General features: G+C 35.1%; 7 protein-coding genes and 1 long non-coding RNA gene across 12 annotated transcripts in view; 5 read left to right on the top strand and 3 right to left on the bottom strand.

Moving 5' to 3' along the window:
• Nucleotides 1-7,457: 7,457 nt before the first annotated feature.
• LOC132111987 (XK-related protein 6-like) lies at nt 7,458-24,049 on the top strand. Its single transcript, XM_059519586.1, has 3 exons — nt 7,458-8,043; nt 19,157-19,353; nt 22,332-24,049. Exons 1-3 carry the CDS (start codon nt 7,463-7,465, stop codon nt 23,297-23,299), a joined length of 1,746 nt encoding a protein of 581 aa, XP_059375569.1. The 5' UTR covers nt 7,458-7,462; the 3' UTR covers nt 23,300-24,049.
• Nucleotides 24,050-32,616: 8,567 nt separating this feature from the next.
• Nucleotides 32,617-35,541, bottom strand: LOC132111986 (ras-related protein Rab-39A). Its single transcript, XM_059519585.1, has 2 exons — nt 35,140-35,541; nt 32,617-33,438 (listed from the first exon to the last, which is right to left on the bottom strand). The coding sequence occupies exons 1-2, from the start codon at nt 35,352-35,354 to the stop codon at nt 33,015-33,017; spliced, it is 639 nt and encodes a 212-aa protein (XP_059375568.1). The 5' UTR covers nt 35,355-35,541; the 3' UTR covers nt 32,617-33,014.
• An 11,175-nt stretch (nt 35,542-46,716) lies between these two features.
• On the top strand, nt 46,717-50,246 carry LOC132111283 (bis(5'-adenosyl)-triphosphatase enpp4-like). The gene is made up of 4 exons (XM_059518442.1): nt 46,717-46,907; nt 47,476-48,356; nt 49,223-49,395; nt 49,546-50,246. Exons 2-4 carry the CDS (start codon nt 47,509-47,511, stop codon nt 49,914-49,916), a joined length of 1,392 nt encoding a protein of 463 aa, XP_059374425.1. The 5' UTR covers nt 46,717-46,907; nt 47,476-47,508; the 3' UTR covers nt 49,917-50,246.
• Nucleotides 50,247-54,190: 3,944 nt separating this feature from the next.
• On the top strand, nt 54,191-58,965 carry clic5a (chloride intracellular channel 5a). Of its 2 annotated transcripts, XR_009424784.1 has the most exons (7): nt 54,191-54,463; nt 56,213-56,322; nt 56,582-56,707; nt 56,786-56,892; nt 57,114-57,295; nt 57,938-58,575; nt 58,632-58,965. XR_009424784.1 is itself a non-coding variant. In XM_059518441.1 (6 exons), the coding sequence occupies exons 1-6, from the start codon at nt 54,413-54,415 to the stop codon at nt 58,100-58,102; spliced, it is 741 nt and encodes a 246-aa protein (XP_059374424.1). In that variant the 5' UTR covers nt 54,191-54,412; the 3' UTR covers nt 58,103-58,965. The 2 variants fall into 2 exon arrangements, 1 of the variants encoding a protein (XP_059374424.1); XM_059518441.1 differs by having other exon boundaries at nt 57,938-58,965.
• Nucleotides 58,966-59,200: 235 nt separating this feature from the next.
• LOC132111985 (uncharacterized) lies at nt 59,201-62,521 on the top strand. 2 transcript variants are annotated; one of them, XR_009424860.1, is made up of 5 exons: nt 59,201-59,290; nt 60,580-60,666; nt 60,763-61,355; nt 62,311-62,373; nt 62,452-62,521. It is a non-coding gene; the product is annotated as an uncharacterized LOC132111985 (long non-coding RNA). The 2 variants fall into 2 exon arrangements; XR_009424859.1 differs by lacking the exons at nt 62,311-62,373; nt 62,452-62,521 and having other exon boundaries at nt 60,763-61,471.
• Nucleotides 62,522-68,121: 5,600 nt separating this feature from the next.
• On the bottom strand, nt 68,122-100,514 carry LOC132111280 (runt-related transcription factor 2-like). Of its 2 annotated transcripts, XM_059518436.1 has the most exons (6): nt 99,858-100,514; nt 98,448-98,604; nt 94,159-94,263; nt 78,029-78,205; nt 76,531-76,692; nt 68,122-69,972 (listed from the first exon to the last, which is right to left on the bottom strand). In XM_059518436.1, the coding sequence occupies exons 1-6, from the start codon at nt 100,119-100,121 to the stop codon at nt 69,476-69,478; spliced, it is 1,362 nt and encodes a 453-aa protein (XP_059374419.1). In that variant the 5' UTR covers nt 100,122-100,514; the 3' UTR covers nt 68,122-69,475. The 2 variants fall into 2 exon arrangements, with proteins under 2 accessions (XP_059374419.1, XP_059374421.1); XM_059518438.1 differs by lacking the exon at nt 78,029-78,205.
• Nucleotides 100,515-101,574: 1,060 nt separating this feature from the next.
• supt3h (SPT3 homolog, SAGA and STAGA complex component) lies at nt 101,575-214,976 on the top strand. Of its 2 annotated transcripts, none has more exons than XM_059518439.1 (12): nt 101,575-101,697; nt 105,775-105,881; nt 155,677-155,761; nt 179,338-179,424; nt 180,700-180,793; nt 186,819-186,967; nt 192,040-192,115; nt 194,833-194,945; nt 195,234-195,344; nt 197,573-197,737; nt 199,268-199,378; nt 214,489-214,976. In XM_059518439.1, the coding sequence occupies exons 2-12, from the start codon at nt 105,775-105,777 to the stop codon at nt 214,528-214,530; spliced, it is 1,140 nt and encodes a 379-aa protein (XP_059374422.1). In that variant the 5' UTR covers nt 101,575-101,697; the 3' UTR covers nt 214,531-214,976. The 2 variants fall into 2 exon arrangements, with proteins under 2 accessions (XP_059374422.1, XP_059374423.1); XM_059518440.1 differs by having other exon boundaries at nt 101,581-101,692.
• A 20,642-nt stretch (nt 214,977-235,618) lies between these two features.
• The window catches only part of LOC132111279 (cell division cycle 5-like protein), a 23,053-nt gene continuing 8,512 nt past the window's right edge, over nt 235,619-250,159 (bottom strand). Inside the window, exons 7-16 of the mRNA XM_059518435.1 lie at nt 250,080-250,159; nt 248,604-248,792; nt 248,375-248,523; nt 246,838-247,000; nt 246,540-246,704; nt 246,338-246,418; nt 244,531-244,773; nt 243,379-243,576; nt 237,123-237,335; nt 235,619-236,052 (exon numbers count right to left, since the gene is read on the bottom strand). The exon at nt 250,080-250,159 is cut by the window's right edge and continues 65 nt beyond it. Of these exons, the coding sequence (XP_059374418.1) occupies nt 235,948-236,052; nt 237,123-237,335; nt 243,379-243,576; nt 244,531-244,773; nt 246,338-246,418; nt 246,540-246,704; nt 246,838-247,000; nt 248,375-248,523; nt 248,604-248,792; nt 250,080-250,159 (1,586 nt within the window). The 3' untranslated portion in view covers nt 235,619-235,947. The remainder of the gene's footprint in view (nt 236,053-237,122; nt 237,336-243,378; nt 243,577-244,530; nt 244,774-246,337; nt 246,419-246,539; nt 246,705-246,837; nt 247,001-248,374; nt 248,524-248,603; nt 248,793-250,079) is intronic.

Genomic DNA, 250,159 nt, shown 5'->3' with positions numbered 1-250,159 from the left:
CACGGCTTTGACAGCTTTGGTCCCAGAACTATTTTTCCTAGTTGAAATAACACTTGAACTAAGACTTGTGGCTTATACAGTGCCAGTGGTAGGTCTGACTCGAAAGGTTCATACGCTATTGCTGAAAATCAATTTCTCTGTGGAGAAAATAAATGGGATATTTACTTCCGAGACCCAGCAGTTTTCACTCTATTCCCTCACTGGAAAACAATGTATTTGTCTGATGGGAAATAAGCTACAGCAAACAAATGGGTTTAGATAGATAGGGATATGCAGGTGTTCTCTCATACAGTAGGTGTACTGACCCCTCCCATTAGCTCAGCATGAACCTTGGACAATCTGTAGATGGTTCTTTGGATGCACAGATCGAGGGAGGGGTCACGAGAGAACGTGGGGCCAAAGGCACCAATAGTGCTGGGGATGAAGAGACAGATCCATGTTCTGCGGCGATGTCAAGAACATTGTGCAACCCTAAAGATGAGGAAAATGCCTGACCTTGGTGACTAACTAGTGATGCTGACGTCACGAGCGAGGGACACATTGGCCTCTGACTGCACTCATTAGGACGCTGTAGTGAACCAACCAGGAGATGATAAATAAACATTTAGAGTTAAATTTATTTTTTAAATAAAAAATTGCAAATAATAAAGCATATAAATATTTTTTTGTATTTTTTATTATATAGTTTAAATATTCATATTTAATTAACACACATATGTTAATATGCCTTCTAAAAATAAAATATATTTAAATTCAAAATATAGATCAGTATATATTTATAAACTCATACATGTACAGTACATACATCCCTTTTGGAGAAGATTTTACTAAAATGACCCAAATGTGAACATATTGACACTTATGTTTTCAATAAATAAAGGTGCATGAAATCAGCATTTAAAATTATGAGCCAAAAATCTTAATAAATAATAAAAAAATAGCAAACATATAAATCAATAAATTAAACATACTGAAAGAGGCATATCAATATTTCTATATTATAAACATTCTAAATTATTTTTTATATATTTTATTTAAATAATTACATTTACAGAGACCTATAATAGTAAATATTCTAAAAATGTTAAAGATTTAAATTCTCAATATAGATCTATATTATTAGTAAACTCTTTGAAACTGAAACATTTTAGTCATAAGTCTTCATATATAAACTCTGCATGTGTACATGAGAAGAAATATGACTAAACTGTTTCAATTTCAATGATGCTGCCGACCATATACAGTATTGATATATATTGATACCCACCACTTTGGTAAACATGAGCTGGAGGTTTCCTGATATCAGACAGAATTATATTATATTTTTCCAAACGGCTTCCTGTATGAAATGGGAAATAAACAAATTTATATATATTTTAGAATGCTGTGCATAAAATATCCTTATAACCTGACAGATATTACTGTGACGACCCTAGATTCTGTTTAGAGTACACTTTCACGTGGTGACATCTGATTGGCTGAAATGTCATGGGGGCGGGGTCTTCGTTGTGAAAGTATTAAAAGCATCTGAAAGCGCTTCAGTCTCACCTGAGCAGTTTAGCGAGCCTCACTCCCAGCTGACCCAGATCTCCTAAAATAAAAAACCAGACAGAAAATATGATTAAATCTCATCATCAGTGATGTGTTGTCATAGAGACTACATTTCATGCTTCAGAATGTGGTAACCAGGGAAACATGGCATCTACAGGTTTATATAACATCCATTTAGGCCTCAAAGCTTAATCTAAAAGACAATCTTTAAAAATAGGATAACACAATATAGGATGCATCACAAAAACCATCACTGGTCATTTTACGTCATTCATGTGCTTTAAAATGTGACAAAATAGATAAAAGAATACTGATTAACTCACCGCCCAAATGTCTAGGATAAAAGGGGAAAGGCCTACTTTACTAACTCTGCACATCCAGACTGTGCAATATTTGCCTACTCTTCCTAAGTTCAGTTAAATTTGATGGTGAGAGTTATCCTGAGAAATGCTATAAGACATATAGTATAGTTTGGTGTTGACGCCAAATAATTCAATTTTACTCAGAATCTTATCTTGAGGAGAGGCTTTTTTCTCGCAGCCCTCCCATACAAGCCACATTTGTGGAGAATCTGTGATATTGTTGTCTCATGCACACAGTGGCCACTCTTTGTCATAGATTCCTGCAGCCGTCGGCCTCTTGGTCACCTCTGAACAGTTTCCTCCTGCTCTTTCATCCAGTTTGGAGTGACGTCCTGACTGAGGGAGGATCTGGGTTTTACCAAATACTTTCTGCTTCTTAAAAATAGACTTCACACAGAGGACTCAGAGAAGCTGTTGTGCCCAGACCATTTATTTAGTCTACTCTAAAGTGAATCAATGCCACGTCCGCAAGGAGCCAGTGGGAATTTCCTCTGTTTGTCTCGTAATTAACTAGCACAGGTATTAGAATCTGGACATCTATTATCATTGAAGGGTTTATTCATATAAAATGTTGAACCCGGACTGTTGAACCATGACATACTGGAAGACTCAGAGTTTGTTTCCAAAGGACCTTTCCCACACCTACATGACATTTAGCTCCCAAACAGACTTGCAGGAATTTTCATGAGTCAAATTTCTCGTTCTTTCCTCTCTCACATGCAAAAGATTAAGATCTTTAAAACAAAAACAAAAAAACTTACCAAACATGGACTATCTAACAGTAATATTAAATAATATATTTAATATATTTATATTAAATAAAAAAATATCATTATATATATATATATAATACAAATGTAAATTATGAAATAGCATTTTTTATAATTTAATAATTTAAAATATATTTATAATAAACGAGGAAAGAATGCATATGAAATATATTTATATACAGGCTAATAAATAAGACTAATAAGACTATGCTTTTAATCATAATTTCAAACTCATTTTAAAACATAACTTTAAATGTGAATTGTTAGGCTGATAAAAATATTTGTAATAAAATAGTAAATTATTAAACAACAAATTTAACAAATATTAATGTTTTGTCTATCTCTCAGGAACCAGTGATTCCAGTCTTATGTCATTGGTCATTTGTCTTGTGCATACTGAATCAATGGTGCCTCTTTCACGGCATGAGCGTTTGTGTGCAGCAGTCATGCAAGAAATATACATTTATTGTCTGCTTCAATAGCAGCACATGAAAGCAGCCCTGAGCTCCAGGGATCTGCAGGCAATTATCTCACTTGTAGTATTCACTGCCCCTACAGTCACAACATTAGCGTTCATAAAAATTTCATGCCCTTGTGCTTTTGCATTTAGTAGCTGTTCTGTCTGGTTCAAACGCGCTGCAGAGAGCAGTCACTCTTCTGAACAGGGAAGCATATGCTCTTTTCAATTCAGATTTTGTGTGAATGGGTTTTGCTTTTGCAGTCAGGCAGAATGCTGCACTCGTCTGAACTGTTTTGTATCTCTCATTTTTTTCTCTACTTTGCATTAATTTATTTCTTTGAGCAAAACATCTGAAATAAAATAGCCTAGTGCATGATGTCCACTAGTGACAGCACAGTATATCCTACAATGCAATGCTTTTGACTTGATCTTACATTTCAAATGTGATGAATGAACTGGAACTAATTACAAATGCAAATTCTCTTTTAAATTAATTTATTTTTTAAAGCAAACGTGGGCCTATGTAGGCCTATGTATCTTTTATTTTTTTTTTTACCTTTCTTTCTCTTGAAATATCAGTTTCAAAATCATTCTAATCGTACAAAGAGATTCTTTCCAAACGTCTTTTCTGGAAGTTTGTTGAGCCACAGAGAGTTAACAGTTATAACACATCATCCAGCTCCTTTGATCTGGATTCCCAAATCAAAAGCAGTACCTTAATTATTTCAAAACTAAAAAGTTAGTTGTAAGCAGAGAACACAAGCCAAAGTATTTCTCTCCAAAAATCACATTCAAAAAATAAGTGTGATATTGTTTCCAAATTAGAATTACAGAATGTACAGTACATTGTGAAGAAACTTCAAACTTAAATTTAGAGAGTGAAGAATTACAAGTTATTTCATCTGGTTAGGTAACACAATCTTGTTAATACCAGACCATATTTTAATAGTAGAGAGAAAAGGGTCATTTAATTTCCACTTATAAAATGCTTTAGGATGACAACTAAACTTCTTAATAAGGGTTATTCCAAAAATTTAACATTAGAGAGCCCCACTAAGAACTGTAACAATATGCACTAACCAAGTAGAATTAATAACCCATTAATACACTCTAGTCGAGGTATCCACTTCAAAGATTGCTGAAAATTCAACAGAAGTTACCATCCATTTTTAAAAAAACGTATACTCTGCAGGGCTCTGGCCCTCCAGGAAATTGAGCTTGACACCCTGCGTCAGAGGGTTAAACAGTCATGCTTCTTCAGGTGCACTTTTGAGCATTTTTCCCTGTTACTGAAAATGAGGTTTCCACTACTCCTCTGGTTTTATCATGACAGTTTAATTAGCTCAGAGCGGTTAAGCGGCCCAGTGTCTCTGTCAGATGTGGCGCAGTGTCTGTTTGAAGATTTGGACTCTCTCCGCTGGGACAGAACTAAAGACGGGGGCTTTTGTCATATTCCTGTGACAGAGGGTTTTGCTTGTGCTCTGCTAATCTAGAAAATTCCCCATGTGCTGGAAGCAACTGCAATGGATTTTAAGGAGCTCACAGATAGTGTTCAAGGAGGCTTTTTTTTCTTTTAACATAATAATCAATTTAGATATGAATTGAGTAGTGCAATGTGTTTTACAAAGAAAAGTAATAGTAATGCACAGGAACTTTAATATATGGTGACACAAAATATGTATTCCTGCATCTGTCTTCAAATAAACTTATAGAAATTAGATGATTTCTTTGTGCTTTATAAATGTTACTCTTTAAATTTTACAGATTTCCATTGACATAAAAAGTCAACATGTGTTAAACTATATGTTTTTTTATTTATTAAACCCACCTTCAGTGTATTCAGTGTTAATGAAAGGAAGATTTACAATAATGGTGGAAACATTTTATTTATTTCTTTGAAACCTTTAAAAATGTGTACAGAAAATTGGCTTAAAAATAAATAATAATCATTAGTTTGTATGTTTTGTCAAAAAATTTAACGGTTTGTGTGCAGAAATAATCATAACATATAGAATAAAAAAAAGAAGTGAGAAATATTCTTAAAATTCATAATTTTTTATTCATTAATTTATTATAATAAATTATAATATATGTATATAAATACAGTTCTCTATCTGTGTCTCTCTACAGACACACACACACACACACACAATATACTTATATTGTACAGTACACAATATTTTTTTGTATATTTGTCACTACACTACTATGATATTACAGACTATTATTGTGCAACGTGAAAGACTGTCATAATACAGATTTCCTTTTTTTTTACAGAAACCTTTAAAAATGTGTACAGAAAATTGGCTTTAAAAAAAAATAAAAAATAGATAAATAATTTGTGTGTTTGTATGTTTTGTCAAAAAAGTTTACAGTTTGTGTGCAGAAATAATAATATATAGAATAAAAACTAATAAGTGAGAAATATTCTTAAAATTCATAAATGTATTGATTTATTTAAATAATATATATATATACATACAGTTCTCCCTCTGTCTCTCTAGACACAAACACACACACACAAATATACTTTATTATATAAAATATACTTCTATAGTATTCCTATATTGTACAGTACACAATATATTTTTTCGTATATGTGACACCTGAAAAGTTTGTTATGAACTTCTTCCTACTCCTTTGGAACATGAGAATTTCTAATTTGAATTATTTACAATAATATGGAAAGATTGTGCTGAGAAGTACATGACTTTGCATCTATTTTTAATATACAATTCAAGACCATTGCACCTGCTTTTTACTATCTTTTACATTAAACAATTTGTGTATATAGTTTGAACCAATGATGTTGGTTCCTGCTGTATGCATATTTTATGGTTCAGGTTACAGTAAATTAAGATCTTACAGTTAATTTATTTGTATAGTTTGCTCTTTTGCATCTATTTAATGTAAACAATTATAGACCACTTCACCTTTACATGATGCATTATCTTATACATAGTTCGACCATTTGTATGTATAGTACAAACTTTTAAAAAAAATATATCCCTGCTGTTTGCAGATTGTATTGTGCAGGTTAATGTAAATAAAGGAACAATGACATGACTTTAAAACTGGACTTTATTTAAATGCTTTCATGTCATTTATTGGTGCATTATATTTTACACCAATACAATTTACACACCAAGTTGACCACGACACACAATGTTGTTTTGCCATGGCACAATTCCGTGGGGTTACTGAAAGAAGGCAGTCAGGTCATTCCGGACACCAACTGCAGCTCTGGTGGAGCGGGCTCTTGAAAAGTGACGTGGATCGAGTGGTTCTAAAAGATTTGTGTCCCCTGACACCACTCTGTGCCACTCCCCCAGCGGAGGTGACCCTGTAGTGTCAGTGTCTGTGAAATTAGCAGGGATGTATCTGCTAACAGGTGTGCTGACCTCATCTGTGTAGGCCAGGAAGTTGTGTAAAGCCGAACATGCTTTCACAATGTCTACTGCTTTGTCTGGCAGACATTCTAGAGGTCGTCCAAGGATTCGCCACCTTGCAACCAAAATGCCAAATGCATTCTCAATCACCCGTCTGGCTCTGGAGTGACGGTAGTTGTAGGTCTGCTTATCCATGGGCAGGTTCGTCCCTTTGTAGCAAAGTATAAATTGATAGGTAATCATTGAGTGCCAACGTAGCTGTGATCAGTTATTTTTTTATATATATACATATTTTATACACATACATACACACACACACACACAGAAACATACATATATATATATAGTATATGTATATATAGTACACACACACACACACACACACACACACACACACACACACACACACACAATATACATATATATATATATATATATGTTTATATGCATATTATGTGTGTGTGTGTGTGTGTGTGTGTGTGTGTGTGTGTGTGTGTGTGTGTGTGTACTATATATAAATATACTATATATGCAAAAAGTATCCCACTCAACCTGAATTCACCCCATATACACGAATAACGATTATATTAAATAAATACATTATGTCTGTGATATACCTGGAAAGGGGCGCATGAGGTTGTTGTGTAGAGGGAATGCAGCATCACCAATGATAACATGTGGGATTTTGAATTGCTGTTATTTTAATTTTATATATGTATGCACATGTTCAAGTAAACAAACAAACTAGACGACTATGATATCACAGACTATTATTGTTCAACGTGAAAAACTGTCATAATACATGATGTGTCCAGACTTTTATCTAAACTTAAGTAGCATCGACTCACGCCCAAAACATACAGGTATCACGGAAGTGACGTCACGGAGCACGGAAAGAGGGTGTGGGGGTGAAGCGTTTCAGAGAGCAAGATGGCAGCAAAATCCGATGGCGTGGGGTTCGTTACCGGTTTCGCCCAGCTGCACAACCTGGACGAGGCGGTCGGCGACGAGGATGCGCTGGACAGCGCGGCTATACACATCTGTCACTGCTGCAACACGTCGTCGTGCTACTGGGGCTGCAGGAGCGCGTGTCTGCAGTCGCTGCTGGGAGACAGGGATGCTGGAGGATGCGAGCGGCCGCAGCATCAGCACCAGCGGGAGGAGCGCCTGTGGCTGGACTGTCTCTGGATCGTCCTCGCGCTGCTCGTCTTCTTCTGGGACGTCGGCACGGACTTGTGGCTGGCCTTGGACTACTACTCCAAACGGGACTATCTGTGGTTCGGGCTCACGCTGTTCTTCGCGCTGGTGCCGTCGGTGCTGGTCCAGATCCTGAGCTTCAGGTGGTTCGTCCAGGATTACACGGGCGGTGGTCTCGCTGCCGTGGATGGGCTCAGAGGAAAGGCCACGGCGGATCTGAGCTCGCGCATCTACGGCAGGGACAGGTGCTGTGTGATCTACATTTGGATCTGGCATGCTTGTGTGCACATCCTTCAGATGGGACAAGTGTGGAGGTAAGACGCGAAATGTCTCATTAGGGTGATGCACACATCCAGTTTTGATCAGATGCACGTGATGTGCTTCTTTTGAATCCAGATGTATTGAATATTGAACATGCACACATAAACATGCGGTTGCATGCAGATGCATCATATAATTTCTTCTCTATCCGTCAAGCCAAGCAGCTCTAGGTCAGTTGAAACACTGTGGTTTCTTTCTCTTGCTTTATGGCTCGTTCAGTGTCCTCTAACTATCTGTGTAACGACGCCAAACACTTCATTTCAGCAGAATGACGGGCTCACTTCGGACTGGAGAGTGTGAAATCGATAGAGCTTGTAATTCATTTACTTGCATGACCTCTGCAAGAGGAAAACAAACCTCGGTCTGGTTGGGTTGGTTTTGCTGCATCCAGCTTGGGCTTGATCTTGTAGGATGTTGCTCAGTCATGTCTTCAGGATGTTGTCAGTATTTAAGTTGTTCAAAGGTCATATTTCATGCTGATTGAAAAGCATACGTGTTCTGTCGAGGGGCTGCACTGATGTCTCTCATCTGTGAGAGAAACTTATTTTAGTATTATTACATATTTTTGTTTTGCATTTTGATATTATATATAATATAGTTTTTTTCTTACTCCAATATGATACATTTTCGTTACAGTCAATGTAAAATAAATAAAATAAAACGATGTATAAGTATTCTACAATTTGACTAATATATTCTATTTTTTTCCTTTTTTTGCATTAAATGAATGAGAATTAAATTATTGTGGGATTTTGAGTAGGTAAAATGAAATAATGTTGTTAATAATAATAATAATAATAATAATAATAATAATAATAATAAGACTTATTTAATTAGACTTTATTTTGCTTTACAAAAAAAAATATTTTAATATGTTTTAGGAGAATTTATGATTTTATAAGTTTATAAAATGTGTAAAATTGTATAAAACATCTTTCTTCATTTTCATTTTAAAATGTGGAGCAAACATGTTGCTGACAGATTTTGTGCAATTTATCTAATTTCCTTTCCTTTATTTACTGCCATAGTTTAGTCTGTTGGTGAAATTGTACAGAATAATTCATATGAAGTTATATAACGTAATATGAAGTGGGAAATTCTTTTTAAATAGCATGTTCATAGAAATAATTAGAAGAATGAAGCATTCTAGGCTGCATGATTTTACAGTCAATCCAGTTGTCAGATTACAGCATTTCTGAGTAGTAAATCACAGTTTTGTGCTCCATTCTGTTCAGACGCCTGTGATTAGCTCCATACAGTTCTGTAACCTGTTATGTGAGAGTATCCAGTGATATGTAAGAATAGATTGTAGTTGATGTTTGGCTTCATCAGCGGGGCGACAGGAGGAGTAGTCAGTGTCTGCAGGCCTGAATAAGTCAATTAGTTGACTGTCACGCCGGTTAAGATCATGTGTCAGGCCCAGGGCTGACCAGAAGCTGACAGGCGCAGACAGAGAATTCGTTCCCCGTCGGCAGCCCTCACACTCTCTGGATGCACATATGCTTCCCTTGGCACAGATCTAACACTGATGAGGACTGATTGTGGTGTTCAGAGTGTAAGACCTCAACTTGACTCTGAGCTCTCACAGCGTGAGAATCCTTTCAGCCCTTGCATGCATTTAGTTTAAACATGCAGATCATGACCAGTTATTCTGTTATGACATTCTGATCTTTTAGACCAAGATAACATACGACTAGAATTAATCAACAAAGAAATGAACTGGCAGTTTGTTAGTTTGTCATGTTTGTCTCTTGTCTGCTATTTAATTTTATTGAATATTCCATATTGCAATAATAATATTTAATGTTCCATGCTTAATTGTATTTGGTTTTGTGTACATATTATTTTTGGCTGCATATCTATGCCAGAAAATTCCTTTAAAAAAGAGTTTTAATTTCAGAGAGGATTTTTAGTTTTTCCCTGGTTAAACAACAATAATAACAACAACAACAATAATAATAATAATAGTTTAAAAAAAAGAATAATAATTAAGTTTTGGTGTTTTCATAGACAATTTAATTTGTGGTGCTTTGCACTGAAACATTTTTTTGAAACAATTTTCACTTAAAAATGCTAGAAAATTACACAAATAATTATAAAAAAGCCACATAGCATGTTGAATTATACAGTATGTGACATTTTGAAATAAATAGACTGAAATAGTATCTTCTTGCAAAATATACTCCAACAGTCTTTGATTTATTTGTAACAATGTATTTGAAGTTACTGATTTGAACAAACCATCAGCCCTAAATACTGATCTTGCATTGCAAAAAAAAAGCAATTTATTTACTGTCTTGTTTTCCTATACAAATATCTAAACAATATTAAATCAAGATACATTTACTTGACATGTAAAATTTATTAAGTCTTCGTTTCTGAAAAATGTAAGTGAGTTTGTGCTTAAAACAAGAAAAAAAATTGGCATCAGAAAACAAAAAACTTTGAAAGAGAACACGTTATTAAATTAAACTAGTATTTACCTTATTAACAGATTTTGTTCTTGTTTTAAGGAAAAATGTACTTAAGTTTTCAGATAACAAGACGTAATATCTTAAGTAATTTTTCCTCTAATATTTAGCTAGATATAGAGATTTAGCTTATAATAAAAATGGGTGAAATCCCACAGACGTGCATTGAAGAAAAAGTTGAGCCATATCTAGACTTTAGCACTGGCTACAGGACCAGTGAGAAACCACCTACTGCAGCAACCTAATGGCATCCACCAATAGCAAGAAACACAAAAACCTAATGTGCATTCTAGCATCTGTTATTAACCCTCTGGACAATGTCCTATTGAAGTGGGTGAGCTCTGGGTGCTAGCAGTCTTATACAGGCATGAACTCTGAGCTGAGATGTGGCTGTAGATGTTGGCACTGACCTGAATTCTCCTGTATCTGTTTAGTGCACTTTCGCTCACCCCGAGCTCCAGAGCTCACACTTTTTCAGCGGCCCGTCACTGAGCTTTCACTGCCTCCTCTTAACCACAGCACGAGCAGCTCCTGGGACGAGACAGACACAGCTGCTCTACACACTTCACTGCTACACAGACCCCTCTCACAAGCTGCTGCTTTCATGTTTTCTAGTCCACCCACTCATGCAACCTTTATCTTGTTTAATGTTCAGCACTTGTACATTGTTTATTTATTTAGCTTGAGCTCTTTCTGTCGGACGACATGAGAAATACAAGCAGCACCAGTTGCTCATAGCGGGAGATTTATAGTTGATGTGTGGAAGGTGTTTGATGTTTAATTCTTTCTACCATACAGTTTAGAGTCATGCATTTTGTCCAAAGCAACTTAAAATAGAGGAAAATAAGCAACCTGTCACAGAACCAAACAAACTGCATATTTCTTGTAGTGTACAATGCAGCTTTGTTAAAAAGCTTTATATTTATATATATAATATTTATATTAATGCATATTGTTTTTTTTTTTCAAAATATGAAGTATTCATTTAATATTCAGTACTGGTTATTTTAGTGTCACTATTGTAGTTTTTTAATAACTTCTCAGTTTATTTGATGTCTTCCAAAAAAGTTTGAGTAGGCCAATTTTTTTTTTTTTTTGTCAATTACATATTTTATATATATATATATATATATATATATATATATATATATATATATATATATATATATATATATATATATATATATATTTATTTATTTATTTATTTATTTATTTATTGGGAATTAACTGAAATAAATATTTAATATTTTTTGTTTCTATTTCATTGAACATTTGTTTAATTTCCCTGAAAAGTTATTAAAATATTGATTTCTGTTTGAAACAGTTATTTATTTGAATCTGTTATCTGTTATTTTTCAGCAGATAAGAATATGCATCAGGGCTTTTATAGTTAACTACAACGAAAATGAAAACCATAAAAAAAAAAATTGAAATACTTAAACGGAAAAATAAATAAATAAACTTGTTGCCAAGGCAGCATTTGTAATTTTAATTGTTTAATTTGGTGTACAAAAAAAGAAGAAGAAAAAACTATTAAGACTTTTTAAAAGCAATTTAAAAATTATTTAATATATTAAACAAAACAAAAGAAAAACAAACAAACAACCAATATATATTTACCTGACCTTTAGATGTTTTCATGATCGAGCCTCTTTAATAAATGCTCAGAAACATGTCTCAACAGCTGAAAAAGAGGTCTAAAAGTCTGTTTCCTCAGATTGTATTGCTAACTGCTCAACAGTCTGTTCAGCTGTTAAACGTTTTATGAACTAAACCATGACTATTTCCTTATAAAAGATTCTGCTGCGAAAACCTGAGTTGTGCACAAACCTTAGTGTTAAAGTTGTGTTCAATTATTGATTGCAGGCACCATCTGTGAAATTTTCAGGGTAAAAGCATCAAGCCTGTGAAATGAATCTATCCTCCCTGCGGGAGTTTCCGTAACCGTTCTCCAGAAGAGAAAGAGAGAGAGTTTGCAGTGTCTCAGCAGGTTCTTTCTCTTAGTCATGATGCACTTGCTAGAAATAGCACCTGAATATTCATCTAGGGGTCAAACGAAGGAGCAGACATGAAATTGCCTTGTTTCTTAAAAATCCAGACAATTTACAGTAGACATGTATATCTTAACCAAATATTTCACCTAAAAATAAAAATCTGGTATCAGGCCATACCAGATGTAGAGGAGCTTTTGTCTTCATCAGATTTGGAGAAAAGTAGCATTACATAATTTGCTCAACAACTGATCCTCTGCAGTGAATGGGTGCCGTCAGAATGAGAGTCCAAACATCTGATAAAAACATCATAGTAATCCACAAAATAATCCACATCGCTCCAGTCCATCAGTTAATGTTTTGAGAAGCAAAAAGCTGATGTTTGTATGAACTGCAAATCTGTTTCAATGAAGAAACAAACCTATCTAGATCTTTGATGGTGGCAGGTGAGTTCATTTTCAGTAAATTTTTATTTTAAAAGAATGCATCCCGGTGCAATGCTTGTTCAGTGTTAAAATACTTTTTTTGTATGTATCCCGGTTTAATGTGCAGAGTCAAACTATAAGTTGCAATTCTCTAGTTTAGCATTTTCTGGGATGCACTGGAGTTTTGGGAAAAGGCACATGAAGGTTGTGTTATTCCCTGACATTTAGAGACACTTATCTCTGCATGTGGAAATTATTTTAAAACTTGTACTGCAACATACCGTTTTAGAACTAAATTAAATTAATACCACAAAATGATCTTTAATTATTGTATAGGCAGCATACCATAACAGAATAAACTGTCTGCTGGAATACATTTGAAAGCATTTTTGATTCTTGTGTTGAATTATGCAGGTCTCTGCTGAAATCTGTCACCATGCATTTGAATCTATTTGTTGTTTTGCAGTTTTTATTCAGTGTTTTTAAGGGTGTTTTTCTAGCTGATATTTTATGCAAAATATGAAGGCCTAGAAGAGCATTTTTGTGTGTGCATTTTACACACAGTATCTGAGGCTGTTTTATCTCTTTCAGTGGTAGTTTTGCATGATTTCTGACCCTCCTCAGTGTTTTCTTTAGCTCTTTTTCATGGCTGTTGTATGATTTTGATATAATTTTCATGTTGTGGTGTTGATAAACGTGTGAGGGATAATGTAAAGTTATGGTAATAAATCTCATATCACCCTGTAGGGGGTTGTTTCATGATTAATGACTGACTTTTATTTTTTTGTGCGCGTGTATAATATTTGTATAACTAGAATAGAGTTTGTTTTGAATTTATGGGGCATTTTTACATATGGCGCTATAGCTTTCAGGTTCGGAATCCTCTTCAGTCCCTCTGCTTTACAAGTTTCTAATTTCTGCCTTGTTTGGAGTCATTTTAGCCATTTTCATTTGATGTCTTCTAGATCCCATAATTGTGTTGCAGTTTGGTTGTTGTGTGTTCCCCCTCACCTCATTCTCATTTCATGACTCCATTATGTTCTGTTTGTTTCGCTTTAGTTTTCCTGATGGACTGGTGATCTAGACAGAAGCAGTTTGGTTTGGGACAGGGAGGTTTACTCGCTCACAGAGAGGAAAAAAGAAAGAAAGAGGCTTCTGGAACAGAGCGAGATGAGTGTAAGTCTAACTCTCTCTCTCTTTATTTTCCTTACTTTCGTTTCGAACTTGTTTTACTTTTAAAATGTATGTTGCGCTTTGCAAAGTGAGACAGAAAGAGAAGACATTTGGCGTATCACACGCATGCATAATCTTCCTAATCATTTTCCCATTGTCTTTCTCCATATGTTTGTTCGGTGATATGAAACAGTGGAAATCCTTTTCCCATAGTATTTCCCAGGAAGGATTTAGCAGGAAAACTCCAGGGTGTGAATCTTTCATCCGAGATGTCACAGTTTTAGATGGAGAGCAAATCTCTGTAAATCTGTTTGTCTGTATTTAGAGTCTATTGTTTTCTATGAAACCATATGCCGGTGTTTATTTTCATTCATAGTTTTGTTGTCTGTATTCCAGAGACTGAGAGATTTTAGATAGATCGATAGGTTGCATTGATATGACACATCTATATTCTCTCTCTTCGAGAAAACATTCAAATATTTCTACTCCATATAAAAACTGTTCAAAAAACCCTCAACACTGAAAATAATAAGAAATGTTTTCTTAGCGGCAAATCATCATATTAGAATGATTTCTGAAGATCATGTGACACTGAAGACTGGAGGAATGATGCTGAAAATACAGCGGAGCATCACAGGAAAAAATTACTTAAGTGTAATTTTTTTTAAATTGAGATTGATACAGTATATCATCTGAAAGTGGAATAAATCAACTTTCCACTGTTGTATTTGTTTTTTAGGATCTGACTATTTGGCCGAGATACAACTATTTGAAAATCTGGAATCTGAGTGTGCAAAAAATCGATATATACTGAGAAAATCATCTTTAAAGTTGATTTAAAAATGAATTCTTCGCAATGCATATTACTAATCAAAAATTAAGTTTTCATATATTTATGGTTGGAAATTTATAAAATATTTTCATGGATCATGATCTTTACTTAATATCCTAATATAACAGAAAAATCGATAATTTTGACCAACACAATATTTTTTTGGCTATTGCTAAAAATATACCCCAGAGACTTCAGACTGCTTTTGTGCTCCAGAGACACATATATTCAGATAGAAAGCAGCTATATAAATTTAATAAAATATTTCACAATATTACTGTATTTTTAATCAAATAAATACAGCCTTGTTGTGCATATGCTACTTAAAACACTTAACTATATGTCACAGTACAACCTATGAATTTGTGGCTAAACTGATCAGCTTTCAAACAGAGTGATTTTAGTACATGCACTCCATGCTTTTAAGGTGGTATTGACTAACACGGGAAACCGCTTGGATGGCATGAAACCTAACATTACAGTAAGCTGCACCCATTCTCATCTCATCCGGGTCGATATCAGTGGCACAGCTGCGTATGGTAACTCATTCAGCTGGAAACATAAAGCAAATAAAAGCCACTCACTGAGTGACTTCCTGTGGTACTATTAGAGAGATTTGAGATATAACTCTTTCTGTCTGGCATTAGACTCATGCCTGAAGCCTGCTGGATCACAGAGGCTATAGTATCCCGGTTCAGGCAGTGCAGTATCTACTGGCTATATATCAACACAGAGAGGTTGTCTGTTTGTTTGCATACAGTCAATATTGGCCATTAATCATTATAGTGCAGAAACGTCCTACAGTGACTGTAAATTAATGCAGTGTTAATATGAAAACTGTGAAATCGCTGAGATGCATATGTGATGTAATGTGATGTCTCACTCCGTTTGTCTGTTTTCGCGCCTTTACACACCGGAGTATGTAATTTAATCAAATAAAACCATAAAAAACATTGTCATACTTGAAATTAAATATAAAAATGTATAATTATTTCAGCTAGTGCTATTCAAAATATCACAAAAAAAATAATAAAATAAATCACTGGAGCGGGGATGCCTTCTTGTCACCCTTATGTTGTTGCAATGTGAATATTGCCTAAGTTTTTGTTCTAAAATAGGTGTGTGGTATTTGGGTCCTCCAGGATCAGGATCGAGGAACACTGATGTGATAAGTCTGCCCTTTATGGGAAACTCCTGCTATGTGCTCAAGCTCATTTTATAGACATAAATAATTCACACTCACGTCCAGAGTTTCTGTGTTTCAAGCAGCCTGTGAAAATGATGACCACATGCGATCGCTTCAATTTATTGCACATCTCTTCTAAATATATGGTTACGTCAATGCTTTATTTATTTATTTCCAAATACCATATTTTTGAGGACCCCTTAATGCTTTGTAACTGTGTCCATCTCTGATAAAATCCATTGATGGGAAGTCTGATGGTGATGCCAAGTGCACAGTTGGAGAAATAGATGCTAAATTGCTAGTTCTTGGATGCAACACCACAGATAATGTAGATTTATTAGACCTTAACCCGCATTAAATGCTGTCCTGAAAAGGAAGGTGACCAGATTTCTGAAATCGCAACCAAAGATTTCCTAGTTAAGTGGTCAAAATATAATTGAAATCTAATGAATGAATTAATAATAATAAAAAATCCTTTAAAAAAATCCTTAAGTAGTTTTAATTTAATTCACAAAAAAAATCGAACTATAAAAAAATAGTAAATAACCATTGCAAATAGCAAACAGTATTAAACAGTAAAAATTATGACTTTCCACAAATACATTACAAAAATAAAACAAATATTAGTACATAAGATTAATAAACTGTATTTAACAAATATTTTCAGTTTTCTAATTGCATGCAATATTTTCATTTTCACATTGTGACTGTTTTAATTACAAATTTTAATATTTTCTTTTATGTTTGTGCTTCAAGAAATAGATCACTACTATCTCTAAAATTAGGCTAATTAATTCAATCTATTTTGAGCACAAAGTATGTGCTTTCTGCAAATATATTATAATATAATATAATAATTGGAAGTGTATTTAGTTTTTTTCATTTATTTTTTATTGGTATAAAAAATAAAAAACACACACATGGTATAATTAAAGGGATAGTTCACTTTCAAATTAAATTTTGATATGTTTTAGCTTACCTCAAGGACATCCAAGATGTAGGTTTCTTTGTTTCCTCAGTATTTCCCATTTTGATATTTTTAGGTCCAACCGTTCTTGTCTGTGACTCACATAATGGATGTCTATGGTCACCACCTCAAAGAGCATGCAAAGAGGAGTCAAAATTAAACAATTCCCCATCATAAGTACACATTGATGACCTAATACAAGAAACGAGCGGTTTGTGTAAGAAAACGAACAGTATTTATATATTTTTTACCTTTTGTACACACCCACGTCCAACTGATCTGAGTTCGCGAGTTCTTCCTGATATGACGTGCGTGCGCGCTCTGGCTTTAGTCTGTGCAAGCGCGGAAAGCCCCGGATGTGATGTCTCGCGCATGCACATCACTCATTGTTTACCACACGCTACGCTTTCAATCTGCACTGTCTGAAATATAATGCAGTAATTGTAATAAATTGATGTTTATAATGCACCCTATAATCGTTGCGTTTATAATAAAAATACAACACATTACTCACTCTATTGACGGCGTGCCATTGGGTCCCTCTGGCATTGGACGTCGCCTCCAGTTTATACGTGGCAAACTAAACACAACGTGCAAAACGCTGCGTCTCAACAGCGGAGAAAAATCAGGATCTTCAGTCAGGCAGGCGTGTGATGTGATGTGATACTGTCAATGTCCTCTCGTCATCTTGTAGTTGTTCCATTCGTGACAACATATGCTCTCTACTTCTGTTGGCATCTCACAACACTTGCTACTAAAACACCACCAATTTTGAAGAGATCTCTGTCTCTGAGGCTTGAAGACGTGCTGCTGCAGCGGATCGCTCCTGAGTACTTGGTCTGTGTATTCTGTTTCAAATAAATATGGTTGTGAAAAAATTCAACGTTGTCTATGGATATATTGAAATCGTCTTCCATTGCAATTTCCTGTACGTCTAAATATGTTTAAATCTTCACAGTGAAAGGTAATACTTCCGAAATCTGTGTAAACCTTAGGCAGTAAGTGTAAACAATGAGTGATGTACACGCGCGAGAGATCGCTTCCGGCGCTTTCCACGCTTGCGCAGACTAAAGCCAGAGCGCGCACGCAAGTCACATCGGGAAGCACTTGTGAACTCAGATCAGTTGGACGTGGTTGTGTACAAGAGGTAAAAACGATATAAATACTGTTCGTTTTCTTACACAATCCGCTCTTTTCGTGTCTTCGGTCATCAATGTGTACTTACGATGGGGAATTGTTTAATTTTGACTCCTCTGTGCATGCTCTTTGAGGTGGTGACCATAGACATCCATTATGTGAGTCACAGACAAGAACGGTTGGACCTAAAAATATCAAAATGGGAAATACTGAGGAAACAGAGAAACCTACATCTTGGATGTCCTTGAGGTAAGCTAAAACATACCAAAATTTAATTTGAAAATGAACTATCCCTTTATGATGTGTGTGTGGGAATTCCTTTATTGTGATGGCAGAACATCCCTGAACATTTAAAATTATGTGCAAATAATGCTATTAATTGATGACAGACTGTTTTGAAAAAGTGAAAGTGAAGTGACATTCAGCCAAGTATGGTGACCCATACTCAGAATTTGTGCTCTGCATTTAACCCATCCGAAATGCACACACACAGAGCAGTGAACACACACACACACTGTGAGCACACACCCGGAGCAGTGGGCAGCCATTTATGCTGCGGCGCCCGGGGAGCAGTTGGGGGTTCGATGCCTTGCTCAAGGGCACCTAAGTCGTGGTATTGAAGGTGGAGAGAGAACTGTACATGCACTCCCCCCACCCACAATTCCTGCCGGCCCGGGACTCGAACTCACAACCTTTCGATTGGGAGTCCGACTCTCTAACCATTAGGCCACGACTCCCCTGCAAATGTGTCATGTGTTGTGTGTTTCTCTGGAAAATGGGATCACAACATTGAACTAAAAAAGACCACTGCATATGATTTTCATATACAAAAAAAAAAAAACAGAATCTGTTTACAAGAACATTACTCATTTTGTAAAGAGATGCATGTGTTTATTAGCTGTGCATCTTTCGATCTCTGAACAGGTATATACGTACGATGTACCTGGGCATCCAGAGTCGACGGCAGAAGGAACACAGGCGGCGCTTCTACTGGGCGATGATGTACGAGTATGCTGACGTCAACATGCTCCGGCTGCTGGAGACGTTTCTAGAGAGTGCCCCCCAACTGGTGCTACAACTCTGTATAATGATCCAGAAGAACCGGGCCGAGACGCTGCAGTGTAAGTGTGAACCATACGTTAGTGGAGTTAGTTCAGTCAACTATAGTTTTGAGCTTGCAATTGTAAACTTTAAGAATGCATGATAAATGCTAGCTAAACAGATCCCTCTATGTCACATAGACGTCTACAGAAGGGGACTACAGTGGTTTTTGGGGACATTATGAGGTAATGTCTTCTACTCACTAGTCCGCTTTCACAGCCTCGTTGTGTTTACATAATTACATTACATTTAGCAGACTTACAAATGAGGACAATAGAAGCAATCAACCAACAAAAGATAAACAATATGTAAGTGCTGTGACAAGTGCTGGTTAGTCTAACACAGTGCACGTAGCAAGGGGTTTTTTTTATAAATAAAAATAAAACAAGTAAATAGAATATAAAAAGAATAGAGAGTGCTAGTGTTAGAGGTCAATTTGTTTAATAAATAAAAATTAAAACAAGTAGATTGAATGGAAATGGAATCGAGAGTGCTGGTATTAGAGGTTTATTTTTTTAAATAAATAAAAAGAAAACAAGTAGAGAATAGAAATAGAATAGAGAGTGCAAGGGTTTTTTTTATAAATAAAAAGAAAACAGGTAGAATAGTGTTAGAAGGTTAAGTGTAGATGCAAGAGACAATTTTTTAGCCATTTCTTGAAGATAATCTTGAAGATTTCGTTCCACCAGCAGGGAACAGTTAAGGTAAAGGTCCATGAAAGTGATTTTGTGCCTCTTTGGAATGGCACTGTAATGCAACATTCACTTGTAGAATGCAAGCTTCTAGAGGGCACATAAGTCTGAAGTAGTGAATTTAGGTAAAGGGGTACAGAGCCAGTGGTTGTTTTTGTAGGCAAACATCAATGCCTTGAATTTAATGCTAGCTGCTATTGGTAATTGGTGCTAATCGATGAACAGAGCTATGACATGCACTCTTTTCAACTCATTAAAGACTAATTTTGTAGCCGCTGTCTGGATTAGTTGAAGAGATTTGAAAGAACTGGATGGAAACCTGCCAGTATTACAATAGTCCAGCCAGGACAGAACAAGAGCTTGAACAAGGAGTTGTGTAGAGAAAAAAGAAAGGGCCTGATTTTCTTAATGTGTTTATAAGGCAAATCTGCAGGACCGGGCAGTTCTAACAATGTGGTCTGAGAAAGTCAGCCGATCATCAGTCACAACTCCAAGGTTCCTGGCTGTCCTGGAAGGTGTTATGGTTGATGCGCCTAGCTGGATGGAGAAATTGTGATGAAGTGATGTGTTGGCTGAAACCACAAGCAGTTCTGTCTTGCCAAGGTTGAGTTGAAGGTGACAGTCCTTCATCCAGCAAGAAATGTCTGTTAGACAAGCTATTGTTGAATCATCAGGATGGAATAAGATGTAGAATTGAGTGTCATCAACATAGCAGTGATGTGAAAAGCCATGTTTCTGAATGACAGAACCTAGTGATACCATGTACACAGAGAAGAGAAATGGTCTAAGAACTGAGCCCTGAGGCACCCCAGTAGCTAGATGTTACGACTTGGACACCTCACCCCTCCAAGATACTTTGAAGGACTTATCAGAGAGGTAAGACTCAAACCACTGGAGTGTGCAGTTCCTGAGATGCCCTTTGCCAAGAGGCAAATTCATGCACTCTTGCAAAGTATCCTACCTTAAACTTTCCAACATTTAGATTTTAAATAACGATTGAAAGAGTTGTCGGAAACTTGGTGTTGACTGTCATGCAAGCTAAGTTTAGTTTTTGTATTTAGCCTTTAAACTTCATAAAAGTTTTTCATTATTTTTGACGACGAAACATGTATGAATCTCAATTTTTGGTCACAGAGCTTATTTCCTGCAATGAAAAAAGCCAATTTTTTCATTGGCTTTTGGATAAAAGGAAACCAGGGTGATGCTAACTTGCTTGCTGGCCTACAAACATGCCTCTTCCCTGCAGCACTCTGTTCAATGTGATTTAAGTGAAAGACATCACTTGGAGAGTATTTTTGCATCTGCAGTATGTCTTGAAAACATTTCTGGTCAATATTCAGCACATTTTTGTAATGCTTATGATTTAAAATGTATGTTGTCAAAGCAATAAGTCACTCAAGGTCATACTTTGTGCTGATTGCATGTAAGGCATGGTCTAGAATATGCTTGATTCTCCTTCAACCCAATCAAACACACATGAACCAGGTAATGAAGGTGTTCAGGGTTACTTTAAAATTAGAGGCAGGGGTGTTGGAGTAGGGTTGGAACTGAAGTCTACAGGAAGGTAGATCTGCAGGAAAAGGGTTAGAGACTCTTTGTCTAGATTAAATTCAAACACAAGTAGTCATAGAAGACACATTTAAAAAGCATGTTAATATCAGGTGTAAACGGTATTGTGTCTTGGCTGACCACTTGTGATGGGGTCACTGAATACATATTTTAATATCAGGTGGATATTACAGTAGTTCTCAACCACATTCCTGGATCCCCCCAACGCCACACATTTTGCATGCCTCCTTTGTCTGATACACCCATTTCAGGTATTGGAGTTTCAACTAATACTAGCTGATGAACTTAATGAGGTGTTTTGATTAGGGAGACATGCATACTGTGCAGTGGCATGTGGTTGAGAACCACTGGTCTATGATAAGTATACTGAAGAATAGGGCTGCTTCAATCACGATCGGCCGATCGTTATGCGCATCTCGTCAGTAAGGCCGGTTCTCTAATCAGAGGTAAATTCCATCAGGTGTGTGATTTCACATAGAGCAGCTGTTACTACACAGAGCCATTGTTAACTGAGAAGATGCGCAAATCCACGTTCATTTCCAGCGTTTATTTGTGCAGCTTCTCAGTTAACAACGGCTCTGTGTAGTAACAGCTGCTCTATGTGAAATCACGTACCTGATGGAATTTAACGCTGATTAGAGAACCGGCTTTACTGACGAGATGCTCATTAATGATCAGCCGATCGTGATCGGAGCAGCCCTACTGAAGAACGTCTCTCATCATGAACACCTCCACAGGTGTCTCCTCTGTTGCCTCCCTACTCTCGCTGGCCTGGGTCCTGGCTTCGTACCACAAGCTACTGCGTGACTCCAGAGATGACAAAAAGAGCATGAGCTACAGAGGCGCGCTCATCCACATCTTCTGGAGGCTTTTCACTATATCCTCACGGGTGCTCTCCTTCGCACTCTTCGCTTCCATCTTCCACATCTACTTCGGCATCTTCGTGGTCGTGCACTGGTGTGCCATGGCGTTCTGGATAGTTCACGGTGGCACGGATTTTTGCATGTCCAAATGGGAAGAGGTGCTCTTCAACATGGTGGTTGGCATCGTCTACATCTTCTGCTGGTTCAACGTGAAGGAGGGCCGAACCCGGTATCGCATGGTGATCTACTACTTCGTGGTGCTTGCCGAGAATACGGTGCTTACTTGCCTGTGGTACGCCTACCGAGACCCAGTCACCACTGACTCCTATGCTGTGCTGGTGCTTTGCGGTGTTTACCTAACCTTCGCCTCTGGGGTGGTTTTCATGGGCATCTACTATGGGGTCCTTCATCCAATGGGACCTAAAATAAGGCTCCTAGCTAGCTCCTGTTGTGCCGAGCTTCTTTGGGGACTTCCGTTACCCCCGGAGGCTGAGCCCATGGCGCCCACCCCTGGGCCAAGGGCGTCCCAACCTACTCCCTCCCGGGCTTCCATGGGGGCCTTTGGTCAGCAGGACGACGCCACAGCAGACACCTGCCTGCCCGTGTTTCAGGTGCGCTCGCCCGAGCCCACCACTCCCTTGGGGCGCTACCGGCAGGAGGGACCTCTGATCAAGATCGACATGCCCAGGAAACGCTACCCGGCCTGGGACGCGCACTTCGTGGACAGGCGCTTGCGAAGGACAATAAACATCCTGCAGTTCATCACGCCCGCCACTGTCGGGATCAGATACAGGGATGGACCGCTGCTATACGAGCTCTTGCAGTACGAGTCGTCCCTGTGATGTCTGATGTCCACATTTAGTTTCAGATCTGCCACGTTCCGCAAAATGCATGCCATTTTGGTTTGGTTATTTGTGTGTAAAAGAGTGTAAGCATCAGGCATTGCACATTTTTCTTTTACATCAAAAACCTCCAAAAGATGTGTATATATTTTGTATGTATATACTGTCTCTTTTTTACAAAATCCGTTTAAAGATGTCTCCACATAAAGGGATATGTATGTGTCATGGTGTTTACAGCCAGTAGAAACCATTACATTGGAAAAATGGAGATTGGTTGACCACATCAACATCGCCTTGAGTTTTTAACAACTTTTATTAATCTATACTAGCTGATCTGATATTTCAGAGCATGTTTTCACACTTGTGTTGATTGATATGTTTTTTTTTAGTTGTGGTTTATATTCAAAAAGCACCTGCTATAACTTAGATTTTCCACTTGTGATTTGCATTGACAATGCAATCAAAAGTCACTTATTTTCAGTAAGAGTTGTCGTTTATTGAGTAGGAGGTTCTACTAGCAAAATACAGTAGAGTGATTTGGCGGTCTCTAGTGAATCGCTGTTGATCGCGTCTATTTACACTGACCTCTGTAGGCGAGAATCCGCCTGTCCGCTAAAAAACAAGTGGCATTCATTGTCTGTTTGCCTTAAAATCTATATAGTATGTTAAAGTGTCTTGATTATTGTATTCTTGGGTTATTACAGAAATACCTCATTGACTCTGTATAGCACAGTACAAATCCATTAAACCCTTTGCACAATAAGTATGGTTAATATTGCACTGAGAATCATGTTGGATCTGTTTAGTGGGAATTTATATTAATAAATAATTAATAAAAGCACACATCTCATGCATGGTTCTGAAGGAACAGTTCTGCAAAGAGAATAGCACATTGAATTGATTTTATTATTATTGTTATTATTATTTTCCCTCAATTTTTGGGATGCATTTGTTTTGTGGCTTCGTTCACACCACAATCCAAAATCCCTCATTCATATTTTATAATTGTTTTATTATTACAGTGTGTAATTTTCAATTATATAATTTATACATAAATAACATTTCTAGATATATTTTTATTAGCATTTACCGGGTTTAACATCATTCCGCTGACCAAGTGTGAAAGTGTGTAATTATGATTTATGTCGATTTTGATTGGTTCACACATGTGAGTGGAAAACAAGTCAGAATTAGCCCAGATTCAGCTGTGGTGTGAACATAGCACGTGAAGCACAGAAAACCCTCAACAAGGTGGCGTTGTATGACTGGTCCTCTCCATTATTTCAACCTCTTTTCACATTTAGACTGCATAGTGTGTATATGGTTAATACTCTCATCTGTTTGTGTGGTCTCCTCGTCCAAAGTTCCAAGTAATAAACTTGTGAGGTGCAGAAATTTTTTTTTAACATTTATTTTATTCTAAGGTGCAACAAGATGCTAAGCTAAAGGTATTTGAAGTTATCTTTGCCTGAATATACCTGAGTGTATTTACACAAGTAAACTTGGCAGAGTCTCACCATAGGAGGATTTTGCGATCGACTGAGAAGAGGATGATAATTGCCTCAACACACAGGGCTCGCTGCCCCCCGCAGTGCGAAACAAAGCCAAATCACATCCTCTACTGTAAAAGTCTCTCTCTGCTTTCGGTGCACCCAGCCGCCTGTCAAGGTCATCCTCCTTCCTGATTGGTGCTTATAGTGAAGCATTTCTTAGCATGCAGTTAGTTTATTTGGTGCTACCCTGATTATTTTGCCATGTGAAAACTGTGGGTTTATGAAAAGTGCACTAAGTATTTTATAAAAAAATACCCCTAAAGAAATAACTGTATTCTGAAAAGTGTTTAAAATGATGCACATTCAAAAATAAATAAAATAAAATAAAAGCACTTCCTGTTAAAAATGCATGAAATGTAAAAATATTAAAGTAAATATTTTCACTCAAAAATTTCCAAATAAATGCAAAACAAAAATAGCAGTTACTGATTGAATTAAACGTGAAATTCATATTTCAATCCAATATTTAAATTACAATAAAACACTGAATCAGCACAAGTGTTTTTTTTCTGCATTGGTCAGTGAAACACAAACAAAAAATTACTTGGTGCACCTTACTTTGAACTGTCTCCAGTGCCATGGCCCTTGCTTTTCACATGAATTCATTGCCATTTTGAGTTTCCAAATAAGAGTGAACCTGAAGCAGTGCTGGCTTGGTGCACCACATAGAGGATATCACTTATGTCCTTGACTCCATTGTGCCTGCTCTGATCCCAACAACCAGATGCTATACCGGTGCATCCAGCAGGTGAAAAGGGTTCTTGCCAGGTTGGAAAAAGAGCTTAAGATTAATCACCAATTGGCACGTGTTTCCCCTAAAATGGCTCTTTAACACTGGGTCTCTCGACTTGGCTTCCTCCCTGGTTGCTGCTAGCCCTTTCCTCACATTAACATGTGGCTCAGGTGTATTCTGGTGCAGATATTCATCTTTTAGATTTCCCTGCAAATATAAATATATAGTAATACTATATAAATCTATAGGTCATCCTGAGGACAGTCCTCCTCCGGCGTTCATTTCAAGGCTGTGTGTGTGATTTCTGTGCATGTTTTGCTTTGATTTCAGTTACCCGCTGCATTCTGGATCACTGTTGTTTGCTGGAGAAACCTGCATCTGTTCATGCTATCATTTTGAGTTTTGCCAAAGTGTGTTTTTATTTTATTTTTTGTGCCGTACTATGTCCGCTGGTGCATTTTCACTAATGCAGATCTGTGCTGTAAATAATAGGCACCTATTGGCCTCCTCCAGCCACTAATACACTGTGACGAGTTCTCTTTCTAACCAAGCATTGAGCATTTAAATACATTCAGCTCGTTAAGTCTATAAAGTTTTAGAAACAATGCTAAGAACTGTATTATGAAATATAACCATGCTGAAAAAACCTCAAACATTACTGTTGTCCTGTTAGACAGTACTTGATATGATGAAGTAAAAAAAATTGTTTTGTTTACTCAGGCATTTTATTTTCCTCTGACAGACTTGAATATGTCAAACTGTAATGTTCATCAGCTACTGTCATAGAATGCAAGGGCTTCCTTGATAAGGACAGTATTAGACAATATTGCAGCATTCAGTTATTAATATAAGTGTATGTTATGATTATGCATTTATCATTATACAGAATAATGATGCATTCAGCCTCCCCTTTTGAAAGCTTTATCTTTAAGACTGCGCTTGGTTTTCAGACATTTTAAGATGGCATTATTTATGATGTCATCATTAGGATGTCATGTCGATAGGAATTTTCATTTGCCATTATTCTATTTTTCACCCATTTATTTTACCCTTTGGTGCCTTATATGTCGGTGCTTCTAACCGCCAAGGCAACCAGTTCAGCAAACAACAATGCCAGTATATTTCTGTTTTGTTTTCTTTCAAATGTGCCAATGCAGTAAATGGAACTGTACATAAACACATGTAACATTGCAACAAGACAGAACGATGCTGTAAACATTCCAGCGTTGGCATGGTTATGTGACTACATTGGAATAGATGCTACACAGACGGCAGTGAAGCAGTACTAAACATCGGCCTTATTAAAAATGAAACAATACACATATTTAAAGCCCATTATGACGTTGTGTTGCAAACGTTAGGGCTGAAGTTGATTTCTGTATGTGATGTCCAGTGCTGCTTCACCAGTAACTAGAACAGGATCTTCAAGGTGCTAAAACTGAACCATATTTTGTATATTAAGTTTTAAATGTATAGATTTGTTCTTGTAAAGCCTTACCTTGTACTGATCAATGTATCAGACTGTTCATCCCAAAAAATTACAGAACAGAAATGTCTTGTATATAATGTACAGGAGAAGTATATGTTTCTGTTGTTATGTACAGACGAAAAATGTTTTTATCTATATTGGTTTGTTTTTGTGATTTGGTGGGAGCTGTAGCCCTGTAATGCTACAATAGCACTTAGAATAGGTATATGGTTTCATTTGGTTTTTGTTTTGAATTCTCCTGGGAACTGAAATATTAGAGGATGTTTTTTTTCACCTTATTGTAAAAACATTTTTATTGAAATTGTTGTATTTAACCCTTTTTTCGTTTTGAATTTGAATTTTCCACATAAATATGTTTAACTAAAATGGTAAACAATGTGTATATAACTGACTTTGTTCAAGCAGGATTGTGAAAAGAACAGGTTCAGTGCTCAAATGGACAAAACACCGGTAAATGAATACAAATTCAACAATCAAAACGCAGTTCCTCAATTCCAGACTATGCAATTTCAAAAAATATTTAAAATTTGATTTAAACTGATTTTGTTTCTCTTTAAAAGGATCAGTGTTTTTTTTTAGTCAAAGCATGAGAAAATGGCTTTGGAGGTGAATTTAAAGGTTTTATCTCTTTAAGTTTGGAGTATGGTTCTTGTTTATATTCTTTTTTTAGACATCAAGAAAATATGCTGGGCAGTGATGTCAAGTGCTTTTGAATAATTGCTTTTTAAGGGTTTATTAGCATGACTGAACACACAATCTAAAAATTTATTAGATTAGTTGAGCTTTACATTTACATATATTTTTTTCCTTATTACCAAAGTCATATACTTATGCATTGAAACTATTCAGTGTAAAATGCAAAGCAAGCTACGCTGTCATTTATATATTCAGCTTCAGTAAACATTAATGCAGATGTGAAACTCCTCCTGTAGTGTTATAAAGACCAGCTATCACATCTTTTGGCAAATCAAAGTTGTTTCAAAAATACCCTTTCAGATTTTAAATACAGTATCACCTTTGTTGTAATATTTCCACAGATTTCTGATCCTGTCAAACACGAGTGTATTCTTTGGTATCCAAACAGTACAAATACTGAAGTTGCTTTGAGAAGGAATGTTACTTTTATTTTTATCCCACATATGTTTTATTCACATAAGAAACTTGTTATACAATATATATATATATATATATGTATGTATGTGCTAAAAAACACTATATTTGCAATATATTTTACCAATACTGATAGTCTGAAGGAAGCTTAATTTGTATGTTCTGAATATTTAGTTTATGATGAACTTTTCATGTGTCAAAGTAGGATTTGAGTGTATAATGGAAACTTAATATTATGTTTTTCATGAAATCGATTCACCTCAAATTATAGAATTGAATGAGTATGTTGAGTTAATTTCCACATAAATTCATGTTGCAGTTCTTGGATTGTGTTGAAAATCTTTCATTCTTGATGAATGTTTATTTACATATTTATTTAGCTTTTTTTGATTGCCCTCGACGAACAGGAGTGTGAAATAATGTAGTGCGTGAACATTAACACAGCGTGACATAAAATCTAAATAATGTCATGCTGAACTACAGGTTATGTTTGGATATTGAATATAAAGTCTTTTAGCTCTATGACCTCAAATGATTATTCAGGTTCTCTGGTGAGATCTGGATTGTCGTTTTTTAGTTAAATCTCAACATACATCATAATGTAATATAAACAACTTTTATTTCATGCAACATGTGTAACTCGCACAGTGTAGTCGTTCCAAGCAGGAGTCTGAATTGTCTAGTGTAAAAGATATCTCTGTTGTATGTTTAAATGAATCCTAGCTTTTGCTATATGCATCCTTGTGAAATGTGAAATTGAATGTTTTGTGTGTTTATGTATCAGTCTGTACTGAAAGTGAAGCACATCTGAACTCCAAACTGTCTGGTTAAACATGCAGGGAATCTTACTCGATAAACCTGTGTTTGTTTGTTGCATTTACAATTTAATATTAAATGCTTTTGGATCAATAAATTAATTAAAGGAATAGTTCACCCATTAAAAATTTATTTCCTGAAAATGTGTAACCTTTAAGTCATCCAAGATGTAAATGAGTTTGTTTCTTCATCAGATTTGGAGAAATGTATCATTGCATCACTGTCTCAGCTGTGTGTCCTCTACAGTGAATGGGTGCCGTCAGAATAAGAGTCCAAACAGCTGATAAAAACATCACAATAATCCACCAGTAATCCACACCACTCCAGTCCATCAGTTAATGTCTTGTGAAGTAAAAAGCTGTGTGTTTTTAAGAAGCAAATCCATCATTAAGGTGTTTCTAATCCACAGTATTGTACACTTGTACACTTTTAATAATCTGTTTAGTCTCTTATTCTGACGGCACCCATTCACTGCAGATCATCCATTGGTGTGCAAGTGAAGAAATGCAACATTTCTCCAAATCTGATGAAACAAACTCATTTACATTTTGAATATACCGAGGGTAAGTAAATTGTCAGATGATTTTCATTTTTTGGTGAACTATTTCTTTAAATTGAATGTTCTGTTAAATATAACATAAATTTCAGGTCCAAAACCAGTTAAACTGAATGGACAGGATATGAGGCATGTTGTCAATTACGGCAGAAAAGGATTTAAACTCATCTCTACATTTGTAAAAACAACAATACATTTACAATGGAGGTCAGTGTAGTGTTTAAAAACAGAAATATGCACCAATAATGTGTTTAATTTAAGCGGTAAAATCTTAATCATCATAATGCAGTGTAAAAATTAATGTTTACTGGTTTCACATGGTCAGGAGATGAAATGTTGATTATAGCTTTGCACAGACAAGTTTAGTAAGCAATTTTCGCAGATATTGTGGCTTTAATTTATGTTCATTTCAGTGCAATGCCTCATCTCATAGACTTCCATTGTAAGTGCATTACTGTATATGATACCCAACAAAAATTCATTTACGAAAACAATGAATGAATGAATGAATGTTCTCTGAGCATTTAAAATGTCCAGTTTTGTAAATGTTTAAAAAAAGATTTTTTTCTTGGTTATGTGAACGTTAAAGACAATATTAAGGAGAACGTTCTATTTTATTGTTTTGCAATCATTATGGATATGTTACTTTTAAATTTTCTCTAGACGGTTTTAAATATCCAACTAAAATGTTTCAGAAAACCATAACCATGAATTAAGTTTTGAGGACGTCATTATAAAGACCACATAACTTCGAATGAACGTAATGTTAAGGTAACAGTTCATAGCATTGAGAGAAACATGCCAGAAAGTTCCCTGTTAGCTGGCTACTCGTTTGCTATGAGTTCAAATCATTTTCTAATGATTTTCTGATGCTTTCAGTAGAACTTGTTTTGAATGTGGAACATGAAAATTCTTTTTTTTTTTTTTTTTGTTCATAAAGTTTGTTTATTATTTTTCTCACCACTGAAATTATAAATACCTACTAAAGACAGACCATTTATTACTTTTGAGAGACCAAATATAAATAGTGACAGACCTTTTATTTATTAACCATTTATTAACAAAGCAGTGCAGGGTGACCTCAAGCTAAAGTACCTACATACAGATATACAACTACATTTGATTTCTCAGTAAGGGGTGATTGTATTTGTGTTTTAAGGATATTCTCTTACTTGAAAGGTAGTTTAGCATTAGTTGTGTGGTCAGGGTTTGTATTCTACAGTATGTGTTTGAAAGGTTTGCTAGTTTATGTTTTTTAGAGGCAAGGCTGTTTATTTACTGATTAACTGATTATAGTTTATTTTTGATCTGTTCTATGGATTGTATTCATGTCATAGCATTTATTTGAATGTTAAAACAGATTCAATAAATCTAGGTATACTTTTATTTTTGAATTTTGTGTGACGTGTTGTCTAAACATTTATGGAATCTGAATGTATTCTTTAGATCTCTGACTGTTTCTTTTTGATTTGAAAAATTGTCTGTGTTTCAGTAGCTTTTACGATTTTATATTAAAAAAGATAATAACTAGAAGCCCATAAAAGGATATAAGAAGAACAAAAAGTGTCTGTGTAATTTTGCATGGGTGTGCCATAGCATTAAAGGTTTTCTGACAATTCGGTATATATATATATATATATATAATTTTATTTTTTATTTCTCTTCTCATTTTTTCTGGTGTCTTTGTAATTCAGAGGATTTTTTGTTTTATCATGTCAGATTGTGAATGGTTTTCTGTGGTCTCGTCTCATAAAGTGAAAGTATTTGATTTCATGAGGCTGCTCTTCAATAATCACCAGCAAAAAATTCTTTATTTACTGTTTTCAATTTGATGCTGGTCTTGTGTTTCTGGAAAAAAAGGGTTGAAAGATAATTGTTTTTGATCTGTTTTGCAATATTACTAGATCTCAGTCTTAACCTCAAACTGTATTTTAATGGACTAACATCAGCCGGCCGCTACACACCATGTGTACAGGGCAGATCAGGGTAAATAGCAGCATAGTTCATGTATTTTATTTTACTTGCATAAAGATACACAGAATACAGATACAGTTGTCTCCAAGGGCAAATATGAGACATATTTTATTAACTTTTTACACCATGTTTAGGGATTTAGGGAATGTGCCAGAATTTCCTTTTTTTTGTTTTTTGGTTCATGCCGTTACAAGTTCAAATATCTTTATCTCTGTTCTGTTGTTTGAGATTGTATGCAACATCTAAAATTTTGTTATGAAAATGATACAAAGCTTATATGTATTGTACAGATTACACAGATGAACAAGATACAAATGTACACATGGACAGATGCTTAAATTTTGTATCTTTGTCATTTTAATACAATAAAATGTGACTGAAATGAAAACTTTGTAAGTAGCCTTATTAATTTTCCCACATGTAGACTCATTTTCACTTTATCTGCTTCTTGAGCAATTAAATATTACCTGAACACATAGTCTGAAATCTAGTCTAAAACAAACATTGGCAATGCAGAAGAGAAATGTCTGTTTAGTTATAGTGGTATCAGTGTCATTATCACTAAATCTATCAGAGTTAAAGACAGGGTAATTCATTTCGGGGGAGCAATCTAACTTTGAAAGCATAAGAAATTAAAACAATAAGGTTAAGAACTTGTTTGCAATTTTAAGCAGCATAACAAGCTGTTTTGAACTGATAAAAATAAGTATATAAAACCAGAAGCTGCACTCGCTCTTAAGTTAAAAATAAGATGTAAAAGCCATCAATAGTGCTGATAAAATAAAAAGTTATTGTGCTTGATGTGGAACATTTCAGATGCTTTTATTGCAATTAAAAATCAGATCTACTGCAATAAAAGTATTGTCACTGTCCGAAATAAAGTCAGTGGTTCTGTATCACCAATGGATGCTCTGCAGTGAATGGGTGCCAGTCAGTTAACATCTTGTGAAGTACAAAAGTTTGTAATTGTTCTGTTCTGTTCTAAAATGAAATTATTTCCATTGGAAGGTGCTTATCAATGCCTCTAGATGGTGCTGTATTATTTGAGACCCATTTCTATAGAAACAAGACTTGTGAAAGGCCATAATTATTAAACAAATAATCTTTAATGCATGCATTTTTACAAATGTGCAGGTTTTTCAGAGCATTTTTTTCTGTGCAAATGACAGCTGTAAACATTGTTGATAATGTCAGTAAGCAAAGCCACAATACTATATATATATATATATATATATATATATATATATTGCATGAAGTTAGTTTTAGTTAGGTTTGTAATTGCCATTAGCTCTTTCTGTGTCACAAAACTAATTAACAGACAGGCATATAGAGAGAAAAGTACTTGTGGGTGGCATGTTACAGACATGCACAAAGACTTAAAGGGCTCATGTTATAGTATGCATGTAAAATACTTAAGTAAATGTCATTTTCAATACAATTCTATGTCCAGGAAGGTTTGTCTGAGGCTGAATCTCACAGTAAAGTCATCCACAGTTGCAGCAAGCAGACTTTTTAGTCACAGGTGACTCTTTTTGAACGGTGGCCCCAACCGTTAACCCCTGCCAGTCGTCTCTGGTGGGTATTTTGCCTTGCTGGAAGAGATTATATATGCCTCTGGTCAAGGCCTGAAACGTCTCCTTGACGTTAATGTTCTCTTTTGTCGACACCTCAAGATAAGCCAGCATGTTGAGTTTTTTAGCTAGAGCGTCTCCTTCACTCTTCCTGACCTGTCGGCCCACGGCCAGATCACATTTGTGTCCCACAAGCACGAAGAACATCGGGTTCGGTTTCACATAGTCCAGGACTTCCTGCTGCCAGCTGCGTACACGGTCAAACGTCTGTCGCTGTGAGACGTCAAACATCAGGATGCAGCCCACAGAGTTCCTCATATAAGACTTACATATGGACCTGCGGAAAAAAGGCTCAGATTCACGCATGCTGAGGAACCGAGCAACTCCACTCAATATTTTAGGGTGAGTTTATTTAAAATAAATGAATAAATATAATTCTTATTTATTTTATTTCATTTTTGGATTGAAAGAAATTTAAAAGTCTTGACAATTACAAAGTCCTGGATATTTTTAGAGTTATTAGCAGGGAGAAAAAAAAGATAAAGATCATTTAATTCAGGTTGATAAAGTTGTTTATTGACACTGACTTATGAAGAACACCTCTTTTCATTGAAATATGAAATATGCAAGTATGAAATATGGTTGCCATTTCTCACAGCATAACTTTATGCCTTTATGTTTTTGTTAAATTCTTTCCCCGTTTCACTGCAAAATTTAAACAATGAAACTAAAAATTAAAATAGTGGTGGTGATTTTGCATGTTACAAAAGTTTTAATTCCTAAAATGATACTTCAGCAAGAGCTATAAAGATCTGCATTGGCAACAGAAGGTTTTTAATTTCTTTTAATAATCATAATAATAATAAAAAAATTAAACAAATACTATTTATATTATTACCGGTCAAAAGTTTGGAATCAGAATGATATTTTATGTTTTTTACAGGAGTTTATTATGCTCATAAATGCTGCATTTATTTGATCAAAATTACAGGAAAATATTTACAATTGTGAAATATTATTATGATGTAAAATAAAGTTTTCCTATTTTAATGTGCATTAAAATCTAATTTATTCCTGTGATGCAAAGCTGAATTTTCATTATCATTACGCAATTCTTCAGTGTCACGCGATGTTCAGAAATCCTTCTAATATTCTGATTTATTATCAGTGCTGAAAACTGTTGTGCTGCTTAGTATGTTTATTATAATATTATATATGTTAATATAATATGCTGTTCTTTTTAACTTTTTATTCATCAAAGAATCCTGAAAAAAGTATCGCAGTTCTCAAAAAAAAAAAAAAAAAAAAAAAATAATAATAATATATGGCAGCACAACTGTTTGATAATTCTAATAATAAATCAGTATATTAACGGTTTCTTAAGGTTCATGTGACACTTTATACTGGAGTAATGGCTGGTGGAAATTCAGCTTTGCATCACAGAAATAAATTATATTTTAAAGGATATTAAAATATTAACCATTATTTTATATTGTAATAACATTTTGCAAGATTACTTTTTTTCTGTTTTTTCTTTTTTTTTTTCAAATCAAATAAATGCAGCCTTGATGGGAATAAGAGACTTCTTAAAAAAAACATTACAAGTCTTACTGATCCCAAACTTTTATACAGTACTATATTTAAAATGGTGAAATTATATAATATAATATTTAAAATAGTGAAATAAAACATAAAAGATCATCAGATGAATTTTGGCCAATAGAAAAGTTTAAATAACTAAATGACAGCATTTAAAAAGTGTGACAACTTGCCCCGACCTGCCTTTTATTAAAATGGAACCTTTGATTCCAAACCTACCTTTATTATATTATAATGACTCTTCTCTTATCTATGTGTTTTGTGTAGTATGCATTTACCCACATTACCCACTTAATCTTATTATAATTCATCTATAGTCTGTTGTCCCACTTCTATAATTTATAAGCATCAAGTTTTGAATTTGCGTAAACTTTCAACATGTCAAGAAAGACGTAACATCAGTGTAAATATCTTCTGGGTTTCACTGGAAAACACTCACCTAAATCTCTCCTGGCCTGCGGTGTCCCACAGAAGCAGTTTGATCACAACATCAGGGTCAAAGTACATGTTGGACACCTTGAAATCAATTCCCAGTGGAGACTGACGGGATTCATCAAACGTTCCTTCAGTATAGCGATGCAGAAGAGACGACTTCCCCACGGCTGAGTCTCCGAGGATCACTATCCCGAATCTGAAGTTCCATGGCACTTGCATCGTGAGCGGCTTGAGTTACAATCTCTGTCAGTGTCTTAAAACTCAGTAAAAGTCTTTACTATTGGCCTAACCCTCTGGTGACTGAACAAACAGGTTAAATAAATAGTACAAAGAGGGAGAGGTTTGCTGAATAATAATGGAAACACACCTCTTTCATTACAATAGCAGTCTGTGAAAACGTGGCATTGCAAACAACAGATATTGCACAATGAGAAACAGTATGTCTGTGAGGGGATTTGATATGTGCTGCGTACTGGTGTGAAATATCGTATGCAACACTATTTTCAAAGCATGTCTGTAACACAAATGCTGCAGGATACATTTAATTAGTTTAAATCTACAAGTTCAATTAGTGTTTGATCACAACAATGATGCTTATCTTAGCAAACGCCAGTATCATAATTAATTAAGTAAGCTATAATATTTGTGGCTGTTCCTGACCTTCTGTAAACTTTCTCCTCAGGCTCTGAGATCTCAGACAGAAGCAGTCGTGTTTATCTTTGTGAGAACCGGTTTGAACTGTTGGCAGCACTTTTGTTAAAAATAGTTTATGGTGTTTTTAACAGACACGCTAGAAAGGTTTTAATCCTCCTAATACTTCAGCAAGAGCTGAAAGGATCTGCAATAGTAAATGCAGAAGGTAGTTTCACACTGCAAAATTATAATAAAATATTTGCTATCAAATATTTACTTATTTCTTGTTAGTAATGTTCACACTGAAAAGTAAATCCAACTAAATAAATACAATAACATTTCAATATTTGCTCAGTAAATTTCTTCAACAAAGTATTCATTTATTCTTTGTTGTGACTCTTGAGAAGTTCAGTTTTATGAAACAAATTTTCAGCTCATTTGTGACCCAGGACCACAAAACAAAATTAAGTCAGTTTTCTGAAATAGAGATTTATACATATAAATAAATAAGCTTTTCATTGATGTATGGTTTGTTAGGATTGGACAATATTTGGCCGAGATACAACTATTTGAATATTTTGAGTCTAAAGTTGCAAAAAAAATGAAAATACTGAGAAATTCGCTTTTGAAGTTGTCCAAATGAATTCTTAGCAATGCATATTACTAATCAAAAATTAAGTTTTGATATATTTACAGTAGGTAATTTACAAAATATCTTCATGGAACATAATCTTTACTTAATATCCTAATGATTTTTGGCTTAACAGAAAAATCGACAATTTTGACCCATACAATGATTTATTTGGCTATTGTTACAAATATACCCCAGAGACTTAAAACTGCTTTTGTGCTCCAGGGTCACACATGAGATAAAAGATAGATGGGAATAAAAACAGTTGATAAAAGGCCTATTAGGTAAGGATTCGGATGATAAGTATAAAATTAAAGAAATAAATGACAAAACTGTTTTGAACATTTAAAATATACATTATTACACTTTTCACATAGGGTTTCATATAATATCAAACACAAAAGACACTGTACAGTTGATTGTTAAGAAGAGCTCAAAGCTTTTATGTTGACAACAAAAGCACATCATCAGAGACATTTTGAAAATGTTTGTCCTATAATATTTTGTAATCTATAAAAGCTCAAACCCCTCTCCTCTGTGTGCTGTGATAGCACAGGGAGAACCGGCCAGACCCCAGATGATCCTGAGCGGCGCCGAGAGCCCTAATCCAGGAGACATGGGGACGTCACACAGGTCAGACATATCGTCTCACTCCTCCAGCTCAAACGTGACGTCGATCAGCATCTTGCGTTGATGGTTACACGTCTGCACGATACTCAGGTAGTTAATGTCACTGCGCAGATGCATTAGCTGACACGCGAGCTGCTGGTCCTGCAAACACATCTCTTCCTGCGACAGAGGGGAATAAAGAAGGTAAACAGCTACTAAAAAAATTATATCCTGTTTATATAATGCATTTTATTGTGTGGCATTTCTGAAAAACTCGAGGCAGTGAAAGGAGATGTAAAACAAATAACTGTTTCCAAACAGGTTTCCAGGCTTCTCTTCAGACAAAATCTGCCATTATTCAGAAAACAGGTTGAAATTGAGGTTGACATTTCAAGTGCCGTCAAACGTCTATGTGATTTGTTCACTGAACTGTTGAAGAATGCTGATCCGAATAAATAATAGTAAAAATATATAATAATAATAGAATAATAATAATTTTTATAGCATTTTTAACAAATTGGATCAGTAAACAAATTGTGTAACAAAGTAAACGGCCACTGAAATAAAAAAACAAATCAATCTAACAAAAAAAATATTTATATATAATTGTGAACAAATGAAATACTTTTATTATTATTATTATTATTATTATTATAGTTTATTAAACTATGATAATAATAAATGGATTGTCAAATTTATACAAATAAAAAATCTTAATCATTGATCTTGGTTTAATAAATAAATAAATAATACACACACACACATTGTGGGTAAATGCATATTAATAAAACATACAAATTTAGAAAATGAGGGAAAAAAAATTGAAATTAAATTTTATGACTGCTAAAAATAGAGGCATCTGAAATATAAAAGAAACAAAAATAACATTAAACAATGAAGGAAGCAAATATTAAAATCTACTGTAGCCTATGCTTTAATGTGCTAAACTGTCTAATAATATAAAATAGAAATCGCCTTGAAAAAGAAAACATAGCTGTGCAGTTCTGTAATGATGACAGTTTATACACATAGTGCACTAACACTTGTTTTGCTGGTTAGTCTTCTTTTATAACAAGCACTTCCTTGTAATTGAGTTCATGACCCATCGTTGACTCTTGGTTCATAATATATCAGAGAAAAACTGACAACAAGACTCTTACTAACAAACATGCCCTGTGTTTTAGTTGCACTGGACACAGGGTTATTTTAGCATCATTAAGATACTATTATAGTTTGTTGATATTTTATTAATTAGATTTAATTCTGATGTTTCTCATTTTGATGTGTGTTTTGTCTTGTTTACCAAATATGTCTTTATAGTTTTATGAAGTTTAATTTATTTAGTTTCAGTATTAGTTTAATTTCATTTAGTTGTTTTACTAAACTAAATGAAAATGAGAAATGTTGTCTTGGCAACATCGAATATATATTTTTTCCATGTTTGTGAATTAGTGATACTTTCACTGATCTGATGTGTAAAAAAAAACACAACAACAACAAAAAAAACCTGGGACCATATAACAACAATAAATACTATCCTTTAAATGAATAGTTTGCCCAAATATGAACATTTTCTATAAATGTACTCACCCTCAGGCCATCCAAGATGTAGATGAATTTGTTTCTTCATCAGATTTTAGAGAAATGTAATCACTTGTTCACCAATGGATGCTCAGAAGTGAATGGGTGCCATCAGAATGAGAGTCCAAACAGCTGATAATAACATCACAATAATCCACAATAATCCACAACACTCCAGTCCAGCAGTTAACATCTGTGTGTAAGAAACAAATCCATCATTAATGTGTTTCTGGCCAAAATATGCATTCATAATCCATTATAACGCTTGATGCTCAATCTATGCATATTTCTCTCCTGGTTGAGATGATTTTTGCACTAGCGAAACCAATATTATGGATTATGGACTTATATTTTAGGCAGCTGTTTAGAATCTAATTTTTGTAGTTACAAATGTCTTGATGGATTTGTTTGTTACAAACGTGCAGCTCTTCACTTCACAAGATGTTAAACAAACCCATGTTCATCTTAGATGGCCTGAAGATGAGTCAATTATCAGAAAAGTTGTATTTTTGGCTGAACTGTTCCTTTAGAAAGAGAAGCCGTGAAATGCAGCTCACTCTATTAGAAATTCAAGAAAAATGCTTGGAGAAATAAATAAAGACTATGTTGGCTAACTAAACAGAGAGTCTACTCTGGGAAAAGATTTGTTTACTGTGGGAAAAAATGTAATGGATGAAATGGACACAGAAAGTTCCCGTGGCTCAGTATTTTTGCAAAGTCCTGATTCCTGCAAAAGTCACCATTACACTGAGCTTTATTAATGCTAATTTGTTATTGCAATAATGTTATTTATATCAGAAGCTCTCTGGGTTTCTTATTAGGTTTTACTGCCCTCTAGCGACCATACTCGGTATCACAAAAATTCACAAAAACACAACATCTCCCCTCTCTGTAAAGAAGTAACTGAACACTTTTCTTATTCTGAAGTTTTTGCAATAAAGGCTGCAACTGTAGTTACAAGAGAAGGGGACATCTGTTTTGACATAACTAACATATGTCAGCAAAGGTCTTTGACAAAATGCCCTCACCACTGAAATTAAATGATTTCACATTCATGAAACTCAGAACAGTTTTTAAAGTACATTTCTTTTACACCTTGGTTCAACTAAAACTGTTCTTAACCTTTTAGATCTCAATCAGCCACATTACATAGTCTATGTGCCACTTAGGTTTGAATCTGGGTGTTTCGGAGAAGTGTGTGACATCTCTTCTCATCACTTAGATTAGAAGAAAGGTGTTTGGACTCGTTCATTGTTAACGGAGCAGAGCATCTGGAGTGTGCTTGAGGGACTAAGCGAGGAATTCTGACCCTCATTCTTTCCCCCTTGAGCAAAAGTTGTGCAAGTTACTTCCAAACATTATAGATTACTTGTTACTGTCATTTAAAAGTAATTCCTTATCTTACAATATTACTGTCTCAGAATTGTAAATGCGTTACATGACTGCTGTATTACTTTTGAGTTACTTTCAACAAAATATCTACAGAAGTAGAACTTAACATTCTGAAATGTCAAAATGTGCTGCAGAGCATTTTACATCCAGTAGAGGGCGATATTGATGTAGCATAATGACTGGGCTATCCAGGCTACTAACAATATACAGGTGCATCTCAATAAATTAGAATGTCGAGGAAAAGTTCATTTATTTCAGAAATTCCACTCAAATTGTGAAATTCATGCATTAAATAAATTCAATGCACACAGACTGAAGTAGTTTAAGTTTTTTGTTCTTTTAATTGTGACGAAATTTAATTGTAATACTTCATAAAACCAATTAAAAAAAAAAAAAACCTTTAGTGAATTGTTGGTCTTCTGAAAAGTATGTTCATTTACTGTACATGTACTCAATGCTTGGTAGGGGCTCCTTTAACTTTAATTACTGCCTCAGTTCGGCGTGTCATGGAGGTGATCAGTTTGTGGCACTGCTGAGGTGGTCTGGAAGCCCAGGTTTCCTTGACAGTGGTCTTCAGCTCATCTGCATTGTTTGGTCTCTTGTTTCTCATCTTCCTCTTGACATTAGCTCATTGATTCTCTCTGGGGTTCAGGTCTGGTGAGTTTGTTGACCAGTCAAGCACACCAACACCATGGTCATTTAACCAACATTTGGTGCTTTTGGCAGTGTGGGCAGGTGCCAAATCCTGCTGGAAAATGAAAACAGTCTCTTCAAAAAGCTGGTCAGCAGAAGGAAGCATGAAGTGCTCCAGGATTTCTTAGTACACAGGTGCAGGGACTTTGGTTTCCAAAAAACACAATGGCAGCAGATGACATTGCACACAAAATCTTCACAGACTGTGAAAATTAACACTGAACTTCAAGCAACTTGGTCTACGAGCTTCTCCACCCTTCCTCCAGACTCTAGGACCTTGGTTTCCAAACGAAATACAAAACTTGTTCTCTTCTGAAAAGAGGACTTTGGGCCACTGGTCAACAGTCCAGTTCTTCGCCTCTGACGTTGTCTGTGGTTCAGCAAATTCCTGGACACGTCTGTGTGTGGTGGCTCTTGATGTCTTGACCCCAGCCTCAGTCCATTCCTTGTGAAGTTCACTCAAATTCTTGAATCGATTTTGCTTGACAATCCTCAGAAGGCTGCGGTTCTCTCGGTTGGTTGTGCATCTTTTTCTTCCACACTTTTTCATTCCACTCAACTTTCTGTTAACATGCTTGGATACAGCACTCTGTGAACAGCCAGCTTATTGGCAATTAATTTTTGTGACTCACACTCCTTGTGAAGCGTGTCAATGATTGTCAGAGACCATTTTGAAGGCTCAGGAAACCGTTGCAGGAGTTTTGAGTTGATTAGCTCATTGGCATGTCACCATATTCTTATTTGTTGAGATCTTGAATTGGTGGGTTTTTCTTAAATGTTAGCAAAAATCATCACAATAAAAAGAACCAAAGACTTAGACTATGTGCATTAAAGTAATTTAATACAAGAGTTTCACTTTCACTTTTCTTCGACATTCTAATTTATTGAGAAGCACCTGTATAGTTTATAATTGACAAAGTGAAGGCTCAAGACAATGCAATAAAGGATGACAGCAAGAATCATAAACAATCCAAATCTGTTATAAGTATAATGTAAAGTGATTATCTGGCAATATCTGTGAATTGCTTGGGTCTATTCATATTAGACACAACAAGGACTACATGTATACTCAAATGCCATATGCAACTGTAAAATTACAAGATGCACATACGTCCATCTCGCGAATATACAGTCTTCTGCCATCTTCATCCATTAGCCGCTTTTCAACTGGCCAGTGCCAAGTCCTGTTGGAAAATGAAATCTGCATCTCCATAAAGTTGGTCAGCAGCAGGAAGTGCTCTAAAACTTCCTGGTATACGGCTGCATTGACCTTGGACCTCAGAAAACACTTTTCCTTCCCTTTGCCTCTCTATCAATGTGCTTGGACACAGAGCTCTGTGAACAGCCAGCCTCTTTTGCAATGACCTTTTGTGTTTTGCCCTCCTTGTGCAAGGTGTCAATGGTCATCTTTTAGACAACTGTCAAGTCAACAGTCTTCCCCACGATTGTGTAGCCTACAGAACTAGACTGAGAGACCATTTAAAGGCTTCGCAGGTGTTTTGAGTTAATTAGCTGATTGGAGTGTGGTACCAGGTGTCTTCAATATTGAACCTTTTCACAATATTCAAATTTTCTGAGAAACTGAAATTGGGATTTTCCTTAGTTGTCAGTTATAAACATCAAAATTAAAAGAAATAAACATTTGAAATATATCAGTCTGTGTGTAATGAATTAATATACTATACAAGTTTTACTTTTTGAATGGAATTAGTGAAATAAATCAACTTTTTGATGATATTCTAATTATATGACCAGCACCTGTATATCAGGGGTGTACACCACACACAGCTATTGACTGACCACGAACAGAAAATAGAACTTATTTGCTTCATTTCTGATTCGTTAATGTCTTGTGGTCTTGCTGTTTTGTTTCTTTTTCTTTGAACAATTACATTTTTGGCTAAAAGTGTGTTGTAATGCAATGCCTAGAGTAATGCCTTACACTACTGCGTTACAGCAAAAAGTAATATGTTACTGTAATGCATTACTTTTGTAATGCGTTACTCCCAACACTGATTAAATAACACAGTTGCAACTTTCAAATTTAACAACGTGTTATTAAATATTGAAATACCTAAGATTAATGAATGTTCAGAAATGATGCTATTATTATTACTGTTATTTAAAGAAATGGGGAAATAACACAAACTGAGCTGAAGGCATTTTTCATCTACAGAAAAAAAAAATCACACAACCAAAGAAAAGCCTGACCGAAGCGCCAAAGCAGGAAGAGAAGACTTTACAACCAACTTTGTAAGTACAACATTCATTTCATTTAACAAGTCCTTGGATATACAACCCGAATTCCGGAAAAGTTGGGACGTTTTTTAAATTTTAATAAAATGAAAACTAAAGGAATTTCAAATCACACGAGCCACTATTTTATTCACAATAGAACATAGATAACGTAGCAAATGTTTAAACTGAGAAATTTTACACTTTTATCCACTTAATTAGCTCATTTAAAATTTAATGCCTGCTACAGGTCTCAAAAAAGTTGGCACGGGGGCAACAAATGGCTAAAAAAGCAAGCAGTTTTGAAAAGATTCAGCTGGGAGAACATCTAGTGATTAATTAAGTTAATTGATATCAGGTCTGTAACATGATTAGCTATAAAAGCTTTGTCTTAGAGAAGCAGAGTCTCTCAGAAGTAAAGATGGGCAGAGGCTCTCCAATCTGTGAAAGACTGCGTAAAAAAATTGTGGAAAACTTTAAAAACAATGTTCCTCAACGTCAAATTGCAAAGGCTTTGCAAATCTCATCATCTACAGTGCATAACATCATCAAAAGATTCAGAGAAACTGGAGAAATCTCTGTGCGTAAGGGACAAGGACGGAGACCTTTATTGGATGCCCGTGGTCTTCAGGCTCTCAGACGACACTGCATCACTCATCGGCATGATTGTGTCAATGACATTACTAAATGGGCCCAGGAATACTTTCAGAAACCACTGTCGGTAAACACAATCCGCCGTGCCATCAGCAGATGCCAACTAAAGCTCTATCATGCAAAAAGGAAGCCATATGTGAACATGGTCCAGAAGCGCCGTCGTGTCCTGTGGGCCAAGGCTCATTTAAAATGGACTATTTCAAAGTGGAATAGTGTTTTATGGTCAGACGAGTCCAAATTTGACATTCTTGTTGGAAATCACGGACGCCGTGTCCTCCGGGCTAAAGAGGAGGGAGACCTTCCAGCATGTTATCAGCATTCAGTTCAAAAGCCAGCATCTCTGATGGTATGGGGGTGCATAAGTGCATACGGTATGGGCAGCTTGCATGTTTTGGAAGGCTCTGTGAATGCTGAAAGGTATATAAAGGTTTTAGAGCAACGTATGCTTCCCTCCAAACAACCTCTATTTCAGGGAAGGCCTTGTTTATTTCAGCAGGACAATGCAAAACCACATACTGCAGCTATAACAACAGCATGGCTTCGTCGTAGAAGAGTCCGGGTGCTAACCTGGCCTGCCTGCAGTCCAGATCTTTCACCTATAGAGAACATTTGGCGCATCATTAAACGAAAAATACGTCAAAGACGACCACGAACTCTTCAGCAGCTGGAAATCTATATAAGGCAAGAATGGGACCAAATTCCAACAGCAAAACTCCAGCAACTCATAGCCTCAATGCCCAGACGTCTTCAAACTGTTTTGAAAAGAAAAGGAGATGCTACACCATGGTAAACGTGCCCCGTCCCAACTATTTTGAGACCTGTAGCAGAAATCAAAATTGAAATGAGCTCATTTTGTGCATAAAATTGTAAACTTTCTCAGTTTAAACATTTGCTATGTTATCTATGTTCTATTGTGAATAAAATATTGGCTCATGTGATTTGAAAGTCTTTTAGTTTTCATTTTATTAAAATTTAAAAAACGTCCCAACTTTTCCGGAATTCGGGTTGTATATATGTTAGTTGTCACACGGTCTCAGTAACTTCTTTAAATCTAATTACATAACGTTTGTGTGTGTATGTGTGTGTGTGTGTGTGTTTTTTCATAGTGATGTTGGTTTCAGATGAAAGGTATTGGACGTGCTTTTCATCTTCAACACATGTCTGAAACCAACATACAAACCACATTCCTATTCTGACAAATATTTGATCTGTAACTGAGGCGTGAGTGGTTCATATATGGGGCTCGTTTTTACAAATAAATAAACTCAAAGGCAGTCATCTCATCGGGGTCCAAGCACTAATAGCTCATGTAGATGGTTTGGTTACAGCTGACACATTTCTTTGCATTTCATGAATCTTGAATCTCCACTAATGTGTAGTTTGCGAAAATATAAACCAGTTTAAATAGATATAACTGACTTTAAAAGAAAAAAAAAAGGAAATTAAGCAACTCACCCTGATGTAACATACAGGTGAAAATCATAGAATGCCTTAACCTGATGTACCTCCAGTGGACAACTTAAGTTTTACAATTTTAATCTGTCTTTTACAATTGCACCTGAGGTTTATAAATTAAATGACAACATACTGAAATTGTTATATTGTTTTTTTTTTTCTAATAGTGAAACAATATGGCCACAACCAAAAAAAAATATTTTAAACACACTTGAAAATCTTCCGGAAAATGAGTTTGAAAAATTCAAATGGGAGCTGTGGAATGGTGTGACTGAAGGCATCAGCCCCATTTCTCGAAGCGCGTTGGAAAACGCTAAAAGCCAAGATGTTGTGGATCTTATGGTGCAGCAGTACAGCACTTCAGATGCTGGCACAGCACTACGCAACATTAAGCAAAATGAGCTTGCTGTCCAACTGCAGAAATCTATCGATCTTATAACAATGATTTCAATGCCTTAAATGGAAAGAAACATTTGCTATTTGGTGTTGGATTATTTAGACAGCTCGTAGTTTAATAGGTAACATCCTTGTATTTGAAATGGAAGCTGACTTGTGAATTCTGATTTACTTTGTTTTTCATGCTCATTTTTTATACATTAAACTATAAACATATATATATATATATATATATATATATATATATATATATATATATATATATATATATATATATATATATATATATATATATATATATATATATACAATATATATATTTTTTTTTTTTCAATGTATTTGATCCTAAAAACAGTCCAAATCATTTTGTGGAGCACCACTCTTAAAATATTGGTTATGTGTGGAATCTGAATGACTAATGACAAGTAAAAAATTTATTTGTGAACATCATTTATGTACTTGCAGGGGGCACCTGAAAAGGGGAGTTGAAAATGTTTGTATAACATATATATTAAAAACAGCTATAAGCACAGATTCATCCACTCAGCAGTGTTCTTGTGATACTTGTGACACTAATACTATTGCTTGTGTTTAAACTCCAAGGCGTTTATACAGGGATCTGTCATGCAACATCAAAGACATATTACATTTACATTTAGACATTCAGCAGTTGATTTTATCCCATGCGACTCAATGAGGACAATATAAAGCAATCAAATCAAACAAAAGGGCAATAAAATGTAGCTCAAGTGCTGTGACAAGTTTCGGTTAGTCAAGTACATTTAGCATTCTACATTTAGAAAACAAGTAGATAGAAAATAATGGACAATACTAGTGTTAGAGGGTCATTTATATTATAACTAAAACAAAACAAGAAGATATAATAGAAAAAGTAAGAGAATGCTCGTTTTAGAGGCTTTTTTAAAAAAAGAAAACAAGTAGTGAGAATAGAAAAGAATAGTGAATGCAATATTAATAAGAATTAATAAAAAAAATGTCGTAATAAATAATAGTGTTCCTGTAGCTCAAGTGGTAGAGCATTGCGTTAGCAAGCAAGCGCAAGGTTGGGGGTTCGATTCCCCGGGAACACACGATAGGTAAAAATTGATAGCCTGAATGCACTGTAAGTCGTTTTGGATAAAAGCGTCTGCTAAATGCATACATTTAAATTTAAATAAGAAAACAAAAAAAGAGAATATTAGTGTTAGAGGCTCTCCTTTTTTAAAGAAAACAAGTGGTAAGAATATAAATAGAACAGAGATTACAAGTGTTAGACGACCAGAAGAGAACCTGCAGTGGGACGTCCCTCGCCCTCATTGGCTGCTGCATCTGTCAGTCATGCCGTGACGTCACACTGTATTTTTGTAAGAGGAAGCGCAAGAAACCGCATCAAACCAAGAACATACTTGACTTTATTAATCAGATCGACATCAGCGAAGAGTTTAATGTGTCTGCATTTAAAAAATACGCTTTCCGACGTCCCGAGCAGAAAGGTACGTTACTTTCGTGTTTCGTCTTTTTCTTTCAGGTTGCAATTGTCATAGTTTATTGTGAACAGTTCTGTCTTCGAAACGCACATTGGACTTTAAAGAATAGCGTTGTATTATAATCAGGTCTTTATCGATTATTGATCAGCTCCAGTAAATGTGATCCAATATGTTTTGCACCTGCTCACTTTTCAATATTGGATTTAGAAGCACGTTTTGTCCTCAGGTGCTTCCTGTATCACTTCCTTGTTACAAAAAAAACATGTTTTGTAAGTTCTACTTCTAGGCTAAATATCGATATTTATAATCATAAATATCATCATAAGTTAAAGTAAGGGAAAGTGAACATTTATTAGGTGAACATCTTCTGGACTGTCTAGTATTGAAGTTCCTGGTCATGGGTTCAGAAATATTTAATTCAATTGAAAACATTTGATTGCTTAAAATTGTGAAAAGTAATTTTTTTCCGAATTAAAATTATTAAATAAATTGTTTAATATATATATATATTTGGTCATTGGTCTATATTTTGGCATTGGTCTGTCTGTTATAAATTGCTTTCATATGTTCACAGTGAAGAAAGTGACTGCCCCACGCGCACCTCAGGATGCAGGTCAACAGTTATCTGTACGTGCTCATCATCGTCTGTAGTGGATTAACCCTGTCTGTGCCGACCGGAAACCAAACAGGTCTGGGATCTGGGAATGAGCTGCTGCCGCTCCTCCTGGTGTCCTTCGATGGTTTCCGTGCAGACTATCTAAACAATTACTCTTTTCCCAATCTGGAGAAGTTCTTCTCTGATGGCGTTCTTGTGCACAAGCTGACCAATGTGTTCACGACGAAAACCTTTCCCAATCATTACAGTCTCGTCACAGGCCTGTACGCCGAGAGCCACGGCATGCTTGCCAGTGTTATGTACGATTCGGTGTCCAAAAAGACATTCTCAATTCAGAACGACAGTGATCCTTTCTGGTGGGACGAAGCCACTCCGATCTGGGTGTCCGTGGAGGAGTCTGGGTACAAGGCAGCCGCTGCTATGTGGCCAGGGACGGATGTCAGTATTCAAAACCACACATTAAAATACAAATTCAAGTACAACCCCAAAATGACTTTCCAAGAGAGGCTGGGAAACCTCACACAGTGGATGACCGCGGACAAATCTGTGAAGTTTTCCGCTCTGTATTGGGAAGAGCCCGACAGGAGCGGACACATGTACGGCCCGGACAACACAACAGAGATGAGCAGGGTTTTAAAGGAAGTGGATGGTCACATTGGCTTCCTGATGGAGCAGCTCAACAGAACGGGATTATGGGGGAAGATAAACGTCATCATCACTAGTGATCACGGCATGGCGCAGTGTTCTCAAGAGCGTCTTATAAAGCTGGATGACTGCATCCATCAGAGCAGCTACAGGGTGGTGGATCTCACTCCTGTGGCCGCCATAATCCCACTGGAAGGAAAGTATTTATTATTTATACTTTTTAAATTAAAAAAACGTTTGTCTCCCACAGTGAACTGTGATTTTGTATTTTATTTATTTATAAAAAAAATTCCCCTGGCATCCAGATTACAGTTCAGGTTGCTATAAAGGTTTTTTTTAAAGGCTGATCTAAAATAATACATAAAAAGGTGTGTATATATAGAAATATGTGTTAAAATATTAATTTAAATTCAATATTATATGCGTTAAATTAAGCAAGGTTATTATAGTTCACTAAAACCATAAATTTATTTTTACATGCAATACAATTTAAATTAAATAAACACTGACTGAAATAAAATCAGATAATTAAACTAAATAATCTAAAAAATAAATAAACTAAAACTAATGAATAATCAGTGGAAAAACTAATAAAATGAATAAAAACCACATAGATAATACTTTATTTAAAAAAAAAAAACGTACATAAAAATAATTCACGAAAAATGACAAAAAAACTACTAAATTAATAAAACTTGAACAGTTAAAACAAAATATAAATCAGCAGATTAATACAGTAACTTTAAATAGTATATCAGTGATGCACTGATATCATATTAAAACATTACATTAATATTGAATCAGTTTTAGATATAATATAGATTTATTTAAACATTATACAACATTAATATTGAATTTAAAGTGATTCTTATTTTACGCAATACTTTAAAATGTTTTGCATTAATGCATAGTCCACAGACAAGGCTGTAGATGTTGGTCTGTCATTAGTAATCACATCTTAATTGAATGCATTTTATCTTCTTTATATACATTCCTCAGAATCCCACAGTTTTTCCTTCTAATAGTATTTTTATTTATTTTTGTATTTTATTTAATTCACAGATAATTCGACTGTATATAAAAACCTGTCCAGATGTCACCATCACATGAAGGTGTACCTGAAGGAGGAAGTTCCCGATCGGCTGCACTATAAAAACAACGCAAGGATTCAGCCAATCATTCTGGTGGCAGATGAAGGCTGGACGATCATCAAAAATGGCAGACTCCCGCGCCGTAAGAGTTATTTTACATTCGTCTTCTTGAAATGTCCTTGTTAAAAACATCAACCGTTTGAAATTCCTGGTAAATTGAATTTTTTCATGATATTTGCAAAATGCATATATACAATGCATATATATATATTTCTTTTTTTTTTTTTTGCAGTGGGCGATCATGGCTATGACAATACATTTCCCAGCATGCACCCCTTCCTGGCCGCCCATGGGCCCGCATTTCGCAAAGGCTACAAGATGTCGAGCTTGAACAGTGTGGATATCTACCCGCTCATGTGTCACCTGCTGGGCATCTTTCCGAAGCCCAACAACGGCAGCTTCGCTCAGGTGCGCTGTGCGCTAGTTAACGAGCAGTGCGGAGAGCTAGCGCTAGCGGTGGGCCTCGTCATCGGAGTTCTGATCATCCTGACCACCTTCACCTGTCTATTCAAGCTGATGAAGAACAGAGATGTCTCGTCTTCACGTCCGTTCGCCCGCTTGGAGTTAGAGGAGGACGATGATGACGAGCCGCTGCTGGAATGAAGCAGTTATTAGACACAGGGACTGTCTCGGATGGAGAGATTTGACTCTATACAAGCACATGTTTAAGGAATAGTTCATCTAAATGATGACTGCATTTGCATTTTCAGGTGAACTGTTCCTTTAAATGCTGAAATGGTGCCGATGTGCCAATCGTATTGAAACTGTAAGGGAAACAATTCTGCGAAACACTGAAGGCACAATAATGATGAGACATGACAAAACATGTCCTCAACATTATCAGCAGCTCTTGAGATAGAAATACTTCACAAATGTTCATTTTGGAAATGTCTCGCTCTTTTTCTTAAAGGGATAGTTCACCCAAAAATGAAAATTCCATCATTATTTAATCACTCTCAAGTTGAAGAAAGAAAGAAAGAAACTCAGACAAGTTTGGAACAACATGAAGGCGAGTAAATGATGACAGAATTTAAACTTTTAGGTGAACTGTTCCTTTATTTCCTATTCCTTTTCCTGATATGGAAGCTTATTTCTGCCACAGAAAAAAAAAAAATAAATAAATAAATATATATATATATACACAGTACAGACCAAAAGTTTGGAAACATTACTATTTTTAATGTTTTTGAAAGAAGTTTCTTCTGCTCATCAAGCCTGCATTTATTTGATCAAAAATACAGAAAAAACACTAATATTGTGAAATATTATTACAACTTAAAATAATAGTTTTCTATTTGAATATACTTAAAAAAAGAATTGATTCCTGTGATGCAAAGCTGAATTTTCAGCATCATTACTCCAGCCTTCAGTGTCACATGTAACATCCAGTCTATCACATGATCATTTAGAAATCATTCTAATATTCTGATTTATTATGAGTGTTGGAAACGGTTCTGCTGTCTAATATATTTGATCAATAAAAGGTTAAAAATAACTGCTTTTATTCAAAATAAAAAAGAAATTCTAATAATATATATTCTAATATATTTTCTTTACTATCACTTTTTATCAATTTAACACATCCTTGCTGAATTAAAGTATTGATTTTATTTTTAAAAAAAGAAAGAAAAAAAATTACTGACCCCAAATTACTGACCAGTAGTGTATATTGTTATTACAAAATATTTATTTTTATTATTTACTTTTTTTTTTCTTTTTTTTTTCATCAAAGTATCCTAAAAAAGTATCACATGTTCTGAAAAAATATTAAGCAGCAGAACTGTTTCCAACTTTGATAATGAATCATCATATTAGAATGATTTCTAAAGGATCATGTGATAATGATCCTAAAAATTCAGCTTTGCATCACAGAAATAAAGGATCATTTAAAGTATAATAAATTTAAAAACAATTATTTTAAATTGTAATAATATTTCACAATATTACATTTTTTTCTGTATTTTTGATCAAATAAATGCAGGCTTGATGAGCAGAAGAAACTTCTTTCAAAAACATTAAAAATAGTAATGTTTCCAAACTTTTTTATTTTTTTGACATATTTTACAATTCTGACTTTATAATTGATTTCCTCAGAATTGTGAGATATAAACTGAGAACTGGTACATGTGAATGTGCAATTCTGAGGAAAAAGGTCAATCATCTTTTTGCAGTGGAATGAAAGAATAAAGGTATTTGCTACTTTTAATCTCGCAATTCAAACTTCTCTTCAAATTCTGAGTTAATATTTTGCAATAAAGAGTTTATCTTACAATTCTGACTTTTTTTCCTCAGAATTGCAATGAAAAATGTCAGAATTGTGCCAATTTGTATTTTTGTGGTGGAAATAAGTTTCCATACCCTGGACAACAACAATATTCCAAAAAAAATATTATAATTGTGTTAGATAATTTCCTGAGAAATGTCACACGCACAAGCATGCTGTCATTACTTTTAACAGATTTCCGAATGATTAAATGCTTTTTAGCATTATCATATGCATATAAAAATAGCTGTATATCTATGCATACTGTATGTTAGCAGTCAGGTTACTGATGCATGCCATGCTTCATGCTCTTAAACTGCTGTGCATTTCCCAAAATCATTGTAAGTCTAAGTAGATTCTAGAATGCATTGATGACAATAGTTTCTACTTAGGTTTGCAAAACTTTTGGGAAAGGCAGAACATCATAAGCAATAACAATTATTACAAGCTTCTTTTGGGTGGGGAAACAGGATACTGAGGTTACTTGAAAATGCCCGTACTGAGCTCGCTTGTAGTGAAACTTTATTTATTGAGTCACATGTTTGATCTGTCTTCACCACCAGGGAACACACAAACAGTTAAATACTAATATTTATTTATTTTTTAAGTGGTTGCTTGGTCTTTATTACTTTTTAGAAAGGGTTTATTTTGAAACCAATGCGACTAAAGAAATGCTAATTCTCACATTTCTTCTTCAATCTCTATTGAGGAATATTTCTCGGGTTTATGAGGGCTTTTACCTGAATCTTTCTTGTATGGTTGAATATTTCCCAGAGATAGCTGTATGTGTGAATGCACGGTAAAGCTTGTGTAATCTGCAGCTTCAGATTTGGGGAAGGGAACATGTTGCTGCTTTTAACTTGAGCAATTTTTATTTTTTGTGTAATTTTTGTAACAGAGATTTTATTTTTTATTTAATAGCAGTTGTTCTTTGTTAGCTTTTTTTTTTTGACTTGACGAGAAAGAACATTTGAAAAGCTGTGTAAAACTTTTTCTTTTTTGACTTTTTAGCCATTGCTTGCCATTTTATAGTATTTCTTGCAGTTTTTTCTGTACATTTAACAGTGGTCAATATTAGTTCGCTTCAATCTTTAGTTACTGAAACAGGAAGTCACCTTGGCTCGTGCAGTATTTGGCTATCAAATGTTTGTGGTCGTATGTTCTTCATGAAACTATGCAAAGCAAAAGCTCTGGATCCTTTTGTCACTCAGAAATACATGACATTTGTCATCTGAAAACCAAATAAAACATCTATTTCAGATATTTAAAGTTTGTGTGTGACTAAAGTTTTTTTAGTGTTTAGCAGCCACTAGAGGTCTCACTTTGTTACTGTAAACATGCAGGTGAACTACAGCTTGTTACTGTATATCATGACACTGTTGTGAGGACACTCAGATGTGACTTGTCATTCTGTGGAACAAGAGAGAAATATGATGTGTACATTTTTTATGTATAGAATTGATGTTCATTTAGGAGAATTGGGCTCTTGGCTGATAGCGTATCTATATCTGATCACTCAGGCTGCATTAAATTTAGTAAAAATACAGTAATATTGTTAAATATTCTTACAATATAAATATCTGTCTTCTATTTGGATATATAAGAAAATGTGATTTATTGTTGTGATCAAAGCTGAATTTTCAGCATCATTAGTGAATCAATCTAATTTGCTCATTTGCTGATCAATTCTTAAATATTATAATTTCTTATTATTATCAATGTTGAAAACAGTTGTGGCACATAATATTTTTGATGAATCCATTATTCAATAAAAAATTTTTTTTTAGTAAGTATAAAGTCACACTAAAATAAAGGCATTCATTTAAAATAGAATTTCCAAAAAGACTTTATCGTCAATTTTATTTAGATTCAATTTAAGTTTGCTAAATAAAAGCATTCATTTATTTTAAAAATACATATAATGGACTTATATAGCCATGTGTATAGTCTTATAAAACTATTTAAAATAATTTAATTAAATTTTTATGATTGATTTAATGCATTCCTGCTAAATAAAAGTGTTGATTTACTTAAAAATAAATAAAATACATTTAATGCCCCCAAAACATTTGAATGTTTGTGTATAAATAAATCTTATTACATCTTTTCAGTGTGCTTAATCGAATGTGACGTACCACAAATACTTATCTCCTTAGTTGTTGTTGAATACAGAGCAGCGGTTTAGTGTGTGACTGTTACTGTACAGTCCTGAGGTCAGTAATCATGTGTAAATAAGTGTTCAGGGAGCCTACAGCTCTATATTTAGAGAGAACTTACCCGAATAGTTTCCCATAACCCTCTCAAACCGAACCTTCAGCTGATTATGAAGTGGGGCCTGAGAGACAGTAACCCCATTAAATGTGTTACTTACAGTATGCCACATCTGTCTGATTCTCATCTGATTCGTTAGTAGGGAAAAGAACATTTTTTGTATGACTACTAAAGCTAGTTTGGATTTTCGCACCAGTGATGTGAGAGGTCAGTGATTCGTGACTCAGGTTTTGACAGGAAGGAGTGAAATATGATTCATCACATTTCTATAAAGGACCCGAGTGACTCTGAGCTGGTGTAGGTGACACTGAACTCCTCCCTTTTGCTCCTGCGCCGCGCAGAGGCTATTTTTGGCCCTTCTGTGACAGTCAGAGCGGCTCTCACTGACAGCTGACCGCAGGGGCCAAATCAAAACAAGACCGCACCTCCATCGACCTGTTACATCGCCCAGACCATCACAACACCCCGCCGGCCGGACACATAAAAGACTCGCACATCCAAGGAGAAGGAGGTTACAAATCCATAATTCTCCATCAGCTTCTGAATTTGAGTGAATTTAAGCGATATGACCTCAAATGAGGAGGACAAAGACCCCGATATCGAGCTTTTCGTGAAGGTAAGCATGACGATCAGCTTTAATGAGTCAAAGCTCTCTGGCTGTGTTTGTGTGTTGCACATTTAATCAACAGTCAGGAATCAATGCTGGTATTACTTTGAAAAGCTTTCTGACAGTTCTAGCAGTTTCGGTTGAGGTTAAGATGTCCTGGAGGACAGTTTCAAAGCAGATACTTTGGGCTGCTCTTGAATTATTTCTTCCTTTCTATCAACACCTCATGCTCTAATTCCTCTGTGTTCAAGTGTCTAATTTCTTCAGCTGCTTTCTGTAGTTCATTTGCATTTTTTTTTTTTGATGTGATGATGTTTAGATAATGTTAACAGCTGAAACTGGTGAAAGAATGAGGGTGGGATCTTGATAAAGACATAAAACATTTAGAAATCGAAGAACTGTCAAAATCATAGAAGGTCAGACACTGTATTTCTTGTATGTAACGTCAAATTTATTAATAGAGCTAATAGTGACAGTAAATTAGAGACAGGGTTTGAAAAACTTTCTATTATATGACCTCATCTAATTTGCTTAAAATTAGATTTAGTTATTTGACAGCCCATAACTTTTAGTATTAAACTTTCGCATACTGTGTATGATTGATTTACTCACTCTGCATTTGTTTCAGACTTTTATGGGTTTCTTTCTTCTGTTGAACACAAAATAAGATATTTTGAAGAATGTCTTGTAATCAAGTGGCTATTCTTAACTGTTTAGCACAACAACAACAACAACAACAACAACAAAAAATATTTCAAAGCAAATGCCATAGAAGAACCATTTTGGGTTCCTAAGTAAACTTTTCAGTAAACCATTTTTCTAAATGTATACACTATTTTAACAGTCTATATATAAGGATCACTATAAGGAACCTTTTGTGCAGTGGAAAGGTTTTATGCTTTTTGAACGTTCTTTGTAGAACCACAAATTCCTATAAAGAACCTTTATTTTCAAGAGTTCTGCATGGACAAAGCTCTGAAATCCCATGCACAGATTATATTTAGTCCTTGCTCTGAATATACTTTATCCTATGGGAATGTGGATTGAGTTTGTTAGATGTCTTAAAGTGTAACATAAGCAATAACTCAGACATTCGTTCTGATCCAATCAAGTGTTGCCCCTTTGAAAACCAACCTCTGTGCATTTTATCCAAGCAACGTTAAGTGCTAAACACATTAATTTTAGGTGGCGAGGCTGGTGTCTAACTCATAGTTGTATTGACAGGTACAGTATGACCCCAAACCCCTTTGCTGTGGGCTAATGGGGCAGGTAATGGAATTTCCATGAATAATTCAGCTCAAGTGCAGATCTGATATCTGGCTCAGGTTACTGGCCCAGTTAAGGATGCTATTGGATAGCTTGATTGCCTAATTTCAGATATGGAAATTTGGCACTAAATCCCAATTGGTTCTTTGTACTGTGTACTATTGTGTTGAAGATTGCAAATCATGCACTGAATGGTGAATGACCTTTAGGGGTTTAATAATCTCATATCTGGCCTAATGATACTAATATATATATATATATATATATGATAAGAATTATATTTAATATATATATGTATTATATACATTTTAGGTCATAATTCATTGCATGAATTTTTACATTGCTGATTGACAACAAACAAGTTCATTTATTTTCAAGATGTTCAAGACTGCACAAAAAAAAATACTCTGGTGATAGGCTACCATGGTAATGTACTTCTATGATGTGATGCATTTAGTCTGGTATACTGATTTATCAGTCTGTGTTCCTCAGGCTGGCAGTGATGGAGAAAGTATTGGAAACTGTCCTTTTTCTCAAAGGCTTTTTATGATCCTGTGGCTGAAGGGAGTCGTGTTCAACGTCACCACTGTCGACCTGAAAAGGTAATGAAATTGTATTTAAAAATCTGCTTTGGGCATGAGAGTTGCTGTTAGAAAATTGTGTGGCTTTTAGTCTGATAGCTTTTGATAGATATGTCCCACCCGTAAAGTCCTGTTTCAATGAGAAATACAAAAAACACAGCAAAAAAAAAGCTGTGCATATCAAGCATTTTCACTGGCTTTAATTGACTGTGTTATGTAATCATCAAAATCAGATGTGAACATGCATTAAAAATAAAAATAAAATCCCTATTTCTTCAAGGAAACCAGCTGATCTTCATAATCTTGCTCCCGGGACTCCTCCACCATTCCTTACCTTCAATGGCGAAGTGCGAACAGACGTCAACAAGATCGAGGAATTCTTGGAAGAGATGCTGGCGCCTCCCAAGTAGGTTGACAGGATGCTCACCGATGGATTGATTGTTTATGCAATGTGAATAGCCTTATTTTTCATTCACGTCCAAAGGTATCCAAAACTGGCTGCGAAGAACAAGGAGTCAAACACGGCGGGAAATGACATCTTTGCAAAGTTCTCTGCCTACATCAAGAACACAAATCCAGGAGCCAATGCAAGTGAGTTTAGTGTCTGCTTCATGACTTATTAGACAGGTTCAAGGAATATACATAGAGCTCTTTATGGATGCTCCGCTGTCAACTGTGAAATATGGAGCCACGTTATCCAGAGCTCATAACATTCCGGTAGGCCTTTACAGGGTTTGTCTTGAATTAAAGCCGCTGTATTTCTTCAGATAAAAACTTTAGCACAAGTACATGTCAAACTTTTGGCTGTGCAGGTTTGGAGAAGGGGCTACTGAAAGCTCTGAAGAAACTGGACAACTTCCTGAACTCCCCTCTGCCAGACGAGATTGATGTCGATAGTACGGGGGAAGAGAAGTGCTCCAACCGCAAGTACTTGGATGGCAATGAATTAACGCTCGCAGACTGCAACCTCCTCCCCAAACTGCATGTAGTGAAGGTGACGTACTGCTGGGAGATCTGCTGTAATTGATTATTTAGTGCAAGATAAAATAGTGGTGACTGCTGAAAAAGTTCCAAAAACATTGCTTTTTCATTTCTGAAATGATGTTTCTCAGGGTGGGTTTATATTTTAAAGTACATTTCTGAACAAATACACACTTTAAGTCTTTCGAACATCCCCACCATTTTTAACCAGGAAAAAAAACAGCAAGTCATGTTGTCACACTTAATATATGGGGTTAGTTGCCACAATGGGATCCTGCAGTTTATTAATGTCAATTTGAGAATAACAACTTTTGCTGAAATATGAAATACTGCCTTAAGTAACAGAAAAACAATTCACAAAACAGCAACAATTTAAAAGTAACATGCAAATATATTACAAATTGCAGTATCTGTTTTGAAACTATCTCTGTATATTGTATAAAGCACAACAAAAATGAAGGTCACAATACATTGTTACATACATTGTTGCTGTTTCATGAATAGCAATTTGCAATTGATGAATTGCAACATATATGATACATGTGACAACTTGCCCCAACTTGACATTTATTAAAATCCTTATAGGATGATTTGTTTGGATCATAATCTAGCAGTGTCAGTTGTTTCATGTCATTATTTTTTCCGCCACATTCAGGTGGTTTCTAAGAAATACCGTAATTTTGAGATCCCATCAGAGTTCAGTGGGGTTTGGAGGTACCTGCAGAAAGCTTACGCCCGGGATGAATTCACCAACACCTGTGCGGCAGATAATGAGATTGAACTAGCCTATCAGGACGTGGCCAAGCGGCTGGGCAAATAAATCAGTGACTCTAATAATCATATGCAAAACTGCTAAAGTGGTGACCTTTCTCTTGGTGAAAGACTGTCTCACAAAAATGTTTCCTTCAGCAGTTTTTGAGCAGAATTTGCCTTCAGGACATTGACTTGGTCCTGTAATTCTCCTGTCACGCTTGTGTGTACTTCCCATAGGCTACTACTGCCATTATGTTTACTGTCTGTAAATGACATAAACTCCTCTATCAGTGTCGCTATCTGTGACGGTCTGTGCCACTGTTTCTCTATACATTTTCAGGGTTGGATGATGATTCTCTTCATGTAAAGTCCAATTCATGTTGCATAAATCTTTCAAATTTTGCATTGTATAAAGATATTTTTGCTAGCTTGTGAAACAGTGATGTAATTTTGTGTTTTATCTAGGGGTAAGGTATTTAACTTTAGTATTATGGTTAATGTGTGTAAATCTCCACAGGAGAGAGCAAAAAAAAAAAAAAGGTGAGCATGTAAGAATGTAATTTCTTTAGAATTAACTTGAGATTAATTCTATTTAGGCACACAGCCCCACCTAGTGGAGAAAATAATAAAGCTGAGCTATTTACAGTAAATGAGCCTCATCCCGAAGCTGATATAAAGTAACATTTGACGTGGATCAAAACCGTTCATCAAAGATTTCCTAAAACCTAAATGCGTTTGATGAACACTTTATGATTTACTGTATACTGACACAAACATCATATTTAAATATAATTATTGTTTCTAAGCCATCACACAAATAGGCACATGTTTAGGTCTCAGGAATCTCGAGCCCTGTCTGGAATTTTCATATATTTGAACTGAACAACAATGCTAATGGTCTCTTCTTAATAAAATTTATTTTTTCATAAAGCTTGTGATGTTTTTGTTGTTTTTAATCACGTCGTCATACTGCAATTTAACTCATATCGTCGATTACTGCAGACATTCGACTCATCCATCACCAGCAAAGCTCTGATGAGATAAAAGAGAGAAAAGGTTCGTCAATTTTATGTTTATGCATTTATATTAATTCTTCCATAGAAAACTGGTAGTGATCTGTAAATTTGTCACTGTAGCCGAGGAACTACTTTTTAGGGCGGACAGTATGGCGCTCCTGTTTTGTATCCATCCGCGTGTTGTGTGAAAGTTACCGCATTTATCGACTTGACCTTATGACGGGACTTGAAAAATACAGGTAAGTAAACGATTTCTTGATTTTAAAGTACATTTAAACGAGAGGTACATTGTTTTTGTTTTTTTTTCCTTTATAAGAAGACACAATTTTGTGTAACTGTCAAGAAGTCGCAATTATCTTCAGAGAGGTAGACAGCATGCCACAGTTAGGCCTAGTTTATCTTGTATTAAAATAAACCTGGAGCACTTATTTTCCCTGCTGAAAAAAAGAAAAGAAATTCAGTTAATCAATCAATATCGAACATCTGCTGAGTTGGAGCACCAGCAACAACTGGATACAACATTAGACACTTAAGATAATATTTCTCAAAAAAAAACAAATGGTCACCATCTATCAAACTGTCATATTTTTGTGAAAAAAAGCTGTCATTCCCTCTGATTTCCAGCACATGTGACGTATGTATGTCAAGTTAAGCTGGCAGCCAAATAATATTGCTTCAGTATTACACAAGTATGAAGATCAGGCCGAAACAGAAGAGGTTGCTCAGGGCCGCTTGGCCTCATGGGTTTTAATTACCCTACTTCCTGCTAAGGAAGCCCTTTCATCATCTCTGAGCCGACCAACACATTTCTTTCACTGCAAATTCAAACCATCTGCATTTATATCTGTAATCTTTATTTGGGCAGTGGGGCAAAGGGCCGGTCAAACATGCACTTGGTTCCTTCCTCGATTGTTTCAGAAAGTCTTCTGGATGAAATGTCCAGCAGCCTCAAGTGCATGAAGGCCCTGTTGACTCACTCACACCCCACACATCAACACCCCAAACATGCAATCATCCATCTTCAGATGGAAATACTTCTCCAACATGCTCTACTTTTTCTACTTTCTTTTTGAAGAATCTCCATGCAAGCATAATTTACTGAAAAATCTGTGTTGTTTTCCCAGTGTGCATTGATAGAGTGATCAGAATATGGATTTATATTCACTTATTTACTATCCCAATTATCCCAATTGACCGGATTTCATTCAATGAGGTATTCTTATTCCATCCACACTTGGCTATATAATATATGTAAATATATATGTAAAGCAGATGATGCTAAGCATTGTGCTTGATCAAGACTTGACTTGTCAAAAAGTTGCACTGTTTGGGAAAATAATTTTTGAATAACGTATGAATGTTGGAGTTGTGCAGTTGCTTCATTCATAATTGCTTGCTTATGTAGATTATGGGGCTTCCAAATGTCTGCCTTTTAATGTATTTCCATTTGGGAGGAGTACATTTTACATATGTATGTAAATACCTCCATTGAGACTCTAAGGTGGGCTTTTTTTGACTTGCCAGTAAGCAACCGCATTGCAAAGTGCTGAAAACCACTCAGAACACCATTGCTACTGCATTGCAAAACCCTGGCGGATGTTTTAGCATCATAGAGGTAAGTTTTGCACTCATAATTTCTTCAGGAAATGTAAAGATATATTTTTTTACAAATGATTTTGCAGTGTTTACAATAACTAGAGTGTCTTGACAGAATCTGGTAACACTGTTTGGATGGAAGAAAGCAAGAATGATACCATCACAGTACTGGAAAAAAGCACATTATATGTCTTGAAACTCTCAATTATGTTTGAGAAAATGAGTCTTTTCCTGAATGCATCTACCTTTCTTGAAGGATGTCAAAGCAGCGGCAGCCTTTGACTTCATTACTCACTTCCCACCTGATTTAACTTATGCTGAAGTGGCAATTGCATTTTCATAGCTCAAAACCCAAAGGTAATCTAAAGCAGAGCCCACTCCATGGACACTGCCAAAGCACCATGCAAAAGGCATGCGATTCCTCCACAACTCGGCTCGGATCACCAACATCAGAGGATTTCAAAGCAGTAAAGTCAAGGCAACCTGTAGTTCACTCCGACTGTTTTATCAAAACAAGCATTCGCTGGAGTCTTATAATTATAGGTTAACGCAAAGAGTTGGATTCAAGCATTGCTGCGCAGAAATGTCCTTTGAGATCTTGTTGGATTTGTGTCTGAGGATCGGTTGTGCATCAGTGACATCGCCTGGGCTCTAAATGATACCAAATGTTGAAGTTTGCCCCCGTTTCAAACGCCAGGGTAATTGTGGGTATGCATCAGTCAGATCTTGATTTAAACTTCAATGCTGTCTGTCTGCACCAGATCCAAGAGGTTTCACATTTTATGGTGGAAAATGAAAAGTCTTCATGCTGAGAGTGTACAAAATGGCATTTGGTATTGTTTGCTTTGGTAGGGATATTTTATTTTGACCATCGCCGACTTGTCTTTTGGGATTTCGGGATGCACTCTTTTATCTACTTCAAATTTCCATCTCGCTGTATGTGTATGTTATGCTTTCATGTGTTCCCCATCTGTCCGTCTTAGCGTTTAGATCTGCATCACAATATAATATATTTTTCTTTTTGTTTCAGTGAAAAGCCTAAAGGGATAGTTCACCCTAAAATTCAACATGTGAGTGATTATGTGATGACAGTGTTAATTTGTAACCATTTATCTGATTTTATGTAAAACCAAATGTTTTATCAAAAAGCTTGGGATGTCATCTTAACACCTGGACATCATCTTTTGAAGTCGAATCTCAAAAGAAGTGCTACTGTTACTGTATCACTCTCAGAGCGTGGGATGAACTCCTGCGCTCATGATATTCCAGCGGTGTCAGGCCCCACTGCATGCTGGGAAGATAGAGAGGGTGAGAGTGATGGGGTGGAACAGTGTCACTCTCACACACATGTGTTTGTTTATGCTGAAACTAGAGCACATGTCATGCAGGGCTGGAAAATAATGATGAAAGCATCGCTGCATGTCCTTACGTTTAGTGTGGCCATGATATATACATATACATACACACACACATCAAATACTGATAGGAAATGTAATTTTGTTATAAACCTGTTGCTTTATAAATTGGCTAGATATGTTTTTGGCAGAATTAAGTGAAGTGAGTTCATATTGAGATCTTTGTCTTTTGTTGCTGACTTTTTCAGATAAATAGTTAAGATATTGGAGGGGTGGCCAGCAAAATGAAACTTTTTTTTTTCTTTCAGCTGTATATCAACTTCCAGTTTTATCAAGCTTCCACAGGCCTATTGTGTACAAGCATGTTTTAGGTAAATATTTTTTTTAAGTAGCTCATAATTATAATGTTGCAACATGCTGTGAAACTGATGCTGATGCTATTTGAAAAGTTTGCCCACAGGAGGGCAGTGTTTCTTAAAATTTGCCCAGGGTTCGACCTTGAAGCAGGACTGATAATGAGGTGATGATGTATTTAAGGTCTTACATTCATTCACACACGGTTTTGCTCCTTTCTCAATGGTAAAAAAAAAAAAATCCTAATTCCTATTATTACTGTTTAAAATAACTGTTTTCTATGTGAATATATTGTAAAATAAAATGTATGCACCGCTGAATTTTCAGCATCATTCCTCCAGTCTTCAGTGTCACATGATCTTCAGAAATCATTAATATGCTGATTTGATGCTCAACAAACATTTATTATTCATTGTTGAATTTATTTATTTATTTATTTATTTATTTTTGCTGCTTAATATTGTTGTGCAAACTAAGATTTAAAAAAGGAAGAGAAAAATAAATGAATACTTTTATTTAGCAAGGATGCATTAAGTTGATCAAAAGTGACAGTTCTTTTGAATCCTTAAAAAAATTATAATTTCCACAAAAATATTTAGCTGTTAAAAAAAATTAGCATGGTTGTTACACTTCAAAATTAAATTAAAATTAAATATTTATTAATAATATTAAATATTTTAAATTGTCATAATATTAATATTATTTAACAATATAACTATTAATATTAAATGCTGATAGTAATATATTAATATTAAACAATATTACTCTTAATTACTGTAATTTCAATCAAATAAATGCAGCCTTGGTGAGCAGAAGAGACGTCTTTTAAAAGCATTAGAAAATCTTAATTATTCCAAACCTTTGACAGCATGAAAGTCAAAGATTTATGCATTATTCATCATGCATCACTTAATTTTCTTCTCTGATGAAATCATTTTGGGTCAGAATTATGTGGTTAGTTCTTGATAAAGGACAAACAAAGCTGTTCCAGGAACGTGTCCTAGTTGACAACTTCACGGTTACTTTTTTTTTTTTTGGAGCAGAGGATGAATTGTGAGCTTACAGGTGTGATCAGCTTTAGATAACACCTCTATGCATTACTTCCACCCCCCTCCTGCAAAGTGTCCCGTTTACTGCCGGCGTGCTGGAGGTGTTTAAGGATTGCGTCCCGCCACCTCTGTGCTCCCGTGAGCTTCACACTTCATTTGTACAGAAACCTCCCAGCAGCAGCAAATACTTCACGAGCGCTGCCAGCATAAATCATCAGGACAGACAAACCCGTCTGCAACCTTCAGACAGCCGTGGGACACTCAGGGTCTCTATTTTCAGATACCCTGCAGGTTTCACCCTGTTAAAGGCATCAGGGCATTGTCCTTGGCACACCTCCAGCCAAACTGGGACAGCACAATGCAGATTTGATGGCTTGTGAAGTGATTTGGAGCAATCAGGGGCTTAACTGTGTGAGAAATGACTGACCCTCACAACCAGAAGCCTCCTGTTTCACCCGGTGAGAACGAAAGGAAATGATGCGTAAATCAGACTTCCTCAAAGAAAGACACTGAGGTGTTGGGAAAAAAGACTTCTGTTCAGTTCTTGCACTGAATAAATGTATAAAAAAAGGTTCAAATTAATTTAATTAAATTGTGGAAAACTTTCTAGCAGTTAAATTATGGATTTTCAAAAGAAAAATGGATTTCAACAGGTTTTCAGTGAACAAAGTAAAATAAAAATAATTTTTTTTTTTTTTTTTTTGCATATCTATGCATGTTTATTTTATTTTATTATTTATTTATGTATTTATTTTTTCCAAAGACTGGAATTTCTTTTATCTGGCATATAACAGTAAACAAAAAGTAACAAAATCAAGAAAATAACTATTTAAATTTATTATATATATATATACAGTGTAAGTTAATAGACAGGAATTTGTCGTTTTTTGAATGTTCATTCAATGAATTATGACCTAAAATAAATATCAAATGAAGTGAGTATGGAAAAGAATCAACCCCTTTAAAATAATCACATTTTGTTGCTTTTCAGCCTGAAATGAAGACAGAAACAGTTTTTAGTTTTATCCAGCTGTATTTAATCATTGCAACTTGCAATATCAAAGTGAAAGATAAACACAAACATGTCAGAAAAAAACCTATCCATTTTTTAAAGCATAGCAGCAAGAAATCATAAGATCTATCTATCAGTTACCGCTCTGAGTTTTGTCTTAAAAGGGCCAGAGATCGTAGATAGACAGAAAGACCATCATTAGTTCTTGCTCTCTCGTTCTACTTATTTCACTTAAAACCCTCCGGCAACGTGCCGACCAACAAATGAAAACATAATCTGAGAACTTTTATCAATTAGCCTCGATAAAGATGACAATTTTTGAAAGGAAACACACATGTTTTGTCTTAAAACAATGCAATAGTGTTGAACTCGCTCTAAGTAGTGCTAAATAAGCCCATTGAGTCGTTTCCTGGCTGAGGTGATCCAAACCAAACATTGATCCAAGCTGAACTTATGGATGTTTGCGTTCATTGATAGGGCCGTTTAAAGACCCTCAGTGCAGGTTTAGACAAACAATGTGTTTGAACAGCTCACAGCATTAACCGATCCGTTTCATCTGACACATTAACGCTGATTAATCATCACATAATGGAGCATTTGTCTGTCTTGAAGTGCATGTTTTGAAAGTCTCCGGTGGAAATTCAGAATATATTCAGGAAAAGTGACAGGAAATCATATAAAATCTCATGGAGATTTGAGCCTACATATTCTGGCAAGATATGCACAGATAAGGCCTGTTCAATAAACTGACTCGAAGACGTTTAAACATTGCTATGCTCTTCAAGATAAAGTAGGCTACTGTTGCACAATGTAAACCAGGAGCGAAAAGCTCTCTTTCTCAGATTTTCATCAGAGCTGTTCAGAAAGCCCTATTTATTTTCAGCACGTATGACAAAGAAATGTAATGTTAAATGCAGACCAGCTATATCTTTCATTCTTTGGAAAGATTAAGAAGTGCAAACTCAGTTTTAGTTCTGTTCAGTTTAATTCAGTTTAGTTCAGTTTAGATCAATTAAGTTCAACAGAGCTGCTGGCAAATGTCATTTTGAAATGTAGCAGCTGTTTCATGTTTTTATTTCCAGTCACTGCAGCTATGTGAAGTTCAATTTTGTTCTGTTCAGATAAATTCAGTTCAGTTCAGCTTAGTTGCATTTGATTTTGCTGTCAATTCAGTTCAATAAAAATACTGTGTGCATGGTTCAGCTCAGCTCAGCTCAGTTCAATTCAGCTCAGTTTACTTCAGTTAAACTTTGGCTTGGTTCAGTGAAGTCATTTTTAAATTTTCTCTTTTTATTTATATCTAGCTCAGTTCAGCTAAGTTCAGTTAAATAAGTTTTGCAATTCCCTTACATTGAATCCAGTTCAAGATGGTTGAGTTCAGTTTTATAAAGTTCAACAAAACTGTTGGCAAATGTCATTTCAAAAATTTAGCAGATGTTTCTTTTTTCATTTCCAGTCAGCTCAGTTCAGTTTAGTGTCAATTCAGTTCAGTAAATCAACATTCCTTAGAGATAGATAGATAGATAGATAGATAGATAGATAGATAGATAGATAGATAGATAGATAGATAGATAGATAGATAGATAGATAGATAGATAGATAGGGTATAAACAGTACAATACAGTACATATGTTCAGTTAAATTCAGTTTGGTTCACATCATTTTAATTCAGCTAATTTGATTTAGACTAGAGCTCAGTGAAACAGTGAAAGTAGGAAAAAAAACAAAAAAAACAACAACCGAGTTATAACAAAAAGCCATTTTTATTCTTAAAGACAAATGATACAATCATCAGAAACGCTCACAAATCTTTACTGGATCGTTAGTCCCGTACAAACAGGTTAAAGTTTAACAAACTATGGTTGAAACCGGACGAAAGATTGTCGAAATTGAAACATCTGTACAGTATGTGCAAGGAAGTAATGCTCGACACATGAGATAATGCATTCTCCCGTTGTTTACAAACCAAGCATTGTGATGAATCAAAATGATGCATATTTCTATACCAGGGTTTCAAATACAAAACACTTCAGTTAAAAGTACAGAAACAACAATAATGGAGCGCAGCATTTGGTTTTCTTCATGTGTTAATTTGACCTTGCGTACTGGCAATGTAAATGAAATTTGCAAATATATATTCCAAGGAGAAGCCCAAAACTCTCTGTATGTCTGTGATAGTGACAGAACGTACTGTATGCAAATGAAATCTCAATGCTTTTTTTTAATGTATAGAATCTCTGCTCTTGACCCATAAAACAGACTCTTGCAAAGGTACTACATAAAAAAGGTAAATGAAAAACATAGTCCATAGCCCAAAAGCATATAAATATTTGGCCCTGTGACATGTTTGATTAAGACAGACCAATGTTGTTCTCGTGTTATCAGGCATATTGAAGCAATTAAACACGGATTCATACAATGTTAACAGTGCAGAGGTTCTTTACATTTGCAGTTACCTGCTTGCAGCTTTTTGTAAACATTCTGTAAACATAGACGCTCTCCTCACGACCAGAAGACACCACGTTAAAAGAAAAGGCTAGATATATATAGTAGGGCAGTTAAAAACAGCAGTGTAAGTGTTTTTGTACTTAAAGAAATGGAGTTTAACACTGTACAGAAGAAATTAGAGGGCTTACAAACACTCAATTTAGTTGTTTCTGCAGATTTGAAAGAAACACAACCTGCTGTGAACTTTGACCCCAATTAAAGACGCAGTTCAGATTGCTAGTTTTTGGGTGAATCTCCAAAAAAGAGCATGTTCGGGTTAAATCTTATCACATGCACATTTTTGAATGAAGTTTAGAGCCACGTTTAAGACTTTCTGCATTGCAATCATTTCCATAATTATGAATCACTGTTAAGGTGGGAAAAATGCTTATTTTTATTTATCAAAAAGTATTTATATGCCATTGGACTGAATTTAATTGATGCTAATTTATTTTATTTAATGCATTAAAATACCAAACAGGATTTAGGAAACGGGATTCGTTTTCTTCATGCAAATGTAACTTCTTGAGTAAAATATAACACAGACATTCCTTTTTGTTCTTTATAAATAAATAAAGGTGACTTTGTATCTGGCATTTAGGCTTTTTTGTTTTACATCCTTTTAAAAAGAAGTGCTTTGTTCCACACAGAAATAGAAATAAAAAGACAATTTGTTTAAGGGCGCTGCCAGCAGCCTATTAACTTACATTTGGACAAACATTGTCTCAAGTACCACTTGTTGTTGAATCCAGAAACATATACATTATTCTTCAAAGACCACAACTACAAAGTGTAAAGAAATTGCATTATTACAAATATAACTGTTTTAAAATTTGTAACCTATTTGGCAGGAGTTCCCTGCCAGTGATAATTTCATAACCAATTCATTATGTTTTGTTGACCAATAAATAAAATCTAGAAATAGAGATGATGAACGTTTCTGGTAAGCATCCATTGTGTAATTTAGCCTCAATTTGATTGTCCGTTCAGTATAATCAATAGTCTTGCAGGCCAAAGATTCTGTTGTCTAACATGCCAGAAATATCAAAGTACTTGAATATATATTGTACCTCAAGAACATTAGCACACAGCAAAGAGACATTTCTGAGTTTGATTGTTTGCATAGTGTTTAACTAACCTACAAAGTGCAGTTAACCATCCAGTTATAGAACAAAAGGCTGATGATAGTAATGATTTCATATCTGCACAAGATGAGATTTGATTATGTCTGTATCTGGAGATGCAAAGAGTTAGGCCACTGCTGCAAGAGTTTGGTCATTCTTGTAGTCACCAAAAAACATTAAATAAAACATTTATCTAAAATAAATTAACTAAATAAGCATTGGATACCAAGTCAAACAAGTGGAGAGTGCAGCACGTCACCTCTCATAACATATCTTTGTACATTTATTGATTGTTTGTGTTATAGATGTTACCTACTCAGATTTACTCCGTCTAAAACATTTCTGAATGCTTCCGACTGAGATTTTATTCTGAGAAAAATTGTGGATATAGACTTACAATGAAATATCCTTCCTTCATTGCTTACACATCATTTGAGTTTCTTTTTGGTTGCTTTAAAATAACAATAATAATAACAAAACATTTAAATTACAAAATGAGTAAATATTTCATTAAGTTATTAATAGATGTCCCAAAAAATAATATTCAAACATCTTAAATTTTGTCCCTCTCAACACATTGCATAATTTAAGGTTTATATGGCTTATATTGCTTCTCGAATCAGTACCGTTTGCTACCATTTCATACATAAATTAAAATAATCAGAGGGAATTAGCCAGAAAATAGACTTCCAGCATGCATAAATAAAACAACAACAATAACAATTGCTTTCAGTGTTAAGAAATGCTAAATTATACAGAGTTAATATAAAAATATTTGCGCCAATAGTGTGGATGCATTCCAATGCAATGAAAGTTTACTCTAGGACAGGAAAAGGGATGAACGTTCTGGCATCGTTTACTCTTAAACATAGTTCTGTTAATTACACACAGCTATTGAAAGGCTCAAGAAGATCTAGCGCACAAGTCATATGGACCACTTTTTTGGTGCTTTTTGGAGTTTAAAGATCCATCTTAAAGAGGATTTCAGAGCTCGACAGTGACAGTATGCTTTCGTTGTATTCAAATGCGCAGCATCAACATTGTGCTAAACATCTCCTTATGTGTTCTGCAGAAGAAACATACAAGTTTGGAACGACATGAAGGAGAGTATATTTTAGTTTCTGGCAGAACTATTCCTTTAAATTCAATTTTATATCACTGGTGAAGTGGAATGTCAGATGAATCAGATTAAAGGTGCGTTCACATTGCACCTTAATGCACTAAATCATTCCCTGTAAGGGGCATCTGTTTTATAGAATTAAAAAACATCAGTGTAGTCATAAAAATACACTGCAACCATTCAATATTGTACTTTTGTACCAATGAGTACCAGTGAGAACCAATGACTTTGTGCTTCCAATCTGATGATTCTTTCATGCAACTATCTCTCACTCTTTTTCTTTAAGGCTAACAGTGCTGCGTTGAGGTCTCGTTCAACCAGACCGTCTCAATATGGTCTCCAAACGGACTCGTCCATCCTGCCGCTGGAGTTGAGAATGGTTGGCGAGCTGCTGTGGCTGCCGTCCGCATCGCCTCCGTCCGTCTGATTGGGCAGGTTGGGGTTGATGAGGGTGCTGCCAGTGGATGCGCTAGTGCAAGGCGGCAGCATCCTGGAGGGGGATCGATCTCCACCTGGCACCATTGAGAATTGGTACGACCCAGACGAGGCGCCGTAGTAAAGGTACGGCGTGCTGCTGGTCTGGAACGGCCCACTTTGGTTCTGGGTGGATCCGGGGTACGGCGGAGGCAGGTAGGTGTGGTAGTGGGTGGTGCTGGACATGCCCAAAGACATGCCCGAGGTGACCGGTGTAGGGGTGTATGTGAACGTCCCAGGATAGTGCATTCTGGGACTGGGGAAACGGGAGTCTGTGAGGGAGGACAGACCGGGAAATTGACGTTCGAACTGCCGCGGGTCAGCCGAGAACGGACTGAGATCCGACGCACCTGGTGGAGAGAAAAGAGCAGTGATATTTAAATCAAGAAAATGCTATGTGCATGTATTCTTTCAGTGGGGTCCAACCATTAGGGTGCACTAGTGAAAATTACTTTTTTAATGGCTATACACTTTTCAGTTCAATTTCTGTTATATAATTTATTTACATAATCAGAGCATTTATATGGTATGAAAACAATCAGTAAAATTAAGTTAAAAAGTGCAACTATGATTATTAAAGTACATAATGTTAATTTTACTCATTGCTTTTATATCAGATAAATTCTCAGATTTTTCAAATCAATGACATAATCGGATATTTATAGATTTGTCAAGATACATTTTCCATCAACGTTTCCATTGTATTCATAAACAATTGTCCATTTCATCTGCCATGTAGAAAAAGAACAGATCTAACATATTTCTATTTTAAATTCTAAATTGTCTAATTGTATTTATTTTTGAATCCTATAAAATTACATAATATATTTATTAATGTATTGTCAGACTTTTAGGCCCCAGTGCATTTAACATTTAAATGACATTTGCATTTATATTAGCAGTTCATGAAAATAAATGTATTTCAGTCTCTGTGGGTAATTTTATATTTTCATATGTTTTCTTATTAAATATTTAGTTGTACTAAAATGTTGTTGGGACACTTTAACTCTTTTTCAACTTAGTTTATTTATTAGTTCGCCTTTGACACCCTATTTGAGGTCATCATTGTTTTTGTATTAGATGCATGCTTTGATTATGAAAATAATGACCATGGATTGTAACTACTTTTTAATTATGAGTAGCTTGAGATTCAAAGTAGCTTCATCCACACACAAAATAAGACTGAGATGGATAAAGGGACATTGTTAAATCAGACAGAAGAGGGCGCTGTCAAACTTAATTTGCATACAGCTCAAACTAACACAAAACCCCTCTTTATAAACTGAAGAGAAGGATGGAGTGCATGCAACTTTATCTGTCATCTCCCAAAGTGAAATCTATTTTGTCTTTGTTATTATCAGAGTCAGTGTTTGAAATATCCCAAGCCATGAAAGCATCAAGTGCAAGAAAAAAGTTCATATGTTGCACATTGATCCAGAAGTTCCTGTTGTGACTCCAAATGAACAGATTCTCTTGTGATTTTTAATCAGGGAAAATGCTATAAATTTTAACCAACCGACAAGAGAAACTGGCTCATCTTGCATGTGAGCGTTTAATTGCCCTAGCAAACATAAACATGAATTAAATGTTTATTTGCAACCTGAATTACACAATACTTTGGAGGATTCAAGGTCAAGATGAAGACTAATGCTGCAACAATGTCACCGGGCCGTGAAAGATTGAATATGCAAACGAAGTGTCAAACGGCGCTGATGTGATGCTGAAAGATTTCGAGTTTGGCTCCTGGCTGTTTGTTTCTTCAGCAGCGTTTGCTGAAGAGGTTTGTATGTGAATGCATCAAGTACGTTCACGCTCACATGCGCAAACACGCATCCTCACATTTATATGAATATCAAAGAGAAATGTCGGAGCGCACATGGAAACACTTAGAGGAAAAAACAGTTTCCACAGGATGCATTATGAGCAGTCTCAGATGTGGTGGCATGACTGCGATTAGCCAAAGAGAAGGGCCGATCTTCTCTCTTAGAACCACAAGATGTTTTTAAATTATAAACCACTAATGGGCTGTGACTCCCAGAACCCCAGGAGAGAGAATCCCAGAGGAACGTCTTATCATCTCCACATCTGTCTATTTTTGCACTCTGTATTCTTCATGATCTGCTTTTCGAATGGAGCCGCCTGCTAAATTAAAGGTTATAATCAAACAATAGCAAACTCCTCTCCTCTTTTCCTTTCCATTCCATTTCCCCTTTCTTTTCTTTTCCTTTCAAACAATCAAACACAAACTCTTTTATTTTATTTTCCTTTCTATTTCCCCTTTCCTGACCTTTCCTATTTCAGTTTCCCCTTCTCTTTCCTTTACTTCAGAGGAAGAAAAATAATTTCCAATTTTATTACCTTTTATATTCCATTTCCCCTTTCATACAAACCCAAACAATGTTCCTTTCCTCATCGCCTTTCTTGAGGTTTCCCATTTTTCCCTAACCAAAATCTACATTTGGGAACATTTCTCTGTTCTTTACCTTAATATTTCTCCTTTTCTTTCCTTGACTCAATCAAGTCTTTTCCTTTCTGTTTCCCCTTTTGTGTCCATTTTCCATATTTCCTTTTCATTTACTTCAAACCAAATCTGTTCTCCTTTCCATTTCCCCTGTTCCTTTGTGTACTTTTTTCCATTTCCCATTTTCTTTCCTCCAAACTAACCAAAATGGTTTCCACATTCAATTTCCATTTATCCCTTTTTTTCTTTTATTTCAAACAAACTAAAATTCCCTTTCCTGTCTAGATTCTATTTCCAGACCTTTTCCCTCTTTTTCCTTTTTATTTCCCCTTTCCTGACCATTCCCAGGTTATTTGAACCCTTTCTTCCCTTTAATTTAAACAAACTAAAGTCTTTTCCTTTCCATTTCACTTGTGCTTTCCCATGTCCTCTATTATTAATTAATTAATTAATTAACCTCAAATGAACCAAAATCTTTTGTTGTTTCCCATTTCACCTTTTCATTACTTGGAGCAAACCAGAATATTTTCCCCTCCTTTTTTCCCTTTCCCATTTCTATTTATCTTTTTTTCTTTTAATTCAAACCAGTTACTGTCCTATTCTTTCCACTTCCCCTTTCCTGACTTTTCCCCACATCAATTTCCCCTTTTCCTTCCTTTTACTAAAAAAACTAACAAAATCCCTTTCCTTCTGGTTTTTTTCCTGTTCCTTTTTTCCTTCTTTTCTGTTTCCCCATTTTCATGTCCATTTTTTCCTTCCTTCACTTTAAACTAATTCTCCGAGCTAACCTCATCTCGTCTCTCGTCTCTCCCTGTTGCTGAGGTAAAGTCCTGTTTTATGATGATAAGTCGCGTCAGCTTGTCTGCTGGTTTCGGAGCGGTCGCGTGTCGTCCTTGAGTGCTGCTTTATGAGTGAGAGTTCGGCACACTTTACCGAAAGTGTGTGGCCAATTATGAGCAGACTGTCTCTCCACATTATCAACTCTTGACATTTCAAACCAAACAAAGAAGACACTTCAGGCAGACCCTTGAAGAAGAGAGGAGACCCACATTTCCAAAACAATGACAGAAATTCACATACACAACCTTCAATCACAATTAAACATCGCTCCTCGCTGCAGACATTCACGAGAATGAACCCATCATGCTATCAGCTCTTGCCAGAGCCTTTTTGGCTGAACTTAATACAACATCAATCACTTTGTGTTACAGGGATGGTGTGGTCTAGTAGCTGAAGCTCAAGGCTAGAAACCAAGAGGATCATGATGGCTCAAGCTGTGACCTATCATCAGTGTGATCTTGCGACCTTTGACCTCAGGTTGCTTTAGGGTTACAAGACTGCATGCTAATTAAAAAGAGCACATTAAGAGTTACGGAAGCCGCTTACAAATCAGTGTTTTTCTATGTTTTGCTGTATGCATACAACTATTTTAAATGTTTGTAGTTTGTATTATTATTATTTTTTTTTAAGAAACTTTGTTCATCAACACAACACAGTTCCACAAAAAAGTGAAGCAGCTCAACTGTTTTCAACATTGATGATAATCAGAAATGTTTCTTGAGCAGCAAATCACCATATGATTTCTGAAGGATCAAGTGACACTGAAGACACTGAAATGATGATGAAATATCAGCTTTGATCACAGAAATAAATCACATTTTAATAGATGTTCACGTAGAAAACAGTTATTTTAAATTGTAATAATATGTCACATTTTACTGTATCTTGCTAAATTTATGATCAAATAAAGGAAGCCTTGATGAGCAGAAAAGACTTAATTTAAAACATGGTACTGCTAAAGTAGGCATACCTTTATGCAAGTCATAATCATTCAGTACCATGGCCGGTGTATATATCAAAAGTACCATGTTTTGTGGATATGTACCATGGTATTCTCCGAAGAATTAACATTTACTCATTTTGTCTTTATCAAAAGCCACTTTTTTTATCAAGGTATTCATTTGATCTGTACATGCATTCTGTGTAATTGCATATACTGTATCAAAGTACCAAGGAATTGTACCACTGTAGAGTCCATCAAACATGCTTTTAAACCAGCCTCCTGAAACAGACTTCACTAACGGGAAAATCAAAGTTCTTTACAGTCCTCCAGTGTCCTGTGATCCCAATCTGATAATTCAGAGCTCTCTGTGTAATATTATGCATGCCTTCATCTGCATCCTTATCAGTCACCAGCTCTCTGGCTGAAAGATGTAACACAAGCCCATGGTGGAGAACAATAGCCACACAAACAGCTGCTGAGGGTGCGAAGCATTCGGGACGTGTCTCCTCGAGACCGAGCCATTCAGCGGTGCTCCGAGGAAGAACAGGGGGCGTTAGGACCAAGAGGTACATGTGTCTCTTTGAGGAAAGAACAAAGGCTGACATCTCCAAGATGAAAGCCGGGTAATATCTAAACCAATCAAAACCAACCAGGCAGCTGGCCAGGGTTCAAAAAGCAGCCACACCAAGAAGTCATTTCAACTTTCACATTCGTTCCAGGCTCAAAGAAAACAGTTAGGGTGGGGAGCCAAGAGAAAGAAGAAAAAAAAGTTCACAAACCAACCTGGCGGAGAGTCAAACAGGTGCATTAAAGAAAATGTCCACACTGTGTGTTTGTTTCAAAATAAATCCCACAGGGCGGGCGGACCACAATCTGCGGCCTATTTCATTAATAAAGCCACAGCAAACTCTTCCGAAGGTTTGGACTCGAGTGCTTTTAGGAAGCTGATGAGAATTGCTTTTGGAAAGCCCATCCAAAACTATTTTTAAAACCCCATCTAAAACTATTTCAAACAACATTCTTTCGTAATTATTGGTCATGCAACCATTGTAAACTCATGTGAATTTAAATGCTATGTGGAATATTTGTTTGTTCTAAAAATTAATTTGTCACACTACAGGTTGACTTAAAATGATTTAGGGTGGATGATTTTTTTTTATAAAACTATACATAAAATACATAATAAATTAACGTGCATACAAAATGTACATTATATATATATGTAGTTGTTACACATGTAGTTGTTACACTGCATGATCATTTCCATTTCTTTATATATCTATATATATATTAATAAATAGAATGTAGTTGTTACACTGCGTGATCATTTAAAAAAAAGATTGTATTAATAAAATAACATAAAAGAGATAAAGAAATAGTGATCAGTTACAGAAGTTACAACACACTTTCTCTGCATTCAAATAAATTCATAAATCATAAAATCCCATGAACATGTTATGCATCAACTACCTGTGTACCCAAGGTTTGTGAGGCAGAAACTCTAATCCGTTTCAAAAGAGAGTTGAGTTCAAAGACTCTATTGGAGAGGACAGGGTTTGGGGAGGTATTCTTTCAAATGCTCTCTATTTTTAAAGGTGCTGTTGCTTGGAAGACATTTGCCCACGGGCGACGTATCAAACGCTTACAAAGCAGAAAGTTAACACTGGCAAAAATGCTTTGATTCGACTTCAGCGGAGAAAGAAGCGAAGTGTTTGGACAAATTTTCACTGCTAACACAATCATATAAGAAAGTAAATACAGGCTAAGTGTCGAGAATTTCTGAAATGAGTAGCTGTCAGAGAAAGAGATATATATAATTGCTCAGAGGTTGCCCTTTTATAACGCAGTTGTGATTCATGTGGAGTCAAAAAATAAAAAAACAACAACCTCACTTTACCTCTGTAATCTGATACCTGTCTGAGTGAAACAGGATATTCAATGCACAAAAAGAGCTTGATTTTCTTCTCATCTAAAATTGACTGGATGAAAAAAATGAGTCTCTATATGAAAGATGGTTACTAAAACAGCCTGAAAAAAAATGATCAGAAGTGACATAAACATTTACAATGTTACAAAAGATTTATATTTAAAGTAAATGGTTTTATTTAGAATTTTCTAGTATCAAATAACCCTAAACAAAAATAAAAAGGTGTTTCCAGCATTGACAATAATAAGAACCATTATTAATAACTGAGCAGTAAATCATCAAATTAGAATGATTTCTGAAGGGGGCACTGAAGACTGGAGGAATGATGCTGAAGATTCAGGAATAAATGACATTTTAGTATATATTACAATAGATTACAGTTTTAAATGTCAAAAATATTTCACAATATTACTGTTTTCTTTTTAATTAAATAAATGCAGCCTTGGTGAGAAGAAACATTTTAAAAACATCTTTACTCTTTAAAAACATTTAAAAAAAAAAATCACATTTATTCCAAACTTCTGACCAGAAGTGCATAAAATGAATGTGGATATGATCTTGGGAGACCTTGTTCAGAGTCTCTTAAGTTTATTTTGAGACTTTTTTGGCAAATCTGAGCACAGTTTGAAACATTGTCTTAGTCTCACTGCTGTCTAAAGAAACATTATTATAGAGATTATATCGAGATTATAGAAATCTTATTTGTGATTTGTCTTTTCTGTAAGGTGTTAGTTTACCTGAGAGGCGTCTTGGCACGTCGCTGATGGAGGGGAGGCCCGTGGCGCGGGTGGAGGACAGCGGGGTGGTGGAGTGGATGGAGGGAGATGTCATTTGGCTCAGGTAAGGAGTGTAGGGCTGCTCGTAGGACCAGGGCGGAGAGGACTGCGTCTGCCGCGGATCTGTGAGCATGACAAATGAGACGACTCCAGTCAACATCAGCATGACAGAATCCTCAAAGATGTGTTTGGGTGTGATTGGAGCCTCTTCTCTCAGGACCACAGCAGTGCTTTTATAGCTCAGTGATGTTTACAACAGTATCACACACCACCACCACACATCGTGTGAAAGCTGTCAAGCACATGGTTATATTTCACTCAAAAAAAAAAAAAAAAAAACATTAAAATGCTAACATGATAACCTGGACATGTTTTGGAGATTCACCCTCAGAAGAGTCCTGCCTGGTGAGAGCCTGATTTAAAGACTCTTTGGGTGACCTTTCTTTTTATGTTAATATGGAGACCAAGAGCGAGCAGACTATAGTATAAAAGATTGTGGTATGTAAATAGATTAATCACATTCAGAGCCAAGAACGGTTTCCTGTTTGCTTTCTACAGTATTCTAGTAAACACAGCGTCCGCTCTAACAGAAGAGGGACTCGAGAGAGACGCTCCAAGAGAATGGCAAGCATTATGCAAACTTTAAAGCTGAGCTCAAAAGAGACACAAAAAATATATATACATATATATATAATTGCCCACGCTCCAAATTGCCAAAAGTCAAGCAGGAACTAATGAAAATATTTGGACAGATGTAATGGAATTAAAACAGTATTTCACCCAGAAATGAAAATCTGTCATTATTTACTCACTCTCATGTCGTTCCAAACCCATGAGCTGTTTTTTTTTTTTTTGTGGAACAAAAAAGGGGAATCTTCATCAGTGTTCGCCAGAACCATTTTGAATGAGATCTGAGAGCTATGACGATATCTGAGTCTGTTCCTCACTTTCAGAGGATTTCTGAAGTCTTCTAAATGGACTTCTTTTATGGTGCTTTTATGTCCTTCGCAGACTTGGTTTGAAGATGAAGAGAAGCACAGAGATTCATCTTTTGTCCTCCATGGAAGAGAGAAACTCAGGTTTGGATGGAAAGGAGGGTGAGAAAACAACGAGTTTTCATTTTTGGGTGTACTATCCCTTTAAGGTGATGGAAGCATCCAATCCCAGACAAAGATAAAGCCTCATTCCCGTAAAAGCACAGACTGCCAGATTTGGCACGTCTATCAGTATCTCCTGTTTAAATCTGATTGATGCTGTCGAATTCACCATTTCTATTTCTTGCATCATTCTCACCCACTCCCCTTTATCTCCGACTCCGCGGGTTTATCTCCTCTTAAATAAACCTACCTGTTCTCCAAACACTGATGTTTGTACAGTACATAAACCACAGCGATTCTGCAGTAAAGCTCATGGCTGATGGCCAGAGAGGCTGAAATAGTTGCGTTGATGGCCGGTTTACCTGAGATCTGAGTTTGCCCCTGCGGGTTGAAGGAGTTCGTCGTGGCGTTGAGAGACGGCCGGGGACTCTGGGTTTGAACGGCAACTCTCATGGTGGTCTGGCGCAAACGCTCTAACTCGCTCAGGCGCTCAGAGAACAGCGGCGGTTTAGGGGGGTCTTCCAGTTTCTGTCTGTGTCCTACCGAACAACATTAGACAGAAATTGCAGTTAATACACCTACTGCTCGATTCTGACCAGCTTTAAAGGGATATAGTTCACTCAAAAATGAACATTCTGGCATCATTTGCACACCCTCGTGTTGTTGCAAACCTGTGTTTTATCTTTCCTCTGAGAAACTCAAAAAGAGACATTATGCTAAATGTTCAAGCTGCTCTTTCTATGCAATGAAAGCGAATGGGAAAGTAGCATAAAAAAACACTTTAAATGTGTCTTTTGGAGTCATATGATTGTTTTGTCGGGCAAATAATATCAAAGAATAACACAAATCTATTGTATGGTCTCAGAACGCTTGCAAATACAGCAGAAAAGTCATATGAGCATAATTTCTTACAATAACATGAGAGTGAATAAATCATGACAGAACTGTCATTTTTAGGCAAATGTCACTCTTTTTAAAGAGATAGTCACCAAATAAATAACATTTTGGCATCATTTGCCTCTTGTGTTGTTTCAAACCTGTTTTTTCTTCCGAGAAACTCAAAAGCAGATGTTACGCAGAATGTTCAAGCTGCTCTTTTCAATTCATTGAAAGTGAATGGGATGAACGATGCCAAGCTCCAAAAAAGACTTTTTTTTTTTAATTTATGCTCTATATTTCAAGTATTTTGAAGTCATGTGACAGCTTTGTGTGATGAAGAGATGCAAATGAGCCAATTAACTTTCAGAGCTCAAAAAACAACTTAAATTTGAACACAAAGCACTTGTATGGCTTCATAAGTCATATAGACTAAATGTTCATAGTACTTTAATGGTGTTTTTGTTATGTTGGTCACTGTATGAAAAATATCAGTTTGTAGATTCCCCAAAATATCCTAAAATGACATCACAGTGAATATATGATGACATCGTTTTTTTTATTGGGGGGGGGGGCTGAACTACACTTTTAAAGGGGACCGTTCAGCAATTAATGAACATTCAGGCATCATCTACACACGCTGGTTGAAACCTGACAGTTTTTGTGAGGGAAACAGACCACAGTTCATTAGAACAGTCGTTATTCACTGAAGTATAAGTGAGATTTGAGATCTACAGCTGAAGGCAAGATTTAAAATTACAGTCTGTTCCACCCAAAAAGCTATTGTATGACATGAAATATAACACACATTGTTGGATAAAATACTTTTATGAAGCTATTATAAAAAATATTGTGGTACAACCACAGAAACCAAAGCTCCATATTTGGGCAAACTGTCCCTTTAATTAAACCTCATTATTAAGCAAACAAAACAAATGAGCAGATCAGTATGTGGGTAAGATGCATCAGCGATCAGAGATCTCTCACAATAGCGACTGGCACACAAAAGGAGGGGAAGTAAATTGACTTTCTACCTGCCCGTACACGCCATTGTTTTACACCGTGGCATGAATCCAAAAGAATTTGCAGTCAAACCACACAACTGCTTTATTTCCCTATTATACCTATCATGCTTCAAACTATGTCTGTGAGTCATGACAAAAACACGACCTGCCAATGTTTATTCATTCATTTCCCATAAAAGAGGACAGACTCAGTCCTCTATCCTGCAATAAAGAGTACGAGTCACGCCATGCCTCCACATCCACCCCTTTTCCCATCACGTCAACCACCTTTCCCAGTCCATACGTAGCTCAACATCTCCACTAAAGAACCCGATTCAAATGGAACCGCACTGTTGTGTCAATACAAGAAGAATATGTGTTAAAGAGGGACTTTGTGAGTCTTTTTTCCGGGCTTGTCTGTCTCGCCCCGGTCGGTTGCTCTGAATAGCTGTAAAGTAAATATCACACAGAAGAAAAGAGAAACTCCTGCAAAATCCTGGCTGCTCTCCAGTCGGTTCGAGCCAGAGCTACCTCCAATCTCGCAAAACCTGATTGTGCTCTGGAGTTCACTTGAGCAAACACAGCTCCTCATTCACAGACCAATGTCGAGCACTTTGCGTTGAGAGCCTGAGTAATTCCCTGAAAGTATACCCTCTCACTATACGCTATTAAAGATACACAATCATTACTGCAGCTGCTGAAAAAGGGAACTGGTTTAATTTAGTTTAAGATGAATAAGGCCCCTGTGTGTGTGTGTGTGTGTGTGTGTGTGTGTGTGTGTGTGTGTGTGTGTGTGTGTGTGTGTGTGTGTGGCTCATAAATGATCTGCCACGTTACAAGTGAAGTGAAACAGAATCTGTCAATATTTTCACCAAATAAAATTTTATGAAAGATATAAATGTGGAGGTTTGTTTACAACATGGTATTTTAAAAAAACTAAACTTTTTTTTCTCTTGCAATTCGCAGTTTATATCAGATTTAGATATATATATATATATTTTTTTTTGAAATGATGAGAAAAGGTTAGAATTACAAGATTTAAGAAATAAAAACGTAAAAAGTAAAAATTCAGAGTTAAAATCATGCAATTCTGACATTTCTTAAAATAATAATAATAATAATAAAAAAACACAGGTGCATATCATGTTTATCACTGTCATGTCTTTTGAACATGTTTAATGCACTGCTGGAGAGTATGGGTCTTTTTTTAAGAGAGATAATTTTTTAAGAGTTCATACTGAGATTTCTAAGTTTTGTTTGAAACTTTGTACAGGAAACATGTATAAAAATGTTTAGTAACCCAATAATTTACATACAGTTATGGCATTTAGCAGGTTATTTTATCCAGAGAGACTTGGATATCATGTTTAACACTGTCATGTGTGTCTTATGAACACGTTCTGAGCCCTGCTGGAGAGGACAGAAGCAAATGACTTTTAGATTTGAAGTCCAAGACTAAATTTCCAGAATGGAAAAAAAAGGCATGCGAATGATTCAGCACGTACGAAAGGAAAATCCCTAATGCTCATCCTATGAGACACGGAGAAGTGCTATTACGTTTACATCAGTGCCAAAAACATCTCTCAGTGCTAGTGCTCAAATACTCAAATGGACAAGTCTGCAATAAACTAAAGAGATCCTGTTACAGCAAAACATTTGGATTATTAGTTTAAGGCTGAAGAACAAAACTTTGCTTTGGGTGGGGGGAAAAGAAAGTAGTCTTTTAAAAAGTTGCTGGCACAGTGCTGGAATGTTATGGAGGGTTGCCAGGGTGTTGTTATGTGACTTCTTACAATGTTGTAGACTTTTCTGCTCAACGAAGCTGCATTTATTTGACCAAAAATACAGTAAAATTTTGAAATATTTTATCAATTTTAAAAAACGGATTTCTTTTTGAATATACTGTAAACTGTAATTTATTCCAGTAATGCAAAGCTGAATTTTCAGCATCATTACTCCAGTCTTGAGTATCCTTCAGAAATCCTTCTAATATGCCGATTTGCTGCTTAAGAAACATTCTTACTACTATCAATGTTGAAAACAGCTGTGCTGCTTGATATTTTTATGATGCATTTTATTTTTTTAGGATTGTTTGATAAATAACAGCATTTATTTGAAATTTAAATCTTTTGCAACATTATAAATGTCTCTACTGTCACTTTTGATCAATTTAATGGATCCTTGTCAAATAAAAGTATTAATTTCTTATAAAAATATTTTAGTACTTACAGTTAAAGGTTTGTTTGTATTTCTCAAAAGGAAACTTTTCATGCAAAAATGCCTAATGATGGAAAATAATATGTGTGTGTGAACAGTGTGTGGCCGTGTTGCTGGTGAAACCTCCGCCCGTATGTTAAATTGCCATATGATGGTGCCGTGACCCGGAATAACACCCTGTGCTCGTTAAACACCAGCACGCTTTCAACATCAATTATCAGCCAGAGCCATCAGAGCGCATCAATCACACCGCAGCGACACGGGGAATAAAATGCATGGAAGAAGAAAGGGAAACATACATCCGTCTAGATTTCATTTCTTTAATTGCCGTGCCGCGGAGGGCCGACTCCTCTGAAGAGTCAAACAATGGATTATTTCACATGGCAGCTCCCACGAAATTAGCAAAGTGGGGAAGAAAGCTTTTTAAGGACAGGACGGGGTCGAACGCCGGCTCAGTCTGAGGATCAGAAGTAGACGGAGAGGGGGAGAGAAACGGAGAAAGCTGACGGCAGCCAAGCAGCGCTGGAGGTTTGCCAGTCGCCTGTGTGGTCCGTGTGTTCAGAGCTTCAGGAAGTCGACTTCGCCAAGAAGGGGCACACATGCTACTAGAGCTTTATAAATCAGACACCATGCAAGCATATGACTCCAACAAGCAAACTTTTATTTCAGGGCCAACATGTATTTGTTTGAGGGGTGATCTGGGGCCAGACCGACTCGGTGCCGTAGGTTAATTAGTGGCAAACTGACAAAAAACTGCTATTTGCCCCATGCGAGTCGTAAATATAACATGCACAGCAGGGCTATATGTGTCTCTACAGGCCAGAAAAGCCAGAATCGTGAAAAAACAAAGATGATCTATGTATCGATCTAGTCGGATTAATTGCAATGGTCCCTAAAAGTCACATATTTTAGAAGAGGACATATAGCTTCTGTTTTGTAGTAATGACACAATTGGGGTTAATGCACAATAGTCAGTGCATGTGTGTGTGTTTATACACTGCTGTTGAAAGTTTGGGGTCAGTAAGTTTTTTTTAATACAAAAAAGAGGTATTATATTACAGAATATCACTATTTAAAAATAAGTGCCATTCTTTTGAACTTTTTTACTTCATTTAAAAATTAAATGTATCACAGTTTTCAAAAAAATGTGAAGCAGCACAACTATTTCAACATTGATAATAATCAGAAATGTTTCTTTAGCAGCAAATGATGGATCATGAAGGATCATGTGACACTGAAGACTGGAGGAATGATGTTGAAAATTCAGCTTTGATCACAGAAATAAATTACATTTTAAAATATATTCAAATAGAAAACAGTTAACATTTTAAATTGTAATAATATTCCAAAATTGTGTTGTTTTTACTGTATTTTTCTTCAAATAAATGCAGCCTTGGTGAGTAGTGTTAATTTCGTCACCTATTTTTAATTTAGTCTTAGTCTTAGTCTTGTGCCAAATGTCCTTGTTAGTTTTTGTCATATTTAGTCATTCACATATCTTTTTTTGTCAGTCAAGTTTTAGTCGACTAAAAGTCTCGTCATTTTAGTCTAGTTTTAGTCAAAAGAAAACTCAAGGTATCTTAGTCGACTAAAAGTCTTTTAATTTTAGTCTAGTTTTAGTCAAAATTTTTTAGTGTTTTTTTTAAAATAACACATTATTACTGATAAACATTTCAGTAAAAAAAGTGTTTCACATATCTCAAACATCGGTTAAATGTCATAATTACCTGACAAAATACACTTGTTGAATGATTTTTGTTGGATGCAAACGCTAAATGTGTCTGGTTTTCAAATTCTGATTTAGGAGACACATTCACAAATGATTAACCTGATCACAATTTTTTACTTTATTGATACTGCTTTTAATCGTAATGCAAAGACCGGTCATCGGGACATAAACTGTCATATACAATAAAAGAGCCTGCGCAGCAACAGGAAATATAATTTAACACAAAAAGCCTGCCTAGACGGTGGACTTGACTACAGGAATTTTTTTTAATTTTGTATTTTTTGAGCGGCGTGTGGCCAAATTCTTTTTACGCACACACTATTTTATTTCTTGATAACAGACCGCTGCTAACTATAACACACAAATATCGAGCCTCTTCCTTCGACCTAGCATGTCGTCGTCGCTCGCTCATCACTCGTGTTCGCTTCGGGTGTTGTGCGTTCAGCAGTTTTGTGTTGCAGCCACAGGCTGGCAGCAACAGGAGTATGAGACCTGTAACTTGAGCAGCAGCGCGAAGCTGCAAAGTCGTTCTGAATTTTTAAAGGCGTAACAGTTGATGAAAAAGCAGAGACGATTGTAGACGAAAATGAAGAGAGATTTTATCTTAGTTTTTATTTTATGCAAAACATTTTCGTCTCCTCTTTTTTCGTCAACAATAATGCATGTTAATTTAGTCTTAGTCAGCGTTTTTGGACAGTGGTGCAGTCTTGTCATCGTCTCGTCTTAGTCATGAAAAAAAAGGTTGTTGACGAACATATTTCGTCTCGTCTCGTCTCGTCTGACGAAATTAACACTATTGGTGAGCAAAAGAGACTTATTTCAATAATAATAAAAGAATCATAAAATGTGAAATATATTTATAATACCTTCTTTTAGTTCATTCATGTCTGGAAAGACACAACGGTGAGTAAATGATGACAGAATTAAATTTTTGGGGGGTAAACTATTCCTTCAATGAATATGAATGAGACAATTAAGTAATATTTATCATCAAGAGACAATTTTGATAAATGAAAAGGATGTTATTTTTGGCAGAAACACTTGGTTTCTATTAACAACAGTGCGTTACTCTGAAGTTCTGGTTCACTTAAAAGGCAGCAGTTGAGTAAGTAGTAGACAGCAAGGCGGCTCACTGGGTTTCCTCATGTTGTTTTCTGGGTCATTTTGACCCGGAGAAATGCTAGTTAATATTTTCACACGGTACTAAAGCTTACTTGTCAGATTAAATCCTTTTATCGTCTTATTTTCTTTCAATTAGCACAACTTTTGTATCATGTAGTTTATGCACCTTAGTTTTTTTAGCTAATATTGGCAAAATGATCCACAAATAAGGCTTTTTTTACTCATAAACTGAGGTCCATAAGCTGAGATCAATGACCAATCAGTCCAAAAGTTTGCAAGCAACTTTTTAAAGGCCAGCCATTGATATAAACCATTAGTATTAACACAAAATAAGCATGTAGTGTTTCCAAAACAGCTAAATATAAACCACCTGACCTGGCCAGTATACTGTACTGGTGTATTGCGGCGTTGTTGATTGAAGCCATCAGGTTTCTCTGCCAAAAGTTGCATACTTTTCTTACATTCATGTCTCATATGGGGAAAGTACGAGCAGATCTTTCTCATGCAAGCCATCCTACATTAGCTTTATTTTTAGTGGCCTGCGTTGACTTTTGTCTGAAGGCCTACTGTACGCGCTCTGTGTGCATCTACCTGTCTGGACACGCAGAGCCATTTTCAAAGAGAGAGAAACATCACAGTTTCTCGGCTAATGCTCATTTCAGCTTTGAGCAATTAGAGCGGCTCCACACAAACCACAGCGTAAACAATCAGACTTCAATAGAAGATTTTATGTGCAAAATGTTGATTGTCAGAAGCTGTTATGCAAACAATACACTGAAGCATGTGGTGGCACAACACTGAAGCCGCAGGAGAAAGATTCATTCATTCCTTTAGCCTCAGAAAGCATTCAAGCTTCTTTTGAGGTGGAGGACAACAGGGCTAACAGGAAAATAGAAATATATTTATTTATTTAATGAAACAAAATTCTGATTAAAAATGTATTTATTTTTAGTAAGTAAAATGTGATTTATTAAAATATATATATAATATATGGGGAAAATGTAATATTTGTTTTATTATTAACAGCAGAGTTAGCTTGCTTTAATTAAACCTCAAAATTTAATGCAAATTATTGCACAAGCAGGTGATTGCAATATTAATGTAGTGTTTTTTGATATTTTGTATTTTTAGTATTTAGTATTTAGCAATTTATTTAAAAACTATTTCTAGTTGGAAATATATTTATTTTTAGTAAGAAAAATGTGATTTATTAAAAAAAATATATGTTTAAATATTATTTGTGTAAAAAGAAAAATAAAAAGTAAAATAAGTGTGCTTTAACTGAACCTAAAAAAAATTGCATTTAAATTTAGAATTTTATATTTTAAACATAGTTTTTTTTTTAATGTTTTTGTTTTTTTGTATTCTATTTATTTATTTGTAAAAATCAGGTGGGAAAATATACCTTAGTAAAGTACCTTATTTATATTTTTTCATATATATCTAAAAACAAACATTTGCTGGTGCAAATATATTTATTTTTTATTTAGCAATGATTGAGTAACACAGTAATTTGTCTAAAACTTTTCTGGCACAATAAAGTGATTATGATATTGATGCAGTGTTTGTTGTTATTTTGTGTTTTGTGAGTAAAAATACAATCAGTGCCTTTAACCCCAGGATCCTTTAGCCTCAACTGTCTCAAACCTAATGAGAAGTAAACAAGAAAGAAAGTAAGAGATAAAAGCAAAAAGAAGTGTGCAAATTAGATAATGGTGGAAAAACTTCTATCAGCAGAACATTTACACCATTTACCGTATTGCTCTCTCTATGAAACGTGTTTGGCTGAGGTCTGCATGAGACAATAGCTCTTTTCCAGCCGTCTTCATGGCAGTCAAAACACAGCGTCACGGATAATCTTGGCAAATACCTTTTTAAAAACAAGCCATGTTTTCCATCTCCCCAATGTGATGTGGCATTAATTAACAGAGCCAACAAGGGCAAAGCAAGAGACTCCAGTGTGCACTTCACATACGTTTACCTTCATAAGTCTAGATGTGCACAAAACTTGTGCTTAAAATGATTGATTATTTTTCAGCCATGCTATATCACAGCACTGGAGCAGAAGATCTACAGTACAGTCCAGTTAAGAACAGTTCTGTATATTTGAAGAAATCTATTTGAAAATTTATCAATTTATTATTTATGGTCCATCAGGTGAAAAAAAAAAATGATTTAAACTTATTTAACTTCAGCTAGTTGCCAAGCAGTTTAGCTATAGTTAATTAAAACTGAAACTAAAATGAAAAGCATAAACATTTGAAATTGAACAAAATTAGAAAAATATACTTTTAATTAGTTTTGCTCAAAATATTAATAAAAATATAATGTGATACTAAAATAAGACTGTTGCCAAAAAACATTTCTCATTTTTATTTGGAGTAACTTGATGTACTAAAATAACTTTTAACCGAAACTTAAATAAAAATCAATAAAGAAAAAAAAAGAACCAACAAAATCAACAAAAAAGAAACATAAGACTAATACAATTACAAAAACACATTTAAATTCAAATTAAAATAAAATAAAAAAAATTAGACAACATAAACAAATTAAAAATATTTATAAAAATATATTAGTATCTCAATGAATAATAAAATAACACAAATTCTAAAAAAATGTTATATTTAGGCTATTAAGTGCAATATTAAAACTGATGCTACCCTCTTTAAATCTATGATTCATAAGTGAAGCCAACTTTCAACAAACAGTCCAAAAGCATTATGTGTGCTGCTGTATCAGTCTGTTTTAAAGTGCCAGCTTATCTAATAAATGATTTTGTTTTACATGACATTATAAGAATCAGTTGGCGTGCCTGTATATTGATTTTGTTCTTTTCCCTCTTCCAGACTCAACAGGCTGTCTTTCACTTCTCAAGCCCACCTACAAACCAGCGCTAAAGGATCAGATATCGATGTAAGAATGGCACTGTTATGATGGTGTGCGAGGAACACTGGCAGTCATGGTGGTAAGAGTAACACAGGCCCTTCTCTGAAATGCCTGAGCCGCTCCTCCCAGTCTATTAGTCCAAATTACTCTTAATAACCACAGTTACACGAGAGATGATTACAGCAGTGTGTGCTTCACACTCACAGCCCTGTACGACCAGACCGACCACCAACACCATCCAACCAACCCTCAGTCTGATCGCTCGCTAAAGTACAGCGCAACAAGCATCGGTTTGAGCAACGCGCTGAAGTTCAATAGCTAAAGCAATAATAGTGATGCTTGTCTTGTTGTGTGTCTTGGCTCCCATTGGCTGAAGATAATTGGATCAGTCTCCAGTTGAATCTCCAAAGTGATATTTTCTTTACAAATGAGTAGGCGTTGCTGGCGAATTTCACTCTAGACAAAATATATCTGCACTTTCTCAACAGCTTAAACAGTGTGGACCACCTAACAATGAAAACATACGCGCTATGCAGGTTAATCAAGCAGTCTTACTATAGTAACACTCGGCTATGTAGATGTGAGATGCTGTTTTTCTCCTGAAGTTAGGATTGAGATCTCAATCAGGGTTACTATAATCAACTAAAACCATAGAAACATCGTTACTTGGACTAAAGTAAATGTTATAAATTATAACAACTTATTTTATTTCAGCTAGTTGCTGAGAAAGTATTTATCAGACCACAAAACAGACAAAAATAAATAAATAAATTAAATGATAATGACAAATAGACGCAGCAAAATTGTTCAAATGTTTAAATAAATTAAAAATGGAAAAATATAAAAATACATTTTAATTATTAATACTTTATTATTCTATACTAATCAAAACATTATCTGAAATACAATATTATGGCTTAAAAATGGCTTAAACTGACATTAAATAGACATTAAAGACTACTAAAAACTAAACATAGAATACAACTAATTCAAAGTATTAATAATTATTACGACTCTCAAGACACTGAAATACAATTAATAAAAAATGTGTTTAAAAATGAGTAAATAATTACGAAACAATTCACAAAAATCTAATGGAAATGATAAAAATCTAAACTAATTTAAACTAATATATTGATTATTATATATAGACACACTAATAAAGATAACAAAAACACAGTAGAATTACTAAAACTTTAAATGAAATTAAATTAAAATGGAAAATAAATTAAAAAATCAAACAATTAATAAAATATATCTCTCAATGATACTATAGTAACACTGATCTGAATAGTTTCTCCTCTCTGATGGAACATCCAGCTTTAGCTGCTAGCTGTGTTTTGGAACATAGTATCTGTTGACTAGCTGGTCTACGCTGATCTGGTTGTTTGTTGATGGTCTAAGATGGTTTACCAGACCATGTTCTAAAACAACTCCCAACTGCTGGATTTTCCAGCAGAGCAAATCCAGTCTCCTAAACCTGTATGAAAATGACCCCAGAAATCTTCTCCTGCTGCTCTGTGCTCTTACTACACTGTATGTCAACAATGATCTCACTTGTGTCGGAATTCCAGGAGAAACGTGACAATTTGATACACAAACTTAACGGAGAACATGATTAAATCTCCCACATGAGCAATGAAAGAGCAACCTCTGAGCAAATGAAAGAAGTGAATGACTCTGAAGCTTGATTAAAGGTCTGAATGTCTGTCTGGCTCTCTCTGAATGCAAGTTTTTGTGTGTGTCTCTCTCTGTTTTTCTCTCTTAATCGCAGGAGGAATGTGTAAACAGGCAGAGGCAGAGGCAGAGGCAGCTACATGACACACTCACAGGACATTGCACAACTCGAAATGCCTCTAAATGTGTCATTTCCTGCCTGGCCACCTGGCTTCCGCTTAGAAACAGCAGCATGCATGTGAGAAATATACATTAGGATAGATAGTGTGGGATTGAAGGAGAGCAGATTGACCTGAAACATCATTTGCTTAAAAATAAAAGCTATTAAATTACATAAAAGACCTCAGCAAACCTCAGATGAAGCTACTGTGTTCTTATTCTCTGTTAAGTGAAGGTTCTTTATTGGCGTTAATGGTTCCATGAAGAATCTTTAGCATCCATAGAATCATTCCATTGCACAAAAAGTTGTTTAGATTATTAAAAATAGCATCTTTTATGAAATGTTTACCAAAATTCTTTTGGAACCCCCCTTTTGGAAACTATTTTAAAATGTATCTTGTTCATTTGAAATTTTCCTGGTCTCATTTTTGATTCATTGTTGCATGTTATTCCAGTTTGTAATCTTGCTCTGTCTCTGAAATGATTTTCCTTTTCAGATGATGTCACTCTCATCATCATTCCTATTTGGCGCCTAAACTCTGGAATAACCTTCCTAACATTGTTCGGGAGGCAGACACACTCTTGCAGTTTAAATCTAGATTAAAGACCCATCTCTTTAACCTGGCTTACACATAACATACTAATATGCTTTTAATATCCAAACCATTAAAGGATTTTTAGGCTGCATTAATTAGGTAAACCGGAACCGGAAACACTTCCCATAACACCCTATGTACTTGCTACATCATTAGAAGAATGGCATCTACGCTAATATTTGTCTGTTTCTCTCTCGTTCCGAGGTCACCGTGGCCACCAGATCCAGTCTGTGTCCAGATCAGAGGGTCACTGCATTTTATTTTAGTTAAAGTTTTAATAATTTCATGTTGTAATTTTATTAGTTTCTTTTTGAAAATGTCTGTAAAGTTTCTATTAACTTTTCATTTATTGTTGTAGTTATTTCAACTCCTAAAATTCATAAAAAAAATTGAAATCTTGCCTTGGCAACTAGCAGAATTAAGTTATTATTTTATTTCAGTCAATGTTTATTTCACATAATAAAAATGATTTAATTTTAGTTAATGATAATAACCCCAATTATTATATACTTCTTAAATGATACTTATTATCAAAATAAAAAAGTTCTTACTCCAACTATATAATTCTATATTTCCAAACCTCTGAAGGAAATAAACAAGGCGATATGCTAAAACGTTTGTGTTTACTCCAACGGAAACAATGTTTGATAGTCATGACTGTTATTTTCCTTTATAAAGGAAATAATTGATTAAAAACGGAAGATGAATGAGCCATGTGAGATGAAAGGCCCTCACATCAGAGATGCCCGATGATGTTATTTATCTGTAATGAATGAAGATCACAAGTGCATCCAAAACGCAGCTGCCAGATGTGTTAATTGAGTCGGGAAGGAAAAGAAGGAAGAAATCAAGAAGCGATATTGTTGGTTTTGCCGCCAGAAGCTTATCTCTGAATACGAGGCCAGTGGCAACAGCTGTGTGCCAGGCAGGTTGGCATAAGCTTCATACAGACACACCAGAGGCGGATCTACAGCAGCGCTCATCAGACTCAGTGTCTCTGCGTTTGACGGCGTGAGAGGTAATTAATCACACAGGATGCTGATGCTGCATGTAACAGTCAAAAAATTTAAATTCATAAATTCTATTCATGTTCTCCATTTGGAAATAGATTTTTAGTGATAACCCCTTGACTCTTATGTTGGGTTCAATGCAGCCATAAAATGCTAGTGAGCAGTAGAGTCTAACAACTTCCCCAAAAAGTTGATAATTTTGGTTCTTTCTCTGGGATATTTTTCCAACCTCGTTAAACTCATGGTGTTCCCGGTCAAAAATTACCAGCCTACAAAAAATTGCTTATAAATTTCACATAGTGCTACAGTGTATTATTACCAAAACCTGGATTTAATATTATCATCAGCTTGTTGTCTTTACGTTAGCACAGGTTTTGTATTATGTAGTTTATGCATCTCAGGTTTTGAGTGAACATTGTCAAAATTATCCACAAATATTTCTTCTTTCATTAAAAAAACAGAAGTACATACAGTACGCTCAGATCAGTGAGTGAGTTTCAAAACTACAAAACCTGTGCTAACTCAAGTTGACAAAAAGAATGAGTCAAAGATTTGTTAAAAGATTTAAGATGTGTTAAAGACAAACATGCTGTAATGCCAGAGGTTGTTGATCATTGGTGTTTGCTATTTTTGCTGCCATTATTTCAACTTATTTTTTAAAGAATCACGTTGGACGGTGGATTTTGTGGGGGAAAGACTACATTACCCTGGATTCTGTGAAGATATTTTCACCAATCACAGAATAACAGCAAGCTCTGCTATTAAATTCCTCCAATCAGAGAGTTGCAGTGAGCTCAGCTATTAAATTACATAAAGTTATCACATTTATATAAATCATTTATTATGGAATGATTATGTCATTCCAAATGCTTCATGGGATTGTAGTTCTTTCCCTCATTAAAGCTGTTCAGTTCATATTTCAGTCTTGTGCTCTCTTTTTATCAGATTTATTTTCAGTCCAATCAAAGTTCATAATGTGATTCTCCTTGTACAGTAGCTGGTTGGTTTGGTTCATGGCTAATGAACTCTTAAACAAAGACTTTTTAAAATAATCCACAAAAGAAAAATGAATGAAACAGTGAAACTTGAAAAAGTGGGCAGGCACTATTAACACATTGCTATGTGGTTGCTTAACGGCCCTATTCAGTTTATGATATTCCGCTCCCTCTTTGAAAGTTAATGTGATTTTTTTTCTGTGTAATCATTTAGAAACGTACACTAACAGCATATTTAAAGCCTGCTGTCATATCACGAAAGCTTTGAGTAATTTCACCACCGAGAGCAAAACGGTTTGCATAAAACTTAAGCGTAAGAAACATCTGTCAGTCACCGTTAATGGCTGACAGAATGCGATGTACTTTTATTAGATTATCCCGCCACAAAAGGTCTTCTTGTTAAGAACTTTGGCCGTAATGTCAGACTGCAACAGACTTGAATATAAACACTTAGTAAAGACAAGTCAAGCACGGCGTGTTCCTGGTTCTATTCTCTGCCACATGAAAGTAATTCATGACAGCTTGTGTGTATTTACTGGTCCTGGGGCTCAGTGTGAAAACTGAAATTTGGCAGCGTCTTCAAACAGGTTTTTTTTCAGGTAGTGAGAGCAACTGAGAAGTTGAAGCAAACGGTGCACACAACTCACAAGTCCAGACATCAGCTCAGATGAAGCGGCTTTTTCATAATTGAAGTATAACTGGAGCTTTTTACCAGATCAGGTTCCTCTTAGAGAGAAAACACTGGGCTGTTTCTCTTTTCTGTGACAAGTCTCTGTTCTATGTATCGGTAAATCTTTAAAGTGTTTATTTTATGTCAGAGAATATCTCAATGGTTTTTATAAATCTAGGTGATCACATAATGACCCAATATTGATGTACAAAATGGATCACTTCCAATAACATACAATGTACTGGCTACATCATTAGAAGAATGGCATCTACGCTAATATTAGTCTGTTTCATTCTTATTCCGAGGTCACCGTAGCCACCAGATCCAGTCCAGATGGTGGATCAGCACCTAGAGATGACCCCTACAGAATATGTATAACTAGAATATGTCAACAAGATGTGCCCCAGAGACAGATCCCTTGCTAGACCTCATCATCTCGACGACCATCAGACAAGATCACTGGAACCAGACAAGTCCTCTGCACAATCTGACTGGTGTTGCAGCGTGGAATTAAAACACACCATGCTAGCTTCATCTGGTCAGAGGAGAACTGGCCCCTGACTGAGCCTGGTTTCTCCCAAGGTTTTTTCTCTGTCTTGTATTGGTTCCTTGCCACTGTCACCTTTGGCTTGCTTAGTTGGGCACACCATGTCTGGCAACATAGTTGACTTGACTGCACAGACACTACTGGAAGAGAACTGAACTGAGAAAACGGACTGTTTCTATTGTCCTCCTGCATTTTCAACCATTAGTGCCATTAGTTTTTATAAAAAAAATGTTATCCCATGATTAAAGTAGGCTTTGATACAAAATATTTTTTATTTAACACAAACAAAATGTGGTTTCTAATTTTTATTTAGAAATTGTAAGTGAATTTCACAAATAATTACAAAGAAACAACAAGTAATGCATTGCACTGAAAAAATTTAGAAGTAGAAACAACTGAAGTAGTATTTTCTTGTAAAACATACTTTATAATTTATTGTGAAATTTACAAGCAATTCCTGAGTGCACATTTTCTTCAACATTTTTTAAAAGTGTAACTATGTTACATTTTTAATTATATTTTTTTTAAATTCAGTTATGTAAAAATTTATAGTCACAAAATTTTAAATAGATATTACTTTCTGCTAACATTATTCATGTTTCTTCATCAGCAGCACGGAGCAGTGTGCTAATATTCCACTGAGAACAAATCCACATTGCAGGTCAGAGGTCGAGGGGTTTGTACGGTGCTCGCTCTTAAGAGCACGTTGATGGACAGACACAAGAGGCCAATACAGTAAACATTTTCACAAGTCGAGCGGCCTTGACAGCACGTGTTTGTATTTGCCTCTCACTAAACACGCCTGCTGCTCCTCAAAGGCCGTCTTTGTGCATTGAGGCTTGCCGAATTCATTTTTAAAACAGTACAGTAACACAATCTATGCATCAATTCATGCATCAGGCTGCACGGACGGGGCGCTGTGCCACGATGCTGCACAACATCATTCATCTCGTTTTGCGTGCGCTAGTCACATGATGTGTGATATTTGGGGTGTTACTCACTTCGCGGCTCCCGCGGTCCGTCCACTGTGACCTTTATGGCTCGGTGGTAAGTAGCCACTTGCGGTGGGTTCGTGAATACTGTGATTGTCAGCGTGAAGCTCTTTCCTGCAAAACACAAAAAGGTTCAAACTCGATTAATCCGCTGGACAATGTGTCGCATTCATGGCCACCCGTCATTTGCATTTCTCTGCTGGTGACGGTGGGATTTTAACTGCAAGGAACTTGGGCGATTGAAAAGGCCTGGGCGCAATGGAATAATGGAATTAGTTTGGAAAGTGACCCTTGCTGAGTATTGAATTCGTAACTATCAGTTGTTGGACATGACAAATCAGAAATGCATAAAACAGACCATGTTAGAATTCATATAGCCTAGCGTCCATCCAAGTGGAATAAACTGTACAACAGTGACTTTATAATATTAGTTATAAATAATATTAATATGTAAATATTAAAGCATATGTGAATCATGTAAATATTTGTAATGTTTTGTAAATATATTTAAATGTATTTCATTATTCTGTACTTACTGCTTATTGCACTTCTGGTTAGATGCTAACTGCATTTCCTTGCCTTGTACCTTACATGTGCAATGACAATAAAGTTGAATCTAATCTAATATAAAAAAGATGTTTATTTTGAATTAAATATTTTACTCATATGTATCATATTGATATTAAAGAGATTTGATACTGCTAAAAAAGTAATGCATACATCATTACTACATTATTACATTACATTATTACTTTTTAAATGAAAGAAAATGACTAAAAATGTTTACTTTTGGACCACTACTGTTGCTTTATAATATTACTTATATACAACAATAATGTATAATTGTAAAAGCTTATACATTAAAATCTCATATGAATAATTTTTTAAATTTTAAAGCAACAATACTTTTCATGCACTGGCATTTGGATTTCCTTTTTTAAAACAGCCAAGAATAACCATCGACAGCTGTGCTGTTATAAGTCGTTGTTCTTTTATGTGTGAACATTTGAGGGTTGGGTGTGAAGGTGAGGTCCTGCAGTCACAGATTTTGATCTTATGTGACCTTTTGCTGGCTAACATTTTTCAGATGAAATGTTCATGAAGGTGTTCACGCTTAAGTGTTTAGAAAACTTCCAATTAATTTCAACACAAGATATTGTTACACTAAAGAGGTGACGCTTTCTGTCAGTAGCACACAGGAAATACTAAAATACTTCTAATGAGGCAAACTGAGCAGTAATGTGCAATGCATGCTGTGAAGTCATGCATGACACATTCTCAGAGCCGCGATCTGCAATAAGACAGGAAGAAGTGGGTGGAAAGGACATACACAAGACGGCAGGCAGCTACACTTGGCTTAGGCTTCTTACTAGATTAGACATCAAACTGGGATTAATTGACTAACTTTTGCATCATTAGCTATTGTGTTTCTCATGTGCATTTGTGTTTTCTAGAACTGCATCGTTTTTGATTTACCAGCATTCTTTGATTACATTATGCAAAAATCTTGCTAAAGCAAGATTGAACATATAATTGATTAAACAACATTTTATAGTATAAACACTCCCACATTTATGATTTCATGATATTCTTGTACATGCTATGCCGTAAGTCTTGCTAAAGTAATTAGTTTTTTCTTTTCTCCCACAGGAATCCATCCATAAGCCCCCAAAAGCACATTCACAGACCCACCCGAGCCCATCCCAGCGAGCTGATACCAAACACACATGGCTGCGTGGTCCTGCCCAGCTTCTAACCAACCCTGGCATCTGCCAGCCATCCAACGGTTGGTGTCCAGCAACTAAAAATATCCTAAATGCTGGCTCATTCAGAAGGGATTTGCTTTTCAAAATGATTTCCTAAACCGAAAAAGATAGACTACATCTGAAATGCATAAAGTCCTGATCAACAAAAAACATCCCGCCCTGTCCTAACCGAACCAGCATATCCAAATCCATTCATAAATAAGGGTGCAGTACTTCTGAAAACACAACAGTGTTTCTTCCTAAATCAAGAAAACGCAGTTGCTTTCAGTAACTTGAGGCGGGTTATTTTTTCTGCTGTTATTTGTTTGATTGAGGTCGATTTTATTCTAATCTTCCACATCGCGCCTCGTATCATTTTCCATATCTAATTTCTTTCTGCTGTGCTATCTCCTCCCTGACTTCCTCTTCCAGAAACTTAAGCCTGTGAAGGTGTGGGTCTCCATGCGGGCCAAGGCCCTGTTGACTGTGACAGCTGTGAGGAGATAACACGGATGTGCACACATGCACACTGATAGTGTGTTGAGGGTGTGTGAGGACATGAATTGGTGCAGGAATGCACTGAGATCAGCCGACTGGTCAAGAAACCACCGCATGCACGGCCAATGTCCACTCGGACTGATCACAGATACATTATCAAATGAAACCACAGACCTAAAGAGTTGTAATCGACAGATTTATAGGGTGGATTATTGGCAAATTCATGTCAACAAGGACGACTTAACAGTTTTTTCCCTCATATTTATTCCAAAATCTATCAGCAGCCTTGTCAGTGGATAGTAAAAAATCTCTTTTTTATCAAATATTTTTCATGCATTTAGTGTACGAACTGTACATGTTGTGTAAAGCAGTGGTTAACTGATTTATTTTTTCTTTTTATTGTCCAAAGTTCATAACAATATATCAACATCTATCAAACAGGATGTCTGATGACCAATGTAATATAAATAAATAAACATATATAAAATGTAAAAAAAATATCTAAAATGTATGTAACATATTATTTATATAGACATTGCATATCTCTCTCTCTCTCTCTCTCTTTCTATATATATATATATATATATATATAACATTTAGATATTAATTTCTACCATTTATATGTCATAATTAAATGTATTTATTTATTTTTATCTCATGTATTTTATATATAAAAATGTTGCATGTGTCTCATTAATAATTGTAATTAATTAAAGCTAACACTTTATTACACTACACAATATTTACTTATCTATCTATCTATCTACACAGAAGTATAAATAAAAATAATAATAATATTACAAAATTGAATTTCCCAATGCAGTTCAATCAATGTATTTAACAATGATAGAAAAAAAACTATGTATAAACTTAACTATGTTAACACTGTTTTAAACTTTATTTACTCAAAATTCATTATTATTATATATTTATAAATCTTTTCAGATTTTGGAATTAACACTGGCAGAATGGCCACTTCTGTTAATACTCATAAATCTGAAAATAATAACTAAATATCAGACAACATTGATGTTTATCACATTATACATACTGTATCATCCATCGAGAAGCCCATAGGTGGAGCGCACTTCCCTAAACACCTGGAGCTGTTTTCAAGTGTTTTAGTCTGTTGTTTGTGAGTGCCATGCGAAGGATTCCCTGCTGCACACGTCCGTGCCTCACATTAAGAGCCCGTGTGGATTAGTAGGGCAAGTCTAGACCACATGCCCGAGTATACACAGCCTCCAGCAGCAGACAGACCTCTCCTCTGATCTCACTGTCTGTCCCGGGACGCTTCAAAGGCCTGCGCGCTCAATGCCTTCTTCCGACAGGATCACAAGAGTGGGATTTTGTCTTTGACAATAATTGCAAGCATATCAAAAGCAGCATTCATCCACACATAAGCAGTCTGTGAGCACTTTGAGCCCGCATTACCGTATTAAAGACTTTTTTTTCCCATGTGTGTAGGGTGTATGTAACACAAAAGTACTAGATAGGAAATGCCAGTAGATGAATTGGAAATACTTTGTAGGATTTATTTCGCAACGGTTACAGCCTACTACTCTTTTTTTTTTTCTTTTCTTTTTTTTTTTGGTGCAATATGCTTTGGGAATACTTAAGTGACAGTCTTTTTTTTTTTTTTTGGAGAGCACTCTTATTCTCAACATGGAAGCACTCAAATTGTTGGATGCTGGTGGAAAATAATAATGCGTTTCTGTGGTTCGCTTCAAATTCTGCAGCTCTTTTCAGTATTTCTGTAAGTGAGGAATTTTGCACAGTGTCCTATTGTGTTCATGTAAAACATTCAGTGCATAATTTGCATAATTTTTTTTAAAGGCTACACAGAAGCAATCTATATGCTTCATCAATCCATTTTATCAGACTGTTAATGATATCAATCCATTTGGATTGTGCACTGCATGCCGAAATGTTATTTCCAACATGTCATTTATTTTAAACAAAATGTCTTGCGTGATTTGACACTTTTTTATGATTAGGCCAAAGCAAACAAAGCGGCCAGTGAAGAATAAATCAAATTAAACTGGAAGTACCAACCTCTTCCACTCCTGCCAACAAATCTCAGGTCGTTGAAACGTGCCACCTGATTCTTCATGACAGCCGAGGCGTTTCGCAGCTCTGCCGAGTAGTTCTCATCATTTCCTGCCATAACTGTCACCACTGTCCCATCAGAAACATCTCCCAGAGCAACAACCTGAACAGAAACGGACACGCTGTGACTGTCCCGCTGTAATTTACCCTGCATTTCACTACAGTCTCACTGTTTATTCATATTCGGATGAAAACAGGCCTGTGATCCTGATTAGAAGTGACATTATGAAGCAAGACTGCTGGCCTCAGAGGGTTATAACATGATAAATATATTAAAACCTGCAAATATATCACTACACAGATTTAAATTTAAATGTGACCTTTTAAATTGTGTATATAAGAAACTCCACTTAAATTGGTCAGAAACATCTGGTGAAGTCAGTATAACAAAAAAAAAAAAACACCAATACTTTAACTTTATTATTGATTCAGCCACTTTTTGTTTTCTTTTTCAAAACTTGGATTTTGCTATAACATGCAAATTATACAAGCAACTAAATCTTTTTTTTTTTGAGAAAAACAACAAGTTGCAAAAATGAGGTTTAATTCAGGCAAATGTCTTGATGTTCAGTGTGAGCCGGATTTACAAGCTCAAATAAATGAACAAAAGCATGTTAACAGAATAAGCCCGAGTGAAACGATTCATGCTACAGATATTACCTGCAGTCAGTTCGTATGAAATACTCTGTCTTTAGTGAAAGTATTAATAGTTGTGTGTAACTGAAGCCGTGTGATTAAACATGCATGTGTTTGTATCTATGAATAGCTTCAAATCTCTCAGATTTCACTTCTCTCTCTCTCCAGGATTCCTGATTTTAAACATCTGTAGCTCCCATAAATTAACATCTGATAAAACATTATAAACCATTTAAAGTCATTACAATAGCAAAAACCTGCAGATTTGTTATTTTTTGGTTAAAAGTGTTAAAAGTAGTTAAACGTGCTAAAAGTTTGATTAGATATGAGATCTAAATAAACCTTGTATACTTGCAAACTGATGCAAGTGATGATTGTGTTTTCTTTCCCACTCATATTAAAGTGTGTTTTTATGTAATTTAATGTATTTTTAATGCTGACTGGATCTTAAAAGAGGTCAAAATCTGAATGGGACCAATAATTCCCTAGTTTAAATTGATAATAAAAAATGCATATGAACGAAAAAGGTGTAGCCTAATGATCTATTAAGTTTTAATATGTCAAGAAATGATTAGATCACTAGTTATTGTGCGTGCACATAGCCAGAACTCTCTCATATAAAGTTTAACCATAAGCAAATACTGGTCTGTTAAATGTTAAAAAAACAAAACAAAAAAAAACATGTTTCTTAATCACATCTTATTAAACCGTCTTTCTGACCTTGAACGCCACCGGGAGAGTTTTGTTGCACCTCCAGTGGGACGGCAGCACCGAGCACAGAAAGTTGGGGCTGTCCGTCCGCACGAGCTCGGCTGGGTGGTCCGCGATGATCTCCACCATCGTCCGGTTGTCGTGCTGTCGGAGTCTCGGCAGCGCCGCGTTCTGCTCCTGCGGCGCATCGCTCATCTTCCCCGCCACCGGCTGAAGGCTGCTGGACGGCGGACTGAACCTGCGGCTGGTGCTCGGATCTACCGGGATGCGCATCACAACAATGTCAGCAAAGGTAAGGGCTCTTCAAACCAGCACCAAAGTTTGTGTGTTCAATTAAAAATAAACAGATGAGCTCTAGTATAGAAAGTCTGCTAGGTGCTTTCCAGAAAGCGATTTAGATGCTCGGTTCCCCTCCGGCTTTACGCGCGAGCTCTACAGGCGAATCTCGTGAAAATAAACGAAAGGGAGCTCCTAGTTACGCTCAGAGGAACCACCGACATAATTAACAAAGAGATCTTGCTTCTCCTTTGCATTAACAAGCGTCAAAATCGGGAATAAAACCGAGTCGCTTCGCATTACGCGCGGAGAGTTCTCTTCAACGAGCTTCTTAAAACGTGCCACCATATAAGAAGTGGAAAAAAATAAAGTTAAGAAGTTTGCAAAAGTCCTTAAGTTCCATGCAGAGTCTTTGTGAAGGGTTAAAAAGGTGATTCCGAAGGTTGTGGTTAGAAAGATGGAAAGCCGCAGTGTTTTGTCCCGTTGTGTGGTTTGTCTTAGGAGGCAGGGACTTGGGTGAGCTCAGGTTTTTTGTGGTTTATATATAAATGCAGAAGCAGGAGGATTATTATGCTGATGAGTCTTGAGCACGTCATTGTCTCCAAGCACCATTTCATGGCATCAAAATAAATGAGCAGTTCAGTTATTTGATATTCCCTTCTCTTACCAAAGTAATGCATTAAATACACACAGAGACAATATACACATTTGTGACTGAATAGGCTTAAAATGTTAAGATCAAGCAAATACGTTCCAAGTTCAATAAGGATATACACGAAGAACTTTAAGCATTTATTAAGCAAAATATTCAACAATATGCTACAGGGTGACGCCAGAGAGTTTTCTTTCACTCTTCGCTAATACTGAGAGATATAAAGGCTCATAAAGACACATAAACACAACTCATCCAAACCAGACAGAAAGCAAACAAGCGAAGAGAAGTGACTAATTGCCTATTTCTAAAGACAGATAAGGAGTCCGAGCTAAAGTTAATATTATACAAGATCAGACAACAACAATAGCATTAAAGTATATGGAACTAATTTAAGTCCCTCCCTTAATACACCCTTCTAAATTATGACCCTCTATAGAAAGTCAGGCAGTAACATGATAAAAACGATAATAATATTAAAATTAATACTAATAATAAAGTACAAAATAATAATTTAAGTCATGCTTATATTTTCAATTATTATTTTTTTTCGAAATGTAGCTAATACTCAATTATGTTAATATTTTTAGATTGTATTAATGATATAATTATAATTTAAAAAAAGTTTTTTTAATGTTTTTTTTTAACCGAGTGAATCTCAAAAGCTCTTTTGGTGGCGCTCTTTAACGTTTAAATTCGTCTTTTATTATGCGACAGTGCAAACGCAGAACTACATCAGCGCTCGCTTGCCACTGCAGTCTATTGCGTTATATAACCGTAAAAAACTCCACTACCCACAATCCCTGGCAGAGCCGCGTGACGTCAAATAGACACGCGCTGACCGTTGTGTTTACATCAGAGACAAGTGCCTCGCAGTTTGAAAGAGCACATGTGGATGGATTGAATAATTCATAACGTAAGGTAAAAAATTTCAGTTAACGTACTTAAACGTGTGAGGTTACAGTTCAGTTCTGACCATTTGTTTATTCAGTTTAAACGTCAACCGAAAGCGAGACTTGAAAGCTCTGTTCGGTTCGAGTCACTGTTGTTTTTATTTTAGAAAGTGTGTTATAAACAGTACCACAAAAATCATTATGCCTTTAATAACGTTGAATCTTTTTATTTGAAATACTTTTAGCTGTTTGGAATCTTAAAAATTTTAAGTTGTTACATTAAATAGCTTTAATGTAATGTCATGTAACGTTACAACGGCATGCTAAGCCAAAAGACCTAGCGGAATGCTCATTAAACATGCTAAATGTTTGTTCAAAATCATAATAAGATGGAAAAAATAGCAGATTTCTTATTCTAAAGTCCTCTTGTGCCGGTATTAGTTGAGGTTTCATACTCTTTTCTTCCTCCACAGTCAATTCTGTGTTTTATTCTTGGAGGAAAAATAGGAAAAATTACAGACTTTCCCTCATGTGTATTGTTTGTAAAACCTTGGCTGTTTGAAAAACTGTAGGAAGAGTGATTTCAGCATTCGACATGAAGTCTGACTCTGTGGAAACTTCACACACACACACACACACACACACACACACACACACACACACACACACACACACACACGCAGGCAGATAGACAGACACACACACACACGGACACACACAGACAGACACACACAGACAGAGACACACACACAGACACTCACTCACACACAGATGAGTGAGCAATTTCTCTTCCTCCTTCCTGTCCAAGCACACATCCAAGAGCCTTTAATCGACACGTTTCGATGTGAGAGAAATGGATTTCGCATTATTTTACAGACGCAGGCAGGCGCTGCTGTGTGTGGCGAGGATAGAGGAGGGAAATAAAACATCCAATGGCTCTGAATCGCATTTGCCACTTCATTAGGGCCTCGAGAAAGACGCACTATTAAGTTACATTTCCTTCTTCGGTGACTGCGAGCTCCAAATATGTTTCTGATTTTCCCCCAGTTATGATGATGGTCTGTAAATTTATGAGACGCCTGAGTTGGGGTAATTGTAATTAATAAAAAATATAGTTGAATATATATTGAAACAGCATGCGGCGGAAGGTTGGAGTTTGGAGTTGTCTTGGATGAAGAAGAAATAAATATGTTGGAGGTCTTTGAATGCTGATATTTGTGGGCTGTAGTAAAAGACTCCTTCCTCAAATAATTTTATGTCACTTAGATTCATCCGTATTTACACGCTGTAGGACTACTGCTCTTGGCAGAATCGACGAAAATAAATCTCATGCCCGCGACTAAATGAGTAAATTAACTAGGCGTCTGTAGAAACGACAAAAAAGACGTGGAAGCTACATAAAAGTCCTGACTATTTAATTACACAGAGGAAAATTCAATAAATAGAAAGGCTCCCTTTTCTGTTCTTTCAAAGCCTTTTGCATGTTGAAGTAATCTTGATTCATTTGCCACATCTGAATTCGTTTTGCCCAGTATGGCGACCATCTGCCTTCAGCAGTCAAAGCAAAAGCTTTATCTTTCATCCAACAGAGGGGGCGAAAACAGAAGGAAATTTTATGCTGGGATGTGTTTATTGAAGAAAAAGGCCCTGCTTTTGCTTTGGTGACACTTTGGAACATTTAGCCTCGTCGCTCCGAGACAGAATTAAGATTTATATTGGCTCTGATTAAAAGAGCTTCGCTGAAAAATTACAATTCGGCTTTCGTTTATTAACCTTCATGTCGTTCCAAACCCAAATGATGTTGTCATTCTTGTGGGACACGAAAAAATACATTTTGAAAAATGTCCTGGGTGCTCTTTGAAGCCATTTGGGACATATGATGTCAAACTCCAAAAATGATGAAAGTTATTCTGTATGATCTGTATTTTGAGTCTTTTGAAGCCTTATGACAAGACTAAAATATGCATTGCCGAAGCTTTGAAATCTCATTCTCCATATTCAAACATGAGCATTATTGAGATTCGAGAGCTGTATTCTTTTTTGTTGTTGTTGTGAACTGGTTATAATTTATGTACTACAATTTATACAAAATTCACAAAGTTTAAATATTTAACATTATTATTATTTTTTGAACTGAGTATAAATGTTTATTAAATTATACTAAAAAGTATAATATTAATACTAATTAATATTATTATTTTAAATAATGTCTTTTTTATTTTTTTATCTGTATTGTTGTTGATTTTTTTGAATTATGAGTGTACATTTTTCATGCAATTTATACAGAAAACAAATGTATAAGTAAAAAGTTTAAATATTTGATATTTTGTGAGTTTAAATTGTATACTCAATTTATACTGAAAAGTCTTAATATTTGATATATTTTAAATAATATAATCTATCTATATTTTTAGATATTGTGTGTATAATGTTTAAACTGTATAATCAAATAATATGGAAGTTTCACAAAGTATTAAATGTTCATGTTATTTAATGAATAATGAATTATGTGTAAATTTGTATATGTAATTTATACAAAAAATTAAGTATATTTAATTTAATATTATTTTTGTATAATGAGTGCCCATTGTACACAATTTATGCACAAAATATATACACATTTTATATCTTTTTTTAATATGATTTGTACTGTATTTTGAGTCTTCTAAAGCTGTACGACAAGCCTAAAATCTCTTTGATTTTTCATACTGCATATTCAAACTGCTTTGGTTTGACATTGATTTTATTTAATTGAATATGAGCGTGAATGAGATTTGAGGTTTATCTGTGAGTAACATCTTAAATGTAATTCTGGTTTGTAGTGAGGTTGAGCAAATCTCTGTAATGATCAGTTCTCAGAAGTGTGTCAGACTGCAGCACTGATAGGGATTACGTCTCATCTACGTGAGAAAAGGACCGTCCACCTGTGAGATTTGATAGTCTGATGCTGGAGGAAGGCTGTGGGTTCTGAATCTCTCACGCCAGATTAAGGTTCAAACAGACCAAGGGTTTGTTCAAATAAAGCTGGTGGTCCGTGATGATGTACCTGCCTGTGATTCCAAATGGAAATCTCTGCAGACAAACTCCATTTCTGGGTTTGTGTCAGCATCCTGTTAATTTGTTTTCTTTGTATTGGAGTAAGTCTAACTGCAAACTGTGCAGATAGCTGTGTGATGAATGTTAACTGCTCGACGACGTGCTCCGATAGTTCAGAAAAAGTCAGATAATGAGCAAATAATAGGCTAGTATATGAACGATGTATGCTGAGTCTCATAATGCCAATATATTTAATTTATCTGATTAATCAACCCAGCCTCCAAGTTTCTACAAACAGCCTGATCAATGGATAGAGCAGATTTCGGGATTCAAATATTAATATTACTGTTATTTATTTATTACATATATACAAAGTATAAATATTTGGTATTTTAAAATTTTTAAAAAATGTATATATTTATATAATTTTGTATATATTTTGTGTATTATGTGGAGATATAATATATATATATAGGATTACACAGGATAAAGTTTAAAAATTAAAAGAAAAAAGTATGAATTTCTGGCATATAATAAATATTTGTAGGTCACTAATCAGTTTTTATCTAAAATGGCATCAGAATTTTAAAATACATATTGGTCGACTATTACTGAAATGCTTTTAGTGGGTAATTTTATATATTTGACCCTTACATGTAAATGAATTTAAATGCTTTTTTCATAAGTTATTGGTGTATTTTTAGTTTAGATTCAGTGATTAATGTTAATATATGTACTGATCAAACATTTGGTAAATACTAGACAAACACAGACTTTAAACTCGTCTGCTGTTCCCTTTGAACTAAAAGAAACATTTTCAGTCATTGTTTACAGTAGTTTAATCAGCATTGCTTTGAGCATTAAAAATAATTCAGTCTCGCATGTTTAAAAGCTAAATCTCTCTCTCTCTGAGCGGCGTTTGTCATTGATTCCGGTTAAACGTGTCCGGCTCTGAACATGTGGTGTGTTTCCCGTCCTGTCGCTGGGCGCATCAGGAAGTGTTTTGCGTGTGAAGTGGCTTTCTAATTGCTTAGGCTTTGAGTTTGTGTTGTGTGTGTGTGTGTTACAGATGAGCAACAGTGCTGCGAGTCCAATGGCAGCCAGCAGCAGCAGCACCGTGGCCGGACGCACATCCGGAAAGACCACCAGCTTCATCCCTGAGCTCCAGAGCATGATGTAAGTCCAGGAGTTTTCCTGTCTAAACTTATTCAAAAAACTCTGAGGTGTACCAACCGATTGTAATATGGTAATAACTGATTAACATATTCATATTCCATTTACATATTGCTCCAAGATAATTCAGAGAAGAATTGGTCTAGAACAATTGACTTTCCATATGTTAACGCATTTAAACACTCATGTTTCAAGTATGGCCATATGATTTGGAATTAACTGTATAAAACGTGGAATGTCATGGAATGTTGAGTGAATAAATCAAATGTAGGGTTGGAACACTTAATCAAATTGTGATATAAACTAGTGTCTGAATATTAAAGCGCAGAAAGGCTATTGAAAAATGTGTTTTTTGATAAAAAAAATATCATCATACGATCCCCACAGAAAGTTCATGACAACATGTCAAAATAAGAGTTGGGTTTAACGTGAAGAAATTGTGACATAAATAACATTATAGTAGAATGTACTTCCCAAAGTAATAATAATTATAAAATTTTTTAAAGATATCACATAATTTTTCCTATATGTTGTAATTTTAACAGTAAACCTGCTGTAGTGCAGCGTTTATTTATTTATTTTTTGCAAAAATATAAAAGGAATTATTTAAACAAATCTAGTCTAGAAACGGGACAGAAAAAATGTGAAAGTAAAAAAGGAATTTGGGAAAAATAAAGTTACACACACAACAAAAAAAACAATTAATATGGCCCTAAAAATATTTTTATGTTCCAATTTTAATAAATATTTGAGTTGATAAATTATGATCTTATTTAATAAGTCGTGCTTTTTGAATACTAACATTTATTTAAACCATTAAAACACAGGGCCCTACTCAAGTTATCGCTACAAACCTTCATGCAGCATTAATCATTTTCTAAAGTGCCGGTGATGCAGGTCTGGATTTGCCATCATCAGCTGAAGAGCACTTTATAATTTACTAAAGTATCACTTATTATTTCATCTTTCAGAAATAAAGAGGGTTTGCTCAATGGAAAGCACGTCAGTCATTGCGGTTCTGTTGATGTACTTCAGCACACGACCGTATTTTCGTCAGAAACCCTGTTTTTCCGTCAAAATCCTTAAGTGTAGTTGATCTTGGAATGAATAATATTAAGCTCAATCTATAAAGCGAGCGTCCAGGTCTACAAAACTGCTTCACCGAAAGCACAAAGGAGTCATAAAGTACATTTACATGCCGATCCATTGACTTCCCTCCAACTGAGCGTTTGCGGTTTGACCTAGTGAGAGATATTCTTTAGGAAAGCCACAGTGAAATTCATCATGTCATTCTGCTTTGAATCCCACCTGAGGAGACCTTCAGACTCATGCAAATCACAACAACAATGTTTTCCTGTGTGTTTACCTCGTGTGGTGTGATGATACGGAAATACACGCCAGCTTTTGTAGAAAAATGAAATAAAGCCTCCTCTTTTTGTTTAGCCTGAGAAGTCAAAACCAAAGACAATAGCTGCTCAACAGAGGATTTTATGAACTTATGTTTTGCTGCTCTTCTTACACAAACTTAGATCCTGTAATGATGATCCCTGCCAAGATGAAAAATATCACTGTAAGGAATATCTCTTGTTTTTAACAGCTTATTTGGCCTGTACAGATGTCTAAAATGATGGTGCACTTCTCTAATATTTCGTTGTTGTTTTGAGTCTTAAATATGAAATGCTCCATGCCTGTTGAATCTCACATCTTTAACTGCACACACTCCTGTCGTTTTAGACTTTCATTTGGTCGAAAAAGATGATCACACGACCCTGCAACTCCCCAAATGGCTCCGGTTTGCAGTCTTGTATTTTCGAAAGACATTTAATTATAGCTTGCCGTCAAAGGCATTTTTGATGGAGACTAAATGGCCTCCAATTGCAAAGACTTTCTTCCTCCTTTGGCAGGATGATATGGAGATATTATATTCCAGCGTCTAACAATCTGTTGCATTCGTCTGTGTCAAACTTAACGCTTGTTGTCAACGACGTGCTTTAGTGATTTGCAGCTGAAATTGAAGTGTAAAAATTGCACTAAGAAGGGGAAAAATAGGGGGGTTTGAATAAAGTCAGTCGGGCATCTGTGAATGCGTACTATAAAACAGACTCTCTGTTTTTGACTCTGTCTGCTCTGGGCAAGCCGGCTGTCTGGAAAAGTGAGGGAGGAAAATGTAAAGACAGTTTGCTCTGCCGCCTCTTGCCGTGACTGTCTGCCGCCCCGTGCCTTCACGGAGGTCTCTAATTGAGATCACTTGTACTTATAAATGGTAGGAAGTTTTGTGGTTCAATGAGAGGAGCATTAGAAGCGTAGTGTGTGCCTCTTAAAATTAAAACGAGGCTACCGTTTAACTTTCTTAATCAGCTAAATACGTCTCTCTCGAGGCATTTTTCTGCTTTTTCATCTTAATAGAGTTGTTTTTAATAGTGGCAGACCAATATGGGGTTTTCAGTGGCAGATCCTGATGTCTAAAGAGCAGGCTGGGTGGTATTATTGTGCTGAAAGGTACATAAAACATTTTAATGAAGCACACAGAATTGCTAAATTTTAAACACAAAAAAGTGCATATTCGTACATTGGAAGCTTTAAAATGGTAAAATATCATTTAATTAGATAAGATGTTAAGCCCACTTGGCCGATTAATATTTTTATTGGCTCATAGATACTATTATAGATTAATTAGCCTTGCCAATACATTCCTTGACAGTCTGTTATTATTACAATTAAGCACATTTTCATCCTGAATTATCTTATTACTGTAATGCAGAAAACTATTCTCATTACTGTTATTTTAGGATCATTGATGATTGATTGATTTTATGATTGATTTGATTGATTTTAATCATGTTTTGAAGTAGTTTTTATTTTTATAATTTGTGTTTTCATTTCAATTTTATTTAGTTTTTAGTATTTTTTTGTATTTGTCTATTTTAATATTATTATTTTTTTTGTGTAATTTTTTTTTTTGTGTACATTTGTTGTTTTAGTACTACCAAGTTAAACTGAATGTAAATGAGAAATGTTCCCTTGCCTCTTAAATTAAATAATGTTGCCACGTAGCTTTCTAAAAAAGATAATGCATTTCTCTCAATGCATTTTCTGCTTTTTAATCTTAACAGAGTCATTTTTAATAGTGGCAGACCAATATGGGTTCAAATTTTAATTGCAAATTTAAGGGGTAAAAAGTAGAGCTTAGATTCTCTGCCCGACCCGACCCTTTATAAAGCACTTAACGTGTCATGCGCAGCGTCTCGTCCAGTCGCAGTCTCGCATGCGTGACGCATCACACCTGCTGTGCATGCTGTACTATTCAGTAGCTTAAGTGCAACATGGAGCTTGAAGAAGCAAATAAAAAAATTTAAACAGGAGAGTTAACTTTTAAAGTTTAACTAAAAGTTTGGAGGAAAATCGAAGGTATGAAAACATTTTAAACTAGTCGTGGGGAGTGACAACATATGTGTTGGCTTTGTCTCGTGCATTAAATGCGGCACATATATATATATATATATATATATATATATATATATATATATATATATATATAACTGCGCAGCTCCCCCGTAGCCTAAATGATCTAGCACAGCAGCACCTGCCGTAAAAAAAAAAAAAATCCGGCACCGCCCCTGGTTATAACGGCCCACATATTAAAACCGGTCGGGTTTAAATCGGGCTCATAATTACAGTGAACGTGTCGGGCCGGGCCGGGCTCGGACACAACGTGCTCGGGCTCGGGCTCGGGTAGGGTCGGGCTTGATTTGTTGGGCCCGATCTAAGCTCTAGTAAAAAGTGCATTATCAGTTTGCAAAGAATTTGATTTCTATTTTGTAAGTGTTAAAATAGCCAAATATCACTTAATTAGCCAAGTGGCTATATGCCCCCTTGGTTAATTAATATTTGTATTAACTCATAAGATAATATTGTAAATTAATTAGCCTTACATCTCTTGACAGCACATTTTCATTAATTCATTTTCTTAGCACTATAATGCAGAAAATTGCCTTCTCATTACTTTAATGCAGATCAACATGGGGTTGCACATTTAATCGCAAATTTAAATGAACATATAAAAGGAGAAAAAACTCCATCGATTTGCAAAGAATTTGATGAAATATCACTCCATAACCACTTGGCCGAGCAATTTTTCTTTTTCATAAGATAATAAGCCTTGCCAGTAAATTTCTTGACAGTCTATCACTATACTAAAAACAGTTTGGTGTAAAAACTATTTTCACTTGGAAACTTCACAATCACTTAATCGGCTGAAATTATTGGCCAAGGTAAAATTGTAATTTAAACAACTTTGCCTATACTTTCCTTGACAGTCTGTTATGAACACATTTAACTGTTGTTTTGTCATCCTCTGTCATTTTATGAGCAGATCTTTTTGAAATGACAACATGACCATGATTATAGTGTGGTCAGGTAAAGGTGATGTCTGCAGCGGTGCATGCTAAATTACACCTTCGCTGGGATTGTTTTTGTGAAAGCATCTTGTTACAAAAACAGTGCTGACCGCAGAGGTGTTTTTAGTGCTCTGACATGTTGCTAATCTGCTGTTTGACAGCAAAAGATGGCATAAATGACTTCTGCATGCAGTCTGAAGCATTATATGAGGAAATGCATTTGTTAATATGCTTCCAATCGTGTGTTAGAAAGAGTGCTTGCTTTAGTTTCCATGATACATGCATAAGGTGCTAAAGATAATACAGACGGTTTAATATGGCCAATGTCCTGATATTCGCCTCTCTGTGGGTTCGACCAGCCTTCATCCTCCTCTCTCAAAGCCCCGGCCAATTAAAACACATTTATTGCACTGCACTAAGGTAAGCAGTGTCTGTAATGATGGATTATTTTGTAGCCAGAAAACGAGAAAGGATCAGACACCGAACACCAGAGCTGAGCTTCACCCGTCTTGAATCTGAAAAGTAGACTAAAACGTCATTATTGTGTTTATTATTAAGTGTAGGTGGGGAAAAATAATATTAAACAATCGAATTCCAGTGGATAATGTCCCACCCTTCATTATTTCCCTCTGAATATTTAGCTTTATTTATAGCGGGTTTACTTTGTGCAATGCGATCACTCGCCATCAGATACTAATTCACTGTCAGCTTCAGTCGAACAAATAAACATGAATGGCAAATTAAACAAACAAGCCAAAAACAAATCATATGCTACTGGTGGGATTCATTCGGGACAGATTTGTCTGTCTCCGCTGCGATGCTTCAGTCTGAGCTCATATTCACTGTGGGTTTTATCACTCCGACTGCTTGCCTTTAACTGCTGCCGACTTCAAGTGTATCATGGCCTGTGGTTGTAACCTGATCAAAGCCAGTGCTCTGTAAACTCCAGGGTTCATCACTGAAGACTGCATAATTTTTTTCTATTAAAGTAATTTGAAATCCCATTTTTGTGGCATCATTCAGTTTCAGTCCATATTACCATGTTGGCAAGAGTGTTTAAAAACACCTAAAGTCTTCATTCAGTATCAGTCCATTTTGCTTTATAAATTTTAGCACCTATTTTATTTTGCCGCAATTATTTGTGGCATGGTGTTAGTACTACTTTACTCCGAAAAAACCCACACCAGCATATTTGTGGCTTGCAAGTCCTGCCTGTTTTTTCTTTTTATACTGCAATTTCAAGAAGGCTACAGTATGAGCTAGAAAAAGGTCCAGATTTGAAATGCATTGTTGAAATATGGAAATGGGCTGCATTGAGGGAAATTTTTACAGTGTAGAACTGATGATGTAAATGCATAAGTGAGACTTCTAATGCCTCTGAAACCCGTTACATGTCTATACGCTGTTTTTGAAAGACTTATTGTTAATTAAGTGTGACGTATTTTGTGTTTTTGCCTTACTATCTGTAATTAGTGGCCATGAGTAGAGAACCATACAGCCGTGAGCTGTTTGTAATGTTAGTCCATTTATTATGACACACGGTGTAATTGCTTTTGTTCAAACTCACATACATGCACAAACGTTTGCTCTAACTGTTGGTATTTCTGACATGTTTTTCTTGTTTACTTAAAGGAGCTATGTGGAGGTTTTTACTTAAAAAAAATCTTTAAGATAGAGTTTTCATTTGTACATGTATGAGCCAACCATGATGTAAAAAAAAGAATGACACCTCGACTGTCCACCACGGTTGCCTCTATCAGCCTGTAGGCTCAATTGTGTGTGGAGGAGTCGGGCCCGAATTGGTGCAAAAATTCACAAAATGTGACGTCATGCGCGTTCTCGTCTACTTGGGCGTACAACCGTATGGCACGCCAGCCATTATAGTAAACAGCGGCAATAGTGTTTTCAAATGGACTTTGCGGATGGAAAGAAGCAACCAGCCTCCAGCACAATTCAGACACCCACGGACACTCCTCGTAAAAAAAAAAAAAAAAAGCGTGCGCACTGAGAACGAGCATGAGACTGGCTGCAGTTCCTCTAACGGCCACTGGTGTCAGTAACGGTTAGAAATTTCAGAACCTACGCAATGCTCCTTTAATGGTTAGCAAGTTAATATTGTGAGTAAGTACTGTTGACAACAGCAAAACCGTTTACATTACTGTTTAAAAGTTTGAAATTAATAAATTTATTTAGGATGCATTCAGTTGTTCGAAAATGACAGTAAAGACATTTGAAATGTAATAAAAGATTCAAATTCAAACAAATGCTGTTTTTCGAAATTCATATTTCTAAAGGAATCCCAAAAAAAGTAAACAATGAATGGTTTCCACAAAAATATGGAAAAATTTATAAAGCTGTTTTCAACATTAGATAATAATGATAAATGTTTTTGAGTATAAAATCAGCATATAAGAATGATTTCTTTAGGATCACATGACACTGGAGACCATATTTTTTGGACATGGAAAATGCTAGAACTATGGTATTCTTTGAAGTTTTTTGGAGTATATTGGATACTTTATACTCTGAAATGCTTACAAAGCATCACGGTATGACCATTTGTACCATGTTATGAGGTGATACTAACTTGGCTGACATTCTCCCTTGTTTTTTTTTTTTTGGAGTTTGCAGCAGGATTTCTTTCATTTATATAATGACCATTGTGAAATAAATCTTCATTGAAAGGGTCATATAATATCTGGGAGCAAAACACAATCATATTTTATATTCAGGAAAAAGTCGCTGATGTAAAAGCCATTTATGTGTCTTAGTGGGAACGTAATGAGACTGAGTGAATGTAGCACTTTAATTTACTCTCAACAGTTAGGTGAACGTCAGCCACTTACTGTAATTAAATACGGCATTAAGATTCAGAGCTGTCAGGAAGCGTCGAGTGGCATTTCCAGGCGCGACGGCCCACTGTCCTCTCGCAGCATTGCTTTCAGCCGTCTAACTGCATTTACAGTGATCCACTACAGGACCTAGGTGAAACCAAGGGCCGTTGACTAGCAACCTGTAGGCATTTGTCTAATTCGGGCTTCTGTCTCCTGGGCTACAGCCTGTATAAAACCCTCTTTGCTTTCAAGGCCCCTCGAATGTTTTCGTAAACTTGGATGGAGACGAGTCGCATTGGAAGCAAACATCAGTAATGAGCTGGCACACAGACTCTCTGGTTAACCAGACTGTAATTTGGGGACTGAAAAGAACCTCTCATCACTATTGAGTATTTGTTTACCACAGTTTAACTCTAGTGTTTCTGCACAGAGCCTCTCTGAAAATGCTTTAACTGTTGCTGTTCTGATCTGATTGTCCTGGACGTGGAATGACCATGTAGTTATATAGAGATGGCTTTTCAGTCATTCTTTACATTAAATATGCAGTTGCCATCATAGGCTCTGTTCTAAAATATAGTGAGCCCTCTTGTCTGCATATCCTACATATAAAGGCAGCATTCTAATTGAAACTGAATAATTTAAGTGATCGTGTTAAGTGATTTAGGGCATTCTACATAATATACGGAGCAACTTTGTGTACCTAGCACACAAGAGACTCAAGTTTGGCGTTAGATGTTCCTAAACGAATGATACTTTACAGGTTAAAAATGTGGCTCACTCCAATAGTGTGCAAAAAAATACTATTTTTCTTTTCAAGTTGGACAATTTATCAACACTTTTTTGTTTTTGAATGAATTCCAAATATTTACTACCTTTCAAAAGTCTGTAAGTTTTTTTTAATGAATTATAAAAAATGTTAATTAGCAAGGATGCATTTAATCGATCATAAACATGTTAATTTTACAAAGGGTTTTATTAAAAAAAAAAAATTATTCAACTTTTAATAAAAAAACAGAATTTTTAAATAAATTGTATTATTTTAAATTGCTGCAATAGATCACAATATAATTTTTTTTACATCAAACAGAGCCTTGGTGAGCATGAGACTTCTTAAAAAAAAAAAAAAAAAAAAAAAAAAATATATATATATATATATACAGGCATTACATTTTTATTTTTAAACATATTCGTTTTATTTTTTAAATCTTGAGTAATTAACATAATTTTTTTTTCCCAGCCAATTAAGGCAACATTGCTTTTTTCTTCCATAGAGAAAAAATAAAAAAACTACAGACAACCTAAAAACTATGCTTTCTTTCTAGGATGTCTTAAAATGCTGCCTGTGTGGGCAACTCACTATGTTTTGGAACAGAGCCGGTAAATTTGTTTTGATTCTTCAGTTCAAATAGTGTCGGTAACATAAAAGCAATATCAACAAACAAGACTTTGTATTTGATATTTGACTTCTAGGTCTGATGTTGCATATTTTTAACATCTTTTGTAGCAGCTGACAGCAGTAAATTAAAGAACAATATGCTCTGGAAGCCTTTTATTTACTTCATAATGAACTCTCTACAAAACATTGCCAGTAAGCCAAGTGCAGTCTCGCCCATTGCATTTCGCAATACTTCTGGGAAAAGGCTCAGAACAATAGAGAGATTCCTGCATACATGAAGCTCGCGTTTTTTGAAGTCGAAACAGAATAAGTAGGTGCTATAGATTCTCTATGTTCTTCTTGCTTGAGGTTTTATGAATGCCAGACTGCTCGAGCGGTAATGATCGATGGCTTGATGTGAGCAAAACAAAAATCCAAGTAGAATGTTTTGCAACCTTCTTATTAAAAGCATACATTGAGGATCTGCATGCTTTCTATAGAAAGAGCTTTTGAATTGATTTGCGATGCATTCAAACTAGGACGAGACTCCAACCTTGTTTGGTATAAACTTTTCACTCGACACCCATCAATATTTAAGCATCTTCAAATTGCCTTAACCGAGAATTGTTCATGCATTTACACGTTTCCTCTCACATTAATTGTTGCGGCATTTACCCTCATTGCAATCATGTTTATTAATAAGAAGCCTTGTTAATATTTAGACGTCGTGAGAACGTCTGTTGTTGTCTTTGTCAGCGAAATGCAGTCCATGGAAAGCTGAGTTGCTTTTAAACCTTATTTTTCAGTGGAAAACAACTTCTTTTGGAGATTCGCCTTTGGACGTCTAATGCATATTTAACAGTGAGGAGGAACGTTTTAATAGACAGTGTCAACCTCGGTGAGGGAGTCTTTCTGATTAATTTTACATAAGGTCTTGCCTTTATACTCCACTGAGTGGCTGTCATTTCCCCAAAGGATTCAGTGATATACCGAACCTTTACAAGTAGTTTTGTGCTCGCAGTGAACACACGAGACAATGAAACAGGAGCCGTGATGTCTAGTTGAGTAACTATAGCACCCTGCCGAATGCCGTCAGAGGATGAGTCAACAGCCGTTCAAATCAGAAAAACAGTGTTGTTGACAACACGCTCGGTTGTGGGGTTAATTCTTAATGACTGTTTTTCTCCTCTGAGCTTTAACGCACCTCTACTTTGGAGTCTCAGCTTCTCTAAAAATCGTTCTCGGCCAATTTCGGGCACGTTGATAATCGCTAATTGATTTCATTAAGGATGCCATGTATCCATTTAACTTCGTATATCTCAGGTCTGTTCGTAGGGTTTGCAGAATGCAAATAATCCAATGCAACTAACCATATAATTGTGCATAATTAGGATTGAAAAATAAATAGGCTTATTTTGATGCTGCTCTACATTTTTGGTGCAAATTTGATTATTATACTAACATTATTCCACTGTTTGGTTTATATTTCCAGCATGTAAATCCTTTCTGCTTTTATGCATTTACAAAATTGTGAATTTCAGTATTCAGCCATGTTTGCATATTAAAGGTACATGCAGTCAATTTTAATATTAATAACCTTTGAGATTTTTGTTACTTTTGCATGATAAAAACTTTTGATCACGACTTGATGTCCAATGTAAAATCTGGGTCCTGAAGCAAAATCAGTTGACCCACATGAATGATTTAGTTCTAATGGCAGATGGCAATTCTGTTCTGATCAGTGTGTTCTTATGTTCTTCAGATTATAAGTAATACAGTTACATGAGAAAATAAGCAAACTCTTTATATTTGGAGGGTCCAGATTACAAGGTTGCATTTGAAAATGCAAGATTCATGAGGATTCACGGGAATTCTGTGCTTTAGAAGTATTTCAAGTTTCTGCAGGTCTTAAAAATTCACCCTCTCTCAATTCAAAAAGCTCTTAAATCAGAGCAGGAAGTCTTAAAATCAAAAAGTCGTGCCATTAAATGTTGCAAAAATTGAATAGATTTTCAGTGTTTTTACTTTCCAATGCAACAATGTAAGCATTGTTAAATTAAGACACATTTACTTGAGATGCAAATCTCAATTCTTGAAAAATTTAACACGACTGAGCTTATGCTTCAAACAAAATCTCAGTGGGGTACGAAAAATAGTTTCACTTTGGAATTATATTGATTTTTCTATGCCCTCTAATAGATATTTGTTCTTGTTTTAATGATAAACTCACTTCATTTTGATCTTAAGTCATTTTGCTTCTCAAGTAAATGTATCTTGATTTAAAAATCTTTAGACATTTGCTCTGTAAAACAAGACACATATACTGAGGAGAAGCATCACTTTTTTTTTTTTTGCATTGTGTCCAGAAGGTATTTGGTTGGAATAATAAAGACATTAACATTAAGAGAACATTTACTGTTTCTTTCAGATTATTTGGTTTCAAAAAGGTCTTAAAGTCTTAAGTTTACCTTCATAAACCCTGCAGAAACCCTGAGTGATATCTGTAAGTGCAGTGGACATGGCCTAAAGACCTTTAAAATCTGTGAGATGACAAAGTGTTTCTTTTGTGGTTTCAAAACACTTGTAACCGAAGACAAGAACTGGATACTACAGAATCAAACCTGACATGCAAAGAGCCGCCACGTGGCTCCCCGAGGCGATATCTGATATGTGCAGGTGTGTCATGGGCTTCTGTAGCGAGTGATTGCTGTGGTCAGATTACCATGCCAGTTAGAGAGGGCGATTTTGTCCTTTAAGACTAATGTTTAGATTTCAGCGTGCGTTGCGGGCTAGCGCGTTCTGCACGCTGCTCACACTCACGCGCAAGCTTCTGTAATTAGCCCTGACACGTTCCCTGGCACAAGAGCACGGGTGTGTTGATTGGCAGGTGCATGATGTCATTTCATCCCTGGTTTTCGCCATCACGCTCTCCTGTGGTATTAGTGTTGTTTGAACGTCTCTCTTCGCTTTTTATGAACTTGTTTACATCAGTTAACTCGAATTTGAATGTTTAAATCTGCAATCACAAATCGCGTTTTGAACATGTAAGTGTTTTTCCAGCATTCTCGGAGCCAGACAGTTCGTCTCCCAGCTCTTCACTTATTGTTTACATATCAAAAATGTGCATTTTTAAGGGGAAATAAAGCATTACAAGGGCCTATTTGAAAACACTCCATTTCCCCTGCGGTGAGCAGTGGAGCCACAGTTGGAAAAGGAAGCCAAGGCTGAGGAGGAACGCCAATGCAGCGCGTCCAGTTTTCCTGAGTCTCATTCCGGGCATTTTTATATTCCGTTTTCCCTTATAGCTCTTGTGCGTATCATATTTTAAATAAATTGGTAAGTAATGTTCTGGCTTGAGAAACTTCTGCATTCCTGTCGGGGTTAAATCAATACAGCTGTGGCAAACATGTAAAGCCTTGTTAAACACAGTTGCTGGAATCACTTCATTACAGCACAATCAAAAACTTATCGGAACATTTCATATTTTACCCTTGAAACCCCCTGAGGCTGCTCTTGATTGTCAATGGTCTGTAGTATAGTGTACTTTCTAAATAGCTATGCTATTCCTCTATTTGCCAGATACTCAAAGAATAAAATAAGAAACTTATCAAAATGTGACAGTGTCTGCAAGCAATTTAGTGTTTCTGATGCAAACGTTGTAAATAAATGTCACTTTGGTGTTATTGACTGATCTTTTGTGATGCATCCAAATTTACCTTGTGTTTAGTCCTGCCAAACTCTAATTTTGCATGAATGAATGAATGAATGACCACAGCGCCAAATTTGTGCCAAAGAAAGCCAAGATGCTGATTCCGCAAATGTAACCTAAATATAAATGTGTATATATAGTGGACTTGTTATATAGAAATGGAAATTTTCAAACAAAGTATTTAAAATTCAGTGCTATTTCTGGGTGATTCGTCAAATGCATCAAAAGTAAATTATTATTTTCTCAAATCATGCTGGATAACATGGATCCTCTGGTTCTGTAAATTCCAGCTCATCTTTCAGTGTACATTTTCATGCCTAAAAAATAATTACAGTGCTTCTTTCTGTAGCTCTTAAGTCGTATTTCACCCTTCCACAAATGAAGGCCCTAAAAATGTCTTAAATCAGAGCAGAAAAACTTGTATTCATAAAGTCACCCAAGTGCAACTGAAAACATTGAATCTAAACATCCTTAAATCAGGATACATTTACTGGAGATAAAAATGGAAGAAATTATGTCTTGTTTTGTGAGAAATTGAATAAACTAAGTGAGTCTATGCTTAAAACGAACAGAAATCTGTCAATGGAGAATGAAGACTCATTTTCCCTTGTTGATTTTTCTGCTATATGCTCTTGTTTTAATCACTCTGTTGAACTTTGAAGCATTGCTAATACGAAACATTTACATTAGATACCATATTGATGTACTGTATTAATTTCAGTTTTCTTAATTTAAATTTACCCTCATAAAACCTAAAGAAACTCTGTTTGTAAAGACGGTGTTGTGTTAAATCAGAAAAAATGCGAAACGGAAGCATTTCACAAGTGTTATTTCTTTATTATAACTTTAAATATGTATTTGTAAAATACTGTTCTCTAAATGAGAAATCTCGATATTATTCCTCCTCTTCATTGCTCAGATGTTCTGAAAGACGTCTCAAGCTCATGGTATGAGGGGGCCATTCATTATCAAAGCTGTTTGTCTGGATTCCAGCTCTGTAATCCTCCTCTTTAAATACACTTACATCAACCATTGGCTCCGTCCCTCGTACACAATCCACTGCCTATGAATTCAGTATTTTCATGTACATTTCCATCAGTGACTGCTTCAAACGGTGATATATCAGAGGCGCTTGGTTGGCTGGCTATGATTTCAAGATGGTTTGTGGCCACTCTGATGGTTTGTTGACTGGGTTTCCACGTTACAGAAGTCGGGTCTCTTCGTGTTATGGGACTATTTATTGTTTCCCACTTTGAATGTTTTGTTTGGCTGTGTGAGACTCCATGGTTAAGTGTTTGATTATTTTCTCAGAAGCTCCCTCCAAGTTTGTATGAGACATCAATGCCCCTCTTTAAAGCACACTGGATATGGTGTGTGGTGCAGGATCTCCATGAGAGAACTGGCTCTTTTTGTTAGAATGTAAATGTCATCCTTGGTGTCCTGTCTAGCAGATTATGACGTTTTGATTGCATTTGAGTACAGTTAATGCATTTTTGTAGTATTAAGATTATGCATTTCTTTTAAAGAAGTTAGACAATGCTTTTTAAGTGATGTTGAGACTGCATAGAAATGCAATAGAAATATAACATTGAGATCAAAATCCATGTGTAATCTGAATAAATATTAAGTGAGAATTCATTTTTCATTGCAAATGATTGTGCATAACAATTTTTGTTTTATAAATTAACTTGGAAAAATGCACAATTTAGATTTGAATGTACACAACCTGGTGATCATGTTCTCAAGCATTTTAATGTTTTAAAGTGCACTTTATGCTTCAGTAGAATCACATGATTAGATTTAGTCAAATTTGTCACCTAGAAATAGTGCAGATTTGAAAATACTTGTTTTTCCATTGTACTTTATAATGTTTTGAAATATTAAAAATCTCAAAAATCAAGATTTGAGGAAAAGCCAACACAGCTATGATTTGTTCTCCTCTGGTTGCTCTGTTTGCTTTGAGCAGCTCCAGCAGAAATGAACTTCTGCATCCGTGTGTCTCGTATCACATTACAACCTCGTCCTCTGAGGAATCAAAGCTCATTTTTCTTTACCATTCAGTCGGTATTCTGTCTAATTATGTTTCCTTTTCTTGTTCATGTCTTTTTTTCCCCCCTGACACACTGTCCGTTATCATTGATTTTGGTCTCAACTGTCCGGTTGTGAACGGTAATTATAGATTTTGAGACAGATTATCACACACATTACGTTCGTGTCAAACTCACGTTAAGGAAATGCACATGGTCTGAGAGATGCAGTGATTTGGTTCTAACGTGTCGCACATGGGGTAAATGATTTCAAGCCCTCTGCAGCCAATACAGCGTTATAAAAATACGTAGATGTCCTTAATATTGAAGCCAAGATAAATGCAAACTTTTTCTTCCCTGACAAAATAAATGTTGATTATATAAAACAATGCAGATAAGAAAGCAAAGAGCATAAATCTCTCATTTCATTTGTCTTTCAATGCATATGATTAGATCGACTGATTTCTTTCAATTTGAGACTTTTTGACTATAAAATAGAGGATTTAAATTTCCCGTAAAAAAAAAAAAAGGAACTTTTTGGTTGCCCAGGTCACGTTTCGTCCATTAATGTTGTTTTTCTAGCATAAACGAGCGATGTTATTATCAATTAGCTGAATGAAGCCGCTCAATCCAGCCCATGATATCAGCACTGGCTCTAAATGAGAAGCACATGTCACCTCTGAGCCCAACAACACGCTGCTAATTGATTAGTGATGCTCTACGAAATTTGCCAAGTGCTTGTTTTACATCTGTAAGTGTTGCATGTGATGGCCATTCGTCACCTGAAGAAGTCTGAGTTTAATTATTTAATAATGTTTGAGTTTGTGTAAATGGGGGAATGCAACAAGATGTTTGCGCTGCTGCAGTACGCTCTCTTATTTCATTACTCATGTTTGGTGCTGTGTTGAATTTTTACTTGTAATGTGAATCAAAATATCAACCGTAGGACGTATTTCAGCATTTTAGGATCTAGACCACCACTTAGTGCAAGCATTAGTTTATTATTAGTGTATCCTGCTTCAAGTTTAAGGGTTTACTCTCTTTATAAACAGTTAACCCTGTTTAACTACTAACCCTGTCATAAACCAAATATAATATGCAATTATGAATGTAAAATATAATTAAAATCTAGTCTTTAATTTTAGTATTGCTGGCTATGTATCCCTTTCAGCGTCTTTGTAAATGTCTTTTAAAATCTGTAGAAATAAGAGGCATTTCGAGATATTTCTTTAACTTTTAGGATATCAAGATTTTTTTGTTTCATTTTGAAGCTAGAACAACAATAGGTTATGTTGGACCTCAGAAACTTTTAGAAACCAATTTCTGCAAAAAGAAAAAAAAAAAAAGCTCCAGTCAGCTGCCATTTTATTTATTTTTGTGTGTTTGGAAAAGCCTAAACTAGGATGAATGCAAATAGAGAGGAACAGCAAAAGATTTGCCTATTTAAGTACTCTTTAGCTTATAGAGAATTAATAACGTGATTTTCCTATTTTGATACTAAAACAAAACTATGTTATATGGGGCCTCAAAAACTTTTATAGACCCGTTTGGGGGAAAGAGTTTGGTAAAAATCTCTTTTGAATTGGTAATTTTATTTCCTATTGCATGCTTGAAAATGCCTTGACTGTGCAGAAAACAAATAAGTAGGAAAATTTTGTTTTAAGCATGCTTTTTTAAATTGCTTTTTAACTTATGAATCAAGAAATTGAATGTTTTTTCAGTTTTGATGATAAAACAACATTGTTACATTGGATGTCAAAAACGTCATTTTGTAAAAAAAATCTGTTTGATTTGCATTTTCTTTTCTTTTGCATCTTTCAAAAAGCTTAAACTAAGCTGAACACAAATAAAAAGTAAAATTAAAGGGTTTGCACGTTGGTTTAAGTGCCTTTTAGGGAATCAAGAAATTAAATGTTTTTTCCATTTTGATGCTACAACAGCAGCTGTCTAGTGCCAGTTTGTGCTTTTAAATCAAAGCAAGATATTTGAAATGGATGCTTCCTGATTTTGAATGTTTGTAATGAAGGACTGTAAGCTCACTGTGTGTGTTTTCCTGAATAAGTTAGTATGCAATAATATCAAGCGGTATATTCTAATGCTTTCGGGGTGTGTGTGGTATATCGCGCCTCTGCAGCCTCGTGTTTTAGAGACGCCACCTTGAACGCCTTGATGTGCATCGACAGTGATGACAAAACCATGTAGCTCACGCTGTCTGGCTCCGACTCAATATCCTGCCTCCATATGTTTGTCTAGAAGGGCCTCTGATTACATCGACATGAGAAACTTGATGAGGAAAATACTGTAAGTACAATCTCTGATCGCTCTGTCTACAGTGTTTTGTATTTTATTTCCATACTTGCCGTGTGATAAGATCAAGATTTGTTTGCCTTTTACATGTTAGTATATTTTGAATAGCTGAGGTATTCAAATAGGTTTTGCATAGATTGTGTTTTACATGTGGGTTTTTTTGTGTGCTGTATAATGCTGGACTCAATTTACACTCCCAGATTTGCACAATGTCAGACCCCATTTTATTTCCTTTTGCATGTTTGAAAAAGACTTAACTAAGCTGAACACAAATAAAAAGCATTGCATGTTTGTTAAAGTGCATTTCATTCATAAGAATAAATAAGCTCCCTTGTTAACCATTTATCAATAAGAATGAACCACTGCAAACCATGCCACTATTGCATGTTTTTCACATCTTGTTCCAGTGTAGCTCTGTGAATTGAAACAGAGTGAATGTTTATACATCCAGAAGGGTTTTTCTTCTGTCTTTGCCGATTCGTCCCACATATGTGTTCTTAACACAAACAAGTCAGCATCTCGCATGCACGCGAACCCAAACACGCCGACTTTTAACGTTCCTGTGCACGTGCGCCATTGGTTATCAACACGCTCAAGTTCTGTGTGACCCACCGCTGAACCGCAGTGAAATGAAAATAATTTTTCACAGCACTCACCCCAGAAAAAGTTCTGCTGACATGGAGTCACCGAGCTGAAAAGACTGTTAGACGCCATAGCCACACGTGGATCTCCTCAGCTCTCTCCTCCTCTGGAGGTCGTGGTGACCGTTGAAGTCCTAAACTGGGAGCACAAATCATATCAAGGCATCTGAATGCGAGCGGTGGCGGCAAACAAACAAAAGCAGCCTGTGCACGGCTGCGTGTTTCCCAAAACTTTCAGGCACCGATATCAACGGCATATATGAGTGTGGTTAGAGCATACTTACTGACTTGTTGGGTCTCTTTGACTGGGGTTGACCCACTCTGATTAACCATTTACGCCCCAGTGGCTCCCTCCTGTCGTCCTGGGGAAATCTCGTGCACCGCACTTGTGGTTCTGTGGTTGTTTGTGAGGGGAATGAGACATTCTCGCAATCCAAAAACGTGTAAGCTTTAAAACACACTTTTTTCCCCTCCTGATGGGCTGTTACTGGAGAGGCTGGGTCATGTGTTCGGTGACATCAGAGCAGCCGAGAGGGTTCAGCCCTCTTGTCAGTGGTCCTGCGTTTCCTACTCACATCCAGCGGGATGCAACCTCAGCTCCTGTCAGTCCGAAAGGAAGGGGCTGGGATTTTCAGTCTTTCTCAGCTTCTCCACATCCCTGGTCTCATTCCTGTGCTTGTTAACTCTCCGCGGTGCGTTTCGTCCCACGCGGGTGCTGTTTAGACTCCAGGTGTGTCTCCGCGTAAGTTGCATAATAGGCTCTTTAAGAAATGACAGTCACTGTTGGCTCTTGGATCACATCTGGCTCTTGAGACGCCCCGCGGCACGTTAACAAGCGCATTAGTGGCCGTGATTCATCCGTCTGTTTAGCACGGCTCACAGGTTTGGATTTTGGCTCATGGTCAATTAAGGTGTTTGTGTAAGCGCAGAAAAACATGTGCTTCTGCAGCGCTCTCTCTCTCCTGTTTCGGTGTCATGTTAGGTGCTACACTGAATTTTGTGTGTGTTCATGTGAATTTAAAATCTAAATTACATTTCTTAGTAGTTAGACCAACTCTTAAGTTAAAGGAGGGGCTTGAGCCACAGACCAGAATATCACTTGAGAGTGATCGCTTTTGATTTGGACCAGTAAGTAGGCATATTAGAACTGCTTAGCAACTTTAGAACTGCATATCAAAACAGCCTAGCAACTACTCTGAACATTTCAGAACATCATAGTAGCCACTCAAAAAAGCCACTCAGAACAGCCAAACAACCATTTATAACACTCTAGCAACCACTCAGAACCGCCTAGCAACCATTTATTACACCCTAACAGTGACTCAAAACAACCTAGCAGCCATTTAGATCAGCATAGCAACCACTTTGAAGACCCTAGCAGCCACTCAGAACAACCTAGCAGCCACTCAGAACAACCTAGCAGCCACTCAGAACAGCCTAGCAACCACTCAAAACAGCCTGAAAGCCACTCAGAACAGCCTAGCAACCATTTAGATCAGCCTAGCAACCACTTATAACACCCTAGCAACAACTCAGAACAGCCAAACAACCATTTATAACACCATAACAGTGACTCAAAACAACCTAGCAGCCATTTAGATCAGCATAGCAACCACTCAGAACAACATAGCAGCCACTCAGAACAACCTAGCAGCCACTCAGAACAGCCTAGCAACCACTCAGAACAGCCTAGCAACCACTCAGAACAGCCTAGCAACCACTCAGAACAGCCTAGCAACCACTCAAAACAGCCTGGAAGCCACTCAGAACAGCCTAGCAACCATTTAGATCAGCCTAGCAACCACTCAGAACACCCTAGCAACCACTCAGAACACCCTAGCAACCACTCAGAACAACCTAACAACCACTCAGAACAGCCTAGCAACCACTCAAAACAGCCGAGCAACCACTCCAAAAAGCCTAGCAACCACTCAGAACATCATAATAGCCACTCCAAAAAGCGAAACAACCATTTATAACACCCTGGCAACCACTCAGAACAGCCTAGCAACCATATATTACACCCTAACAGTGACTCAAAACAACCTAGCTGCCATTTAGATCAGCATAGCAACCACTCAGAACAACCTAGCAACCACTCACAACACTATTGAATCCACTCAGAACAACATATCCATCATCGGTATAGGAACCACATTCTAGAAAACATTCAGATCAGCCTAAGAACCATTTAGAAAACCCTAACAACCACTCAGAACAGCCTAGCAACCGCTCAGAACAGCCTAGCAACCACCAACAATACCCTAGCATCCATTTATAAAAACTTAGTATCATGGTGGGAAGTTTGCACTTGTCTGTAAAGATCTCCTGATGTTTCTCCTAGACTGCTTATATTATGGGATGGTGGTGCCTATGAAAATAATGAAAATCTCAGCTCAGAGGACGTGCTGTGGTCTTGACAGGAAATGTTTCGCCCACAGCAGAGCAGACCATTCCTTCCCTAAACGTCTGAGAACGTCTGATCAGACGAGCGCTTTATTGCATTTAGTAAGTTAACCCAAGAAACATGTAGACGTATAATTTTCATGTAAACGGATGTACTGCATTATTAAAGAGATGAAATTCTGTCATCATTTACTCACCCTCAAACTCTGAGCTTTTTTTTTAATCTGTTAATCATGAAAGGAGATACTTTAAAGAATGTTTGTAACCAAACAGTTGACGGTAGCCATTGACTTCCATAGTAAGGAAAAAAATACTATAGAAGTCAATGGCTACCAGCAACAGAAGAAGGCAACTCATACGGGTTTGGAATAACATGAGGGTGAGTCTGTGCTGGTATAGCATTGCGTCATTCATATTTGAATTAAAATTTTAATTGATTCATTGTCATTTTTTGTGCGTTAATGAGTCCACTAACATCATTAACATTGTGCTATTACCACCCACATAAATCTAGTGATAAGCAAAGGTTTATTTTAATGCAATGTTTGTGTATATTTCTTAATGATAATGACGTTAACTCTTGCATGGAAGAACTGCCTGGTCTAAAAAGGTTGTTGTTTAGACATATTTTGCATGCTTGCGTGAATTGTGATCCGTTATATGATTTGTGTAGTTCCTTTAGTTGCTGAAACGGCACAGACAGCGCGTGCAAATAAAGGCTAGCAGGAGCAGAGTTAATTCTTAGAAAATGTATTTCTGTATTTCCATCACATAATTTAGTGAGTTTAATGATTGATTTAATGGTAATATATTTTATTCATGCACATGTTCTTTTTTTTTGGCAGTTTGTAATAAGATACAGAAGAATATTACTTGTAACATCATTGGATTTTCATTTGAAAATGTTTATTTTATTATTTTAATTTTGTGTTTTATTTATTAATTTAATTACATTTGTTTTGTTTTTTAATATTTTATTTTATATTAAAACCATACATGGATAAACTTTTTGCAGTATAAGCAATATTGTGCATTAAGTAGGTTTTTCAGAATGAAAAATGTCAAACCATTTTAATTTGCACAACTTGCTTTAAAAGCAGGATTTGTATTACTTTACCACCATGCACTGATTGTTCACAGTGAGAGCAATATTGTGAATTAAAAAAGTTAATGTGATTTGTGTAATTCAGATGCTGAAACAACATAGACAGCATCTGCAAGTAAATGCAATCATCAGTGCATTGCCATTTCTCATTTTCCACCTCAGAATTTAGTTTAGTTTTTTTTTTTTCACGCTGGAAGGTCAAACGAGAAACTCCTGACTGCACATTCTGCTAATTATAGCCACTCACGAGACAGACTGTATTTTCATTCATGTCGCTGAGTTTCTGCTGTCTCTGAACACGTCATCATCGCTGCGAATATCTGCTCTTTGTCGGCCGAGCACTGGTGGTCTTCTGCAAGCATGGCTTCACTGTGGTCCTTGTGTGTGTGTGTGCCCTTCTTAGGCCCGGCTTTAGCTTGGCCCGCTTCAGTTCGGACCACACAGGCATAAACAGGGCATTAGATGCTGAACATTATTCCTGGCTGCCGGAGGAAGTGCACACCAGGAGACGTTACAACCCTGCACCGTTTCACACATTCATAAATTAGAGCGGTTATGAGTTTACTGTTGAAAGCCACGCTCTATAGATGGAATTAAATGATGTTAGAGGTTATGTTTGTTAGTTTAAATCAGTGGCGTCATTTGGGTTAGAAATTTTTCAATCAGACACTGTCCTACAGGTTTTCTCATCACATATGAATACAGAGCAAAAAAAAGGTGTTTTTTTTTTTTGCAATACCCCCCCCCCCCACCCCAAACTTTTCATGTTTTATGTATGTATATATATTTATTTATTTATTTTTATTTTTTTTCCAAGTAAAAAAAAACAAAAAAAAAATTTAAATTTAAAATGGATCTTTAAGAAGCTTTATTTTATTTCCAATTATTATTTGTAATTAAAGTATATATTTTATTTAAGCATTTAAATAGTAGTAATTTATTTTATGAATACAAATGGTATTTTTTTTTGACAGTTTATGATCAAATATGGAAAAATGACTTCATTGGATTCATTGCAATTTGATTGTGAGGTTATGATATAATCTATTTTTATGATATTATAGGTTGCATTTTTTTTCCTTGCCTGTTTTCAGCAGAAATGTCATTTCAGGGAGAGAAATATTTTAATTTTTTTATTGTTTTTATTTGATTTAATTAATTAATTTATTTAATGTATTTATTATAATGCTGTTATAAATTTTCAACTGGCTTGAAAATAACTGTAATGTTTTAATAGTATTTAATTACTTATTAATTCTTTCTTTCATTCATTTATTCTTTTTTTTTATTATTTGTGCAGAATAAGATGAAGAGTATTCATTCAAATGCTAAATAGTGCTCATGATGTCTGTACTTTTGTTAAATGTCTTTGATTGCTAATCTTTTTTTTGCAACCCAAGCAGTTAGTTTTTTAGTACACAGACGTCTTTTACATTCTCACAAAATATATTTCCATAATTTACGGTTCCTAGGATGTGTTTGGGAGTGTAGACGGCTGAATTGATCTGGTGATGTGAAACACTGTGGATTCATGTTGCCAAAGGTCAGGGTGAGTTAAACCACATCTGTGATCTGAACTGCTGCTTACGCATTCATCACATCGCAGGACTCTGGGACACGACAAGATCACGCTTGGCAGGTCTGACCAACCAACCCCAGTGGCTTTCTCTTGCGGCGTGGGCACATCGTGAGAATGGCAATTAAAGGAGAAGAACCTGTTATTTCTGACAATTATCACAAGTCTGCTTGCCTGGTGAACTGGCAGTTTGAGCTCTGAGTGATTTTTGCAGAAGCCGTGACTCATCACTGTCCCACATGACGTCACAAACATGTCACACTGTAATTTAGGACCACATTTGACGACAATTCACACAATTTAGACACAAAATCCACCACAAATAATCCTTTTGATTTTTTTTTTGCTGCCGTTAGATTGATATATTTTAAATATAAAATATTATCTATATATTAGATATAAATATATGCAATATTTAACATTGAGATGGGAGCATATGAGGGCTTTATTTTTACAGTTTCAATTATTTTAACATTTAGTTTTGAGATTTTGCTAAGCATAAATGAAACTGTCTGTCTATAGACACGCATGGCTCAGAGACAAAACAGCCTCAAACCCTCTAGTTCTCTTTATTAATGTGCTTTTGTGCCACTATTGTCTGTTTTCAGACAGGAAAACCTGTAAAATACTCAAAAAGCTGCAGATGGATTTTGATAAATTGGATTTTAAAATACAGAGATGAAAAAAATCTAGAAAATTTGAAAATAAATATGTCAGATTACATCTTGGATCTTAAGTATGCATTGTTTTTGTTTATTTGTTTGTCTATTGTTTGCTTTTTGCAGCTTCACAAGCTCAGTTTACTGTAATTTCTCACATTTGCATTAGCTTAATTCTGAAGCTTTTGAAAATCTTAAAATACTTCTCATTAATGTCACTCTTAAGAATAAAACCACTTTTTCCTTCATTGCACATTTAGAAATTATCTTCAAGACAAATGCATGTTTAACACATATAAAACAGTGTTTTTGATGTCTAATGAGCTTCCTAATGTTTCCTGTGCTCAGTTGTGGTAATGAGCTTAAAAGCATGTAAGGAAATGGTGCCAATCACATCAGCCTCCAAAAATATTTAAGAAAACCTTACAGTCTTCATGCTGTTTATATCTGAATTCGATCCCTGGCTTTGCTGTTGCTGTCTGGTGCCATGTGTCTATTTTAGCGCTGATTTCAGTTTGATAAACAGTTTTGTTGTGCAATATCCTGATCTTGTTAATGATTTTAATTACATGAATTTAAACAAAGAAGATTTCCTGAATAGTTGAACGAATTGAATTGTTGATTTTCTCACTTAAAGAAAAAGTCATTCAGGTTTGCTTTTGTTTCTTCATCATTTTGATTTCTTTATGAAGCAGTTTGTGTAGTCTACTATCGGTCTGGGATTCTGGTTTATTTTTAGGTTTAGTGTTATTTGGCATTATCTTGAAGCTGTTTTAACCGTGGTGGCCGGCTGGAGTGTTGTGTCTTTGTGAAGTGTGATGACATTATTGCAGTGTTTTCCCCGTGCGCTCCTGTAAGGTCATGAAACGCAGCTGCAAATAAAGACTGGCCATAGTTGAAGAGCTACTCCTCTGAGAGAAATGTTTCATCTCAAACGTTTTTGCAAATCAGACTTGACAAGAGAGAAGCTCACTGGATTAGACTGTAGTGCAGGACTTTCATTCTGGAAGTGTCTGGAAGTTTGAGGTCAACACAAAGTGCTGTTTCTAACCCATTTTCCCAAAAGAAACGGGACATTCAGTGAACAAAATTGTCCAACTTTTATCATTTGAAAAGTTGTTTTAAAGGCAGAATTTGTACATATTTTTTTATTTTATCTTAGGAAATAAATGGGATATTCAATAAGAAAAAAATATCAAACTTTTTCAGGATTCAAGTCAGGATTTTATTTAATTATTAATTTAATTTAATTATTTTCTAATATTTTATTTTTATTTATTTTTATTTTATTTATTTATTTATTTTTGTTTGTTTATTTTAGAAAGTACGGGTTATTCAATGGAAAAAGGGGTCAAACTGTTTTATTTGGAATGTTCTTTTAAAGTCAGGATTTAATTTTAATTTTATTAACACTGATTAATCATTCACAGAACAAGTTTTACACAGTGCAGTAAGATTGTGTATTGTGAAAGTAAAAAATTTATTTTGTTTTCTATTTCTTTTCTTTCAGTTTATTAAACTAACATGCACCGAGTCATTCACAGTAAGATCAAAATTGTGTATTATTGTGTATTCATTTTGGTTTCATGTTGAATCTGAACCGATATTGCTATCAGGACTGTAGACACAGTACTGTGTATAGACCTAGATGAACATTCCTCTTTACAATGCATTGCAATAAAACTCTGTCCTTATAATGATCTTTTTTTGTCTTAAACTCATGCCAAAGAGTTCATGCCAGTGCTTTAGGTGAATCCCATAAGATGATTATTTAGCGAGCCCATGTGCCGCGGTGCTCTGGAGTACAGTAGATCTGCTCTATTCGCCGTGTGGCTTGTGTTAACATGTGGTAGCATTCAGAGGGACCACACTTCAGTGTAATTCAGCTCTCCCTTCCTCTTACAGCGGGGTCTGGGAGCACTTCAAGGTTTCTGGCTGGTCTCTCATCATTTTCAGAGACCGTGTTTCTGGCAGCTCTTCCTCATGTGTGTGATGCCAGAAACATTCATTTCTAAATGAGAGTGGATAGTGGCCTTTGCAGATAGTGGCCAGACACTGGACTGTCAGGTACTGCCACTCATATGAAGTCACCCTGGGCTTTTTTGGAGGTTTTGTATTAAGGCTAGGTTTACTTTTACCATGACTGAGGTGCCCTTGAACAAGGCACCGAACCCCCAACTGCTCCCCGGGCGCCGCAGCATAAATGGCTGCCCACTGCTCCGGGTGTGTGTTCACAGTGTGTGTGTGTGTTCACTGCTCTGTGTGTGTGCACTTCGGATGGGTTAAATGCAGAGCACGAATTCTGAGTATGGGTCACCATACTTGGCTGAATGTCACATCACTTTTGTATTGCAAGTTAAAAATAATATATATTTATATTTTCACTGTAGCCTTGCTTATATCCTGCCTTTTACAGCAATTCAACAAATTATGATTTTGACCATACATGTGTATTTATTAGCAAGGGTACGAATCGTTCAGTGACCTAAAATCGCTCGTCTCGTCTCGTCAAAAGAATACAGACATAAGTCAAAATAATCACCAAGTAAAGGTGTGACAAAATGTCTAGACATGGCAAAATAATAAATAAATCCCGTGTCCAGGGATTTTCTTTCTCTTTTTTGCCATGCATTGGTCATAGAGCTCATTGTAGCGATGCCTCAGGTGTTGAAATAGATTTATTGCTCCAGGTTCACACATGCTCTGTCTGCAGTGTGTATACAGTATGTGTATGCAGTGCAGAAACAGTAGCGAGAGCGCGTTATTGTAACATGAAAGCACATTAAAATAACGCACTCAAATTTCCTTTGTTCTGTCACAAAACCAGACGCGCGTGCTCAGATACACGCTGCTCTCGCCCGGAGAGTGCGCACGCACTTAAAACGTGTCTCCTCTTGCTCAAACTGTGTCCTCTGTGCACTCACAACTCTCTCTGTGCTCATGTGCTAGATATGAATTATTTTCACACCTTTCTATTTCTAACCTTTTCTGTTCACATCTTTAGCATCTTTTACCGCGTACAGTGTGAACGCTCTGATCCATTAACATGGGCTCCGAAAAAATTACGCACCACAGACGGAGTGTGTGAACCAGGAGTTACATAGGCATATGCCCAGCCTGTTCAGTTCTTGTGCTCCATTTAGGCGCACTGCAGTCTGACTGGTTCAGATAGCATACTGCAGAAGGTCGAGGCCGTGGAAAATTGTGCTATACAGTGATTTTGAAATAATGCACGCTCAAATCTGAATTTTATGACTATTTTGATTAATCGCACAGCCCTAATATATATATATAATACATATATGTGTGTGGGTATGTATGTGTATATGTGTATATATATTTATATATGTATGTGTATGTGTGTGTGTGTGTGTGTATATATATATACACACACACACACACACACATGTTTGTTTTTGTGTAAAGTGGGTTCATCCCATAGGCGTAATGGTTTTTATACTGTACAAACTGTTTATTCTATGGCCCTACACCAACCCTACACCTAACCCTAACCCTCACAGGAAACTTTGTGCATTTTTACTTTCTCAAAAAAACTCATTCTGTATGATTTATAAGCATTTTGAAAAATGGGGACATGGGTTATGTCCTCATAAGTCACCCTCTCCTTGTAATACTTGTGTCATACCCATGTCATTATACAGAGTTGTGTCCTGATATGATACAAAAACAAGAGCACACACACACACACACACACACACACACTTTAATGTTTTTGAAATAAGTCTCTTCTGCTCACCAAGGCTGCATTAATTTGATCAAAAATACAGAAAAAAACAGTAATATTGTGAAATATTATTACAATTTAAAATAAATGTTTTGTTTTTAATATTATTTAAAATATAATTTATTCCTTTGATGCAACGCTGAATTTCCAGCATCACTACTCCAGTCTTTAGTGTCTTTCAGAAATCATTTAGAAATCATTCTGATATGATTTATTGTCAGTTTGATTTAGTATCATTGTTAGAAAAAGTTGCACTGCTTAATATTTTTTGTAACCTCTGATACTTTTTTTCAGGATTCTTCGATAATTAAAAAGTTGAAAATGAAGCATTTCTTTTACAAAGTCTTCACCATCATCTCTTATTAATTTAACACGTCCTTGCTGGATAAAAGTATTAATGTCTTTCCAAAAAAAAATATAATTTTAAACTGCAGTGTATATTGTTACAAAGGATTTCTATTTTAAATGGATCTTATCTTTTGGTTTGGTCGATGATGGCAAGCAGATAATATCAAATTTTGTGTTTTTAAAAAAAAAAAAATCATTATTTAATACATTTGAATTAAATGTAATGTTAATTGAAAAATAAATATTTTCATCTTATTTTTTTCTGATTTAAAGTGTAGTGCTATTGTTTTTTTACGCCAGCTTTCGCAAGTAATAATAGCCTACACTTTTTCCTTTTAATAGATAAGATTCCTGCTCCAAACGTTGAATACGAATTCAAATCAACAACAAGAAACAAGCAATATAGATTTACACAATCTGCCATAAAATCGTTTATTGACCATATTGTATCAGACAAAACTTCCACATCAGTGTATCTGTATTTGCAGATGCAAAGGTCAAACTGCCCGGTGTGACTTTGGTCAAAATCTGGGCAGGCAGGGTGTGTAAATTCATGAGTTTCCTCGCTAGTCATATTTGTATATTGTGAGTGGTTAACAGAATTCAAATCAGTGGTGCAACTGGTCATCGCTCAGGCCAGAATTCAGTATGAATTGTATTCAAACCAACATTCAAATGAGCTGAAACACAACGCTGCTGTTAAGACTGAACAGTGACAAGATAAATGATCTCCACAACTGAATTGATTGGGTTTTAACTAAATGCACAATGATGCTGATGGTCTTTGATGTTTCCAAACATTGATGTTACGATTAAAGCTTTCAGTAACCATAATAAATATGACTGTACAGTTACTTAAACATGTTTCAAATGTCAAAAGACAAAACGAGGACTGTATCTGATTTGGAATAATGAGAGACGGCCAGTGCTGAATGTTTGGGAGCTGCTGGCAGACGCTAATGGATTTTCGTCTCTTTGCTGATTTCCAGCCGTGTAAAATAAGTCAGATGAAAGCCCTCGCCATCATGCATATGTTTTCCAGGATCACTCATGTTCCGGAAAGGACGGACGTTGGAGAATGTGTCTGATTGAAGAGAGATAATTTGGTAATCGAGCGTGTGAAGCACTATACACACAGTGCATGCTATGGGACTCTTTCTGCTGCGTATCTGATGGCTCTGTGTTTTTTACATTAGTGTTACGTCTGGAATGATCTCTTGTTTGAGTTCAGTGTCTTAACATGCTCTCTGATGTTTTATGGAAACATTTGCTATTTAGTTTTGATATCACCTGTGTGTGTCTAGCGAGGTGTTCATGTTTTCCTGAGCGTCAGACCTCTAATCTCTGTTTTTATGAGTATATTGAGTCCTGTCTGGCTGCTGTACAAGAACACAGAGCTTTTGCCTACTCTGAAAGACAGTTTGTGTCCAGTAATATCTAGTTTTATCAGATTAACCAGTCGTGCACTTGGGGTTCTTTGGGTGTGTGAGCGATGGAGTTGTTACCTGTTTCTCAGTGGAGTGTGAGCAGCAATATCTCATATTCAAGCAGGTTCTGTTGATGAAGACATTTGCACATTATTCTGATGAACTGTCAATATGTCCTAGTCTTTTTTAGTTTTTGAGGAAAGTGTGGCTGGTGTTTGACCGTGCAAAAGTTACCTGTGATTCTAGAGTGTTCTGGCTGGTTTTCAGGGCATTACAATGCGATTGCTAGGGTTATTTCTGTGTTGTTCGTATTTCAGATGAAAAAAGCTGGATCCGCACTCACTTATAAACTTAATCAATGTTTTGGGGATTTTTTTATTGTACAAAAAGCATAAATTGATTTTAATGTTTTATTTTTGTTATCATTATTATTATTACTTTAATATATTTTTTATAAATTATATAAATGATGTGTGTGTGTGTGTGTGTGTATTTGTATTGTCATTTGTCAAATACTTAATACTTGCTAAATCATTACTGAATCAAACTGCAAACCTGTGATCTGTGACCTGTTAATCAAATCAGTTTGCTGTCTACCCAAAGATTAAACCCCCAATAAAAAAAAAAAAAAAATATATATATATATATATATATATATATATATATATATATATATATATACTTGCTATATATTTTTTATTAGAACATTAATGTCATTTTTAATTTGATGTTGTCTGTAAAAAGAGAAACATGCAGGCTGCAGCTAAGTAGCTAATAAACAGTTGGTTGTGTTATAAATTAGAAATCGTGCTGTCATTTTTTAAGTGTTTTCTACCAGGAAACATGCTTCTGAAAAAAAAAATGGACATCAGAGAGATTAATTTAATTCAATATCAACCTTTATAATCAATTGCAGCTTCAGAGAAGCAAAAACCACAGACCCTGATGGCAGAAGCGTGCTTCAGGAGATAATCCAACAGTTCTGTGACCGTTGAGGGGGTAAGATTTACTCAGCAAGATCAGAGAAAACCACAAGCCCACAGAACAGGCCAGAGGAGCGTGCCGGCTTTCAGCAGCAGGACGGCTCTGCTTCTGCCTTATTACTGCAATTAGCCAATGTCTTTAGGGGCACGAGGACTCGATTGGTTCTTTTCATCAGCGGTGGACTTGAGCTGCGCTTCTCCACAGACCGGCCTGTCGTCATGTGTGCTGAAACACGTGTGCGTTGACCGACCGTAACAGAAGCATGGCTCTCCAGGAATCATTTCTTATGAATAACTAATTATTTAGGGAATGGGTATTGAAAATCCATGGTGGATTTATGCCAGATAATGTTCAATGGACTGGATTTACCAAATAATGAAGTTAAGCTCCTGGATTTATTGGTAAGATCCAAAAGATGAAACCTTGTTAATATCCAACAACCTAAGATTTAATCAACGTTTAGTTGCTGAATTTGGGTTGTCTGTACGGTTTGTGAATAAAGACATGCCAACAGTCCATTAAATTAATTTTATAAAACAAATAATTAAAAAAAAAGTATCATGTTTCCATAAAAACATGAAGCGGCACAACTGTTTTCAGCATTGAACTGTATAATCAGAAATTATTCTTACAGTAAATCAGCATATTAGAATGATTTCTGAAGATCACGTGACACTGAAGGAAATATATTTAAATATTTTTACCGTTTTTCTCTTTAAAAAAAAAATTTTTTTTGTTATCAAATCAGTGCTGCAACACTACAAAAAATACGTCGACGTGCGTGAAATGTGTCGACGCGTCACTGTTTACATCTCGCGTTATGGCATACTGGGAATGGAGAAAGTTGCATTCTATCACAAAAACAGAGACCACTGTTATCAAAAGTATGGGAATACTTTAAACAGAGGCCAAATAAAATGGCCCTTTGTTCCCTTTGCAAAACTGATATGGTGTACCACGGCAGCACAAATGCGATGCACGAGCACCTCAGAGGAAAACATCCTGGCGCTCTCCGGTGTTACGGTTTAACCAGGGGGGTAGGGTTTCATATTTTTTGAAGCACCCTTGGGCGCCGCCATTGGCTAGCGGACCCTCACCTGCTGTTAGCATTCCATTGACTCCCATTCATTTTGGCGTCACTTTGACAGCGAATAACTTTACATCTGAGGCGTTTAAAGACTCCATTTGTCCATTAATTATTTCTAAAGAAACACGAAAATATATAAAAGGCTCCATTACCTTGTATCTTACGTTATGGTCCCGTAGAAGCAGTTTTTGTAAAAAATAGGCTAACGATTACGTCATAACCAGCGACTCTGTCGCACAGTAGAGAAATTACCTGTATAGACAGGAGGAGAAGCTCACAGACAATCTTTTACTGTCTATGAAGCAATCGGGGGTACGTGGAGGCATAAAGTCATGGGAGATAATTAATCAGAATACTTACCAAAATTTGCTCCTGTTCATGTTCGCCTCCTCTGGAAGATTCGGTGGTTGATTCAGATTTCTCTTGGCACAGCGATTAGAAGACTTACAGGTTGCTCACGTGACATCTACGTCATCAAGCTCAGTTTGAGTCTGCGCAGTACGCCCGACCCCCAGGAAGTGCGTGCTTCTAATTGACTTCACTTGTCTCCGTTGAATCCAATGGGGTCGCTGTGTCCATTTCTTTAACTGGTTACCCTGTTATCTGGTGACCAACTTCCTGGTTCAGGTCTCTGCTGCAGATGTGATGGAACGTCCGCCAGCAGATTCGGCGATTCTAAAAGCACAAACTGATGTGATATTATTAAGTGTCTAATAAACGCATACTTGCTCATTGCATGATTCTGATATTCTTCTGTGTTTTGGCGCGGGTTTCGAACACGCGCTAAGGGCCGTTCACATATCGCGCCTAAAAACGCGTGGAAAACGCTAGGCGCGCCGCTTTCTCCTTCTTTCCAAAGCGCTCGGGCAGTTGCGCCCCTGGGGCGTCTGCCGTTGCTAAGCAACCATGACGTTCTCTCTCCTAGAGAGGCAGAAATTCCAGCAACTAACTGATTAGTTAGTTCTTGTCACATGACCTGCGGTGCGCTTGCGGCATTCTGAAAAGTTGAGATGTTTTTAACTCTATGCGGTGCGAACATGCCTGTTTTCGCGTGTGCGTTGCGTCCGCATCGCTTCCATTATGAGCGCGCATTCCCGCGAGCCTACATTGGAAATGACGAACTTGTGAATATGTGAACGGCCCCTTAAAAGACAGCCCGCCGCGAGACAACCGTCACAAACCACCGAGCTACCCGAATCCGCTCCAGATCTCTGGAAACCATGCTAAACCATAGCAGAACCCTGACTACATTTTATGGTTTGTGATGCTAAAGAACATTTCATGACGTCTCAGACCACTGTAAATTTGTGGCTACTGTGGTTTAATTATAAATGCTATCGTAAACTCATATTTACCTTAGTAAAAATAATTTCTTTGCCTCTTTATTTTTGTATACTGTAAAAACTTCAACCACATTGGTTGAAAATGAATAAAGGCTTAAATATTATATTAGAAGTTGCACTTATATTTTTTTGTAAAGTTATCCAAAGGATTAATTAGCTAATAAAAAAGAACATTAGATTAATTATTTATTGTAATAAAAATAATCGTTAGAGCAGTCGACTAATCGAAAAAATAATCATTAGATTAGTCGACAGAAAAAAGAATCGTTAGTTGCAGCTCTAAAATCAATGGACCCTTGGTGAGCAAAAGAGACTTTTAGAAACATTAAAAAACCCTACCAAGCCCCAAAATCTTAAATTAAATCATGTTGCTGCTTTATTTGAACGTGATGTAAAATCTAGTAAAATAATATTTCTTATATTTGTTTTGTGCAACAAATTCTTTAACACTGATTAAGCCTTTAGCAATCTTTCCGGCCTTATCCTTTGTTTAAATATTAGCAGACTCAATTCATTGTGACTGAGAACTGTACGGTAAAGCTGCTTCCAAATCTTAACTAGTAGTCACTAATGTCAGCTTCTGTGTCCAAACATACTGTCATTGAGATTAACTATGATGTATTGGTGAAATGAATGCTGGTATAAAACAGTCACCTGAGACAGACATGTTTTATTGGTGTTTGCCAATTCAAGCGTTACTATTACTATTGCTCATAGAGTTAGTGATTTAAACAAAGCCATAACCTAAAGTATTAAACTAAGCAGTTCACATTTCATGACCAACAGAAGTGCAGAATATCAGTAGCTGGTCTTTGACTCATCAGATTGATTCCCCTTACAGTTCCTAGGGTTCTCCATCCCTCATGATTGGAAACTTCCCTGGCTGTTTTACTGTATTATGATTGTGAGACGGCTCGTGAATTTACCTTTGACAAACATTTCGCTTTCTGCCCCCACATGGCCCTTAAAAGTGCTGAAGCATGCATGTGCTATTTACATCTGCCTTATTCTCCGTGCGTTTTACTATCTGCGGTTTTTAGAAATTGGAAACAACCAAACATTGTTGCTATGGCCTAGAAAATAAATTTCAACCAGCTGTGCCCTAGTATTTTTAGATATGCTTTTAGGCACTGAGGGACTTTTTTTGGAGGCTTTGTGAAGATGTCGGGCTCTGCATTTTCACACAGTACCCTGAAGTTCCTGTTCGTCATAATTACAGCTTTCTATTTGGAGCTAATCTGAAGGACATTATATGGGCAAATAATGAAAATATATAGTAGATGTATCATGCTAAATAATTAAATTATCATGAATTATTAGCATGAGTGACACGATCAGCTCAACAGAAAACTTACCCTTAAAGGAATAGTTCATCCAAAAAAAGAACATTTGCTGGAAATATACTCTCCCTCAGGCCATATAGATGAGTTTTTCTTCATCAGATTTGGAAAAATCTGATATTACATCACTTTCTCACCAGTGGATCCTCTGCAGTGAACGGGTACCATCAGAATAAGAGTCCGAATGGCTAATAAAAACACCACAATAATGTGTGGATTATTGTTGTTTTTATCACTCTCATTCTGACGGCACCCATTAACTGCAGAGGATCAATTGGTGAGCAGGTGATGGTATGATACATTTCACCAAATCTGCTGAAGAAACAAACTCATCTATATGGGCTAAGGGAGAGTATATTTCCAGCAAATGTTCTTTTTTGGGTGTACTTTTCCTTTAAGCAGAAGTTTTCTGTTGAAGCTAATTAACAAAAGACTGCAAATGATTGTTGTACATGTTGACTATGTTTTCATTAATTCAATGTGTATATAAAAATGGTATTATTTAAAAGTAATTCTCATAGATTTACCAGAATAAGATCGTTTCTACTTGGTATTTCTCATAGAAACCATAAGGATTAAATACTGAGAGACAAAGGCTAAAAGTGACTTTCAGAGGAAAAACGTGATGATCTGAGTTGCTATTCAGATTTGATAGCTCTTACTGTATCAACAATTGACTCATTTGTTTCAGATTTTATTTCTGCTAAGGAAATAAACATGCAATTTTTTTTTTTCATTTTAGAAGCTTGTTTCCAAATTGAAAACACTTAAAAACTTAAGTTTATTATTTTATTTACAGTGCTATAATTGTTTTGTTTATTCTTTGCCACCAGTCTTATTATTTCTGTGCTTGTTTCTGTTGTTTTAAAGATAAAATTAAGTAAAAATAGACCCTATCGACTGTTATTGTTCCGTCTTAAAAAAAAAAAAAAAAAAAAAAATTATATATATTTATTATTATTATCATTATTATTATTTTTTAAATTGTAAATAAATTATACATTTTTTATTGAAACTTATTTTGTGAAAGTTGGCCCGGAAATGAACATAGTGTCATCATTTAGTGGCCCTCGTGTCTTTATAAACCCACATGACTTCCTTACATGAAGCAAAAAAGGAGTTTGTGTTTGAATAATGTCATGGTTGCTCTTTTTAATTACAGTGAATGCTGTTTTCACACCTCAAAAAACACACAAAAACTCCATAAAGGCAGAAAAATTGTCTATAGAACTATTGTTGTATATCCAGGTCATATAATAGCTTTGAGTGAGGAACAGATTGAAATTGTACTCATTATCATTGTTGATCTGCTGGTGAGTTAACCATACCAGATGACTGAATCAGTGAGCTGAATCAATGAATGAAACTTTGTGAGTTGATGCTTACTGAGATGGAGTCCTGTGTTTTGAAAGCGCAAGCTCTGGTTGTGTTGGGACTATCGCGTGATGTGTTTTCCTATCTGACCCCATGTTTGTTAGTGAAAATCCAGTAATCAAATGAAATGGCTTGTGACCTAATGGTCTGTGAGCGGACACAGCAGCAGGTGCTTTGGGTATCTGTGGCTTAGGATGTGGCTTTTGCCAGAGCGATTGTTCTAAATGAGAGACAGGTGGCCTTTGGCACAGGAAGCTCGTATTGTTGTTGCTGTTTGACTTTGGACAGTTCCTCTCATCAATAACCCTGTGAGTCACTTTGTCTCATGTACATTGTTGTAAGTTTTTTCCCATGCCATTGTCACAGTGATTCACATTCATCATAAAGCTTTGTTTCCAATTAATGGACAATAAATTGACAAGCTCCTTGTCAGGTCATATGTTATAGTGGTTTTTTTTTATAATTAAGGGGCTTTGTTAGACTCACCGTGAAGCACAGTGCTCCTTAATATTAACTGAATATAAAAATGCATTGAAAAAAAGAACCCCAATTCTAGTCAGCGTTAACATTTTTTTTTGGTTTGTGACCATTTATTTCATTACATTTAAGTATTTTAAACTGCATTGTCATTAGTGTTTAGAAGAATAAGCTCTTTCTCATTACTGGATTAATAATACATAAAATTTAGAAAAATTTAATTTAAGCAGAATTTATTTTATACACTTACAGTGATTTTTTTTTCATTACTAATAGAGGGCTCAACGCTAAGGATTTTTTTCTACTGACCTGGTCACAAAAAAGAAAATAGTTGTTATCATTGTTTTTAACCTATGCTACCTTTTATTCTAATAAATAAGCTTATATAATGCCAACATTTTAGATACCATTTAAATGTTATGATTTTACAAAAACTACTAGCTTAATAAATATGTGATCCTGCACCACAAAACCAGTCTGAAGTCTCTGGGGTATATTTGTAGCAATAGCCAAAAATACACTGTATGGGTCAGAATTATTTTGATTTTTATTTTATGCCAAAAATCATTAGGAGTTTAATTAAAGATCATGTTCCATAAAGGTATTTCCTAAATTTCCTATTGTAAATATATTAAAACAAAATTTTTTATTAGTAATATGCATTGCTATGAATTTCATTTGGACAACTTTAAATGTGATTTACTCCAATATTAAATTTTTTTGTCACCCTCAGATTCCAGATTTTCAAATAGTTGTATCTCAGCCAAATATTGTCCTAACAAACCATACATAAATGGAAAGCTTATTTATTCAGCTTTTTTGGATGCATAAATCTCAATTTTGAAAAACTTACCCTTATGGCTGGTTTTGTGGTCCAGGGTCACATATAAGGTTTAATCATTATTAAAGATGAGTTAACAGTCAGTAAATAAGAACAAAAGAACAAATCACAAGCAATAGCACAATTAAATATATAACAAAGATACAAATCAAATGATGCTTTAGGTTTTTTTGTGTTTGTAGGTGTTCAGGTACAGAAATAATCACATGTAAAATAACACTGCTTATACTTCACTCAGTGATGCACCAATCTTGATTTTTCATTAGCAGTTCTGACTGCCTAATAATATTTATTAGCTCAATTACAGACCAAACAATCTGTATCCATTTTAAATTATAGTCAATCGTTACATTTTAATCATGAATTGATCCAAAATATAAAAATAATGTACGTGTTTTTTTTAAATTAGATTGCATAATATCAAGATTTGAAGCAAAACAGAATGGTTTTGGTTTTGAGGGCTGAATGAGACGCAAATTCACTTTCTCACCAGCAGGTGGCGTTTAGATGGGTATTCTGAATGAATTCAGAATAAAAGGGTATTCCGTATGAACTTGTCCGTGAAATCGCGTAATGATGCGGGAAAAAACGTAACCCAGGGCTCGCGTGTTGTACTGCGAGTACTGAATGGAGTTGTCTTTCGCGTCCTGCTTGAATGCAAATTTTTACTTTTTTTTTTTTTTTATTAGCAAGGCTTAAAAACACATGCAACTGATAAACTTTTGTGACAATGCAGCAGTGGCCTGATCAAATCCGTCAACTGTCCCGAGTTTGTTTTGGGCTATTGGGCAGTCCTTATGGTCTTATTTTTATTTATTTATTTATTTCTATTTTTATTTTTTTTATACTTCTTAAATATGTTGTGTTTAATGAGTTTATTTGTAACTATTAGTGAAATTTACTAGCAATTTCTGTGTGAAAATTGCTGAATAAATCCTACACAAATTTTCAGTTTCAGTGTATAAGCTGCTCAGTTTCTTATCAAATTCAACTGATGTGTGTATGTCAGTTTTTTAGGGCTGGAAATGAATTTGCATTGGTATTCACTTACCAATTCTCTCACCAAATGATTTGTTCTTTTCAGAACTGATAGTTTTCTCCTAGATTTCACACTGATTGCTGTGTCAAACAGATGTTTGCAGTATGTTTGGTTTTGCCAGGGTGTGGTTGTTACCATGTTTTTAATTCACTTGTTAAAGCTCTAATGACCGTGGTGAATGCAGACGCGCTCTCCGTGTCGCTGTAGCTGGGGACATTTTCGTGTGAAATTGTTTTATATGGCCATTTTGCGCATTTACAAGATCCATTCATTTACCTAAGCACATTCTTGAGATTTACAAGTTAAATTTTAAGCAACCCAAGCTTCATAACAGGAAAATATAGTTAAACAAGCAGCGAATTCCCCATGATGTGGGCGGTTTGAAACGAGCCCTCGAAAACAGAAGCTGTGGTGGATTTTTAAGTTGTTTTTCTGTATTTCTAAATTACCAATACTAACCATATCCTGTTATTGAAGCACTGATATATTTATTACATTGTGACTGATATGAGTAACACACAGATTTCCTCTGGTAGTTCTCAAAGCATGACTGGACGCGTTCGAACACAACACACCACTGTGTCACCCTATTAGTGGGATTGTATTTTTGACATTGTGGTCGAGTGGGTGTGGCCCGAACCCTAATTTTACCATTTGCTGCGGTCTTTTGTTGGTCTAATTTTGCTTAAATAATGGTTTGGATTCAATGTGTTTTTTCTTTTTTTTAATGGCGCAGCACCCTGCAGACCCGTCTTGCAGTTCTTGGCCCTTTTCCACACACAAAATGCACATCACATCTGAGACAGCTATGCCCAGATGCTCTAATGTAAATGTTGATTCACAACCAGCGGTCTGACCATCCGGAAAGAGCCAAGACATTGTGCGTGCCAAGAGCAAAATAGATCGCAGCTGAAGACTGGCATTTTGACTCTGTCCAGGGCCTTCGTTTGATTCACAGATTGATTGACTTTCTAGATTTCAGCTCTGCTCACTTTGGACATTCCCACTATATGGCCAAAAAACAACATTTTATTAAAAAATTTTATTTTTATTTGAGACACCTTACTGTGTGTGTGTGTGTGTATATATATATATATAGGGATGTCAACGATTAATTGATGATTGATTAATTGTCGATAAGAGATGCAACCGATTAAAGCTATCGATGGTCGGTTAACCTATTTAATGTTTGGCTGCGTGTGGCTCATGCACAAAACACATTAATAAATCGAACTAATTATTAATTAATGAAAAAATGGGATGCTTTAAAGAAATGCATGTGTAATAGGCCTAAAATAAAAGTGCCAATTTCTTTTTATTTAAAAAAAAAAGCTAAATATATCTGACTCAATTAAGATAAAAGATTTAAAACAGAAGTGTTGAGGGGCTCCATAAACAAGTTCACGGAAGGATAAGTATGACTGCGCACATTCTGTTTGTTTGCTTTATTTTACAAAAGCACACATTTTCTGTTTTCATTGTGAGTGTGCACAAATAAAAGTAAACACTTTTACGGTATATATCTTTCTCCAAAAGTTTTTTTTGTAGTTTTTTTTTTTATGTCTCAGCTGATCAATCGTGCTGGTGCCTGAAGCGCACACACTCCACATATTCTAGCAATTAAAATTTACATCGCAGTCTGTTCATTATCAAAATAAAATAGTCAACCGAACATATAAAAGGTTACACTGGTCAGTTTAAATAGACTTTAGTATTCTGATAGACTCTGTTATGCCAAGGACGTTTTTGCTCATGTGAAGAGAATTAACTTTTCCGTCTATATGTGAATGTGTGTTAAGTACAAGCCTAGTATTTTAAATTATAAATAATAGTTTAACATTCAAATACAATTAGCCTTTCCCCGAGCCCTGCCCCCCTAAGTTACTGTTGCTACATCCGACAAACAAATGGTCAAACACGACCAGCGCAACAGATTGCCATGACAGGAAGAGGTATACCCGTGCGTGTCAGTGATCTTTTTTGGAGTAATACCTCCGCGATATCCTCCAGATCGAGGCAAAAGGGGTTACAGTATGTCGTGGAGGGAAAAAAAGCGAAACCTGAGAAACCACATGACCTGTACCTCAAATGCAACCAGCACAGCCTTGTGGACTAGTCATGCTCTTGCACTGCCGGGAAAGTTCTCTTTCATATGTTATGTTCTATTATTTTCTATTGCGAGTAGCTATTTTTATTATTATCTTGGTGAGTAAAGGTTTTAATAACTAACTAAATACTAATTGAGTCTTAAATGCATAATGTAGACATAGGCTATATAGGCTAATGTTGGCATTATTCTTTTATTAAATTTCAGCTGCTATGGCGAAGCAAATAAGGCAGAGTCTTTATCTTAATTAATTTCCTTATTGCCAAATACACATCTTAATTTAGAATTTATCTTAATTAAAATTAAGAAAGACTCGTTTTTATTGGTGCGTTGGCCTAATTATAGGCTAAATTAGTCTATACCTAGGGCTATTTAGAGTTCTGAGATGTTACCATGTTACAGAGGACTTATTTTATTTATTTGTTTAAACTTCCAAGTGGCCTATTACGTTAGTCATGTATAAATTGTTAAAACATGTATAAATGACTCATTCTTGACAAAAGAGTTGTGTGCGTGCGTACATTTGAATAATGTCGGGCTGTAAACGGGTTCGGGCTTTTAAAACGCTGTCAATCAAAGTTTACTTGTCGGGTTCGGGCCGAAATCTGTCGGGCTCGGATCCTGTCGGGCCTAACTTTTAAGGCCCGATTACAGCTCTATTCTAGTGTCCGATTTACAAACGCTGTGGGCGCACCGCTTCACCATCTTGCTTGGAGTCAAAGTTTGTCGGAACTGCCTCACATAGTAACGGTTGCTATGATGTGTGATTGGACAATGGCCGTTTTGGGGGAGGGGCCGGCAAAAGGCTAATTGCGAATATGGAAACATTTGGATTTGTGGCAAATTATATTTGAGCAATAACCTCCAAATCTAGCCAAACCCGCTTGCGCCGTCCTTTAGGGGTGCTCCGATCACGATCGGCCGATCGTTATGCGCATCTCTTCAGAAAAGCAGTGAAGTTCATTTTCAGCATTTATTGCGCATCTTCTCAGTTAACAACGGCTTTGTGTAGTAACAGCTGCTCTATGTGAAATCACGCACCTGAGGGAATTTACCGCTGATTAGAAAACCGGCTTTACTGACAAGATGCGCATTAACAATCGGCCGATCGTGATCGGAGCACCCCTACCGTCCTTGTCTGCACGCATGCACTGTCACGATCTAATGCACTGTAAATGCTGGATATTTAAAAACAAATAGGCCTACCGAAATTAAAAAATTTGACATTTTCTTGAACAGAATCCAGCAGGATCAAACTAAGTACTGGTCATAGTACTTACACAAAAATGTTTGATGTGAGCAACAGTGTGTTTTGCTGCGGCAGCGCTGACTGCACTGCACAGCCAAAAGTATCGATATGGCACCGGTATCGTAAAAAACCCAATCGATACCCAACCATATATATCAAATATATAATTTGAGCATAAGTCTTTTAGAAGGATTTTTTTTCCCTATATGAAACATTCAGTAATAGTGTCCAAACTTTTGGTGGTTTTTTTTATTTTATTTTTTTTACAATATATTATAAGTTTTTAACATAATATACAAAGCAATGGAATAGGAAGGAAGCAACTACAATGTTAATAGCAGAAAGTAAGAAAAATCAAACCAAAGATAACAAATTAAAGAACATAGAAAAAAGGGAAGTTATGTAATGTAATACACAACGATACTGACTGAACCAATGGCGTGAGTTTTGGGACTTTCTGTTTGGCTGACCTATGGCAGTGTTCAGGAAACCAGTTTAAAAAGGTCATTACACTCCTGTCATTGAGTCAATGTGAGTGATGTGTCAGTGTCTCCGCTCACTATTTACAGTAGTTCAGTCAGCAGTGCATCTGAAATACATAGCAAATGTTGGTTTACAGCGCCGTGTTGACATCACTGCACCAGAATGTAAGCAAACACATCAGATCGAGCTCTCTGACATGCTCCCATGCTAGATATGATCCTGTTTGTTTAATTGGCATTGCACACAATGAAGGTTAGCTTTTTGACATGTCGAAAAACAAACACATCACATTTTAGGAGCCAAAAATACTTCCAGCCAATGGAAACTCTTGATCATATCTGTAAAATAAATGTGTTAAACTTGGAAAATTAAGGGGGGAAAACAAAAGTAAAAGATTGTGTACTGAAAGTGTTTTAAAAGGGAATGAACTACTCATCCCATGATGCACTGCAAATGATGTAATCAAATCAAGCTTACAATTATGTGTTTTGTATACATTTCATCAGTTTATGCATTCAATGAAACTGAACCCATGACCTTGGTGTTGCTGTAACATACTGTGGTTCTTATACAGGAATGAAATCAAATGTAAAAAAAAAGGTTGACACGCTGATCACTCTCACTTTGAATGTTTTTGATTGATTTATTCATTTTTTCCATTTCTTTCATTCATTCATTCATTCTTGAGTTTATTTATCAATTTATTGTTCTTTTCATTCAGCCATTCATTATGTTAGTTAATTCATTTATTTATTAGTTATTTATCGTTCATTCATTCAATCATTAATTCATTTGTAGTATATTTATTCATTTATTTTCTTATTTTTATACAAGTATTTATTCATTTTTAATTTATTAATATATTCAGTTTATATTCAAATATATTCATTTTTTCCTTTATTAATTTTAGTAATATATTAAATTATTTCTTTTTTTTCTTTCTTTCTTTCTTTATGTATCTGTTCATTCATAAATTTTTACAATTTCTTAATCTATTCACTTATTTTTTCTTTTTGTTCATTTAATAACGTTTTTCATTCAATTTCTTCTGTTTACTCATTTATTATTTATTTATCCGTTCATTTGTTCATTTAAAAATTTATAATTTTTTATTATATGTATTTATTTATAATTGTTTTTTTAATAATGTATTTTTTATACATTGTTTTTTCATTCATTAATTCATTTATTTATTCATTTTTTATGTATTTATTCAATTATTCATTGATTAATTTTTTTTTATTAATTAATTTAGTTAATAGTTTTTAGTTCTTCAGAAATGAACCCTTTACACACTGAGCATCTCTCTAGAGTAACCGAGTCTCTCAGTTTCAGCTGCTCAGACTGCTCCTCCTTTATCTCTCCACAGACACGTGAGGTTTGGATGTGATGAGGAGCGAGGGGAGCGCTGCATGTCAATAATCACTCACTTCTCTTCATTAGGCGCTGGCAGCAGAAGCTGTGATTTGCGGGTGGCATGTGTTTGTGATTTGGGAAGTCTCCGGGGCTTTGGGCCGGGGGCAGCGGGGTTCACATGTTGTCCTTCACTCAGACCCAGGTGCTTTTCAGCAACTTTTACCTCAAATGAAAGTGTCCTGCCAGTTTCCTTTGGCCTTGGGTTAATTAGAATGAATGATCTGTGTTCTTGTTCACTCAGACCTCAATGCAGGAGTCACAGATTGTGCCTTTTGTGCTGTTTTGCGTCTCACTCTAAGTATTTTCTAGAGCATGTTGAATCACTGAATCAAACTGAGTTTGCAGAATTTAATCAAACAATATAAAATATACTAAATTATATCAATATCCAGTGTTTTTTTTCAGATTCATTTCTGTGCTCAAACTTTGCGATGCTGTCATAAATGTGCTTAGAAAAAAAGGTCATGCTATTATTATTATCATTTCTGTTTTTCTAACAAAATATCTATTTTGAAATAATAAAGATAAGATTTTTTTAAGTTTTTAAAAACTCTTCTTCTCACAAAGGCTCTATTTGTTTGATAAAAAATACAAATTGTGAAATATTATTACAATTTTAAATAACTGTTTTCTGTATGAATATATTGTAATATATAGTAAAATTAATTAATTGGTGGCGACTGATTCCTGATTAGATTCCTGATTGTACACAGAGTAATAGGTCATTTGATTCCGTAATCAATTATAGATAAGAAGTGCTGAAAACAGTTGAAAATATAGCTTTACATCACAGGAATAAGTTACATTTTAAAATATATTCAAATAGAAAGCATTCTTAATATTATTGTTTTCCCTGATCAAATAAATACAGCCTTGGTGAACAGAAGAGTCTTCATTCAAAAACATTTGAAACATCTTAATGAACTTTTGACCCCTTGTGTATTCTGTTTTCTCTGTTCTTCAGATTGTTTGATAGCTCATAAATAATCCGAATTAGCGTCTGAGAAGAAGAATTATTCCTATTCTTGTCTGTTTGACCTGTGTTGAAACATGTCCACTGTGAATATTTCAGAAACGTGCTCCTCAATCGTACGTGAAATGGCTGTGTTTGGTTGGACGAAGTCAAATAAGCGGTGGGTAATAAGTGTTGAAGGTCTCGATAACGCTTGCCAATGCATTGAACAAAATAACAAACTGAGCTTTCACTTACGGCTGGAGCTGCCACAACTGTTTATTTTACCAGACAGTGTCTGCCAGTAACTTTACAGATTTTTAAACACACATTCAGAGCTTTTGTGTCGTTTGACGAGTGGAAACAGAGCACAGAGTGTGTGTGTGCATTACTGTGTGTGTGTGTGTGTGTGTGTGTGCGTGCTTATAAAGAAGCAGTCAGCGAGGTTTCATGTTCACTTAAGACAAGACAGGAAAGTTCACCTCTATTGGTCACACTAGACTTTGTGCTTCATTCATGCATGCAGATCTAGGCATATGCATACAGTAGACATTTAGTCTTTCTCTGTATACCAAAGTTTCGTGATTTTTAGTCAACTTTGTGCCACCAAAAAAAATGTCTGACCAGTAGTCAATCTTAAAGGTACAATTTGTAAGATATTTGCAGTAAAATATTTAAAAACCACTAGACTAGTGTTATATATTTTGTCCAGCTGATTACTAACAATATCTCTAATGTTTTCAACTACTTGTAAATCATGAAAAAATTCCCACTCTAAACAGTGACACGGGGCAGTGCAGTCGCCTGTCAATGATGTTTGTTCTTCTTCTTCTTAGTTTTATGGCAGATTGCAATCATGGCTTATCAGGTGCATACCGCACCTGATGGTTACCCTTTATTACCGCCTTTACTGACGTAGAAACCACATGACAACAGTGTCGTGGACAAATGCGGAAGTAGCTTCGTGACAAACTTCCACTAGAAAGAGATGCCGATCTCACTTGTGTTTTACTTGACAGGTGAGTTGTTTTGATTTGTATCTTTACAGAAAACATATGCTATTATAACGATCAACAAGATTAGTATTATGGGGCATACACGCCAAAGTCTTACACGCGTCTTTGCATTGACTTTGTATGTAATCTACTCGCGCAAATCGTTGAACTCGCGTTAAATCCATGATTTGTTTCCGTCTGATTTGATGGCTGTCAGCTGTTGGGTAGAAGACAACAAATCCCATCATTCCACGCTCCTCCTTAGCGTCATCAAACCACGCGATTGTTATTGTTTTTTTAGTGCGCCCTCTAGTGGCAGGTCCTACAACCTGTCACTGATACTAATAGCACGGGCTTTGGACTGTTACATGATAGTTCAGTATAGGGTGTTGATATTTTCTGTCATATTTTAGGTATTTGTTGTTTATTTAAACAAAAACATGACATCATATCCTGTTGCACATATGTGCTTGCATATCCGTTTTGAGTAAATACATATTTTAATTTGATGGTTTTCTGAATGTTCATTATGGAAAAAGGAAAGGGCAAGACTACAATATAATCCAATAGAATTGAAAAATAGAATAACGTGCACTGATGGATCGTTTACAGTAAGATCAGCATCGTTGATTTTGTCTTCCTGTTGATTTTAAAGTGTGACCCTTTATGTTTCTGACAGATTTGGCGTGTGTTTTATAATCTGGACTTTCTCATCGCTGTACACTGTACAGAGCTCAGAATATTCACTAATGTGTGTCCCTCGTATCAAACTTCGTCTGTTTCTCCGTCTCCCCGCTTTCTGAAAATAGCCCAGGTCCAGCTCAACCCCACCCTGTCACTATAAACGCCTCTGAGCCTGGAAAACTACACACACACACACACACACGCATGCTCTAAATACAGCTCAAAGTGGAAAAATCCTGGATAAAGTGTTAAGGAATGGTCCGGAGAAGGACTAAAAGGTTTCTAAGTCTGAAATTAGATACAGAGGAAATATTCATATTTTCCGGTTTATAGTGTAGTTAAACACTGGCTTTTTTTCTCATTCTGTGTCTTTAAAGTGACCCACAATATTTAGATGCTTTCCTGGTGCTGTGATCTCACACGAAAGCCACCCAGTGCTGAAGTCACTGATGAAAATCACAGATCCTGCTCAAACTGTCAGGGCTTTTATTGGTTGGTAGTCAACGTCTAGATGAATTCATACGGATTTCTTATGAGTGAGTCTCAGTATATGTCTAGGTCACTTGTTTCGCTTGGTAGAAAAATAAACAAACGAGAAATAAACTAAATTAGGCCTGTTTTTCAGACCATTAAGATTTTTTTTGCAATGTGACAAATTTCCCACCAAATTCTCATTACTGTAATAGGAGAACAATATGTTGTTTAGATAAATTTTAATTAGTTTATTATTATTATTTTATTTATTTAAAAAACCAAGTAATTATATTTAGCATTAACAAAATAAGCCTTTATTAATAATTTAAATTTAGCCTTCTTTAATAAGCCATTTTCTCCTTCAAATTCTCATTTCTATATTGCAAAAATAATGTGTTTAAATAAATTGAAGTAATTAATTTACACGTTGACTGTAAATGCTTTAATAATAATCATCATACAATTATAAAAACAGTTCTTATAATTCCAAAAACCTGTGAAATTATATTTTGCATGACACAAATACTGAATTAATTAGTCTTTTTATAATGTGGAAAATTCTTGCGACAATAATATATTATTTAAACAAGTTGAAGTAATTAGTTAACTAATTACAACTAATTACTGATGACTAATTAAAATAATACAAATAATAATAATTATTATTATTTTGGTTTATATATTTGTTATCATGTAATAATGATATTATTAGTCTTATTATCATTTTTAATTGTACCATTATTTTTGTAATTGTACTGTATATTAATATGTGTTGTTATATTCAATTGATTATTAGATTATTTATTAACGGTTTATTAAATGTGTACTTATTGTTTTTTAAGTATTTTGAAGAATAAGACTTCGGTTATTTTAATGTTTTTATTATATAATAATTATTTTATTATTTTATATTTTAATAATTACACATTTATTCATTTATTAAGTGGTATTATTTAAAGTTTTTTTGTTTTAAGTCTTCTGAGGCATAAGACTTGAGGCAATGGTCTGGTCATCTGTAAAGCTTTATTATTTTTAGTTCTGTAGTAGTTTCCAGCATATGAGGATGTTTTCTCTGTGTTGTGATGTCAGATCCAAGTGAGGTGCTCAGACTGTGTGACGGTGTTTAAGGATGGCACGTTACAGTCTAGAAACGTCTTCCATCCTCAGTTTCTCCCTTCCTCTCTCTGTGTGGATCTTACGCTTGTCTCTTCAGCCCACGAGAGCGTCTGAAATATAAACAGCATTTGCTGTTCTACAGTTTATCTTGGGCTTGAAACTGCCTCATTGACTTGATTTAGTGCTTTGGTTCGGATAACAGTAGTTGCTGATTGAACAAGGATAAAGCCGCGCTCTTTATCTACCTAAGTATTACATACGCTAGCGTTGTGAAATGAAAATATTATTCTTAAACTTGACTGCCCACATTAGTGAAGTCCATGTGTGCGGCCCGAGGGCAGAGTACATGAAACAAAGAAAGCACAAAATGTTTTCATATAAAACACATCGTACTTTGGTTACATCCCTAATTAGATTTCACCAGCCGTCTGCTGAATCAATTCACAATCATAATTGCGTCGGTTAACCATGTAACAATAACTTTGTGGATTTTGTGATGTTTAAAATTTAGGATCATTATATGTAAACCTGATGCCACCATGAAGTGAGTAAAACCGAATAGTTCTGTTGTTTTAAGTACCAAGCATCACTGTCATTTTTATGTATATATATATATATATATATATATATATATATATATATATATATATATATATATATATATATACGTATTCACTGAAGTAAATAATAATAATATAATATTACATAAATGTATAATATAGTTTTTTATGTGTATATATATATATATAACGATTTTTATTTTATTTAAAAAGATACAAATTATTATAAAAGTTCTATATAGTTTGTTTTTAAAATAAGAAATAAAATATTACTTTAATATTTTAATGTGTGACACACACACACACATATATATATATATATATATATATATATATATATATAGTTATTGATGTTTTTATTTTTTATTCATAGTTTTATATATTTTGTTGTTTTATTGTTGATTCATTATTTTATTTACTAAAATATAATGCATATATAGTTGACCATTACTTGTGGTATTAATTTTATTAAATTAATAGATTTAAATAAAGCTTAAAAGAATCTAAAAAAAAACAAAACATTTGATCAGTAGCTTGTCCTTGACCTCGAGCAAAAATGAACGTTGTTTCAGATGAGGAGCGACTTAATGCGCTTTGATGAAAGATTATGAAGACTTCCAAAGACTTTATGCATATGAAGAATCGTTTAAATTAAGACCAGGATTGTGTAATGAAAATGTAAACTTGTTCATGTTCATTTTAAATATAATTTTTTCTTTAAACTCCTTCTAGCATCTCTGATCTCTGCACTGTATTTAAACACTGATTGTTTTCTGGAGTCAGGACTGTCAAATCAATGTGTTTACATCAGTCACATTGATCTCTCTGTTTCTAAGCAAATACGGGCAGCTGGAGAGATGGAAAGAGACGGAGGAGGCCATCAGTGCACTGCAGGCGTGCTCACAACCCAACATCTCTATAGTCTATACAAACATTCAGCTGATTTTAACAAACGGATGATGCTGTCTGCCCGCTGCCTGCTTAGATGCTAGAAAGAGAAAATATGCAATTCTAATTATGACGCTAAACTCGCTTTAGCTGGTCAAAGTCATATGAAGGAGGATTCTTTCAAATCCAGCAGCATGATTGTGGAGTTTGAGTAATATTAGCATTTCTATAAAAGATATCAAACTGTAAAAGCTAGAAAATAAGCCAGATTGTCTAATAAGTATTGCACAGGTTCATTATTGCTAAGTAAACCGACAGGATGCTCAGGACCCCAACATGAGTCTCGTATCAATCTGAACAGGACTGTTTAAAAAATAATGATCAGAATTGAATATTGCAGAGAGAGGCATGATAAATATACATTATGCAATGTCAAAATCCATTTTAATGTCCACTAATGGCATTGCTAGAAATGTATTAAGTGTATTAATGTGTCAAATGTATTCGTTAAATACCCATATTGAAAAGAAGACACTGGGATGGCAAAAATTGTCCTCTGTTGAGTGCAGTACAGTCTGAAGCATCTAAGCATTCTGTTTGTTTGTTTTTTTTATTATTATTTTATTATTAAAGCTCTGTGTTGTCATACTATTTTTCTGGTCTGAGCAGAGATGCAAAAAATTTTTTATTTTATTTTATTGGCTCTGTGTTGTCATACTACTGTCTCTGTGCTATCTTGCTGCTCCTGGTATGAGCTGCACTGCCAAACAAGTGGAATAAATGAAACCATTTCATTTTATTAAATTTTTTATTTTTTATTTGAGCTGAAATGCTTTGTAACTAAACAAGTGGAATAAGTTACAACACTGGAGTAAATCATGGTTTTTCCTCTGGGAGGTGTTTGGATTCAAATAGATTTAAGTGAAAGAAGTAGGAAAAAAAAACAGGAGCACAATAAAAGTTAATTGAAGACGGTCACAGTTGAGACTTCCAGTAACCAGATGCACAGAGCCAAATTTTGAGCAGTAGGTGATTCCTTAAGTGCTTTATGTGTCTTTGAACCATATGAAGTAAATAAATGCAATTAGGTTCTAGTTTTAGTATATTTGGGAGGGGTTAAATATACTCATACTTCATGGATGTTAAGTAACTTTGTGTAGTTTGAAAAGAGGAATCAATAAGCCAAACATATAAAATCCTATGATAAAAAAAATTAAAACTCTGTTAGACATAACTTGTGTGGTTTTCAACCAGAATTATTTCACTTTATGAAGAAAATGCATAATTTTTTCCCCCTAATAATAGTGTAAATCATTTGTCATGGTTCTTTGTGAAATGCAGTTTATAGCTTGATGGAGCCTCTTCCGTCGGAAGTGTTAAGCTCCTCGTGGAAGTTCCCATCTTCTCCTCTTTTAAAGGCGAGAGTCTGTGGCCGTCCCGTGGTTTGTGCTACTATTGGATGAAACCACTGTGTCGATATTAAGCACACTGCGATGTGGGAAGCTTTGGCAGCTGCAGTGTGGGAAAAACTGTGAATAAAGGCTTTTAGATTTTGTAAATAGCTCTAGCTTTGGATACTCAAGCCATCTATAATGAATGGCAGCTATTGCTATGAATGGCTGATGCATTTTTATTGTGTGTTAATTTCCATTTTATGAACATTTGCTCACAGTTATGGCATTAATAGAGAATTCATATTAGATTATTTATCTGAACTGAAATAAGCGTTGTGGGTTCAACATTCAACATGGTGATTGTGAAACATGTTGGTCAGGAGCTTAAACATACTACTTAGTGCTTTTACTTTGTAAAGCTTGTGTGTTTGTCTTGCAGGTTTGCTCTTGGTGATGCTCGCAGACCGCTGCATGAGACCGCCGCCCTGGTGGAGGATATAGTGCACACCCAGCTCATCAACCTCGTGAGTCAACCAAAATACCTGTACTTATACAATATGTCAGAGGGATTTTTGGCATAAAAAAGCAAGCAAAAATAGGAGACTAATATGAATGATTTCATTTCGTTTTATGAAAAACAATTCTTTAGAATAATGTAGTGTATGCAAAGACCATTAAAGTGACCTTTAACATTGCTGTTTAATATTACTTTTTCCTGATGTGTGGCCTTGGTTAAGTCAGCAAAGAAAAGTTGTTTAAGAGACAGAAACGTTTTATGTTGATTTTATTTTTATTAATTTATGAAAATAATTTTTATTTTAAGAATGTAGTGTATGTTATTTTAAAGTGGAAAAATATGCACAATAAAACGATTAAACGACCTTTTAATATTACTGTCAATACTAATATTCTCTGCTGCATGGCCTTTATGTCAGCATTAAGGTTGTTTAAGAGATAGAATTCAATTCAAGTTTATTATTTGTATAGTGCTTTTTACAATATAAACATTAAAAGCAACTTTACTGAAAATTACGTTTCTACAATATTTAGTAGTAGCTTATAAGTAGTGACTGTCAGTTTGTGCACGTATGGCAGGATTTTTCAGAAAAATTAATACAAGACGTAGTCAGCCAGACGATGAACATTATTAACAGCAATTATTATATGATGCAGTCACACTTGTAGCAATAAAGTTTTAAATGTTTATTTTAAAAGTTTTTATTTTTATTAATTTACAACTACATTTTTCCTCTAGTATAACATTTTTTTATGTTACTTTAAAGAGAAAAGAAGTGCACAATAAAGTGACATTTAAAAAAAAGTGCATGTATTTAAATTTCACATTCTTAATTTCTATATTAAGTGTATAGTTGAGTATAACATCTTATGGTTGCATGTATTAATACCAATAATGATTGGGTTCATTTGGGTTCAAGCGTATGCGCTGATAAGAGTAAAAGGTATCTATTATGACACCCTGGTGCACATGTTCAGCTCGAGATATTTGCATCTGGAAAAGGGTTTTACAGCAATCTGTAATTAAGTATAAATAGCATCATCAGAGGCGGCCCAAATGGGAACACCACCTACTTCAAATGCTTCCTCGGCTTTTCCAGCCTTCTGAAACGGATGACCGCTGCAATGTGATATGAGAATTGCGCCGAGTTAAGCAAATAACTGTGCTTACAAAGCCGGTTGCTTTCACTGGTGGGATAAACAGAGTTCCTCCCCGGCTTACACCTTGTCATGCTGTTACCACAAGCAAAACACTGACTGTACTGGAGCAGAATTCCCCTGAACAGGGCCCAGCAAATATCACCGGGAAGCGGCCTGCGCTTTACTGGCACACTGAGATATAATTGGTTTTGCTCAGAGGGCGCCTGGAGTTTGTAAGCTGGCTGGGAGAATTATCTCTCAGAGGTGATATAGCAAACTTTGACCCGTTGCGGTGGACTTAACCTTTCACCCTGTAGCTACAAAAAGGAGTAAAGCAGCTCTTAACATTCATTGTTTTAACCTTTAGCCTGTCGAATCTGGGAGCTCTTAAATCAGCGAGCCAACGGTCTGCATTTATTTTACACACTCAGATTCAGTTTGGTATTTTTTTGTTTCCCCTCTCAGAGCCAAACCCTCACGGTGGCTGAATCTGTCATATAGAAGCAGAATATGCATGCGAACACAAGCCAAATCAAACTAAATATTTGTGTAGCGCTGGCTCGCTCTTGGCAACAAAAGATTTCAGACCCTATTATTACCAGGATGTCAAAATCTCCTCGCTTTTCTTTGACATGGCTCTGGGGTCTTACAGTTTGCGGAGCCACGTTTTATTGAGATCAATGGAGTCTGTTTAAAGAAGTTCTGATGCCCCTCATCTGTTCCCTGTCCCGCTGAAGAAAGCAGCTGCGCCCAAAGGAAACATCCCACTCATATATATATATATACATATATATATATATATATATATATATACATATATATATATATATATATATATATATATATATATATATATATATATATATATATATATATATATATATATATATATATATATATATACATATATATATATATACATATATATATATATATATATATATATATATATATACACATGTATATATACATGTGTATATATATATATACATGTATATATACATGTGTATATATATATATACATGTGTATATATATATATATATACATGTGTGTATATATACATGTGTGTATATATACATGTGTATATATATATATACATGTGTATATATATATATATACATGTGTATATATATATACATGTATATACATGTATGTGTGTGTATAACCTTACGCCTGTTTCACACATCCTCCGGTCTGCAGTGCCTATGCGTTTCGTATTTTTTTACGCACCCATGTTAACGGATTCCAGCGTTTACACGGTTGTGGTCCGTCAGTGCGTTCCAGGAGCGGTGCGTCTGCAGCAGTCACCACATACGAAACGCACACGGACTGCATACGCACTGCAGACAAAGTATGTGTGAAACAGGCGTGCGTCTTGTTGAGGTTTCCATTGGGAAGCTTCTTAAAAAAAAACAAAAAAAATTCCCTGAAGCAAACTAAGCTGCATCCATGTTAGCACGTCACGATTGATGTGGTAATTTATTTCACAGTAGGCATACACACAGGTTCGAAGACTCGTTCTCGCCCCCTACAGTGCAATTCAGCTAGGTATACATCCGCGCTAAAATATCAAGGTGAATACATATCAAGGTATATACATATAAACACAGTAAATACACATTATGTTAACACAAACTTTAATTTTGGATGCGATTAATCATTTTGACAGCACTAATACTAAATTTAGTAATGAAAAAAATACATGACATATGACATATATACATTTTATTTAGTACTGTCTTGAGTAAGATATTGTACATAAAAAATGTTTACATTTAGTCCACAAGACAAAAAAATTGATGGAATTGCAGAAGGAAACAAAATGCATTAAGAGTTGGGGGGTGAAAACATTTGAACACGATGAAGATGGCCAAATTTTTCTTCTTTTGTTGAAATATATAATTTTTTTCCATTTTAGTTCTGCCCTTCGTAAGCAACAGAAGATACTTGTATGTTTCCCGGAAGACAAATGAAGTACAATTTACCTTAATCTTCAAATTCCAAAAAAATTTTCTTAATGCATCCTGTTTCCTTCTGGAGCATCAGTGAACGTTTTAACCTTTTTTAATAGTTGTGTTTGAGTCCCTCAATTGTCCTCAGTGTGAAAAGATGTGTCTCAAAATCACACAGTCACTGTGGAACGGGTTCAAATATGCGAAAGAAGCTAGAAAACTGACGAATCTGCAGGACCTGTAGGATTTTTCTGAAGAACAGTTCTCAGTTTAACTGTTCAGAACAAACAAGGGACTCATGCACAACCATCACAAAACAGAAAGACAGTCGTGGATCATCAGATAACAGCACACAGTATTAAGAACTTTTGAAGGGGGTTATTTTAATAATTTCAGCTATTTTTTGTCTTGTGGACTAAATGTAAACATCTTTTATGTACAATTTCTTACTCAGGACAGTACTAAATAAAAAATAACATGCATTTAGTATAATCTCTTATTTTGTTAAAATTATTCATATTTTCACAGATTCTGCAAGGGGTGCCCAAACTTGTATATATTCACACACACACACGTAGATGTATAGATATATTGATATAGATTTAAATGTATAAATATTAGTGCTGCAAACGTCGCGTCGACGTCATCGATTACGTTGACTACAAAAATACGTTGACACACTGTTTATATCTCGTGTAGTGGCATACTGGGAATGGAGAAAGTTGCATTCTATTACAAAAACTGAGACCACGGTTATCAAAAGTATGGGAATACTTTAAACAGAGGCCAAAAATAAAATGGCCATTTGTTCCCTTTGCAAAACCGATATGGTGTACCACGGCAGCACAACTGCGATGCACGAGCACCTCAGAGGAAAACATCCTGGCGCTCTCCGGTGTTACGGTTTAACTGGTTACCGTGTTATCTGGTGACCAACTTCCTGGTTCAGGTCTCTGCTGCAGATGTGATGGAACGACCGCCAGCAGATTCAGCGATTCTAAAAGCACAAACTGATGTGATATTATTTAGTGTCTAATAAACGCAGACTTGCTCATTGCATGATTCTGATATTCTTGTAAAGATTACAAGTTATTGGTATGATCACCCTTAGAAGTAAGGATAAAATAAAAGATAAAGTAAGTCTGGGTTGGCGCTGGTTTCGAACACGCATTAGGGGCCGTTCACATATCGCGCATAAAAACGCTAGGCGCGTCGCTTTCGCCTTCTTTCCAAAGCGCTCAGGCAGTTGCGCCCCTGGGGCGTCTGTCGTTGCTAAGCCACCATGACATGCTCTCTCCATGAAGACGAGGAAATTTCAGCAAAGGATAAATGGATTTGCAGCACTAAAAATCGCTTGCAGTAGCTCTGCTACTAAATTTATTTCAAATATATACATACAGCTATGATCAGCTGTTCCTTCATCTTAGCTGAGCTTTCAACGTTGTTACGGGGAAGCTGATTGGTTAGTTCTTGTCACATGACCCGCGGTAGGCTTGCGGCATTCAGAAAAGTTGAGATGTTTTTAACTTGATGCGGTGCGAATGCGCCTGTTTTCGTGTGTGCGTGGCGTCTGCGTCGTTCCATTATGAGACGTCATATCCTTTCCCGCGCGCCTACATTGGAAATAATGAACTTGAGCCGCAAAATACGCGATATGTGAACTGCCCCTTAAAAGACAGCGCGCCGCGAGACAACCGTCACAAACCACCGAGCTACCCCGAATCCGCTCCAGATCTCTGGAAACCATGCTAAACCATAGCAGAACCCTGACTACATTTTATGGTTTGTGATGCTAAAGAACATTTCATGACGTCTCAGACTACTGTAAATTTGTGACTACTGTGGTTTAATAAACGTATCGTAAACTCATATTTACCATAGTAAAAAAAAATTCTTTGACTCTTTATTTTTGTATACTGTAAAAACTTCAACCACATTGGTTGAAAATGAATAAAGGTTGAAATATTATATTAGAAGTTGTACTTATATTTTTTTGTAAAGTTATCCAAAGGATTAATTGGCTAATAAAAAAAGAACATTAGATTAATTATTTATTGTAATAAAAATAATCGTTATAGTCGACTAATCGAAAAATAATCATTAGATTAGTCGACAGAAAAAATAATAATTGTTAGTTGCAGCTCTAATAAATATTATGATTATAAATATTATATTATACAATAAAGTTAATAATAATAATTCGCTGTCTGTTTGTCTGTCTGTATGTCTGTCTAAACAAATAAATATCTTAGGCATATAAAATTAATAAAAATAATACAATAATGAAACAATATAAATAAAAAGAGAGTACATTACATTTGGCTCATCTAGCTGTATAAATAAAAAAATACTTTATACTTATAAAATTAATACATAATAAATTATAATACAATAATATATATATATATATATATATTATATATAGCTCATTTTTATTTGTCTGTCTATATATGTATAAAATAATAAATCTTTTACAATTATTATGTTATACATGAATAAACAATACAAAAATAATAATGCAAAATATGGAGAAAAATATGGTGCATTTTAGACAGTTGGCTCACCTATCTATTTTTATATAAATATATTAAATAATAATAGTAATGCATAAAGTAGAAGTATATAATGAGTATTATCAGATGGTAATAATAATTTAAGGCTTGATTAACTAATTTCTTATGTAAATCAAGATCGGCTGCCAATCAACATAATGGGTGTTATCTTTTAATGAAAAATGCCTTGTTCTCCTTGTTAGATGATGCATGGAGTCTTTAATACAATCTTTTAATTTTATTAGTACATTTTTGCTTGCTATAAGGCTGGAAAATGCTATAAAATTTTTAAGCACTGCTATTTAAGCTAAAATTATATTACGACACTCCAAATATTGCCATAACAGGAGAGGGTTTGACTAATAAAGTTCAGGGTTCGCTAGTATTTCTGAGAAAAAAAAGGTAAATATTCATTTCCAAAGCACGTCTTTATTTTCTGAAACCAGCTCCAGGCAGATTTATAGACACGTGTTTCCAATCAGATCTATAAAGGGCTATAATATAACTGATATGGATACCTAACAACATGTAAAATACAGCACATTTTCAGTGTAATGAACTCAAAGCATTGAATGAGATTTCAGATGGCCAGCTGTCAAGCTTTGAAGGACGTCTCCATGCATACATGTCTTTCAGCACCTTATAAATTCCTCGAAGTGGCCGGTCTCCTTGTGTTTTTCTTCATTTGGCGATTCCAGAATGACACCGTCTGTTTGGCATTACGGCGATATTTTCATGTTTATTTTCGCTGGGCTATAAATAACTCTTATACTCGTCTCAGCAGTGAGCACTAAACAGGGCATGATGGTGATAACCTTTCATTAATTTTGGGTTTCCTCCCTCGTGGATTTGTTATTGTTCCACAGGCCAGGTGTAGCACTGCTCAGACTGTAATTGTGAGCGAGCTACTTAGCTGAAGACCACAGCGGTAATAAACCAAATTGCACAATAAATCCTTCCCAGATGGCCTGCAAAACATTTCGCTGCGCTTTCGGTGTGTGTGTGTGACAGAAGACATGGATAAAGTTACATTTTTACACCTCACATACTCTCTTGGGTGTCTGTCACTTAGTGCCTCATGATTTACGGTGTCTAAGTTCAGTTTTTGCCATCTATCATATGCATTTTCATATATGTGTGTGTGTGTGTGTATATATATATAAGTGCTGTCAATCGATTAAAATCTTTAACTAGATTAATCACACATTTTTTCTGTGATTAATCGCAATTAATCGCAATAAAAAAATAAATGTTTTTGTACGTTTTTAATATATTTTTTAATGTAATAATTTCACAGTTAAATTTAAATACTTGTTTAAATGGCATCTTTTTATGAATGAAGGCCAGTATTACTGATATTAATACAGCTACTGATTTTTTTTTATTTTTTTACATTTATTATTAGGCTTCAAAAATATAACACTTTTTAATTTAAGTAAACTTAAAACAATGCTAACATAAAGCCATAATAAATGTCATGTTTACTCCTGCCCTTCCTGTCTTAACAGTTAGGAAATATACAGAAATTTAATAAAGTTATCAAAGTTATATGCAGTCTGCACTGCATAAACTATAAATTAAATAGTTAATCCTTATTAAAGCTAAAAAAGTTATTTAGTCAAGAGCAGCGAGTCATTTTCTCTGTTCTCTTTGTTCTTTAACTTTACTGACAGGAAGCTTTATTGGCTGCTGTCCCTTTAAGAGCAGACAGACACGCGGATCTCACCGTTTATATACTGTCTATTGATCTCGCCTCATTCTCTCACAAGTCTTTTTGTTCATTTTAGACTTTATATAAATTATTTAAGATTGCTCTTATGAGGATAAACGACAAAACTGGCACTTTGGGATGTTTATTGTTAGTTCAAGCACTTAAGAGAACTGGATTCTGGCGCCCTGTCTATGCATTGTGTGTGTGTGTGTGTGTGTGTGTGTGTGTCACATAAGGGCATTCACGGACAGGGCATTCTCTTTTGTCTTGCCGTGCTTGAAATGTTTAAAAGCATTTGAATGAATAAGAGCGTGATCATATAATGTAAAGCTAGCCAATGGATGGCAGAAAATACGGATGCTGCGTTAATTGCGTTAAATATTTTGACACGTTAAACCAGACAAAAATTAATCGCATGCATTAACGTGTATATATATAGTTATATATATATATATATATATATATATATATATATATATATATATATATATATATATATATATATATATATATATATATATATATATATATATATATATATAGGAACACCTGTTCAATTTCTCATTAATGCAATTATCTAATCAACCAATCACATGGCAGTTGCTTCAATGCATTTAGGGGTGTGGTCCTGGTCAAGACAATCTCCTGAACTCCAAACTGAATGTCAGAATGGGAAAGAAAGGTGATTTAAGCAATTTTGAGCGTGGCATGGTTGTTGGTGCCAGACGGGCTGGTCTGAGTATTTCACAATCTGCTCAGTTACTGGGATTTTCACGCACAACCAGTTCTAGGGTTTATAAAGAATGGTGTGAAAAGGGAAAAACATCCAGTATGTGGCAGTCCTGTGGGCCCTAACTTTAGAGCATAGTGATTGAATATTTACTCTCGGGGTTGAGTTTCCTCATCTAAGCTCGATACAGGCACATACAAACAGTCAATTCGGAGAGAAATAAAGTGCACATAAATTATTTAAATGTAAAGTCGTGGATGTTGTACCGAAAAAAAAAAAAAAAAAAAAATATATATATATATATATATACTTGGAATGCGCGCATATTGCTGTGGATAAAAACAACTCAGAAGGATAGTTCACCCCAGAAATGAAAATTTGCTTTACATAAAAGAAAGTAAAATAAACACAAAAATGCAACAAGCAATTTAAAAACTTTGAAAATTATTTTAATTTTTTTTTTTTTTATGTAAAATTATTTGAAATAAAATACAGTGAATACGTAAAATACAGTGCAATCAGTTCGGACATTGCACAGTGCTCATTCAATAAATGCACAGCTGAACAGATGAGTTTTGAGTCTAGATTTATCTTTTTGATATTGTGGCCTAATCTGTCTGACCTCTGCATTACTTGAGGATGTGCTAATCGCCTTCCTGATATTGATGATCTTCTCAGAAAAGAAGGAAGCAAACTCATTGCATTTGCTGTCTGAGAGCATTTCACTGGGAATCTGACTAGGGGGGGGTTTTGTCAGTCTCTCAACAGTGGCAAAAAGAGTACGAGTGTTATTTAAGTTACTGTTTATAAAGTTTGAGAAGAAATTCTGTCTAGCTGTGGCTAGTTTCACATTAAAAGCATGAAGGCTATCTTTATAGATGCTATAGTAAATATCAAGTTTTGTCTTCCGCCACATCCGCTCGGCTTTTCTGCATTGTCTTTTCGTAGTTTAAACGGCTGTTGATTTACCTCATTTGCTTCAAACCTGTATGAATTCTTTCTTCTGAGAAACAAAAAAAAAAAAAACTTTAGAAAAATGTCTTTGTGTGTGTGTGTGTGTATATAATGAAAAAATGGATCCAATTTTGTTTGGGAACCCAACGTTCTTGCAGATTTCTTCTCTTATGTTCTGCAGAAGAAAGAATATCATACAGGTTTGGAATGACATGAGGGTGAGGAAATTATTTTTTCTCTCCTTTTAAGTACAATAATTTTGCATGAAATCACACATAAATCATCATCTTATGTGGAATGCATTATCCTCTAAATCTGTGGTTTTCTGTAGGTTTGTCGTGGTATTATGAAAAAGCAATGCTAAATGAAAAAAATCAAATGCAACTTACCATGTAATTATCTATAAATCTAAATTTTTAACCAAAGAGGAAACTTTTCTCATATCTCTCAAACACAGTTAGCTTTTTGCAATCAATATTGGCTGGTGAGAACTTTAAACCATCAAAATGCAGTTTTGCATTAAAACTGTTTAGGTATTTCTTAACAGTTTTGGTCTTGGAGCAAAACCAGATGCTAATCAAAACCAAAATCTCCAGCAGCTTGAGTTGGAGCAGGACGTGGTCTGAGTGTCTGTGACTCAGCAGAATCCACTGGTTTGTTGTTGAGTCACAGTCTCTGTATGTGTGAACAGAAAGGCAGAAATGATCTGCATCAGACTGAGATGCAGTCGTTAAGTGAAAGCAGATCGTTCAGGACTTTGAGTGATTGTACTCTGACAGACGTTCAGGAATGATGACGAGTGTTTTGTGGAGCATCTCTCCATTGTGTGCCATACAAGCAGAAGTTTATGAGATCCTTACAGTGACCTCTAGTGCTCGCCATCATGCTGTATGTAAGATACTGTTGTTTTACCTCTAGATCAGCTGCATCATTCATGTTCTGCAGTTGTTTTTAATATATTAATTGACTCAATTATGTCGTAATCTCAATTATGTAGTGTCGTAATTTAAACGACAACAATTGCTGGTAGCCATTGACTTACATGGTGTTTTCTCCATAATATAGAAGTCAATGGCTACCGGCACCTGTTTGGTAACCAACATTCTTCAAAAAAAAAAAATCTTCTTTGAAACAGCTTGAGGGTGAGTAAATAATCGCAAAATGTTATTTTTGGGTAAACAATCCCTTTATAGATGCATTTCTAAGAAGAGACTTTAATAAATGTGTTCCGGTTAAACTCATACACTTTAATATCACTTTAAATAATCATATTATAATTAATAAGGAGATGATTAGGGTGCTTTAAACTTTACTTGTGTTTAGTTCCATTGAATTGACTCTCATTGAAAGACTCTTTGGTAAAGACTGATGAAGTAGTTTTATTAGTTTATGTTCTGTATCTGGATGGGAAATCATTAAACTAGACTGGAATGAGTTGCAGAATAAGCGATCATGCCTGTTAAAAGCCTTGACGTTTCTCCGGACATGTGGAACAGAGTTCACGCGGTGTTTTCCTGTATCACCAGGTGCAGATGTTGGCAGGCGCTGCTTTCGTAGGCCTTTATTTCCCAGGAGTTTCTCTGATTCCAGTCTTTCTATAAGTCTCCAGGGTAGTTTTTTGCAACGACAGCAATTTCGCTGTACAACCATTTCAGTGCGGACCACCATTGTACATTTGAAAATTGCCCAAGTCTGTGCATCTAATGAATATATTTATGAGTCCAGTGTTCAAATCAGTTTAATGACCGGTAGCCAGCTGGTCAAGTCAAGTTCAGAGATTTATTTTGGTCTCTCAGATGAGGAAAATATTTTTCTCCTGATGTTCCTGTAGGTACTTTAGAAGACTTTTTGATGTTCATGTGGGTAACACTTCATTTCATACCTTTTCAACATATCTGTGTGACTCCACGTCCAGGTGATATTTCACCCCCAAAATACATTATTCTGCATGGAGAAATTTAAGTTTTATATATATATATATATATATATATATATATATATATATATATATATATATATATATATATATATGTGTATATGTATATGTATATGTATATGTATATATATATATATATATATGTATATGTATATGTATATGTATATATGTATATGTATATGTATATATATATATATGTATATGTATATATATATATATATATATATATGTATATATATATATATATATATATGTATATGTCGTGTTGCCAGATACACGTATTATAAGCGTCCATTTTTTTTTTTCTCCTCTCCACTTCATTTAGGAAGTGAATTAAGTAGGAGGTTGCAAGTTAGGGACAGTAATATCTTTATATTATTTCAATAACTCAAGACTCATTGCGGTTCATTTATTTTTAGATTTTTTTTTTTTTTTCAATATCTGGCAATGCCAGCATAACGTTAACAGTCAGTAATAAAAAAAAAGCCAAGGTTCAAAATAGCGAGGGCAGGTTATTCCTGACAGGATGCAATTTAGTAACACAAACGTAGTGATCATCTTTAAGACAGATACACTGAAGACGGACACAAAGATGAGAGAAGTCGCGCACGCAGAAAAAATGCTGTACCAGACAGAACAAATTCATTGAAATACTGAAAGAAAACCATAATTATGGAATTAGGGTGGGGTGAATATGGATGTATTTCTGAGGAGAACTGACTGTCTTCAGAAAAGTTTCGATGGCATTTTCTTTATCCTCTTAGCGTTGTTAAATACACATTAAAGTAGTGTTAATTAGCGCAGCTCTGCGTGCAGCAATAACTCAGAGTTCTGTTAGCGCCTCATGCTGTCAGAGATTGAATTTGCATTTTCATCAGAGTCAAAAAGAGCTTTATTGCCAAGTGTTTACATACAGAAGAAATTTTGTCAGGTGCTTCCAGTACAGAAAGTACAAACATAGTGCAGACACATATATAATTAAGGAAATAAAACTAATAATAATAAATAGTAATAATAAAATATTCATTCAACCCATCTTATGTTTTTGTTTTGTGCACTTCACTTCATGTTGCGTATATTTTTGTTTGTTTGTTTGTTTAAGGTTAGTTTGGCCAGTAACAGAGCAAAATAAACATTTAATAAATGTAAAAAAAAGAATAAGAACTAAATAAATTGGCAATGAAGATGGGAATCAACTCATTTGAGTGTAAAATAAACAAAGTCCTGATCAGTGCATCCTTAACTTGGAAAAGTTAGACCTACCTGAAAGACCTGAAAAAGCATGGTTCATTTCAGTTTTATCTTTGAACTATTGTACCTATTTGTGCAAAATGGTTATTATTTATTACAATACAATGTTACAGTCAACAATGAAAACAATAAGTCTTATTTATTGTTTGTTTGATTGATTGATTGATTGATTGATTGATTGATTGTGGCAAGTCCTGTGAAAATTTTGCCAGGGCAAGTAAAAAAAATTCAACCACTGGCCGAACCAGACCAGTAGAAAATGTCCTCAATATGATCAAAACAATCAAAATCAAAATCAGTGTCTTAACACTTGTACACTGATGTGTAGAACACGTAGGTTACGTAATGATATGATAAAGTTAAAAACTTAAAATATGTACTTGAAAAGAAAACAAGATGACTTTGAATAGCATCACTGTAAAATTATGAGGAAGAGCTGAGCTGGTCTTCCACATGTATTTCCTGGTCTGAGAATGACTTCCTGCCTAAACAGGAAGTAATGGATACCAAAAAAGGTAGAAATATATGTATGTAAAAGGAGAATAGATGTGTCTGAAAGCAAAAAAAAATTGTATGCATGTGTAAGAAGAATGTTAGTGTGTGAAAGCAAAAAAAAAATGTATGAAAGGAGAATGTATGTGTGTGAAAGCAAGGATATATGTATGTGAAAAGAGAATGTAAGTGTGTGAGAGTGCCAGAATGAATTATGGCTTGTATGGCCCCTCATATATACTGTGTATATTTATATAACATGTGAGGGACGCACTGAATGAAAGCACATTCACTCTTTGACAGCAGATGTCGCTAAACTGCAGAAAATGTCGTTAACCTGGAAACCCCTTAAATAAACCAGCTGGACTACTTTCTGAAACATATTTAAATAATTTTAAATAGCCATTCAGATATGTGTATTTGCTATGATGTTCATCATAGTGCCAAATACTTAAGTATTAAGAATTAATAGGTTATTTTAAACTGGACTACAATGTGCCATAGATATAGTTTGAAAATGTTTAGATTTTTTATTGTTAATTCACACTTTACATCAGGGCTTCATTTTTAACATTAGTTAATTCATTGGTTAACATAAACTGCCAATGACAAATTCTTCTGAACATTCATTAATCTTAGGTATTCCAATATTTAATAACACATTGTTAAAATGTAAAGTTGAAATGATTTTAAAGTTGAAATGATTTTGACCATGAACATGAACTATGACTTGTATTTTTTTTTTTAAACAAAGATTTATAACTTCTGTAGCAAATGGAGCTATTGTGAATGTTAATGGTTAACTAGTGAAATTGTAAAGTGATACCTATGGGTCTTTATAGTTCTTTTGCACTTTAATCTGTGCAAAACTTTTAACTTTATATATTTGTTGTTTTATTTGATTTAAATGTTCAGTTATTTTTGTTATTAAATTTCAAAACTGTGATACAGAGAGCTGCACGGGTCCGATTTTGTAAATCCGCACCCGCCCGTACCCGCAGTGCTTAAAACCGCATCCGACTCATTTTCCGACAGCAGCACTAATAAAAATCCGCACCCGACCCGACCCGCTTAAAATAGAACCGACACCCGACCCGCACCCGAAATCAAATCAGTTAAGCCAATCACATTAGACAGACTTTTTTCGAATTTTATTGCCAGGTCATAGAGAAGTTATTTATGGAAAACTCTTTTTAAAAGATATTCGTTTTTTATACATTTTATCGTAATTTTAAACAATGTTTTATCAATCAATTGCCCGTATTTAATTAATAAGAAGCAAATATATAGCAGACAATGTAATAACCTTATAGTGTAATTGACAGAATTACAAAAAAATATTTTGCTACCTAAAAGTTAAATATTTTTTGTGTCACACATGCATGCATGTCTATTTCCCTTTTATTAAATATAAACGCATGTGGACTGATATTTTTCCAATGTCTGGACTCCTTTATTAATGGAGTATATAAACAGACGTTTCAATATATTGGTATTAAATGCATTTTCTGAGAATTTATATTTCACGTTTTTACTGCAAATGTCGAAATACGTGCTCTTTGGTCCATCAGTGCTTGAGTCACTGATCACATTAGAATAACATATCTCATAATAAAATACAAAATTGACTGATTTATGAATGTATATGCATAGTTCTCATCAGTCGGAAATACAGATAAATGCTTTCATTTGTTGTATTTTTGATCCTGAAAGAAAACAGAACAACAAAAGAGCGAATCATACCACCATCTGAGGTTGTGCTTCAAGTCGAACGCACCCATTTTTAAATCGTTCACAGCTGAGCATCGCGAGAGGCAGATCTGCACCAGAGCGCACATGTGAATGAGCTGCACAAAGTCATTTTCAGATGCAATAAAACAACAAAAAAAACAACCCTGGATAGCCTAGATTAGGCCCATATTCACAAATGTGTTAGCTATGGAATGAAATATCTGATATTCCGATTGTCAAATACATGCAAGTGGAAGTGTATTGTTGTTTAAACACTTTTATAACGATCGCGTTAGTTGAGCTGAATGCGCGATATAATTTTATGACACAAATTTTGGAATAGGCTTAAATCAAACACATTTTAATTCAGATTCTGTATATATATATATATATATATATATATATATATATATATATATATATATATATATATATATATATATATATATATATATATAAACGGAAAACAAAAACAACAAAAAAAAACTGCTGGCTGATCTTTTACGTCTGTTAACTAATGACTCAAGCAGCCATTCACGCGATTGTGATTTTTTTTTTAAAGTGTAACGTAGGCCTATTTTTACGTTTGCACTTGACTGTTTTGAACCCGTGTTTAGACCCGTGTTTCCCTTGTGTCCGACCCGACCCGCACCCGTATCCGACACAGTTGGATATTTTTACCCGTTTTAGCCAAATTTGTGGGTCACCCGTCGAACCCGTGCAGGACTGTGATAATACCGTTTACCATGAGAAAAGCATGAGCAATTAATTGCATACCAGCATATCCCTTATTATAATGTGTATTTATAAATAAAAATTAAATTCACATTTAATAATAATATAAATAACTATTATATGAATTATATCTTAATATTGAGTATACTACAATTGTTTTTTATATTAATTGTAGTCGGTTAGTAATGAGATAATAGTAGCATGAATGGGGGGGGGAGGGTACTTAATTGTCTGCATATTAGGAAAATGATGATTATGTATTTCTTGTGATTTTTGGGTGAAAATGGCAGATTTCACCCATCTGTTCAGGAGGGTTTTAAATAAAGACAAAGTCTACCAGTCCGTTTGCTCTTTTAAAAGTAAATTTAATTTTCTTTCATCAAGTGGCACTGCTGTCTAAAGTACATCACCATCTACTTCAGTTTGAGAGGCCCAGAAGCGGATCTTACTAGATCAGTGTGTTCTGCCAGAAAACCCTGAGCGAGCTAAACTACCCAGACCTGTTTTTGTTTTCCTACTCCTGTTTGCCTAGTTACCATTTTTATTGCATTTTGTTGACACTGTTTGCTTTGCGGATTCTGCCGTCTGCCTCTGTGATAGGTGGTCTGTGTTAATAATGAGTCTCATGTATTTTTATAGTTAGCCATTCAAGAATCAGTTCCAGCGCTCGGGCTGGTTTTAATGTAAGAGACGTCCAGTCATGCACACACAGACTGGTTAAAAGACGTCTGCCAGAGCCAGACTCAACCCCGTCCCGAAGTCTAGACGCCTGCAGCTCGGCGAGGGAACGCCGGCCGGATGTTTGGGGTTGAAATGGGTTGGGATGTGGAAGTACGGCTGCCATCTCCAGTCCAGGTGCTCACGCTGACATATGTCAGAAGCGTTCGGTGTCCGAATCAATTAGCTTCTCTGGTGTAGAGCAGGGAGGACAAATTGGCAAAGTGTTTTGTTTAAATAAATGGCCTCAGTGGAGTTTTTCCAGGGGGAGCGAGGCTTGTTAGGAATGTGTGGTCTCATCGTTCTTAGAAATAAGTCGTTGCAGCATCATCCGTTGACAACACGTTTATTAATTCACACCATCACAAAACCGAAAGCTGAGACCTCCTGGCTGCGGCCGGATTGTGTAATCTATTATATTTATTGAGTTTCAGTCCGTAGTGATGTGGTTTGTATACAGTAAGTTCACGTTCTGCATGATGAAGCTTGTTTAATGTCATTTGGGATGAGAGAAGAGCACAAACCCTGAATCTTAAAGGGATAGATCACCTTAAAATTAAACTTTTGTCATCCTTTACCCACCCTAAAGATGTATGTTGAACACAAAAGACGACATTTCAAAGAAAAGTTGCCGCTAGCCATTGACTTCCATAGTATTTTTTACTTGTAATCCAATGGCTACTGGCAACCGTTTGGCTACTAACATTCTTCATAATATCTTCTTTTGTGTTCAGAAGAAGAAAGAAACTATTGCTTGGGTGAACTGTCCCTTTAAGCATTAAACATTGGCACAGAAATCATCAGATTTTCACCTGCTCGATGTTAAAAGGAGTTAAAAATCCCACAGACCTACAGTGAAGGACCCGAGCCGTATCTAAAGACCAGAAACTGTTTTTGATGCAAATGGGAAACACTTATCAAACTCCCGTCTCACAGGGACTCTGAGTTTCGGCAAACATTGATAAAGCTCCCTGCCAAACATCACCATTAAACCGCAAAACACAAGCAAAACGTTCTGTCACGTCGAGCTTGTTTTCTGGCGAGTTGGTGTTTTTCACTAATTGTTTTTGACTAATGTTTTCCCTCAGATTTCTGGTTGTTATGAAGCAGGTCAGACGGCGTCTTGGAGAACAGTGTTATAGGGTTGTTTTGATGATTGGATAAATGTCCAGGTCACATTTCACCCCAAAATGTTATTTTCAGTAAATAAATTACGCCTTTTTAGGATTATTTTGCGGGCCATTTACCAGGGTGACAACTAAAGCGAAAACTTAAGCCATTAAAAAATACTTTCATTACACATTTTTTAATAAACTGAAATAGAATAAAATGTAAAAACGTATTTTATTTCAGCTCGACAAGGCGTTTTTGTTTAGTTTAACTAAAATTACTAAAAAAATGAAAACTAAATAAGCTAAAACTAAGAGCTAAAATAAAAAAAATTAAAACATGATAAACTAATAAAAATCCCTGAACACAACAAAATTACTAAAACTTAAAAGTAATATTAAAACAGAAAATATAAAAGTTATATATAAATTAAAGTAACAAAAATTATAAAAGTGCATCTATAATACTATTATAACACTGCTATTTACTAATATATAATGTCAAATTTGTTTGCATTGACATTTACAAATATTATGTATTATGTGTATATATATATACACACACACACACACACACAAATATACTCGCATTATTTTTTCAGAATTTAAATCAGCAGTAAATATTTTTTTTCAATTTCTATCTATCTGTCTGTCTGTCTGTCTGTCTGTCTGTCTATCTATCTATCTACATGTTCATATTATGTAAATCAGCATTAAATAATTATTTTCTTTCACATTTATTTTGTCTTGAATGTAAAAAATATTTGTACGAATTTAGATCAAATGTGCTTATCTTGCGTATCTTTTTCGTTGTGCAAAATATTTCACTTATTTAACCCTTCTCAGTTTTGGATCCAGGAGTGTTCTTGACTGGTTTTGTGTGATTTATCCACATCACTTACTTTTTCAAACAGTGCCAGTCTCCTTCGAAGCTCTGCGGCGTTTAACTAGCGACCCTCAGGTTTGGGTTGAGAAAGTCTAATGAAGTTTTTCAGCCTTCACATCAGATTTTCAGGTGATGTGATCTCGATCCCAGTCTGCTAGTTCTGAAAATATCGCTGCTTGTTTTATTTTGCTGTCTTTCAAAGGAAATGGTGTAATTGATCTTTACAAGGACGCTGTGAGTGGAATTCTCCCGGCTCTTCCTGTTACCTTTTCTAGTGTAATCAAATAATGGGTTTGGTTTCAGAGCTCTGCAGTAGCAGAGGAGAGGAAATGATCTTCAGCAGGCTTGTTTATTTGACTTCTGCCGTTCTGTTGCATGAAAGCTGCAGCACTGTAACGTGAAGCAGAGACCGCTGAGCCCAGTGGCGCTTGAAAATGTGTTGTAATTCAAATTGATTTGTCTAATTAAGGAGCAAGACCTGTGTGCTTTCCCCAGGCCAGGAATCTGTCTCTGAATTCAGTCGTGTTGAGCTCTTTCAGTCTCTCATATGCAAACATGTTTTTGTACCAGGATGTGTAATATTTCTGGACTGGTCTTCATTTGCTCACTTTCGTGTTGTTTCAAATGCAGCTTTTTGTTTTGAAACACAGAAGATGTTTAGCAGAACGTCTGAGCTGCTTTTGTGCTCATATGATAAAAGATTTAAGATCTTAGGATCTCCGGTGATAACATTTACTTGGAGTTGTTTGTTCAACTGTTAACGAAAGCTGAACCAAAACAATACACTGTATATTTTCATTACTTGAGACAAAATAAATGTTAACATTTTTTATAAAGGTTAGCTAGTTGGTGAAGCAAAATTTCTCATTTTCATGTAGTTTAGTTTAGATGAATAAACTAAAACTCATAAATATAAATATAAATTAAGTTATTTTATTTTGGAGACTAACATTGAAGGGTTGTTTTGATGATTGGATAAATCACAGAAATACATATCCAGATCACATTTCACACCAAATTAAAATAAATAAAAACGTTAAATGTAATACATCAGTTTTTTAGAATATTTGTTAGTTTAATAATATAATATACATATATATATATATATATATATATAGAAAATTAATTTTTATTTATTTGTATAATTGATGTAGACAAATTCATACAAATGACAAAAATACAACAGTTACTAAAACTTTAACTAAAATTAAAATGAAACATAAAATATAAAACTAAAATCTAATTCCAAATATTAACTAAAACTATAATATTATATCAAAATGATAATATTAAATTAACACTGCTATGTACTGCTTGTTGTACTAACTTTAATTTTCAGTAATTCAGTTTTTTTTAATCTTATTAGTTTATGTATATATAAATATCAGAATGCTAAATATTATATTTATAATTGCATTGTGACAATTATGTGATTGCTGATTTAACAGGCTCAATGTTGTGATTGTTTTCTTGACTTTTAAGCACTTTTCCCCTCATTCTCATTACTGCAATCCATTCTGGATGCTTTTTTTTTTTGCTTTTTTGTAACTTTTGATTCTCATTCTTTATTTTTCATTACTGTAATACACTAACAACTTATATTTTGCTTCTGGTTGTACAGACATGAGGGTGAGGTAATAATGCCAGAACGTATGATTTTGCTCACAGGAATTAGATTTTTGTTAGTCTTTTTCAGTGTTTCATTAAAAGAAAACAAGGAGGCCAGTTTTTCCTGAGACCAGCTGTCAATCAAACCATCATCAGCCCCTCCCTCCACGTCTGTGTTTACATTTCATATTTAGTCTCCTGTTTTCTTTGTCTTTTTTTTTTCAGTGAAACCAAAAACGATAATATGCAGATGGGTATGAATACCGCTGTAGTATGATAACTCAGGCATCTCAGAAATGGTAAAACAGTCCTTCGCCTCTGCAGTAAACTGTCAACAGCCTCGCTGGAAAAAGACCACAGAGATCCCAGTGTTCATGACTGAATGGAATAACCCGACTTCGTTTAGCTTTGATCAACCTGTAAAATTAGACCAATTACTAAAATTAATCTGATATTTTGCAGAAGACAGTTTTGCAAGCCAGGGATTGCAAATGGTATGGAAAAACCTTCCTTAAGCCTGAAAAGAGCCGTTCTGTCAGAGTTTTAAGCAATCATGTTTTTTCCCCCTTTTGGGCCAAATTCATCAAATGTTTTCCTTTTAAATGGCTTTATATGCATTTAACTCTGATGTTGGGAGGGGATTTTCTTTTTCCCGAAAATGCTAGTTACTGTTATCGCAATGCACTAAAATTTATCTCACACAGGCTATTGCTTGGAGATAAATAATAATAATAATAAAAAAAAAAATAAAAAAAAATAATAATAATATTAATAAAAAAATAAATAAATTTTATATATATATATATATATATATATATATATATATCGTTTAATTAAAAGAGGAAGTTTTGGTAGTTTTGTTTTAGGTTTAAAATTGATTTAATTTTATATAATATAATTCAGAAATATATGAACTATATTACATTATATTACATTACATAATATTATATATAGGCCTCATTGAGCTGAGCTTATGCACCTAAGTTTTCGAATGAGCATTGCCAGAATTATTCACAAATCATGCTTTTTGATATACATTTAATTTATACTGTATACTATCCTAGGTTTTATTTTAGATTTTAGTTTTGGATTTTCAGTTTTCACTTTATATTATATTATATTATATTATATTATATTATATTATATTATATTATATTATATTATATTATATTATATTATATTATATTATATTATATTATATTATATTGTAGTATTATATTGGTCTTATCTGTTTTTGAGTGAACATTGAAATATTATCCACAAATAATTTGTAGATATATTTCGTTTATATACATTCATAATAAATTACTGATATACTATCCTAGGTTTTATTTTTATATTTTTTATGTTTTCTGTCCTCACTTTAATTTTTATTATATTATGTTTTTATTTTTTTTATTTAATTTATTTCATTTTTATTTTTTTATTTGACAAAAAAAAAAAGTCAAAAAAATAAATAAATACGAAACCTGTGCTAATTAAAATAAAACAAATTGACAAAAAGATAGAATCCAAGATTTGGTAATAAATTATTATAACGACAGATTTATAAGCAATGGTTAAGATAATAAATTAATATAAATTATTATTACTCTTAGTTTTCTAGTTCAAATCTAGTCGAATGGGTCATAAAGTTGTTAATGTATCATTGTACATCAGAATACTATCCTTTATAAATATAATTCCTCAGGAAAGTGGTTCTGGTTTCCGAGGATGATGGGAATTTTGGCCGGGGTGCGTGTGGAGAGTGAGGGATGAGATTCTGCATACTTACAGCCATTTCTGTCTATTAAAAACCATTCCTCTGCAAAACAGTGGGACCGACATGGCAGCCGGTATGTCAACCTTGGTGTGATGCCAGGCCAGAGAGATCTATATTAAAGTCTTGTGGCGCGGTGGTAAATGCTCCCCCTGTGTGTGCATGTGTGGGGTCCATCCGGCTCGCACACTCACATGTACGTTCCTGAGCAAATATATTTATGACCAGCAAATGTTTACAGACGCCAAGAACTGCTTGTGTGTATTCCAGGTCTCAAGGTGGATTAAGTCTGTGCCTCTTCATGAAGAATATCATCTTTTCTTTTTTGGACGAGTTGTAGTCAGCTGCACTCAAGAGTCGAGGATCTTTCAAGGGCCCTTCAGTGGTTTTACCAACAAGAGCTCTTTATCGAGGATTGCATGCTGAAAGGTTTCTATTTTTTTCCAGTGCAAAATGAAAATGCAAACATAAAAACAAAAATTAAAAAGTCCAGGTCCATGCAAGTCAATCACAAAATTTCCAGCTTATTTTTTAGGACAATTTCATTTTTTTTCATTCTTAATTTTTTGTAATGACAATTAAGCACAATTATCAATACAATCATTTTTATTTTATTTTTAATAAATAAAATTTTAATAAATAAAAAAAAAATTCCCAGATTTTTCTCATGAAGCAAGACAAAAACATTTAGTACTTTAAAAATGGCACATGTTGACCCTGCTTAAATTATGATTCAATCAGAGTTTTGAATCAATTCATTTAAATACCAAAAACATAAGAAAACATATTTTGAGTAAATTAAAATGTGCCTTTTTATGATTGCTAATTTTTATGTATTTATTTATTTATTGGCTATTTCCCATGGTTATTATTGTTAACGAAAACTAACACCATAAAGCCATTACTTGAACAAATACATTTTAACTGAAATTTAATTCATTTAAATAGACTGTCTGAACTGATTCACATAAATAAATAAAACTTTTACTTTTTTAGGACTGTTTATTAAGGCTTTTTACCAGAGTTCTTATCGTTACTTAAAACTCAAACAATATAAAACCGAAATAAAAATAAAATATATTTAAAAAATAATACTTTCATATTATTTATTTTTATTTTTTTATTTTTTTAATCACATTAATCTAAAATCTATTATTATATACCAGTATATAAATAGTAAATCATATAAATGATTGAGAATTATTTGATCTTTTTAAATGCAAAAACTCTTAATGATATTTTAAATAGGCTTCTGTTTTTCAGATATTTTTATGTTCCTAATGTCGTCTTTTATTTTATTTTGTAACTGTTTTGATTATTACATGATGGTATTTGCTTTGCATTTTTCAGATGGTATTTAGTTCTCATATACAAGTGCATCCTCAACATCAAATCATCTTTTTAACTAAGAAAAGCCAGCTCTACAATTAATCAGATCTTGCTCTTCTTGAGTTTGTTATTATATATGTCACAGATCATTAGTTGTGGTTTGCTTCAGTTCAGTCCAGTGTATTTATATAGCACTTTTACATTCGCGTCCAAAGCAGTTTTACAAAGAATAGTTTTGTTGAACTCGATCCTCCCTTTTTATCCTTTTGTTAGGACGGGTTTAAAAATATCAGTAAGTTAACACTAGAGTCCTTCCATGAGATTTGCCATAATTCTAGAGCGTTCATGGGATATGTTGATTTACATAAGAACGGCTATCATTTGCACCATGATGGATGAGCTGTTTTTCCTCTTTTGGCAACAAAGTGAAATTATAGCACTTAACCAGACATTTTTCATTGCAGTTTTTTTTTGTCCTTCTCGAGCTTAAAGATTTAGTTGCATATGATTTAGACATTCCTGTGTAAACCTCTCATGCACTGGCTGATAGAAAGGTCAATTATGTCTTTACATTTAACCAGGACACATAAAACACATTTAATCCTATTTCTAGACTGCTTATCTTGTTTTCATATCGAGGCAAGCACCACGCGGTATTTTGCTGTGCCTGGTTCATTTTTATCTGTTGTTTTGATGCATTTCTCTCTGTTTGCCATGCGCTCAAGGACATTTTCTGACCCGTTTAAGCAGAAATAGCAAAGTTAGACGTTCTTGCACAAGACATTGAAACTCACGTCCCGCCGAAAGTGACTCAAGACCTGCTCTCAAAATAAAACCCCCTTATCGGTTTCCTCAAGGTCTTCATGCAGTGCGTCAGTTGAGTGCTGATTTTAAAAACATCTCCGGGTTGACGTTACCAAGCGCTGATTGTTACATACTCCTGCTTTCTTTGCTGATTGAATTGCCTTTCTTTCTGTCTTTGCTCCTGCAGCTCCATCAGGCCGCAGAGGTGGCCCTCCTGAGAGGAGCCAGGGCCATTTCACCAGAGGATATCATCTTTCTAATGAGGAAAGACAAGGTAAAAGCACATCAATATGAGACATTACCGCAACATAAATCATTAGCCTTTTTATGTATGGACTACCGCTTTGGTTATCGAGTAGTTTTATTGCTTTTGTAGGTCTGTCGCTTTTCGCTCACTGGTTAAAAGCAAGAATCAGGGCTGGGTGATACAGTAAAAAATATTATTTTTATATTTATGTTATTTCAGTGAAGAGGGTAAAGTAGATGAAATAGGTTTAATGCAAGAACTGAAACACAATAAACTTAAAAAAAAAAAATCATTCAATAAAACAGGTTTTCCACACTCTCTCTATAATTATTTCGAATTATTTCATTAAAATGAATCAAACTTACTCACTCTCTCTCTCTCTCTATATATATATATATATATATATATATATATATATATATATATACATATATACATATATATATATATATATATATTTTTTTTTTTAACACCATCCATTTTTTTTTTCTTACATGTTTTGAAGAAACCAAAACTAAAAGTAATTTTGTAGGATACAAAGATGGACGGAGATTGTTTTAGTTTAAACATTGAGCCTGTTAAATTGAGATATTTATGTGATTATATTCTTGTGAATGCACATACGACAGGTTCATAAAGTTTTAAATATGGAGATTTTCTTACACAAATGCATGGCTTAGCCTCAGAAGGCCTTTATTAACCCCTTGGAGCACTTTTTATGATGGATGGATGCACTTTTTAGGGCAAATTCACTGCCATTATAGAGCTTGGAAGAGCCAGGATATATTTTTTATGTAACTCTGATTGTATTTGTCTGAAAGAAGAACATCACATACACCTACGAAGGCTTTGAAGATGAGTAAATCATGGAGTAGGTTTAATTTCTGGGTGACTTATTCCTTTCATGGTATATTTTTTTCTCCTAACATTTACAATACAGACAGTATTAATTTTTTGCAATATTCATAATGCTGCTTCATTCAGTGTTGGCAGCTAAATTATTCTGAATGCATCAGCCAGCTCTAAAAAGGATGAGATTTATTTAATGTTGTGAAGAGACTCAAACTAAAAGATCATTTTGTGAGACGCAAAGATGGATGGAGACCCGAGCCTGTTTAATTAGCGACAATATTGATTTTTGCAGTATTTCATTATTTACAATGTTAGTTCAGTATTATAAACACATCGCCAGCTCTAGAAAGAACTAAACTGTCTGAAACTAAAAAATCATTTTTGTGGGGTGGATAGATGGATGGAGATTGTTCTAGTTTGAATGCTAAACTTGTTATTTTGTTCTCTCAGAAAAAATTACGGCGACTCATCAGGTACATGCAGTTCAGAGACTACAAATCCAGAGTCCTCAAAACCATCGAAGATGAAGATGTGCTGGATTCAGGTACAATATCTGGAGCATTTTCCATTTTTTGGTCTGCCACTGATTCAGAGTCGAGCATCCATGAATCAAGTGCTCGTTTGTTGTTGAATCACAGTCATTGCTGACAGAAAATAAGATGCATGACAACAAACCATATTTTGTCCGAATTCAAATTCAAAAATTCAAATCTTTTAGAACAGGTAATGGATCGGAACATCATGAAAATTAAAAAAAAAAGGAACCTCTGAATGAGAGCCTGCTCTTGATTCCCAACCCTAGTTAATGTATTGGACCTTCATATCAGGGCTCCAAACTGCGACTAAAACGGTCGCATTTGCGACCATAAATATTAAAATGCGAGTGAAGTTTTTACTGAGGTCGCCACTGGCGACTAGGCCTATGTGTTTACATGCTATCTCTTAAAAAATTGCATGTAATGCCTTTTTTCCTGATTGTTTTGCATTCACATCTTTTGTTATGTTCGCGTATTGAGAGAATGCGCATCGAAGTTTTAGTGGGAAAAAGAGTTTTAAACAGTCCTCATCTGCCGCGCAGCAGCGCTGACACACACCTGATAAACGCGCGCGAGAGAAAAATGATGGAGACTTGAAGAGAGAGTGCAGAAAAACAGCGTCTATTTCGTTCTTATCTTGAACAAACTACAACAGGTAAAGCTGTCATCTGTGTGATCAAGTTCTCATTTATAATCATAAGGCTTCTTCTTAACAAGATCTTAGTCCATGCTGTGTTCTGTTAATGCATGAACTTCATTATTTGAAGTGCACTTGCCGTCCAGTAATCGCAAAAAGCTTTGTGCTTTGTTACTTTTTAATTTACAAAGTATCAGCTTTACAATTATTCCAAATTCATAACAAAATTCAAACAATAAATACAGTTTTGGTGCTCTTTAAGGGCCGTTCACATATCGTGCCTAAAAACGCGTGGAAAACGCTAGGCGCGCCGCTTTCTGATTTTTTTCCAAAAGCCTTCGGGCTCTTGCGCTCCTGAGGCGTCTGCCGTTGGTAAGCAACCATGACCTGTTCTCTCCATGAAGACTCGTAAATTTCAGCAAAGGATAAATGGATTTGCAGCACTAAAAATCGCAGTAGCTCTGTTACTAAATTTATTTAAAAATGGCCATCCATATACAGCTATGATCAGCTGTTCCTTCATCTTGGCTGAGCTTTCAACGTTGGTACTGGAAAGGATGAAGCTGATTGGTTGGTTCTTGTCACATGTCCTGCGGTGCGCTTGCGGGATTCTGAAAAGTTGAGATGTTTTGACGCGCCTGGAAAAAACGAGCGCGTCGCTTCCATTATGAGCACGCACGCATACCGCGCGCTTACATTTGAAATAAGGAACTTGAGCGCGCAAAAGACGCGACATGTGAACGGCCCCTAAATTACGCCTGGTTCACACCGGACGCCGAAGCGACGCGGAAGCGGCGCAGAACGGAATTGAAAATCACCCCAAACTATACTCAGGGGCCAAGTGATGCTTATGGTCCAGATTTTATTGGTACAGATTTTGTGTAATAAACAACGCATGACTGTATGTTTCAAGTTGGAAAAGACCGCGCTTATTCTTATCGCTTAGCTTATTCCCAGGTCATCTACAAGATGGATTAAAATGCTGATAAAGTCAAGAAAAGATGAGACATAAACACGTCAGTATGATAAAAAAGTTAAAATGTAAAATTTAAAATGTCAAATAAAAAATTTTAATAAAACGCATAAAACATGTTTATTCTTTGGCACCTAAAAAAATCATTTGGCACCTAAGTTTTTTTCTTATAGGAGCCAATGGCTCCTTACTCGATTTTTTTGTTTGGAGCCCTGCATATGTTTGCCACTTAGCATGTTTTCCATATGAATGATTTTGTTCGTAAGATATTCAGTACATTTCCCCCCATCAACAGCATTTTACCATTTAGCTGTTTTCTTAAATGACGAAGAGGCACATAATAAGTGGAGTCGAGGGGTAATTTTGTACGCCACAGTCAATCAGTGAGAGTCATTTACCAAAATGCCGGCAGAAGCTTTGGCTTGAATCTGCTTTGAACAGCCCTCCCTCATCAATATCACCGAAAAATGAGCGTGAGCGAGGAAAACCATCCGCAGAAGCAGCGTAATGTCATGCAGAGTGTCATTAGGACTCTTGCTCCTCATCTAGAGTGTAACTTGAGAGATGGAAGAACATTGAAATGCGGCGTTTGGATTGCGGAGTCTCCATGTCTGAACACAGAAGCTTTTCCATGGCTTGCTGTCTGTAATGTGTTGCTCTTCTGAAATTTGCCTGACCCCAAAGAAGCCCTTGAAACCAGGAGATTATTGTTCTCTGACTATTATCTGCATTATTGCCTGCAAAATCAAATCTAAGAGGGAATTGTTTCAGTGTGAGGACAGGGAAGCCTGTTTCTTTCTTTCTTTCTTTCTTAGAGCGAGAACATGGGTTCTGATTTCTTTCCGTGTGTTTGTACAGTGACCCCTAAAACAAAACTAAACTGCAAATGAGGAACTTCTGTTCAACTACCATTGTGTTTTCTTAGGTTGCTCAGCAGATTTGGGGTCAGATGTAGTAGAGCAGGAGATTGTTATTGTGAAGTGCTTTTTTTATTATCGTTAACACTTTATTTTGATAGTCCACTTTAGACATTCTACTAGCAGTAAGTAACTTTGCAACTACATGTCAACTAGCAGTTAGTAGAGTATTAGTAGACTGTTTGCTTAATATCTTCTAACAATTTCTTTGTCAACTTATTGTCAACTTATACTAAGCCTAAACCTACCCCTAACACTAACCCTAAACCTACCCTAACAGTCTACTCTGAGAGTTAGTAGACATATAGTTGCAAATTTCTGAGATTTAGTTGATATGTAGTTGACATGTAGTTACAAAGTTACTTATAGTCAGTAGAATGTCTAAAGTGGACTATCGAAATAAAGTGTAACCTTATTATCTTACTAAAGTATTGTATCTAAAGTATCTTATTGTTCCTGAATGCTCATATTCGGAGTGATTCATCAAACCCATTTAGTCGTCAAATTTACAGGAAATCATTAATAGTATTATGTTAATATTAATAGTATCTTAATCTTCATGGCAGCTTGATGAGAGCTGCTAAATGCAACTATATGGCATGGACTATTTATTTTCACTGTGAGTTCAATTCATAGTGCAGAAAATTAGATTTCACCAGTTTTTTTTTTTTTTTTCATGTTGAATATTCTGTTTCATTTGGAAATACAAGTAGTTACAACTGACATTATTAGGTAAACATGTTAGGTAAACACATTTAAATTATGGTAGGTAAGTCTAGGGAAAAAATGCATGAGATAAAAACATTTCTTTATTTTTATGCACATTATGTTTTGATCTGCTATGTCTATAGCACTTCTTATCACCAAGCAAATGAAAAATGTTTTACTTGTAGTTGTCGGATAAATTCACTAGATCAAAAGTGTTTAATGCATTTGTTCAATATTTATTTGTTCAAAGCACTTCTAAACCTCCTATTACATTAAGCTTGGACACATTTAAAATGTTTTTGTTTGTTTGTTTTACTTGTAGTTCTTAATTCTAAAGCATTAATTAACTAGGTCAAATATGTTTTTACTAGTGTTTAAGTTAAGTTTTAATGTAACATTTCATTATTAGATTAACTATTCGTCCAGTTGAACACTTGTCACCATGTGTTCAGTTCTCATTGTATAAAATCAGGTCTCACATGTTCCTCTTGGAAATACAAGTAGTTAACGGACATAATTTGGGTTGCAAGCCCTGTTGGTTGGTCGTGTTTATACATTTAGACATATTGTTCTGTAAACATATGCTCAGTTAATTTAAGGCAGGTTCAGTAAGTCTAGAAAAAAATGTGCGATATGCAAACTTGAATGTACTTTTATGCAGTTTTCTGTTGTAATCTACCGTGTTCAAAGCATTTCTATTACAGGCACATTTAAAATGCCATTTTTAACTTGTACTTCTTGATTTTAAAGAATGAATTCATTTTTTTACCAGTGTTTATGTAGTTACATTTTAAAGCACCATTTCATAGTTATTAGATTAACTATTTATCCAAACCAAGATTTTCCAAGGCCTTTTATTCATCCAAATATTGTATCAGATGTCAAATTAAAGATTCTTTAAAGCCAAAAATGCACTACTGACTATGTACGTCAACGTATTTGTATCATTTAAAAGTGAGTTTATGCAAACTGACATTTTTACCGTTTGATTGAGTTGCAGCATTTACAGAGGAAGTCCACAATTACAGTCTGTTCGAGGTTATGCTGTGCCAGTCCCAACGAACCTGAAGCCCATAAAACAAGCTGTTATTGAGGTGTCATAAATTCAGTAACCTTGATTAAACACATTCTGGGGCTATTTCTGTCCTTTCATTTAATTAACGTTTTCCTTCTTTTTTTTTTTTCTTTTCATTTTCCCACCCTGGAGCTTTAGGCCTGTAATGCCCGCTGACGCTCAAATGCATGAACATGCTGGAAACATTGAAAATCAGTTGCTGTGGTAGAGCGTGGTTTTATCCTGCTGTGGGAGTTATGTACATAGTGAACAAAACTTGACACCGATATAAAATCTCTCATATTTGAGCTGCTTATTAGTCTGGTTTCCAGCTCTGCTCACTCTGGACATTCATTAACCAACTTCACGAGGTGCATCATGGGATGTTTTTAAACACTAGCGAAGGAGGAGTATGTTTGATGGATGCTTTTCCACCTCAAATATATAATTATTCTTTGAAAATAAGATTGTATTTATTTATTTATTTATTATGTTAATGTAATGTTATCATTAATTAATGTTAATAATGTACATTAAAATTAAAAATTACATTATATTTATATATTAAGGGTACATTATTGACATTTATCTATTTTAAACATACATTCAAATTATGAATAAATATATCTTATAATGTGTTAATAATAATAATTATAATAATGATTTTTTTTTTGATGAGGCTTTCCACTCCAACTAATATATGTATTTATTTAGTTAGTTATTGTTAATGTTAACATTATTAAATGTTAATAATGCAGATTAAATATATGTTGTAATAATTATATTACATTAAAAGTACATTATTAACATTTATACATTTTAAACGTACATTAAGCATACAATATATTATATTTTTTATGATTATTTGATTATGCTTTTCCACTCCAACTAATATATTATTGTTTAAAATAAGATTTTATTTTTTTATTTTATAGTTATTATACTAATGCAATGTTAACATTAATACATGTTAATAATGTTCATTAAAAATTATATGCATAATTATATAGTGTGTGTAATATAAATTATTAGTAATTTTAGCATAGTCATTTTGTTAAATGAACATTATTAATATTTATATATATATATATATATATATATATATATATATTAGCACATTAAAAATGTATGAATACACCCATGTTATTATATATTATTAGTATTGGTAATAATTTTGTAGTTGGAGTGGACAGTAAAGGAAAACCATCTATAAGTGTTATATATTTACATGCATGTACCGATATGCATATTTACTAATTAAAAATAGTTTTGTAAAAACAAATACTTTTATATGAATGCAAAATTTATTTTTGCCTACAAAACTCATTTCAGACATTTAACTGATGCAATATATATTGGACCAATATCAGTTATCATATTTTGATAGTGGTTATTTATCAGTCAGTATTGAATAATATTTTCACTAGCTTTAAGATTTAGCTCATCTCTCATTGTGATTATGGCAAAGATTAAACCATTAAATCAATTAAAACATTTTCCATCTCTCATAAAACACTTTATATATTATTCAAATCCATTGTTTTTAACTTTTGAGACTAAACAGCATCCCATAGATCCCTTTATTTATTTTTTTCTCATATAAACAGTGTATAGTTTTGTTCTGTGGCATGGTTCTGTGACAGATAAGTGTGTGTTGTCTGAGCTCTGGGTCTTCATGACTCAGGTAAAGGAGTCGAGTGGGCCGCTGGGTCTCAGATGAGTGACTGTTTCTGTCCTCTCACAGACAAATACAGCAGCAGCAGCAGCAGCAGCACGGTCAACAAGAGACAGCGTCTGCTGCAGGACTTCATGAGCTCCATCGACCAGACGGGGGAATTCCTGACGCTGGTGGAGGAAGAGGAGGTGGATGAAGTCAAGCAGGAGCGGCTGGAGGTGAGAGCAGAAATATGCAGGCTTTCATGATAAAGATTGGCCGAACTGACTAAAACCCTGCGTCTTATTCATGAACCACTGTCATGCAAATTTAAATTAAGATTAGAAATGTTTTTACAGGCACAACAATACATTAACTATCAAAAATCTGTTTATTATTCAAATCCATATTCAATTTTAGATGCAGTCGATAAACTGGCAATGTGAGAAAACACAATTTGAAATTTAATTTAAATTTTTTTTTTTTTACCAAGGCAGTTTTTCCCTATTTTTTATTTCATAACATATAAGTTTTACAATATACTATGACTTATTTAATTCTAATAGGTATTTAATTATAAAAGGTATTGTTTAAAAAAAAAATTTAATTAAGTGAAATGTAATTGAATTTTTTTTTTGTTTTTTTACATTAATTCACAATGCCCCTGGATTTGAATTAGAAGTAGACTCGTCTCTTTTTAGTCCATTTGAGTTGACTTTATCCAGTTTCCATTCACACTGGGTATTTTATTTATTTATTTTTATTTAAAGCAATGCCACTTTTACATATTATATAATATATAAATGCATCATTCATTCATATTATATATCAAAACATTTTTATTATTTTTATAATTATTTTAATAGATATATAATATATAGTTAATTATATATATATACTTGATTAACTTAATTGTTTACTAATATATATTTAGTGAATCAAGAGCTCAAACAGCTCAAGACAGTGTGTGCCCTTAAATGACACTGTGAACGAGTGCACTTTATTCCTGTAATCATCGTGGAACAGCAGTTTGACCCAAACAAGGTGTTTAAACATGTAGTCACGAACCGCAGAAGCACCTGATATTGAGACGACACTAAAACATGTGGTTTTAATACTCATGCTGAATAAAAGACAAGAAAGCAAGGCTCCGGCTGCTGTCAGTAGGGTTCATCGTCCTCCACTAATAGTCTTAACATCTCATCTGAGTTTCCATTGTGATATTTTCCTCTGTGCACACCAGACAGAGATGCAAATACGATTGAAACTAGAGAGCAGGAATCGACATGTAAAACGCCAATGGGAGCGTTTTCAGTCCAAACTAGGAAAGTAGTGTGGTGATGCGCTTCTGTATGAGTCCAAATTAGACACTGATACATGATTAAACGCACTGAATCTCTGCGATATGAACATGAACTCTATCCTTTTGTTCTTGCTGTGCCAAGTGAAATAAATAGTCACATCTGAAAGATGTAATTAAAGGTATGAAGCAAGAACCGTGGACAAGGGGGTATCACCATGAGACTTTATACGTCCCGTCTCAATTAAAACTGAGCCCCAGTCAGTTCTGGATGTGGCCAAGAAAGCCTGCGGTTTCCCCCAAAACGTTGTTCCTACTGAGGGTTTTAATGGGTATGTTTTAGCTATCAGGACAACCTTTTGAGAGGCCTCCCACTTTGCCCCACTCATGAAGTCCTGGAGAGAGGAGCTTTATGGTTTATCAAGTGCCCTGTTCATCCGCAGCCCCCTCGTCTTCCTTAACCAGCTCTTTTGGTTCATGTCTGGTTTTCCTGCACTCTTCCATCTGCTCACCTTACCTGCTGCTTACACATGCAGTTGCAAGCTTTATATATATACACTGTATATATTTATTATTATTGTGTACTGTAAAAGCATCTGTTTTCTTTTTTTGTTTTTCTTGATTTTGCTTATTGTTTTTACATTTGTAAATGTTTATAATTATTCCGCTTTAAATGCTATTTATTTTTCAGATTTATATATATATAAAAGATATATTATCTAAAATTATAAATTAAAGAAATTATTATTATTATTATTATGTTAAATGTACTGTATATATTGTATATAAACACATATAATTTAATAATAATTTATATAGTTTTATTACATAAAATATTATTTAACATTTATCATTATATTATGTAATTGTATTATACAAGATTATAAAAAATAATGTAATTAAATTCAAATGTATTTTTACATATTCATTTATGTATTTAAACCTTTGTTTATTTTGTAATTATTTTGTTGCATGTGTGTATAAAGTAATAAAAATGCAAAATACTAAACTTTTAGAATATATACAGTTTCCTGTCTATATGTAATATTACATAATACATAATTTTGTAATATATAAATGATTTTCTATATGTCTGCATATAATTTATTTATTTATTATATAAATTATGTATTATTGTTTATTAAATGTTTATTATTTGACATTTATATATTTTACGAAAGATGAATTTAAATTTCGGTCACTAATCCAATTTTAGAGTGTTTGAAAACCTTGCGATAATTACAGAAGACCGTTCTGTTCTGATTCATTGATTTAGTCAGAATATGAGTCTATTACTACTCAAAGCGCTTTTATTACTGTGATTGAGACCATTTCAAACCTCTCATTTGCATCGTCCATTTACTCTCCAGATTTTCTCACTGTGTTAATAAACTACAGCACTTGTGTAAATACTCAGGCCATTATTTCATAGGACTTCCAAAGCCACAGCTCACGGGTCAAGCATCTGTCAGATGTCCAGTCCAGGTATAATTCACTCGATCAGCCAGCGATGACCTCTCTTTTGTCAGCGGTGTGTGGATTGTGTTTCCTCCGGCAGATCATCCATCTTCCCAAGGACCCTTTAAGATCTTTTGACAATCTGTTATTTTCCCGGCCGCGTTCAGATGGGAATGTTTAAAAGTGTTTTTGTCATGATGTGTGGGATCCGCATTGTTTTGCCTTAATGCCATGATGACAGCAGGACGCTATTCTGGGACACTGGTGATCTGTTCTTTGCAAATTCCCTAGGAAATCGTAAATGCCGAAAACAGCCATGTAAACTCTTGCACTTGCTTGGGTTTTCTCATGACTTTGGATAGTTACTATTCTTTTTTCCACTTTCAGATTTTTCTTTGAAAGAACAGTTATGTGAACTTAATATACTGGAAGTTTTTTGAGTCTGAATGACCTGATAAAAGCATCTCTGAGGGTGTTTGGTCCTTTTTTTTTTTTTTTTTCATTAAGTCACAATGTCCTTGCATTTGAAAGTGGACCTTTTTCTTTCTATCCATCCATCCATCCATCCATCCAGACCTCTTTTATCATATACAATGCTGTTGTAATACTATACTATATTAACATAATTCCTAACCTATTTCATTTGTAATATTTCTACTTTGGTCTGGTTAAAAACATTGCGTTTCTTTGTGTATTCATGATGTTTTTCCCCCCATAGACTCTGTGTCGTTGTATGTTACCATCATCATTAATGCATGGTAGCATGTAATAGTCAAATATATTGGGAATCACATGCATGTGAAAGGAAAGTGAAGCATTTTGCGTTCACAATGCCTGAGCTGAAATGCTCCGAGTTCAGTTCACTTCACCCTGTCTGAGTTTGTTCAGAGCATGCACATTTAAGCCAAAAGTATGTCATGAATTACAAATCGAAACACACCAAAGTTTGTGTTTTGCATTAGAAGAACTCCTTGCAGGACATGAACTACACATGTTTTTTCATAGTGATTATGACCTTTAATAGATTCAGAAAGTGGATTTAAAGACCCCCCCCCCATTTGCTCTTTCAACAATAATTGAAAGTTCAAGGTGTGAGTGTCATCAGCTGTTTTATTGAGTCTCTTCAACATGAGAGGGATGTTAGGGCTCATTTAAATATCTTCCAAGGCCTCCTATCTTCAACACTGACTCTCTTTAAACCCATCCGCGTTTGATCGTCTAAACTTAGCCGTGCATCTGAATGAAACGCCCCACAAATTCAATTCTAGCCTGCCTCGGGCTGTTAATCACCGAGTGAAATATACAGTACTACACTAGATATCCAAAATATATCTTGGGCCTCGGCCTATGGAAATCTCATCGCTAGCAGTGGTACAAATTGAGATTCTTTTTATCCAGACCACACTGGCACGAAATGAAAGTCAGCAGCGGCCAAATCAAATATTTGCCAACGTCCTCCTATACGGCCACCTCGTCAGTTGTGGGTGTAATTTGGCTATTAGCAGTTGGGTTAACGTTTTGATTTAATCAGTGGCTGAACATAGTATAGAAACATTGAATCCCCCCGCTGCTCAATAAGCCACAGTCAAAACATTTCTCCCGTCTCAGGCCAGCCGCTTGACAAGAGTTATTTAAAAGTGCAGCGGCTCCAGTCTCGTATCGCTCGCGGCCCAATTTGGACTGGGACCCAGACACCGAGACTGCTGTGTATTCCCCCTCGGAGTGCAAAACGAGACCTCCGTTCGGCTCTTAACGACACTAATAGAAATCGCAGTTCCAGCGCTAGTAACGAGCAGGCGCTCGGCATCATTAATATGTATTTTGAAAGATGGAATTTCCAATGACTGCCAGCTAACTAAATAAAAAGACTCCGGTTGGTTTGGGTGGCCTGAAAACGATCCAGGCGAGCATCTCGTCAGACTGTCCTCAGCCTCGAACCTCGACATGGCTCTCTGTAGACCCTTAGCGGCACGAGGAGGGAAGAAAAAGCAGTCGTAAACCTTGAACCTTTATGTTTTATGACACACGGCCTAGTGGAGAGCTCAAATTGACTGTTACATGAAGGTATGAAATTGGTCCAGGATGAGGAAACGTCTAATTATAGGTTCTGACCTGCAACTTAACACACTCTGCTGTAAATCCAAGTCAGACTTGTTGGGTTGCTATTAAGAGGGTTCATTACTTCGCACGGCTCTCTTAAAGTTTACACAGACAGCCCTTCTCTTGCTATGTTATGCCGTTTCATCACATGGCGTAAAACGAGGAAATAATGATGACTGTTTTCATGTAGAATCCTTAGAGTGACTGTGGTTTAAACCATTTCGTCACAAAGGAGCTCCGAAGATGCTGCAGAGAATATTATGGGGTCCAAAAATGACATGACTATAACCAAATTTAGTAAGGTATATTTTAAATATATTTTAATGTTTAAATTTATATTTGTATTTGGCAAGAACGCATCAAAAGAGACATTAAAGACATTTATAATGTTACAAAAGATGTTAATACAAAAGGATAATAATTAATATTCAGCTTTTCATTTTTTTTATACAGAGAATTGAGAAGATGACCAGAAACATGGATTCTAGTCAGTACAGTGATTTCTGTGAAAGTCGACAGCTGAGTTTTTGTGAGTATTTTTTCTCATGCATGCATCATTTTGTTTCATTTATCCATTTGTATTCAAAGTGACTTGCATTGCATTAAAGGTGTGCATTTTATCACTTCATCCATTCCTTGGGAATCCATCCCATGACCTTGGTGTTGCCAGTGTTCAGGAATGCTTTTCTCTAGGATTCAATGCATATGCATTAATAAATGCCACCGTTTTATTGCTGCATGAGCATGTCAGGTATGGTTTGTAGTATCAGTGTTGAGCGCAGCACTCCTCGTGTCAGTTGCAGTGCGTCAGATATCGTCTCTGATGAAATGTTCGGTTGGCAGTTCTGCGCCCAAGGGCTTGTAAGAACGCGGCTGTGGGATTGTGAACACACCACTGCTGGCTTCTGAAGGCCACATTTCAGCACTAATAACATGTTCACTGGCTTAGTGCCGCTCCAGTAACTGTGATGTCTTACTGGCATCGAGCTGCAGGTCCGGACAACAGCACAGTAAATGTGCCTCAATATCCCTGTTACACAACACTGATGCTGAGTAAACACAAAATCTGACCGAAAACACGTCACGGGTTGGAAGCCGAGCATTTGTGGTTAAATAGGGTATTTCTGACATAAAATAACGCATTGTACTTATGTAAATTGTACAGTGTGCATTGTGTTTTGCCTGATATTTTTTAATAGTGTGCAGAAAAGGTATAAAGTGCTGAAAATGTCAAACAGGTATTATGTTAGATTCCTTTCACATTGCATACATGTTTAAAAGAATAATTTAACAGTAAAATTAAAATTTTCTGACTCTCAGGCCATCCCAGATAAAGATGTATTTGTTTCTTCATCAGAACAAATTTGGGGAAATGTAGCATTGGATCACCAATGGATCCTCTGCAGTGAATGGGTGCCGTCAGAATGAGAGTCTAAACAGCGGATAAAAACATCACAATAATCCACAAGTAACTCAAACCTCTCCAGTCCATCAATGTTAACGTCTTGAGAAGCCAAAAGCTGCGTGTTTGTAAGAAACAAATCCATCGTTAATATACGAGTCCTCTAACAAAAATATTGCTTTCTCCGGTGAAAAAGTCATCTCATCTGAATCAGGAAAGAAATATGAACAGATCAAACACTATTTATGAGTGAAAAGAAGCGTTATTATGGATTATGGACCAGAAGCGACAGTTTTCAGTTAAAAAATGTTTGTTACTTACAAACATTCATCTTTTCACAAGACATTAACTGATGGACTGGTGTGGTGTGGATTACTTGTAGATTATTGTAATGTTTTTATCAGCTGTTTGGACTCAAACTCATTTACATCTTGGAAGACCTATATTCCTGATGATTTACTCTACCTCGTGTCATTCAAGAGGTTCATGTCTTTCTTTCTTCAGCTGCAAAGAAATTAAGGTTTTTGAGGAGAAAGGTTATTGAGGTTATTTGGGGATTGTTTCACTAGATAGGAGACCTGTTCCTCAGCTGGGATCATGTAGAGCTCTTTGAAGCTGGACTGAAACTGTAATTCAGACCTTCAGTCCGTTGGTTCCTGTTAAGTCCCAGGTTATAATTGTGTTTTGGGTTATAGGTTATAATTTTTTCTTCTCTCTCCGTCTCTACTTTCTATTTCAGCAGGGTGATGCGGCAACGGGAGTTGTTGAATTGTCAATAAAGGAAAATGTTAAGTGACGACAGCGCGCCGCTTCACTAATGAGGACGTGCTATATGATTAAAGGCTGCACCTGTGCGGGAAGAGCACGCAAGAGCACTCATTGGGTCGCAACAGTTAGAGCAGTTTATTTAGGGCGTCTTTGATGCTGAAGATTTTTTCTTTTATATAGGTGTTTGTTTGTGAATATTGATGGTTGAGTTAGACTAGAAGTTTGTTTTGTTTTTAGTAAGGTTGGTTATGTTTTGTTTCTTTCTCTTTTTTTGGCACGGTCTGGTTCTTCTCCTTTTCCCCATTCTTTTGTAAATCTTTTATTTTTGCTTGATTTACAAAGTGTATATAATTTGTAAAGTTATGTAAATTTTCTGGGTTAATATGTGGTTTTGCTTTATCACTGTAAAAAATAGAAATTTTGCCGAATTTAAAACCGTTTGTGTGTCGTTGACTTTTTCCAGTACACGTTCAGTGTTTTAATGTTGCACCCCTTTCATTTCCCCTAGACTTTAAAAAGGGTTTGTAACATTAATGGGGGCTCGTCCGGGATATATAACAGTTTGTCCCAAGCAATTGAACACTGTTCATGTACTGGAAATTAAGTGATGGTACAGGTTACAGAGCGTTTGTTTGTTGGAGTAAAGCTTAAGTCGTGGATTGTTGCTTGTTGGATAGGAGTAATAATAATCATGACTTCGTTTAATTTGCAAAACTTTATTGATAATCCGACTGCAGAGCTCCTTGATATATGTAGAAATGATGAATTATTAGCTTTGAAGTCCATTATATGGAGAAAAATCCTGGAATGTTTTTTCTCAAAAACCTTCATTTCTTTTCGACTGAAGACAGAAAGACATGAACATCTTGGATGGCACTGGGGCAGAGTAAATTATCAGGAGATATTTATTCTGGAAGTGAATGGAATACTTTAAAGATTTTTACCGTACATAGTAATTAACAGGTTTTTACTGTAACACCTTTAGAGTCTTTTACCCAGAAAATTTCAACTGTTTTTTCTAGTATGCATCAGCACATCATTTTCTCACTCAAACTGTCTCACTATACTGTGTTTAGCTAAAAAGGCCTCGAAATTCCGCGAGTGGCTGGACTGCAGCAGTCTGGATGTGAAACCCAATGCCATGTCCATGGAGATCCTGTCCTATCTGGCCTACGAGACGGTGGCCCAGGTGAGCTGCTGTCACACCCAGCCAAACCAGGGGCATGAAATCACATCATGCTTCAGATTAACTAAAACAACACACTGTCTCATTTCAGGAAATCACTCTTGACTTTTGCTAAATTGCCACTTTACTTTTGCTCAGGCCCTTTCTCAGTGCAATAAACCCTGAAATTACACCCCTGAAACGTTCCAGTGCTTTTAGCGTTCAATATGATGTTTCCTGGGAATAATATTGTCATCTTGTTCTTCATATCAAGTGCCATTACTCATAAGCTGATATGGTTTTATATCTTAGGTTGTTGACCTTGCCCTGTTGGTTAAACAAGATATGACTCCCAAAACAGGCGATCCATTTCAACACGCCATATCAGCAACTTTCATCCAGTACTGCAACTCCTCGGCTGAGGTAAACAAAACACTTCTTAGGTTACTTATTTTCTTAGTTTTTCAGTGTTGTTGTTATTAACTAAATGACTATTAAAAACTATTATAAATCATTTTCATTAAGTGAAATAACATTAGATGAAAATTAGAAATGTTAAAATAAGTGAAGTAGATATGTTTAAGTTGATGTCCTAAAATAAACTTAAACCGAAATAAAAATCTGAATGACATGTATATAACAAAATAACTCAAAATAAAACTACAATTAAAAAAATTATTGAAAATATAAAATTGAAAGCTATATTAAAATATTAATAAATACTCTAATAATATATAAATAATACTAAAATAGCACTGTTGATGTTTATTTGGAAATTATAAATTGTTGTTAATGGAATTATACCCCAAAATAGTGTGTGTGTGTGTGTGTGTGTGTGTGTGTGTGTGTGTGTGTGTGTGTGTGTGTGTGTGTGTGTGTGTGTGTGTGTGTGTGTGTGTGTGATTACTGTTTATTTGAAAAATATTAACTGTTGTCAAATGCAGTTTCCTCAAAAAAAAAAATTCCTTTATTTAGCAGAATATACTGAATATGAATTGTGATTTTTTTTTTTTTTTTTTGATGTACTGTTCAAATCAATCATTGTCTTCTAGTTCTCAGAAGGAAGCAGTTCTTTGACCGCTAATGTGTTGTTTGTTTGGTTTAACTGCATTAAGCTCCTTGACATTCTTCACTGAGAAGCATCTACATTATGCGTTCTTATGTTCTTATCCACTATTAATATGTTTTATCATGTTAGTTGCTGTTTGGTGATGCTATAAAGTAGTTCAAATTACTTTACTGGTGATAACGGTCATGTCAGCAGCTTTCTCCAATCAAGTAAACCAAATAAGAGCGTCCTGCTCCGCGGGTTTGACCCCTCGCCAAGTTTGTCCAAGGTGGTTTTGAGCGGCGGGATCTGTTCCATGGATGGACCTCTGTGTCACTGAAACCACCAAAACCTCATCTGTCTCTCTCGCTCCCTTTTTTCGGACTCAGCCAAGGCCACTCCGGGTCTGGAAGAGCACATGGTATTTTTTTAGCCTGAATTCCAGTATTGTTTTTCTCCTGGTCCTTGGGGGTCGGCAGCGTTCCCACATGGCGAGAGTGACAGAATGACCCTGTGGTTTGAGCGATAGGACCGAGACGTGTCGTAAGACTGCAGCTGATGTTTTCAGAGTCGTGTTGTGTAGCCATGACCTTTTTACATCATGAGTTGTCTAAAAGCAATAATTGTGTATGAGAAGGGCGGGCACTAGGGCTGCTCGATATTGGGAAAAAATGACATTGCGATATTTTATTTTTCTGCGATATATATTGCGATATGAAATCTAATCTAATTTTTTCTTACACACAAAAATGGGGTGAGCACACTTACATTCTCATTTTAAATGATTTAAACATCGACACCATTATGTCAATTGATTAATATGCGCGAGTGAGAGAGAGCAAGAAAGCGCTCGTGTTGTCTGAAGAGGTGAGCGTGCGGCCGGGGCTCGCTCGCTCTCTCTCTCTCTCTCTCTCTCTCCCTCCTTCCCTCTCTCTCTCTCTCTCTCTCTCTCTCTCTCTCTCCCTCCCTCCCTCTGTCTCTCTCTCTCGCACGCTCTCTTTCTCTCTCTCTCACGCGCTCTCTTTCTCTCTCTCTCTCTCTTGCGCGCTCTCTCTCTCTCTCTTGCGCGCTCTCTCTCTCTCTTTCTCTCACGCGCTCTCTCTCTCTCTCTCTCGCGCGCGTTCTCTCTCTCGCATTCTCTCTCTCGCGTGTACTCTCTGTCTCTCTCTCGCGCGCGCTCTCTGTCTCTCTCTCTCTCTCTCTCTCTCTCTCTCTCTCCCTCTCATGTGTGCGCGCTCTCTCTCTCACGCTCTCTCTCTGCCCTGTTAAACTGACAGGACTTAAAAACACATGCTAATGATAAACTTTCACTCTATGATGGTTAAGCTGTGCAATTAATCCCGGAATCACTTTCGTCAAGGGCCGGGGAGCAGCTGGCCCGTACAGTTAATGAATAACGGATCAACTACGACAGCCTACATCGCACATCCTGCGATGTGACTATCGTGGATTCGTACATCGCGATATCGATGCTTAAACGACACATCGTGCAGCCCTAGCGGGCACATTGTGATTTTGTACTTTATTTGCATCAGTCGTCTAATGTCACTCTTGGAATAATGAATTTGTGCTCACATGTGTGATTTTTCCATACTGTCTTTAGACTGCAAGCACCAAAAAGGAGACAGACTCTCCAGAAAACACACCGCCGTCGACTCCCAGCGGCCCTTTGACGGGACACCAGGGAAAGATGCACTCCATGGCCCAGGGCAACGGTGGGCCGAACCAAGATGGAAGCAGTAAGGTCAAACAGAGGAAAAGGAAGAAGGTACACAAATATTGACTGATCATCTATAGTATGTTGAGAGCTAGCTTCCAGTCCATTACAGATGAGTGTGTGATCACTGCACCAATAGTGTTTGTTTAATGGAATTGCAGTCTGTTTATTTAAGAAACCCAACTGGGCCAGACATAACAACAGGCTTAACCAATGGGGTGAGTTGTGGGCGGGGCTACCTGTTTATCCTAGAAATAACAACCTTTACATTTAAGTAGTTATTAACCCGGGCATATTTCTGTTATATAACATAAGGTGAAGTGTGTCGTTTTGGCACCACTAGTCATTTGTTCACATTTAACATGGACTTATACAGTAAAATGTATTAAAATTATCTTTTTAAAAAAAAATTTTTTTAGCTGAGAAATTTATATTATATTGAATAATAATGATATTATTATTAATAATTATTATTCTATTCAATAATTATTTTAATAAATAAATAATATAAATAACAATGTTTTATTAATTTTATTGACATTTATTATTAATAATACATTGCTTGAGAATTTAATCATCATAAGACAATAATAATATTAGTAGAACTTATAATAATTAATGTTATTGTTATTAATTCTAAAATTATTATAAATACTACGGCATTGCATATTACAAATATTGTTGGCTCTGACACTTTGTCACTTTGAATAAAAACTTCTGCTGAATGCATAAATGTCAATTAATAATAATAAATTATTATTATAATAGTATGTAAGCATTTATGTATGCACTGTGTATGATAAAATTCTCAAACAATGTTTATTATTATTATATATAATTCTCAGCTAAAATATACATAAAAAATATATAATTTGACATCATTTGCAAACCTTTAAGGAAATCATACATTTTATTGTTCAAGTTCAATGTGGACAAATAACTGCTCATTTCTAAGTAAATTCTCAACCTTTATGTTACATTTGAAGGCAGTTCAATCTATTACTGCAAATATCTCTCATCTGCCATTGGTCAAACAAACAGATAATCCCGCCCTAAACTCATGCCAGTGGGCCACTCTGGAAACCAAAGAAACAACACTTACACATAGATTCCAGCCTCTGCATATGCAGTGGAGACATAAGCAGAAAATAAGACTCAGTATTTTCCTACTCGTCTTGTTTTACTGACTCCAGTTTCTCTGATGTGTATTGCAAACATCCAAATAGGGAAGTTGTTTTTCCCTTCGTCTGCTAAGAGATACCAAGTTGAAATTGTTTCCTTCCCTCCAATGACTTCAGAGACACTGCAATTACAGCCAATCACATGCAGCACTAACGTTTACTGTCAGGCCTCTATATATCAGAATCACCCTGTGCTGCGAGTTCATAAAGCATCAGATGACACATAGCATTTATATCTCTCCAGAGGTAAAGCCCCGGCCGATTTTGATTCCCAAAAGTGTGTGTTTGTGTGCACCGTGTCCTCATCAGGCTGTGTTTGTGCACTACACTGCAGGACTCCCACCGTGTTTTTGCATTAGCAATAATGTGAGCTGTATTTTCTCTGTCTTCTCCATTGCAGAGCGCGGCGGCCTGTGGCGCAGAGGCTCAGAGCAGTGCCATCCAACCAGCCCACATCAGAGAAGCCATCAGGCGCTACAGCCACAAGATGGGCCCGCTCTCCCCCTTCTCAGTACGTAATAACAGAGCCGTAAAAGAGTTATATTTATAATCGCACCACAGCCCCATTTTAAAGTGGTCAAGCCCTAAAGTATTGGAATTGTTTAGCGCAATTTGTGGTTAGTGTAATTTTCCTCATAAAAGTCACATAACTCTACTGGAGAATTAAATAAGCGGAATTTCGATCCTTTTTGGAAATACAAAGGAGATTTAATTTTGTTTTGTTTTCCGTGAGTTCTGTTTACAGCTGCTTGTTTCGCACGCTTACGTATGCGATTTTGCAGCTCGCCGACTGCAAGTTATAATTTTCCATCAGGCGCAGAAGTGTGGGTGTCTTAAGTGCTAGCCTGCGTTTGAGAAATGGCTTCTGGAGGCTTTCTCACAGCCAATTTTGAGGCTTTTGTTATTGTGGTCAATCTGCAATTCACAGGTAATGAGAAATCTACCAATGATGGCCTACTTGATGGCTCCCAAGCTGACGGCTGCCAGAAAATCTGGCAATGTTGATTTTACACGACTGTTTTTGTGTTAAATACTGATTTGTGTTACTTTTCATTGTGATGTAATTCAATTATCAACTTACAAGGCACTAGATCACTTCTAGACTCACAGAAAGACTTCTTATATAGTCTGGTGAAATATAAAACCGTAAGCTAGGTGGTTGCTTTGGTGCTTTTGGTGTTTCTTTATTATGTTTCTAACTGGTTGTTAAGCCATTGCTTTAATAAGCAATTTGCAATAATTGTTGTGCATGGCTGTTTTTGTTTTAAATACTGATATGTTACTTTTCACTTTGACATCATTCAATTATCAGCCGACAAAGCACTAAATCACTGTTTGAATACATTTTACACCAGATTTATCTTGTTTTATAAAAGGATCTTCCTGGAAATGCACAGCATCCTGAGATATTTCAGTACCATCTCTTTGCATGTTGTTGGTTCCACATATTCGGTACGAACTCCTTTCCCTTTGCAAACCAAAGCACGATGGAAGTATTTTCTTATTACATCTCTAAAGGAACTTAAAAGTCCTACAATTTCATTGTCACCAAGCAACGCAGGACAAATGTGACTGGATTTCCATGTTATGAACATGAGCCCAGCATGTAGGAAACTGGGAGTTGTGCAGGGACGCGGTGTATTGTTTAATATATAAAACAGGTGTTATATGGTTTCCAGCGTATGATGCTGAGTGAAGACTTCCAGATGTTCTCTAGTGCCACTTGTGTTTGCCTTTGATGAGTAAATCTCGGCTCCTTACTGGGAATGGCACAGGAATAATTAGACGGGGGATGCGAGTGACTGAGTGAGTGCCGTCAGAACAGAGTTATCATGTAATTGGCTGGGTTTTATTGTGACTGGAGCCAGTTTAAACCCATGATTAATTGCACCAATAAGCACTTTTCATTCTGGTCTTTAAAAAAACACTGAAGGTAGAATTAAACCATTGTTTGGAAGGTCGAGCGTATGTGGGGTCGCTGACAGACGCGAGGCATTTTCTCATTAACGTGGACCGTTATCTATTGGTGTGTTGGGTGGCGTGGGCACGTTCCAGACATCCGACGTTGTACATTCGAGCCAGCATTTACATCGACATATTAACTTCAAATGCATGTGAGATTCTCAACACGCCCCCAGATTGAAACGAAGAGAAATCGCCAATCTGGAAACGGTTCGCTTTCACTCAAGTTTCACCTTGTGGATGTATAGCATTATGTAATTTAAAGGTCTGCCCCAGTGACTACTGTTGGAGGCTTTATCGGCCTCAAATTACCAAAATCAAGTCATTGTGAGATTATTAACTTTGAAATTGAATTAAGAGGGTAACGCAAGACCTACAATCATTCGGAGACCATTAGATTACACTCACGCACAGGGCAACGCAATTACCTCCCCGTCCGCAAGGACAACAAGTCACCGGCCAAGAAGAAGTATACTTTTATTTGATTCCACAGTCTGCTGTTGTGGAAAAGCGGCTCATCAGATGGAATTGTTTTTCTTTTTGTGTTTGTTTCTGCCAGTTTTGTAGAGGCCTGGCCAAAACATCCTTCTGTGATGCTTAATTTGACCTGCTGATGCGAGGAGCACTTTCTAGTGCTTTCTAGTGTTGCGAGTAAATGCAATGTAAACAGTGTTGGTTACATGTTATGGAATTACGTAATTTAATTACCAAATAAATGTAACCATAATCTGTTACAGATTCTGAAAATAAAAAAACACTAGGATATGTTGAATAATATTAATTTGTTGGTTTGCCTGTTTTTGATGTGCATGATGCCTCCTACCATTTAAAGGCAGTTTAGTATAGAGATACTATTCTGATGCTTTTGATTGGTTCTCAGTGCTTTAAAAAAGTCTGTTTATTTAGCACATTACTTTGTGTTTGCTAGGGTGTTGGTATGCGTTTGCTATGATGTTCAGGGTGGTTACTAATATATTCTAAGTGATTTTAGTAGGGATGCAAAGATTAATCAATTAGATTTTCCGAATGCATCGCAATTCTCTCTGGAAAAAATGAAGCTCAGAATGGATTCAAGAGAGAATCGCGACGCATTGAGAAAATCACAGAATCGATCCACGAACCGATGTATTATCGCACCCCTAGTTTTAAGTGGATTTTCTGTGTGATTTCTAGGGTGTTATGACTGGTTGTTAGGGTGTTGATATGACATTGCTAAGGTAATTTGATTGGGAGATGATTATTAAGTAGTTAACATGTTGCTATACTAGGCTGTTAGCAATATAAATAGTCAATCTTGCATAAACACCTCAGACAAGTCTTAAAGATCTAGAGATACATTCATCTTTACTAGACATGTTTAAATTTCATTGGCCCTTATGCATGTTTAGAAGTTGCTGTCACTGCAATATTTTGTACCTTACTTGCGGTTTCCCCGCTCTCACTTTACGTAAGCCTTTGGGCTAAAGACAACAAACTAAGGAGTGATGCGTCTCCTCTCTCTCGTTTATTGCTCTCCGTATCTAAGGAAGGACATCTTGTCCCGAGCTGCTGACATCCACAGAACTCTCTGTTTCTGTGTCCTTTTCAATGCCTCATAAACACTGCACTATAAACCCATTGGAGCAGGTTTTATATCCCTGAATTCCAGGCGCATCCCTTGTGTTGGCAAAGGATGGCAGTCCCTGCGAAACCTTCCTTAACAATTACACATTTACAAGTAGAGACATTCTTCCCCGTGGTTTGAATAGCTTGTTATTACTCCATGAAATTGCTTCTTGGATGTCAAGCGAACGGTCGGACTGGCAGCGGTGTTCAGAAGTGGGTCAGTTGGAACGGGAAAACGACATACGGTAGTCTTATCGAAATGATATTAAAACCTCCCAGTGCAGAAATACAGGCCGAGTACTGGCGCCATTTGAAGGAAATCTTAATATTTGTCTTTTGAAGTAAGTTTATCGGAGAGAGAGCTGCAACTTCCTGGATTTTGAACACAAAGAGATGGGTTTGTTTTTATTTTACGCCAAAGTGTTGGCGATGGCAGACTATCTTTTCTTGTTTGTTGAAGCATTGATATGAAAATACTATGCCATTAGAAGCTCGAGAGTTTGGTGCCAGAAAACGCTTTGCCGTTTCTCTCTAGATTTATGGAGTCGTTTTTTTCTCCCCCCTCTTCTTCAGTATAATTTCTGTCGAGCCGCATCTGGAAGTATTTATTTCAGTGCCATGTAATCCATCTCGTGCCGCAGTAAACAGACTGGCTATTATTTTTGAATTAAGTCTCATCTTCAGGCTTCGTGAGCGCCGAGTGCTGCCTGCGAGCCCTCCTGGCTGTTTCAGATGCTATTGATTTACGGTGGGTTTTTCCACATGCTGACCCCCAAATCCCACTTCACAGCGAGGTGGTGTACAGTACGGCCCATTAAGTCGGAGTTCTGGGGATGCACTTCCCCGCTGGAGTGCGCTGGATCTGGCTGTGCTTGGACTCCCCAAATAACGGGGCTATGCAGCACAATAACAAATCTAATCCTTTAGCCAGAACTCTCGAAGGTGCTGCTTTACTCTAAATCATGCCACTTTTAGCATTCTCTTCAGTTCAGGCTTGAGGACAGAGCTCAAATTCTGTTTACACCAAACCCCTTATTGGGCATTTCTAGAGAAAATACCCAAAATAAGCAATATCAAGATGAGTTGGGTGTATGATACCATGCTTTTCATTTGCTGACTGTGGCATGACTTGATCAGGGATTCCCAAACTAAGCTTAAACAACAGAGACCTTGACTTTCATTGAAAAGTGTTTGTGAACTAGGTTCAGTCTCATAGCGCATATTTATGTATGTATTTGTATATATGTATGTGTATGTATGTATGAATGTATGTATGTATGTTTATTTATTTTTTTGTTTGTTTCTTTGTGTGTATTAATTAATTTGTTCATTTATCAAATAATACAAAAAAAATTAATTATTGACCTTGTTTTTCATCGAAACTTGATTCAGTCTCATAGCCATTTGCAATCCTACAATTTTACATAAAAACATTGTATAAAAATGATTGATTTTTGAAAAATGACTTTTATGCCAAAAATCATTAGGATATTAAGTAAAGATCATGTTCCATGAAGATATTTTGTAAATTTCCTACCGTAAATATATCAAAACCTAATTTTTGATTAGTATTATGCATTGATGCATTGCTAAAAATTAGTTTGGACAACTTTTCTCAATATTTAGATTTTTTTTTGCACCCGCAGATTCCAGATTTTCAAATAGTTGTAGCTCTACCAAATATTGTCCGATCCTAACTAGGGATCTGCTGGTATAAAATGTTCATGTTGCGATTAACTGCTAATACTTTTATCACTGTATGCGGTATTATCACGATATTGAAATTTTGTTTAAAAAAAGTGGTCATAATGCTGTAAAACAGGTTTAATGACTTTTTTCTTATAACAAAAATAACTGAACATTTAAATACAAAAAAGCAATACAGAAAAATATATAAAGTTAAAGGTTTTACACAGATTAAAGTGCAGAAGAACTATAAAGACCCATAGGTATCACTTTACAATAAGACCTCATTAACTAACCATTAACATTCACAATGAGCAATAGCTGCATTTGCTACAGAAGTTATTAATCTTTGTTTAAAAAATACAAGTCTTAGTTCATGTTAGCTCATTAAATAACACAGTTGCAACTTCTGATTTTAATGATGTGTCATCAAATATTGAAATGCTTAAAGTTGAAGAAGTTTGAAGTTTGTTAACTAATGAATTATCTAATGTTAACCAATGAAGCCCTAATGTAAAATGTGAATGAACAATAATCAAAACACTTTCAAACAATATCTAGGGCATGTTTTAAAACCATATTAAAATTGTTGATTTAAAAAAAAAAAGGTAAAAAAAACAAAGGGCCTAATAAGTCTAAATATTTAAGTATTTGGCGCTGTGATGAACACCATAGGGAATACACAAATCTGAATGGCTATTTAAATCTATTTAAATATGTTTTAGAAAGTAGTGCAGCTGTTTTATTTATGGGGTTTCCAGGGTAACAACTGCCTTTCCTGTAGTTTAGCGCCATCTGCTGTCAGAGAGTGAATGTGCGTCCCTCATTGTTTCCCCATGTGCTTCTCATGCATGCTTGTTTACATCAGAGCGCACACGCCGTCTTTCAAGCAGCATACAGCGGTGTTGTGCATTTTGACCAGTTGATGGAGAAAAAAAAAAAAGTTTATTCTTAAAATGCATTCCAAATTCTGATTAATTTGTAATATATAATTATTCACGGTATCCAGAAGTGCCCACTATAACAATACCGTGCATATTCATTACAGTGATATATCGCATAACCGAATACCGGCACATGTCTAATCCTAACAAACCATACATCAACAGAAAGCTAATTTATTCAGCTTCCAGAAGTATACATCTCAATTTTGAATAATTGACACTTAAGACTGGTTTTGTGGTCCAGGGTCACATATGTTTTTATTTATTTAATTACCTTTTTATTTATTTATTTATCTATCAATCCAATCATTTTCAAATTATTGTAAATTATTGACCTTGATTTTGATTGAAAGGTTTTTGTTTATTTGCAATCCTACAATTTATATAGAAATAGAAATATATCAATTTAAATATAAATAATATTATGTATATTATTTGTCTATCTCTCTCTCTCTCTCTCTCTCTCTCTCTCCCTCTCTCCCTCTCTCTCTCTCTCTCTCTCTCTATATATATATATATATATATATATATATATATATATATATATATACACACACACACACTCTCAATTCTGTCTGTCTATCTATCCATCTATCTATCTATACTTTACACACAAATATATATGCGTGTGTGTGTGTGTGTGTGTTTAAATGTATATTTTTCTTACACATATACATACATTACATAAAATGTACTACATAAATTATAGAAAAGCTCTGAAAAAACAATAAGACGTATTAACATGAGTGATTATTTAGAGCTGTAATAATGATCCTCATCCACGGCATGAAACTCTCACTCGATGATTTTACAGACACTGATCCGCCCGAGAGAGAGCGGGAAGCCTGTCTGAAATTCGTTATTGCATTAAAACCCACACTTAGCCTTGTCTATTTTCCTAAGCCCTCTGGGTTTCAGATCGAAGGCGTTTGAAGGATGTTCTGACCCGGGACGACTGTACATTGATACGGTTGAACTCGAGCGCTGGCGGTCTGACGGTGGGGAAGTCCCGGTCATACGGCATCTCGTAGACGCCGCAGTCTTGATCCAATTCAGCCGGCTCCACACAGACAGGACCTCGCCGCTATCCCCGTCCCAGCGCACACACTCCAGAGCTCACACACATTCCCACATCTGCCTTGTGCTGCTCATGAATATGCACGAGCAGGAGTTACACTTATGGCAACGTCTCATTACGGTCAGAGAAATGCACACTCATGCAGTTCTCTGCTATCTTGTCTCGAGACCTTTCATTCACTCGTTAAAGGTTAGCCCACCCTAAAAATCATTTATCATCATTTACTCGCCCTCATGTTGTTCCAAGGTGTGCTATACAGCTTTCTTTAAAAAGCTATTATTTGCTGAATATCATGCCTTTTGCCACAGCTCTCAAATCTGATTTTCACTCAAGTTTATAAAAGAGGAAAGTGTGAATGAGATTTAAGAGCTAAGGTGGAGGAAGATTTGCAACAAATAATGGATAAAAAGTCATTTTTTTCTCATTCTTAGCTATTGTATGATTTCAGAAGATGTTAAATATGCAAGTTATATAGCAGTGTTATTTTAGTGTAAGTGTTAAACTGTTTAAGTAATTTTTTGTTCATGTCTTGTGGTTTCATCGTATTTCTAGTTACTCAACTTTCATTGCATGGTTAAAGAGCGTCCGGGACATTCTGCAAAACATCTCCGTTTGTGAAAGAATAAGAAAACTCGGATGGTTTGGAACGATATGAGTGTGAGTAAATGATGACCGAGCTTTCAGTTTTTGGGTGAACTATCCTATCTTTCTTCTCTCATCCAGTCTTTGGGGTGAAGTTCCTGCTCAGGCTCGGTCAAAGACAGATCTCTGTTTTTCTTCGCTGGTATTTATGTTCTTTTTGTACCGAAGTGTTTAAATGTATTCCTGACCCTTTTGTCTAATGTGTATCTTGGCCTGTGGACTTTGCAAAAAAATGACGAGAGCGAAACTATTGGAGGTGTTCGGGCTGAAATAGGCACACTACTCAGTTTTATGGAGCGTGCAAAGGACTGGCTTTTGTTTATTGACACTAACAATGTTTCTGTTCATCAAACCGGCCGAGCAGCATAAAACAATGACTGCTGGGAATGGACACGCATGAGACCTGCGCCATATTGTTTATGACACGTGATAAACAATGCCTGATGGCCACCATTGGGCATAAAAATAAGAGGAAGACAGAATGATATTGTAGCTGATGAGTTGCATCTGGTCCCTTCAGCAGTGGACTGATAATTGGAGTGTCATCTCTCGGCGGAGAGGAGACAGTTTGTCTCTCACATTTACGCGGCCGGCCAGCGAGAGGACACAGCGGCGCTGATCAAAGATAAACCTCCTCGCGATCCTGGCAGTGATGCAGCTTAACAGGCTAGAGAAGAGAAGTGCAAACAGTTTCCTTCCTCACGCAAACAAGACAACCAAAGAAGCTTTTCTTTCAGTTTGGCTCGGCTCTTGCCTGCCAGAGCATCTGGAGCACTAGAGAGACGAGCTGCTCTCTTCTTGTGATGATGATCAGGTCATGCTGAGTTTAATATTAGAGCAATTCATCTCTCATTACCAAAAATATAATATAGAATCTCAGAATGAAATGCTAAGTTTGCCTAATAGTTAAATAATATATATCTATTACGCTACCATTCAAATATTTGGGATCAGATTTTGTATGTTTTTTTTGTTTGTTTTTAAAGAAGCCTCTTATGCTCACAAAGGCTGGATTTATTTGATCAAAAATACAGTTGAAACAGTAATTTTGTGAAATATCATTATAATTTAAAAGAACAGTTTTCTGTGTGAATATATTGTCATATATAATTTATTTCTGTGATGTGCAGCTGTATTTTCAGCATCATTACTTCAGTCTTCAGTGTCACATGATCTTCAGAAATCATTCTAATATGATGATTTATTATCAATGTTGGAAACAATTGTGGCGTTTTATTTGTTTGTTGGAAACTGAGATACTTTTTTTTTTAGGATTATTTGATATATAACATTTCAGAACCATTAAGAACAGATATCAAATATCACAGACATAAACCATTTTTATACCTATTATTAAAAAATATATATTTTTAATACTTTTGTATATTTATTAATTCTTAAACTATATAATGTTTTTTTTTTCATTCCACAGAATGAATGAATATATATATATCAATTAATTCATGTGTAATGTTCATGTGACCTTTTTGACCTTTGTGTAAACAACTGCAGTCTAAGAGCAAATTATCTTACACATTTTTATTTTTTTTGTCGTCAAATCATTAATTCACATCATGCAACCAATGCAAATTCAACATCTTGCACAAATAACCACCAACATATGGTGAGCATTCACAAGAGTGAGGGACTCGAGCACTAGTCCAATAAAGCCTTCCAGACCCATGCCAGCCTTCCGTATCCACCGATCCCAGATTTCTGATGCTTATGCTGTGGATTTCAGCACAGCCCGTAATATATACGGGCAATAAAATCAGCGAGGGTCAGTTGCTGCGCTACTGGAATGCGTTTGTACAGCGGCGCTTCTGTACACGGCCTCTGAAACCGCACGGCCTCTTCCTTCTTGTACTGTCAGCAGGCGATATTTCATCAGAAAGCCTCTCTCTCTCGCTGCACAGATGCTTCCTCTGCCCATGTTGCAGATATTTTTTTCCTGGAGTTTTTCTTGGACCCCGTCGGCTGGGTTTCGCCCCGGCTGAGGTGCGTCCCGCCACCCACGGCCAAGGCTAGAGGCCGGCCTGGATGAGGCGCGTCTGAACCTGGAGACCTCCGCTGAGTGTTTCTATAAGGGGGGAGTGGAGGTCTTACTTAGCACTATTGAACTGCAAAAAAGGAGATTTATGAATGGCTGAGCAGAGGCATCACAAAGCCCAGTTTGCAAAAGCAAGAAGGCAGAATGCTTCACCCGCATTCAAGTTTGCCCTGAATTTATATTCTCTGACGGTGCTGTTAGAATCAAAAAAGGTGTTCTTCATCACTGTCTTCTTCCGTTTGACTGTGGTTTTTACTTATTTCAGGCTTTCAGATTCATTAAACTTGCTCTTTGCATAATTCCCTTGAGTAAGTTGCAGGTGCTCGTGTTGAAATTAACTTTTTTTGTGACATTTTAAGTGTGTAACAGTGTCACGCATCTTCTCATCAAGTCATCAAAAGTGACCAGTAGCTGTCTGATATTTGTATTTTCCATTTCAGGTTGTGTTCTTAAGTAATTCTAATATAACTTTAATGAGAATTGAACCTAAAATCCGCTCTGAAAAAACTAAAATGCATTTATAATATATATATATATATATATATATATATATATATATATATATATATTAAAGCTGATTAAATCAAAAGCTGCTGTGACTTTTGAAATTTACTTGAGATATTTTATTTTATATATTTTATTTGAATACATTTTTCATAATAATTTTTAATATATTTTTTTTTAAATAATCATATTTATTTAATATTATTATATTTTTTTTATTTTCTAATTTTCTGGTTAGAATAAACAGCTGTATGTAATGAAATCTAGTGAATTTTTTATTTTATTTTTTCAGATAATTTTAGATTTTGATAGTCTTTCATTTACCTCAAACAGCCATACTTTGAATAATTAAATATAATGAAATCACATAATTATTATAAATTATATCAATTATAATAAACATTTTAATTGTCTGTTAAAATATATAACAAAGAGTAATGTGACATATAATGTAAAAAATACTTTCCAATATTGCTTGGTAAAAAAAAAAAAAAAACATTCTTATACGGTTTCTGACTGTATGGGAAGTTGAATCTGTGCTGTTTTCCCTTCTTTTCCATTTGTGAAGTATAAATAATTAGCAGAGGGGAGGACGAGGCTTGAGACGCTGCGACAGCTCTTAAGATTGAAAATATATTCCATACAGGAAGGAACTCTTCCCTGAGATATATCTCCATTGCTTCCCGTTGAACATGCACATTATATACATATATCAGGCTGGATTTATTTTTCAGGATCTTTAGGGAACCCTCTCGGTCAGCTTCCTCCAGGATGTGTATTCATATGTTGGAAAATAAGCCTGTGATGTTGTGTGAGGCCAAATGAAACTGAGAATCTGCTGTGCTGGAAAAATCCACCATGTAATAAAACACCATTCATGCTCAATCTGTCAAACTTGGTGAAACCCAATCAGAGCAGACTTCACACAATCAATCAGTTCAGTAAAGCCTTGCATGTTTCGAATCAAAGCTTTTATACTGCATTCTTTTTAAAAAACATTTTTATTAATTTATTTTGGAAAGCTTTAAAGGTTTTCAGCACATTGCTAGGGTATTCTGGGTGGTGGTTATGTGATGCATAGAATGTTTTTTTCACAGTAGAGTATTCGGAGTAGTTGCTATGTTATCTAGGCAGATTTAAATGGTTGCAATTAGAGGTCGACCGATAGTGGATTTTGCCGATAACTAGGTTGGACCAGATCATAACCGATTAATCAACTGATATGAAAAGAAACATAACACTACGTAAAACAATACCGAAATTTATTTGAAAAATTAAAAAGAAAAATGGTACTGAACCATGAAAATGCACTGTACTTTGTAAATGAAATATGTAAATATTAATATATTCATTACACTTTGATCATTAATGTTAGGTCATAGTGCATTACCTAATGTTATCAGAAACGACTTTAAAATAAAAATATATATATTTATATATTATTCCTTTCAGCATTGGCGGCAAGAATACTGTTGTTTTTTCTTTACTAATGCAGAATCAAGTAAGCAATTTAATTACTTTATAATGACATTTCATCACGTCAAAACAAACATAACTAGCCCAATTTCCAATCAAAAATAGCCTAAATGAAATCTAATGACCATATCCCAAATGTCAAAACTCAAAATATGCAATTCCCGTAACTAAAGTACATATTTTACAGTCACTGTTATGCAAATTGTAAACCACTATATCAATGTGATCATAAACCTTAACAGTGGCAGTCCTATACAAAACTTAACATCTACCATAGTTTTATCACAGGTAGAATCTTACATATTTTAGTGCAAGCGTTTCAGTTAAATATTATGCAATATGTCAAGCCATTTAATCCCAAATTTTCCCCAGACATGATGATATCCAAATGATGTGTCATAAGTAATAATAAAAAATACAAAAAATGGAAATCTATTTATGGAAAAGTTTATGAAAATTAGTATTTTATGATCAGTCACAATTGTAACCAGTGGGATAATGTGTATACTGAATTAAAATATTTCTACAGTCACCAGAATTCTTATATATCTCAGGCCAGTTATTAACACTATTTTAAACTCTTTACTATTATACATAAAAACCCTTATACAACACTGATAGGAATAATGAGATAAAAGAAAAAAAAAAGTTATTATCCCAGTGGTCACTATTGTTGCCATCAACATGTTCATTGGCCATCAACACTCATTCTTTGACCATTCAGTATTTGTAAATACGTATTTAAATACCAGACACCTTAAAGATAATGTGTGACAAAAACATTTTGTCATATCTTTATGGTAACATACTTTGTTTTGGAGCTTTGATGTAGCCATCATCTTCTCATGGTGCAAACAGGAAGTAAACTGCTCTGGCCATTTGCACTAACCATGTGACACTGCGCATATTTAATTGAGACCCTTTTATTTTTTCTTTACAAGCAGGACATGTGCTAACACCAGTCAGTAGCATTTTTAGAGCTTTATAACTGAAAACCTTTTGGTAGCCCAATTCAGCGGGAAAACCACAGACTTGGCAACCTTGAAGGCATCAGAGAATCAGCCTCTAGAGGTCGCTCTCGATCTCATACTGTATAATGACAGCAACAGATGCAACCGAGAAAAAATATCAGTATGAATTTTTACCGATAATCGGTTGTTGCAGCAATCAACCGCTGCTGCCGATAAATCGGTCAACCTCTAGTTGATACTGTGGGATGCTATGAGTAACTGCTGTGTGTTATCTAGAGGATTGAAATGGTTGCTAGCGTGTATAAATGTTTGTGCATTGTGCATGAATCAAGCTTAATTTGCATGCATTCAGTTTGAGATGATGAATAGAAGTTTAGTTTTTCCACATCCAGTGTAACAGATACAGGTGCAAACAGTCGCTTCTGGATCATATGTTCTCCTGTTCCTCCTTGGTCCTGATTAGAAATCTGCTCTCCAATGTGCTGATCCTGTAATTGGACTTGGAGATAATGACCCAAAGAAACAGAAGTCGCCAGCAAATCAAGCCTCGATTTTTGAGCTTTGATACGCGGGTTTGAATCTGGCTTTATAAGTTCCAGCTTGGCAGAGCTTTCACAATATCCATTCTTTCTTGCATTTTTCTGTGGGTTTTTTTTTTTTCAGTCAGTTCATGTTTCTGGGCCTGTATCTAGTTTGAGTCATCTGTTTTCCTGAATCCAGCTCTGTCCCGTCTGGGACCTGTCTCCATTTCGCTTTTGTGTCCCGTTTAAATGCTAGACAAATGAAATGAGTTCGCCATAATGCAAATGCAAAAAAAACCACGCATCAATATACAAATCGTGTCGCATAGAGGATGCGGCCAAATGGTGCACATCTGCTTTCAATTCTCCATTTCTTTTATAAAAAGGAAATTAAATGATATATATAACAATCTGCCACCCCGAGTGACTTTGGATTTTGTCGGCTCCTTTCTTTTTACCCAAATTGCAACTGTATGTATTGTCTTGCTGCAGTCGCTGCAATTCTTTCTCTTGTTTTCCTCTCTGTGGTTAAATAATGATAATTAACGGCGCTGTCTGTGGCGTTTACAGGGCTCTGTTCATAAAGACACTTGTTATTTTTATATGTTGCCCGTGACTGGATCCGCCTTTCACTCCGGGATTGTGGTGACCTGATGGTTTCCTTCATGAAATACAGATCTCTTCTTGCAGAAACGCAGGATCCAGAGTCGTGTCCTTAAGTAATTACAATGATGTTTGTGTGTGACCACTTATTACTGTCCAACCAAGTGCTTATGGGAGCTCAGATGACATGATGTTAAACGCCCCAAACAGTATGAAGGATACGCAACAGACTGAGAACATCACATTTAGAGTGTGTCAATGACAAATGGTGATCATGAAGAGGATTCATGTTGGTTTTATGCATTTTTGATGAATGTTTATACAGTTTTTAACAGAAGTTTTGATTGAATGGTTAACCAAGTAAAATTAATGCTTCATTCCCACATTGAATATACTGTAGAAAATGTTTTTTTTTTACAAATAATGTTTTTTTTTTCTGCTTCAAATTTTCACGTTCAGTGTGTTACCTGCCATTTTATTTTAATTATTTGTAAAAATCTACTAGCAATTTCTGAGTGAGAATTATAAGTGTGCACATCTCGGTCATTATTTTCAAAAAGATATCAAACATTTTGCATTGTAAAAATAAATATATATTCTTTCAAAAAAGTTCAAATCAGCTAATATGATACAGTACTTGAATATGATTTTGTCAAACAATTTTCAGAAAAAAAATACGCTGCTGTTAAAAAGTTAGGTGTCAGTAAAAAAAATATATATATATATTTACTTTTATTTTGCAAGGACGTATTAAACAATTCAAAATTACAGTAAGGACATTTATAATGTAAAAAAAAATAAAATGCATCACATATGAAGCAACACAACATTGATAATAATCAGAAATGTTTCTTGAGCAGTAAATCAGCATATTATTCTGATTTCTGAAGATCATGTGACACTGAAGACTGGAGGAATGATGATGGAAATACAGCTGTGCATCACAGGAAAAAATTACATTTTACAATATATTCACATCAAAAACAGTCATATTAAATTGTAATAATAGATCAAATTTTTTTCATTTTTTACTCTTAAATACAGCTTTAGTGCACAGAAGAGTCTTCTTTCAAAAACATGAAAAAAAAATCCCAAACTTTGAATGGCAGTGTTTACGACTTCTGCATGATTATATGTATTTTCTGTGTCTTTTAAACATTATTCATGCAAAAATATTTGAATCATAAAACATATTTGCAACCTAGTTGTTATACGGTTCAGAAATAAAATATGTGAACCGTATAACAACTACTTTGCAGTCGTGTGGACCCTCACAATTACACCCCTGTGACATTTTTAAAGTCGAGCCTTCAACAAATCAGAATGCCTTTCCACAAATAGATTCATAAACCACTTGTTAACCACATTTGTTTTGTATCTGTGTTTCTAATAGATGAGGATGGTGTTTCATAACCCGCAGAACCAGAAATACTTCGATTAAACATTAAAGAGGGAAAAAAGCAGCACATTCCAGACCGTGTCGTCTGTGAAACCGGAAAACAAGAGCCGGCTTTCTGCCTCTGTGGAACTGGAGCACTAATTCATAACAGATTTGCTTTTCTCTTGTGTTCCCCGACAGAGTGCCTACCGCAGGAACGGGATGACTTTCCTGGCCTGCTGAGGTGAGCGAGAGTCGTCGTCTCGGTCCTTTGGACAGGAAGCACTGTGGGCTGCCACAAATCTGGATTGGACGCATTTTGTTTAGTTGGTGTTCATGTAAACTCTAGTAATATGAGTTTCCTGTTTTGTAAACAGGTTTAATTTTGTAGTTTTAGGCAGTTACAACCAATATTCCATAACAATTTCAGCTTTTTTGATGATGATGTGTGTAACTACTTATGCTTAACTATTTTCATTTTTTATCTCTCTATGTCTGGAAAGTTAGATAATGCAAACCCATCTTCGTTTTGATGCTGTAATCCTTTTCAGTTGTATCCCGTTCAGTTTTAATACCTTGCTTTTGTAATTTTGTACCATTTTTGTTTGGATTTAGAGTATTTAATTTTCTTTCTTTTTTTTTTTTTTTATTAAAAATCTTGGAATAAAAATGTGTTCCGTGTTCAAAAATGTATAATTATTATTATTAATATATATATATATATATATATATATATATATATATATATATATATATATATATATATATATTAGAAGTTCTTTTTAAAGAAATAAATCATAGTATTACCATGAAAAAGACACACGTGAAAACCACGACTTATTTACTTATGAATTTTTATTTTTTTATTTTAGTGAACAAGAAATTAAAAACCCTTAACTATTTTCTGTAATTTTTTTATCCATAAGCTTGTTTTTTTATTAATATTACAAAAAAATAAACATACATTATATATATGTATGTATGTATGTTTATTTTTTGTAATATTAATAAAACTATTACTTTTTTAATTTTTACATATTTTTTTATAAAATAATACAAATATTAGTAATAAATTATAAATACTAAAATACTACTATATATAATTTGTTTTACTACCATTTTTGGTAATATAAAGTGTGTGTGTGTGTGTGCACTGGATTCTGTATTATCAGTACAACATCTGGGTTTTGATAAATAATAACACTGTGCTTGTACTTGACCTTCCATTTCCAGTGTGACAAATGACCCAGAATTAGACAAATCTCAGTCTCTCACTTCATTAAACATGCAATGTGATGTGACAACAGTCTATCATAGTACTGTTTAATATTTGATATTTATTGTGGCATACTGCATATGATGGATTCAACTTGATGTATTGGTTTAAGTTCTAGAAATGCAACCATATCATTTTTTTTAGCAACTACTCCAACTTATGACTATTTACTTGTGTGTGTGTCAATCATTGGTTTAAAATGCTAAAATATATACTGTGTGTGTGTGTGTGTGTGTGTGTGTGTGTGAATTTTTGCATTTAAAGCCAATAATTAGTCCTGTATATGTGTTAACACTTTTTTTTAAAATATTTGAATATTTAAATCAGCAAATTATTTTTTTCCTTTTCTAAAGTCTTTTTACTAATATCCTAGCAATGCAAGTATATTATCTAATATTTGGCTTTTTAATTATTGTGTGTCAGTGTGTCAATTATAGCTATCTATATATATATATATATATATATATATATATATATATATATATATATATATATATATATATATATATACACACACACACAAACACATTATTTTTTGAGGAAAGGAGCTATAAAACTCTTTATGTAACTTTTAAGTAATTAATCAAATCTCAGTTTAAAATGCTATCTTACCATATTTCTTACATTATTTACATTTTGCATATTTAAATTTGCTATTTTCCCCCTTGATTAGAGATGATTTTTAAATGACTTTTTAGAAGAGTCAATATTTGATATGAATAACAAAAATGAAAAAAGTTAATAGAAACTGTTTACTATGAACCAATGTATTTATTTCATTTTAATTAATGATTTAATGTTTATGATTATTATCTTTAAGTCTGCTGGCATTGCATTGCGAGCCTCAGATTGTGTCCCGACTCGTTGTATTAGAAGAACTGAGGTGATGTTTTCACTCGTCTGCCATCGGCTCTGTTTGAGTTTAATCCAGTCTGATGTCTTCAGATGTCTTGACCTGTTATATTTAAACAGATAATACTGATGTCTGTCCCGAATGCCTTTAATGTGTTCACATGTTTCTGTCATCACCTCATAAACGGCCCACAGTAAAATCCTCTATGATATTTCATGGTGTTCGGCGTAGGCTCGACGTATTGATGTGTAGATCCTCGTAAATTCACCCATGTGAAATCCCAGAGCTTTTCTCTCGCAGGAGATGGACAGAGATTTATGGAGCTGAAGCGATCTGACAGGCTGCTTTTTATTTGGTTTTCTTCTTCAGACACAGGCTCACGTCGTGTGCTGTCAGATCTGCTCTGGAGATTTAAGATAGCACGCTCTTAGATTATGGATCTCTTACAGCATATTTAACAGGATTTCATTCACACAATGTGTGCCTGTCAACGTTTCTAACTATTAAATTGATATAAATTAGAGCTGAGGCCTAGTAATTATCACATTTGACACACTCCAGCTGTGCCTCTTATAGAGAGAATGCACTTCAGATTATAATTACAATAATATTTCATAGTTATGTTAATAAAATAATTCTTATTATTAATGCGAAAACATATCCAAGGTTTATCGCTGGCAAAAACCACAATATGCTGCAATACTCCAATGTTCATTAGATAACGATATAATAATTAGATTGTTATGATTAATGACAATAATAATAATACCCAAGACTTCTTGATTTTATACAGTAGCAACAACCACAATACAGCCTACTGCAAGACACCAATGTTTTATTAGTAATAATAAGTAGTTATTCATTAGGTACATTAAATGATATATGATTAATAATATGCCGCAAAACACTACCGTTTAATAGATTGTTATAATAATAATAATAATAATAATAATAAATCTAGTTATTAGTATCGTTGTTATTAGTGATCGCACACTCTAAAAAATGCTGGGTTATTTCAACCCAGCTTTGGGTCAGATATGGACTAATTCAATTTTTACATTCAATTTTTTACCCAGGAGTCGGGTTAGTCCAAATTTGACCCAAAGTTGGGTTGAAATAACCCAGCATTTTTTAGAGTGTAATTATACCCAAGACTTGTTGATTATTATGTGCACCTGATATTAAAAAGATATATTTATAGAACATTGGTGTCTTTTAGCACATTGTATAATAACAGGCCGTGTGTTACAGTGTTTTGACTTTGGATAATTTGCACTCTTTACTCCTGGAAAAAAAAAATCACACGATTCTCGTAACAGAATGCTTTAGTAAAGCTGCTGTAAAGAGAAAAAAATACTTTTTTTTTTTTTTTTTTTTTTGGACCGTTGGCAGTGAAATCTCCCTTTGGTTCAGTCCTCGGTTTAAAGCATTAAAGTACCTGTTCCCAGCGGTCTGTGCGCTCGCGGTGACCCCGGTCTTTTGGCGGTCTCGCGCATGCGTCACGAGCGTCACTAACGCACACGACCCGGTATTTACGAGCCTCTTCCGGGAGCGGAGTCCCGCAGGAGCAGCCTCTCACAGACAGCACACGGGGCTTGTCAGCTCATCTCTGCTTTGAGTTACAGCTCGCTCACCAGAACCTGCTTATCTGTGAAAGCGATGTGTCTCTGTCTGATTCTCATTCCAGATCACGGCTGAAGAGATACAGTAGTGCGGCTGAGCTCGAGATCTTTACACATTTATTCATTTAGCAGACGCTTTTATCCAAAGCGACTTACAGATGAGGACAGTGAAAGCAATCAAAAACAACAAAGAGAGCAATGATATATAAGTGCTATAACAAGTCTCCGTTAGCTTAAACACAATACACGTAGCATGGGAGTTTAAATAATATAATAAATAAAAAGAAAACGGAATAGAAAAAGAATAGAGCAAGCTAGTGTTTAGTGTTTTTTAACAGATAGAATACAAAAGGATAAAAAAAGGTAGTTAGATTTTTTTTAAGAATAGAATAAGAATAGTGAGTGTTAAAGTTAATAAAGATGGAAGAGATGTGTTTTAAGGCGATTCCTGAAGATGGAAGGACTCAGCTGCTCGGATTGAGTTGGGGAGGTCATTCCACCAGGAGGGAACATTTAATTTAAAAGTCCGTAAAAGTGACTTTGTGCTTCTTTGGGATGGCACAATCAAGCGACGTTCACTTGCAGAACGCAAGCTTCTAGAGGAGCATAAGTCTGAAGTAACAAATTTAGGTAAATGGGTGCAGAGCCAGTGGTAGTTTTGTAGGCAAACATCAATGCCTTGAATTTTATACGAGCAGCTATTGGAAGCCAGTGCAAATTGATAAACAGAGGTGTGACGTGTATTCTTTTTGACTCATTAAAAATTAATCTTGCTGCCGCGTCCTGAATTAATTGTAAAGGTTTGATAGAATTGGCTGGAAGACCTGCCAAGAGGGCATTGCAATAGTCCAGCCTGGACAGAACAAGAGCTTGAACAAGGAGTTGTGCTGCATGTTCCGAAAGAAAAGGCCTGATCTTCTTGATGTTGAATAAAGCAAATCTGCAGGATCGGACAGTTTTAGCAATGTGGTCTGAGAAAGTCAGCTGATCATCAATCATAACTCCAAGGTGGCTGTTTTTGAAGGAGGTATGGTTACACATTAGTTAATTACTTACACATATTCAGTATAATGTTGGTGTGCATTTTTGGTTTGCAGTTCAGGCGTTTATTTGAATTGGCTTTATAAATACGAGAAATATAATTCAGCAATATTAATGGAATATGAAACACCTTACACCTTATTTTACATCGTGGCGGCTATGTTCTTTGAAAGTACAAGACTTCAGATTCATTAGATGCGGACAATAAGAAAGTGGAGCAAAGGTTATTTGCACTATGTGTGTTTTTATTTACATGATTGTATGATTGTAAATACCAGATTGCAAAATCAAGCAGCAGACTATTTTTGTAGAGTTATATTATTAGAGTTATAATGCATCAAATACAGGCTTCATTCTTTCAATGCAAAAGTCTAGTCTACACTGGCAAAGAATACTTCTTAAAGAATATTTTTGTCTTGTTTTCTAGTAGAAATGTCTAAACATTCTCAAGAAACATTAACTTGTGAAATAATGTATCTTGACAATTGAGTGTGTTTTAACTTAAAAACAAGACAAAATAAACGTGGGGTGTGAATTAAGTTTATTTTTCTAACCCTATTGACAGTTTTTCTTTTTAAATCATAATCTTACTTAATTTTGATTAAAAAAAAATACATTTTTAAAAAACAATTCCTAATATCTTGTATCTTGAAATGTAAATTTTTAAATGTTTATCTTGGAAAACAAGACAAAAATCAGATTGTGTGTGTGTTATATCTCTGGTTGCAATATTATGATAACATCTGAATATAATATGAATCTTGTTATAACTCATTATACAGGTTTCACAGAACATTAAAGCAAATGTGTTTAGTTTAGTAATAGAATCATTTCAGGAAGCTCCACTGGAGAATTTAGACTGAAAAAATATTGCTTGTTTATGAATATGAAATCATAAGCACCTGCTTTCTGCTTTACATCATGTTCCCTGTTCCCAAATTACATTTCTTCTGTAAACCTTTCAACCATTCGAGCACCAAAAAGCAAAGCAGATCCTTCGTATCCCAAACGTAAAGTGTTTATGGTTATCAACCGCAAGTAAAACGAAGCAAAACCTATTATTTAAGCTCAATAAAGCTCAACACTGCTCTGCTACATTGTGTGTTTGAACAACTGTTTATTATTCATACATTTCTATCAGATGTATTATATTAACATACACTCAGACCTGTGTTCTAGCTTCCACAGTTTGAGATTTCACTGTGAAGTGAGAATAAACATGAAATTACAGCAGCCACGTTTAATTGAAACGTAAATGTTAATGTATAATAAATCATAATGCATGGGTCTAGTTATAGTTATACATGTAATAATTATAATGCATTGAAACAAATGCTTAACACACAGCTTGTCGCAATGCATTATTCTTTTTAAATGAAAATGTTGGGGTGGTGCTAGCGCAGTGGATAAGACACATGTCTTTGGTGTGAGAGACCCGGGTTCGAATCCACTGTGAGACACCAATGCGTCCCTGAGCAAGACACTTAACCCCTAGTTGCTCCAGAGCTGTGTGACCTCTGACATATGTGGCAATTGTAAGTCGCTTTGGATAAAAGCGTCAGCTAAGTGAATAAATGTAAATGTAACAGTTCACACACCAAAAAAAAAACATTTGCTGAAAGGTTACTCAGTCTCAGGCCATCCAAGATGTAGGTGAGTTTGTTCCTTCATCAGATTTGGAGAAATGTAGCATTGCATCACTTGCTCAGCAATGGATGCTCTGCAGTGAATGGGTGCCGTCAGAATGAGAGTCCAAACAGCTGATAAAGACATCAAAATAATCCACAGCACTCCAGTCCATCAGTGAATGTCTTGAGAAAAGAAAAGCTGCATGTTTTTCACTGCAGGAAACATTGTTATAAATGACAGACTCACATTTTGGCCAGAAGCAATGGCACCCATTCACTGCAGAGGATCCATGGGTGAGCAAATGATGGAACGTTAAATTTCTCCAAATCTGATGAAGAAACTCATCTATATCTTGAATTTTCATTTTTGGATGACCTATTCCTTTGAAGTCTTCAAGCGTTCACAAAAAGTTGTTTCTTAAGTTGTTCTACCAATGAGTGTTGTGAGTGTGCATTTAATAATTTGCGAACAGTTGCAGGCCGCTTAGAAAGTGTTAACCTGAATGTATGTGATCATGGATGAACGCTGTGCAGTCCGTCACGTGTGAGCTGTGTGCCGTGTGAAGGGGAACATGAGTGTTATGTAAACTGTGCAATCTGAGCGCTCGGAGTCCCACTGCATGCAAGTGCTCACATAAGAGAAGCATTGAGCAGCCCAGAGTGATAAAAGACATGCATCACTGGATCTTTGTTCGTTTCAGCGTGTTCGGTTTACAGAGGGCCGCTCGCAGACGCCAGCACAGTGGCAGCGGCCTCGCTCTAATGAGAGCTGACAGACGTGACAGAGAGAAAATGTCACAGCAGAGCTGAGAAAATAAACAGCTGCACATGAGAAACCCAAGCTGTGAGCGCCGGCTTTCTGACTCAGGTACATTTAATCACCTTTAATCCCATTATGTTCCTGACCAAAGACAAAAACTGACAGATCTGTTTGATATGAATGACTATGTGGAGCTTTTTGGAATATATGGATGATTTTACACACACACACACACACATATATATATTAGTTTTTCAGTACAAATTTGAAATATCTAACAATTACACATTAACTTGAGAAAGAAAAGGACTTGAAATATTAAGTCTTGTTTTCTGAATAAAACTAAATATCATCAAAATCTTATCAAAGCTTATTTTTCTGACCTAATTTTCTTGTTTTAAGCATAAACAAGAAAAGTCATTCTGCTTCTCAGGTAAGTGTATCTTGATTTAAGAATGTTTACATATTTGTATCAGAAAACAAGGCAAACAATAAGTCCTGTACTTTTTGCAGTGTAAGCATGTTTTAGAGCATTGTGAGCATTTAAAGCATTGTGTTGAAATATTTTCCAGCACTCAAAATGTGTCCAGATACTAAACACATTGGACACCCCTTAAATTACTGTACTTTAGTCATTTGCAATTAGACGAGGTCTTTATATTTAGGACAGTCCTTTTCTTGTTCCCCGTAGATTAAAAACTGCACAAAATTAATCTCCTCAGTAAACCCATTTTTTTATATGCATGCAGCATATAGTTCTGCGTTCAGTATGCATTAATTATTATAGGTAATGTCCAAAAACACTTTTACATTTATTGGCATGAATGCATATTAAACCGTATAGTGATCTGAGTCAAGCATCATAGAAATATTAGACAACAGCGGTCCAATCAAATGCACTATATGCGTCTGCTAAAGCTTTGTGTGAATAAAACTGAATTTGATATTGGCTGAAAATCTCCTTCATTACAGCTCTGAAATCTCAAAAATAGAAATCCGTATGAGTAAGAAATGAGATGATGGTGAGTAAATGTGACAGAATTTGTAGTTGAACTGTGCCTCTAATGTTTTCAATTACCTTCACTTGTCATATATACTCATCTTCTTTAACTAACTGCGTTTATTTGTTTGTCTAGATTGAATATCTAATCTCAGATGTGATTCGCAAACGTTTTGTCATCAAAATGCATGATGAATTTTCTCTAATGCATGTTTCCAATGATCATCTTTCGAGTTAGTTTATCAGTAACTGCATACAAACACTGATCATAGAACATGCCAGCACATGTCTGAAAGCATCCCAGCAGTGTGTCAGATAATGTGCAGTTTCCTCTGTACGTTATCAAACGTCCCGTCAGAGTTTTATTCCTCGGCTCTGGATGATGTTGTGATAATTGAAAGCAGTCTTGAGTTACTGATCAGATTCATTTCATCTGAAAGGATCTTTGCGTTTTGTCGTTGCCAGAATTACAAGACATTAAACACACACTGATTGGCTGCTGTATCCTAATTACATTCAGCTATTTTAATAGCATATTTCTCGTTCCATGAATATCTGCTCTATTCAATTGGGGGTCTGTCATAAGCGCTCAGTGTCTCTGATCGAGACCGTGTTGTCACAGACGGCAGTGCTATAAAAATGGAGACAGTCATTTTTTGGGAGGACTGAAGCTCATCAAAAGCTCAGTGTCTGTCTTTCTGAGCAGGAAGAGGTCGTGATCGCAGCGATTGGGCGTTTGATTTATTGGACACTGAAATGTGTCCTGCAGCAAACCGACTGTATTTCACTGGAGACTGAACAACACGACTCCAGTAGAGACAGTGTAATTGTTGTTTTGAAACGAGGAAGAATGCAGAAAGCATCTCTCTTCTGCTCGCTACATCTTTTATTCATTTTTAGAAACTTTTTAATCCATCTATCCCTCCCAAAACTGGAGAATCCACCCAAGTAATTGTTTTCAGATGTTTGCAATCACTAAGAATGAAGGATTATTTGAATTTTCAATATAGATGTAAGATTTGTCATGTTTTGGCTCATCAAGGCTGCATTGATTTAATCAAAAATACAGTAAAAACACAAAAATTGTAAAATATTATTACAATTTAAAATAAGTGGTTTGTGTTTGGATATATTTTAGAATGTAATTTATTCCTGTGATCAAAGCTGTATTTTCAGCATCATTACATATTTTAATATGATGATTTGCTGCTCAAGAAGTATTTCTGATTATTATCAATGTTGAAAACAGTTGTGCTGCTTCATGTTTTTGTGGGAATAGTCATACATGTTGATGAATAGAAAGTTCAAAAGAACAGCATTTATTTGAAATAGAAATCTTTTGCAACATTATAAATGTCTTTACTTTCACATTTGATCAATTTATTGAATCTTTGCTAAAAAAAAAAAAAAAAAAAAAAAAAGATCCTACTCCAATTTACACAATAGTCAACATCTGAAGTGGATCAAAAAAGTTCATCAAAGTTGTCCTAAGACAAGAACGGGTATTGTTTTGATTTTAGGACAACTCTTGATCCACTTCTTATGTTGACCACTGTATTATACACAAACATTTTGTGTCGGGCATCAAGTGAAGTCATTGAGATACAATACTTGTTTCATGCCAAACTTTATAACTTTAGGGTCAACATTTGTTCAAACCAAGGGGAAATTTAGATGCTTGGAGAAAGAACATCTCTGCCAAAATAACTCCTAATGGATGTGTGTTTCAGTTTATTTTCTATACTTTTTCAGGGTTGTCTGTTTCAGAGTATTTGGACTGCAGAGTCGAGCTGAAATCCCAGATCTGGATGCGCTCCATCAGGGACCCAGTAAAGGCTTTGAGGAGTGAATGCATCACTTCCTGCACCAGACTTTTATTAGGTTGCACTCAAGGTTACCAAGTATCACCATGAGCTTCATCCGTTTCCATGTTCAGCAGACTCGGTGGCTCCTGTTGGTCTCGGACGTCACCAACTTGCGCAGCCTGCCAGATAATAACCGCACGGTTTGCGCAGGTCAGTTTTCATTCTGATTACAAATTAGTTGTTTTAAGACATCCTATGCACTTCTGTCCGACTGCACACGGGGAAGAAATGATGATGAACGCCGGCTCCGGTTGCGTCTGGCCTCTTGAATCTGGAGTGTCACGATGCCATGAAGTCATTGCAATTATCTGGCCGTCTAGATCCAGCGTTAGCGCTCTTTCTCAAAGCGAAGTGAGCAATGTAATTTCTCAAACATTCCCAGTTGATGCTGTTGAAGTCATGATTATGACTAGTGTCTTTAAATGTCTGAAACACAAAGCAGATTCTTGCAACAGCCTCATAAATCATCGGGAAAGGTATTGACTAATGTGGAGTCTCGGAGGGGGGCAGAAAGCTGCTTGGGAAATGCCGCAAAGGTTTTAATTATGGGCTCGTAAAATGTGTGACTTCTTGAAAAGGGACGGCTTTTCCCTTTCTAGTTCTGCACAATCACTTTCCCTCGAACGCCTTTTCTCAACGTGGGTGCAAGTTTCCCTTAAGTGACCCAGCAGAGCTCTTGTAAGGTCATGTCTGTTCCTAAGAATAACCGGATGAATTGAGCATCGTGCAGAGAACAACCTGGAAGAGTTTTTGACGTCTCCGTCCTCCATCTACATGATTCCCGTTGGCAGCGAGGACGGTGAACTCTTAGGCCTGAAATCAGTAACCGGGAAACTGAGAAAATAGCCTTCCTGCAGCTCCAACAGTCGAGCATGCCGCTATTGATTCCCAGAGAAAGCAAGAATTGATAAAATGTCTCTTTGGATAAAAGTGTCTGTCAAATGCATTAATGTAAATGAGAAAATATGACCTAGAGTACATTCAGTGAAGGGACATTAGCTTCCATAACAGCTACTTCATTTATCAGCTTCGTTCAATATTTAATATTTATCTGTACATGCAACACCCCTGTTTTTGCATCTCACTTATTCTTTGTAAAAAACACTAATAATTGAATAGCACTGATAAAAATGTAAATTGCATATCTCAAAATTAATATCCCGTTTCATAATTTACATTATAATCTTGTGATATACTTGTAGCATTTAAAACAACTGGTTTTAGTTACATTTTAGACAAAATAAACTGCGTTTACTATGTAAATATCTAAACATTCTTAAATGAGGATATAAACTTTAAAAGAAGATTGACTTCAGAAATATTTATTGTCTTATTTTCTGGAAAATAATAAAAAAAAAAAAAAAAAATATATATATATATATATATATATATATATATATACATATATATATATATATATATATATATACATATATATATATATATATATATATATATATATATATATATATATATATATATATATATATACATATTAATGATGTGATTAATATTATTAATCATAATGAAGTGATTTTAAGCTTAAATCAAGAAAAATATCTTCCAATGGGGTCAGAAAAATAAGCTTGTTTTCCTTTTTAATTAAGTTTATTTTTCTGACCCCACTGACAGATATTTTTCTAGTTTCAAGCTTAATTTTTTATACATTTTACATTTCTGAAGAATTAAGTAATTTAGCTTCTTAAGTAAATCTGTTTTGATTTAAGAAAGTGTATATATTTGTGCCCAGAAGTATAGAATTTTAAAATATGTACAACCCTAATTAAATGCATGCTGTAGCATCTGGATATGAAACAAAACCAGTTCTGCTTTACATAAACAGATGATTGCAGATGCTTTTATCAGCACTGGTATGATTTAATGTGTTGTTGCATTAATAAGTACTGCAGAAATGCCTGTACAGTGTGTGCACTTGCACTGCATTGGCAAAGCGTCTGCATACTTGCATAATATGTTTCTTGTCTAAGGCCAGGAGAGAGTCCCTTCGGAGGATTCTTCACTTAGAGCCAAGCGCAGCGGGACGGAGGGTCACATGACCAGTCTAATAAACATGTCCAGAGCTCTCAATGGGTCACAGATGAGAAGGGGCTTTTAAAATACCTTCTCTCCGTTTTGGAGTGATGTGGCCGATAGTGGAGCGATGTACACAGAAATTATTGAATAAAGCCGTCTTTCACTGAGCTCTGATTGATAAGGATCTCAGAGCAGAATGGACTGTGTGGATATAAACAGTCCGACCAGAAGCGTAGAGCCCCGGTGCATGATGGGATGTTGGTCCATATGGGCGTCAAATATTCAATGACCAATGGATGCCATTTTAAATGAACATCTAGATTGATGTTTTTGGAAAAGCTTTGTTTGGATTGTCCATGAGGGGAATTTGATATTTAATATTTTGGTTGTAATCAGAGCCAACATAGGTATCCAAATATACAGTAACTTACTGTAGGATTTGATCTAGGCTAACCATTACCTCATAACTGAATTCCAGCGAAATCTCAGGTGGTCTTCATATTGATATATAATGTTTCAATAACATATACTATCATGCAATAAACTGCCACTTATTTAACGAGTGTTATTTGATTATAAGTGAGTAATGTTTGCGAAGTCAGCCAAGCTTATAATGCTCGAAACTGAACTTAACCATGGTTTTACCACAAATAAAACATGGTTACTATAGCGTAATTAAACCATGCTAACCACAAATTAAGCATCGCGTTTGTTGTATTTTCGCAGCTTCGCGTGACTCCGAAGTAGCTTGAAAGTGTATATTATATTATTAAAATCATAGAAATAGAAAGCTTATCCTGGTGTTTAACTGTACTTCGTGAAGCTTTTGGAAACTAACAAAGAAATGGCTTTGGTACTGATTTCATTTGAAGGATCAGTGGTTTGTAAAAATACGCGGACATGTGGACACGGCTAATTGCGAGCTGAACAAAGAAGTGACGCGTATCATTCTCACGCTAATGAACGCAGCCGCGAGCTAGCCACTGTCAAAGCATGTGGGGCAAACTAAGACTATGTTTTTTCATCCGCAGCCTGACTAATTATAGCAAAATAACAGCCAAGATGGAACAGCATAGCTTTTCTTCAGAAAGAGGGAGGATTTTTGCTTAGCTTGGCTTTTGAAACGGCTTCTCGATATTTGACACCTCCGCGAGGTCTTTTGCCAAACTGAACCGTGTCCCAGAGCACAAATACAGCTCTGAGCACCTGGGTGTCTTGATGCTTGACAAGAAACAGACCACAGCCTAAAAAACCCTTCAGCAAGCCTCTGTCTCTTTAAACAGGTGATCCCGGGGCAGGCCGTGTTTAAAGTGATGTTGAGAACCCCTTCAGTAGATTAATAGTCTGCGAGGAATCGTGAATGTGCTTGAGTTTGCTGTTTGCAGACACCTAGTGCTGTTACATGTGTTCGCTTTATACATGTATATAATGTTAACTTTTTATTTATTCTTTATATATATATATATATATATATTAAATATATTGTCAAATTAAAAATATATAAAATATAATGAAATAAATTTTATATTATATTTTTTATTTATTATTTGAAATTTTTCTTTTAAGTATAAATATTAAGTAAAACATGAAATAATAATTAAATAAAATATATACATTTTTCATTAAAACAATTATAATAAATACATTAAAATAATTAAAATATAAAGACCTGTATTTGTTTTATATAAAATAAAAAATATGTAAATTCAATTAATTAAAATAATTTAAATGTTACATTAAATAAAATATCTAAAAATTAAAAAAGAATTTTATATATATAATTAAATAAAAATATGAATTAAACTAAAATAATTCTTAAATTAAAGTAATTAAGATATATAAAAATAATTTGTATTTTTTTATTATTGGAACATTTTGTTTTTAGAATTTATATAATATCCAAAATAATAATTAAATACATTTTGTAAAAAAAAAAAAAAGTTAATTTATGAACTGCAAACAGATCAGATCATGAATGAACTATCATGTTCCAACTTTACAAGTTACAGTTTGTGAATTACAATTTCATAACTCATGATTTGTTAATTTAACAGTTTATGTATTTACATGTTTGGCAGTTTATGAGGATGTTTTTTTGTATTTTATTCCTACCACATCTGAAATTGATATTAACAGTTTTTCCTCTCAAACAACATATTCCTCATGTTTTTTTTTTCAGAAGAGCCCGCATTAACATGATTCTTCTGAAGTATGTGTGAGAGTTCCTCGAGTCTGAACATCAAAGGAACAAACAACACACTGCATTCATTACGATGCTGAAATGTTCCTCATTAAACATTGGTATTAAAATGGAATTACTCAGCTGTAGATGTATGAAGTGAACAGTAAGATGAATCCGAGTACGTGACGTGAATCATTGGGGAGTTTTCTCCCGGTTTACTCAGATTCAGACTGGATGTGATGAACAGCTCTGAATCAACACTGTTACTCATGATGGAGTAAAACAATGTGGAAAGCATCTTCAGCATCATGAGGAGATTTTCGATTTTTAAATATCACACACCCCTAGTTTCTAGGTGGTTGCTTACTCAAACCTGAGTAAGAAAATCTGTTATAAAATGATTCGATTAAGCAATAAAGCAGCTATAGAGTCACCTTAAGTTTTCACCACACACTTAAGTCTTTGTGTAAAGCATGTCTCTAAATGTAATGTAGTTTCTTCTCCTGCTGTTTGCTCAGGCTCTTCAGATCAGATGTGATGAAGTCACCCTCCTCATCCTCACCCATTAGCATCAAAACCTCTCATCATCACATACTGAACGTGACGGATGGAAACCACATGTTTGGAGCTTACACACTTCTAGAAGAATAAGAGCGTGAGCAATTTGTAATCATTTTAAATGTTTTTATCCATTAGCTAATGGCTGTGTATTGATAAGGTTGGAACAAATATTTAATGAAGCAATGCAAATTCAATATTCATTTGTGCTTTTAAATCAATTAATATATTCATTTAGATCCTATGAATTAACATATGCTATACACACAGAAACACACACACACACACACATATATATATATATATATATATATATATATATAAATATATATAAAATTCACTAAATAAAAATATATCTATCTACTAATTAATTAATATTTTATTACTTGTAAAAATAAAATTATATATATATATAAAATAAATATAAAATATATTGATAATATACTTAATGTTCTTACAATAATAATAAAACTATTAAAACATGAAAATATACAACTACAACACATTATAAAAACAATATGTGTGTATATATAATAACATTGGATTAAATCGATAATAATATTAAATTATTTTATACAATTACATCTATTTGATACATTTGTTTTGTATCAAATATATTTAAATGTATACGCTAATCTAATATTATGAATTATTAATTTAATATATTTATATTTAATAATTACTTATTCAGCATAAAATTGAATAATTATTATAAATTGTAAATACAATAATATACTTATATCTACACTAATAATGTTTATGTTAATATCTGTGACATTAATATATAAATATTATTATCAATATTGCCTAATCAATATTGTTGGTATTTATATATTCTTAAATCTGTTATCTCGGATCAGAAAGAATATATTTGTTTAATTTTAAGTTGTTATGGTTATGCTAGATTATAGATCTTAAAGCTTATAGACGGGAATGATTTTGATTTAATTATGCTTTTAATGATGACCCTGGTTTGACAATATCAAGTGTGAAAAGTCCAGCTGCTTTCCAGTAACAGGAACACGTTTCAACTTTTGACTTTTTTCCTGTTTAATGCACTTCCAGTGATTGCAGATAAATTGCATTAGATCTACATCTCAGTAATTATAAATGTCAAGAGAAACGCGCTCTTTTCCCAGCGCTGATGACTTCAGCAGAAACACAGAGAGGTTTTTCAGACGCTGTTTTCTTAAATAGCCACAATGAGAGTTCAAGCCATGTAGACTCAGCATATTTCATATCAGAACGAATATATGTTTTCACATGTTTACACTCGAAGCCAGAGTGTTTTTTACATCTCCGAGTCCACATGTCCCGTGAATGAGTTGTATTCATTTCATCTATCTAATACATCAAGACACTTCTCGCAAAAAAACACGCAGGCCTTCCAAACGCCGCCATAAAATAGTGTGAACATATTGAAGATCCATTACAACGCAGACCTTATTTTCAGATATTCAAATCAGGGGAGTGTGATGGAGGTGATTTACACCATTAAACCTGGTAAATCTGCCAGAGCTGGCAGAGGAGGACACAGTACAGACAGACGCAAATCTATGCGTCTCCATCCAGACGCTTTTCCACTCCTGGAAGCACAGCTCAAGGAAAACTGTGTGTGTGTGTGTGTGTGTGTGTGTGTGTGTGTGTGTGTGACCAACAGCATTCGCCACAGACCCTCTTGACTAACCCAAATGTTGCTCTGTAAGTGTGCAGGAAGCAAAGACCACACAGATCAACGGCCTTCCACCGCACCAAGTGTGTTATTCCCAAAATGAGGAATGTCATTTTGAGGCTAACACTCCCATTAAGTAGCTCTGAGTCTATTTTACAGCTGTGTTGAGGCTTTATTAACTGCTGGAGCTGGCTTGTGGCTGCTTGTATCAGAACGCTGATTACTGCTTGTTTGTGTGCTCTTGTGTTCCTCCGGGTCAGTTAACCAGTCCAGCGTTTCTTCACGTGCATTTTTAAGACTTTGTATTCCTTCAAAATTCGTGTAGAGCCTAGTTGTGTTTATTTGATCTAGGAACTGTGGTCCACAGTGTAGAAAACTGTATTTGGCTTCACAGCATGGCATATGTCTTATAAATGACCAATGAAAAACAGGCATGAAAAAAACACTAATGCAATTAAAATGCATGCATTTTTTTTATGCAATGCAATGTATTTTTATTGCATTATTGTTTTTTTGTTTGTTTTTTTACACACACACACATGCATACACGCACACAATAAAAGTTCTATTAATATACACATTTTAAATATATGAATACACACACATACATTATTAAATACATTTTATTTTATATGCATCTAATATATTTAAATATATAATAATTATTATTATTAATTCAATTAATGTAAAAAAATATAAAGAATAATATGTTAATACAATTATATATATATATATATATATATATATATATATATATATATATATATATATATATATATATATATATATATATATATATATATATATATATATATATATATATAATCATTATTATATTAATAATTGGAAAAATGTATATATAAATATTAAACATAATAATACACATAAAAAAATTTCCAAAATGTTCTTATCCACTCCAAAGTGATTTAAGTGTAAAAGATTAATGCACATCAGAAACATTATTTATTCATTCATTTATTCACTCATTTTTATAAAAAAAAAAAATTATAAAAAGTTTATAAAAAAAATAACTTACTTAAAACAGGACTTCCAAGTTATTATGAAAGTCTTATGGAATATGGTATTTGGTTCCAAAATATACCTTAAACATAAAATTATAGCATTACATCATGCTCAAGCAATGAAATGGCTTTTAAATGATCTGAAAGACGGCTGTCTCTGGAGTGATAAGCATCCAGGAGTGCAGTCTCTTTCATTTGGCCTTCAGTTGACTTGGAAAACATTCAGATTTGGTCTTCGAAAGCAACTAAACTGCTCGTTGAACGTTTGATTAATACTCATCAAACGCTGCCCGTAGGTTTGCTTTTGTTCAAAATTCACGTAATACATTGCTGACACTGTGAAATAATACTTTCATGAGATATCTTACACACAGATAAAGTTTAAGAGCTTGGCTGAACCCAGTTACCACATGCATTGAAGGACAGCATCAGCATCAGATGCAGTGAAGGACTAGGACAAGAGCGCCACCTACTGCAGAGGAAAGCATTGGAATGTAACATATTAATGCATATAGCTCAGATATTGTTATGCTTTCCTGTTTGTGCATGACTCCTCGAACTATTATATGGAAGCCTAGTTTCTAAGTCATAATTATGGAATATAATCATTTTATAATCATATAGTCATAATTATGACATATAAAATCACATAAAAACTGACATAAAAACTTGCTTTTTTGTTATAATTATTAAAATGTTGTCTAATTTTGGCATTATATCTCATAATTTTGACATTTTATTTATTATTATTATTTTGTTATCATTGTGACTGTTTATCTCATAATGACATCTTTGTGTCTCATAATTGTTTTTGTCATAATTTCACCTTTATACGTACTAATTATGACTGTTAACAAACAACATATAAAATACATACTGTAAGACAATACATATTAATTTGGTATTTTTATAATATTAGTTTATGATGATTTTTGTTATGGAAGTCTATTTTCTAAATCATAATTATGAAATAAAAAGTAAAAATGGTGACATGCTTAGTTTAATTTTGTCATTGTTATTATGATGCTTTTGTCATAATTATCACTTTTTATGTCATAATTATTAGTACTATTATTAGTAGTTGTATGTCGTTTTATCTCATTATCTTTTTGTCATAATATTGACTTTTTATATCATAATTATTGTCATAATTGTAACTTTTTTTCTATCTCATATTTTACTTTAAAAACCTTTCAACTTTTTTTTTACTATTTTTATTTTACATAATTGTGACTTATGTCATAATTATAAATTGTTTGTTTGTTTGTTTATGGAAGCACATTTCCACTTTAATTATGACATATTAAGTAGAAATTGTGAGATACCAAAGTCATAATCATGAAGTAAATTTCTATCTCATATTTTACTTTTAAATCCTTTTAAAAACTTTTTGTAAACTATTTATGTTTTACATAATTTTGACATATGTCATACTTATAATACACCAAAACATGATTTTTTTTCCCTTATTGCATAAAAGTTATACTATTAAATATTAAATTAAATAATAATAAAAAACAATATTCGCAATATAATACATATTGCTATTATGATTATTTGTTTGCTTGTTTATGGAAGTACATTTCCTTCTACAAAAATCATAAATATGACATCTCAAGTAGAAATTGTGAGATACCAAAGTCATAATCATGAGGTAAATTGACAGTCAATTGACAAAAAATGAATACGTGACACAAAAATGTTGTTTTACTCTCTTTTACTCTGTAATTACTCTCATAATTTTGACTTTTTCCTAATAATTATCACTTTTTATCTCATAATTACATAATTTGTATCTCAAAATCTCATAATTGTTTTTTGTTTTTTATCTCATCATAAAAAATAAAATAAAACATGAATGAATGAAAAAACAAAACATGAAAGATGCAAAGCAATAATTGAGTGTCAGATCTGATCACACTGTAACTGAAGAGTGCACATGAATCAGATGCAGGGCTTCTGTGATATTTGGATGATGAACAGTGTTTCTTCGGCCCAGGAAAATCCCAGTGCTCATTCAGCTGTGACATATTTGGACGTTTGGAAGTGGAGCAGGAAAACGAGACTTTAAATCCATCTCACTCTCCTGCAAATTACAACCCTGCATTTTTAATTTCCTACGCATCATGCAATGCTATTCAGCAGCATCCAAACCAAACACGGCCCTCGAACCAACCAACCATCCTGACTCACACCGAGACACTTACAACACCAACAGATCCGAAAATCATGAAGAATTACACTGATACTGCAGAGATAATGATCAATTCTTTCCTGAACAAAAGCAGTACAGTTATGGTAGAAAATACGCTATTAAAATCTAAATGCATTGTTTTTTTTTCGGATGTCGCCATGTGCAACATGTCTCAACTTAGACTCGGAAGACTCATATAGCTAAAGATGTGATTATGGTGGAAGATGTTTTGGATTTGATGTTGGACTCTTGGAGCCAGACTTGATCTTCAAAAAGAGCTTTCTAAACAAAAGAGTCTATTTGTTCATCTTCTTTCAATTAAGTTCTTTTCCAGCTCGACAAGGAAATGTCCGATTCAGAGTAAATCAATCATGGCCTCATTTGTCCATTTGTGATGCTTGTTTTGTTCTTGTTTTTGAATGTCGGCCTTTGATGGTTTTATGATTAAGGAACAAGACGGTCTAGTGGTGTCCGCTTTTTTGTGTAACGTGGGTTCAAATCCTGATTATTTTAGATCTAGACCTGCATTTAGCCATATACATTTTTTTATATATTAGGGAAAAAAAATAAAATATATATATATATATATAATTTTTATTTTTTTCTAATATATATATAATTTTTTATTTATTTATGAAATTATGCAAACTGAGTAAAAAAAAAAAACAAAAAAAAAAACAATCACATTGAATCAGAAAAACAATGGTTTCTCAACTTTCCACATGGCACTACATTTATTAAAAGCGTTTGAACACAATGGCATTCAGACAAGCGCAGACATCTGATAGCACTGGGTCGTTTCCAGACAGAACTGTTTCCAATCACAACGCTTTCATTCGGACCAGTTCATGTCCAAAACAACTCAAAGTGTTCCTCGAGATTGTTCAGTCTTGTCGAACAATGGGTCTTTTAAAGTGAAGAAACGTTGGCTTGCATGAAGTGAACATGAAGTGCACGGAGTTCACGGCCCTCAAGAGTAGAAGAACACAGTCACAGTTCATTTTCAGATCTTTTATGTTCTTTTCGGCAAAAACAGCCACTTATTAAGAGAACCTGAAATGATCTTGAAACATCAGCACCTATTTATCAAATATAAGCCCACCAAAATATTTGGACACATAAACGTGAATGTGATTCGTCAGGATCTTTTCTCGTCACACACTTTGTCTTTTGCATCAAGTTTGAAGTTATATTTTTAGTAGGTTTTATGAAGCACAGGTAACACAATGTAGTATAAACTTGTCTGATATATATATATATATATATTATATATAAATATATATATATGTTTCCTCCCAGGTTTGTTTATTGGTTTTTAGGAGGGAAAAAATCTTACACACACACAAGTTCTATTTATACAATTATAAAAAATTTTTTTTTTTAGATTTATACAATTTGTATATATATACATATATATATATATATATATAAACAATAATAATTAATAATAATAAACATAATACAATTTTTAAAAAATTATATATAACACATGCATTCATAGAATAGTACTTGTAACCACATTAAATATATATATATATAGGGGTGAGTTAATTTTATACATTTTGTGTATGAAGGGTTTGTGCCGTTCTTTCCCATCATTCATTCACAAAACATACATTCCACGCTCAGTTTAACTGATGATGATTTATTTTGTAAATGATGTACATTTTCAGTGCAAGTCATAATTCCAATTCACACTTGAAAAAGAGCTTCTCGTATATTCAACACAAACCTAAAAATGGCTTAACATGGGAAAATCCATACTGCAAAACAGACGATACTTACACTTATAAGATCAATATGAAAAACATTAAAAACAAAAATGTGTGTGAATGAAATCCCGGCGGTGCTTGTGAACATTAAGAAGCTGATGCAGAAACACAGCGATCCAGACAGTAAAGCACATGCACAGCACTACAGGACGAGCTGAGATGTTTGGGATAGACGTCCCGTTCAGAACTTCTGCGAGAGCGTCTGTTTCTCCAGAAGCAGGTCTGCGAACCTCAGCTGCAGCTCTTTCTCTCGGTCCTGCTGTCTCTGGACGTCCTCTCTCAGGGCCTGCACAGGAACAACTCATATTAACAATATACCAGAACAACTATGTATTAGAATTCCCCCAAGCACCAAAAATATATATATATTATATACACACACACACACTATTAACAGTAGCAAAACAAAGTGAAATACTTGTAACAAAAAAAGTTAATAATAATAATAAGACATTTTAAATAAATATTATACTATATACAATATAAAACCTCCAAAAAACTAAAACTTAAACAAAAAAAATAAGAAAATATATATTTTTTTAATTCAATACTTTTATATTTGCCCTCGGTTGTTTAAAAAATAAAAATAAAATAATAATAATAATAATAAACAATTAACAGTAGCAAGTGAAATACTTGTGTAAAAAAATAAATAAATAAATACATTTATAATAGCAGCACATTTTAAATAAATACTATACTATATACAATATAAAACCTCCAAAAAACTAAAACAATAAAATAAGTAACTATTTTTTTTTGTAATTCAACACTTTTATATTTGCTCATATTTGCTCAAGGCCACATTTTAAAAATCATATACAAAATAAAACATCTACAACCCAGTTTTTTTTTTTAAATATATATTATTTCGCTGGATTTCTGGTAGTTCCTAGGATAATAAAGTCCACTAAAGGAGGTAGAGCTTTCTTACATTCGGCTCCCAAACTCTGGAATAGCCTTCCTGATAATGTTCGGGGTTCAGACACACTCTCGCTATTTAAAATGTAGATTAAAAACGCATCTCTTTCACCAAGCATTCGAATAATGCATCTCTTAAATTGTGACTGATCAAATGCACATTCATATTCTTTAGCTTGGGTTAAACTATGCTATGCTATGCTAATGATGTCTCTATTTGTTTCTATGTTTCTAGGATTTACACAAGCTCCAGTCTGGATCCAGAACACCTGAGAAGAGATGATGCTGACCCTCAGAGGACCCCAGATGATGCTGACCCTTGAATTGAATTGAATTTCAGTTTATAATATTACATTTAATCGTTTAGTGGACACCTATCCAAAGCAAAGCAGAAGTGAGGACTGAGTAGATAGAGTTGGTGTTAAAGCGGTTGACCTCCTGTCTGCGTGGAATGGCATGGTCTTCCTGTTTCTTCAGCTCCTGGAAGGTGTGGAGCTCCACGTTGGCCTGCTCCACCTGATCCCAGAGTTCACTGAGCTGTTTGAGCAGACCCATGGCCCTCGACTGATAGCCCCCCAGCAGGATCTTCATCTTCTTCTCCATCTTCGCCGCACGCTTGGCCTCTGTGGTCATGTGACCTCTGTTGATCTGTCATCACACGAAGAGAGAGGAAGAGTTACAAATGCAATCACAAGGATTTCACAGTGACATCATGTGTTTGTTTGACTTGCACTGATGCCAGACTTAATTTAAATATATAAGAGTTCAAAGATAATTTATAAATAAATATATTTAAATAAAATTATTACTACTACTTTTAATTAAATTTGTAAAAAATGAAAAGTACCACCTGGAAAAAGTAATTTTACAATATAAACTTAAAATAATAAGCAAAAACAAACAAAACAAAAAAATATTCAGTTACTATATACTTGAAAATAAGATAATATTAAATCATTTAAAGTAAAATAAAATGTAAATAAAATAATAAAATAACATACATATATATAAATTCTAAATGTAGGGGAGAGCAGGGGCGAAAGTACCATTTTTCAGAAAAACATCATTTTAAACATCATATCTCTGTTGTAGACAGAGATATATTTCTGCTGTGGCCAGTAACTCAGAAGTGTGGTCTATCAATACCAGGTGGTATTTTGTAGAAATGTAGAAAGACTTCAGTATAATTTCACTTTGAACACAAGTTGCACATTGTTACTTTCGACCCCATCGGTTGGGACGAAAGTAACAACAATATAAGCTAGATTCTTTTCTGTTACTCTTATTTTTCTTAAGTATACCTGATTGTGACCTTGTTAATATGTAACTGCAAACATATTTTGTCCTTTATCTTTGCAAAAAAAATATTAAATTACATCTTCATATTTTCATTTTAAATTTAAGTCTCATCAGATGTATCAAAACCTGACTGTATTTTTTTTATTGTCAATTTCAATGTATTTTTATTAAAAAAAAAAAAATTTCAACAATGTACAATATAAAAATGTAATTACATTAGCATAATAAAAAAAACTCTAAACATAATGTAACAGTAGGCCTATTTATGTTTCCATCCAGTTGTTTTTATGCATAAATTGAAAATGTGCATTAAAACATCTGGAAACACTGCAAATTCATAGGTGGAGGTGTAAAGGCTAAGCTATGGCTAAAACCTAAATATAAATGTGATGTAGCAGCTGCCCAGAGAGTGATGTTCCTCTATGTCCAGAAACGCCCTCTCAAAAACATTTGGATAAAACCAGACCTCTGTCTGTCTTTCTGACCCTCTCTCAGACATGTTTTTTTGGTATAATATGACAAACATTTGTAAGAAATGATGCAAGATGCAGAAAGTCACAATATAGCATGCACTGGAACAAAATAAATACTTTTTGTCACTGTAGCGGGACAAAAGTAACAATTGTTACTTTCCGTCCCAACAGGAACTCCTGACATTTAAACTCAATTTAATTTTATACAAAAAAAATCTGAAAATGCAAACTTTAGGATGTGTTAAAGCACTAAATAACCTGTAGATCGATCATTACTGTAACACATGAAACAAGAAAAACAACACAACTAATTTAAAAAAAATTACCGCTTCAATAATTTACTTTTTGTACTCGAAAACAGTTTTACGGACCTAACTTTGGGAAACGATGAGGAAATCACGTGATATTTCTCAGCTCCGTCAAGGATTGCATGCTGAATATGCTGTCACAGCTGGGAATGCAAATGCAGAAAGAGGCTCGGAGAAAATCACTTTGTTACTTTCGTCCCACGTTACTTTCGACCCCGCTCTCCCCTACATATCTAAAAAAAAAAAAAAAAGGAATTCCAGGAAAAAGTGTAAAAGATAAAATAAACTAATAAAAATGAAATATAAAGAACTAATATGCAACATTGAATCTTTGCTCAGTTTAAACGGTTCATTACAGCTCTTGTTCTTGTCTGAGAAAAACCAGGATTCAGTTTTGCCTACAGACACTGGCACCATGAAATATTGAAACCATCACAAATGTAAACTATTTTCAGACATTCAATTTTGCAATCATGTGTGACATGCAAAAAAAGCAGTGAATTCTACAAAGTTATGAGATGGAAACAAAAACAATAAACCTCCAATGTCAACACTGCCTCAGAAACACACGCCACGTCTTTGGCCTGTAACAAACCATTATGCAATTATAATGGATCTGTTTTCATTCGAGCGCCTGGTGTTTTCCAGTAAGATTCCCGCTGCCAGCTGAACGTCCTGACTGGGCACTTCTCCGAGTAAAACATCTGAGAAGAGCCGAGACGATGAGAGATCAGCGAGAGCAGGGCGTCCAGACGCAGAACAGCAGACGCACGACTGTCGGTCAGATCATCTTAAGATGAACCCAAGGATATGACCACAAAAAAAGCAATCATTGCATTTTAATGAGAAATTAATCTTTATATTAATAAAAATTTTTATCTAATATTTTATATCCATGACATAAAATATAGATTTTATTAATAAAAAAAAAAAAAAAAAAAAAAAAAAAAATAATAATAATAATACAATTATGTGTATAATCATCAAGTTAAATACACACTTGTGTATATATACAATTTTACAAATGTAATTTATAATTTAATTTTAGAATGACATTTTATAAGTGTATATATATTTTTTAGTAAAATAAACAGTATATTATAATAAACAATACATATAGATACTAAATTTTAAAATATCTGTATTAAATTTAAAAGGATTGAAGAAAATATATTAACTTAATTTTAAAATATATACGGTAATATTATATAAATACTACAAACAAAAGATTGACTCGTTCTCGAGTCAAGAACCGTTTCTGTCAGACGTGTCCGATTCATGAACCGAGGAGCTGACGATACTGCGCATGTGTGACCAACAGTCGCCTACAGGCAATTTTATACAGCCTAGCTTTTTCCGTTTGTTAACTTTTTATTACATGCATGATTTTAATTAGATACATTGTCCATAACATATTTATTTAAAGTTACTTATCCTTGAAAAGGTTATTCAAGAAAAGTTATGCAGTCAGTCTGAGGGAACAGAGCAGGTAGTCAGGTCTCCATTAGAGGACTTCAGAGGAAAACATAAGAACAGGTAAAAAAAAAAAAAAGAAATTCTTGAAAGACCTCATGCTCTCGTCCTGTTAGTTTTTAAAGCTGCACCAATGTCAGCATCAGTTGCCCTACAACATTCCCTGATCTCGAGATCGGCCAAAATGTCCGGGATTTGGCTTTTGTGTTCTACAGTTGCCATTCATTGTGTTTACTGTGGTGAGCAGGACGAGACTGAGGGCCGCGGGAGAACGTGATTACTGATGAGCGACACCTGTGAGACGCACCGGTCTCGTATCTCTCACGGAGGAGCGGGAATTTTCTTAGCAATGCTAAAACGCACACATCAATCGATCACGTTTACACAATCGATCACACAATAAAATATAATGAAAAATATAAATAACTATGATTACAGTGCAGCATTACCAATCCCAGCTTGTAGGCCTGCTCATATTTAAAAAATATAACTTTTCCAAAGCGTAAAGTGCAGCATCAGCAGTTTCAGATTTTAGACCTGCTCAGATTTCATTATTGCGTTGGACCGATCGGAATTAAGAGCAAAGGTCTGTTTAAATGCCGACGGGAGCTGCGTTTGAATTACAATCGTTTTTTTCCTAGTTGTGGTGATGTTCACACTCGCGTGATGCCTTTTGAAAACCTTAGGCTGGTGACACACTGGGATATTACAACTGTCAAACATCGTCTATTTTGCCGTCAATACTGCTGACGGTGTCCTTTATCAGTAGGCTTTATATTTATGCTCAACATGAAGTATAGATATTGTTGTCGTGAAGACAAGATCCTGGTCTGTGGGTTGTCTCCCTCTATGTCACCTACAGTAGCAGCAGACTCTCGCGAGTATTCACACTGGAAGCGTATATAAGTACAGCATCACAGCAGCGGCTGCAAAGCGTGTTCGGCAGACAGTATAACCATTTCAAACAATGGGTATAATTCTTTCAACATTTGTTTTTATAACAATACACCATACTTTCACCCAAAACGATTAATTAAAAAGTTTAAATGGGTAAATACATATTTGTTATACTTAATTTTCTTTTCTGGCATTGTTGTTAAAACTCTTGACATGCTTATTCTGTGCATTTTGAGCACGTTTTGTGTTAAATCATATTTATTGTCCATCAAAAGTGTGCTTTCACTTTAATTGAGCGTGAGCAGCACAGCAAAAATAGATCGGACGCCGAAACCCCCGCTGCACTGCTGTTCACGCGACACTCCTGCTTGACGCTCACGCGCTGCTCCTGGTCCCGGTGTGAATGCACTCATTGATTAACATGGACGGCGAAAAAAATACGCGCCGCTCACGCTTGCAGTGTGAAAGAGGGGTAAAGACACAGAAAACACGAAGCAGCCATCTTCACCACCGGAAAGCCGAAAAAGCGTACACCCAGTTGCAGGCTGACACAGAGTGGGCCAAAGCCAATGATGACTGCCATGTCATTTGTATCGACATGCAGGGGGTAGTGTTCACGCCAAACCTGACACACTCCACGTGTACTATCAACAGCAGCTGGCCAACTACAACCTCTGTATCCAGGAGATGGGTACTGACAAACCTCCTACAATGTGCCTCTGGCATGAGGGCATCGCTCACAGAGGTTCTATCTCGAGGGATGGAAGCACTGGCTGATCACCAAACAGAGGAAGAATCAACCACCTCCAGCTCCCTTGTTTTCCACCACGTATGCTCGTGCTTACGAGGACCCTCTGCCCATCAAGGAGGAGAAGCACCGTGACCTTAAGGAAATGCTCGCCTACATGCCAGCGGAGGCCCAAGCACTTTATGGGACATTAGAATGTAAAGAGTAGCCTGGTATGTGTAGGTCATGTGCAGGGTAAGGTGGGATATATTGTGTTTATTGTGTGAAATTAATCATAAAAGTAGTTTTAGCTTATCTTGTATGCCTTATTTTATGTTGTATAATAGGAATATATAGGTATTTATTTTATTTTATTTAGAACCAAAAAAGAAAGACGTATATGGTAAACTAGCCTATGGAACCAGCATGGAATGAAGATGATGTATGTCTGTATTGTAAATATGTATTGTTTACCGTTATTACTGTTTATTGTTTGTATGTATTGTTTATTGTAAGCATGTACGGTTTGTTTGTACTAACGTTTATTTTCTGTACTATTAGTAGGCCTATGTATTGTTCATTGTTCGTACCGTATTGTCCGCGTTTTTGTTCTGTGATTTACGTTGGCAAAAAATAAAAGTAATTGAAAAAGAAATGCTTAATATTTTCTTTATTTTCTCATTAGAATTGGGAAGCTTTTGTTGTCTATCTTCAAGTAAAAAAAAAAAAGTAATATAATATTCAGTCCAAATTAAAAAAAAAAAATTATTCACAATTTGAAAATATGGACTTATATGGTTCTTCGTCTCAAGCCCTCAATTGTGAAGTTAATATGACACACCAAAAATAAAAAAATAAGAAGAACTGCCCAGAAAAATAACACTATAAAAGAGAAAAAAAAAGTTTGAGAAAAAAGAAAAAAGATGGAAACATTTATTTTAAAAAAACCAAGAACAGATCAGAATTAGCAGACTCTTACATTAGAAGAAATAAAATAATTTGGTGACTTTACCAAAAACCTAAATTACTGAATATCTGAAGATGAAATAAAAAAAAGTTCCCACCAAAACCAAACAAACAAAAATAAATTGTTAAAAATAAACATAATTTAATAATTAAAAAAAAAAAATAATAATAATAAAAAAAATACAACATTTTTAAATACAACAAATTACTAATTTACTAAATTAAACAAAATATATAAAAAAAAGAAAAAGTTGGGGAAAACACACTGAATGACTTTTAAGAGCACTACGATTAAATAATAAAAATAAAAAAAATAAAATGAAAATTATTTAAAAAAAAAGAGTTAAAAAATATGTACACACAGAGATACATTGAAGAGCACCTTCTTGTTTATATATATATATATAAACAATCACAGATTGACATACATGTATAAAGTGATTTTAAAAGCAAAAAGACACTTAAGTGATTCTACTGTAGAATACTGAACATACGCTTCTTTCAGCCAAACAATGCCATCTACTGGACGCAAAGGAAGTTGATCTTACCTCCAGTTTCTTCTCCATTGACTCGATCCTGTCCTTCTTGCTGGCCAGATTGGCTCGAGTGTAGCGGCTCTGTCCGGGCAGGTACAGGACCTGACTGTAACACTCCTCCCAAACCTGGTTATACGCCTCCATAGACAGATCCCCGTGACCCATCCCATGCTTCACCACCTCCATCTCCTGAGCCAGCAGCTCTCCGGCCTGTCAGACACACACACACACACACACACACACACACACACACACACGCACACGCACACGCACACGCACACGCGCACACACAGATAAAGACTTTATGGGAGACTATAACAGAAACATCCAGGTCATAATCTGAGATAAAACTCTTTTGCAATGTGACATTTTTGACAATTAAGCACTTCGTATAATAAACAGCTAGTTCTAATTCATTTTAATGCTCTTAAATCCTTTCTATAATATATATATATATATATATATATATATATATATATATATATATATATATATATATATATATATATATATATATATATATATATATATATATATATATATATATATATATAGCAATATATTTAGATTTTATTAAAATGTTTTTGTTACAATTGTATTACTTGTTATAGGTTAGTTGCATAAGAGAAAGTTAACTCTACTTCATTTAATGCTCTTAAAAGTCATACACTATGATTTTACATTAATTTTTTTATTATTGATTAGTTTTTGCAGTCCTGCTTTTTATTACAAATTACCATCACATTTAATTACCAATTAGAATAAGATATAATTTTCCCAATACAGAAAAAAAATGTTTTTAATTCTAATTAAATTAAAATATATATAATAAGAGGATTGGTTTAAATCAAAAGCGTTTTTCACAACCCTACTGAAAAGTAATGACAGTGACTCTAAAGATGCAATGCATCTTAAACATTTTCTTAATTACCGGTACTTTATTTTGCTTCATTACACAAAAAATGAGACGGGATATTTTTTAAAAGCCAGGCCACACTGAATCTGTACCTGCAGAATAACAAAAGCTCCAGAGATTCACACAGGGTCTGCCCGTTCCCACGCATTATTTAATGATATAATTAATCATTCTCAGATTTTGCTCCCTGATTAAAAAAAGAACAAAGTGTCTATCCCACCTGGGTCTAACCATTAAAAGCAGCACACCTTTTTGAGCTCTTCCTCCGAGACCTTTTCGTAGGGGTTTTTCTCCAGGTAAGAGATGTGCTCGGCGTGGCTGGAGCTGGATCCCACTCCTTTGCCCTTCTTGGCCTGAGCGTCGCTGAAGGGGTGATGCAGACAGTCGAAGTGGATCATGGTGATCATTTCTTTCTTAATGACTTCTTCGGCCTGCTGCAGGTCTGTCAGCGGCGGCTCCACAGTGTGAGGCCGGAGGATCGTCTCGTTCACCTGAACACATTTCAGGATGCTCATTTCTAGTGTACATCACTTTAAACTGTTTACATGCACTCATTCTTTATTTGTGTATTTAAATGAGGGAAAACCCCATAAGAGCTCCTTGTCTAGTCTAGAACGGCTAGTCTTAAACCACTCCACAACTCGGTGCAAATCTTCACGACGGTAGGGTCCTGAAAAGTTAGCATTTTACAAATATGACCCTGGACCACAAAACCAGTCATTAGAGTCAAGATTTTTCAAAATCTTGATTTATACATCATCTGAAAGCAGAATAAATAATCTTTCAGTTGATGTTGGTTTGTTAGGATCGGACAATATTCAGCAGAGATACAACTATTTGAAAATCTGGAATCTGAGGATGCAAAAAAAAAATCGAAATATTGAGAAAATCACTTTTAATGTTGTCCAAATGAAGTTCTTAGCAATGCATATTACTAATCAAAAATTACGTTTTGATATTTTTACAGTAGGAAATTTACTAAATATCTTCATTGAACATTATCTTTACTTAATATCCTAATGATTTTGGGCATAAAAGAAAAATCTATAACTTTCCCCATACAGTGTATTTTTGGGCTTAAGACTGATTTTATGCTTCAGGGTCACAAATGTTGATATGTGGTAGTGTTGCTATCTTTAACAAACTCCAACTATTAACAAAAAACTAACATAAAAACACCATTAGAAATATTTCCTTGGCTACTAAATGAAAGTTACTAAGACAAATAAAAATGAAGAAAAACTAAAAAAAAATAGAATTGTGTATACAAAATGTAATTAAACGATAAACACACCAAAATGACTAAACCTTAAACTAAAATAAAATTAAAAAAAAAAAAAAAAAACTCAGAATATTAATAAATGCTCTAATAATATATTGAAACTACATATTGCAAATGTTACTGGTAACAAAAACTGAAACTACAAAAAAAAAACTGCTAACTGAAATAAAACTAAACTAAACTATAAACTGGCAACAATTTTTTTTAAACTAAACTTTATTAGTTACTAAAACCAAAAAACTAAAACAAAATAGAATTTATACAAAAATACAAATAAAAACAAAATAACTAAAACTATAATTAAAATGGTAAATAAATAAATAAAATGATAAAAAAGAAATAAATAGATAAATAAATATTAAATAAATAAACAAACTATATATATATATATATATATATATATATATATAAAATACCAAAAACAGTATATTAATCCAGATTATAAATGTCACAGTAACAACAAATTTCAAAATATTTGTTAATTGCAATGAAACAAAAACGAAATTATTATTTCTACACGAAACCACTTTTTAGTACACTTTATCAATAACACTTTTTTCCATTTAGATGCCAACGCAGTTCAGTTTAAGTTACTAAAACTGAAATAAAAACTAAATACACACTAAATATAAAAAAAATCAAAAACAGAACAGAAAAAAAATAGTGATAAATACTGTAACAGTATATTAATAATACCAAAACAACTCCGTTAAGGTGCACGGTGATTGTGATAGATAACTAAGTAATGCTGGTATATGTGTGTGTGTGTTCACCTCTGAAGGTCTTGGTAAATCTCTCTGAACGGCTGTGTGTCTCTGCCGCAGCTCCTTCTCCCTCTCGGCGTCTCTGGCGACCTGTAGAAATATCCCACAAGATAAATAACACCAAAAACAAACCCCCTCTGGATCCCGAACAACTTCTGTCTTCTTACAGATCTCCAAAAGCTGCATTAGAAGTCTTCGCCGGTTAACTGACCTGTTTGCGCAGCTCTATCTCGGCCGCATCCTCCACGAAACTCTCGTCCACCTCGGCTTCCTCCAGCTCTTTCTCAGCGTTTTCGGGAAGCACGATCTCAAAGTCGTTTTTGGGCAATGGAAGAGACATCAAGCCCTGTCGGAGCTGCTCGCGGGACTCCCTTTGCTGGAACAGACAGAAAACATCTAGCTATGATGCAAGACCACATTTAAATAAATGCATCAAAACAGCATTTAATCCACTAAAGCACAAGAGTTTAAATCTCTGACAAATTGATGTTGTTAAGGGTGTCACGCACCAAGTGTTTGGCAAATGACGGGTCGCTGTAGTCCATGCCGCCCTCCTCTGTGTTGATGTTGAGCTTGTCCCGCAGCGGGGTCCTGCCCGGGGTCACCCCCACCGAGGGTTTAGGAGTCATCCCACTGTGGGGGGTCATGCCCTCGGCTCCGTGACTGGGCGTTCTGGGAAACCATATGCATAAAGTCATTATCCACACAGCTCATTAACCTCAAATTTAGCTTATACTTTTACATTATGAGGTATTAGGTGTAGTTATGCATAATATCTGGCCCAAACGTTTGGGGTCAGGATTGGTAATGTTTTTAAATAGGTCTCTTCTGCTCACCAAAGCTGAATTTATTAGATAAAAAAAATACAGTAAAAATTTAGGAAATATATTACAATTTAAAATAACTGTTTTATGTGAATGTCATTATGTGAATGTATAGTAAAATGTAATTTACTTCTGTGAACAAAGCTGTATTTTCAGTGTCTTCTGTGTCACGTGATGCTTCAGAAATCAGAATAATATGATGATTTGCATAACATTTCTTCTTATTATTATCAATGTCTATTATTACAATCATCAGAGAATTGCTTAATGTTTTGTTGAAACTGATGCTTTCTTTTAGGATCCTTTGAAAATGTTCAAAAGACCAGCATTAATTGAAAATTTAGTTTTACTGTAGTGAACCAACAATTATAACTAGACTAAATTACTATTAGACTATTACTGTGTTTAAAACTGGATTTTTTATATACATATATATATATATACACACATACATATATATATATATATATATATATATATATATATATAATTTTAATATTACTTCTGACTAAACAATTCTTTGAATTAGCTTTTAAATTAATATTTTCAGTTTTAGGTAAAGATTTTTCTCAGGGTTTTAAGATTTCTATTTCTACTTAATTTATTTTTATTATTTCAGTTTTAGTAATTTCAGTACTTCAAACTGTTTGTGTAATTTTGTACAAAGTAAAAAAAAAAAATTCTCATGTAGTATTTAAGTATTATTTTGATTAACAAAATAAACAAGTCATAACTAGCCTTAATTTAATTAACTGTATTACTGGGTGAAAAATTGGGTTATGCATTCACATGTGTTCCTGTAGCTCAACTGGTAGAGCACTGCAAGGTTGGGGGTTCGATTCCCCGGGAACACATGATATGTAAAAATTGATAGCCTGAATGCACTGTAAGTCACTTTGGATAAAAGCGTCTGCTAAATGCATACATTTAATTTATATGAATAAATAATGCATAACATTAATTTCAAATGCACATGGTTGCCTTGTGTTGCTGGTGGTGATATTTTATTAAAGCAATAAGCTACTAAAGGAAGTGCATTACATTGATCTTTACAACACTTTATTTAGACAAAATCTCTTGTAAACCACAGCCGTTGTTTTAATATGGCATTTGATTTTTTTTAACACTATACTATTTTCTGTTATTTTCCAGAACTCAGTTTCTATAAGTGTGAGCTAATATTTTTCATGTAAAAGTGCATGTTTTCATGCTTGCTGGGCACCTGAAGGGTGTGGACAACACGGTGTTGGGCGTCTGGACCACCTGTCTCTGTGGGGTCACACCAGAGAAGTCGCTCTCATGCAGAGGGGTGTTCAACCCTCCCTTAAGAGGCGTGTCCACATTTGTGAGTGCCATCAGGTTCTGGGCTTCCTGTGGGGGTGAAAGAACCGAGCGGTGAGACTCAGGATATGAAACCGGTGGTTTGGGAAGCGTGTGAAACTGGACTGAACCTGCAGGATCTTGTCCTGTGCCGCTGGGGTTTTGGGCGTGCGCAGGGCCATGGCGTTATTGGTCACGTTGTATTCGGACAGAAGAGCGCTAGAGGCCGAGTTGGTGATTCCTGACTCCTCTGCGGTCTGACGGGCCACTTCACTGGCCTGACCCAGTTTGACCACCTCCTCCAGCTCAGCGTCAGAGATCTGGAATAAATAATCGGTAAAATGCTGTTTATTCAACATAAAAACTAATCGTGACTTCAATATTAAACTATTATAACAATTATTATAAAACACACTTTGTAACTTTTACACACTATTAATCATTAATTGTATTTTTTATTTTCAGTTTTGAATTTCAGTTAAAGATTTAATTTTATGTGCTTGTCATTTTTGTATATTTCTATTTAGATTAATTTGGTTAACTTGTTGCACTCAGTGTTATTTATTTACTATTACAGTATCTACATTTTGAATGATCTTTAAATCATTTAGTTTTATTTAAGGTTTTAGTGATTTTATGTGCTTTAGTCATTTTTATTTGTGTTTTACATTTAATTATATTTCTATTTAATTTATTTGGTTAACATGCAATCAGTTTTATTCTACTATTATTTGTACTATTAATATATCTACTAGTATTTATTAATATTTTATCTTTTCAGTTTCTTAATGGCAGTTAAAGTTTTAATAATGTTCTGCGCTTGTCATTTTTATAAATTTCTATTTAGATTAAATTTATTTGGTTTACGTGTTGCTATAAGTGTTATTTTAATATTATTTATATACTAGTATAGTATTTATTAATATTGTGTATTAGCTTAATTTTATATTTCCAGTTTTTATTGTAAATTCTAAAGTTTTATTAATTTTATGTAATTGTCACTTCTATTAGTTTTTGTTTTATATTTCTATTTAGATTTAATTTATTTGTCAACTTGTTAGTACTATTTATTTACTATTACAGTATTTATCTATATTTTGAATTACCCTTTAATAATTTTGTTTGAAGGTTTTACTAATTTTATGTGTGTTTATATATATATATATAAAACTATTTCCATTTAATTTATTTGGTTAACATGATCAGTTTTATTCTACTATTATAGTATTTATTAATATTTCGGATTAGCTTTTAATTTTCTCTTTTCGGTTTACATTTTATTTTGATCTTAAACTTAAGCAATTGTTTATGCTTTTGTTCTTTTTATTAGCTTTTTCATTTCCATTTAGATTTTATTTATTTTTATATTTATTTCAGTTTCAGTCATTTTTGAACCTCTCTCCGTTTAAGTATCTTTAAGTTTTTCATCCATCAGATTTAGTTCAATTAACAGAAGTGATTTCTTAATGGTTTAGTGTACGAGAACAGCCCTGGTTGTGATGCAGTCAACAGGATGTTTCGCGGATGTGAAGGTGTTTTAGTTTTAAGGCCAGGCTCACACTCACACATAAGTCTGTTAAAGTAGCACAGTTTGTGTGAACTCTGACCTGTGGTGCAGGAAGCACCAGTTTGCTTCTCTTCTTGGTGAACTCAGACACTCCACTGGTCTGCAGGATGGCCGAGGGCA

This window comes from Carassius carassius, chromosome 31 (assembly GCF_963082965.1).
Source record: "Carassius carassius chromosome 31, fCarCar2.1, whole genome shotgun sequence".
In the NCBI taxonomy this organism is placed as follows: Eukaryota; Metazoa; Chordata; class Actinopteri; order Cypriniformes; family Cyprinidae; genus Carassius; species Carassius carassius.
This window is presented reverse-complemented; position numbering and strand designations above follow the sequence as displayed.

Excerpts from the sequence above, each read along its gene's own strand:
- LOC132111987 (XM_059519586.1), top strand. The coding sequence starts at position 7,463 with ATGGCAGCAAAATCCGATGGCGTGGGGTTCGTTACCGGTTTCGCCCAG. Across the intron at positions 8,044-19,156 it reads CAGATGGGACAAGTGTGGAG|GTATATACGTACGATGTACC; the intron begins GTAAGACGCGAA and ends ATCTCTGAACAG. Across the intron at positions 19,354-22,331 it reads CCGGGCCGAGACGCTGCAGT|GTGTCTCCTCTGTTGCCTCC; the intron begins GTAAGTGTGAAC and ends ACACCTCCACAG.
- LOC132111986 (XM_059519585.1), bottom strand. The coding sequence starts at position 35,354 with ATGCAAGTGCCATGGAACTTCAGATTCGGGATAGTGATCCTCGGAGAC. Across the intron at positions 33,439-35,139 it reads GCAGGCCAGGAGAGATTTAG|GTCCATATGTAAGTCTTATA; the intron begins GTGAGTGTTTTC and ends TTTTTTCCGCAG.
- LOC132111283 (XM_059518442.1), top strand. The coding sequence starts at position 47,509 with ATGCAGGTCAACAGTTATCTGTACGTGCTCATCATCGTCTGTAGTGGA. Across the intron at positions 48,357-49,222 it reads GCCGCCATAATCCCACTGGA|AGATAATTCGACTGTATATA; the intron begins AGGAAAGTATTT and ends TATTTAATTCAC. Across the intron at positions 49,396-49,545 it reads AAATGGCAGACTCCCGCGCC|TGGGCGATCATGGCTATGAC; the intron begins GTAAGAGTTATT and ends TTTTTTTTGCAG.
- clic5a (XM_059518441.1), top strand. The coding sequence starts at position 54,413 with ATGACCTCAAATGAGGAGGACAAAGACCCCGATATCGAGCTTTTCGTG. Across the intron at positions 54,464-56,212 it reads ATATCGAGCTTTTCGTGAAG|GCTGGCAGTGATGGAGAAAG; the intron begins GTAAGCATGACG and ends TGTGTTCCTCAG. Across the intron at positions 56,708-56,785 it reads GAGATGCTGGCGCCTCCCAA|GTATCCAAAACTGGCTGCGA; the intron begins GTAGGTTGACAG and ends TCACGTCCAAAG.
- LOC132111280 (XM_059518436.1), bottom strand. The coding sequence starts at position 100,121 with ATGCGCATCCCGGTAGATCCGAGCACCAGCCGCAGGTTCAGTCCGCCG. Across the intron at positions 76,693-78,028 it reads GGGGCAAACTCAGATCTCAG|ATCCGCGGCAGACGCAGTCC; the intron begins GTAAACCGGCCA and ends TCATGCTCACAG. Across the intron at positions 69,973-76,530 it reads CGTGCCAAGACGCCTCTCAG|GTGCGTCGGATCTCAGTCCG; the intron begins GTAAACTAACAC and ends TCTCTCCACCAG.
- supt3h (XM_059518439.1), top strand. The coding sequence starts at position 105,775 with ATGAGCAACAGTGCTGCGAGTCCAATGGCAGCCAGCAGCAGCAGCACC. Across the intron at positions 186,968-192,039 it reads TCAAGCAGGAGCGGCTGGAG|AGAATTGAGAAGATGACCAG; the intron begins GTGAGAGCAGAA and ends TTTTTTATACAG. Across the intron at positions 194,946-195,233 it reads CCTACGAGACGGTGGCCCAG|GTTGTTGACCTTGCCCTGTT; the intron begins GTGAGCTGCTGT and ends TTTATATCTTAG.